General features: G+C 40.2%; 6 protein-coding genes and 1 pseudogene across 7 annotated transcripts; 5 read left to right on the top strand and 2 right to left on the bottom strand.

Annotated features, from left to right (window-relative positions):
• Positions 1-29,626: 29,626 nt before the first annotated feature.
• On the bottom strand, positions 29,627-38,459 carry LOC127446164 (G1/S-specific cyclin-E1-like). Its single transcript, XM_051706872.1, has 12 exons — positions 38,299-38,459; positions 37,787-37,839; positions 37,556-37,643; positions 37,408-37,470; positions 36,825-36,988; positions 36,328-36,463; positions 35,857-36,003; positions 35,587-35,682; positions 35,322-35,456; positions 35,071-35,182; positions 32,691-32,848; positions 29,627-30,345 (listed from the first exon to the last, which is right to left on the bottom strand). The coding sequence occupies exons 2-12, from the start codon at positions 37,801-37,803 to the stop codon at positions 30,229-30,231; spliced, it is 1,233 nt and encodes a 410-aa protein (XP_051562832.1). The 5' UTR covers positions 37,804-37,839; positions 38,299-38,459; the 3' UTR covers positions 29,627-30,228.
• Positions 38,460-39,300: 841 nt separating this feature from the next.
• zgc:162297 (uncharacterized protein LOC555865 homolog) lies at positions 39,301-50,768 on the top strand. Its single transcript, XM_051706968.1, has 6 exons — positions 39,301-39,431; positions 39,518-39,600; positions 39,922-40,102; positions 41,131-41,281; positions 43,880-44,007; positions 50,568-50,768. Exons 1-6 carry the CDS (start codon positions 39,359-39,361, stop codon positions 50,756-50,758), a joined length of 807 nt encoding a protein of 268 aa, XP_051562928.1. The 5' UTR covers positions 39,301-39,358; the 3' UTR covers positions 50,759-50,768.
• Positions 50,769-59,228: 8,460 nt separating this feature from the next.
• LOC127446180 (zinc finger MYM-type protein 1-like) lies at positions 59,229-62,560 on the top strand. Its single transcript, XM_051706893.1, has 2 exons — positions 59,229-59,352; positions 59,583-62,560. Exon 2 carries the CDS (start codon positions 60,550-60,552, stop codon positions 61,579-61,581), a length of 1,032 nt encoding a protein of 343 aa, XP_051562853.1. The 5' UTR covers positions 59,229-59,352; positions 59,583-60,549; the 3' UTR covers positions 61,582-62,560.
• A 14,369-nt stretch (positions 62,561-76,929) lies between these two features.
• Positions 76,930-80,104, top strand: LOC127446275 (protein C19orf12 homolog; annotated as a pseudogene).
• Positions 80,105-105,791: 25,687 nt separating this feature from the next.
• On the bottom strand, positions 105,792-108,862 carry LOC127446197 (pleckstrin homology domain-containing family F member 1-like). The gene is made up of 2 exons (XM_051706945.1): positions 108,534-108,862; positions 105,792-108,404 (listed from the first exon to the last, which is right to left on the bottom strand). Exon 2 carries the CDS (start codon positions 108,399-108,401, stop codon positions 107,526-107,528), a length of 876 nt encoding a protein of 291 aa, XP_051562905.1. The 5' UTR covers positions 108,402-108,404; positions 108,534-108,862; the 3' UTR covers positions 105,792-107,525.
• A 9,038-nt stretch (positions 108,863-117,900) lies between these two features.
• LOC127446122 (SHC SH2 domain-binding protein 1 homolog B-like) lies at positions 117,901-159,871 on the top strand. The gene is given in 14 exon segments (XM_051706795.1): positions 117,901-118,199; positions 118,584-118,797; positions 123,999-124,196; positions 124,320-124,435; positions 124,583-124,791; positions 126,771-126,866; positions 127,491-127,721; positions 128,104-128,281; positions 129,621-129,741; positions 138,457-138,588; positions 139,036-139,154; positions 147,483-147,569; positions 149,056-149,197; positions 159,175-159,871. Coding segments are annotated over 12 exon segments (1,647 nt in total). The 5' UTR covers positions 117,901-118,199; positions 118,584-118,797; positions 123,999-124,189; the 3' UTR covers positions 159,384-159,871.
• Positions 159,872-179,644: 19,773 nt separating this feature from the next.
• Positions 179,645-274,745, top strand: LOC127446152 (uncharacterized). Of its 2 annotated transcripts, none has more exons than XM_051706852.1 (2): positions 179,645-182,153; positions 274,707-274,745. In XM_051706852.1, the coding sequence occupies exon 1, from the start codon at positions 179,675-179,677 to the stop codon at positions 181,097-181,099; it is 1,425 nt and encodes a 474-aa protein (XP_051562812.1). In that variant the 5' UTR covers positions 179,645-179,674; the 3' UTR covers positions 181,100-182,153; positions 274,707-274,745. The 2 variants fall into 2 exon arrangements, with proteins under 2 accessions (XP_051562812.1, XP_051562819.1); XM_051706859.1 differs by lacking the exon at positions 274,707-274,745 and adding an exon at positions 246,681-246,719.
• The last annotated feature ends 13,613 nt before the right edge of the window (positions 274,746-288,358 follow it).

Raw genomic sequence — 288,358 nt, 5'->3', positions numbered from 1 at the left:
AGCTGAACAGAGAGCAGTAGCAACAGGAGTTCTTTTGACTGATGAATCACCAGTTAATTCCTGCCAGATATCCTGTATAAAGCCAGTGAGCTGTGTTGCACAAAGCCAGTGCACAGAGAGTCTTCACACTGGAAGATTAATCTAAAATCAGTGTTTATTTTTGCAGTTTCTACTGTCTCCATCAGTCCATCTCCAGCTGAACCTTTTCAGAGTCTGCCTCCCTTCATGGCAGATTGTCAAAGTGTACAATTTGGAAAGTGTGCTGAAATGAGTGTGGACAGGGTGGGATACTTTCTTGCACAGAAATAGTATTATAAATAAAAATCTGTGCATGGCGTGTCAAAAATTCTGTCTTGAATGGGACTATATTTTTAATTTCTTCTTGAAAAAGGAAAGAGTACTACAAGGCTTATCCGCCTAAAGTCTCCACTTAAGGCAAATCATCATTTACCTTTCGAGGGCTGCCAGATCATTAGGCAGGGCCATTAAAATCAGCCACCGCAGCACCAGAGGGGGCCAGAGTGAACCGTGCCTAGTACATAGCTGAGCATGTGTGTGCATGCTTGAGTGTGTGTGTGGGGGTGGGGTGGGGGGGACAAAAAGAGTGTGCCAGCATGCATTTGCTTATATGTGTGTGTGTAAACATCAAAGCTTCCAGCAGTCAAGGGTTTGCCATGTGTCCAGAATCATTTGACATGAGCAGATGCATTATTAAAACCCTGCCACACACGCCGTTTCCTGTGCCAGACACCACAGCCATCCTCACTCTCTTCGTTATTAGCAGTCTTCTTTATTCCGTTTCTCCTTCATTTCTTAAATACATTCTACAGCCATGTGCAAATCCAACTAGGTAAGAAATCTATTTCTCTTTCTCCACTCAGGCCTTTTCTGGGGTCATGGCACTTTCTACACTTATCACTTGGGATCACTTGGGCATGTGACTGTTTTTCCCTGTTTTTTTTTTTTTTTTTTTTTTTTTTTTTTTTTTTTTTCTTGTTCTTGTTCTTTCTTTCCTTTTTTCTTCTCTGGCCAGACGGTAGCATCCCGAGCTCCTCTCATTAAATCAAACTGACTGGTCGGGTGTGTGGCATGGCTTGTGACCACCTTCTGATGTTCAGCCAGGGATATGTGGAAGGACAGACCTTACCTTCTTCTGAGGGGCTGGCATATGGCCCCAGAACAGCTGCTTTATTCCTTCCCCTTCTCATCTCCTTCCCTCCCTTAAATCGGTCTGTGTTTGGTCTTTCTCCTCCTCCCGGTCAATGCTACAGTCATCCGTGGACTCCAGTCTGGTGCATACATTCTCACACAATACACAAACCCAGCTGTTTGAGGAACAACTACCAGACATTGCTGGTCACCACCTTTCTCTACTAAGGAAGAGGATGTTGTGTCTTTGCAAGTCATGTCTCACCATAAAGCAAGACTTCCAGGTTTAAAATAACAATCCCAACATTTCCGGGTGAAAGGACAAAGTAAACTGTTCATTGTGGAAAGGGGAAAAATGTCCATAGAGTAGTGATTTCTTAACAATGAAGTTAAAAAATATCTTTATAGGTACAACTGAACAATACAGCAGGAAGGGCTGGGGTGAATGCTGCTGGGAAAAGAAGAACTGGCCCATGCATCAAAGCCTGGCTTTGATGCAGAATTGTCTTTAAATTATCCAAATTGTAAACACAACACATGAGTGCTCTGTACAAGAGGCGTGATATCTGAGTGATTTCTACTTCAATATTTCTAAATGTATTTTATTGCTCAGGCTGATCTGTCATGACCTGAGAAAGTTTGGAAAGAAACACCTTTCCTCTAAAATCTAAATGCAATAGGTAATGTTATAAAACCCCTTCTTTAATATTTTCTAAAGCACTCACTAGTGAAATTTGTTATCTGGGGACTGTATGTGACAGGCCTGTACTATAACATCTGTCTTGACCTTATCCTGTTCTACCAGGAGAGCATAACTACAAATATACTCAAAACCTTCATCTAGTCTGAATAGCTTTCTGGAAATAACATTTGAGTGCATGCATGTGTTGGGTGTTTGGATGTTCTCTGACAAAGATTCCTTTCCACCCCTCTTGAAGACCACATCAGATACATTTTAGAGGATAGTCCCAACACTTACAAAACATGCCCATTTAATAGGAGTTCATTAAATATATTTTTATGGCTGGAAAAAAAAAATAGATTCTGTTACAAATCGCAATTCTTGAGCCAAGCGATTTTAAAACTGTCTCCCTGATGAAAAATAATTTTTTGTTAAATAAAAAAAAATACTTGTTTATCTTAATGCTACAGTGATTAATAGATACATATAATATTTGTGCAGAGTTCCACATTAACAGGTTTTCTCTCTGAGAAGTTTTGTCTTTAATTCTTTACGTTTAGTCCTTTAATGCACCGCTGCTACAGCCAAAGTGGCGTTTGTTCACTGTCGGACGACAAAATCCTCTGCTGTGATGAATGTTCCTGTTATTATGCATAATCCAAAATTTTATTTGAGAGGTGTTGTGGAGAGTATTTGTCAGAAGTTATTCTGCAGATTCTGTCTGACACTGCTTTAATAAATAGTTTAGCTGTAAAAAGGCTTATCAAACTGTTGGGTGCCGTAAACTACATGTCGCGCCACAGCAATATTTATAATCTAACAGCCAGGGTATTCGTGCGCAGTGGCGGGTAATTTAGCATATTTACCCACCACTGTCGACAAGAAACACCGCTAGACACAAAGATGTGTGCTTGAAGAAAAAACATCTGATTATAATTTGAAGAAGAGACGAAAGAAATGCCGGCAATGTGTGTGTCTGATTTCCTTTTTGTTCAGAAGTTCAAGCACAGTGCGATTGTGTCTCACGGAACATGCACAAATTGAGAGTTCTGACTTTTTTTTCTCCATCAGTCATCTGGGAGCAGTTTGTAAGAATAGTGTTGTCTATGAGAACGCTGATCTCAGACTATCTCAGGATGCATATGCAAATACATTGCAATGACATGGGGACTACAGCTGAATTGTCATGCGTGTCATAATTTAGTAAAGCCCCAGAAATGGTTCTTGAACAAGTTTACTCTTTAGCCTCCATTTGTATGTTGCAAAATTATCATTATGATAATAGTAGTAGCCTATGGTAATATATGTTATATTTTATATTCTAAGATTAGTTTGATAAGTTAAAATATTATTTGTATAGTCCTATATTTATTTGTTGAATAAAAATGGACAAATGCAGCCTTATACATAGCTATATATTATATTCCTTATAGTCGCCTAGCTCAGACAATGCACTGACTGGTCGACTGGTAGTTTTAAATTGGTAGTTTTGTACATCCTTACCTTTTACCTGCAAATTATATATTTCAGAGAAATCAACTGTCATTTCAGACACAACTGTTCTTCAATAGACATTTCTTTCTGAGAAAAAGGACTTGACTTAATGCTTTTTTTTAATCTTCTTATGAAATTTTTTATATCAAAACATCAAATCGCAATACTTTCAGAATCGCAATATTGCAATACTTATCAAATTGGCAAAGAAATATTGCTGTAATATCGAATCGGGAGGTCTCTGGCAATTCCCAGCCCTAAAGATTTTGATGCACCGATTATTGACCGGCAAGTTATTTTATCAATACTTTTATGTGGTACTGATATAGTAACATTAGCCAACATTTAAATCAGATGCCTAATTTGTGTGCTTTCCAACTCACTGTCAGTTAGCCTTCCGTTTAATGTAGTCTGACATAATAGCTTTGAGAGACCACAAGGGGGTGATATAACATTTACTGTATTTAAAGGGATAGTTCACCCAAAAATGAAAATTCTCTTATGATTTACTCACCCTCATGCCATTCAAGATGTGTATGACTTTCTTTCTTCTGCTGAACACAAAGTAAGATTTTTAAAAGAATATTTCAACTCTATAGGTCCATTCAATGCAAGTAAATGGGTGCCTGCATTTTGAGTCTCCAAAAAGCACATAGAGCCATCATAAAAGTAATCCATAAGACTCCAGAGGATTAATTAATGTCTTCTTAGGTAAAACGCTAGGTGTGTTTAAGAAATAGATCAATATTTAAAGGTTTTTTCTTTTTTTTTTTTTTTGAAATCTTTGCTTCTGGCCAGCTGTGGAATGCATGTTCATGAGAGGATGGAGTTCAAGCTGCCTCTCGCATGACGTAAGCATGTTGGCATGTCAGTATTGTAGGATCTATGGTCAGATCCCTCAGCTGGTCTGAAATCAGTAGGGGAAAAATGTCCACTGCATACCCTCAATATTTTGAGTGACTCGGTATGTGTTTTGATATCCCAGTGAACAGCGAGCAGCCATAGCTTTAGTCGTTTAGGATCATTGATAGGAAATCAGTGAAAAGTTAGTCTTTTCTCTTGCGATGATGCCCGCAGTCATAATGTAATGCATTTCAATAAGCACAGATTTCAAAAGAAACAGATACAAATACAAATAGCAAAACCAATTCCTCTTTTGTATAACATTCCTCCTCTGTAAACAACACAGCGCTTCCGTATTTTACACGTCAGTTATCACGTGAACTTTCCAACGTGCTTGCGCCACGCAAAAGACAGCATGTATTCGACCCTCATGAACGACGTATATTACAGCTGGGCGGAAGCTAAATTTTATAGTTAAAAAGTTTTAAATATTGATCTTTTTCTTATACTCACCTAACGTTTCATTTCAGAAGACATTATTTAATCCACTGGATTCTTATCGATTACTTTTATGATGTGTATATATATGCTTTTCAGAGCTTGAAGATTTTGGCACACATTCACTTGTATTGTATGGACCTACAGAGCTGAGATATTCTTCCAAAAAACTTTGTTTGTGTTGTGCTGAAGAATGAAAGTCATACTCATCTGGGATGGCATGAGGGTGAGTAAATGATGAGAACATTTTCATTTTTGGGTGAACTAATCCTTTAATACTGAAGTATGTGTCTATGCGGTGTCGGTGGCAGTCCAAAATTGTGAATCTAGTCACCATACACAGAAAAGTTATGAAGGTTTTTGTACTTCTTCAAGAATAAACAAAGTGGCGTTGATGAGTTTGCGGTATGAAACTGGTTCAATTGCGCACTAGAATTGGAAATGGTTAGAAATTGCAACCAGTTAGAAATGGCAACGTTTATTATGCAATTTCTCTGTCATAGCCTTGAATAGGCTTTATTCAAGCTGCTAAACCATAAGACATACTTCTTAACTGAAGTAACTGAAAATACATTGTGTAGGCTGCATGAAAGATACAGTGCATATACACAATTGATCATCCATTGATGGCTAGAGTAAATAATCTGTATCCTTTGACAATGATTTGGGTCGCATTTAATGGAAAACTATGCAAGTTGCACTCTGTGGTGCTACAAACTTTTGCGGAGCTTCCGGAGTTGTAGCTGGGCACCGCCGACAGACGGCAAGCGGTGGTGGTGGTGTGTGTGCCTTCATAGAAAATAACTGATTCTAATTTTAGAACACGCCATGTCATCTGCCAGATGTGTCTGGTGTGCCACTCCCTTCAACATCACCTGCCGCTCACACTTTACCAAAGTTGTGTTGAGAAATACGTCTGCATAAAGAGACAAAAACTGTTGTGCAATGATTAGCCCTATTTATATCTAGAAAAAAAAATAAAGGAGATACAAGTCTCAGTCACCATGCACTTTCATTGCATCTTTTGTCCATGCAATGAAAGTGAATGGTAACGGGGCTAACATTCTTCCGAACATCTCCTTTAGTGTTCCATGGAAGAAAGAAAGTCAGATGGGTTTGGAACAACATAAGGGTGAGTGCATGATGACAGAATTTGTATTTGTGGGTGAACTATTCCTTTTAAAGCAGCAGTCATAAATTATATATGTTCATGTGTCATTAAGGTCAGGGACAGAGGTTGAATACCAGCAGCAACTAGCGAAAAGAGCTGATTTATCAGAGCACTAGAGAGGCAACCAGGACTGAGAGACCTCAAAGCAGTCCTCTCCAGCAGTCGAGAGCTTGTCGCTACTCTTCCCTCCTCTGTCTCCTTTACAAGAAGATGAACTCCTGGGCACAATTAAGAAGTGCACTCAGAGGAATTTCCTAATGTTTGGTTATAAACTGCAATGTGTCTTACATTTCAAACACAGCAGGTTTTTGCTGAGCACGGAGAGCACATCGCACACCATACTTTACTTGAGTGCCGACGTTCAGCAGAGCAGTGCTCAATCGCACCTGCAATAAACAGCAGATTTATGGAAAATATTTTCATACTTTTGCCTCCGTCACTGCCACGGTTTCAAATTAATTATTGATTAATCACTTTCTTTTTAAGCAAAAATGCAGACAAGCAATATCAAAGCATAGTGGGTAAAAAAATATATAGCCCCAATTCAGGTTGGTTCCAATCATTCATTACCACTGTATTGACAGTTCCCAACTTGCTAATCACTGAGCTCGAAAAATAAAAATGGTCAGCATTTTTCCTCAGACACACTAAATCTGAAATATATCAGTCGCCTTTAACAAGCAAATTGCAGAAAGGTAGAGTAAGGGGGAAATAAACTCTATCTGTGTGTGGGTGTATGTCTGTCTGAATGCATGCAGCCTCACAGTACCCCAGAGTGCAACATCAGGACTCGTGAAGGTACATGCATGGATGCAGAGGACAGAGTGGACCCCCGGTGTTGCTCTGGTGTGGCCAGACCAGGCCGAAAAGGTCAAGGTACATTTTAGATCATGCAAGGGGCTTTAAAATATTCATGGTCCTCTTTATAGCACATGTGGCCACTCCAGACGTAATGAGATGGGAGTAGTAAATATTTACCACTGGTCTGAACCATTCCCATGTGCTGAAGCCTATTTTGAATACAGAGGATGCTGGCGAGGCAATTGGAGGGGGCATCTGATAACTAATTAGTACATTTGCACAAATAATTAGAATGATTGATTGATTTTTCACAGGAGGCGTGGAAGACGTGTCAAATGAAGATGGGCTGCAGTTAAGGGCAGAGCAGACCAGTGGTGGTCCATCTGAAACCATATTTTTTTTGCATATGACATTTACTATATTTATATATAGACAACTTTTCCCAAGAGGTCTAGGCTTTGTGGATTGTTCATGGGGGCAAAAAAACTGTCATCTTTACAATCACTCTATAATCCTTTAACTCTTTACTATGAATACAATTTTGGGGAATTTGATGGTATTAAAGTAATGTTCCAGTTTCAAAACAAATTAAGCACAGTCAACATCATTTGTAGCATAATGTTGATTATTACAAAAAATACATTTAAACTCATCCCTCATTTTCTTAAAAAAAAAAAAAAAAAGAAAAAAGGTTGCATTGAGGCACATCGATGTTACTTCGCCATGGCGATGAAATTGTAAAATTAGTTCATACAGAAAAGGTTAGTAAGAGATTTGATCACCCTAAAATAATGTAACACATATATTGTTTAAGTTTTGCTACTATACTTTTAAAACAGAGAAATTGAACATCTATGGCTTGGCCCTATTCACTTTCACCATTGTAAATGCCTCACTATACCCAGATTTCTTTTTTTCTTTTCTTTTTTTAAGAAAAGGAGGAACAAGTAGAACATATGTTTGGTGGTATCAACATTATGCCACAAATGCTGTTATTGAACCCAGATTATTCCTTAAAAGAGAGGATGTATTTATAGCACTACATGCATCACTTTAGATCAATCTTCTTGAACGTCAAATGTGAGTGAGGATAATAACTTTTTATGATAACCCTTAAAGTGTATAATAAGCCTTTGCTAAGCTCCACCCCCTTGGTTACTACTGCACTCAGACAAGTTTTACAGAGCATCCCATAATTTAAGATTTCCATGAATGGCACAATTTTCAGTAAAATGTGCTCATTGTAAAAATTAAATTGAATTATTCTTTCCAGGGCTGGGATGAAGTGTAACACTGCAGATGATATTCTCTAAAGAAAATATTACATTACACAGTAATTTGATTAAAAACTGTGGAGACTTTAAATCAGAATGCTTACCACAGTCAGCTGAAAAGAAAAAAGCCTCATTTGACACTAGCGATTAGTGAAAACGTATAAGTTAGTATAAGTGAACGGAACTGTTCCCAACATTTCATACCCACAATGGTTCTGTGAACTCCTTATATATTATCACCATTACTTTGACCTGAATTAATCCATAAATGAATGTTAAGTTAGAAAATAATTTACCTTTGTGAAAATATGTGTTTGCTGATGTTATTTTGTAACATGTTTGTATCATGTTCATTTGGGAATGAAGGTTTACACGTAGTTTAATCTATAGCTTGTCTTTCTCAAGATTTATTTTTACTAGTGCAGCAGCAACATTTTATGATATTTTATGATAATTTCTGTCAAATATAATTTTAACCGATCCAAACACACAAGATTTCCATAGACTTACTTCTATGGAGAAAAAGCTTGTTTGATAATATCGTTAGTAACAGTTGCTAAGGTAGGATTGGTCAGTAACGTTTTTAAGACAGGGCTTAGCAAAGGGCTAATTGATGGACGTTAGAATTCTGCAGCCGCAATTTCCATGCAGGCTGAAGGCGGCATCTCCCTAGCCGATTTTCCAATGATTTCCAGGTGTTAGCTTCATTAACATAGTCACCGGCCAGGCAGAGGGAGACAGATCGAGAATTAGTGTCTCTCAACGGGAGGTGTTAAAGGGTTAGTTTACCCAAAATTCTCTCATATTTTATTTACCTTTAAGCCATCCCAGATGTGTATGACTTTCCTTCTTTAGCAGAACCGAAATTAAGATTTTTTATAAGCCCATTTCAGCTCTGTTTGTCCATACAATGCAAGTAAACGGGTGCCATGAGGCTTCTGGCTGTTTGACATTCCAAAAGACATATTTAGGCAGCATAAAAGTAATCCACACGACTCCAGTCAATCAGTTAATGTCTTCTGAACTGAATCGATTTGTTTGTATAAAAAATGCATTGATAATTAAAAGTTTATTAACTAAAAATAGCTTCCTGCCAGCAGTCGACGCATCATGTTACCATCGCGTGACATAATCGCAATGGCACACATTTACAACAGAGGAATGAAAGTCACACGAGAGTTAGGTCATTTCAAACAGTAATCCAGCACTGGCCAGAAGCAACGATTTAAAGTTAAAAAATATATATATATTTCAATTTGTTAAACATAACTTATCGATTTGCTTCAGAAGACATTAATTGGTCGACTGGAGTCATTTGGATTACATTTATGCTGCTTAGAAATGTCTTTTGGACCGTCAAACAGCCAGCAGCCTGATGGCACCCATTTACATGCATTGTATGGACAAACTGAGCTGAAATGGGCTTTTAAGATTCTTAATTTCGGTTCTGCTGAAGACATCTGGGATGGCTTAAAGGTAAGCAAATCATAAGATAAATTTTCATTTTTGGGTGAACTAACTCTTTAATTACTTGACTGAAAAAACACATCGGTTTTGTTTGAAAAAATCATTCTGTCACTGAGGTGGGGTCTCGTTTTCTCGTCAAGTGACAAATGAGCTTCTTCTTTTACTGAAGAATGGACAAGACATCGAGCTGATGTGAATGTTTTCATCGCACTCCAATTCTGTCACCAAGCTTTTTTCTTGCACTAAAATGAGCCACAACAGTCTGTTTTTATTGGATGCATTTCTTTACACACTGAAAGCTTCATGTGGACATGCATTCTATGACAAGCCTCGACTGGATAAATAAACAATCACACACTTTCACAGGGAAAATTTACTCCATCTTCATGATCATTTTTATTTATTTATTTTTTTTGTATTACAGCAGAAAAGCACAGGAAGAGAGAGAGAGTGAACTAAGTGACTATGAGAACAGGTGCTTTCAATGCAGAAATAATGCAAAAGCACTAATGACGGATAAAAATAACCACAACGTAAATTTTCCAGTTTGGATCCGTTTTAAAATATAACCTTGCGAAAGCTGAACGAACCTGCATATATGTGTCAAATCTTTCACATTTAATACCTGGGTCGTATATTATTTTATATAATGTAAATATAAGCTTTATATCTGTATACAGCTTTAGATTATATGAATATATATTTATATAATATATTGTAGTCTACATTTATATAGCATTATGTATAAACATGCATACCTTACAAGTTTGTACTTCTGTTTTATTTTAGTTCATGGTGCTTTAATATACTTTTGAATCCTTTACTTTCTACCAAATAACACACGCTTGTTGCCCAGCTCTTTGCACAATGTGGCAATAAATGTGTGAAAAAAAAGGATGCAGTTTATTTTTGCTATGGGTTCTCAGTAGGACATGTCTTTAACAAACAACCAAACATAGCAGATGCTGCAGACTCTTGGAGTAATATTGAAAAATACTTGTGTATTCAAAAGCTTCAGGTTGATTGGCTGTGAAAATGGGGTGTGACAGTGAAGCGTTGAGAAAAGTGAAAGGCATTCATTATGTGTGACACATTCCCTCCATTTTTAATCGCTAAGTGTGACAGGCTCACTGACTAGGCGGACAAGATCAGCAAAAACAGTCACTTAGTGTGACACCCCTAGTCTGCTAGTGTGGAGACAGGGCGATGAGACAGGGTGGCACAGACTCACTAGGTAAAAGCTCCACGCCAAAAATAAGGGCAAGGTTGCTTTGAATTCTGATTGCATTTTGATTTATAACCGATGGTGCTCCGGGATCTAACGTCTTGCTTTTCTGTGATGTTGTTGTGCCCTGAGCAAGGCACTTTAAACCCAACTTGTTCCAAGGGCACAACAATATGGCACAGTTTACAGCATTTCTCTGGTAAATGAAAATAGGTTAAAAAAAAATAAACGTTCCACATAGCCCATTACCAACAGTCGAGTCTTGTGGAATGTATAATATAAAGCCACATCCTATTCTCCTCCCCTGCTGCAGAAACGTGCACGCCAGCCGACGTGCCAGTCTCTTAACATCAGAGTGAACACACACATTACGCTGAGCAAATAGATATTCTCTCTCATTATCCTGTCTTTTAAAGTACAGGAGAAGCAGGCTGTTTGTGGTGGCCGCACATAGTTCCCTCACGCAGAATTCCAATATGGACAGTTAGGAAATTGGAAGGAGGCACAGAAAGAAATAGAAGATGAGAAAGAGAAAGAAAAAGAAAAAAATATATTTGTTTGGTGCCCCAAGTCTTTGGGTTGACTTCTCTATCAGGCCCTTTTGAAAGGCAGTAAGTAGTCACACGGAAGATTCGTCTTCATCTTTCCGGCAGGTTCTTACAAAGTTACTGTAACTGACACCTCGCTAGTTTTTCTAGGGCCTCTGTGAATCTAACGCATGCCTCAAAATTCTTCAACACTGTATAAGTCATTGAGTGTTTTTTATGTCTGTGAGGAGAGGTGGATGGAAGGAGAGGAGGGCAGGACGGGTGGAGAGAGGTGAAAAGGACGCAACTGAAATAGAAATGTGAATTGGAGAGTAGGGGAACACAAGTAGGAAGGGTAGATAAGAGTATAATCCCTCTTATGTCAGGGACAAAGTGAAGAGAGAGACAAGATTAGGCGATACCTACAATACCGTTACAATTATTCTCCGCCTCGACTTAGTGCTCACATTGAATGCCTCTCTAACAGGGTCAAGGTAAAAATGATTTAAACGTCTATATTTGTGCACTGGCTAAAAGAGTGGTGCACAATATGTCTCTGTCTCACCGTATTTTAGCAACATCTGGCAGTAGGAGATTTAGGTTAGACAAGTAATTAGTGCCATGTATTTGTCCTAAAGACAGGTGTATTTTCATTTAAAAATCACTTCATCACTGTGCTGGAGAGCAGCCGGTGCGCACACACACATGCACACCTCCTCACCTTGCGAGCTTCACAATGACAAGTTTGTGTGGGCTGATGTAGGTTTGAAAGGTAAACTACAAAGACCATAATGCGTAACTTAGCATAACTATCAGAGCACCAAACTCTCAGCTAAAAAAAATATTGCTGGATATACTTTTTTTTTTTTTTTTACAGATCTCCGAAAATTGTTGAGTGTGAACTAAATCTTTTAATGGCAATATAGCGTAGCTGGAACAAGCTATAAGATCATGACAACATGGTCTAACTTTACAATCCAATTTCAACATTAACCACATCGATTAACATCTAATGAAGCAAAACAAGAGAAAAATTAAACAAAAACATTAAAATGATTTTACCACAGGTAAGAGGTGTTCTAATACATTATCCAAAGCAAAGCAATATGCAACAAAAATATTATAAATGCCATATACAGTATCAATAAATAGTTACATATAATCCCTTTTAATTTATATTAATATTCAAAATAATTATTCTAACTAGCAATATAGGTCATTATTGTCAAACAGTAGGCTGTTTATGGTCAAAATAAGTACATTTTTATAGAATGTGCAGCTTATTTTATACAGGTGTGTTTATCAGCAATTTACAATGACTGAAGGCGGGGCAAACAATCAGAAATTAAGAGTCCAAACTATCGTAAAAACTATTCAAAAAATGTAGTTTGTTTACAATTTAATGGATTTATGGGGATAAATAACAGATTATACATTCTTTAAGAATGTATATGGTTCCCAAAGTCTTGAAAGGGAGTGTGAACACATTTTTAAATGTTCTTTTATAGAAAATGTTTACGCAACAAACTTTTTTTTTTTTTTTTTTTTTTATATAATTAAAGTCTGTATAAGTTTGGTCTGGAGATGCTTGCAATTTTTATTTTATTCTAATTCTAATTAAATCTCAGAATTAACATATTGTATTCAGACAGTAAATTTATTAAATATTAAACATGAAAGCCCGTTCTATTAATACATAGTCATTCCTTTGTATCCCTTGTTATTTCTGGAATCTCAAGCCTCTCTCTTTCACTGATTAATCATGTTGTTGTTGATTTTTTTTTTTTTTTTTTTTTCAACTTAACTTTTCCAGATTGAGTGCTTAAGTCTTTTAAAATGGAAATGTACTTCATCATGGTCATTTGACACTGAGCACAAATAAATCAAGGCCAGTCCTCTTCTACTGCGACTTCAAGTAAAACAAACAGCAGTGGACCATTTCTCTTTACTGGACCTAATGGAGGTCACATTCACACACACTCATTTCAACACATACACACTCCCATGCAATTATATAGTTCAAGACAAGAGAGAAGAGCAAAAGCTCTCCCTCGTACCATTTCTTAAAAGGGGAAGGCATTATGTTCCAAGTGGAATAAATATCTATGCGGTCTCACTTGCCCAAGCTTGACTTCACATTAATATCGAATAAAACTCCCTGGAAAGATTCTAAATTCACTGAAACAATATACAAAGTATTTCAACCTATAAAGTACAATGACTGATCCAAAGGCTTCATATAAACTCAAATATTTCACGAAAGGACTGTGTTGGCAGCCCTGCCAAAAAAATCTGCTTTTCCATAAATAATGTTAAGAGTAATAAGAAAACAATAAAATCAATTGTAATTCAACTCCAGTCCGTGAATTGATTTATAAGCACACAAAGAACATTTTAAATATTCTTTGCTGTATGGGCTCAATAAAAATAGTCTGATCTTTGTTGCTGAATCTGAATATGAATGAATGTATTAAATATGCTGAATTTATTTTGAATATTTAATGAGATATAAAATATAAGTCTATTTCAGCAACTAATAAAATCTGTCTTATATGAATGTAACAGAAACTGAAAGAAAGAAGGGGAAAAGGGCAGACAACAATAAAAGACAGACAGAGAGAGTCAGAGGTTCATCAACATTCAATGACAGAATAGCACGGTCATACTTCCCCACATCAAGAGCAGTCAAAATACCAGTGTGCATATCTAAGCATCTTCACATCCTCTCACTAACACTCTCTCACCCACTCTGCCTGTGTCCAATCACACACCAGTCCCTCACAATAAAACAAATTAACTGATTAGACATTTTAATTTCACTTGTGTTTGACCTTGTAGAATATATTACTGATGTCTACATTTGTTGGGCGATAATACTGAGCTTTTGCATGGAAAAGGAGCTGCCCTATTTTCACCTTCCAAACACAAGAGCTGCAAACAGGTTGAAGATGTTACAAGTACACACACATGCATGCATACAAACATGCACAGACCTCCCCTCATAATATTAGTAGCCTCCTAATACACACAAAGAGGCATCCATTCCTTCCCATTCTTTGAACACCCAGCTCTGTCACCCCCTCCCACTCCAGGCGGGCAGCTGTGAAAGGGTTAAGCAGTGAATGCATTAACAAAAGAAAATTATAGCGTAAACAGTTCATAAAATCTCACAGCCCCCGATGTCGCGCTAGATCATTAAATTTCTGCAACAATTAGACCTTTTCTCACGGCGGCAAATTGGACCCGTTGCCATGGCAAATCTGAGCCCTTAAGTCATATATCTTTGATTGCGGAAAGGTCAGACGTAGACAGCCTAATAACTCAGGGGGCTGTTTGACAGATTTCATCCGAGCATGATCACATAACAGCACAAAACTATGTCGGCAGTTGTTAAAAGCAGGGAGGGGTCAGGGAGAAGGTTGAGGTTATGGAATGTTTGAGCTTGACTGAGCACAGCCTAATAATGTGCCTGACTGCATTTAAATCCACAGAAATGCCATGCGTCTGTGTTTCAATAGGGTCCGTGCAGCATTCTTAGCAGTGATCAATGGACGGGTTTCGTTCCTTGATCGTTTCAGGCAGCGTTGTTTTAAAGGCGTTTAAACGTGGCTGAGGTAGTGAAAGGAGGAGAATTGCTGGCAAGCAATGGCAGCCTGTTGAGAATACAATGATTTAGCATGATTTATTTAGATGATGTCGCACACCCCCGATCACACACACATATGGTTGGGGAATTGTGTGGAGCAGCTTAATGTAGGATGGCATCAAGCTAAAATCTATGAGCTCGACACACTAATGACCTTGACATGTAAACTTTGAGGGAACAATAAGCTTTCTTTACTCAGCTAACGGCATTTGAGTGTGATTTTAGGAGTAATCCTTAACCCTCCCCTGTAGGCTTTGCTGGCATTTCAGCTGCCTTTCCCACAGGTGCCTGAAAAAGCAGTGACAACAGCGACATCTGCTGGACAGAGGGAGAAAGTCGGCCGTTACGGATACCCCGCTATGTGCCATCTTAAAAAGAGGTAGATAAAATGTGTTGTGACTGAGTGTTATTAAGTTTGGGTGTGTGTGTGTGTAAGCCTAGTTGTTGCTTGTCATGACGCGTGACTAAAATATACTTTCCCTGTCCCCAGACCTAGATATCAGGGGCTCTTGGGAATATGTGACAATGAGAGTGTGCACTTGAGTGAGTTAATGTGAGGGTGGCTCAGCTGGACAGCAGATGTCTACCACTCAGTCCCCTTCCATCTCTGTCTCCCAGTTTCCACCTCCCTCTGACTCTTTCCTCCTCATCTCACACCCTTTATCTTGTTTCTTCCCAGCCACTCCATCTCTTGTTGTTTACCCTTCCAGTAAGTTTTCACTTTTAGAATCCCATGATCATAAAAGTTTGTATAGAAAACTACACCAAAGGCCCAATATTCAAACCTTTCCTCCTGTCGTATATACTCACCTTATGGTATTGCCAACACTGAAGACAGTAGATTCTAATAGAAGTCGGATGGAAGTCAGATGGAAGAGTGAAATATAAACGCTGGGTGGTCTGACACATTGTGCTGTGTGATTCATGTCCGGCTCACAATATTCCCCGATCCTGTTCCTCCTCTCTCTTTTTTTCTGCTTTCCTTTATAAGAAAATAGGCAAAAAGGCCAAAAATAAATTTTATGGTGGTATGGCTGGAACTTATCAGCAACATCACCTTTCTTTTAAACTATTTTATAGTGAAAATCTCATTTAGCCCTCACAGGGCAGTCCAGTTCACCTTTAAGCATCCGTTCAAACAGTCCAAATGAAATGTTATTATACAAAGGTCACACATTAATTCCAGTTTCACAGTATTTCTATTCATGACATGGAGGGTTCGCCATACATCTGTGTCCTCGTAATCAGATATGTACTTCTCATTAAAAAACGAAAAGGCTAGTTGCTGCCACAAGATGCCATGGCTTTACTTTAAGACTACATCATGCTTTCCTCCAAAGGACATTTCTTCCACAACGCTGTCACTGTTGGCCTGCTCTGCGGGGATTTAAGACACTGATGTCAGCTTGGTGACAGCTGGTTTAAGTGTACAGCTGAATTTTACAAGACAGGCCCTGTTGTCTGCCCCTAATTAAGGCTGAGAAAATGGCCCTAATTCACAAAAGCATTCCACGCAAGTGAAAGCTGTTTTGCTGAGCAAAAGGAATATGAAATTATGTGAGTTTTATGTGAATGGTTTAGGCAACTGACAAGACCCAATCACTGTTTTTTAATGGCAAGTTAATGATACATGGATGTAAAAAATACAAGAACTGAAGGATTTGAGAAAATCTACCCTATCAAGTGTTGAAAGAACACTATTTAATCCTAAAATTAATCTGGAACTACTAAGACAAACTGCCTCATAATGGTGAATAATTTACTAGTTAAAGACCGGAAAGTTCAAAGAGCAGAACCAGGCTCAAATCTTCTAAGCAGGCACATGTCCTATACATACAGCACAACAAAACCATCACTCTGTGTGGTTACTATTTGAGCAAAGTACTATTCACCTCAGGTTGTTATAGTAAGAATAAAAGCCAAACACAGAACAGCCAGAACAAGGTGAGCTGTGTGTAAGGGGTTAATTAATACAAAGCATTTTGTAAAAGAGAGCCCAACGCATCTACACTCAGAAGCAGCGGGGCACTGTGATAAGCGGCTCATCAAACACACGAGTGGAGCTGTTTCTCAGCTGTTCTGCACCCAGATTAATAGCAGCTCAGGTCAGGAGCCCCCCTGCAGCTCCATAGCACCCCACTGTTCTCTCAAGCCAGATCATTCACTAACTCACTACCTCGGTGGATAATTGGGGTGCGTCGCTGCGCCATGCTCACCTGTCTGCTTGCAGGTGCAAAGGTGTCAGAACCTCTGGGTAACACACAAGTGGTGAAATCTAACACGTATCCGCTTCCACACTTTAGTGTGCAGCTGAAAGCAGCAGGTGAATGTTTTGGAAGGTAAAGGTGAATAGAGCAAGTTTAGATGGAAGCCAGAGGGAGGCATACCATATCGTCAGAAGAAGCACTAAAACTAGTAACAATCTGTAGCTTCTATGCCACCCACTATCAGTATTTATTTTTGGTCTTAAACTGAAAACACGAAAAGTCACACCCAGTGTCATTTATTGTGCTGTACTTGATAAAAGCCCAATTAAGTGTGTCAAAATTCATAGTAGAGAGGAGGTGAGAAGGCGAGGAACATTGGGAATACAAATGGAAAGAAGGCTGGGATTAATTGTCCGAGAAGTGAAAATGGCTGCGGTGTGGTTGCTGTGCGTTGAGGTCGGGAGGGGGGGGTCTCACTTGTTTTTGGGGTTGAGGTCAGGAGCGGGTCGATTCTAATGGTGTCACCCAGCACGCTCACAATTCCACACTCATTACACCATTCACAATTACTGCTACCTATTTCCCCGAGAGGGCTGGGCCAACCATTATCACGGCAACTCAAATGAAGTGGATAATTGTGTCTCTCTGCGGCACATCAGGAAATGGGGGAGAGAGGGAGAGAGAGAAGATGGAGAAAGAGAGGCAGAGAAGGAAAGACAGATGGATCAGGAGGAGTAAGACAGATATCAACAGACAACAAGCCAGTTCAAATGAAGAGGCAACCCTTGTCACATTAATAACCATGGAAAATGGCATCAATGCAGATCAAGCAATCTAAAGTTGGAATAACTTAACTTACAGAGATGTATTCACCAATTCATGAGGGAAAGATGTTATGATTCAAGCTAGCTAATCATACAACTCTCACAATCTACTGATCTGTGGTTTCTGCGCCACTAATGTTTAAGGAGTCAGAAAAAGGAATTCATTCATGGGAAATGACCAAACATAGAGGTGTTTCTTGAATGCTATATTTATTAAAAAGGGAGGCTACTGGTTTCAACCCCCTACTCTCAAACTGCAAATCTACACAGACTTGTAAAAGTGTGTGCCATTAGTATCCCTTGTCTTAGCACACTTGTCATGTAAGACTTGTACTCAAATGAAATATTTATTCTGCATAATAACTTTCAAAGTAGAATAAAGTGTGGAATTAATTATTAATCATATGTATATTCAAAGCTTTTCTTTTTTGGGACTGTTAGATATTCCCAGAGAGTTTCAATCTGAGGAGAGGCCCCGATTAAGTCTAAGACTCAGAAAAATATATGCTGAAAGACATCAATATCAGAGAAAAGGAAGAAACATTTGAAGATGCATCGTAAACTTTTGCCTCTTGATTTAACTAGTTTACAGGTGTCAGTGAAGTGAGATGTTTTGCAACACAAATTATATGCCTCATTTGGTGGATACTAACTGTGATCTAGTTCTGTGGAACAAAGTATATTTGCTGTGGAGGGGGAGTCAAGGTCAGGTCATCAGCAGACGTCATAAACTCCCATTAACGGGAGTGGGAAAATAAAGAAGGCCGCTGATGAGAGGAAATGCGATCTGAAACGATAGATATCTCATTTACTGCATTCTGCACCATTTTGACACAATTTGCTGCAAGCCAGTTAATATGCAAGTTATCCATCTGAGAGGGCGTGAGACAGACAATTTCAGTGTCAATTTACAGCAAAAAAAAAAAAAAAAAAAGAGAATGCGAGTACCCTCCATTCTTCAGAGCTCTTTAGACTAATTCAATTGTACCTTTCAATACCTTATGATATGCAGGAAGTGCTTGGCTCACTATATCACATTATGGGAGGATAAAATAGTAAAACGGATTTTTCTAAGGGCACCAAGTATGCACAGGGAAAAAAGCAGATAAAAAGTGAAGCTTATTTTGCCTTGTCTGGGGGTTGAAATGTGGGTATAAGTGCTTTAGATAGTGCTTAGCAGTAAATGCGTGACATCCATCAACTAACTGCCTCAAATAGTAATGGGAAAAGTTATTCCTTATTGGCTTTATTCAACTCGCTGCCTGACAGACTATTCATAACTTTTAAAAAGCATCTCTAGCCATCACAGGCGTTCGGGAAGATGCAGTGAGGATGGTTGAAGCCACCTTGCCCAATACTCACACCTCACACAGAAAGAGATGCCAAAGAGAGAACCTTTTAATCATGAGATCTTGTGTTTTTAGCCCTTTGATTTAACTTGTTCACAGGTAAACCCTACAAGAAATACTACAGGGAAAATGTATGTTTCTTAAAAATCCTTCTTCAAGGGAAATAATAGATTCTTGCACTTTTTTCTTTTTCTTTTTTTTTTTCTAACCATTAATGAAGAAAATATTGACCTCAACAAACAGTTGAATGGGATTGGGTTCTATGAAATATAGTAAGGATGCTTTTTAGATTCTGTTCTCCCTTTAATGTGATGAAGTGCAAAAGAGTTAACAAAATGGTCCCCTGCTTAATGACACTAAGGGTGAGGATTTGATTAGTCACATGTCAAAGACACGTTACAAAATACACAACTAACCCAGTGGAGTTTATTGCCAATGCAATAAAACAACAAAATGAAGGAAATGTGCAGCCCTGCTCTCTAGTGTTGCAAGTTACAAATAACAATAGCAACAAAACAGGGCATTTTTACACAGCAGGTTTACTCCATGATTATAACATTTTTTTATTTTTGCCATAGTCCACAATGTCCTAGACAACAGAGGAATTCCACAGCACTGTGAATACCGCATGCATTTATATACCAAAATATCCAAAGTTTGCAACTGGTTTTAAATAATCCTCACCTAAGCTGTCAGCAAGCATATTTCATAGCATTAATATTTACATCACATCAGACAGGAGTTAAAGGACAAAATCTGAAGATGCATGTTTGGATACATTTAAAATGCATACATAAATAACAACAGCTGTTAAGAAATCAGGTGGCCTACATTTGACATGCAGGGAGACTTGTTGTGCATGGGAAAACAGAAATGTTTAAAAACAAGCTATGTGCATTTTTTTACGTTAACTGACAGACCATCTCTCCAGCGATGTAAACTAAAAAAAAAAAAATTCTTTTTTTATTTTTGCATGCTGCGGTAACACTACAATAAGGTTCTATTAGTTAACATTAGTTAATACAACTAACACTGAACAATATTTTTACAGCATTTACTAATCTTGGTTAATCCATTTTAACATTAATATTATTAACCAACATGAACCAGTTTATGGTATAAATTAACATTAACCAAACTTCATAGCCTAAGTACTATTAAAACATACTGTTTATTGCTAGTTCATGATACCAAATGCAATAACTTATGTTAATGAATACAACCTTAAGTGTTACCCATTTTGCAAAAGGACATTTGTGTTTTCTGTGTTGAATATATATCTGGACTCTTACAGAGTAATATCAATACTATGCTGTGTTGACATTAACTGCCATTCAATCTATATCTACAATACGAGCTATATGCTGTCTTCCATGCTTTGTATAATATCAATTTAGGACAATACACTTGAATACAAGAAGGCTGAACTGCCCATTTTGTGGTACTGGTTATTGGAGATGATAAACCTCTCATGTCGATGAAAATAGCAACTGCTGCCGCAACCCAATTATGGGCAGAATCTTCTCCATTTTGTTTTCTTTCTTTCTTTTTTTACTTTGTGAACAGTAGGTCAGATGGGATCGACCAGACGCCAGTGTTCAAAACAGACAGCTCGCCCCCTATTTGAGGATCAATAGCAGTGGCTAATGTCTGATCTGTTTCTGTCCATATTCAAATACAACGTGCTGTAGCACACATCATCTCCTCAAAGTCATGTACGATTAGGCACGCCTGAGAGACACAATGAGAAAGAAACAGAGAAAGAGAGTGAGCGAGAGAAAAGGAAAATACATTAATTAACGAGGGCCTATCCATGGTTCTGTCTCTCTGATTCAATATTAAAGGCCTTAACTGCATACACTTAAATGAGATCTGTACATATACTGCAATAAAAAGGTACAGAGATGGTACTTTCAAATATGAAAAAAATTGAATAAGATGAAATGAAACACTGACTAAGAACACATTTTCTAGCTCAGTACATCATGATATAGCTCCAGGCACTACCTTTTGTCTCCATCTCCACACTCACTTAAACTGTGTATTGTAACACGACACCTCTGATTTCATGCAATATGGAGGATTACTGAATTGAATTGAACGCTCAGCGTTTTTGTTCACATTTCTAAATTAGGATTTTCTGTCTGCATAATGACACAGAGAAGTCTCTCTTTTTGCCAAATCAATGCCAACTATTTATATGAACGGTAATCCTTCACCCGGCTCTGAACTGCCAGCACAGTGATGGTTTAAAGTAATGACTAAAAAACAAAAAAGACACCAAATGAAAGGAAACTGGCTTCTTTCCATGTAAAATTAGATTTTACTCCACACTGGGAGACCAGTACAATGTGCAGAAGTACAAGTAGTCGGAAATAAATAATAAATCTAGGCCTATATGTACAGTATGTGTGTGTGTGGGGGGGGGGGGGGGCGGGTTTGGGTGGTTTACGAGGAAATTTTTTTAGGTTACAGACTGGTAATTACAAGGGTATTATGCTATAAATGTGGTTTATGATGACATTTCTAGTGTCCCCATAATTCAAATTGCTTCAAAAACATACTAAATTATGTTTTTTTGAAAATGTAAAAATGCAGAACTTTTTTTTGAGGGTTAGGTTTAGATTTAGGGGTAGGGTTAGGGGATAGAATCTAAAGTTCGTACAGTATAAAAATCATTATGTCTATGGAGAGTCCTCATGGTGGGGGGGGGGGGGTAGCTGCCCCTCTTTTGTGGAAGTAAAGTGGGAAGAGCTTGTAAAGGGATGTTATGGTTATGCTAGAGATTCAGATTTCCTCCTTGCTTCTTGAAAGAGCAAGTCAGCCTGACAAGTAGGCTATCAGCCAAGAGATCATTAAGCTAAAGGGTTGAAGTGCCATCACCAATGTGTGGGGGATGCCATGGCAACAAGGGTTCACCCTGCTTGAGAGACAAGATAAAAAACAATGAGAGGCAGGGTGCAGGGCCGTGTAACGATTGGCACTGATCGATGTTCACTCTTTCTCTCTCATCCTCTCCCTCTGTTCTTCCCTCTTTATAGATGGAGGGAAAAAAAGAAAGGGCAGCATCATTTAGGCTTTGTGACTAGCAGAGCTAAGGGAGTCCTTAAACACACAAGAGAAAAACAAAATGGTGAGGACAGGCACTGTGAAAATGGTTGTCTGTGATGCTGTGAGATATTGGTTTTCTTGTAATCATTGACTTGCTAAAAGGTCCAAGGGAGAATCCTTCTCATGTGTAGGGGAGACCAGGGCTAGTTGTCACAATTTTTACTCCAGTGAATTTGTCAGACATAAGCTCTCAGTGGCTGGTGGAAGCTCCTTGAGACAAGTGATAAGCACCTGCTAACCAAACACCCACCTAAACACCTCTTCGGGACACGCTCGCTGAAAGTTTGCTTACTAGCAACATGTCCCGATCAATCCAGTGAAAGAAATCTGTCAGGAAATCTTTAGCATTCAGTGGGATAGGGTGCGGCTGGGTCTTAGGAATCTTCCTTTACGCATCTCTGAGTGTCAATACGGATTATGAGCACAACTTTTATCTTTTCAACCACACAGACTATTTACTCATTTAAATGGATGAATAAGTGTGTTTCCCCCTTCTTCAAAAAAATAAAAAAATAAAACGACTTGGAATGCATTCAAATCCTGCTCTAAACTCAAATTCTGCTCCCTCATGCATCCTTTGAGATCTAATCTGTCTTTTTAATCCACACAATTCACAGAGGGCAATTTTTTTTTATTTTTTTTTTTTTACATACTTGCTTAAGACCTGAACGGATAAACACAGTTTAGCTATTGTTGGTATTAAAGCACCTTTCTTCGCAACTTAAGACCAACAATTCACTTGAGAATTGACTGCTTGGCAAATGACAGCAAGCACATGAAAAGCAGGTGCATTTAAGAAGCATTTTCAGCTAAATGCCTGAGCCTCCGACCTTGCTAAAAGCAGCAAAATCATAAAGAACGTTATTTACTGGTATTTCAATAGCTACAAAAATAGGCCTTTATATCACTGTGCCATCAACATAAAAAGATCCAATAAAATCTGTGAAGAAGCGCCACAACGATGAACAAATAAAAGCCAATTTTGACATTTTGCATTCAGCACATCTCTTTATAGGTCAGAGGCAACCCTGGTCGACCCGGCATTGTTTCTAAATGCCATTTTGTAAAAGAGGATCTCAGGAATTAATTAATGCATGGGTAGCTGCCACTGTCAAGACACACGCATTAAAATCAATGATTAATAAATTCAAAACACACAACAAACTCAGAGGGGAGATTAAACTAGTATTGTGTTCCCCAGGAAGAGGCCCCAGTGCGGGTCCTCCCACCAGTGAGGCGGTCACTCAGATGCCTAATGGAAAGTCGCCGATGCCAGCTGTGTGCTTGTGAATAAAATCACTTTAATTAAAGGCATTACAATGAACAGAGAATACATGCGGCACAGTCGACAGGAAACGGCCCTCATACTTGACAGACACACACACACACACACACACACACACACACACCCAAAGCAGCATAATACCTAAAAGGAACAGAGGTCCCCAATGATCAAAACACAAATAAATCTAAAAGCTTAGAGCGTCTTTCTGAGGCTATCAAGCACAACAATTACAGCAAAACACACATAATTACATTACACAGCTCTTTCGTGATGTTCTTTACGATTCCACCAGTGTTATTATCAGGTAATATGGGCGTAAGGGTGGGAAATTTCAATCTCATGAAATTGAATTGCCATTCAGACATCAGATCATTTGTTTTCAGACTTTTATCATCCACGCAAATCTTTTTACTCTAAATGATGGGGAGGTTGTTTTAAAAAAGCATATCAACATAAGGATAAACACTGAACCACAAATTGCTTTTTCTCAAAATTCTGTGGCAAAAGATTTTCAATTGTCTGTTTACTTTTGAAATACCATGCTGTCTTGCATGCAAACAAACCAGCAAAATTACTGTCCACCCCCATAGAACAGACGAAGGGTTCCTCTTAATATGATATACAACAAAAAATGAGCCCTGATTATATTCACCCTCCTCTTCTGGTTTTAAATAGACTGGGAGCAGTGCCCAGAGACAGCTGGGGTAAGCTCAGCCCAGCTGATGCTGGATCAGTCGAGTAGTTTGTCTATTCAACCATAAGGGGGCAGCAAACACAAACTCGCTCAGACAACTGCAATTCAATCACAAGCAAATATAATGCAAATGAAGAACTATATGACAAAACGCATACATAACCTTATTCTGTATACAATATTGTCTACAACCAGGGTCATGATTATATGGTATCTCAAAAGGACTGCACGTGCTTAAAAAACATTTAACAGTTGTTCTCTGACACATACACGTCACAGGCTGAGTCTCACATTGTTTAGAGAAAGAATAGCAATAGAACATGACGTTGGAATCAAATAGTTTCTGTGCAATGTCTTGCAAACAAAGAGCTGATCTTGATAGAATTAGAAAATCGTGTAGGCCTACTGACTTTTAAGACAGCATCTACTGATTTTATTTGGATATTTTATCACAAATACTTCTACATCATCTTTGAACAGAAACTGCTTATGGTGTATTTTCTCCAATGACCAGAAGGCGGAGTGTGAGGGGGCGTTTGAAATCAAACAAGCATGAACAACTGAAAGTCAGTAAAGTCTTTTGGCAGCCAAGCATGTAATCTCAGTGTTTTTGACGACTAGTTAACACATTTCAATCAACTAAAAAGAAAACACAAAGCATTTATAAACTGAATGGTAGCATGGGCAACTGTGCTTGACTATAGACTTTAGTCTATAAGACTGTAATGGAACTGGTCACTGAAATTGACTAAAAACATTGTGTATGCCTTAAATATGTAATTAAACAAGGACAGGGAAGACCAGTCCATACACTTGGGGTTGTTGAGATGGATGAGTATATACTCCCATAGCACGTAGATATAGTGCATAACATATTTTAACCAGGGGTATAAAGTAATTGAGTAAAAATACTTAAGTATTATACTTAAGTATATTTTTTTGTGATTTGTACTTTACTCAAGTGCAGTTTAAATGGAATACTTGCACTTTTACCTAATTACATTTCCAAAGAAAAAATAGTACTTTTTAGTCTTTACAATTTTATTTAAACTTGAAAAGTAATCACCACATTTTTGCAGATTATTTTCTTTCATCTTACTGGACTGAAGTCGCCTTTTCTCTGCATCCGACAAACGACAGATAACAGACCAGAGGTCAATCATTTCAAACTGAGTGTCAAGGTGGCTGTGTGGAGTTCTGGCCATGTGCAGAGGCGGAATTTCGGATCTGATTTAAGCTTCGGATACGTTGAAATATCTGTGCGACTAGACTGTATGTGACCGCCTGACTGAATGTGAAGTATTCATTCAAAACTATGAGCTGAAGTGAGAACCACTGACGGTTTTTGTCCTAAACTTTATTCTAAACGCCTTTTTATCTTTCCCTATGTCTTAAGGGGCTGTGTGCTCTGACACTGCAATTTGTGAGGCCCTCTCCCATGCAACGAACATTGCGTGACTGTGGCAACATTTTTGGAAAATCAAATTATGTGGTTCATTACACATCTAAGGGCAGTTCCGAAGGGAAATGTCCACTGTGTGGTGCTAAAAGCGGGTGAAATGTTCTCCCGAACAGATAAGGTTTTTAAGATTAATGTTCTATCGAGATTTAAATGAACAAAACCGACTTCCCTACCCAAAAATGTAAACCTAAAGCAAACCAGTAGTGTCATAAAAAGCAAATGTGACATGAAAAACAAAATTTCTGAAGCAGCCACGTCATTTTGTGGTGTTTCTATGACACTTTCACATGTTGACTAGCGTGCTCTTCAGGACTCATACCCCGCTCCTTTGTATCACATATGCAACGCTCTAACAGTTGAGCTACTGCACAACTTGATCACATTTGAAAAAGCTTGTAAATGTAGTTGCTTATGTAATGCAAATATTAAAATGAGTCATGCGCTATAGTAAAAGTGTTTATATATCATAAGATAGCATTGTGTGAGGAACTGAGCGAAAAGTGTTCATGTACTGATAATCTGCTGTTTTACTCGTGGTTTGTGGGAAAGTGAGTAAAAGTCATTGCTGTAGAGCCTCGGGTGTCCATTTCACCAGGAAATTGCTGTGTTACGTACAACAGGCCACATAAAAATAATTTTGCAAAAATGTAGTTATTGTAAAATTATTCTTTGACCAGGTTGCGAATGTCACTGGGGAGAAATATGACAGTCGTCGGAGACAGTAAAAAGGCAACTTAAACCAATCAAATTTAACAACAACCTCTCTCACACAATCGCCTCCTTTGATTTAATTCTAGCTAGGACAAAAGTTACTTTTTACTTTTTTAATACTTCACAATTTAATGTGAATACTTTTTTTTATTATTTATTTATTTGTTGTTGGTTTTTTGGGCTAGATACTTGGAATTTTAATTGAGTAAAAGTTTCACTCAGTATCCATACTTTCACTTAAGTATAATTTCTGAGTACTTTTTACACCCCTGAATTTAATATTTGCTTTCTTATGGGCAGTGAGGATTCCACGTATGTACGGTTTAAAAAATAAAAAGGCATATTCTAAAAATATCTTGAGATTTTTTGCTATATTCAGGGTTAGGGTATGCTATTGTATGTAAGACACTTGTCTGTCAGTACCATATATAACTTCTAAGCCTTTCACATTGGGCGAAAATACTTCACAGAAATATTTCACATTCAGGGACTCTCTCTCAATCAAAAAGCTTGAGCAAATGGAGTTTACATTGTGATTTTTGGTAAACGGCTGGACATGAGCTTTATTGTTTGTCTCTCCAAGTTCTCTTAAATGTTTGAAATGTGTCTGTAGAGGTTACATGATATGACCCTTTCACTTCCCGCGAAAAGCCGCCTTTGGTTAAATAGCAGGCGCGAGTTGTCGAGTTGTTCTGCGCATGACATACTGCTTCAAAACAAGAGGCGTTCACAAAGCTCTTAAACTCCACCTACTTCCGCGGGTGGCGCCATAGTGGGCGTCACTCAATAAGTCACGCGTGTAAACAAATTTACGAAGTATCGCTGCCACGTGGTTAGGCGGGAAAGCTTCGTTGACAGTTGAGTTTGACAGCTCAAAGAAGGTTTACTTCTCGTCACAGAAAAGTGCCCTTAGTTTTAGCCATTGCCTGTGGCATTTTAACTATATTTAGGGCTTTGTTGTTTAAGCTTATTACAATACAAAAATGTCTACAAAATCTTCAGATAATGGCTCAGCAACAGGAACAACAATAATTCAAAACAATATTAATTAAAACATTAATAAAATAAACAGCAACATCAACACATTGCTTATGACTGGGGTTATGCTATTGGCAAGGTTTAATAAGCATGTATTAAGCATTTTATTAAATCATTTTATTTTATTTATTATTGCATTTTTAATAAATAATTAACCAATATAAACACACACACATACTGTGAAATATATATATATATATATATATATATATATATATAATTTTTGGGGGGACCAACTATGGTAGCAGGATGCAGGTAAACTGGTTTTAGAATGACACATTATTTAAATTAAGATGAACTTTATAAAGGAAAGTCTTATGTCTTATTATTGATTAGTGATTTTACTGCAAAGTTTTAAATAAAGAGGTATATTAATAAAAAAAAAAATGGTACTGTATTAAACACATTCACTTATGACCCATTGGTTGAACTGTTTTAAGTGGAAAAAATGAGATAATGAAGATGGAATTTCTTAATTTGAATTGAAGAAAAGTTGCACATGAAAACAGACTTTCAGCACCCCGCTACCTCTAAGAACAGCACGGGGCTTTTGATTAAGATGGCCCATTAACAATCAGAGGAAAGTGCAAAGTGATATTTTGCCTAAAATGAGTCATTTAAATGAATTAGCTAAAACACAACGATTCACTCCCCGCCCCATTCTACACAGGAGATAGAACAACACAGCACAAAGTCATTAATGCATCTAGGCCGTTTATACATTTAAACCCTGACAGCACCTGGACTACTCAAACAACAATTACAAACAAGCAATTTACTCAAGGACTGGAAAAAAATTACTCATTGTAAGTTTGAATAGAAAGTTGTTCATGTGTCTGCTGCAATATTTACTGTAGTGTTATGTGCAAATAAAGCAATAAGAATAATATATGTGAACTTCTTGAGTGCTCAGAAAAAAGGTTTAAAAAAAAAAAAAATCCTCAATAATCCCACATGTAAAAATACATTCCGATATATTGTAGCAGTTTAATGCTGAGGACACTGGCTTCAAATTGCTTTAAAAAAAAAAATGATCCTACACTGCTCAAAATGTACAACAATATGGTCATCATCAAAATCTCTACTCATTGTGTCTGTGTCTCATTCTATCATACATATAACTGGAACTTGTCATAGGATATGCCATAGTAGGCCCTGGCTTAATGAATATTAGTGTCAGACAAGGAATATCCAACTCTGACTAGGTGTGACTCTTGGCAGTGGTGGCTGGGAGATCATCCAATGGGCACCTGCTGTTGCTGCCACCAGCGTCTGTGCAGAGAGAACAAAAAGGGCCACTGAGCACATAACAGCTGTTGCGCTGTTGCCTGCCTGAGGGCCCCACAGCCTCCAGGGTCTGTCTGCTAGGGGAAGCCACCTCCTCCTCAGTGTTGACCTCCAAACAGCTCTTTTAAGAGACTGAATGTTAGTCATCCTGCTGTCACATTGTTAAATACAGAAGAGTGATGTAGGACCCCATTCACGGCCAACTTCAGTAAAGATTGGAGCTTTAAACAAAAAAAGCTGCAATGAGTTGATCAGAGATCAGCAGGTTGAGAAGTTTTCATGCACCCCTCTCCAAAACTCCAGTCACATGCTTAATCTAAACACAGCATGTCAGATTCTTTACTAACCATGGTCATTATTATATCATGTCTTATTTTCGTTTCATTGTCTCAAAAATAATGCAAAGCTTTTGTACCACATTCTGGTTTGCCATCTTAACTAAATGAAAAAAGCCAAAACAGAAATTGCCTTAAGCAGATTCCTGTCACCAGGAATATGATAGCACCCAAACATTGCCAGAACAAGGCAGCAGAACGATTGTCAGTGTGCAATGTAATGAATTACCCTGGTCTCAGCAGCATCTGTTGAGAAGCGCACAGACCTCAAGTCCAGCCTTCTGATTTTGATAGACAAAGCATCACACTGACATCTAGTGGATCATGTCCTAGGTCTCTCAGTTACACACTCGTTCTCAGACGGCAAGCAGAGGGCACTGTGTATGTAAATATACAAGACAGCCATTACAGGCCCTGTTCACCATTTTGTGACATTTCATAGATCTTACACATGATGCTGCCCTTCAGTAAAATTGGCTATTTTTTACAGCAGATTCATTCTTTAGCAGTCATTTACACATCGCATTAAGAAACCAACTAGTGTGGTAAACTTTAAAAAAAACTGTCTGAGACAGTGGCTTTATTTAGACATATGATATAAATGTAGCAGCGTCTCATTTAAAATCAATCTATAAAAAGGGCAATGATCAAATTTGGTTAAAAATGCACTCAGGGACACAACCAGATAAAAATCTTAAATAAAAATCCAAGTCCTAGCTTCTGAAGCTGGTGATTTCTCTGGTCCTTTCTGGCAGGAGATTGAGTCCCCATGACAACCTGTCAGGATTTTGCTGGTCCAAATGGCAACCTGAGCCCCAGAAACCCATGCCCATATTTGTGGGGATCTGTGGTCATCTTTCCATCTGCTCCAGTCCCACCCTCTTTTAGCAGCAATCAGAGCTAGTAGCAGCTCTGAGATTTTGGCAGGTAGTCTACATTCATAAAAAAATGTTTTTAAATAAACTCTGGGCCATTAAAAAAAAATTAACAAGTCTCACATGAAAACAAACATAACAGTTTTTGTTTCGAGTCCTTCGGGAATTGATATGAATCAATGCTTGGGTTTGTCCTATAATGCCATCATTTTGTTGCGTTTCACTTGAATTCATCAGGTCAGGGCTGTGTCCTATTCCATACATGAAAGGAAGTCAGGAGACTGTGCTCTCAGGCTTCTCACTGCTGGGTGGTGGAGTGAGCACTCCAGATGGAACTGGAGACCTCTGACTGCTCTCAATGTCCACTAGCTGATAGGAGTGCACCTTTCCCTAAAAAAAAAAAAAAAAAAGTGAAAGAGACAAGAAAACTTAGTCAGGGGAAATAAAGAAAAGTAAAATGACATGGTGTTGAGATGGGAAAATATATGCAAAACTCTTTAATGTGCTTGAATGCTATATTGCATCTTAAGTGGGTTGCACACCGAACGACAAACATGCCATGTCACAGGTAGGACAAAGGCCAGGTATCGAACATCGAATGCGTTGGTGCGGTGCATAGAGGTGGAAGTCCAAAAGGTTGAATCTAAATCACCGCACAAACAAAACTTAAAGTAGAGTTAGACCGATATATCAGATTTACCAATTAATCAGTGCCCATAGTTGCTTTTTGGAACTATTGGTTTTAGTTGCAGAAAGTTTTTTAAAGTCCCCGGTGTTACACTGCTGGAGGATTCTACAGTTCTTGTAACAGCAGCAACTTGTGGGGATTTTCTGCATCTAAATCTTTCATCATTGACAATATTCACCAATCTTTTTTGTTCTCACTTAGGGCTGGGCGATATGAACAAAATATTTTGGCGTTAATTGCCTTAAAATATCGCAATATCCGATTAATCATCAACCCACCCTGACGAGGGTTGGTGAATTTTTTTGCTTTATTGATTTTGCTGTACAAATTTAATTCATTATTGAAACATGAAAAACATAAAGATATTTCTAAATTCAAACTGCACTTTAAACTAAACGAAAAAAGCAATAAAATAACGAAGTGATCAAAAAAATCTTAAGTACAGTCTCCAACGGCTCCATTTGCATTAAGAATCAGTCAACGACAACAGTTGGAAAATTACAAATAGCCTACAGATTAAGAACTAAAGACAATAATAAACGTAAAAGACAATAATAAAAATAAGTAAGCCTAATAAATTGTAGTCCCAAAATAATGCTGCCAAATGAGTGTTCTTATCGAATGTGTTTGTAGTGCGTTTTGGTAATACAGTTAATGCTGCCTAAAGAAAAAGAAAATGAAACTCAATTTTAGGTTCAAGGTGAACGCATCTTGCATTACTTTGATTTAATCATTTTTGTCTTTGTTTCTTTAATACAAAGCTATATATTAGTGAACCTGCAGAGTTGTGTTCACAATGCATGTTAACTGCGTGGAAATAAAGTGAACTAAACTCACAGCACCTCCCGAGATGATCAGAGATAATTTGCAGCATTCTCACAGATGACAATATACTTGCAAACAGTTTTCAGATGAATGAAACTGAGAAAGACTGAAAACTCTTTACATGCGCTTGTTCCACAAGACAGGCTCCCTCTGCACGCCTCTGAACAAACAGCAAATCAGACACAAGCACTGACGGCTTTTCTTAAATCTGTTCTTAAAAATATAATAAAGTGTGTTTTTCTAACGTCTTTGTGACTAACAGCATTTCTTGTAGGATGTCTCGGAGTGACACATGACAGGTCGCCAGCCTGTTGCGGGTAGATGAGCAAAATTACCCACGCATGAAATACATTTGGATGAGGAGCTTGCGAACTGGATTCAGCCTCATCGCATTTTGCGGGTGCTAGTTTCACACCCTGGCCACTGTTTAATATATTTGCCGACTTCCCAGATCCATGGTTTTGCCATTTCCCAATATTATCGATCATCATCTGTTGACAATCGGCATCTTTGCAAGACATCATCAATATCCGATTACACTGTCATATCGCCCAGCCCTATTCTCACATCAAAGCATATTTTGATTAGTTAATCAAGTGTTCTAAATTTGAAAAATCCGAGAATATGGAAACGTACCCCATCAGCAAATACATGGTGTCTCAAACTTCATATCTTGTGAATGTAATAAACGTCATTCCTCATTAAACCTCATCTGGTGAAATGTCTAAATACATACAAAACCCTTCATCTGGTGGATATAAAGGCTATAAAGAGCTTAATTTGGTAAGCACTTAAACAGCGCATTTTAAAGAAAAGTCCCTGGTGTTTTTCGGGCTTGCTACAGTTAAAAGTCCCGCTTTAAGCACCAGATCTTCATTTTGTTTTGATTATAATTGGGATCTTGGTTGAACAATAAACTGCATCTGATTTTATTTATTTTGGACTATGTCTGTGCCCGTCCAAGTAAGGAAAGATGAAGATTTTGTTTAGCATTTTATAAAGCAGCAGTGTGTGCATTCATTGAAAACAATGCTTTTGAATTTGAGAATGCTATATGTTGTCTCCATCTAATGGGTTCGGTGTGAGACCCCCTTAATGCTCAAGGTTGGTATTGATTTAAGATGATCAGATTGAAATTGCACAACAGATTTGTTCCAAATGTCTCCAGTCGAATTTAAGAAGCTTTTCAGAAAATTAACTTTCAACACAAAAATCTACTAACCAGCCATTCCAAGTAAGGCACATGAGTCTGGATATTGTGCATGTCATCTGATGCTATTCCTTTAAATGTCTTGAGGGCTGAGCTACCCGCCTCACGGATTGACATGGCGAAAGGAACCATCCATTTTACACATTCCTCCAAATCACACCATTTTAGCCCTGGAACCCCAAAACAAGAGGTTACTTACAAACATATTACACTCAAGAGCTAGCTTAAAGGGTTAGTTCACCCAAAAATGAAAATCCTCTCATGATATACTTAGCTTTAAATCATCCCAGATGTGAATGACTTTCCTTTTTTAGAAGCAGATTTCAGCTCAGTTTGTCCATACAATGCAAATAAATGGGTGCCATCAGGCTGCTGGCTGTTTGGCGGTCCAAAAGGCATAGTTAGACAGCATAAACACGACTCCAGTCAATCAATTAATGTTAATCAACTGGTTTGTGTAAAAAATAAATAGATAATTAAAATGTTACTAACCTTAAAAAAAAATTTAAAAAAAGAAAAGAAAAAAAATAGCTTCCAGGGGCCTGGGTAGATCAGCGAGTAAAGACGTCGACTACCATCCCTGGAGTCACGAGTTCGAATCCAGGGCATCCGGAGTGACTCCAGCCAGGTCTCCTAAGCAACCAAATTGGCCCGGTTGCTAGGGAGGGTAGAGTAACATGGGGTAACCTCCTCGTGGTCGCTATAATGTGTGGATCTCGCTCTCGGTGGGGCGCGTGGGGAGTTGTACGTGGATGCCACGGAGAATAGCGTGAAGCCTCCACGCGCGCTACGTCTCCATGGTAACACGCTCAACAAGCCACGTGATGAGATGCGCGGATTGACAGTCTCAGACGTGGAGGCAATTAAGATTTGCCCTCCACCAACCGGATTGAGTCACTACACCACCACAAGGACTTAGAGCGCATTGGGAATTCCAAATTGGGGAGAAGGTAGAATATCCAAAACAAAACAATAATAATAAAAAAAAAATTAATCACTTCCTGCCAGCAGTCGACGCATCAGTGACATAAGCGCAAAGGTGCGTTCACGCGAGAAGTCGGATGCGCACACTTTGAACACAACAATGGAACGAACGTCACGCAAGACAGCGCTGGGCAGAAGCAACGATTTCAAGTTTAAAAACTTTTTAATTATCGATTTGTTTCTTACACCAACCAATCGGTTTGCTACTGAAGACATTAATTGATCGACTGGAGTCTAAATATGCCTTTTAGAACGTCAAACAGCCAGCAGCCTGCATTGTATGGACAAACGGAGATGAAATCGACTCAAAATCTTCACTTCGGTTCTGGAGGAGGAAAGTCATATACATCTGGGATGGCTTAAAGGTAAGTAAATCATGAGAGAATTATCATTTTTGGGTGAATGTAGCATCTTAGAAACTGCAAGTAAGGATGGGCAAGGAGGAGGTGGGAACCGGCTGAACAGTCAACGTAAAGTTCAATCAGAAACTCAACATAAAACAAACAAAGGACACACATGCAACGCGGCCGTGTGCGACACTCTCTCTCGTACTGGCGCCTCCGGCTCCCATTTATCTCACTTTGCCACCGATTCAGTGCCGGCCATGCACCATTATGGCCTGGCCACGCTCTCCTCCTCGTCACACTCCTCCCCCACCCGATTCAGGCCAGGGAGCCACCGGTCTGACTAACTCCCACCCCATCTCTGGAGGGGAGACGCTGCCCTTCCAGATGTTCTGTCAGCCGGTGGTCCAGTCTGCCTCCTGTGAACCTGGGGGAGAGACGAGGGGAGGCATGGGGAGAGGGAAAAGGCGAGCGGAGACAGACACACACACAAACACAGAGAGACAGAGAACTTGCTCGCCGCCTCCCGGACTCGCTGTCGTCCGGTCCTCAACCACTCCTCCGCCCTCTGGTGGATGCCAGTCCGATCCTCCCCCGGCGGCCGGCAGGGACCCCTCAGTCACCAGGCAGATGGCCGCGGCTGCTCCCCTGGCGGATGGCAGTGGCGAGGACTCCGCGACAGCGCATCCCTCCTACCTCCCAGATTTCGGCACCACTGTAACAGTGTTAAGGACATGCAAGGAGGAGGTGGGAACTGTCTGAACAGTCAACGTAAAATGTTATGATATAAATGAACTTGCATAACAACATAAAACATAAACGAACAGACACACATGCAGCACGGCAACGTGTGTCTCTCTCTCGAACTGGCACTTCCAGCTCCCCTTTATCTCGCTCTCCCACTGATCAGCTGATTCAGAGCCAGCCGTGCACCATTACGGCCCGGCCGCGCCCTCCTCCTCTCACAGTGAACTAACCCTTTAAGCCTTTGTTTTGTGATTCACACCAACATGTCATTTCAATCTGACGAAATGTAACAAATACTGTTTGTGTTTCTATCATACCTGACACTTTCATTACTAATTCCAAAGAAGAGAAGTGGTAGAGTGCAGATGCTGCAAGAAGGCTGTAGGAGAACTCCAGACTTTTTACATCCAGTATACACAGATCCAAGAGCTACACAAAAGATGAAGAAAAAATTAGATTTAATGGAAATAAAAAATAAATAAATAAATAAAAGAGCATAGACAAAAACCTGAGGACTTGCAAAATAATAATACAAAAATAGATAGATAAAAAATATGTATAGCCCCACTTCTGCAATCTGTACAAATGTTGCCTGTGGGTACTGGGCCATGAGAACTTCAGTATTCTCCTTCAGATAGGCCATCTGCATGTAGATGTTGAGCCAAGCCACTGAGGTTAAAGGGCTTAAACTCCAATTTAACTCCTGATGAAAAAAGAAATCCAGTACAGATTAGTCATAACTTTATATTATATCCAGACACACTACAGGCTTAGGCAATTATCTCCAAGGAGTGAACTCAGTGAAGCTTCATGATAATATGAAGATAATTTACCTTCATGATGATAATCTCCATGTTAAGAATGTCATCCTCTGTGCAGGCTCCATCAGTGACATAAGCAAACTGGTGCACCTTGGGAGGGTAAATTTCCTTTGAAAAGATCATAGACGGTGCAATTATATTTCAGGTTTACATTATTCTCGAAGCAAGTGCCACACATTCCTATCGAAAAACAATGTTCTTAAAATGATCATTTCTTTAATATGGTATTAAATCCCTTAGCAAAGTTTAGTGAAATACTAGAGCATTTCAAAGTAAACTTACCTCCATTTTGGCAGCGATGAAGAGACAGGAGATGCCAATAAGCTGTAGTGTCATTTTAAGAACATTCTCTTGTGTGGCCATGAAACGATCAAAGTAATCCTGACCCAAGTAAAATGTTTCTCTGTGTAACTTATTCACCTCACAAACCTAAAAGACACAAGTCAAACAATGAGTCACCATTTCAAAATGTCAGCTTCTTATGAAAAAGAAATGAAAACATGCCACACTTGAAGCTAATTTTGTGCAATCTTTATCTTTCCATTCTATGAAAACTGACTTGAGTTAACCCCCAACTGTAATAAGAAAACTTGAGTAGAACTAGAAGTCACCATCCTGCAGAACTTGGGGAAATGCCTTTGTAAACAATTTGAGGTTTAGACAAGAATGAGGATGAAGAAACTTACAGCATCCCCACCCCTCTTTAATGAGATAAGATTAAAATGTGTGAATGGTTAAACAATGATAACAAACCTCCATTAGCCAATCCAGTAGAATTTCTCTCATTTTGGGTTGAAGATTTGGATGTCTCTTCATAACTTGTGTATCTCGCAGGTAAATCTTGTCCTTTCTAAGCAGGTTGTTCCACACGTCATCTTTGCTTGCCCAGCTATGGAAAATACATGAAAAAAAGTACACCATAAAAATGTGCAACTTTACATTACTGTAAGTTAGTGTATGTGAAGTTGTAAAAAAAAAAAAAGTTCATTAATATAATCTTAATCCAAAATGTTGCCTTTGCCACACACACACACACACACACACTTGGGTTCGAATCAAAGGACAAGTGTTCATCAACGTGTTTGTCGTTCTCCAGAATAACAGCTTTTGCATTTCGATCCATGCAGATCAAATGAAGATACCACAAAGTCAGTCACCAAGAATGTGTCGAAGACAGCTCTTAAGACAAGATATTCAGTTATTTGAGCTACAAGGTGGCCAAGTACAGTTTGCAGTCATACATAACTCACCAGAGGGCAGGCAGAGGGGTGGAGCGTGTGGGGGTTATGAAAAAGTCTTCTGAGGAATACTGTGTGAATCCCACGCTGCCAGCAGCAGCCGGTTCCTCAACTTCATCAGGTGTGGGGATCCGCCTGCATGGGCTTGTGTAACCTGTGTCAGGATTCCAGCAGGCCTGAGCAAGAGGACAAGAGGAGAGAAAGAGGGACACAAAAAAAAAAAAAAAAAAAAAAAGGTAAGCTCTCTAAGGGATATATACAAATACATTACCCCACCCTCTACAACTAGGCCAGGCTTCAAAGCCATTTTGAAAGGGAACTTCCATGACACAAAGACATGGCATTAACACAAACCACTCGTGGCATGACCATATAAAGAAAATCACTCTTTAGTCCAAATTCTATGTGAACTGTGTATATTTAATTTACATACAGGTATAACTGGATAATTCATATCTGTGCATTTCATCCATGAGTCTCACTATTACTATGCAGGAAAAGGCTAAACAGAGTCATATGAGGGAATTGGTTTAGCATCACTGATACAGGATGCCTGGCCAGGCCTATACACATACCAGCAAAGTTTCATCTATACCTGAGATGCACAAGGTTTCTTTCTAGTCATCTCGATGACCTCCTCATCTGGATCTTGCAAGTGCTGTGAATTCAGAAAGAAAACAATCAGACATCAGCACCTATGATGTCTTCCACATTGGGAGAATACAAAATTAAACGATTCTTACAATAGCCACGTCTGCTTTCCTCTTCCTGGGGCGCACTGAAACGACTTTAGAAGCTTCATCTTTATTGCTAATCTGTTCTGTTTGTAGCCTGCACGGAGAACGATATCGTTACATTTCCACATTGTGCTAAAACTCTGTGCAAGTCGCTAACTGGCCAGTTCAGTGCTGCAACTTTTCCCATGCACATCGATTGACAAAACTCACTTAAAAAGACACGAAAACGAAACTTACGCGTTCTTGCTTGGCATGATATCCACACGTGTGTCCCTCTTGAGTGTAGAGAGCTTAAAAGACAAAAGTGTTATTTTAGAAACATGTCCGATTTGTGGCGTTTAATCCCAACCCCCCTCACAAGAGTCTTCACAAAGCGCTTTGGGCGCGGGGAAGTGGAGTTGGATACAATGTTCAAGAGGTCAAAACTAAGCGAAAAACGCAACCTATTACTCCAAGAGCACGTTATACATGCACTATACAGTCTATATATTAAAAACAAAGCCAGTGCATGTAGATATTTCTCGTGGTTTACTAAAACTAAAAGTTTTTATTGCTCTACCCAATGGAGGCAGAAAATGGCCGAGCTGATCACTACTCATTTTATTGAACCCGCTCTCGCAACAGAAGCAAATCTCAGCAATCCAATATTCCCAAATATGCTTCCACAAACCCTTTTAAACAACCCTATAAGTTTAATGTTACTTTTACAGATCTTTAACAATGATACCAAGATTCTGCAATGCACTTACCTTAATATGATGCTCTCTGAAAATTACTTCTCCTCGGATGCAAGAGATAGGATGGTGTTACACAGGCATTATTAAGTAAAACTGATCTAATTGTGTGTATGTAGGCGGCATATGGCTGTGTTGTGTTGTGTTCCGCAGTCAGCTCGCTCTGAGCTGGCGCCAGTAATTTTGCGCCTTGTCTTAAAAACCGCCTGAAGTGGCTAAAAGGGGCCGTCATCGCGGGTCCTTTAAAATAACCGCTCCAATTTAACGAAAGCTAACCACTGCAATCAATGCCACTCCGCGATTGCCACCGGTACGGGGCGATCACGCGAAATACTCACGATATAAAGCAAACATGTAACGATCAATTAAACAAAGTTTATAAACATGACAAATTTTGCCGGCAAAAAGGAGGCGTGTGGTGTTGACGTCAAGCAGGGGCGGTACTGAGACTCCGGAAGTGCTGAGCACATGGCTAGCCGCCTCGAGAAGTAAACAATCTCAATGTTCGCGTTAAATACAAGCATTTCATTGGGCTATTTTGTCGGTGATACTTGGAATGCGATGTTTTAGTTGTGTACGTTTGACCGTTTGAGATGTCAAGTGTGGGAAACGTCGATGTAGCGCATTTAATTAGGTGCGGTTGTTGTAATGGGCCAGTTTCATTAGGGCCGTTCACACTGAAAAGGTTTTTGTGTCAGCCTACGCTCTTTTCCATTGTTTTTCGGTGTAATCATGCGCTAGACAGACGTCTGAGACTGTTACGCTGCGTCCAGCCGCGTTTTTTAGACGCTATGCCAGGTAAAAATTAACTACGTCTCATTTTTTATTTTTTTTATTTTATTTTTTTTTTTACGTGTAACGCGTAACGTGTTTGGTCTGAAATTGGGCCCTCTTTGAAGTAAGAAGTAAGTTGCTTCTGTATCCAGCAGCTTTAATAATACATTTAAGCTTGTTAATACGCCTAAATTGGACTGTCATTGTCAGAAATACACTTATGTTAGTATAACCTTTGAACAGTCACATGACCATCAAAAACACTCCCATATCTGGGATATCGTTGGTGGACGGATGAAAAATGACATTTTTAAATCTTTTCGGACGCTTAAAATCAAATGTCATTGGCATGATTCACGTCCGAGCCCTGCCAGGTATGGCATTTATTTCACTGGTGCCTTGATTAACTTTGTAAACTTAAATTGAACTGAAAGACTGAACTCATTTCTTTCTTTTGCAGGAACCCCCTTGAACAGCGCAACTATCACAGAGATCACAGAGGAGGCATGTCGAGAGGCGGAAATTTACCAGCACGCAGGACTTGTAGGTGTACAATGTAATGTAAACACGCATCGTGTCCAATTATAATCACATCGTGTTTTCTTTCACGTTGGAGGAATGATGAAGTTTATAATTTGATGATTTAGAGTTTTTTAATCGATGTCAGTACGGGTGCCTACAAGGGTCATGGCTAGCAATCTTTTTCTAAAACATGAACTAATGGAACAGTGAACGAAATGACATCAAACTAGGCTTTTTGGTCAACGTTATCATCAGGTTAAATCAAGGTTTGTTCGTTTGTTTTGTTTTCTTTTCTTGTCAATTGTGTTTCTGGCTAATTTCAGATTATACTGTCTATAACAGGATGGAGTGATCATTGAAAACATGCATGATATTCCATACACCCTTGAGGTGGGTCCAGAGGTGTGTGCCTCCATGACAGCTGTGTGTGCTGCAGTTAGAGGACTTTATCCATCTTGGCCGCTTGGTGTACAGATTCTGTCAGCTGCGAACCAATCAGCGCTGGCCGTTGCCCTGGCCTCAGGTATTCACATGACTGTACAAGCCATCAAGAGAGCCAGACTCATGTTAAAGAATGCAAATATTTGACATCAGGTGGTATTTTATAAATGGAAATTAGAAGAAAATTCCAAGGCACTTCTTCTAGTAGAAAGGTTCAAAAGCATTCATTGTTTGGCTGGTCAGATGAGGATATTAAAAATTTAAATAAAAAAAATAAAAAAAAAAATGAAGAATACAAATTAATGTTTGTATTAGAGGTCTGCATTTCCGCGGAACTCCCGCAGGACCCGACTAGATTTCTTGTGGTGCGGGATTACGGTTAGAGAATAGTCTGAAACACCGATTATGATCTCTTTTTTTTATTTTATTAATTAATGAATGCAAAAAAAAAAAAAAAAGTAATAATAGTTATATATATATATATATATATATAACGTAAAATAAATGTGCACACAGCTTGTGTATTAAATTATCCAATATTTAGAGTAGGCAGCCAGGTAGTCAACGGGGCTTTAATAGAGTGGCAGAGCAATGCGCACACTGTCATCAAAGCATGGGAAAATCGAACTAGAAAATGGTCAATTTAGTGTTAAGAAACCAACTTCAGGCGAGTCAGATTGGCGTCATTTTCACACGTCATCTGATAATAGCAATAACAGAAAAAATAATATGTTCTTTGTATACACTTGTTGTGTATTTGTATGGCTTTTGCTATAAGTGGAAAACAAATGCTGGGTTGCGGGAACGGGTGTGGTCGGGAAGAAAATCACTACGGGTGAACATGGAGTTAAACTCAGCGGGAGCGTTCGGGTGCGTGATGGAAACTTGCGGAGCGGGATGGAAAAATCAGTCCCGCGCAGACCTCTAGTTTGTATCTCCACCTTCATAGGGCTGGATTTTACATTTGGACATTAAAAATGTAAAAAAAATAAAATAAAAACAAATATTGTTTGTATCTCCACCTCCATAGGGCTGGATTTTACATTAGGACATTAAAAATGTAAAAAAAAAAATTTAAAAAAAAGATTGTTTGTATCTCTGCCTCCATAGGGCTGGATTTTATCCGTGCAGAGGGGTTTGTGTTTTCACACGTTGCAGATGAAGGCCTATTAAATGCTTGCGCTGGTGAGTTGCTGCGCTACCGCAGACGCATCGGAGCAGAGCACATTCAGATCTTTACAGACATCAAGAAGAAGCACAGGTATGACCAGATGACCTCAGGCAAACTCCTAACATCCTTCATTAAAGTTAAAATAAGGTAAAATACAAGTTAAGCTCTATTCACACACAGTATTTGTGTCATAATGTCAGTTACCACAGAAAATGGTTCTGACTAGTCCCTCAGTCAGCACTTACCGTGGAAGTATAACCACAAAACATAAATTGTTCACCCAAAAAAATGAACTCACCAACCATCATGTCATTTTAAACCAGTATGATTTTCTGTCTTGCATGGAACACAATGGAGAAATGTTGAAGAATATCTTGGCCTCTCTTTTCCATATAATGAAAGTGAATGAAGGCTAGGGCTGTTAAGCTACATAATGACAAACACATACCATAAAAGTGGTTTTAAATGACTTTCACATTTTTTAAAGCCATATGGTAGCTTTGTGTGATGAATAGAAAAACGAATATATATATATATATATATATATATATATATATTATATTTAATAATGGTCTGTTCATCACACAAAGCTTTTGTATGGCTTCAGTAGATTTGGGATTAGGGTTGTCATGATTATATGGTTTCAATATTAACTGAGATTACATTTACATTTATTCATTTGGCCAAAGCCATTTACAAAAGAGGAATAATACGTCATAAGAAATTCATCTTAAGGAGACAGTGGTACAAAAAGTGCTGCATTACAAAGTTTCACTAGCATCATAATATTAGTATCCAAGACAGATTAGAGTGCAACAAGAATAAATGTACACTGGCGGCCAAAAGTTTGGAATAATGTACAGATTTTGCTCTTATGGAAAGAAATTGGTACTTTTATTAACCAAAGGGTGAATAAAGGACATTAATAACATGAAAAATTACTATTACAATTTGAAAAAAAATTAAACTACTTCAAAGAGTTCTCATCACAAAATCCTCCACGTGCAGCAATGACAGCTTTGCAGATCCTTGGCATTCTAGCTGTCAGTTAGTAGAGTGACTCCAGCCAGGTCTCCTAAGCAACCAAATTGGCCCGGTTGCTAGGGAGGGTAGAGTCACACGGGGTAACCTCCTCGTGGTTGCTATAATGTGGTTCGCTCTTGGTTGGGCGCGTGGTGAGTTGTGCATGGATGCCGCAAAAAACAGCGTGAAGCCACCACACGCACTATGTCTCCGCAGTAACGCGCTCAACAAGGCACGTGATAAGATGTGCGGATTGACGGCCTCAGACTTGGAGGCAACTGAGATTCGTCCTCCGCCACCTGGATTGAGGCGAGTCACTACACCACCATGAGGACCTAGAATGCATTGGGGATTGGGCATTCCAAATTGGGGAGAAAAAGGGGAGGAAAAAAAACAAAAAACTGAGTGAGTGTGTCTGCTTCCCAGACAGGTGTGCATCATCTACCACTGTCGAAATGAGACTTATTAACTATGCACCTCTTCTCGCTCTCCAGCCCACTCCCGTTGTGAGCCTAGCTGAAGGACGGCCCTAAGAGGCTGGGCGATGATGACGAGAGGGAGGGGCGGGTCGTTCCGCCACACTATCTAATTAAATTTTACACATTTACAATCTACCTTAATAAAATATGAAAATGCCACTAGATAGAGGTAACACAAGACATTTAAATGAGATCTGTAAATGCTTTAGCTTTGGCAGCCATAAAATACTAAAATAAAATAAAAACTAACTAAATCAAGACTACAAAACACTGAGAAAACAAAAACTAGGCTACAATGAACATTGAAGCGAATCATTCTGCGCCCGGGATACACATAAGGGGTGTTATGTCCTATGTTGAAGCGTCTCTTTAATATATGCCTCCTATTTGTATTTTGTGTATTTATCAGTTTTACTATTGAATGGCTGTATGTAGGGTTCATATATCCCAAAGAAACATGTCCACTAACACGTTAAGCTGTGATATCATATGACTTTCTTGCCTCAGTTCTGTTGCATGATAATAAAATGTGCAAATAATTGTAAAACCGGTTTTCCGTTATTTTTTTTTTTTCTTAGACGGCAATCTAACCGTCAGACACTCACACCACGGGATCACTACTTGGAATACACCATGTTTTTAAGCAAGAATTTGTGTAAATGCCTTTACAAAAAAACAAGCTTCACATTTCTGCTTTTTAACCCTGAGGGACAAGTCAAAATTATTTTCTGTGGTAATCACAACAATGCCACAAATGCTGTCAATAGAGCTTAACTTGTATTAAACAATGAACATTCCTTTAAACCTAGAACAGAAATAAAGGCAACTTAAAGTTACCCAGAAATGATGTCTGTCATTTTGTACTTACCTTCATTATTCCACACCCGTATGACTTTCTTCTGTGAACACGAGGATAAATTATAAAGAATGTTGATGCTGATCTTTTCTCATACAATGAAAGTGATTGGAAACTGAGGCTGTCAGTCTGTAGCATTTTGCCTAACATCTACTTTTGTGTTCCACTTAAGAAAGTCATAAGGGTTTGGAACAGTATGACAGTGAGTGAATGATGACCATCCCTATCCGGTTAATTCAGTGTTGGTGGTTTATGCATTTTGAGGGCAGTGAACCTTTTTTCAGTTTCACCTCAGGTGATTGATCACTGATAATGGTGATGATGTTTCAGTGCTCATGCCCTAACTTCAGATGTGAGTATAGCTGAGACAGCCCAAGCTGCTGAGTTCTTCCTCTCTGACGGAGTCATCATCACAGGAACTGCAACTGGAGCGCAAGCTGATCCAAAAGAACTAAAGGGTGAGTCTAATAGCCCAATGTCAAAATATACTTTAATGTAACTGCTTAATATAACTTGAAACAGAATCACAGGGGTCTTCGACATACCATTATTGTCATATGTCATATTTTGCAATAGTAAACATTTTTCTTTACTACAGAATTCACTTTTTCGTTTGATGTACAGAATTAGGCCACACTGTGATTGATTCCTTAAAAAATCATATCAGAGACTTGAGCCATCTTTTCACTGCAAAGGTGGCACTGAAGCTGCATCTGAAGTGGCATTCAGATGTATTTGCACAAACTGTAAAAGGCTGCTCAGAGCTGGCACAAATGCATTTACACAACAATTGCAAGTGCATATATAATGTTATGAGATTAATGTTTCAAATATAAAATATTGAATATAGAAAGATGAAATTAATGGAAATATACAAATTTAAATAATACCAATCTATAGAAAGTCAGATTTTTTTCATCAAATGGTTTATGTTCCCAGGAGTGTTGGTTATTCATGTTTTTGAGACATTACAGTTGATTTTCTGTAAAGCTGAATAAATAATTCTTATTATGTTAAAATAAAATATAAGATTATAAATTCTGAATCTACTTACTGATTACCATTGTCCTATGTCTGCCAAACATGTTGAGTGGTCCAAACATCATCTGCACTCTGAAACTGAACTTTTTGTCAGATTTTAAGAGTGAATGCACTTAGCTGCTTAGAAAGCTTCAGGATGTACCCTTGCTCCCTATATAGTGAATGACTTAAGCGCCAGTGTGCTGTCTGTCTGCACTGGTCTCAGAACAGTTTGAAATGCACCTTATTTTCATTCTAATTCCAAATAAAGCCTCTGAAAGCAACATTTTTCAGCTTTTGGATGAATACATTGATTGTCAATGTGAAAATGCATAATAAATATATAGGAATGCATTTAATAATGTTAATTAATAAAACCGTATTGTACAGTGATAAAATATATATATATATATATATATATATATATATATATATATATATATATATATATATATATATATATATATATATATATATATATATATATATATATATATATATATATATATATATATATAACCAAATTTATATTAAAACAAAGAGAAGTGACCCACAAGTGTGTTATTCCAAACAACTAACATGTTTTTTTTTTTTTTTTTACTTTTGAGGGAATAATGTCCCAAAATCCACATATGTGGACATCATGTTTATTAGAACGCTGATGTGCGAACAATGAATTCATTTTTTAAAGTGGCATATCAAACAAAACTAGAGACGCTCCTCTTTACAACCAAACAGGTTTCAGTGAAAAACCTTAGAGGATCTTACCAGAGTCACTTTTGTTGTCTCTGCTCCCGTAGAAGTGCTTAATGGAAATCGATGCCATGCTGTTATGTCACGTAACTCTGTGAGCCAGAAGTTTAACCCTGAAATGACAGTATAGAGTGTTGTGAACAGTATTTAGTCGGTTTGATGCTGCATTTCATTTACACAAAATGAAAGCAGCATCAGAACTGCTTTTGATATTAGGGGCTGAGGTGGGTCAGAGCGGGCATAATGATACAATATGCAATCCATGTTTGAATCACTCAACTCAGAACTGCTACATTACAAACAATCCTATCTCATATGTCATCCTGACATTTATATGTAGCTCCCTAACAACTTTTAACAACTGTTTAATTACATAAAACAAAATCAAATCACACTAGCCCCACTGCTATATAGAAACCAATTGATATAAACATCATTTGTCAGGTATCATTCAGGAATCAGTTTATGGTACAGTAAATCAAAGGAATAAATAGTAACTTGCCAAAAGGTAATTTTGGACACTTGGGGGGAGTAGTCTCTTTCTTTCTTTCTTTCTTTCTTTTGTGAAGTGTTTAAATAAGATGTAGAAGGATATTCTGCTCTCTGGCTATTTTGATAGATGCTCAACAATACTTGTACAGTCACAAACACTTTCCAGGATTATCATGCAGCCAGCATGCCATCTGAGTTAACAGGACTTTAACCTTCTGTTTTCTGTGTCCCCTTGCACTCTAACATCAACATAGCCTGGTTATATGTTTGTGCATAATTCAGGAATCAATACGGTTAAAGGTATTCTTAATAAGAATTTTTCAGCAGCTGATAATTTACACACGCTTGCACTGTCCTTGTCATTATCTCTCAGTCTTAAGGCCCAGTTAGAGGTTGATATCCAATGGAGCCTATCAGTGTTGTGTAAAAGCCTTTAAACAGTTAAGTGTGCAATTTTATGGCCAACACCAGCACCAAATTGCCTGTTTTCAAAGACTGTCTAACATTTTTCATGAAACATTTAACTCTCACGGCTTTGGATCAGCCGATGTTACTGTTTCAGGCCAAATTGGATGCTTCAAACCTGTATGACTTTCTTCTGTGGAACACCAAAGGATATGTTTGGCAGAATGTTAGCCTCAGTCACCATTCATTTTCATTGCAACCTTTTTTCCTTACAATGAAAGTGAATAGTGACTGAGACTAGCGTTCTGCCGAACATCTCCTTTGGTGTTCCACAGAAGAAAGAATGTCATATGGGTTTAGAACAGCATGAATATGTGTAAATTCTGATTTTTGGATGAACAAAATGAAAACCAATTTTAAGCTTGGACAGAAGAAATTACATTTACATTGAAAAAAGTAGAGTAGTCTCCAGTGATGGAAAGAGTACTGATTTCTTTTTTTTTTTTTTTATTTTTTTTACTTAAGTACTGCTACTGAAGAAATAATTGTCTTGAGTACAAGTAGAAGTAATGAGAAATATTATGACCCAAGTAAGAGTAAATAAGTTGTTTGCTGAAAAACTACTCAAGTAATTACTTTACAAGTTACTTTATGAAAATTATATTATATAGAGTATATACACTTCCATTTTTAGAGTACAGACATTTTTGTTCTTGAAAGAAATTGATGCTTCCTTTCACCAAGGATGCATTAAATTGATCAAAAATACTGCCAAAATCATTACTTGCAAATTATTATTACGGTTTTAACTAATTGTTTTAAGTGGCATTTATTCCTTTTTTTCTTTACCCGTGATGGGGTTTTTTTGGTACTCAAGAAAACTTTCTTATAATTAGAACAATTGAAAATGGTTGCGGTACCATGCGGAAATCACAATACAGTGGGTTTTCCCCCCATTTGCTGAGGTACTGAGTTCTTACAAGTTGCTTTACACTTGCAAATAAAAAAAATAAAAATAACAAATAGGCAAAAAGAAACACATTTCTCCTGAAATTCTATTTTCTCCTAAAGTCTATTGTTTTAGAGAGATGAAGGCTATTCCATGCATTACTGTTTTGAAAAAATGAATCTCTAACCAGGATAGAGAGGGAAGTAGATGGCCCAGATGCACAACAAAAAGACAAGTAAATCACAGTCTCTAGTTTGAGAAACAGACTCCTCACAGGTCCTAAACTTGCAGCTTCTAAACGCCAAAGACCTGCATTGCTGCAAGAGGATTCTTGGACAAACAGAACATTTTAAGAATACATTTATTTAAATAGAAATAGCCATTTGTAACATACTAAATGTCTCTAAATCGTCTCTAAACTACATAATGTGCATTGTGACTGAAACACATCCCTATTTCAGGTTTATTCTCATTACCGTATGTCCAAGTATTTTGGCTATAAGTTAACATACTGTACAACACTAATATAATGCAATATCATAGAGGAGGAAATTTGTCCTCTATGATATTGCAGCAATTATCCAGATATGGAATGAGATTATTAAAGGTGCAATATGTAACATTTTTCATGTAATATTCGCCTTTTTTTCCTTTTTTTTTTTTTGCCAATGTGTGAACGGCTTGTAACGCAACTTAAAAAATGAGCCCTTCCCGGACTTCCTAGGTTGCCTATAAAGCCTGTAGACTGATTTTCATGCGAAGGGAGCGGGTCGCTTTTGCCGGGAAAATCCAAAGGATGTGACATTTACGCGCGCTCCCGAGAGCCTTGCCTCACTGCTTCTCTTCCGCTATTCAACAGCAACAACAGTCTGCAACACTAGGTAATGTTATCTTAGAGATGGAATCCAGCAAACGTCCGGCTCCCAGCACAACACCGACTCCTACACAAACTCTGAGTAAGCCAAAAAAAAAAAAAAACATTTATCTACTGAATCCCGTCTGGCTTAGCGGAAACGTGATCGTGGTCGAGCGAAAACTAGAGTGAACATTGGCAGGGTATTTGATTCCTGGAGTGACCTACGTTCGGTTTTGGGGATCAAAACCGACCCTGAATTATTATAAAACAATAGCGCATCGATATATGAAAATGACAGTTATGATGGAATCATATCAATGCTGAATTGTCAACATATAATGTACAGTTTATTTTATAAACAGCTACTGTCATCATCCACCAAATTTGGGGCAGTGGTGGCTCAGCGGTTAAGGCTCTGGGTTGCTGATCAGAAGGTCAGGGGTTCAAGCCCCAGCACTGCCAAGATGCCACTGCTGGGTCCTTAAGCAAGGCCCTTGACCCTATCTCTTCCAGGGTCGCCGTATCACCCTGCACTCTGACCCCAGCTTAGCTGGGATATGTGAAAAAAAAAGAATTTCACTGTATATGTGCAAATGTATAACGTGATAAATAAATACAATTATTATAATTATTAATTATTACAATTATTAATTATTATTAAATTTAGCTAACAGCTATTGATAAAGCTGGCTAGCTAGCTAACGCCGACATTGACTGCATTTATACGATAGCCTATGTATCATGCAAAGAAAAGTGATTACTTCAAACTACAGTCTCGCATAGACCTATATCCACACTTTGTTTTAGCCCTGTTCCAGCACTGGAGAGTCAAATATAATATACAGTCTCAAAGTTTGTAGTAAAACAATCATAACTGTGTAATTTTATTTATGCTACCTCATCTGTCAGCATGATGTCGGTGAATCACGTTCAGCCTCTTTGTACGTTATGTCATTGTTTTGGTCGATGCTCGCTCGCATTCCTATGGAGTGTGAGCCTGAGCACGAGCAACAGGTAGCTGGCTGCAGTTCACTTAACAGCCACAGGTGTCATTAATAACAAGGGTTTCTGAATCTTACATATTGCACCTTTAACAAACTGTAATCAACTCTTACATGCCAACTGAATAAAATAATTGAATTGAATAAAAAAATTGTTAGAAGCGGATAGCCCGTCTGTGCACGCAAGGGTGCGAGGAACCGGACGGTGGGGAAAAAATAAATTTTCAGTGAAAAGTCAAAAGAAGATCGCAATGTATGTAATTGTAACTATATCAGATATTATTCATAAGACACGGGAACTCATTGCGTGGGCATTGTTTTGCATCCATGTTTTGAATTTCGGGAATATTTTTGTTTAATTTCTGTGGCATTTTTGCACCGAGTGCCTGTTAATTTCCGGCACTATTGGCATTGTATCTTTCTAAAGTATTTAAAAGTTTGTTTTAGACATATAGTAGCAAGTAAACAAGATATCCCCACATATATGTCAAACTACATTGTGTTAATGTTTGAAACAGTTAAAACATTGCCTACCTTAAAAACAAGTGAAGTTTGATCAGTGGTTAAACGTGTTCAGACAGTTCCCTCGTATCTGAATGAACGGCTCCTTTCCAGAATAAAATTAAATATGCATAAAATCACAGTATTACAGTTCTTGTATAGTGACAGGGCAGAAAGTCTTGAAGAAGCTAGAGAAGAGAGGACACTGGCGGCAGTTTATGCAAGCTGCTGTGCTCATGATGCTACATCCTGTGGGCTTCCGTCGTGCTGCACACACTGTTTAGTTTATAAACAGATTTAGTGTGTATAACTTTCTTTTTCCCAAAAATTCAGAAATATTATGTATTTTTTTGTACTTTGTAATTGTGGTGAAAAATAACTGTATCCAATTTGAATACTTCATTTTTAATCAACTCAAGTAAAAGTAATATTATTTATGTATACTTAAAGTAGAAAAATGTGAAAATTTTACTCAATTACTGTAACAAGAATAATTGCCATTAGTTACTTTCCACCTCTGGTAGTCTCCATGAGGAAGAAAGTATGTTGTGCATTCTCTTGGCCCTAGTGGTTGCCCCATGTGAACAGATGGCCTGCTTCATGCCCTGCCTCAGAACCAATGGCTTTGTATGGGCTAATATAGACACCAGCACTGCCAGCTATTTTAAATCCCACTTCCAGATGGCTGGTGATCATGGAAGGTCGTAAACATAGGCATGAAAACCAGGCCCAGCCTAGTCTGCCACTGCCCTGCTGCCTATTTTGGATTTCTGCCTCTTGCCTTCCTTAGTTCTGATCCAATGGTCTGGGGAAGCTGTCAGATGGAGGATGAGGTGCATTCTGCCAGAATCCTCATTACAATGAAGGAACAACATGTTTTTGTATTTTTATGCATGCATCAAGTAGAAAGAAACATAAATGTCCTCATACCCATGTTTGCTGTCTGTTTCTGTCTGAACACACACTTAATGATTTATGTATATATGTAAAGAAGCAAATTGCTACCTTGTGTGCAAATTATCACTGCTTTCTGTTTATCAGAGGTCACCCAGTCTATAAGAATCCCTGTTCTCATCGGTTCTGGTGTCACTCACAGCAATGTGGAACACTACCTTGAAGCAGGTGCCATGATCATTGGCTCCCACTTTAAGAAAGGAGGCTACTGGGCAAATGGTGTGGATGCAGAGAGAGTGAAAATGCTCATGGAGAAGATGCACAAACTTCGGGAGTGACTAGAGATAAAGAATTTAAGACATAGTACTGTATATTACACTAGTGTTGTGCCATGACAGCATATTAGTACTAATATATATATATATATATATATATATATACATTTTTTTTGTTTTTTTTGTTTTTGTTAGTTCATATAGTATAAAAAATAAAGACAGCAATGTGAGGATAAATTACTTTCACTTTTTTAATAGATTTTAACAAATATATTCTTAAAGATAGAAAATAAAACAACACCAAAAAAAGGCATTATTTATATACATACAAAGTAACACAAATAAGTGTAACAATATGAATCAAGGCATTCATAATCATATTTTGTAGCTTTGGCAGTAAATCACAGATTCCAACATTAAGAATCCATTTCACCTTAATTTTTTTATGTAAAAATTACATTGCCTAGCACAATACCAATACAAAATATAATTGTAAGATTCAACACTAAATTATTTTTGTTAGCATTGTTTTTATTATTTTTTTTTATTTTTTTATTTAAACATTATTAATGTACCAGTTACAGCTAAACTAAAGCAGAAGCACACAAACAGTATTACATTGTTTCATTTTAAAATAAAAGGACTACTAATCCATGTGACTTTGCCTATACTTTACGGTCATGTTTTGTATCATACTGTATTTTTCCAGCACACAGTTTTCAGCTATTTCAGTGTCAGACTGACAGTGAGACTTCCTTTTGAGGTTAAATAGCACCACACTGCATTTAACTAAACTTTGAACAGTAACAGTCTCACAGGGGAATGGTTTCATGGCATAATATGTAAAACATACCCCGTTAAAAAAAGAATTCATATAGCAAAAGCCTGTATGGTCAGTGGTTTCAGATGTAAATATATTGTTTACCGAAAAAAAAAAAAAAAAGACTAAAGCTCAGTAGTTGTACATGCGCTGTGTGGGCTGTTTGAAGTACCCATAGTGTCGATCAGAAGGCGAAAAGCGTGTTTTTGTAAGGTTTTGCCTGTTGAGGTTGCCATGGGTCAGCTTCCTGTGCTCATTATAGACTCTAGCATGCTGCATTGAGAGCAGAATGGTGCTGCAGGGCAAGGGGCTGCCCCATGCAGCTAACCACCAAGAAACATGACGTCTGATTGGCCTAAACGAGATGACTGACGAATCACAAGCCAACATGGGCACAGTTAGAACTTTGATTTATAAGTTACATGTCAGTGTGACATCACAGGACTTGTTTTCCCCCAGGTACAGTTATGTTTTTGCCTGACACTACATAAGGAATCGGACCCTCAACATATAGATCTACATTTCTTTGTATTTCAAAAATACTATTTACATCGTTCTCGGTGACACTTTATTTAAACTGAACACCTTAAATGTTCCTAAATTAATAAACATTATATCCAGAGTCCTAGAAATGTTACTGCACTAGGCCCAAAATGTCTAATCAGCCTTAAAACGTACCTAGCCACGTCGTCTGCCTCTTCATCAGAACCAAAGTCATCCTCATCAGGTCTCATCTGGTATACAGACATGCTGGGGTGCTCAATCAACAGGTTCTCAAGAATGTCTACCTCAGCTGAGCCAAGTGACTGGTTCTCTACACAGGAAGCAGAAAAAACATAACTTAAATGAAAATATTGAGGTCAAAGCATTCACATAAACTCGTTTGGTAACACAAATGCAGGTTCAAATCTAGGGAGGGATGAGCCAGAAGAGAGTTACTGAGATGCCACTTCTCCATATTGACCCAGGTTGGTCTTTAAACTAATATCTGGCAAATAACAATAGGGATTTAGAACTTATCCTCACACTTAATCTGCTATAGCATGGGTTTAGGATTAATATCAATAAACCTGTATTATAGCACTGTAAATATTACATCTGCCAACTTATATAAATCATAGTAGATCATAATCAAAAGAACCCACCATTTATCTTTATAATAACCCATTCGCCATTTTCAAACTCGAAGAGGTTTGCACAGTTGTTAGTTTCCTCTACAACATCACTGTCCTCCTTTTCTGTGCTGCCCACAAATTGTGTGAAGATTCTACCAAACATTTTCTGCTCTTTGTCAGATTGTGATCTGTAAAAAGCGATAAAGAGTTATGTTGCCCTCTGGATGAATCTATATAAATTGCAATATCTCCCCTTTTTGCAACATGTTTTTTTTTTTTAATTTATAATGCAACACTCTCTCTCTCTCTCTCTCTCTCTCTCTCTCTCTCTCTCTCTCTCTCTCTCTCTCTCTCAAGTTGTTGATGGAAAGTAACGTGTAGAATGTTTATAATGTCACACTAGATACTGGAGACAGCCTTGCATTACCTTAAATGTAGAGTAATGTTCTGCTGCCCTGATAAAACGATGCACTCTACATGGATCAGGATCAGCTGGTTAGACTGAGACATGGTGTTCCCTTCCATTGATTATTTATTTTTAACATTGTCTGCATTGCCTTTTTTAATTAAGCTTTAATTTAGACCAAATTCATAGACGAATCAGAGCATCAATACACTCTTTGTGGAGGTTCAAATCATACAAAAAGAGGCAGCAAACTGTATGAAGACATAATTATTTTGCTAACCGAATTCTAGGAGCCCAGCGTACAAACACAACCTTAAAAACACCTAACTAGAACCTAACAGGAATGCCAAGCCTATTTCATAAATGGCTAGTTATTTTACATTCGGCAATTAAAAGTTCATCTGGAGTACTGATTTGAACCCCAGACGTTTACAACTTAACGGAGTTATTTTAGAACAAAGGGAATGCCAGTTTCTTTTCATCTTTTTTTTCTTGATGGCTCTTTTACCAAATTAGTCAAAACCAACAACTATTGAGTTTATTTTCGATAACGTGACACTAAAATGATCACCCATACGTCACTGAAATCATGAAGTGGGACAGGAAGTAGAGATCAGCTGTTGTCCTCTTGTTTACAAACGGTGACTGTACTTTTTCTTCGTATTCAAATAGCTCTGCGAGGCGAACATCGACACAATACTGATAAATATAGACAGATTTACCAAGATACTAATGATATGAAATTAATAACGGTATGATATTAATAAATAATAGGCTAACTTGGTTTTGAAAGAAGTGGTAGAAGGTGCGAAATGAAGTTTAGGTTTGTCTACCTTAATAGCTGTTAGACAGCTGTTTCTGTTTTTGAAATGTCTTTGCTTTGTATAAATTATGTTGAAGTTGCTCCCTCAGTGTACAGTCTAGACTTATGTACCCGAAGCTCCTCCCCCTTGTTCTTGACTGTACTTGACACGACGTCACTAAGCCGCACCCTTAAGGCGGGGCGTCTGTATTCGCACATCCGGATGTTCTTCTTTACCTACTTCAGCCCCACAGGTCTCAGTCCTGTTTGTTTATTTTTGGGGGGACCAATTCCTAACGTCCTAAGAATGTTCTCTTTATTTCTTTTATAACCATAAACTAACGTTCCCAGAACGTTGCAGGGTGGTTTTTGTGGGATAACCTAAAAATAACGTATACAGAACATTCTCTAATGGTTATTTTTAGGTTTTATATTTACTACATACTATACTATCCACCTTTTTCCTGGTGGTCTTACTGGCTCTGGCTGCAGTCATTTTAAGACCCTGTTTACAGCTACACGTTTCGGATGATCTGATCGCAAATGGTCAGCGCTAAATATAGTTGAATATTGGGTGCAAAATGTTTTGTGATTGGATCACAAAAAACACATACAGAGGTTTAAAACGGCGTCCTGATGCCCGCCAAACAAATGTTTAAACTTAAATGCGGATTTAAAAGGAAATAACTGTCTGATTGGAAAACTTAAAAAAGCGATTACATACCCAAGTATGAGAACTTCACGGCTCTTCTTCAGTGTGTCTGTCTGATTTGAACATGCAGGGTGACAAGTACCAGCACACACATCTGAAGCTGAACTAACACAGGGACTCCACTGAAACAACCGATCATTTTGCTCGCAATATTGCGTTTGTGCTTAGATTAAATCTCAACTGCATCTGGGAGAAACAGAGCACTGGTTTTGTTCCCGCTTTCTTTGTCTTTATGACTTTTTGTTTTTGCAGTTTATTAACATTCAGTAACACACTGATATAGTGATTGATGTATGTCCATACAAAATCTTACACGCTCTCTTCAAAATCCCAACACCACAAGGAAAGAATGAATCCGAACACCATAACAACAGCTGTGTTAACTTGACAACGGAAGTAACGCCCATATTTTTCGCTAAGCATCACGGGAAATAGGAAAAAAAGTGGATATATCTGTGCGCACGCACCTTAGGTCCGCACGCTTTATTCAGGTGTCTTCCAAATAGCTTTTTTGCACCCTTGAAGGGCACTGCAGAAGAGGCTGCAACTCGAAAGGTCTTCCCCAATCAAAGTAAGAATATATATATATATATATATATATATATATATATATATATATATATACACACACACACACACACACACACACACACACACTACCGGTCAAAAGTTTTGAAACACTTGACTGAAATGTTTCCCATGATCTTAAAAATCTTTTCATCTGAAGACGTATGCTTAAATGTTTGAAATTAGTTTTGTAGACAAAAATATAATTGTGCCACCATATTAATTTACTTCATTATAAATCTAAAATGTAATAAAAAAATAAAATAAAAATAAAACGTTTTTGAAATTGATGACTTGGACCAAATAATAAAGAAAAGCAGATAATAAGTGCCCAGCATATAGATTGGAACTCCTTCAATACTGTTTAAAAATCATCCCAGGGTGATACCTCAAGAAGTTGGTTGAGAAAATGTCAAGAGTACATTTCTGAAAATTCTAGGCAAAGGGTGACTACTCTGAAGATGCTAAAATATAACACAGTTTTTATTTATTTTGGATTTTGTTTAGTCACAACATAATTCCCATAGTTCCATTTATGTTATTCCATAGTTTTATTTACTTTACTATTATTCTAAATGTGGAAAAAAAAATTATAATAAAGAATGAGTGTTTCAAAACTTTTGACCGGTAGTGTGTGTGTGTGTGTATACAGGTGCATCTCAATAAATTAGAATGTCATGGAAAAGTTCATTTATTTCAGTAATTCAACTCAAATTGTGAAACTTGTGTATTAAATAAATTCAGTGCACACAGACTGAAGTAGTTTAAGTCTTTGGTTCTTTTAATTGTTATGATTTTGGCTCACATTTAACAAAAACCCACCAATTCACTATCTCAAAAAATTAGAATATTTTGACATGCCAATCAGCTAATCAACTCAAAACACCTGCAAAGGTTTCCTGAGCCTTCAAAATGGTCTCTCAGTTTGGTTCACTACACAATCATGAGAAAGACTGCTGATCTGACAGTTGTCCAGAAGACAATCATTGACACCCTTCACAAGGAGGGTAAGCCACAAACATTCATTGCCAAAGAAGCTGGCTGTTCACAGAGTGCTGTATCCAAGCATGTTAACAGAAAGTTGAGTGGAAGGAAAAAGTGTGGAAGAAAAAGATGCACAACCAACCGAGAGAACCGCAGCCTTATGATTGTCAAGCAAAATCGATTCAAGAATTTGGGTGAACTTCACAAGGAATGGACTGAGGCTGGGGTCAAGGCATCAAGAGCCACCGCACACAGACATGTCAAGGAATTTGGCTACAGTTGTCGTATTCCTCTTGTTAAGCCACTCCTGAACTACAGACAACGTCAGAGGCGTCTTACCTGGGCTAAGGAGAAGAAGAACTGGACTGTTGCCCAGTGGTCCAAAGTCCTCTTTTCAGATGAGAGCAAGTTTTGTATTTCATTTGGAAATGAAGTTCCTAGAGTCTGGAGGAAGGGTGGAGAAGCTCATAGCCCAAGTTGCTTGAAGTCCAGTGTTAAGTTTCCACAGTCTGTGATGATTTGGGGTGCAATATCATCTGCTGGTGTTGGTCCATTGTGTTTTTTTGAAAAGCAAAGTCACTGCACCCGTTTACCAAGAAATTTTGGAGCACTTCATGCTTCCTTCTGCTGACCAACTTTTTAAAGATGCTGATTTCATTTTCCAGCAGGATTTGGCACCTGCCCACACTGCCAAAAGCACCAAAAGTTGGTTAAATGACCATGGTGTTGGTGTGCTTGACTGGCCAGCAAACTCACCAGACCTGAACCCCATAGAGAATCTATGGGGTATTGTCAAGAGGAAAATGAGAAACAAGAGACCAAAAAATGCAGATGAGCTGAAGGCCACTGTCAAAGAAACCTGGGCTTCCATACCACCACAGCAGTGCCACAAACTGATCACCTCCATGCCACGCCGAATTGAGGCAGTAATTAAAGCAAAAGGAGCCCCTACCAAGTATTGATTACATATACAGTAAATGAACATACTTTCCAGAAGGCCAACAATTCACTAAAAATGTTTTTTTTATTGGTCTTATGATGTATTCTAATTTGTTGAGATAGTGAATTGGTGGGTTTTTGTTAAATGTGAGCCAAAATCATCACAATTAAAAGAACCAAAGACTTAAACTACTTCAGTCTGTGTGCATTGAACTTATTTAATACACGAGTTTCACAATTTGAGTTGAATTACTGAAATAAATGAACTTTTCCACAACATTCTAATTTATTGAGATGCACCTGTATATATATATATATATATATATATATATATATATATATATACACACATATATATATATATATATATATATATATATATATATATATATATATATATACACACAGGGTTGGGAGGGTTACTTTTGAAATGTATTCTACTACAGATTACAGATGCTGTTAAATGTAATTTGTAACATTTCGTTAGATTACTCAAGGTCAGTAACGTATTCTAAATACTTTGGAGTACTTCTTCAGCACTGGTAGATTTTTTCACTTGTTTTGACTATAAAAACTCTGCCAGTACAGTAAGACAAAATACTCATTCTCTAAAAAACCTAAATATCATATGCAGTGTTGTTTCTAAAACAAGATAATCTTGTTTTAAGGATTTTTAGATATTTTTACAGAAAAACAATACAAAAATTATTATCAAGAACATGATTTTTGCCCTAATATCAAAGGTCTTACTAGAAAAAAGAAATTATGATCCAATGTGAATTTACTTGATAAAAAAATATGATCGTGCCTGGTAACATGTGCATGTAAAATGGCTAGAAATAGAATTTTAGCTTAGTGTAAATCTGACAATTCACACAAGGTTTATTTCTATTTCTTCTGCTCCAAACTTACTTCAAACTTACTTCTCTGTCTGCTCGTATGAATGTAACACATCATAAGAAAGTGTTTCACTGCTGTTCAAACGCTCTTTGGATTACATCATTTGTATGTATAAATGTATTCCATCTGAAAGGACTAAATATTAAATGAAACAAATGACAATAAAATGCAAAGTAATCTCTTCAGTAATCAAAATACTTTTTGAATGTAACTGTATTCTAATTACCAATGATTTAAATTGTAACTGTAGTGGAATACAGTTACTTATATTTTGTATTTTAAATACGTAATCCTGTTACATGTATTCCGTTACTCCCTAACCCTGTATATATATGTATATATGTATATATATATATATATATATATATATATATATATATTCCCCCCACCCAAGGTAGGGCCTTTCCACAAGACTGCTAGCAAAGAGTACATCCATACAGTAATGCCATGCTCCCTTCAGAGTGAATAGGGCATAGGGAGTATCAATCACCTTTGTTCTATATGATTCTGCACGCTGCAGAATTAAAAAATCGTGTAAAAACTTAGGTGGAGTAACTCGCTGACTGACATTAATTTGTGGATTTCCTCAATAAATAATTGCTTCTAGATGTGAGGTTAAATAAATATGGTATTGATTTGAAAAAGGGTTGACTCTCGAAAAGAACATGATTATTGTAACTTATTTGTTGTTTATTGGCCACTAATGAGAAGCACAGATCTCGCTGCTAAACTTTAACATTCAGAGCTAAGAAATTATGTATAATAATATATTAATGTCAATACATTTCTGATTTAAAAAACCCTCGAATGTATTGAAATTATTGATTATTTTGGAATAATTTACTTTAATATCTGCATAATGTCCGGTGCGACCTTACATAGGCCTAGTTGGCAGGCACGTGCAGAGGGCGAGGCTCTGGGGGCTCGAGCCCCTCCCCTTTTTCAAAATTAATAAAAAGTGCCCCCCTCGCAGTAATTTTCAACAACAATACTGTGGTCAATAAAATGCATTTCAATTATAATTAATATGACAACGTGTACAAAACAGTGACGAATATTAATAACTCAAAACGAAAGTCTGAAAATCCCCATTTATATATGCCATTAGACAGTCTGGAACGTCGTTGCCATAACGACTTCTCAAGTTGCCATAAAGCATCTCATTGACATTGAGATTCACATAGCATACTGTCTGATGGCAAATACCGGTGTGGCGTCAGTGTGATTGATTCGTTACTGTTTTTTTTTTGTTTTTATTATTTTTTTTTTTTACTGTTTTTATCACGCCATTGCTTCGTTATAAAGGGAGTAAAGCCAAGATGCCAAACAAAGAGAGACGGCAGAAGATTAAAGAAAATTTGGAGGAGGCAGCGAAAGGGACAGTTTCTCTATCAACATGGATAAAAAAAAAGGTGAGCTAATCTGAGACTGATAGGTTGCAAAAAGGCATTCATCATATGTGGGCAACCTTCAATTTTGCTTTAATCTTTATTTCGTTAAAAAATTATACATATGGTAACTAATAATATAGTAAATTGAGTTCTGTGGCCAAATATAGCCATAACAAAATAGGCTAATTTCTAATCATAGAAAGTAAATATGATGTATTCATCTATTTATCTATTTAAAATAAATTTTGCAGGCAAAAATGGCCAGAGATGCAAGTTAAGGAGGGAAAGAGAGAAGAGGCTGAAGAGAACAGTCAGAGATGCAAGTTGAGGAGGGAGAGAGAGCAGAGGCTGAAGAGAACAGTCAGAGATGCATGTTGAGGAGGGAGAGAGAGAAGAGAGAGAGAAGAGGCTGAAGAGAACAGTCAGAGATGCATGTTGAGGAGGGAGAGAGAGAAGAGGCTGAATGTGATCTGGGACAAGAAGTTGAAAAGAAAGCACCAGATACAGACTTTGATGAAGAAAACGACACAGTATGTTTGTTTTTTAAAACATAAACATCCAACAGATCCAGGTTTAGTACAGAAATATGACATCAAGTCCAATCAAGGGTATATCCAGTTTGCCATCAAAAAAGGACAATGCTGACCTGATATCAAATTCCCTAAAGATGAAAGGGGGCGCTCTTTCCAAAAGCAGTGGTACAGTGACTGTGCCTGGCTTGAATACTCACCTGAAATTGACAGAATGCACTGTTTTAGTTGTCAATTATTTATGAGCCATGAAGACAGGTTCAAAAATCACAGTGGATGGATGACAGCTGGTGTTAAAAACTGGAAGAATGCAAAACAAAAGATCAAAGAGCACAATAGTAGTGAGTCTCATATGCTGAGTATGATAAAATGGCATGCACTCAAGAGAAATGCTTTAATCGTGACATTTGAAAGAGCAGACCAAGAATTGCTTGCTGCCAGAGAACAGGGAAGACAGAGGAACAGGTCACTGTTGTGTCATGTAATTGATGTAACACTGTTCCTGGCAAGACAAGGAATTGCCTTCCATGGTGACGACGAAAGTTCTAATAGTTTAAGTAAGGGAAACTTTTTGGAGCTAGTTGAACTCCTAGGGAAGTATGACAGCACATTACAACTCCATCTTGAGTCAGTCAAAGAACAAAAGAGATCAAAGATATGACCACAGGTGTCTCTCCTTTCAAATCGAATGCAGAATGACATTATAACAGCCCTTGCTTTGTACATTCGAAAAGTCATACGCAGTGAAATCCAAGATGCATCCATTTTTTCAATATTACTTGATGGAACCACTGACATCTCCCATACAAAGCAAGCATCATTTGCCATAAGATTTGTGCATCAGATGGAAATAAAAGAGCACTTCATTGGCTTGTGCCATGTAGATTCCACAACAGGAGAAGAGCTTGAGAAAATGATCATGAGAGTTCTCAGTGAGAATGACCTCAAAATGGAAAACATATATGGCCAAGGATATGACGGGGCTGCTAATATGAGTGGTCACTACAAAGGACTTCAGTCGCAATTTCAACAACAAAATGAAAAAGCACTGTATGTCCACTGCCAGGCACACTGCTTAAATTTAGTGCTTGTGGAATCTGCATTGTCAAGCATTCTTTTGGCAACCTTTTTTGCTTTGGTGAAAAAGCTTTATGCTTTCATTGCAAACTCCTCAAAGCAGCATGCTTCTTTTGTGAAGACCCAGAAAGAAATGTATCCAAATCAGCATCCAGTGGAACTACAAAGGCTCCCTGACATTCGGTGGGCATGTAGGGAGAAAGCCATGAAGACCTTAAAGAAGGCCCTGCCAGCGGTTGTGAAATTCCTGACCACACTAATAAAACAAGATCCACCTGATGCAGTCGTTGGAGAAGCAAAGATACTGCTGCATTCAATAAACTTTGAATTCATGCTTTGCTTGGAAATGACAACAGCTGTCTTCCTTGAAACTGCATGTGCCTCCAGTGCCCTTCAAAAGGAAGACTTGGATTTGGGAGCTGCATATGACATAGTGAGTGGCATTGTCACTCGACTAAGAGACCTAAGGACTGAGGAGGAGTTCAAGAGCATCTATGAAAGAGCCACTAGCCACGCTGAGGCAGCAAGTATTGATGTTCCTGATGTCATTCCTGGTCATGGACGACGAAGAAAAATACCTGCAAAGCTGATGCACTGCTCAACATCAACAACTGAAGATCATGAGTCACACACACTTGAATAATTTTACAGGGTTACACTCGTCTACACATTTCTGGATGTCTGTTTGCAAGAGCTCCAGAAGCGGTTTGAAGGGAAAGAGAACCCAAAAATGCAGATAAAGACTAACAAGGTCATAAAGTCACTCCATACACTGACAGATGCATCTAAATGGATGGGTGTATTGGATGATGAGGCCAAGGAATCTGCTTATATCCTCTGCAGGTTTTATGGAGTTAAAGGCTGTCTGATTTACTGCTACTTGGCATAGTGAGGGACATCCCTGTGACAAAGAGGAAGTTATCAACATCTTTGAACACATGATTCCCAACAGAAGGTTAAAAATGTAAGACCAAAAAGCCAGTTTGCAGTTCACAGTGGCGGTGTTACAGTGAAAATCATCTTTATCCTTGATTATTTTCTCTGCATTTATATGTTCCTTCACTGTGCTTAATCTTTTTTTTTTTTGTTTTTTTTGTTTTTTTTTACATTTGAGCCCCTACCCCTGAGGAACTCTCTGCATGTCCCTGCTAGTTGGTTAAAAAAAATAAATGAATTTATCCATTAATTTATTCATCACTTCATATCATGTGTGATGTGTGTAACTTATAGCCTAAACATCCTTAAAAATAAATACATAAATCTGAGAACCAAACTGCAGAGTATTAAGTTTAGCCTAGGCTATCTTCCATATTGACAAGATTTATGACAAAATACACAAGTTTTAATATGTAATGCATCTTTGCTTCTCATGTTAATTTATATTTTTTAAGATTTATATGTACTGAAATTTTTTTTCCACGTACACCACACGTACACTTCAGTTACAGTAGTAGAAGATTATTTATTGAATTGTTCATCTAGTTGTTTAATCTAATGTCCATGTAACTTGCATTGCCTTTTTCATTTCTTTGTTAAATTTGCAGAAGATAGTGGTGGAAGAATTTCACCTATTTTTTCAAGAAGTTTACCAAAAATCAGTTTTTACAGTTACAATATATTAATGATACAATGTTCTTGCACATTTTATCTATAAAAATGTTTTAATTTTTTTATTAAATTATAATTAAATGTTTTGAATTAAACAATGGATCAACAAATACATTGTGGGCTGATTATTTATTTATATAGACTGATTGTTTTATTTATACTGATGCATGAATGCATGAATATGTAAATATGAATATTATGAAAATTGAGGTTAGGGGGACGTTCTGCAAACCTAAAAAAGAACGTTCTATTTCCGTAAAGAAAACTTTCCTGGCCAACCAAAAACAAACCTTAAAAATGAATGTTCTGGGAACCAAAAACTAAAGTTCCCAGAGCGTAAGGGTGTGATAGATATAACTGGTATGAGACAGCATCAGCTTAAACTGAAACACATGGAGTACATAGTCTATAAGAGTAGGCTACCTAGAAGAGGACTGCGAGGGCTGTTGATAAACCTGCAGTCTCAAATGCCAATGCTTAACGCGTTTCTCTGATATAAAAATAAATAGAATAAACTTTACAGACTGAATTTACAAGTCATAATTCTTAATTAGAAATAATGATTCCTTTATGAACAAAGTATTTTAATCGCGGAACTGACTGGATCTGAGGAGCAACTATAAAACTTAATTGTTCTTATTATCTCGCTCGCTAAATGTGTGCAATTCCTTGTGTGGTCATATTAATATTGCCATAACCACAGTCAATCCGTCACATCACACATCAGATTCAGAGTTGAGTGCGGAAGTGTGCAATAGTCCCATCACACACACTGATTTTCCCCAAAAGTAACTTTGCATTTGCCTAAAGAAACGGGTAAGATCTGTAAAAGTTTTATGAAAGCAATTGTACGTGTCGAAATATATATGCAGTAAATTAAGTGTACAGCATATTTGACGTATTTTGCTTCTGAGAATTGGAATGGTACGGTTATGCCAAACGATAGTTAACCCCAAAAGCTGAACACAGACTCGGGGAGAGAGAGAGTTTTACAAAAGAGTGGTTATATAATGAATGGAAAACAGACGGATGTACTGCCGCTGATGGCTGAATGCTGGGCAAGCAGGAGGTAAGTGATGAAGAGCAGGGATGAGGGCTGAAGACAAAGCAGGCTGGAGGTTAATGGCAGAGCGGAGTGGCAGCCTGGATGGGGAGCGGAACTGAGGATAACCGATGAGGTAACTGGTATAGTACAGGTTGGCTGGATATAGTGGACCTGGAGAACAGGAGCAAACAAATAACTACAAGAACCAATACGGATAGATATTTACAGAGTAACTAAAGAATCAAATCGGCCTTCGTTTTAGTAGGCTACCACTCGAGTAGACGGACAATCTGGCTAAGAGTAACTGAGATCCCAGGGTTTAAGTAGCCTACAGCAGACTGGTGATGAGATGATGAGAGGCAGGTGAGATGTAATCAGCAGGAATGAGCTGCCACGCCACTGGAACAGACCAACTCATAAACGCACACGGGGAGACAGACAGATAGAAAACACTATTGGCCAAGGCTAAAATCCTGACATGAATTGTCTGACAATCGTCTTATTTTTAGAGGTTCAAGCGCTTAGCGCTGAAACCCTATTGTAATTGTTAAGATTTTTTATTATTATTATTATTCCGCCATAAAACTGATCAGGCAGAGCAAACCGTAAGGCCTAGAGACTTGAAACTTGGTCAGATGGTAGTAGTATTGCTCGCTACTCAGAAACACGGACTCGGTCAATATGGGGGCGCTACAGCGATCAAAAACGCGAAACTGCTCATAACTCCTAGACCGTTTGTCGTAGACTCAAGTGCTTTATACCATTGCAATCCTTGGCTCAAACCAAACAAAACGTATCCGATTTCATTTCCGCCTATAAAAATTTTCCGCCATCTTGGATTTTTCATAAAACCTACTTTTGTGAACTAGTCCTAGGTTTTTCGTCCGATCGGGACCAAACCAGTGCCAAACAATTCTATGGAGTCTCACTCTCAAAAGTTATCAAAAAAAGTTTGAACTTTCGACTCGACCTAGCTACGGTATGTGAAAATATCGGAAGTAGGAGTGGCCAATTTTACATAAATGGCTATAACTCTTGAAGGGAAAGAGATATCTTCACCAATCTTGACATGCTTATGTAAGAGGTCAATCTTTGGTCGCCCAGAAAAGTTGGCACGGAAAAGTTGGTGGCGCTATAATACCAAAAAATAAATTGGCTGTAACAATGAAACCGTTAATCCAATTGACTCAAAATTTGCATACATTGTCTTTGTCTCAGCTGCCATCATTGTCTTTATGGACATTCACGTATGTTGAAAAACATGGCCGCCATCGGCCAATCAAATTTCAGCAGCTATTACACAAGGTTAAAAATGACCGATCTTAACGAAACTTGGTGGACCTATTTGACTCTTGATCTGAGAGGGTTGTGCAAAGTTTTTTTTAAAAATCAGCCACTAGGTGGTGCTATCACGAGTTTTGTAGGTGTTAATGGTTTTATATAATGCAGTGTTGTGAAAAAACACAAGTAATATATATATCACCTGATAGCTATTCTCATTCTAAACAACTTTGCCTCAAGAAGCATTGGTGTCTGTCAAACCGTTCAGTAAATATTTCAGATAATGTTAAAAACCTACTTTTGCGTACTAGTCCTAGGTTTTTTGCCCGATCGGAACCAAACCAGTTCAGAAATATACTCTGGAGTCTGATTATCAATAATTATCAAAAAGAAAAAGTTGAAAGTGTGCCAAAACGTTCGAAAAGGGCAGGACATTTTTAATAAAATGGCTATAACGTCCAAACGAATTGAGATATTTTCACCAAACAAGGTACACGTGTATGAGCTCAGTCTGAGGTCACAGTAAACAAACCGTGGAGTTTGGCCACTTGGTGGCGCTATAACAGGAACAAAAAATTTAAAACAGCTCTAACTACGCAACCGTTAGTCTGATTGAGTTGAAAATCGGCATGCAGTGTCTTCGTCCAAGGTGCCATGACTGTCTGAGGACATTGGCGTATCTCAAAAAACATGGCCGCCATCGGCCAATGAAGTTTGAGCACCTATTAGACAAGGTTAACGGAGATCGATCGGCACAAAACTCAGTGGGCCTGTTCGAATCCTGGCCCTAGAGGTCTGTGAGAAATCTGAAAGAAATCGGACACTAAGTGGCACTAACAAGTTTTATGCCTCAGTAATCATGCTGAGTTTCACACATACACACAATATGCATATCATATGTTAGATCTCCTCATTCTAAACAACTTTGCCTCAAGAACCATTGCTGTCAATCAAACTGTTCATTAAATATTCACGATTATGTAAAAAAACCTACATTTGTGAACTAGTCCTAGGTTTTTCGCTCAACCTCAGTAAACCCAATGCAGTACAATTCTTTGGACTGTCTAGGTCAATAATTATATAAAAAAAAAATGTTGAACTTTACCTTTTGGGTAGCTATAACAGTGTCATTTAGAAAATGGGTGTGGTCAAGTGTACAAATAAGCCCATAATTCCTAAACAAAAACTCAGAACTTCAGGAAATTAGGTGAGCACATGCAACACATGATTCTAAACAAACATGCAGACTTTTATGGAGATCGGAACATACGTGGCACTATGAGCTTTAATAAGCTTTAAAAACCATGTATTTCCTTAGTAAATTGCCTGTATTGGCTGTAAATGGTCTGTTCCATCTATGATTTAGGTGGTTACATGCTTGCTAAATAAAACATAATACCTTTTAATGCATGTGCTTAAAGGCCTTAAACCGCATGAACCCCGTTAATTGCTGCTCGCAGCTATTTTTTATTTTTATTTTATTTAAAAAAAAAAAAAAATTACTTTAAGTTTTGCTGTGTTCGCTTACAGAATGTGGTGAAAAGATTAACTGTTAGGCATATGATGTGAAGTGTCAAGTAAAGTAAATGCTATTTTACCTTGCGTGTTCATATCAACCATTTGAAAAATAGAGGCTGTCTCCAAAAGAGCCAAAAGTGGAAGGGCAACACGTTGATTGAAGTGTTTGGTTTACAGTATATTGCAGGGGCGGACTGGGACTAAAAAGTGGCCCTGGACTTTCTGGCCCAGAGCGGCCCACCAAACCCACACCACACAATAACCCACTGGCTCATTGATTTCATTTTCTAGCTCAATTTCAAATGTATGTGTTGAAAAAGAAAAGAAAAAATGAAATTCTATTCTATTGACTGCTAGTCATGACAACGGGCCCCACAGTGAAAAAAATTTCATAACTTTAAAACATATATAACCACTGTAAATGTGATGAGTGGATTTTTTAGAGAAAGCACTAAAATAAGCACTTTATAGCTCAGACAAATAACATGTCTGGAAACTTTTTTCCCAACATAAAGATGTTAGGTTAAAATGTACATGAAAGTACAAGAGAAAGTGTGTATTTTAGGTGCTGTGACAATTCAGCATTTCTTCAAAATTTTTAAAGATCTTAATCACCTCTCAATTTTTTTATAGAAGTGCAAATAAACTATTGTCTTAGTTAATATGAGGTTGTGGAAACAACAAGTTTTATAATTATATATTATATATGTATATATAGCTATACAAGATCATAAAATGTTGTTTAAAATAGTTAGATGAAGAAAGTGTCACACAGCAGGACACTGATGACAATGCTTAAAATTTCATGTCAATTACTCACATAACTATGTGTAAATGTTTATTTAAAAAAAAAAAAAAATGTTTTTTTAATTAAAACAAAGTTGGCCAGAATATGTACATATATTAATATAAGCAAATATACATATGTAAAACAAAATAAACATACCTCTTAAAGTGTAGAACTTTGCAGATATTTTTGCAGATGAATTGCTTATATTTTCACTCTATGTGAATTTGTTGCGTCTTTATATCTGCAGTGATTTAATTCCTTCCCCAGATTATTCTTGAGAAAAAGTGAAAAGCCCTGTGATTTGGCAAGCGCCGTTTCTGCTGTCCTTTAAACAAAGTAAGCCTCAAAGACTCAAATAGCCACAAAGTAATAGCTTCAGCTCCCTGCGGTATGAATAAATTATGCAAATGACTATGTACTGGTCATAGCTTTACTGTTTGCAGATTTTATATATGCTGCTGTTATTGTATTTGTTCTAACTTGCAGTTATTTGTCATTTTGTGATTATTCAGAGCTCATCTTATAATTAAAATGTTGTCTTTGATTGTCACCATTACTGTGATTTTTATGTCAAATAATGAGGTCCATGTGAGGTACAGCATTATTTTGTGGGTACGAAAATGCCCTACAATGTGTAAGTACTTTTTAAATAAAAGTCAATATAGTTTTTCAAATTAAAGCAATCGTACTGGTTTTACATTTGTAAGGGTCCGATCGGGCATGTTGGAGTCCAGGGCGGCCATCTATTTTGCTTGTAGGACGAGCTGGTACTTGCGCAGCAATGGGCCAATCCAAATTACCCAGTGGCCCACTGGGAAAATGCCAGGTGCTCCCGAGGTCAGTCTGCCCCTGGTATATTACATGCATGTGGTATTTCAACGTGCTTTTCTCATCTTCTCATTTGTGGGTGAAAAGGGCGATGAGTCTTGTGTATTGTTGTTAGGGTGTATATCTCCAGGTTTGGCTACGCATCTCAATGAGCAGTCAAATGGATGACGTTATGCGTCTTTGTTGTGAGGTCTCAGCACGCAAGAAAATAAAAGCAGCAGTGAAGAACTCTGGAAAGGGAGCTGCAGTGGCTGGTGGTAGTGCATTTGTAGGGGGACTGCTGTTTCGGAATTCGAAATAGCTGTTGGTAAGCCCATGCATCTGTTTTCTTGAAATCCACAAACTTTCATCTACTTTCTTTCTTAACTCACAGGATTGTGTTAAAATATCATCTGCAATAGCCTAGTTATTCCACTGTTCAAAGTGACTTTAATTTAAACTTACTCTGTATGTATGTCCCTGTTATTATTAGGGATGTCCCGATACCGTGCTCATGTACTGGTACTCGTAAAAATGGTCCAGTACCAAAACCTGATACCATCTGATGTATAATTGTCATTTCGTAAACATTCATCCCACAATTTAAAATCACGTTATGTCCTAGTGAGATTATTTAACCACAAAAGCTGTGATTTAATTAGATACATATATAGTTTGCATGTAATTCAAATGAGAGTGCTTGTGAATGTGTGGAGACAGTGTTGTGCTGACGCCAGCTGCTCATACCTTTTAAAGCTCCTTCTTGGATCATACAGGGAAAACGCCATCATGAGCATTGCACGCTCTGTTTGTAGCAGATGACGGTAAACAGAGTGCAAATGCACGTTGTAGTGTGAGGCACATACAGTGTACATACTTATTTAATTAAATAGCGCCTTTTGTGGTTTAATAATCACTTTGAGTCACGTAGTGACCAGTTTCATGATCAATTATGTCCGTCCTAAAATAGAGTCCGCATCTGACTTTGTAGCGATTCCTAGCGATTCCATTGGCTCATAGGACTTTTAATGAGTACTATACTATTACACATAGTATATTACCACAGCTTTTGATCGTGAAATTAAACATTTCTTGTTCTTTGTGTTTTTCAGTTAGCATACATTTGGCAAGCTATCTGCTACAGAATTACTGAACCACAATATAACAAAATATTTTACATATTTACACACCTGAGTGGTTACCCCCTGGGGACACTATTTCACAGGGGGAAACAATTGAGATCACTAGGGATAATGTTAAAGAGGTGTGTGAACTTGCAAAAATGATGTCAGACACTGTAATATGCTCTGGCCCCCTCCCTGCTCATTGTGGTGACAAAGTTTGTAGTAGATTAGTGTCACTGAATGGCTGGATGTCTGAGTGGTGTCCGGAGAATAGCATAGGATTTATAGACAATTGAAAGAGTTTTTGGGGTAGACCTGACCTGCTAAAGAGAGACCGACTCCATCCCTCCAGGGAAGGTCCTGCTCTCCTCTCTAGTAATTTAGCTCCTAGTATTAATTGCGATAGTATTTGACTAACTGGGCCCAGGTCAGGAAGCAGACAAACTGGCTAATCCAAATGTCTGCTAGCTGCCTTGAGATGTCATACAGGTCACAAACTACAACAGATAGAGGCTGTATCACCTAGATCTCACATAGAGAATGTGTCTGTTCCCCGAACTACCAAACACAAACCCCTCACTAAATAATTTAGAAAAAAAATTGATTAAGGTAAAACTTGAAAATAACAAAATATTTTAAGATATACATCATATAAAGGTAGGGCTACTAAACATTAGATCTCTTTCAACCAAAGCACTAATTGTAAATGAAATTATTACAGGTCATAGTTTGGATGCGCTCTGTTCAACTGAAACCTGGCTTAAACCAAATGAATATACTAGTTTAAATGAATCTACTCCCCAGGTTATTGTTATAAACATGAGCCTTGCCTGAAGGGTTGAGGAGGAGGTGTTGCTGCAATTTACAGTGAAGACCTTGGTGTTACTCAGAGGACAGGATATAAGTTTAAGTCTTTGGAACTAATAATGCTTAATGTGACACCGTCAGATACAAATAAAAAATCTGTCATCTTTTGCCCTTACTACAGTATATAGATCACCTGGGCCGTATTCTGATTTCCTTGGTGAATTTGCTAATTTTCTATCAGATCTAGTAGAGCTTTAATTGTTGGTGACTTCATTCACATAGATAATGAAAATGACACATTGGGATGAGCATTTATCAATATTCTCAACTCTCTTGGAGTAAGACAAAAAGTGACAGGACCAATTCATCACCATAATCATATGTTAGATTTAATTCTGATATGTGGAGTTGATGTTGATACTATAGAAGTTCTGCCACAGAGCGATGACATCTCAGATCATTACCTCGTCTCTTGTATGCTGTGATCAGCTAATGTTACTCAATCTACACCACGCTGTCGTTCATCTAGAACTATTCTTTCGACCACTAAATATAGCTTAACTAATAATCTTCCAGATTTATCTCATATACTCAGTAAGCCAAAAAGTCTTGAAGAACTTGAAGTAATAATAGAAAATATAAATACAGTCTTCTCTAGCACTCTTGATATTTTTGCCCCTGTTTGATTAAAGAAAATTAAAGAAAAAAAGCCTGCACCATGGTTCAATGATTACACTCATGCTCTCAAGATAGCAGGTTGGAGCGTAAGTGGAAGAATACAAAATTAGAGGGATTTCCCGGTGCATGGAAGGATAGTGTCTGTAGCTACAGACAGGCACTAAAAGCTACCAGGTCAGCATATTTTAGCAAACTCATAGAAAATAACCACAACAATCCTAGGTGTTTATTCATTACTGTGGCTAAATTGGTTCAGAATAAAACCTCGACTGAACCAGATATTCAGTCGCAGCACAATAGTAATGACTTCATGAATGTCTTTACTGATAAAATTGAAATAATCAGAAATAAAATTGGAATTATGCAATTGTCTGTCACAGTACCTCAGAAAACAGTGTCTCATAATTTTCCTCGCGAGCAGCTTCAATCCTTCGCTGTCAAAGTTCACGCAGAGCTAACAAAACTTACTGAAAAGTCAAAACCAGAACGTGTTTGTTAGATCCAATACCAACTAAGCTCTTAAAAGAGATATTACCTGTAATCTCAGAACCTCTTCCTAATATTATTAACTCCTCGCTATCCTTAGGACATGTCCCAAGAAACTTTAAAATGGCAGTTATTAAACCGCTTATTATAAAGCCACAGCTTGATCCTGCAGAACTGGCTAGTTATTGAGCGATTTCAAATCTCCTGTTTATGTCAAATACTAGAAAAGGTAGTGTCCTCCCAGCTATGTTCATTTCTACAGAGAAATAGTATATATGAACAATTTCAGTCAGGATTTAGGCCTCAGTACAGAGACTACACTTATCAGAGTTACAAATGACTTGCTCTTATCATCTGATCGCGGCTTTATTTCTCTTCTAGTGCTTTTAGATCTTAATGCTGCCTTCGACACCATAGATCATGACATTCTCTTGAATAGGCTTGAGAATTATGTTGGCATTTGTGGACTTGCATTAGCATGGTTTAGGTCCTATTTAGCAGACCGCTACCACTTTGTCTGTGTAAATGAGGAATTGTCAAATCAAACAAAAGTACGGAGTGCCACAAGGATCAGTTTTAGGGCCTCTGCTTTTCTCCTTGTATATGCTTCCCCTGGGAGATATTATCAGGAATCGTGGAATAAGTTTCCACTGTTATGCCGACGATGCCAACTTTATATTTCTTTGAAACCCGTCGAAATTTCACAATTCTCCAAATAAGTGTATCAATGAAATCAAAGATTGGATGGCCAGAAATTTCCTTTTACTCAATTCCGACAAAAAAGAGGTACTAATTATTGGACCAAAAACCTCTAAAAAAATAAGCAGCTAATATATAATTTGGCTCTCGATGGATGCACTGTTACATTGGCTTCTACAGCAAAGAAATTAGGTGTTATATTTGATACCAATCTGTCCTTTGAAAATCAAATTTCCAATGTTTGTAGAACAGCATTCTTCCACCTCAGAAATATTACTAAGTTACAACACATGCTCTCTGTTGTTGATATTGAAAAACTAATTCATGCGTTCATGACCTCAAGACTAGATTATTGTAATGTATGTAATGTCAATTGGTTCAAAATGCAGCAGCCAGAGTGCTGACTAGAACCAAGAAATATGATCACATTAGCCCCATTTTATCATCGTTACATTGGCTACCTGTTAAATTTCATATTATTTTTAACATTTTGTTAACTACGTACAAAGCTTTGAATGGTCTAGCTCCGCAGTACTTAAGTGACCTTCTACCATGCAATATTCCATCATGTTCATTACAATCGCAAAGTTTTGGCCTGTTAATAATTCCTAGAATATCAAAATCCATAAAAGGAGGTAGATTATTTTCCTATTTGGCTCCTAAACTATGGAATAGTCTCCCTAACACTGTTCGGGATGCAGACACACTCACTCAGTTTAAGTCTAGACTAAAGACTCGTCTATTTAGCCAGACATACACCTAATTTATCCATCAACTCACAATTAGGCTGTTTTAGTTAGGTCTGCTGGAACCAGAAACATTTATCATGATCTATAACTCTGCAAAAAATGTAATAGCATCTACGTTAATATTATTCTGTTTGTTTCCCTGTCTCAACCTCGGGATTCATATACCAGAGCCGGCCAGATCCAACTAACTGGTTGGTAATCTCACTAGGACATAACGTGATTTTAAATTGTGGGATGAATGTTTACGAAATGACAATTATACATCAGATGGTATCAGGTTTTGGTACTGGTTGGTATCGGACTCCACTGCTATGTGCCTCTGCATCTATGTGATGATGTCTAAATGCAACCGGTGCCAGCCAGACATCACTTTAGTCTATTACGATGGACTTCAGGGGATGAACTGATGCCAAATCCAACCATAAGACATGGGATACATCATATGCCACAGCCTGAACCTTGGACTTGGGATAGACCTCACAGAAATGACCTGCCGGTTGAACTGCGATGCACCTCACCGATCTCTGGCTGCATCACCTTGGTCTAATGATGGACTACACTCTTAAAATGGAATACATAGACTATCAATTAATTGCCAACAAAAGCCTTCATCAACCAACTACAAAGGACAATGCATCTATGTGAACTTCTGCAGTTAACTTCAACATTCAACATTAGTCATTAATCTTACAGTTCATACAAAATCTTTGTTTAAACACTGGCCCTTAACACTTACTTAGTTAAACCATGACTTGCACTCCACATAAATAACTAATATTGGCATTATATTCATACTGTTTAGCCAGAGGGGAACTGGCCCCCACAGTGAGCCTAGTTTCTCCCAAGGTTATTTTTCTCCATTAACCAATATCTTATGGAGTTTTGTGTTCCTTGCCACAGTCACCTTCGGCTTGCTCACTGGGGTTCTAAATACAATTATTATTTATTTATTTCTATACACAATTTACAATCATATTTAATCAAACTACACAATGATGACTCTAAGACTTCTTATATATTACAGTTTCATTTTCTGTTATTGCATGATTTTCTGTAAAGCTGCTTTGAAACGATGTGTGTTGTCAAAAGCGCTATACAAATAAAAATGACTTGACTTGACAATGTCATGTATATGCTGCTTGAACTCTTTTTGCTGTTTGTTGGGGCTCTTCATCCTCATCACCATCATCTCAACATTATTCTTTTTTTTAAACAGTTTGTAACCAAATTGCAATTCCTGTGCGTAATCCAGGTTATTCTAATAATGCAGGTTATTTATGTGGCTAAATATTTGAGTCTAGTTTCTACCACAGGATAGATAAATGCTTTTAAGATATTAAGATTTGAAAGCCCAGCCATGCTGAACTGTCTAAGACATGTCTCTCTACTGCTTTTTGTGTTTATGAAATAATGAAACACTGAAACTTGCTTTTTAAGTTGTTAATATGTGTTGCCCTTGAGGGAAGACATTGATTTTAGGGGACAATGGTTAATTGGAGTGATTAACAGAGGGAGTTTTTGAACTATTTTCTTCCAGGGTCCAGGGAAATCAATACTGAGTAGATTGATACATTTTTTTTTCTTTCTAAATTATACAAACAGCAGACACTATAAAAATGAGTCATACTTGTGGTACCATTTTCAGCTCCACATATTGTCACTCAGGCAGAACCCGTGGGGGAACATCTAGGCTCCTTTTTAAAATGTTAGAGAACTCCCCAAAATCTAGAATTTAGAAAAGGTGCCCATAGGTTCTCTAGACCAGTGTTTCCCAACCTTTTTTCTGCCACTGCCACTTTTTACGGCTAAAAAATTCTACGGCACACCACTATCCCACATATGCTAACCATTGTCAATATTTTTCCTTTTCAAGAACTTGTCCATGTTTTCTGTCTGTCTTAGTAGCGTGTTTACTTGTAATGTTTGAAATTTGGCTATGCAAAATAATAATAAAAAAAAAAAAAAACAAGTCATACAGGTAGGGCTACGCTGTGTGAGGTCACAGGTGGCAAGAGTGCTAAATGGGTAATGAAAAAAACAACAAATTTGCTTTTTTTCTAATTTGTAGATTTGTTCTTGCAATGCCACAACAAATTACAGGGATGCAAACTCATGAGGGGCGAAAAAGGTAAGACAATCACGGGTCCACAAACATTTTTTCTGGGGATATTTTTTTTTTAAGAATAAGCTAAAAGCACCAATTCCAGCTATTTTAGTGATTAAAGTTTATTCAAGTTTACAATTGTGCAGAATTAGCAGCAAAATAAAGAGTATTTTGGTGAGGCTTGTTTCTGTTTCACAAAAGTGTTCAATTTTATTAACTGATTAATTCAGTGACCCCTTCTGGAAATGTAACTAGGTGGCAACAAATGAGCATCTTATGTGCTATGAGTGAGTCAGTGAATCATTTTGAGTCGTTCATGACCGAAATCTACCAAGAGACTTTATAGTGTTTAAGCATTAAAAGAACAAAGCAGATCTATAGTCTTTCTTCAGTCTGAGCATTATTTTTCATCCAAAAAGACAACAATAATAGGTTAATAATGAGTTTCAGTAATGTCCTTACCTTCTCCTTTATTAAAACTTGCATGGCTACAAATCTACTGACTTCAGTATAAGAATTATAAACACAAAGCAGATCTACAGTATCATTTTCCTTCAGTAGCCTATTTAAACTGCTGAGCATGGCTTTTATCAGAAGAGACCACAATAATAGACAAATAATAATAATTTTGAGTTTCAATAATGTTCTTTTGTCATTGTATAGCACATTTCACACGAGTCAAGTCGAGGCGTCGAGCACGCATTGCCCTCCACATGACAAGAGTTGCAGAAAGCGTCACAGAGGGGCGATTTTACGAGTTTGCCACGTAAAAAAGCGGGAGGTGTGCACAATAAACATTGAAAGCTTGCAGTTGCTTTGATAGCAGAAAGTAATAAAAGGACTCGTTTATGTTCAGGTCTAAGCGTTTTCTTGGTGAATTTAAATTAGTTCAATAACTGGGGTCTCTGATATTCGTAAACAATAAGGTAATGTTTAATTAAAAGAAATTATGAGACATTCAATGTCTCCACAAATTTGGACAGTTTTTAAATATTTCTTGTTGCTTAGTACTCTCAAAGACATTATTGGTGAAGCAAAAGCATGTGTGTGAAAAACACTTTGGTGTAAAGTGGCGTCACTTCATAGACTTCAGTGTATTCTGCAGCGCTGACGCGAGTCATGTGAAAGACCCTTAACGCGTATAAATATCACTCACTTTTGCACATTAATCATTGCTCTTCACATTCACAAAAGTGACCGATTATGGGTTCAAAACGGCGGATTTCTCAGAAAGGTGAGGAGTTTGGATCCCTGAAATTATTATTATTATTATTATTATTATTATTATTATTATTAATAGTAGTAGTAGTAGTATTTTCATGCATTTATTTATTTTGTGGAATTTGATAAGTTTCCAGGCACACCTGAAAATCTTTCACGGCACAGTGGTTGGGAAACACCGTTCTAGACGTCTGTCAGTGAGGCAATATGAAACTCAAATTGTACCAAGTGTCATTCATTTTTGCGCAAACTGCATAAACAGTGCTGTATGCTTTGACTTCTTTATGACTTTGTTGACTACATTCATCCAACAATTTATGTAAGAATGGTTGTATGAGCAATTTACACAGAAATTTGTTCTGCTTGTGTGTCATGACATTGTCACCAGTGTCCTCCAACCTTACCAGTCCTTATTCAAAACATTTGAAAATGTACACAATACTAAAAAGATGGACAATAGTTTATATTAATGAAATGAATATATTATAAGATTTTATATATCATAAAATCTTCATAAGATCTTAGGTAATATATAACATAATATTATGTATTATTTTGTACATATTATATAATATATTTTAAGATCTTATTCATCAAATTCAACTTATCTAATACAATAAATTACATGATCTTATCTACAATTATTTGTTTTGTCAGATAATCGGAAAAAAGTTTCATGCGTTAACATCTAAATTGGTTTTATTCAAGTATTCTTATCTGGACAATTAAGTTTTCGTTTTAAGTCATTTCTTATATCCTGAAGCACATTTTATTATCAGCCGTATATATATATATATATATATTAGCCTATTTTTAAGATATATGGATTTCAATTTCTTAACAAAATTCCATCAAATTGAATTGTGTCATGTTTTCCAAAATAAAATTAATCAAACTTAAAATATTTAGTTTTTTTATTTTATTAAAGATTACTCAATGTGGTAGATTTTCTTTATTATTATTATTATTATTAAATAGAATTTCGTGTGTAAATTCTCTCACGTTGTACACAAACAATGACAAAGACAATCGGTCCCATCAGCTGAGCTGACCGCGGAAGTCAATTCACGATGAAAGTGAAGCCGAAAGTACCTTTATCAGGCACTCTCACTCATCACCTTAGGTAAGCTCTGTAAAGTTAACCATGGTGGAAGAAAGCAGTGTTGCGGTTTTGATGTTTATCATATCCATTCTTAAGCGTGAAAAAAGTTAAAGTATATTAAATAGTTTTAAACAGTGATGTTAGAAATAAAGGCTGTGTTTTAGTGCGCAATTATATATGCAAATAATGAAGCCATTTCAAATAGTAGCTTAAGTATAAAATCTCCAAAAGAGCAGCAGGGTAACGCTTTGAGTACTAATTAAAGTTATTAGTTTATAGGGTTCTCTTTTCTTTATATTTGAAAAGTCATATCGATTGCACGGTTCCTCTACACATCACAATGAGCAGTCAAGTGGAAGATGTTTTGCGACTTTGCTGCGAGGTCTCAGCACAAAAGAAGATAAAAGCAGCAGTGAAGAACTCTGCGAAAGGAGCTGCTGTAGCTGGTGGTGTCGCATTTGTAGGTGGACTGGTTGGAGGTCCAGCCGGTATATTTGTTGGTATGTTTTAACTTTACGTCGTTTTTTTTTTTTTTTTGTACCACTCACAACCTTCACTTTTTTGACCACTAGGTGGTGATATTTTGTCATTTATACTCTAGTTTGAAAATACTACTACTACTACTACTACTACTACTACTACTACTACTAATAATAATATATATATATATATATATATATATATATATATATATATATATATATATATATATATATATATATATATACACAGTTGCAATCGAAACTATTCAACCCCCCCCCCAAGACAGTAAGGATTTACAAAGGTAAACTTTTCTGATGACCCAGAATTTTTAAATGATATAAGCTGAGTGACACATTCAAAGTCATAGTGTAAATATATAACCTAATATTTGTAAATAGCAGGATTTTTTTTAAATAAACAGCTTTGTCATAATTATTCAACCCCTATTACATGTAGCTGTTTCTTAAATATGAAAGGCTACAAAAGTAATTGTTTTAAAAAAAAATTAAGTCATCAATCTGCAATGGCACTTATTTAAGTTTTAAAATTTAAGTTTAGAGTTGTAAGCAAAAATCTATATCTATGCAAAAAATGCAATTAAAAATAAGCTGTCTCAAAAGCTAATAGAGGAGATTATTTCATTACACAAGAAAGGTAATGGCTAAAAGTACATTTCCAAGGCACTTCAATTTCCAATAGACAAAGTTGGCAGCACCATTCATACATTTTTTAAATATGGTACAACAGCAACCTTCTTGGGGTGTGTAAGAAAGCAAAACTTCACCAAGGGAAATGTTGACTTGAATATTCAAGAAGTAATAGGAAATGTGGAGTCCTGGAAGAAGGTTTTATAGACATATGACGCTAAACTGAAAATGAGTTTTAGACCCATGGGTCAGCAGTACGTCTGGAGTAAGATGACAAGATGATGACAAGAACGACACCATCCCCACAGTCAAGCATGGAGGTGGGTCAGTCTTGTTATGGGGTGTTTTGTGGCTGCAGGAAACAGCTATCCTGACTGACACTATGGATTCTTTCAGGTATCAGGCCATTTTGGCATGAAAAATGTGATGCCTTCAGTGTGTAAATTGAAGCTCGTGATCACTGGACTTTCCAGCAAGACAATAACACCAAGGATACATCCAAGCTGTCCAAAATCTGGTTCAGGGATAGGTCGTGGAATGTCCTTAAATGGCCCTTTCAGTCCATCATTAAAATCCCATTGCAAACCTTTGTTGGGATTTCAAGGACGCAGTGGCAGTACAGAAACCAAAAAAATGTCAATGGAAGCTGGAAGCTTTTGCTCATGAGAAATGTGTAAAAATTTTAAGAGAGGTGTCAGAAGCCTGAGAACACTTATCTGAAACATTTATTTGCTGTTATTTAGGATAAAGGATGCTCCACAAATGATTGACTTTGGGTGTTGAATATTTTTGACATGACATTTGTGGAGAGAATTAGTTCTTTTTTATTTTAAAATTTGGGTAAACAAAATCACTTTGTTCTCAAAATCACTCAGATGTGTATTAAAAACTTACTTTGACTGTTTACTGAGGTTTTAGTTGATGTGTTTTAATTCACATCACCAGAATGTATTGCTGGTCAGGGGGGTTGAATAATTTTGATTGCAACTGTATATATATATATATATATATATATATATAGAACTGCCTAAAATATTCACTATTAACTACAAATGTTTCCCACTGTAGATGCTATTGTATTATATTTTTAAACAAATTATACAGTTTGACTTCTGAAACCAACAAATCTCTGTATATGTCTCTATACTGATCACTTATTATATTGCTCCAGGTGGAACTTTGTGAGGTACCCTGGGAGGTTGGTTGACCAGTGGCCAGTTCAAACCAGTTCCTGAGATCCTCATGGAGCTGCCTTCTACACAGAGGGAGAAACTGTACCCTGATGTAATGTCAGTACTGGGCACAATGGAATGGTCACACTTTTCTTTACTGTTTGACCAAGTTAATGGGAATGCCTCTCTGTACCAGCAAGTGCTTGCTGCTATAGTCGCATATACCAAAAAAAGAGCTCAACACTGAAGTGCAGTATGGAGATTGATCACTATAGGGTGAACACCACCAGCTTAGTCAAAGCCAATTTTGAAGGCCCCATCTAACAATTATTCTCTCTTCCTCGTTTTGTTTCAATAAACAAATTTGCTTCTGCAATAAGCATGCTCTCAAGTGTTAGGGTATTTACAGTTGACTTGTGTTTGTTCTAAATATGTTAATATATTCAAAAATTGTTGGTAGGGAGACCAAAGATGGTTGAAACACTAGGTTTACTTTTAGTAGTAACAGTAGTTTCAGCACTGAGGGACAATCTAAGAACCATGTTGTTACTAGTTGACATGTGTTCTCTTGATGCCTCCACACATGCATTTTCAACAACACTATAAAATGCAGGCAGTGAACCTGTACTATGAATTGACTTCTTGTGAAGTAAAACATATAAATTGTTATGTTATCACTATCTGGAAAATGCCAAAGCAGAACTTTTCCAACACATTGTTGAAATGTGTCAAATAAACATGACACAATAAACGGTCTTTAGGACAGATAGTTTGTTTATCAGGAGAACAATGAGCACTGTAACATATATTTAAATGCCAAAACACCAGCAACAACAACACCCCCCCCCCCCCCACACACACACACACAAATAGGACTAGTAGGCAACACATAGTCATTTAGTTGTTCTATATTCAATTCATTAAAGTAAATACAATTTTAGCTTGGATATATAGGATAGCCTATATTATAACACGAGTTTTAAAATGTTAGGCTACTTTAAATGTTACGTAATGTAACTTTTACTGTTTTCTTAATTAAGCAGGCCTTTTTGTCACAATTAAAGGGATAATTCACCCAAAAATGAAAATTCTCTCATCATTTACTCACCCTCATGCCATTCCAGATGTGTATGACTTTATTTCATCTGCTGAACACAAATTATGATATATATATATATATATATTTTTTTTTAGAAGAATATTTAAGCTCTGTAGGTCCATACAATGCAATTGAATAGGTACCACATTTTTGAAGCTCCAAAATACACATAAGGGCAACATAAAAGTAGGGTAAGATGGGGGAAGATGCCACCTGGGGTAAGATGATTTAATTGCTGATTTGAAATATGTTCTTTGATAGTTGAGATTTTGGTGTTTCCCCATTCGCAGGGGTAGCTGTGGCTCAGGTGGTAGAGCGGGTTGGCCACTAATCGTGGTTCGATTCCTGGCCCACATGACTCCACATGCCGAAGTGTCCTTGGGCAAGACACTGAACCCCAAGTTGATCCCAATGGTAGGCTAGCACCTTGCATGGCAGCTCTGCCGTCATTGGTGTGTGAGTGTGTATGAATGGGTGAATGAGTGTAAAGTGCTTTGGAACTGCTAAGGTTAAAAAAGCGCTATATAAGTGCAGACCATTTACCATTCAAGTAGACAGGAGCTGCACTGGCATGACTGGAAATAGCCTCCTGAGAGCATTCTGATGGCTGACAATGGACTGACTTGCTAGAACATCTTTGATGCTGTTCATAGTAACTTTAGTACTGTATTACAGTCACATGAGGGTGCTATGCACACGTCATGTCTTCTCAGAAATTATGCCGAGTTTGGATGGGAGTGTCAAGATGGTAAAATAATAAACATAAATACAATAATGAACACTTGTACAAATGCTTTTATTCTTGTTTTCAGTTTTTAGCAGTATTAATATATTAATCATTATGGAAAATATATATTAATGGGTTAAACATGACAAACAGAATTAAAGGTGCACTAAGTAATATTTTCCTTATTAAAAAAGCTGTACTCCTTAAGAGATGAATTGTAATTTTGAAATATATGTAGGAAAACATGACCACTCACATTAAAATGAAGACTCCAGTCATATCAGTAACCTTATAAAAGCTGTTATATTCCACATGGAGAGGGTCAGCACATGGGGGCGGCCATGTTAGATTTGCATGACTAGCCAAATACTACTCGCTTAATCTCAGTAAACATCCTGTTATTTGACACTTTCACTCATTGATTAAAGTAATCATGGCTGACTGTGAATTGGCATCAGTAACTGAAAACTTTTGCATTTGAATGATGCTGCATCTAGGCCACTAGGTGTCAGTATAAGTCTAAGACGACATGAACAAGAACTTAGTGCACCTTTAAGATTAATTCTATATACCATTTTATAAGAATAAGTATTGTTATTGTTGTTGTTATGATTATTATTATCCTGCAAGTAAGATAAAAGTTCATATCTAACAAAGCTGTTTCTGCGTCATCCCCAGCACTCTCTCTGACGCTCCATGTATACGTCAGCATCCGAATTCACTCACTCATTTCGTTCACTCCTTGCCTGATATACAGTAGGGCATTCACTCACAGACATCCACTGTATAGGAAATAGTGAATGAGTGGACAATTGAGCAATTTCGGATGCAGCTTCGGTGTGGTAATGTTTATGATTTCTTGCAATCCACATACCTTGATCAACTACTTCACTTTTTAACCACAGGGTTAAGTTATAATATTATCTTTAATAGTTACTCAGTAGGTAAAGTACTCAGTGAACGCTAAATATTTTTTAAATATCTCTATAAATCTATAAAGTTGTATGGCAGCATATTTAACTTTTTTTAGAATTGTGTCTAAATAGAATGTATGTTGCACTGTAGAAAAGCTAAACTCCATTTTGTGAGACAAAGTTAGTTGAACTATGTATCTAATGTAGAAACTGTTGAAATCACAAAAGGAAATTGATACATTTAACTTTAAGGCCTTTAATATGAGCAGCTTAATATTTCAAACAGAAATAAAACAGAGAAAATACAACGTTAAAGTTGAAGTGTGATTTCTCCACCACTAGCGTCACCAAACGGAAGTGCAAAAAAAACAAAAAAAAACAAAATGGAAAGACCCAAACACTACCATTGTTTGGGGAAACTGATATTCAAGCCTCACACTTAACCGACAATTGGTCATACCTTACAATCATTTGAGGTTAATGTTTTAACAACTCTCTTAGTTGTTACTCAACACATTACTCTAAAGTAACTATGTTTTTCACAACTAAGGACATAAAGTTAATAGAGTTAACCTAAAAAGAAATTAGTTACTACAACATTTTGAGTTGAGCCATCTTAACATTTTTTTTCAGTGAGGTAAGATATTGTCATTAAACAACATATTCTATACCTTTTACAAGCTGATTTTATATATATATATATATATATATATTTAGCATTTTGTTTGTAGGTATGTCCCTATTGATCTCCTTTTATTATGTTATAGGGGGTGCCCTGGGAGGTGCCCTGGGATGGTGGATGACTAGTGGTAAATTCCAACCTCTTCTTGAAATCATAATAGAGCTGTCTCCTCAACAAAATAAAAACTACTCTGAGGTCATGGCAGTATTGGGCAAACTGGTCTGTCTTGACTTTGCTCAATTGATTTGTCAAGTAATGGGGAATTCCTCTCTGCAAATGTGAGTGTTGAAAGATATACTCACTTTTACCACAAAAGAGCTTGGGGGCCAAAGTGGAGTAAGATTGCTCCCTACAGGGTGAATGTTATCTGATTGGTCTAAGCCATGTTTGATTGTCCAAGTTTTATTTAACAAAAGCAAAGAGCTCATTTTGGTTATGTTTTCTGCATTTTTCCTCAAATGAGTCATGGTTTAACTTAGTAACTGAAATGAATACTGTATGTTAAATGATGAGGTAATATTTAATTAAAATTTAAAAATGATGTACATTAAGAGGTTTATTAACTACTTTCATGTTGTGGCAGGCCACATGGAACACATCTGAAACTGTTGTAGTGTATGACGCTTTTGATTTATTTTTTTTATTTTTTTGCAATTTAGAACAAGGCTGTGAGAAATAGATGTACTGTCTGTATGTATAATGGGTTTTTGGAGTGTTAAAATCTGTTTGTGTTGATCGTTCAGCTGGAATAACATGAAAAATATGTAATGTCAAAAGAAATTGAATTCACAAAAATTTCAGAAAATACAGTTTGTTATAATTAGATGTGATCTAGGACATTTATTTAGTACAACCCATTGAACTGACTGTACGTCTGCCCGTCAAAACCGCTTTGATGCTCACAAAAATTTGAATATGGCTTCTTCTCTGACTAGGTCTATATTGCTTTTTTAGTATGCATGGCAGGGCAAATATGTTTCTGTAATACTTCTCAGTGGAAGGAGGAGGCGAGAAGCAGATTTCCTGGTTCAGGTAAATGTTTTTATTTTCCTCTTTGTGGCAGATACACACTCGCAGGACTTTTCCGTTGTTCAATGAGTCAGTCTAAAAATACACAAACTACTTCACAAAACAAAATGCTCAACTTTGCAATAAATACTTCGCTCCACAATCGGGTCTCTGTTGCCCAGGCTCTCTCTCCCTTCTACCTGCGGTGTGGCTCTATTTATGCCGCTCTCCCCGTGCTCACTGAAATTAGAGACAGGTGCTAGACATAATTTAACTCAGGTGTAAGCGCCCTTACCGCTTTCTCTCTCTCCGGAGAGATGCTTGACCACGCCCCCGCTGCCACAGTTTCATATTTAGAAAATGCTAATAGAAAGCATATACAGTATTAAGGTACTTTAAGGTCACTATCATGTTCTCATTTTGACTTCCCATCTCAAGATTTCATTGTAATTGTATGCAAACTGTGAGGACTTCAATGCTTGAACAGGTTCAGAACCAGAAACCTTAGACCCACATGCTGACAAACATATATTTGGCCAAAACCTGTCAGGCCTCACAGAAACCCTCACCAAAAGACAAAACCTTGACAGCACTGTAAATGCAAGTGGCAAAGAGCTAGTGCACCTTTGTCAAGCCTTAGACTTGTACATGCTTTATGGTAGAATTAGAGGAGACTCTATAGGGAGGTTTACATACTGCTCAGTGCTTGGTGCAAGTACAGTAGACTATGCAATTACTGATGTGAACACCAGCCTGATCAGTGCATTTCCAAAAAAAATAATATTTAGCAGTAAAGGAATTCAATAACATCATCCAAAAAGCAGCAAACTTGGCAAACCTGTTGAAAAAACACTTTACACAAAACACCCTAAGACAATGATAAATGGTGTGACTGAAGCAAAAACACCAGAAAATATTTACAAATTTGATCAAACATTAAACACCACCAACCAAAAACAGATTTGAGACAATCGTACAACAAATCCCTAAAACATTAGCGTATCAAAAAACACTCAAAGAAATGGCGAAGACGCCAGCAGGTAGAGACCGGACTCCAGAGGAGAGGTGAACTCGGTGTTTAAAGGCAGCGGTGATGAGGCTGTATTTTTTACGTTGACAGTTGGCTGCCGTTGGACGTTCCAATTTCTTCCATTCATTTTAAAAGTGGCAGCCCGTCTAAATGGTCTCTGTTTTGACAAGCAGGAAATGTTCACGGAACAGTGACGTCACTTGACTTCACCAACAAACAGTCCTTAAAATGGTCTATAAAGATACCCCCCCCCCAATGACTTATATTCTAAATACAGTATAACCGCACCAAACAAAAACTACAGCTTCTTGAAGACACTATTTAAAAGAGGAGTAAAACAGGGTTGTAGCCTCAGCCCTACACTTTTATATCAACGAGTTAGCACTATGCAATGGACTGAGGGACAGTGTGTAGCACAACAGTAACATGTCAACAGGCATCGGCAGTGATGAGCATTAGCGTCAGTGTATATAAATAACACTTAGTTACTTTACACCTTATTTTGTATTACATTTTTGTACTTTTCCTTTTTTTCACACCTATTAATTTATTTTCTATATTGTGCACATATTGTAAACGCTAATGCTAATAAAGCTTTCTTGTAATCGAGAAACATTTGGCACCCAAACCGCAGTGTCTCACTCTTTCTGTACATTGCAAAATAAGGTGCATAGCTTGTTGGAGAGCAGACCCATGTTCTCAAGAAAGCAAGACTTAAGAGCCTTTTTCTCCCCAATTTGGAATGTCCAATTCCCAATGCACTTTAAGTCCTCATGGTGGCGTAGTGACTCACCTCAGTCTGGGTGGCGTCGGAGACTGTCAATTGGCGCATCTTATCACGTGGCTTGTTGAGCGCGTTACCGCGGAGACATAGCGTGTGTGGAGGCTTCACGCTATTCTCTGCGGCATCCATGCACAACTCACCACACGCCCCACTGAGAGCGAACCACATTATAGCGACCATGAGGAGGTTACCCTGTGTGACTCTACCCTCCCAAGCAACCGGGCCAATCTGGTTGCTTAGGAGACCTGGCTGGAGTCACTCAGCACACCCTGGATTCAAACTCGTGACTCCAGGGGTGGTAGTCAGCATCTTTACTCCCTGAGCTGCCCAGGCCCCCAAGAAATCAAGACTTTAATGATAGTAGTTACTCAATGCCAATCAATTACAGTACTTAACATGTAAACTGTTGAATAAAACAACAGATGTGGACTAGCAAGGAAGCATGCATTGACTTTGAATGCATAAATAACAGTACCAGATAGGAAAAAGAACACAGAGAGGGTGTTATCATAAATAAAAGCTTTGATCACGGGCACAAGTCAAGGCTGAGTCACAGCCATCATGATGTTATATGAAATAACATATGACCTGCTTTTCAAATGTTTCTCATATACAACTGTCTTATATACAACAGTAAATTGGTAGTGACAGATCACTGATTTCACTACTGCTACACTACACCACAGCACTGTGCCCTTGAGATGTAGCCTACAGCTTCTCTCATTTAAGGAAGTTCAGTGAAAACAATGGTGTATTAACCAGGGTTGTGCACCTTTCAGAATTTAAGTAGGAGTATTTTTTAAATTCCAAATAAATTCCTGAAGTTGAGTTGTGGTAGCAAACAGGAAGCAGATTTCTAATTAAAATGTAAGGAAGTAGAATAAAATGGAATAAAATTCAAAAACAAAATGCATATAATTTCTGTAAGTGTAGTGTTTTATAAAGTTTTCTGCATTAATAAATATGATTTGCTCATTAACACGTTGTGACAGAACACATGGGCTATTTCCAGAAATATTAAATGGGATAAATGGTAATATATTTTTGAAATGGCACCTATTTAAATTGCATTTCATGGAAGGACACTTAATTTCCCAGATACTCTAATTTATTATATTTATATTATAATCGATAGATTCAATGTTTTATTTTATTTTTTATGTCAATACTTATTTTTTATAAAATCAGAACGCTATGTGTAGGACATTATGTGGTGCTTCATGGCAAAATTCACATTTGTTTTGATGTCAGTGTTTACTGAAACAGTTAGGAATACGTTTTAATTAGATAAGAACACTTTTGCACTTTTTGTCCTGTGAATAAAGAAAAAACAAATATATATATATATATATATATATATATATATATATATATATATATATATATATATATATATATATATATATATATACACTACCAGTCAAAAGTTTTGAAACACTTGACGCATATGGGGAGTGCCTTCATACACGACCTATTTGAAAACTCTCTACAATAACGAATTCTAATTCTAATATTGGCTATGGTGTTTGAGCCCTGCCTGTTTTGGCGCGAAACTGACCGCTATAAAAACAGGTGCACAGACACCATTTCCTCAGAATTTCTGACTGAGAACAAGGAGAGCATCGCTCGTGCCTCAAGAACTCTGAATCTTGTAGTGCGGTTAGCATTCGCAATGTCTCGTTCCCTTCGTCTCAGGGAACCGAGGTTACGTACGTAACGGAGACGTTCCCTTACGACTCAGTCCACTTGACATTGCGTAGTTATGCATATGTTCAACAGAATCCCATCATGCCACACTACACAACATAACCTCCCAGAGAGGAAACATGGTGGCGCAGTCTCGTGGGACGGCGACCGACATGAGCATGCCACAGTGAGTGATCCTCGTGATGGCCAGGAGGAGAGCACCTATAATGAATATATGAACTATAGTCATATAGTATGAATTAACTCCTTATGAACCCAGTCGGGAAGGGAGTTTATTTATAATGAAAGTGCTTGTGACTTTATGGTAAATTATAACGGCCTGAATGCAGGCGGTTGTGTAAATGATGGGGAGCCCGTACTTAAAGGGAAGGGCGTAAGTGTATATATATATATATATATATATATATATATATATATATATATATATATATATATATATGGTCAATGAATAGCAAGTGCTCTAAACAGAGAGGACTTGTGAAGAAAGAGATATTACATCTAGGTTGTAAAATCTTGCAAAAGTGTTTTGAGAGGACCATCCTGCTGCAAAACATATGTCTTGTAAGGACATACCATTCGTCCATGCCCATGAGGAGGCCATGCCTCTCGTTGAGTGTGCTTTAACACCAACTGGGCAAGTCTGACCCTGCGACTCATAAGCCAGGGTAATTGCATCGACAATCCAGTGAGAAAGTCTTCGCTTGGAGACAGACATTCCTTTTGTGCATCCTCCATAGCATATAAAGAGCTGATCAGACAGTCTGAATTGGCAAGTACGCGCAACGTATGCTTGTAGCACCTGCACAGGGCATAACAAATGCAATGATTGTTCCTCATCCAAATTAAATGGAGGAGGGAAGAAGGCCTGAAGGTGAACCACCTGCGCTTTGAAGGGTGTGGTCAGGACCTTGGGTACATAGCCTTTCCTGGGTTTGACAGTGGCTCCAGGGCCAAACTCCAGACATGAATTGTCGACTGATAGTGCATGCAGGTCACAGACCCTTTTACTGAGGCCAGAGTCAGCAGTAGTGCGGTCTTAACGGAGAGCATGTGCAAATCAACAGAGGCCAAAGGCTCGAAGGGGGCCCTGCAAGAGCTTTTAGGACTAAAGTTAAGTCCCAAGTCAGGACTGTAGCTGGCCGAGATGGGTTTAATCGCCTTGCTCCTTTAAGGAAATTTATGATTAAATCATGCTTGCCTATAGAGCCGCCGGTTTCATGTGCGTGATACGCAGATATAGTTGCCACATACACTTTGAATGTTGACGGGGTGAGTCCTGCATCTAATCGCTCTTGAAGAAATATTAGAATTTCATGCATGGGGCAGTTTACTGGGTCCTTGCTATGTGAGAGACACCAATCAGTGAACACCTTCCATTTTAGTGTGTAGAGGCGTCTTGAGGACGGTGCTTTGGCCTGTAAAATGGTGTTCATGACTGAACGCGTCAATTCTGGCACATGTAGTGTGCCCCGTTCAGGGGCCACACATGCAGGTTCCACAGCTGGGGCTGGGAACCTTCCCAAACCAGATCGTGCCTTGCGCCTGAGAGAGGAGATCCCTCCTCAGTGGTATTTCCCATGGTGAGCTGTACAGCATCTCCAACATTTCCAGAAACCATGGCTGGTAGGGCCATTTCGGCGCAACTAATAGAACCGTTTTCCTTGTCCTCTCGGACTTTGCATATGACAGACTGAATAAGGCATACCGGGGGAAACGTATATTTGCGTTTCGCCGGCCATTTGTGTACCATTGCATCCGTTCCCAGCGGGGCTTGGGACTTCGAATAACAGAGGGGACAGTGGGCATTCTCCACTGAGGCAAATAGATCGATTTCCGCTTTGCTGAATATTTCCCAAATCCTTAGTACAATTTGAGGATGAAGTCTCCATTCACCCGGTATCAACACTTAGCGTGACAGTTGGCCCGCGCTGTAATTCAGGCGGCCTGGGACATATGTCGCTCTCAGGGAGAGATCGGGCGTCCATCGCACACCACCCCCCAACCTGTGTTGGAAGCATCCGTGGTCACCACTTTCCGCCAGACAACTTGGGACTTTGAGTACCAAAGGGGACAGTGGGTATTCTCCACTGAGGCAAACAGTTCAATTTCTGCTTTGCCAGATATTTCCCAAATCCTCAATACAGTTTGAGGGTGAAGTCTCCTGAATTCCACCTTGGCAGTTTATATATGCCACAACTGTCATGTTGTCTGAGCGAACCAGGACATGTCAGTTTGCTATTTCTGACTGAAAACCTTTAAGGCTAGAAATACAGCTGATAGCTTTAGGTGCTGCGTGACAACTTGCCCCAGCACGACACCTCGCTGGTAAAACACAGATGCTGTCCATGGTGCTAAAGCAGCTATACATCGGCGGGATATAGTGATGCGCATGCACCCTTGGTGCCAAGCACATCGTGGCACACGGCGCTTCAGCCAGCATGTGTAAGAGACCTAATGGAATGACAGATGCCGCCGACATAAATCCCAATGCTTTCTGAAACAGTTTCAGTGGAAGTGTTCTCCCCAGTTTGAACTGAGACAGACACTGTGGAATGGCTGAAGCAGTAAGTCTGTGCTGGCATTACAAAGCCTCTGATTGCGCCAGTAACAGCCAATCATCGAGGTAGTTCAAGATGCGTATGCCGCTCAGTCTCAGAGGGGCAAGAACTGCATCAATGCACTCTGTGAATGTGCGAGCAGCCAGAGACAGTCCGAAGGGCAGGACTTTGAATTGATACGCTGTTCCCTCGAATGCGAATCTCAAAAACATCCTGTAATGTCGTACAATTTTTATATGAAAGTACGCATCCTTCAGATCTATCGACACAAACCAATCGTGTGGGCATACATGTGATAAGATCCGTTTCTGAGTAATCATTTTGAATGGGTGCTTTATAAGTGCGCGATTTAAATGTCTCAGATCCAGGATTGGCCGAAGTCTGCCGTCTTTCTTTGGAACAAGAATATTACGGCTGTAAAAACCTTTTTGCTCATAACACGGGTGCGTCTTCGGATGAAACTGAAGACAGAACGCTGTTGAAACGGGGTGGCCGGCGTGCAAATTGGATCGTATAACCATGTTCGATCGTTTTTGCACCCATTCTGAAATACCCGTTAGGGCTCACCACGCATCCGCATAATAGGACAGAGGGCAATTTGGTTTGCTCACTGTATGATGTGTCGCTCACGACAGGGAAGCAGTTGCGCATAATGTGTGTGATTTGAAGAGGAAAAAGGGGCTCTTTATTGAGAATGTGTGAGCATCTTGTGCATTTGCAACGAATGCTGTATTCTTTTTTGCACTTATTGCATTTTTTTATTGCATTTATTTGAGTGCAAGACACAGAAACAACATTTTGAACAATATTGTGAACAACAATATTCCTTTCCCAACAAACATTAGTGGGGAGATGGGGAACAGTGTTTTGTGTCTCCAATCGAGCCTTTTTTGGAGCAAACCCGGAGGGAACCACAGGCCCTGCTTTCCGCTTCAAAGGGTTGTGCCTGTCAGGAGTGCTTTCGCTGCGCATGCTCATATGCAGGTGCCGGTGAGGCAGCAAGTATGGGGCTTTTAGTCGGGCGCTGGCTCGAAACAGAGCAAGGGCGAACCGGCTGTGATATACTCCATTTGGGCATAAAGTGTCTCATAGCCTGTGACTGCTGCTGAATCGTGATGTAACGCTCAGCAAACTTATTCACAGAGCCACCAAAGAGGCCAGCTGGAGACACTAAGGCATCCAAAAAGAGTGGCTTTTTCCTTATCACTCATTTCTGTGAGGGTCAGCCATATACGTTGATCCAGAACTGCCAGGTTGACCATGGACCATGGAGGCTTCACGCCATCCACCGCGGCAACCACGCTCAATTCACCATGTGCCCCACCAAGAACAAACCACATTATAGCGACCACGAGGAGGTTACCCCATGTGACTCTAACCTCCCTAGCAACCGGGCCAATTTGGTTGCTTAGGAGACCTTGCTGGAGTCACTCAGCACGCCCTGGGATTCGAACTAGTGAACTAGCGAACTCCAGGGGTGGTAGCCAGCGTATTTTACCACTGAGCTTTTGCCTGAGGAGCTTGGCTTGAAATTCCTGGAGCACTGCCATTGTGTGGAGTGCTGATCCAGCTTGTTCTGCTGCTGAGTAAGCTCTCCCTGCCAGTGCAGATGTTTGTCGACACGGTTTGGAAGGTTGTATAGGGCACGATTTCCATGCCCTGTTACTCGCTGGGCAGAGGTGTGCCGCTTTAATAACCGTTTTCTTCCCCGTGATCCACATTAAAGAGGATGGCGTCACTGCGCGAGCGCGCTGTATAAGGTAACACGCCAGGACTTGGATAGTTCGTTATGAACTTCGGGGAAGAATGGGGCAGATTTGCGGGACGCTGCCGTATGATGGCATCCGGACTGCTGGAACCATTCATCGAGGCGAGACTGTTCAGGTTCCTCTGGGGGAGACCACTCAAAGTGAAGCTCTTCGACCACCCTTGTAAGGATGCGGAGCATCTCCCTGTCAGTGGGGTGTGCACACTCCTTGCCCTCGCTGGGGGGAGGGGCGGCAGCATCACCCACTGACCACTCGCCTGATGCAGCGAGAGACATAATGACATCGTCATTTTATCCCCAGCATCAAAACCACTGCACGAGACAAGGCCGCCTGCTCTTTCAGAAGGCTGGAGCCCGTCTCGCACATAGCGTATCAGAAAACATGCGCTTCGGAGAGATTGAGGGGCTCGTGGGGTGTGTGCCGCCACAAGGACCATCTCAAAGTCATCCTGCCCAACCTTGCGGCCCCGCCGTGCCTCCTCGTGTGAATCCTCGGGTATCACAGAAGAGGCGGCTGGGAGGGCTAGTGAGGCTGAATCATCCCTCAGAACGAGCGTGATTCACGAGCGAAGCGTCTTGAGACTCATGCTCTCAAGGTGAGGGCAGTCTGTCTCCATGAGAGCTGACTTTGCATGGGCCCAGACAGTAAACGCAGCTCTCATGCTGATCTGACGGCAGGATGTGCTTCTCGCACAAGGAACACTTACGGAACGACATCTTTAAAAAGACGTGAGCAAGTGACTCTTTTAGATATATAAATATATAAATTAATATATATTTATATTTATATCACACATTATACAATACACAATATACGATTGCTTTGTAAGGATACACAAACCCTGCCAAAGCTCTGCGGGGAATCAGGATGCTGAGGCCTGTTCACCAGCGAAGCGTCAGTCAGCGAGGTGGTGTGATGTTCACCGGAACACTGCAGGGGAGCGGAAAGTTTTCCCGCGAAGATTCCGCCCGCTGACTCGTGTATATCGGCGGCGAAGGTAGAGGGATCTAGACAAGAGATGATCGCTGTCTTAAAGGAAGAAATGGTGTCTGTGCACCTGTTTTTATAGCGGTCAGTTTCATGCCAAAACAGGCGGGGCTCAAACACCATAGCCAATATTAGAATATTGCCGTTATTGTAGAGAGGGTTCAAAAAGGTTGTGTATGAAGGCACTCCCCATATGCGTAACTATGCCATGTCAAGTGGACGGAGTCGTAAGGGAACTAAAATTTACTAAAAATAAAAAAAGTTTTTTAAATTGATGACTTGGACCAAATAATAAAGAAAAGCAGCCAATAAGTGCCCAACATAGATGGGAACTCCTTCAATACTGTTTAAAAAGCATCCCAGGGAGATACCTCAAGAAGTTGGTTGAGAAAATGTCAAGAGAACATGTCTGCAAATTCTAGGCAATGGGTGACTACTTTGAAGATGTCAATATATAACACAGTTTTGATTTATTTTGGATTTTGTTTAGTCACAACATAATTCCCATACTTCCATTTATGTTATTCCATAGTTTTGATGACTTTACTATTATTCTAAAAAGTGAAGAAAAAAAAATTACAATAAAGAATGAGTAAGTGTTTAAAAACTTTTGACTGGTAGTGTGTGTATGTATGTATATATATATATATATATATATATATATATATATATATATATATATATATATACAGTATCTCACAGAAGTGAGTACACCCCTCACATTTTAGTAAATATTTTATTTTATCTTTTCATGTGACAACACTGAGGAAATGACACTTTGCTACAATGTAAAGTCGTGAGTGTACAGCTTGTATAACAGTGTAAATTTGCTGTCCCCTCAAAAGAACTCAACACACAGCTATTAATGTCTAAACCGCTGGCAACAAAAGTGAGTACACCCCTAAGTGAAAATGTCCAAATTGGGCCCAAAGTGTCAATATTTTGTGTGGCCACCATTATTTTCCAGCACTGCCTTAACCCTCTTGGGCATGGAGTTCACCAGAGCTTCACAGGTTGCCACTGGAGTCCTCTTCCACTTCTCCATGATGACATCACAGAGCTGGTGGATGTTAGAGACCTTGCGCTCCTCCACCTTCCATTTGAGGATGCCCCACAGATGCTCAATAGGGTTTAGGTCTGGAGACATGCTTGGTCAGTCCATCACCTTTACCCTCAGCTTCTTTAGCAAGGCAGTTGTCATCTTGGAGGTGTGTTTGGGGTCGTTATCATGTTGGAATACTGCCCTGCGGCCCAGTCTCCGAAGGGAGGGGATCATGCTCTGCTTCAGTATGTCACAATACATGTTGGCATTCATGGTTCCCTTAATGAACTGTAGCTCCCCAGTGCCGGCAGCACTCATGCAGCCCCAGACCATGACACTCCCACCACCATACATGACTGTAGGCAAGACACACTTGTCTTTGTGCTCCTCACCTGGTTGCCGCCACACACGCTTGACACCATCTGAACCAAATAAGTTTATCTTGGTCTCATCAGACCATAGGACATGGTTCCAGTAATCCATGTCCTTAGTCTGCTTGTCTTCGGCAAACTATTTGTGGGCTTTCTTGTGCATCATCTTTGGAAGAGGCTTCCTTCTGGGACGACAGCCATGCAGACCAATTTGATGCAGTGTGCAGCGTATGGTTTGAGCACTGACAGGCTGACCCCCCACCCCTTCAACCTCTGCAGCAATGCTGGCAGCACTCATACGTCTATTTTCCAAAGACAACCTCTGGATATGACGCTGAGCACGTGCACTCAACTTCTTTGGTCGACCATTGCGAGGCCTGTTCTGAGTGGAACCTGTCCTGTTAAACCGCTGTATGGTCTTGGCCACCGTGCTGCAGCTCAGTTTCAGGGTCTTGGCAATCTTCTTATAGCCTAGGCCATCTTTATGTAGAGCAACAATTCTTTTTTCAGATCCTCAGAGAGTTCTTTGCCATGAGGTGCCATGTTGAACTTCCAGTGACCAGTATGAGAGAGTGAGAGTGATAACACCAAATTTAACACACCTGCTCCCCATTCACACCTGAGACCTTGTAACACTAACGAATCACATGACACCGGGGAGGGAAAATGACTAATTGTGCCCAATTTGGACATTTTCACGTAGGGGTGTACTCACTTTTGTTGCCAGCGGTTTAGACATTAATGGCTGTGTGTTGAGTTATTTTGAGGGGACAGCAAATTTACACTGTTATACAAGCTGTACACTCACTACTTTACATTGTAGCAAAGTGTCATTTCTTCAGTGTTGTCACATGAAAAGGTATAATAAAATATTTACTAAAATGTGAGGGGTGTACTCACTTCTGTGAGATACTATATATATATATATATATATATATATATATATATATATATATATATATATATTTTTTTTTTTTTTTTTTTTTTTGGACACAATTGTGATTTAATAAGTTGAGAAAACTATTCTATAGGATGGAAAAATAGGCATAATTAGTTATGTTAATAGTTAGTTATTAGTGCACTGTGTTTCATTACTGTGTCCATTTCTGTATTATTATTTTTATTATTTATTTTTTTGTAATTTCTGTATACTTACTAATATTCTGTATAGTGTTACTGTCCTACCTCGTGTATGTATAGTCTTGCCTGTCCCACTGCCCTTGGTCTCTTTAATCCAAAGATAATTTTTTTTATTACCACCCTGTTGAGCATGAACAAATAGTCTTTGTAATTTACAACACTTCACTTTTATTGAAAGTTTTCTTTGTTGCCAAGTCTCTAGCTAAATGGGTTGGCTACATTCTCTGATCAATGTCTGGTTCATCTTCTTCCAACCTACAGGCAGAAATTAAAATCAACCAGGCCAGTAGTAAGAACTGTTAAGAGATGGACCAATGTAGCAGAGCGGGAAATACAAGCCTGCTTCCATTGCACGGATTGGAGTGTTTTTGAGGCTGCACCACAGACCTGGACGAGCTCACAGATACTGTTACATCATATATCAGTTTCTGTGAGGATATGTGCATTCCTACTAGGACTTATTTAAAGTTCAACAACGACAAACCGTGGTTTACAGCAGAGCTCAGGCAGCTTCGTCAGGCCAAATAGGATGCTGACAGGGGTGGGGATAAAGTTTTGTACAATCAGGACTGGAACACACTGAACTAGGAAATCAGAGTGGCTAAAATAAGATACTCTGAGAAGCTGAAAACCAAGTTTTCAGCTAACGACCCTGCATCAGTGTGGAGTGGCATGAAACAACTCACAAATTACAGGACTCCTACCTCCAACCCCATGGTGGACCAACAACTGGCTGACGACCTGAATGTGTCCTACTGTAGATTTGAAAGTCCCAATCTCAGACCCCACATCCACTCTGACCTTCACTTCACACAAACACCAACACCTCCTACAATCCCCCTCCTCCCCCCTCCTGCTACTCAACCTGCACTTAAGATCTGTGAAGATGATGTGAGCCAGGGCTTTTGGAAACAAAAGACGAGGAAAGCTTCAGGCCCAGACTTCAGGCGTCTCACCAGCGTGTCTTCGATCCTGTGCTAACCAGCTGGCCCCCACCTTCACACAGATCTTCAATAGATCACTGGAGCAGTGTGAAGTCCCATGCTGCTTCAAACGCAAAATCATTATTCCTGTCCCAAAGAAAGCAAAAATCACAGGACTTAATGACTACAGACCTGTTGCCCTGATGTCTGTGGTCATGAAATCATTTGAGAGTCTGGTGTTGGCTCACCTGAAGAACATCACTGGACCCTTTCTAGATCCCCTTCAATTTGCTTATTGAGCAAACAGGTCTGTGGATGATGCAGTACACATGGGATTGCTTCATATCCTGCAACATCTGGAGAGACCAGGGACATATGCAAGGATCCTTTTTGTGGACTTCAGTTTGGCTTTCAACACCATCATCCCAGCTATTCTCTGGACTAAATTATACCAACTCTCTGTTCCCATGTCTATCTGTCAGTGGATTACCAGCTTTCTGACTGACAGGCAGCAGCTTGTGAGACAGGGAAAACTCACTTCCTACACCTGTACAATCAGCACTGGTGCCCCCCAGGGATGTGTGCTCTCCCCACTACTCTTCTCCCTCTACACCAATGACTGCATCGCCAAGGACCCCTCTGTCAAGCTCCTGAAGTTTGCAGATGACACCACTGTCATTGGCCTCATCCGAGAAGATGATGAGTCTGCATACAGAAGGGAGGTTGAACAGCTGGCTGTCTGGTGCAGTCAAAACAACCTTGAGATGAACACACTCAAAACAGTGGAGATGATTGTGGACTTTAGGAGGAACACCCCAACACTGACCCCCCTCACCATTCTAAACAACACTGTGGCAGCAGTGGAGTCATTCAGGTTCCTGGGCACTACCATCTCACAGGACCTGAAGCGGGAGACACACATTGACTCCATTGTGAAAAAGGCCCAGCAGAGGTTGTACTTCCTTCGCCAGCTGAGGAAGTTCAACCTGCCACAGGCACTGCTGATACAGTTGTACTCAGCAGTGTAGGGCTTTACTGGTTGTTTAGATCAGTGTTACTATCAGAAATAATTGGTAATTATTTCTTTAGTTATTAATTAATATTTAAATTAATTAATTGAATCTAACTCATTAAAACCTCATATGGGGCTCCAGTAAATGTAGTGCGCTACGTTTAGGAGCAGGTTTGGTTATTAGCAATAAATAATAATTATCAAAGATAATTATTAATTATTAAAATCAATAGAACATTGATGAGAATCAATGTTAGCTTTTTTAATTCTTTAAATCAACAATTATCAAAGATAATCGTTAATTGTTAACATCGATGAAACATTAATTAAAATTAACACTAACTTATTGATCATTCAAATTCAACAATCATCAAAGATAATTATCAATTATCAAAAATCAATAGAATATTAATAAGGATTAACAATTGAAGGGGCACCACCCTGGAATCAGGGACTAATAACCAGATAGTATAACAGTCTCAATATTAGATCGTTTTCTTAGGAAAATCGACATCTGAAGAATATCGATTTTCGGGAAAAAAACAATGAATGAAGGCTTGAATCCGAGCACTGACATCCCGTCAGCATGACACAGGCATATGCAAAACAAACCAAAACACTTATCTTTGTAATATAAACAAAGTTTATTTATGCAGTAATATCAATTAATAATTAATACAATGCAGTCAATAAACTTCCGACTTACAACTACAAACTAAACAGTGATATGATTAGATATGGAAATCAAAATAATCCTGTAACACATGAGGTTGTGTGTGTGTGTGTGTGTGTGTAAGGAGGGACACACACAAAATGGCGGACGTGACTCTCATGGAGAGTATGTCACGCGAGACTTCCGGCCAGGGAATATGGCCGCGAATGTGGGCGGAGAGAAACCAGTCAATGGTGTCTACCAGTTACCGCGTGTATCCGCTTGTACGATAGCTTAGGGACAAAGCTGAGCTTTAGCACGAAGTTATCTATGAGCCAAAAATGTGTGCCAGAATGTTTGTGAGGGGTCGTGCATGCGTGCGTGCGTGTGTGGTTAGTACGAGAGAGAGAGAGAGAGAATTAAGTGACGGCCCCAAAGCCGATTTCGCGATCGTGGGAGAGAAAGCAGCTGTTAGTTTGTCACTCAGAGGCGCGGTGGACGGCTCGTTAGCAGTCCCACGTTCTTTGATTCTTTAATGGATAAACTTAGTTTGCCGGTCTCACCTGCAATGGTGGAAATGCACAACAGCCCACTGTGGTTGGACCACAAAACGGCAAATCAAATTCGTGATAATTAATACCCTGAGTATTAATAATGAGCGGACATGGTGGTCCGTAAACTGTACAAGCAAAAACCTTGAAACACAAGAATAACACACTATAATATTCTATCTCTGCCCAGACGTAAACCTCTTACTTGAATCACATGAGGATGCAGAATGTGTATTCATCCGCCCTTTAACTCAGACTCGGTTCCTCGAGGCTCGGGTGATGACGGGAGGCCGTTTCCTCACTCTGTCGGCGGGCGGTATGGCTTCTGATTCTCGGCGGGCTGGCGGAGAAATCAGAAATATCGACTTGCTTGAAGATGGAAGAGAAATCTTTAATCTCTTCACTTCTGCAGGCAAACGGATGAAGATGCGGATTGCTCGGCGGTCTCCTTCGGATCCATTAGAGTGTTCGGTTGAACACAGAATAATCTCAACTCGTCCAGCGAGATGGAGATTGTATGGCCACAGTTTCAAGTCGGATGTTACTTCCTTGTGCCACGAGGCTGCACCTGAGAGCAGCGATGAGCTGCGTCTACACACGGCAAGCAAAGTTGCTGGAAGCAAATCCCGGAAGCATTTCAGAGGTATTTCTACTCCTGATGATGTCATGGTTGAGGGACGTTCTGTTGTGTGCCTCATCCAATAGGAGTTGAGAGTTTGATCCTTTAGTGAGCAAGGCTTCATGGGATTTGTAGTCTGTTTTGGACTCCCTTTGTTTGATTTTGGTGCGGTTTTTATCAGTAAGATTTACGACTTGGTATGTTGGGGCCTGAGTTAGGTTTTACGACTGTGTTAGGCCTGCCTTTGTCTTTTATCTGAATACATGAGGCCCAACAGCATTCATTGAGTCTGTCTTCTGCACTTCAGTAACTGTCTGGTTTGGTTCAGCTACGAAATCAGACATCAGAAGACTACAAAGGACAGTTCGGACTGCTGAGAGGATTATTGTTTGCCCCCTGCCCCCCCTTCAAGAACTATACACTTCCAGAGTGAGGAAAAAGGCTGGAAAAAATCACTCTGGACCTCACTCACCCTGCCCATTACCTTTTTGAACTGTTGCCTTCTGGCCGACGCTTCAGATCTCTGAGCACCAGAAGCGTCAGGCACAGGAAAATTTTTTTCCCTCAGGCTATCCATCTCATGAACAGTTAAATTGCCACATTGAGCAATAACTATGTGCAATACACAGTTTAGTCTTTTTTATATTTATCCAACACATCCAACCTCTTCTGCCATTTCATTCCTCTGAAAAAAAAAAACATTTGCAATGTACCTAACAGATTGTATTTGCACTGTACATAACAGATAACAGATTTGCACTACATATGTGTATGTGTGTATGTATGTATGCATGTGTGTTTCTGTGTGTGTATGTACGTATGTGTATAATTATTATTATTTTTTTTATTATTATCTATGTCTTGCTGCTGTTTTTGTATTGTTTTTGTATTGGACACTGGAAGCTCCTGTCACCAAGACAAATTTCTTGTATGTGTAAGCATACTTGGCAGTAAAGCTGTTTCTGATTCTGATTTTTAGCACATTTGTGGGCTTCATGTTCTATTTTTATCTGTCTAATAAGAGTAATCTGTGCGGCATGTGAAAGTTGATCTCACTAGTGAACTTATGTCGTTAGATACTGTGCGCACATATTTTCCATACAGAGATAAACATTTTGCTGACAGTGCCAAAAAAATTGTTTTATAACATTGACTTGTTCTACCTGTTGGTACTGTTACATCCCAAGACATACAATAGTGTGCAAAAGTTTTAGGCACTTGTGAAAAATGTTGCATAGTGAAGATTTCTACAAAAATAATGCCATAAAAAGTTTTCATTTATCAATTAACATCATACAAAGTCCAGTAAACATAAAAAAAGCTACATCAATATTTGGTGTTGCCTTCAAAACAGCACCAATTCTCCTAGGTCACCTGGACACAGTTTTTCTTGGTTGTCGGCAGATAGGATGTTCCAAGCTTCTTGGAGAATTCGCAACAGTTCTTCTGTCTATTTAGGCTGTCGCAACTGCTTCGGTCTCTTCATGTACTCCCAGACTGACTCTATATTCAGTGGGGGGCTCTGTGGGGGCCATGCTATCTGTTGCAGAGCTCCCCGTTGTTCTATTCTAATCTTTTCTATTTGCAAAAGTAATGTTCAGGAGTTTAAAATTTATATTTCCTATTGACACACTAAAGCTGAAGATATATATAACCATCTTAAGACAAATGTTTTTGTGAAACAGCTTATGTGTCTAAGACTTTTGCACAGTACTGTACCTTGTGTGTATACTGTGTTTCACCAACTCTGTTCCCACGTCTATCTGTCAGTGGATCACCAGCTTTCTGATGGACAGGCAGCAGCTAGTGAGACAGGGGAAATTCACTTCCAGCACCTATACAATCAGCACTGGTGCCCCCCAGGGATGTGTGCTCCCCCCACTACTCTTCTCCCTGTATACAAATGACTGCACCATCAAGGACCCCTCTGTCAAGCTCCTGAAGTTTGCAGACGACACTACTGTCATCGGCCTCATCCAAGATGATGATGAGTCTGTATATAGAAGGGAGGTTGAATGGCTGGCTCACTGGTGTAGTCAAAACAACCTGGAGCTGAACATCCTCAAAACGGTGGAGATGACTGTGGAGTTTAGGAGGAACACCCCAACATTGATCCCGCTCACCATTCTAAACAGCACTGTGGCAGCAGTGGAATCATTCAGGTTCCTGGGGCCGGTTGCACCAGCTATATGTACGTTAGAACTTAGCCTAGTTGTGGCGTAAATGGGCACTAAGTCACAATTTACGCTCTACTAAATATTTGAGCATTGCACCATCAAAGGTGCAGTATGTAAGATTCAGAAACCCTTGTTGTTAATGACACCTGTGGCCGTTAAGTGAACTGCAGCCTGTTGCTCGTGATCGTGCTTATGCACACACTCCATAGGGAAGCGAGACTGAACGTGATTCACCGGCATCATGATGACAGATGAGGTAGCATAATTAAAATTACACAGTTATGATTGTTTTACTACAAACTTTGAGACTGTATATTATATTTGACTCTCCAGTGCTGGTACAGGGCTAAAACAAAGTGTGGATATAGGTCTATGCGAGACTGTAGTTTGAAGTAATCACTTTTCTTTGCATGATACATTGACTGCATTTATACGACAGCCTATGTCAGCGTTAGCTAGCTAGCCAACTTTATCAATAGCTGTTAGCTAAATTTGGTGGATGATGACAGTAGGTGTTTATAAAATAGACTGTACATTATAAATATGTAGACAATTCAATATTGATGTGATTTCATCATAACTGTTATTTTGATATATCGATGCGCTATTGTTTTATAATAATAGAATGTATATATTTTCTGTATAACCAAGTTACATTACACTAATGAATGGAGCTTTTTGCATTATTTTTAACATTGTCTAGCATTCATTTCATGTGATATTGTAGTTTACCTGGCAGAATAATTACAGATTAACATTATGTCAGTTACTGTGAATCACCATACCTGACATTTAGTATAAAGAGAAGATCGTTTAAATTATTTGAAAGTTACAAAGCAAGGTAGCTTGCAATTCGTCAGCATTAGCAGGCAAGATCAAGTTAGCTAAAATTACACAGATCAATCCTTATGGCGCTATATTTCATATGCTTTGTAGTTATGTAAGCTTACCTGTCCAATAAGAAGAACACCAATTCAGGGTCGGTTTTGATCCCCAAAACCAAACGAAGTTTCCTCCAGTAATCAAATATCCTGCCGCTGTTCACTCTAGTTTTCGCTCGACTACGATCACATTCCCGCTTAGCCAGACAGGATTCAGTAAATGTTTTTTTTTGTGTTTTTTTTGGCTTACTCAGAGTTTGTGTTGGAGTCGGTGTTGTGCTGGGAGCCGGACGTTTGCTGGATTCCATCTCTAAGATAACGTTACCTAGTGTTACAGATTGTCTGTTGATGCTGTTGAATAGCGGAAGAGAAGCACTGAGGCAAGGCTCTCTGGAGCGCGCATAAACGTCACATCTTTGGATTTTCCCGGCAAAAGCGACCCGCTCCCTTCGCATGAAAATCAGTCTACAGGCTTTAACAGGCAACCTAAGAAGTCCGGGAAGGGCTCATTTTTTAAGTTACATTACAAGATGTTCACACATTGGCAAATATTACATGAAAAATGTATAAACTAGTATAAACTAAATATTTACGGAAGACTCCAACCAGGAGTAACAGTTGGAATAAAAAAGCAGAATGATATCAGTGACATCAGTGAGCTCATGTTTTGCGTGACAGGCTTCAGTCCTTTCGACATATATGATGGTGTTGGCATTTACACTTGTTTACATTTACGAGAGAGAAAAAAAAACATACTTTTAAGTGGCTCTTCAGCATGAAAGCATTCTAACGGTGCAGTTTTCAGGGTGCGTCGCCAGGTGTCAAGTTTCAACACATTCAAAATATATATAGGATATTAAAATGAATAAATGTCTATTTTTCCAGCCTGTTGTATTAGTATTTATCACCCCTTATTTATTTTAGATACAGTTCCTATATATTGTTATTTACACAGGGCAAATATGCTATTTATTAAACCTACTTTTATTACGTATCGTATTTTAATGGGGATATAATTTATTACAGCTGACAATTACGTGAGCAGACAAGGTTTGAACATAAACCGTAGCGAGATAAACTGAAATTCACAGCTTTTTAACACTTCTGTGTACAAATTTGAAGGCTGCTTATTGGATAAATATGGGTAAATGTCATATTATGCGACTACGCATTACATTACGGAGAGCTTACAACCTGCTAGTTAAGTCTTGCCTTAAGAACAGGTGGTGCAACCGAATTATGCACTGACTTAGGTTCAAACTAACTAGTAGTTACTAAGCCCTTAGTGTGAACTTTACGTCCCAACATACGTGAGAACTTATGCACAGCTGGTGCAACCCTACCCAACCCTACCATCTCACAGGACCTGAAGTGGGAAACACACATTGACTGGCCCAACAGAGGTTATACTTCCTTCACCAGTTGAGGAAGTTCAACCTGCCACAGGCGCTGCTGATACAGTTCTACTCAGCAGTCATCGAGTCTGTCCTCTGCACTTCAGTAACTGTCTGGTTTGGTGCAGCTACGAAATTGGTTATCAGAAGACTACAAAGGACAGTTCAGACTGCTAAGTGGATTTATTGGTTGCCCCCTGCCCTCCCTTCAAGAACTATACACATCCAGAGTGAGGAAAAGGGCTGGAAATATCCCTCTGGACCCCACTCACCCAGCCCACTACCTTTTTGAACTATGCCTTCTAGATATATATATATATATATATAATTCTATATATACTTTATTTTCTATTCAAATTTTACTTTTATTCTATTGTTTTTTATTATTTTCTCTGTCTTGTTGCTGTATTGTTTGTGCACTGGAAGTTTCTGTCACCAAGACAAATTCCTTGTATGTGTAAGCATACTTAGCAATAAAGCTCATTCTGATTACCCCTGCTTTGTCTCTCTCTCTCCTCACAGTCTGCTCTCAGCTGTTGTCACTAAGGACTGCTGATCACTGGACTGTCATGATTTGTTTTTGGGAGAGAAAAATAGATATAAAGCTTTGGCAGTACCTCACTTCGATGAGTTTTCCCCTCTCCTAGCCCAGACAAGTGTTGTAGCTGCTTGTAGAAGTGTTGTTATACGTAAGTGTCATTTCTTTGTACCTTGGTGGAAGTAAAATGTTGCTTATCTTATTGTCTGAGTTGTTTTGGAAATAGCTAACATGTGAATCTTAACCATTTACTCTTAACTTGTTTCTAAAAGGAAGTTGTATAGAGGTGGATGCCTGTATTGTTTATTAAATACCTTTTTTCTCCTGTTTTTGTGTTAGAGAGGGAGTTAGGAAGACTTATGTGGTTTATTTTCTATTTTCTTTGAACAGGTAAGGCAAGGGCATAGCCAGGAGATGACTTTTGAGTGGGCCTCAACAAAAACGGTTGGGCCAAATTTTCACCCAATTGTTTTTTAACCAAATTCTCCTTAATAACAGAAAGGCACCACATTCAAACCGTTCTTTCACACTTTCAAAAATCATAATTTATACATTTTTAAACTATTTTATAAATATATAGTTGAAGTCTAAGAGTAATCTGTAAGATTCTGGGTGGGACTGGGTCTAATTTGGGTGGCCCAGGCCCACCCTGGCCCAACCTTGGCTACGCCATTGAGGTAAGGTAATTATTGGCTCCCAAGTTATTGTTCCTTTGTGTTATTTTGGTCTTGTTCCCCCCTTAGTCTTTTGTATTTCAAGTTTCTGTTAATACAACTATTATTTTGCATTTAAAAATATCTGTGGTCATTGAGTGCTGGGATAGGAGAAGGGAACTCCAACTCCTTGTTATGGGGCTCTTCCACTGCATGGTACAGCTCAACTCAACTCCGCTTGCTTTTTGGGAGTTTTCCACTGTGGATAGTACTTGACACTTTATTTAGTACCACCTCGGTCGAGGTTCCAAGCGAGCTGAGCCGTTACTAAATGTGACGTCAAAACCCTGCAGATGACAGATTGGTCAGAGAGAATAGTCACTACCAGCGTCACTGGATTTGCGACACGAGACATCAACCTGCTAGTTTTAAAAGTTAGCAACAGCGATAGAAGTATCATTAGTTCACGCGATTTTTAAATTGTAAAAAGAAATGGTTGTGCGCAAAACCACGGCGTGGTCAATAAATGAGGTGCAGACGTTCCTCTCATTAGCAACAAAAGAAACGACCCAAAACGAAAAAGTCTTTCAGGAAGTGTCTCAGCTGTTGGCCGCAGATGGCTACCACCGGACCTACCAACAGTGTAGGGAAAAGTAAAAAAAAACGTAAAAGTGACTACAGAACTATCAAGGACCACAACAGCCGGAGTGGTCAAACAGAAGAAAGTGGAAGTGGTTCGATCAAATGGACGCTATCTATGGCAATAGACCGGTGAGCAATGGGAGGGAGAGTGCCCTGGACTTGGCGTTGTTGGAGTCCACGATGGAGGATGGTACGTTTTGTTACGTTAACTCTATATTATGCTTGAAAGCTTCACTTTATTTAGTTGACCAACTACTGGAAAGCTTGCTTCTAAAACAACCAGGCAAAATCACCATGCAACATCTGCTTTATGCAGCACAATGAGCTAGTACCTAACAGCTAGCGGTCGTGTTATTGTTTATGGTCAGTACTGCCATGACACCATCTTAAATGTGACACAAACATTAGAGGCAGCACAACTATGACGATCAGCCTATAATCCCACCCACGTTGAGGCGGCACTAAACTGCAGTGGAAAAGCATGCTCAGAAAAGTAAAGCGCGTAGAGTCGAGTCGAACCGTAACATGCAGTGGAAAAATGCCATTAGACTCTCCTACCCCTAAACTAGAGTGGGCCGTAACAGTACATTTTGTTGTAACACTTTATATTTCAATCTGCAGCAAACCAAACAAATACACACGTGGCTTCTTGAGATTTATGCATTTTAATATAGTGATATCGTGTAGATACAGGGACAATAGTTATAGGGCAAAGTTTGTCAGCTTAGGCAAATGCTTTTGAAACGACAAGATACTTTTTTGAACAAGCAATTAAGATAATGCTTATTCAAAATAACTACTACAGAAATGGGTTAACCATTTCCTGTTAATTTCTATCACATTTAGCATTTCATAACATTTGAAGTATTCTATAAACCAATTAATCTCCATTTATTGCAAGCTAGTCAAGTTCTTCTATACACCAGGCTCATGTGGACCTCACTTTGTGCATTGCCATGCTGCACTGTAATAAATATTTTTTCAGGTAACCTAAGAAAATTGCTTCACGTGGCAATATCTAAACCAACTTGTTTTAAGTCAAGTTGTATTTCATCTGACTAAATCGTCATGATAAATTAAGCTTCAAATTTTATGGGTTGGATCATGTTGAAATACTGTAGCTCTTTGAAATAACAATTACAGATGACCACTTTTTTCATTATGGAAAAAGGCCCCACTCTAAACTGTTTCCATAAAGTTGGAAAAGCACAGTTTTCCAGAATGGTATGTAACAATAAGATTTGTCCTTGCATAAATTATTGAAATGGCCAAACTCGTTAATTAGAAGGGAGTGTCCAAATACTTCAGGCCTTATTGTGTTTGTTAAATGAATATTACGGGTTCAATGCAAAAGTTAATTCAATCGACAGTATTTGTGACCATGCTGATTTAAATAAATAATTATATATATATATATATTTATATGTATATAATATGTGTGTATATGACTTGTCGCTCCTTTTCTTTAAAAAAAAAGCAAAAATCGAGGTTACAGTGAGCCACTTACTGTACAATGGAAGTGAATGGGGCCAATTTTTGGAGGGTTTAAAGGGTGAAATGTGAAGCCCATTATTTTATTAAAGCACTTACATATATGTTTCAGTGTATTTTTTTGAGCTGTAAAGTTGTTTAAATCGATGTTTTTATGGGTTTGCAGCTTTATGTCATCATGACAGCAAAGTTGTAAAATTGGATAGAACTTTACACAGAAAAGGTTAGTAAGCGGTTTTATCACACTTAAATGATGTTAACACATATTTTTTTGTCTTGTGGCTATACTTTTGAAAAAGTGAGTATTTTGGTGTTTACGGATTGGCACCATTCAATTCAATTATAAGTGTCTCACTGTAACCCAGATTTTTGCTTAAAAAAAAAAAAAGGAAAAACAGTCAAAGTTACATTTTGTGGTATCCAACATTATGCCATAAATGCTGTCAACTGAGCATAACTTGTATTGAACACGGTGGTTCTCAAAGTGTGGGGCATGGAAGACTGGTTCTTGTTCAAAGAGGGGCGTGAACCAAAAAAATTGAGAACCACTTTAAGTGCTGTTTATGTGTTTCTTTTTTCATGGTTGCACCAAGTATCCACTAAAAAAAAAAAAAACTAAAGTATTTTATAATAATATAGTTTATTCTTGTCTTGATTACAATGTACACACATTTCACATTTTGTTTTATGCCAGATAAGCCATAAAGCATCTTCTATACAATTATATTACAGTATAAATTCAAAAACACATGATAATACAACACAAAATAACAGTGCAAAATACAAGATGTAGAAGTGACTATAGTGCAAAATACTTAATACCTGCTGGCAATCTTCTCTGTGCACCAGATGTTTAGGTGCAACACATGATCAATTCCAGCAAAGTTCATCATTATAGTGGGTTCTCACTTCTGTCTAGTTGCAAAGTCCACTGACAGGAGGTTTTATGTGCTCGGGCTTTAAATAACAATATGGGGAGTAATTCTCCAGCTTGCTGTTGAACCACTTGGTGGGCACCTGGTTTCCAATCTGCTCCTCAAGCTCTTCTTCGCTGGAAGTTTCAAATTCTGGTTGTGACTGTGAGTCCTCCAATGAGGAGTTCTTCCAGTTCTTTCCCTTGGATGTTTTCTTTCCCTGCACTTGTCCATCTTGCATGTTGTTCATACAATGCCGGCAAACTCTCACTGGGCTGGGGGAGATGTTGTGTAACACGGCCCGATTCTTGGAGCAAGCTTTGCATACTAAAAAGCCGCACCTCCGACAGTGGTGCCTCCGATTGGTAATGCTGAAGCGTTCAGAGCAGCGCATACAGATGGCTGAAGCCATGTCAGGGATCCAGGTAGCAGCAAAGTTCCCAACAGCGGTGCTGTCGATGGGGAGGCCCTTACTTTGCAAGTGCAGGGCCCTATACTGCTCAATGTGCCCCATCCATGCATGCTTCTCCTCAGCTGAGGCAGCCACCACATAGAAGGACTTGCGTGGTGTGCGGATGAGCCATTGGTTGGCCAATGCCAATCCATCTCCCAGATCTTCCTGGTACACCTCTTCCAAAGGGATGATCTGCTGGTTATTGTTCCAACGACCAGGCACCACGATACTGCCATAGACTATGATGTCATTGAAGAGGAAAAACACTTTGGGCTTGGGTCCACGCCTGCACAACTTCAGCAAGCGACCCTCTCCCACCAGAATACGACCAGGTATCAGAAGTGTCTTTCCAGTGTGGCGGAAAGAGCTCTGCACTGCATGGATTCGTACACGGTTCTGATCAGAAAATGCTAATTCCTCCATTATCTGTTCAACAAGTAAAAACAACGAGGTCAAATTAATTTCAGGGGACTGGTAACAGCTGGATTCATATATCTATCAAGCTGGTGTCGAGACATAAAATAATTATAAAATGAACAGCATTTTGCAAAATACCTGATTGTTGAGATAAATGCAGGCAATTATCACTAGGTAAATCGACGTCCGTTCAGTTTCGTCCTTTAGTTGTAATAATAAATAAAAATTGTGTGATTCCTCCTGCAAATGTCAATCTGATTCCTTGGCCAAGCAGTGTTCAGTAAATTTCTGAACTAAAGTCTCTCAGTTCACTGATCAGAAAAAATATTGAGACAGCCCTTTTATACCAGTTTCATAAACTTGTTTTTCCTGTCTCTGAAGAGGGAAATTCCTGATCTGTTCAAAGTGCCAGAGCTCTGAGAAAGTATGTTGCTCTTTTACAGTTATAACCTTCCTTGTTCTTGACAGGCACATAACCCAGATACATACTAAATTCAAACAAACACCAGAATAAATTATTTTAAACTAATGTTATATCAGATTCAAGTCAGTTGCACAGCTGAGTCCTGAGCAGGTAACATAAGGTATCATAACATTTTGTATACTGTATCACTTGTTTATCAAATGAAAAACGGCATACCTATCAAATACAGTGATGAGTTTTATTGTTAGATGTTGTTTTTGTTATAACATTTCACATCAGTCTGTTATTCTTTTCTGAATTTAGTTCAGACTTAATTTTGCTGAAGAGATCTTGTTAAATAGTGCATACATCTTGTAAACATGCAAAAACTTTTGGAGCCATAGCAAAGTGCAAATGCTCATGATGCAGAAAAAGCCATTGGCTCACTGTGGCAAAGGTTTCAATTTGGCCTGCATCATGACCCGATCCCATTTCCCTCCTCTCTCTTCCAATGCTTTTTATTCTCTCTCGATTCCTATCCTAATAGTCACTGACAGACTTAATATTCGCCAACAACTTAAAACCAACGGAAGACTTTTACCCCTCTAGATATCTTCCTCGTATATCTTTTAATTGTCTCAGGAAAAGGATACATCCCTGAGTTGTTTACACATAAAAGTTAGCTTGCATAAGGGGAATTTTGAGGTGCTGGATAATTTTGAAATTAATGTAAAAAACAAAAGACCACAGACAATATGAGATACCTAACAGGCCAAGACAGACATTAGGTACTGAAAAAAATATGGAAAACTCTTCCTCTGTGATTGAAATTAGATGCTGTGGATGAATATGTAAATTGTCCATACCTTTAGCTATTACAGTACAGTACACTGGAAAATCTAATTAGTTTACCTTACTTATATTTTTCAAGGCAATCGGTTTGCATGCTTTTTCTAAGTAAACTTACTTATTTGGCTCAAGTAAACTGAACATAATTTTAAATAACTTTAACCAGTTACAAGTAAATGTAACTCATCTGTGATTAAAGTATCATTGTTTTGATTTAATTATTTAAATTGGGTTATAACATGTCTTATACTGTACAGCATAAGGGGAATTATGACTGGACTCTAGGTTAGCCATATGGCACATTGGATTCTTCTCAGTATATCTTAATGCACATAAATCTGCACTTTTGTCAAGTACAACTGAGTAAAGAAAAATGGCTTAAACTTAACAGGCTCCAAGTTCAGAGGTAACACTAATCACCCTCATGGTAACTTCACAAAAATCTCAATTATCAACCAGCTACAAGAAAACAACAACAATAGACATAAGAATTATATCTATATACATTTTTAAACAAAAAATGATTATTTTTCTACATAAGTTCCCTTGTTTTGATCAAACATACATAATTTATTCAAGCGCAATGGCTTATGGGTATTCCACAGTCGCAATTTTGTTCTTGATAATTTTGAGTTTGTAGTACTCAAATACAAAGTTTAACGAATAAATTTGAGTAATGATTCCAAAATGTGACATTTCAAGTACTGTTTAATTAGGACCACTTAAATATTTTTATTAAATACAACTTTGGAATTTAGAGAGTAATTGTAACTTAATTAAAACTAGTAAGAGTATTTGAGATTACTATTAGTATTTACAGTGTAATTACACATAAAATTAGGGCACTGCAAACACTAGAACACACACCAACAGCATTCTCTGTGAGGCTCAAAAATATTTTGAAAAATGCCATATAGATTTATTTGCCATTTTGTTACAAACTGTGCAATTTATATTCCACATCCGTCATTCTGCAGTCCTGAAACCAGACAAAGCACTTTCAGTTGACACTAGTACAAATGATTTAAGCATAAATGCAATGTGCATTTGAGTGATCGTGCTTGCAAGCACATGTGAAAATGAGAGAGCTAAAATTATGATTGTCATTAATGTTCAGATTTTTTTCCATTCCATTGCTTTCCTTTAACATTATAAACATACGTAAAGACAAAAGTCATTTTCAAAGACCTGATAAAATAATTTATCTTTATAAAGAGTAAACTGTGTAAAGAATTGGCCTGGCATTAACAACAGCAAAGATTATACTTGAAGTTGTGTATAGTTGTCAGATAGTGGTGAAAACCCTTATCTGATTTACGAAGTAATAGTGTCAAAACAACAGCAGAACACTGCCCTTTAAAATGCTGGAAAAAAAGATGTGCCAGTAAAGGGTGAAATAACCAGTCAAACAAGTTTTTTTTTTTTTTTTTTTTTTTTTTACAAACAACTTTGCAAAATGTCTGTAAAAAAAAAAAAAAAACTGTCTTGTCATACGTGCATGACAGATGCATTTAATACACAAACAGATTGCCTGAGACTTTAGTTTTGAGCATTAATACATGCTTTATTGTGGGAATATTCAATGTGATTTACAGGAAGTACACATCCTTGTGAGGCAACAATGTTTACACGGTGACCTCTGAAGAGAAGACATAAAAAAGAGAAGATACTAAATGTAAGGCACCTCTTTTCTCAGAAAATAAATTTCACACACCAGATTCATGAATGGACTTGACGTTATTTGCAAGAGTGATTTCCATGGTTCTTATTTCAGTACTTAAAAACCAGTCCATTATTTTGAGTTTACTGAAACAGGGGTCAAACTGTACTATGATCTCAGTACTAAATATTAGTTACTCTCTCTCTCTCTATATATATATACACAGTTGTGCTCAAAAGTTTGCATACCCTGGCAGAAATTGTGAAATTTTGGCATTGATTTTGAAAATATAACTGATCATGCAAAAAAACTGTCTTTTATTTAAGGATAGTGATCATATGAAGCCATTTATCATCACATAGTTGTTTGGCTCCTTTTTAAATCATAATGATAACAGAAATCACCCAAATGGCCCTGATCAAAAGTTTACATACCCTTGAATGTTTGGCCTTGTTACAGACACACAAGGTGACACACACAGGTTTAAATGGCAATTAAAGGTTAATTTCCCCACACCTGTGGCTTTTTAAATTGCAATTAGTGTCCGTGTATAAATAGTCAATGAGTTTGTTAGCTCTCACGTGGATGCACTGAGCAGGCTAGATACTGAGCCATGGGGAGCAGAAAAGAACTGTCAAAAGACCTGCGTAACAAGGTAATGGAACTTTATAAAGATGGAAAAGGATATAAAAAGATATCCAAAGCCTTGAAAATGCCAGTCAGTACTGTTCAATCACTTTTTAAGAGGTGGAAAATTCGGGGATCTCTTGATACCAAGCCAAGGTCAGGTAGACCAAAAAAGATTTCAGCCACAACTGCCAGAAGAATTGTTTGGGATACAAAGAAAAACCCACAGGTAACCTCAGGAGAAATACAGGCTGCTCTGGAAAAAGACGGTGTGGTTGTTTCAAGGAGCACAATATGACGATACTTGAACAAAAATGAGCTGCATGGTCGAGTTGCCAGAAAGAAGCTTTTACTGCACCAATGCCACAAAAACTCTGGCACACTGTAATTTGGAGTGACGAGACCAAAATAGAGCTTTTTGGTCACAACCATAAGCGCTATGTTTGGAGAGGGGTCAACAAGGCCTATAGTGAAAAGAATACCATCCCCACTGTGAAGCATGTTGGTGGCTCACTGATGTTTTGGGGGTGTGTGAGCTCTAAAGGCACGGGGAATCTTGTGAAAATTGATGTCAAGTTGAATGCAGCATGTTATCAGAAAATACTGGCAGACAATTTGCATTCTTCTGCATGAAAGCTGCACATGGAACGCTCTTGGACTTTCCAGCACGACAATGACCCTAAGCACAAGGCCAAGTAGTCCCTCCAGTGATTACAGCAGAAAAAGATGAAGGTTCTGGAGTGGCCATCACAGTCTCCTTAATATCATCGAGCCACTCTAGGGAGATCTCAAACATGCAGTTCATGCAAGACAACCAAAGACTTTGCATGACCTGGAGGCATTTTGCCAAGACGAATGGGCAGCTATACAACCTACAAGAATTTGGGGCCTCATAGACAACTATTACAAAAGACGGCACACTGTCATTGATGCTAAAGGGGGCAATACACAGTATTAAGAACTAAGGGTATGCAGACTTTTGAACAGGGGTCATTTCATTTTTTATATTGTTGCCATGTATTGTTTTATGATTGTGCCATTCTGTTATAACCTACAGTTGAATATGAATCCCATAAGAAATAAAAGAAATGTGTTTTGCCTGCTCACTCATGTTTTCTTTAAAAATGGTACATATATTACCAATTCTCCAAGGGTACGCAAACTTTTGAGCACAACTGTATAAAAATTGTATAATTATTATTTAACAGACAGATTGGAAGAAGGGGATTCCTGCCATTATAAGACGGGGCGCTGACAAGTCTCTCAATAGGGAAAAACACAGACCAAGTATCATGCTTACATTTCCTTGTTACAAAATAAGAGATTACACAATTGACCTCAATGAAATCCACATCATTTAAATATACTATACTATTTCCCCTTTGTATACTTCAGACAAGTAGGATTTCCAGTTTAGAGTGCTCATTTGAGTATGCTGGAGAAAGTATTGCACTTATTGTACTATATGCTAAATGTTGTATTCAAATTAAATTGTATGACCTACTTGAACATCTCACGTTATGGATTTTTACAAAAATGTTAATATGCATTTTAAACATTGTTTTGATGTATTTAATCTACGGTCACGGTCTCAAATGAGCATGTTTAAAAGAGATTTGGAGCAGTTCTTACCAAAGTACTAGATATTTGCTTTTCAATGTTGAACTCCCTTGTTGACTGAGTGAGGTCATAATGAAAGTGTTTGTGGGAACCTTTGGTCATACAAAATGTAAGTGGCTGATTCCATGACCACCTTGGATAATAAAAGAGTCCAAGAAAACAACAAAAAAAAAAAAAAAAAAAAAAAAAACAACTGAAAGATAAAAATGAAATCTTTTTAAATAGAAAAAAGAAAAATGTAATCATGGTCTCCACCTAGTGGACAATGTAGATTCATACCCAGCCAAGGCATTACAAATACAAAGAAAGAACAATTGTCCTCAGGTTTACGTAAAAAAATAATAATAATAAAAAAAATAATAATAATAAAAATAATAATAATAAAAAAAATGTATATGCTAAAACAAGTGTCCATAATCAAATAATAAAGTAATGTGCAGGGTTGCTGCAGAGTTTTTAAAATAAAATGTAAGACTTTTTAAGACCTTTTTGAAGACCAGATCAAATTAATACTGTATCCCCATACCAAAACAAAGCCACTAAAATCACAATCTAAAAAAAGTTTAAAATACTCACGTTTTCCACAAATATATCACATTAACACATAAATACAATTTAGAGGTCAACCAATATTGGATTTTCCTGATACGATAATGTGTTGAAAGGCAATGAATCTGCCAATAGTTTTTAGAATTGGTAGTCTACATTAAATGTTCTTAGTCTTTCCATCCTGTGATGGGGAGGGCCAGACAGAGGCTACAAGAATCCCAAATGAATTAAATTCCAAATGCAGTTTATAGTGCAACCAAAATACTAATAACTAGGGGGGGAAATCTGATCCATAGAGCGGTACTTTTTGACACCAGGAACTCTTATTTTGAAATGTATGTGCTTTCCTTTTTCTAGCTGCTCATTCAAACAGATAAGGGAAATAAAATGTGCACTCCTACAATAATCTACAACGTATTACAATATAAACAATTAAAAGTAAACATTGTCATTTTCCTCAACACTAAATCATCATCATCATCATTTCCGATAAGGCCTAATGATTGTGAACTGCTCTGCAACAGCTGGAAACACTCACAAGCCCCCGCATGCTTGAAGCAAATACAACAGTGTCGTGTTTTCACATTGAAGGATGCAGCGCATGCATTTAATTAATTAAACTGTATTCTTTTTACGTTTGTTAATCACATTAGGTCATATCACGATTCCTGTCTTTCCGCCCCAGTTATACTTCACACTACAATGCATAAAAAATAGAGGAAAAACTATTTGGTTAAATAGCCAATTTCACACATTTCAAGGATTTATTGTGCAAGGTTTATTTGCTCACAGGCTCTACCTCCCTCTAGTGGACATAAGATTGGTTTGGCATACTTCTGAAACTCTCCAACCTTCATTTTAAATTCATTTGTTATTTTTGTGTTCAATTAAAAATAAAACACTGCAAAGCACTTTGACCTACAATCTTTTACAAAAGATGCTGTATTAATAAACATTACTATTTATTACATCTAATTGTGCAATTTGTGTTTTTGGAGGAAGACATTAAAACATCAGAAGTGCGAAGACTGCTTTCCTTAGTCTGGAATTCCAGCATTTCAGGCACAATACCAATTAAAAGTATAATTTTGAGGTCTAATTTAACTTGTATTTTGAAACACCTTTTAGTTTGTCCTCTATTGTGATGATTTCAAAGATGTGCTTCAGTTCCTGTAACAGGATCCCAGTTATACTAACATACGATGGGTATTTTGATCAGACTACTATTAGGAAGAGACATGAAAGAGAACATGAGTCTACACTTTAAGATCATAATATGACCAGTAAATCAGTGATCTGGATTTCATGCTTCAACCAAAAATGTGTGCCTTTGTGGCCAGACACTTTCAAATTTGCATTACTTTGTACATTTTAGGATAGCACCAAGGAAATCAGCTTTCAAAAACTTCTGCAGGATCATCTGTCGGTTGCTGTATTAAGAAAAAAAAAAAAAAAAAAAAAAACAGGCAGGAAATTTACAAGTCTGTAAATGAAGTAAAATCATATTCATTCAAAATATTATGTAAAGATTAATGTCTTACTAAAATTACAGCATGCATCTTATCTTTCTGGTCTCAATCCACCACACAGATCCACAATGTACTTTTTCCATAGCTCATGCAGAGGTAAGAACAGTTCATATCTACAACATAACAAAATATTGGTTGTCTATGGGCCATTGTGATGAACTTTGCAAGAGGACACTTATTTTGATAAAGATGCATGAGTGATTTCAGAGATAATCAATCATTTCAAATAAAAAATCAAATCAAATCACTTTATTGTCACACAGCCATATACACAAGTGCAATGGTCTGTGAAATTCTTGGGTGCAGTTCCAATCAACATAGCAGTCCTGACGGTGATGAGACATATACCAATTTACAATAACATCAAATTAACACAACACAATTTAAACATCTGTTATACACATAATTACACTCAACAGTATACAAATAATAACATACACTGTACAGTATACAATATGCTGTTTTTTTTTTTTTTTTTTACTATATAGATACACATTATTCAATAAACATTAAAAATTAAAATATATATAAAAAAAAATGATATATTTTGCAGATATAATAAAATGCAGAATACAATAGACTACATCTGTAGGGACAAAGAGAAGCATAAATGTCACAGTCAAAATGAAATGTCTCATTCATACTTTTTGATGTTCAGGTTTCAACTGGAATACTTTCAGCTGTCGTCTCACTTTGGCATTGAGCCCCTTTGCCTTTCTTTTGCTTCGCTTCTTCTTCTGTCTTTTTTATTGCAACACCACGGCCTTGCAATGCACCACATCCTCAATGATTTCCGCTTTCATTTGGGGTAGTCTGTTCTTCAGGAAAGCTTTGGTGAAAGCTTTTGCTGCTTTTCCACGCTGCAACTAAAATAACAAAAGTTCATGAGAGACATTCAGCTTCATGACTGGTATGTTAAGTTTCTGTGAATCAAATCAAACACCGTGATTCCATCAGTATCAGTGAACTCGTTGCATGAACATACACTCAAAAGATTAGGGCGGTCATGTACTCATTCTTTATTATTATAATTTTTCACATTTAAGGATAATAGTGTAGTCATTAAAACTATGGAAGAACAGAAATGGAACTATGTGAATTATGTTGTGACTAAACAAAATCCAAAATAAATCAAAACTGTGTTATATTTTAGCATCTTCAAAGCAGTCACCATTTGCCTAGAATTTGCAGACATGTACTCTTGACATTTTCTCAACCAACTTCTTGAGGTATCACCCTAGGATACTTTTTAAACAGTATTGAAGGAGTTCCTATCAATACTGGACACTTATTGGTTGCTTTTCTTTATTATTCGGTCCAAGTCATCCATTTCAAAAACTTTTTTTTTTTAATAAAATTTTAGTTTTGTAATTAAATATATTACTATGTTGGCACAATTATATTTTTGTCTACAAAATTAATTTCAAACATTTAAGCATACGCCTTCAGATCAAAAGATTTTTAAGATCATGAGAAACATTTCATTCAAGTGACCCCAAACTTTTGAACGGCAGTGTAATTCTACCCCAAATAACGAGTGATTTGGGAAACAGCTAAGTTGATGTATTAAACACGTGATTCACCTGAACTCCCAAAATAGCGCTTTCTTCTGATGGAATGCGGAATTGCACAATACCTGTGAAAGTAAAATCAATAAAAAAGTGTTAGGAATCAAACAAAAATATTGTTTGTCCTTTATTGTTTTCTTTTGGCAAATGGTCAAACAAGCCGTCTGATTAGTAAATAAATAAATAAATAAATAAATAAATAAATAAATAAAAAGAAACAGGTTCCAGGATGGCCGCAACATAATGTAAAAAAAAATAAAAATAAATAAATAAATAAAATAAAACATTGAAAAAGGTCAGATTAAGATGAATTCAAAATAAAACCATTTATCATACATACAAGAGTACAAGAGACACGATGCTGTGTGTACAGGAAACACTGCTGCTTTCAACACCCGTGCGGACAGGACAGCCGAGCTGATCATCTTTTCATCGATCAGACCAGAGAAGTCAAACATCGATCATGACATCGTTCACCACAGCAACGGAAAGAAAAACAATAATATAATAACAATGTGAATAAATTAATTAATTTTAATGATTTTTTTTAAATGATTAATTATGTCTATTTAATATAGATCACACACAGACAATGTGTATTGCAGTCTTGAAAAGATATGAAATCAGCGCTGTGTCTCTTTAAGAGCGTGTCAGTTTATTGGGCTCTTGCGCTTCACCTGGGCAACGTTTGAAAATACAAATGAAGGGAGTAGGACACCGTCAGTTCCCTGTTAACCTAAATCATTAAAACGCATTCCTATTTAGAATTTTCCCTTGTTTTCTGTTGGTAGATTAAAACTGTACACTTAAGTGATGTCTCAGGAGATTGTGTGTTCAAATCCGGAGGAGGAGATGAGAGAAGCCAAAGCCGAAAACTGACCAATGAAGATCCACAAGACACTCATAATCATTATAATCATGATGTCGATCAGCAGAAAGAGGGAGGTACAGAGTCTGTCTGTAATGAGATCGGACCAAACCCCACTCTTGTTTCTGAAGGTTTGTGACGTTTGTAAACTATATGAATACTTGGCATGATTGCCAGTGTTGGTGGGCAGACCTCTTCCATTATGTCAAGCTACAGGATGATCTGTCAGTATCACACTTGACTTTAGAGACTGTTTGACACTGCTGATTTAAAAATGGATAATTCCTCAAACTCATCTAGTTGTCCAGGTTGTTTCTCTGCAGGCCAGTGGTTCTCAACCAAGGGCCAGGCCGTCTACGGGGCCTGAAAAGTTTTTAAAATAATAAGTTATATTCAAATAATGGAACTTTATTAAAATACTACAAATTAAGATGTAGGCCCCACAACATGTAAACTGACATCATATTTCTTACTCTTTTCAAAATGCTCTCACTCAAACAGTTTTTTTTCCACAGAGGTCTACACTGAATTTCCATCCCATCACTTCATGTTTCATTCATACCTGTCCTGTCCCATAGAATATTACGGTACATAGAATGTGTACACATCAGGGGTGAGGTGGGCCTGCGAAATTTATCTTGGTCAATATGGGGAGCCTTGGAATCCAAAAGGTTGAGAACCACTGCTGTAGGCCACATTACTCAACTGCCAGTGTTCCCCTGAATTTGGGTAATACTCACGCACAGAACCCGTCAGGAAAAATCCTGGTCCCATTTGACTCCAAAATTAAAGGCAACAAATAAGAAGTTATATTTTGTATATTTAAAATTAGCCTAAGTCTAATTTAGGGCTATTAAGTTTTTTTATTTTTTTATTTTGACATTGTTTTCATGACAGTTATGCTAATTTTCCCCCTGAAATTTCATATAGCTGTTCAGGCTTAACGTCAATTTGTATGGAAACCGAAGACTAATTCACCATGGGTTACCTCAGGAATTTCCTGTGGGTTTTTAGAATAGGGATTTTGAAATTATGAGTAAAATAATATCTGGTTTGAAAATGACTTGAAGACACTTTTATTATTTTGTTTTAGAACATAAATTACACACAGACTTCACATACCTCAATCGTGGATTTTAAAGTTGTTGTGTCTTTTAAAATTGCATGTTGCTAACTGCTTCTAAATAAGGACCGAAACAGTCGTCCATTTCATGAAGCACGTAGCTCCCATTCTCATGGTAGTTGTAGTCCTTAAAGGTGCACTCAGTAATATTTTCCTCATTTTAGAAGTTTTATTTCTAAAGAAATTAATTATAATTTTGAAACGTGTATAATATCATGACCACTCATATGAGATGAAGACTCCAGTGGAATCAGTTAAAATCACATGACCAGCCGGATACTACATGCTTAATCTTAGTAACCACCCTGTTATTGGACACTTTCACTCAACCTCTTCAACTCTGTGGACCCGGGACGCTATATCGTGAAAAGTTTATGCTTAAAATGTTCATGTTCCCGTATACATAAGTCAGACATATGGAGTATCGTAAAGCTTAGAATCTGATCTTTTCAGAGATAACCATCACTTCTGCATTTATGTTACATAAAATGACAAAATAAGGCCTGAAAACATCTGCGTTGAAAATAAGCATCATAAATTACCTAGTAGTAATGTGATAGAAAATTAGAAATATTATAATGAATATATATAAAGTCTTACAAATAGCACTTAAATTGACAAATCATACAACAAATGAAAGCTCACATTCTCAGGAACGCAATTTATTTTGTTGCCCTAATACCACAATTCGAAAGTTTTTCAAAAGAATCACAAAGTGAAATATGATTTCTGTAAGACATCAAATGCAAACATCAATTTTATGCGCCGAAGATGGCTGCTGTAAGTCCCAGATAGCTAAAAACTATATCTGCTTTTTAGGCCTGTCGCGATTATTAAATAATCATCTGATCACAGTTATTTGATCTAATCGTGGTTATTTGAGATAACCCAATTATTGTGCACTTTAAATTCCAATCATATTTTACTGTCCAAAAAAGGGAATGAAAGGCATGTTTAAGTGTCTCATTCAATTTAACTGACCGTCTCACTGAGCCGGAATGTGGACCACACTGAGTGCAGCTCCTGAATAGCATGTGAAGATTAACCGCCTCTGAAACGGACTTGAAGTACTGTGATGTACACGCCGTCTGCGGAGGTTCACGCCAAGCTCCCTTGAAAATATAAACAAGGATTTTAGTGAATGCAAAGTGCACCAGTTTCACTTTTATTTAATGATGGTGTAATGGCAAATGTTATTTGTCACTGTGGGTTCATACTAGTGTTGGGTTCGAGTCCACTTTAGTCAAGTCTGAGTCAAGTCTGAGTCTTTAAACAATCGAGTCCGAGTCGAGTCTGAGTCCAAAAGGGGCAGAATCGGACTCAAGACCGAGTCCACAACAGTCCGAGTTGAGTCAGAGTCCGAATGAATCTGTTCATGAATCTGAATTAAAATTGGAACTGTAAACTCAACATCAATATTTTAAGCTTATTTTAAACTTTACAACTAAGAAAAACAGTTTATCAATATAAATGTAACAAAAACACCTCTGTTGCATTTCATATATACATTTTATGATTAGTATCCTGCTGAACAAACTTCAAAGTGGTTTCAGAATGAAAGCATATGATTTAGGTGTATGAAGACAAAACTGTACTTCAACACAATTCTTATTGCGTTCTGTTGACATTTCAATGATTTGTTGCTTTTTCCCCTCCACTCAAATATAGACTAAAGAAAGTGAAAGCTGCATTAGTCATAACAACCAAGGTTATTATGTTTCAAATTTGTATTTAATTTTTATAATAACTTAATGTAAACTTCATTTACAATTTGCCAATCTAATTTAGTTTTATTAAAATTATCCCTATCTAAAGAAATAATAATCTACTGAGATTTCTTTCTCAATCTTTTTTCTCTATCTGCCGACTGATTTGGGAAAATACAGTACATACAAATGAGTCAACACAGTAGTAATTAGCACTCCCTGAGAAGTTATGGCTCACGATTTGACTGCAAATGCTACATCCAAAGTATGTAGGGCCATGTCATCACGAACAGGATTTTCTAGTTAATTTGTTGGAAACCGCACAATGCAGGGCAGTTCTGCGTGCCGCACGTGTACCTAAATCCCTGGTGTGTCTCGCATCAGCTGCCGCAGAAGATAAAAAAAATAATAAGAATTGATATTTGCTTGAGCGGTAGCTGCGTTGGTCTGCAGTCATTCTGAAATCTTTAAATACCAACCAAAGAAAATTTAATTGAGCTCTTCTTTAACCTTTAATTGTCCTTCAAAAGTGTCAGAGATATAAGCTAAAAAAAGACGTGCATAAGTTACCCAGTGGTTTACAATAAAAATAAAATAAACATTTAAAATAACAACATCATAACCAACTAAATTCAACTCGTAACATGAAGTATATCTTCATACACAAACTCTGTCATCGAATAATACATTTATTTTATAGTCCATAATTAAATTATAAACAAAACATTTCACTGCCCAAAATATCCTAATATTTTAATGTGCATGTTGTGAATGGTGGACAAATGCTGTAAAAGAATGTATTTTAAGCAGCTCGTCAATACTTTGAAATTAGTTAATCAGTTATAAATAGGTGCTGTTTATCTGTTTAGAGTTGCTGTCTACTTAGCAATAATGCTTTTTCCCCCGACTATTTAAAAAGTTACACTGTTAATTCATCAATCTATTATGGACCAGTTCAAGCTGACAACACTGCATGGACTACAAGAGACTACAGAAGTCTACATGTGTACATACATTATGCCTAAAAAGATTTAATATCCAATATTAATACTATTTTTATGTATTTTTATTTATATATACTGTTTTTAGTAAACCATGAGAGACATGATGTGGGTGACTTTACTCAATTAAGTTTTTGATTGATTTTAAGTTTTTAACTACGATAAAACCACAATGCGAGCACTGTAGGGGTGTAACAGTACATATATTCATCCTGAACCGTCACGGTACTGACGTCACGGTTCGGTGCATGCAGTCAGACGAAGAAAACATCTGAGTCAGTCACAGGCGATACACTCCAATCCAGAAGGGGGCGCGCGCGGTAATGCAAATCTGTTTGCTAACCGCCACAACAGGAAAAAGAGCAGAAGAAGAAGAGACCATATATGCACCAACCCAAAACAAGATTACCATTAGTTACCATTGTGATAGCAACATGTATTTTTTTTTTTTTTTTTTTTTTTTTTTTAAACACAGTAGCTTCAAATTAATGTTTGAGGTATGATTGTGTCATTTACGTTCTAGAACAAAACGTGAAAGTGTTCAGGAAATTTGAACCACAGGCTTTGTTTTACTTATAAAACTAAAACTGCCATTATAAAAACCCATAGGAAATGTCTGAGGCAACCCATGGCACGAAAATGCTAATTGCCTTCTGGGTTTTTGGATTACTGTTCTATTACTACAATGCGTTGGTAGTCATTATAGGGCTATTCTCATTAACACAATGTGAAAACAAAAGAAGTATTACTTAAATGGTAAAGTATTTAGACATAATAGTAGTACTCCCTTAGTACTGTCTTTAATATTCGCTGGTTACATTTTACAACGGCATCTTTTTTACTGTAATACAGTCAAAAATTAATGTTACGGTAATGAATCATTGAAAACAATGAGGATAGTAAAGTAATGGTAATGAGAATTGGGGTGTAAAATGTGCTTAAGTATCCTGTAAACAACGCAAAAAATCTTAAAGGGGTCATGACATGAGGAATGATATTTTCCTTGATATTTTGATGTATAAGAGGTCATTGTACTATAAAAACATACTGTAAGTTTCAGAACTAAAATCTTCCTCACTGCAAAGAGAGCATTTGTTGAAACCAAGCCTTCAAAACGACTCATTCTCTACTTCCTCCACATTGTGATGTTACACTGTGGTAGACATTTGCATCTGACCGCCTTCACAACAACAATTTACCTGCAGGTAAAGCCCAAAGTATACTTCGATTTTAACGTGCATGCTCAGCTTCTGTGTACAGTCAGGAGCCTGTCAAATTATACTCCATTTGATGGTGATGATACACAGGCGGTTGACCCATGCGTGCTACGACTGTGCAAGACACGGGACTATTTCTCTTCAGAAGTTTAGACCTATAAGATGTCTTTATAGTCCTTCAGACTCAAGTTATATGATTATAGGTATCACCAGACCTCCTCACATACGCGTTCTTGACACACATCCATTGTTGATGTTTTTTATCTTTGTCTCCTGTTGTTTACCGGCGATTATATCTTCTTTTATCGCATCTTTGTGACAACAACGGCTCAAATGTGAGTGTTGCCATCTTTTGGATCCACAAATTAGTGCACATAATTCCAGGCACACACGCATTCTGAATGTTCAAAGACTTGCGGTTAGAAAAATCAGGCTGCGTGCATTCAGTGCTCGAGCACTCTGCTGATGATGAGATTTGCGTCACGTGTCCTTTTAGCGTTCGTGTTTGACCGAAGTGAACTTTGGGCTTAAGTCAAGAGCAGAGAGCCAGGCATAACAATGGGTGTTTACTGTCAAGTCTTAAAGGAGAAGCAGCACCAAAACCTATCGTTTCTGACAAAGGGTCAGAATGAGGGTGAAAAATGATCATGTTTTATAAATATATGACTGTTTTTTGTGCAGAAAACTTTATTGAACCTCAAGGAACATATTTAAACAAAATAAAAAAAAAGGCTTGTCATGACCCCTTTAATGGTTCTAAATGTAGGCTTCATTTTCTTCATACAAAATATAATTTCATATTTTTTAATTTTTTAGTATTGATTTGGGGTTAAATATGATCAGGACATTTTCTTGAAAGGTATTGTCACCTATTTGTTTTCAGAATTATTTCAGACAGAAGAGGATAAAGAAGATGATGATGATGATGATAGCGGCACCCATTATCTTAATAGCGATGAGAGGCTGTGCACTCATTTACAGTGAGCAGAGAGACCTGGAAATGGAGGACTGCCAGACATCTTTCAGACAGATCACCTTCTGTACTATGAGAGATTTAAAACATATCAAGATTACATGCTGGGTAACAGTTCCTGCCTTTCAAAACACTTATTTATGTGCTCATGCCAGACATGCTACAACAGTATCTGAGTTATAAAGGACTTATAGATGTATTTAAGTTTTACTTAACAGAAATGTTTGACAGGTGATTGTAAAACATCGGAAGTAGAAGCCTTCACTGCTGAGTACCTGGAGAAGATTGTGGAGCCATGTGACTGGCAGGCTGAATGGCACACTGCTGTGTTTGATGTGCTTGTTGATGTAAGATGATTAAAGTGTGGGGGCAGCAAATACTTACTGCATAATTAAAACAGATTGGGGTATTTGCTGTCAAAACATCAACAATGAACGCTTATGACCGAAGCATCTGCTTTGGGAATTTTAGAAAGCTGAGAGTTGTTGTTGTAGGTTGTTGACGTGGACTGTAAGAAGCTGAAAGCAAAGGTGGAGTTGGTGGTACTGATGCAGTGTGAGACCAGAGGCTGTGAGCTTACTGAAGAGTCCATGAAGGCCCTTCTAGGGGCTACGCTGCATAAAGTGTCTCTTCTTGAACTCTGTATCGTCTACGATGAGTCTGGGGACTTTGATCAGACTGCATTGGCCTTGGAACATCTTAGGTTAGTTTACTTATTAAATGTGCACTAAGTATTGTTTTCCCACATTTTGCACCTAAAGAAATGAACAGCACTTGTTTATGATGATGTACATTCACATAAGATGATGACTTCTGCAATATCTGTGGCCTAGAAAAAGCTTTTTTATTCTACATAAGGGTGGTTCATAGTGGCCGCCATGTTGAGATCACCTGACTAGCCGAATACTACCCACTTTATCTCTGTAACCACCCATTATCATATATATTTGGTTGTGTAATACATAATCATAGGTTAAAAAAACGTCTGCTAATTGGGAATTTCTACACTGGCATTGGTAGCTTAAAATGTTTGCTGTCATGTAATGATGGATCCACTCAGATAGGTGCTGTTGTAAAGTCCTGTCTAAGACCATTGATGTATTGGCTACCGAAACAATCAAAAATCACCTGGTGCATCTTTATAGGTGTACTGTGTGATTCTTTAAAACTTTTTTGCTAATTGCTAAATGAAATGAACAGTATTTAAAAAAAGAATAAGTTTAAAGTGATGTACACTCACATGAGATGAGACTAATCATATCAATAGAGAAAAAGCTGCTTGCCATGTTTAGATCATATGACCATCTGAAATTAATCAGGGCTGACTGCAGAAAGTTTGTTTTTACAATGGCATTGCTAACAAAACTGTTGCTCTTGTTTGATTCTTCACACACAAGATTGCGTTTTGGGATATCGCATAAAGACTGTTGGATGGATTAAAAAAAACTTAAATGCTCCCTTGAACGTTTGTAACTATGATGGAAACACATTTACTGAATAAACCCCTATTTAATTTAATAGAAATACAAGATGCACATCAAAACTGACTGAACATGTGACTGAGTAAGTCGTTCATAACTGGACTAACCAGCGGACGAATCGTTGTATCTGAAATGTTGCTCTGGTCATCCTGAAATAATGGTGTCTAGAAAATCCAAAGCCTGCAAAGAGCTTGCAGAGCAAATAAGTCGAATACACACTTGAACTGTGCCGAAAAGCAGGTTTATTGACAATTTTGAAAAATATCTTAAACGGTGAAGTCATAAGGATGGAGCAGCGCACACATATTGTGCTCCCAGAACTGTGTGACGCGCTGTTGCTCCCAGACATAAGACAAGTTCTTTACAGTGTTTTGTCTGTGTGCTCTAAACTGCAAGTATTTGATAAATTAAAGAGTCATGGTGGCTACACTTTAGCCTGAAGTGACTATTTTGTACTTTTAAACACATGGGATGCACGGCTTTATTCACATATTGTTTTTTTTGTATTATTCAGTTCGCAACTTGGATGGAAACATAGATAATGAGAGTTCTGTTTAGTGACCAAAAATAAGTGTTTACTTTTAAACAATACTGTGTTATAAGGCACTGTTTTAATATGTAATGGAATGGGGATATGTGAGCCATTTTTAATACCCATTTGTTTTAAATAATACTTATTTGGTTTGTGAATTTGAAGGGGCTCCTCTCTAAACTGACTGGTTAAGCAAGTCTGGACCCACTTTATATTAGGTGGCCTTAACTACTATGTACAGTACTTAACCATCTGATACAGTGTACTTATTATGTACATACATGTTGTTGCATTGTAATTACATTTAAAGTACTTGCATATAATTACATTTGTAGTTACACTGTTAACTTTACCCCTAACCCAACCCTTTCCCCAAAACCTAACTCTAACCCCTAATACTAACCCTAACCCTACCCTTACTTCTAAACCTACATGTACCTCAACCTCAGTAGCAGTAAATGTGGGCATTTTGCAGAATAACATGTAGTTACACAGTATATATATATATATATATAGTCTTGTATGTATTTAATGTTAGTACATAGTAGTTAAGGCCACCTAATATAAAGTGTGACCGCAAGTTTTTCTGTCATTTTCACTCTCACGTCTCTCTCTTGTCTCTGTCATTCATTCACTTCTGTATGTATTATTGCTGTCTAATCATTACAGGTTTTTCTACTAGCATATCTGGAGGAAGTGGGATGAGGAAGATGAGGAGGATGACTTTGATTAATTTGTTCGGTGTGTGGAGCCTCGTCTCAGACTGTAAGTGTCCTCCGCATGTGCTGTCCCATTCCCTGAAGTAGCATGACCTCATAATACTGAGAATATTGTATTCTGTTAGTTTTTTTCCAACAACTCTGTATGTTGTTCAAACAGAAGCTCTGACCACCAGGTGGCAGTGTGTACCAAGTAATAAAGTTAATTGCATGACAACACTATAAATTGCTTTGAGTTTCTGAGTAAATTCATTTGCAGGTAATTATAGTGTCATTATAAAATTAGCTGTTCAATGTATTCATGTTGTTTTTTTTTTTTTTGTTGTTTTTTTTTTTTTGCGGCTTGGGATGTCTGTCTTTAAGCTTACATTGGCACAAACATGCATAATAGTGGAAAAGATGTAGGACAATTTAAATAAGAAATCTAAAAGCACTATTTCTTCTTTCTTGAAGCACTGTTCTTCAAAAATGTGAAGTGTGTAATTTCTGCACCACTAATTGCACCAAACAGAATCGCAAAAATAATGTTGTCCAACAAGTTTCAAACAGTCTCCCGCCTGCCCTTGTTGGGACAAACATTCAGTCTAACAGATTGGCACAGAAATTACACGCTTCACCTGTTAAGCTTGGTCTGTCTTCCCTGACCTCTTCCTCCATGTATTTTTCACAGTTACTATGGTATTCTGGAGGATCATATTCCAGCTGGTCTTGTTGCCGAGTATCGCTCTGTGCTGGTGCTCTGCTCAGAGAAGTTCCAGGAGTTCTCCAGTCTGAGAAGTGACCTGAACAGGGACTCGGAGTCAGAACTAGACAACGTGTCCATGGTGGAAGGGCTGTGCATGTATGAGCAGCTGGAAGCACTTAAGCGCAAGCTGCGTATTATTGAGAACCCGCTGCTCAGGTTATTATCACTTCTGTGTGCATTTGTGATCGAAAGGTGTCATTTATATATGTGTGCATGGCGTGCCTTCGTCCTCAACTCCAGTTTAATCAGGAGAGTACTGTAATCAATACAAATGTGATTAATTTAGCTACTGGCCATTTTGGTTTTTTAAGTATTGACTTATTTATGTTTTCCAAAATTCTGGATCAATACACACTGCTCCAAATTAATCATCAGACTTGATCGGACGAACTTTCCTCGTCCGCCTTTCCAGCACTTCTCAGATCTGCAGGCATTTAAGACATGTCTGTCTGAACAGCTGTGTGTGAGTGATTACTGAATGAGGGTGCCTGTTATTTCAATGGTTTGCTGACCCACACCACCTGCATATTCAATACAGGAATGTTCTGGACTACAAGGTGAACTCTGGTCAGTATTCGTGCAGGGCAAAGGGGCCACATCCTGCCGGCGGCCGAGTGGTCCACTTGGTATCTGCCTTGGCCACAGTACACCAGCTTCAAAGCTTAATAACTGACAAACTGATGCTCCACTACTCCAGTGAAGAGTTTGAAGTGCAGGTATGTGTAACCCTTCCCCCTGTTTTATGGCACAGTTGCACATTGGTCAGAAGACCTCATACTCACCTTTGAAGGCTGTAATGGTGTTCTTTTCAGCTGTACTGGCGTTGTAATTTGGGCTTGTGGGAGGAGGTCATGACATCTACAATCTGAAGGAATGCAAGGTTTTAACTAATGACAGGGCATTTGGGAGTTAAAATATGATATTTGAGTTGGAAATGTCATTTCAGCTGTTCAGAGAGCTGAATCTGAGAGGCTGTCAGATCATAAAAAAAAAAAAAATACGTTTCAGACAAGGAAGGCAGAGCACAAATCCCGCCCAAATGCTGATATTAATGCCTCTTTCTCCCTCTCACTACCTCTGACCACTGTCTTTTAATTTCCTGGGCTTTACCTCTTAAAGGTTAAAATCTGCCTGACAGTGCTGCTTCAGAGCTCTTAGGGAAAAAAAAATCAAATCGTTGATTTCACTCGTGCTAGTATAGTTAAGTGACCAGCAGGACCAAGTTAATAATTTTGCCAGTAAAATCTGAAGTGCAGTGGAGAGTTTCTTGCATCTTCCACTCAGATAGCAAGATTATAGGCTTGGCTGTTCGTCTCTTTGCGAGCATTAGGTTTGTTGGGGAGTTTAAATCAGAGTGGTTTGTGCAGAAAACAGCTGTTCGGAGGATACGATCACTAATGTGTCAAGGTGCTGTTATGCGGGATTTGTAGCGGTTTGTAAAAGCTGTGTTCATTCACTAGCTGATGTTTGATCTTTCTTGTTCCGTGAGCCAGTTTATCCCTCAAGAACTCGTTAAAATGATGCAGATGTGTGAGCTCAGATGTCTTTGCTCTAATCCAGTGGGACACATTAGCTGAAAGGGATGATTCTCAAAAAAAAAAAAAAAAACAATTCTTTCATTGTGTTCCCCCTCATGTTCCAAACCCGTTTGATGTTCTATCAACTGTGGAACGCAAAAGAAGCAGAATGTTAAGGACTGACAATTCCTGACTCAGTCACCATTCACTTTCATTGTAATGAAAAAAGAGCAGTACCGTCTTATGGTTTTGTAACTATAAAGTAAATGACAGCAGAATTTTCATTTTTGGGTGAACTAAACCTTTAAGTGTGTTTGTCAAAGACTGTTTTTACTTAATTTGGGGTATGCCAGTCATTTTTTAAAAAAAATTTTTTTAAAGCATTTTTTACAATTAAAATCTCTTCAAAGCAGCTTTCCAGAGCATTATGCCTTAGGCCACATCAGGCCAGTACTTTGAAATCCAGTTTGCATTACTTTTTCTTCGGGACCAAAATGATTTGAGTTAAACTCACTTGGTATGTGTGCTTTAATCTTAGTTTCACAGTGACCTGGTGCTTGCAGTAAATGTATGTTATGAGGGGGATGTGGTCATCGTATGCCCTGGCCTCTATATCATCACCAGCTCCATCTGTATCATCGACTCTATCGAGGTTGAAGGTAATCACATAACTCAGCATATTAACCATTAGTACTTTCTGATTTACACACAAAGATCAAATGGGCTTATTCTAAAACGAAAAAAAAAAAAAAAAAACACCAAAAAAATGCCTCTTTTTCTATAAATCATATGCGAACAATTTTCTATTTGACATGCTGAGTGAGATTCAATTGATTGGCAATGTTTTGTTTTCCATTTAAAGGGGTCATGACAAACTTTTTTTTTATATATATATAATTTTATTATCTTCCCTGAGGTCCATTTGCAATGTTAGTAAAAAATTTTTCTTTTTTTTTTGCACCAAAACAGTCATAATTTAGTAATATATAATAATTTCCCACCCTGTTGCTGGCCCTCTGTCTGAAATGCTCTGGTTCAACAGGCCAAAGAAGAGACTCTGGTCTTCACATCTCCCATCTTCCGTGTTTGTTTACACACTGAACGGCATGTGTTTCTCCTAGTCAGTGGCAGCAGCAGAGTGAAATGTGTTTTTAAAAGTTGCACTTGTATCGCTCTTAAAACACGGCTCACATCTCCGGAAATGCATCAAAACGATCAAAGACATCCATCTAGTGCATGTTTACAAAACACCAACAATTAAAAATAGCACTGATGGTTGCAAAAATGCTACAGGACGCCTAAACAGCGCAGCTAAATTAAACAGTATGGAGGTCTCTTTTTTAGAGTTATAACTTGAAATTGCATCTTTTAAAAGCGGCGTGAGATGCATGATAATGATTAAAGCCATTCGTGTAGTGCATGTTTATGTAAAAAAACAAAAAAACATTTAAATCCAGATAGGCACATGAAGGTGTCCTGTGTAAGTCCTCTTAAAAGTGTAGATGAATCTCCCATGACAGGCCCATCTTCACCTGTCTGACTGAGCACCAGTGGGCAGGGCCAAGGGTGCAATAATGAAAAATAGGCATTGATGTGTTGCTGAAGAGGCAGTCAAATGCAGATGTATTTGTTCCTTAAGTTCCACAAATTCCAAACGAGCCATTTTTGAAGCTTGGTTTAAATAAATGCTCTTTTTCTATTAAGGAGGATGTTTTCAGTTCTGAAACTTACAGTATGTTTTTATAGTACAATGACCTCTTATATTTCCTCTTATATATTTTGAATTCCTCATGTCATGACCCCTTTAATATTTTTTAAAGAAACATTAACATTAAAGATGAGACTGGAAATGATTGGTGAGGGAGTGGGATTGAGGCCTGATGCCGCAGGAATGTGAACCTGTGTCATGCACATGAGCACTTAAGTCCAAAGTATACTTCAGTCAGACGTGAACTATAGGTGTCTGCATGCAGGACACGTGATGCAAATTTCACTCTAAATTGAATTTTTGCTGTCACAAAGAAGTACTAGAAGATGTAATACGCGGTAAACATCAGGAGACGAAAGTAGACACAACAACAGTGGATGTGCACATCAAGAGTGCTTGTGTGAGGAGGTCAAGAGATATCTGCATTTGTGTAACTCGAGTCTGAAGAAATATAAAGACATCTTTATGGGTCTAAATTCCTGAAGAGAAATAGTCCAGTATCTCATAGCAGTCATAGTGCGCATGTGCCAACTGCCTGTGTATGAAGTATACTTTGAAAGGCTAGCGTTTGACTGTCAAAACCGAAGAATTCGTTGGTAGGCCTGTCACGATAACTACTTTTGTTGGATGATATATTGTCCCAGAAATAGTTGCGATAAATGATATTATTGTCATTTTAAGACCATTTTATGCCACTAATATAATAATAATGTAATAGCATAATAATGCAGTTACACCTTTCAAAGAGCAATGAACTTTTAATTCTTAAGAATTTTCAGATATTGGAATCGGAATGTCAAAAAAAATTAAAGTCGGGAAGGATCCTCTTCATCTCCAGCTGTGGTTTTTGTTGAAAACTGAATGGAATGGTTATGTTTTAGATGAGCTTTTAGATTACAGGGCTTGACATTAAGCACTGTGATGTGCTTGTCCTTTGGACAAGTAAATTGGTCATTCACTTGTCCCAGTAAAAAAGTTACTTTTCCAGAAAGAAAAATAACTTTTTGTTTGTTTGTTTTTTTGGCTTTTGTGCTTTCTAAAATTAGCAGTAAAAATGTATGTTTAATGTTAACAAAATGCATTTAAATTTTAACGAATCCTGAGAAAGTACCCTGTTTATTTAATACTGTATGTGGGTCATTGACAAATAACATAACTGTGAACTTTTATCAAGATTGAAGATTTATCAGCATATGAAAATTAATCAACAACCCCACACCTTTACACTTAACATGTCCTCTTTAGAAACACGTCTTACACCCTTGAAAAAACATAGAGACATTTGGCATGTCCCAGCAGGATATCAAATGTCAGATGGAACAACCCACCAAAAAAATCATAATATTCATGACATAAAAATGTATAGTATTTGTTAAAATTGCTTTTACCTCAACAAATATTTTTATATATATATATATATATATATATATATATATATATATATATATATATATATATATATATATATATATTTAAATAATAAAATATATTAAAAGAAATTTAAGCAGGTGTAAGGAAAATATGATACTACTTTTTACTTGATGGTTGTACGACCTGACATTTTAGTTATTAAATAACAAAATGAATGTGTTCAAAATGTTTGGTATGTTCAAAACCACATGAAAGAAATATAAATATAGTATAGTATTACGGTTCTAAGATGTATTTTTTTATTAAATATTTTTAGATTATGTAGATTTTCCATTTTCATTATGGAGAACCTTATTTTTGACTGTCCTGTGTATATTAAAGATTTTTATATATTTTATATATTAAATATATTTTCATTTTATGCATATTGTTAATATTATAGTGTTTATATTACCATTTTATTTTTATTTTTGTATATTATTACATATTAAAATTGACTGATTCACATGGCAGATAACACCTGTATAGGTCAGAAAGAGCTCCAGAGAGATGAAGATGAAAGATGTAACAGGTGTTTAAACGTTTCTCTTCATCCTGCAGCAGGTAGCATTACACAAAGCATTTTTGCTATTTTTGCAGTTCTTGTCAAATTTGTTGTCTTATGACGAAGGCTGCAAACCTGGATCGCTCCGACATTACGTGCTTGCAACGTTGACAGCTTTGATGTTTATAAATATGTGCGATAGTTTTATTGCATCGCTCTCTTAACACAGGCGCAGCACAATGATATTCACATGTCGGAAAAATTTGTCCACTTCACGCGTTCACACCAAATTCAACAAGCGCTGCTGCACGAGAGAGAGAGGGAGACGGAGAAGGATGTGCAAAAGCTGTTTTCCTGTATTCGTGCAGATTCTGGAATTAATACAAAGACAATACTCAGAATCCCGCACAAAATTTCAGACACTGTAGATTATTTTCAACAGCAGGATATGTTTTTTTTAAAATTTTATTTATTTATTTTTTTTAAGTAAATGATACATGCATACGCTAAATCACAAATAAACCTGGTATTTTTATCATTATTAACGTTTCAATCAGGCAGCTTGTCCGGTCGGGCAAGTCAAATTCACTTTGACTTGCCCTTGCAAAAATCCACTTGTCCTGGACAAGCGTTAATGTCGAGCCTTGAGTTGTATTGCCACTTTTCGTTGTCACTGTTTTTAAACAAAGTCGACATACCGACTCATTCATGTTAATGGGCTCTGCTCTCTCATTTGGCTTAAAGCCAAAATGTTCCCACAGGAGCTCTGGAATGCGACTTTGAAACCAAGTCCATTTGGACTTATTCTTCCAAACTTTCTGGCTGGAATTATGCAGTCATCGGGAAAAACACCTATTAACCTCGAGTAACACGTAATCTTCACCTGTCGCTGTCTGCTCTGTGTGTGTGGAGGAGCTGCCTGAGCCCCGCCTCTGACACAGAGAGTAGACGAGAAGACAGAAGCAGCGCGACTTGCTAAAATGTTGGTAACATTCATTCTTATGTAAACAAAAACGCATGTAAACACAATGGGCAATATCGAGGTCAGCAAAAATGATTGAGGTAATGTCAATATATCGTACGATAAGTCGATAACATAATTATCGTGACAGGCCTATACTTTGGGCTTAAGGCTCAATGTATCTGATGCAATCACTAGGCCTCGACTTGATTTATTTTCTGTTTTAAAGGAATAGTTCACCCAAAAATGAACATTCTGTCATTATTTACTCACCCTAATGTCGCTCCAAAACTGTACAACTTTTTCTTTTGTGGAATACAATTGGTGAATTTAAAAAAAAGTCTTCACAGGGTTTAAATGAACATGAATAGTAAATACGGTCTGTAAGTAAAAAAAAATAAAATAAAAAATTATCAATACAACTTGTGCAATATATTCCACGTCTTCTGAAGTGATATGATCACATTGTGCAGTGCATAGAATACAGTTTAAGTCATTATTCATTCTCATATCAAATCATTAATACAGTGCTGAAATAAAATTTGGAGGCTACGTCAATAACATCAAACCTACACGTACTTGGTTCTCATCGTGTCTTGTAACCAAAGATGTGACCATAATCCCATGTGGGTGCGTTTGTGTTCCACAGAAGAAAGTAAGTAATACAGTGTGGCAGCGGAGGCGTGGTCAAGCATCTCTCCGGAGAGAGAGAAAGCAGTAAGGGCGCTTACACCTGAGTTAAATTATGTCTAACACCTGTCTCTAATTTCAGTGAGCACGGGGAGAGTGGCATAAATAGAGCCACACAGCAGATAGACTGGGCACCAGAGAGCCAATTGTGAAGCCATGAGTTTATTATTTCAAGAGTATATTTTTGTGAAGTAGTTTGTATATTTTTGAGAGTTAATCATTGAACAGTGCAAGAGCCCTGAACGTGTGTATTTGCTGTAGTAAGGAGAATAAAACGCTTACCTGAACCAGGAAATCTGCTTCTCGCCTCCTTCCACTGAGAAGTCTTACATACAGGTTTCGAGTGGCATTATGGTAAATAATGACAAATATTTCTTTTTGGGTGAACTATTTTTAAAGACTGTTTAGTGATGGTAGTAATGTCTAAATTTACTTTGTCCTTTGTTTCAGTCAATTCTAGCTGGACCAGTGTAGAGGCATTGACCTTTGATTTCTGATTGATTGAAAAATTATTCTTTCTTATTTTTTCATCCCCTTCCTATCTAAAAATCATCTTTATTATGTCCTATTCTTTTCCCTTTAATAAAGCATTGTGATACAGCATTCTTCATAACAGAAAGTCAATAGTCTGGCACTAGGCCTTGTTTGTCAGAATGGCTCCCTGAGCGTGTTTAAAATGAACGTCGCAACTAGCGCGTGATATAGGAAGCCTGCTGAGGTAATTGAGTTCGATGGCACAATAACCATCTTCTGATGATGGGGGGCGGAAATTAATGCACGAGGAATGTGCAGGCAGGCGAGCAGAGAAGCGCAGGTTCAGGGTTGAGTCTCTTATGCAAATGAATGACCTGTAAAGTCAGATAGTGATGAAGTCAAATGAAGAAAATGAAAGGAGAACTGGAGGACGTCGTTTTAATATCGAGGTTTTTGTGTGCTTGACAGTCTCTCCTGCCACGTCAGGGAAGCCCTGAAAATGGAGATAAAGACGCAGGCGGCTTCTGGCTCGACTACAAGAGAAGTGCAACTCAATTAGACCACTGCCATATTACCATAAAATAATCCCTCTTCCCCCACTAAAGGTCTTTGATATTTAGCATCACACAAGCCTCTGTAACAGGCAAAAGCTTTATCACAAAGATTATTTGAAGGAGCTATAAATAATTTCAATTTTTTTAGTAAAGCTAATCATTGAGACATTCAAGAATATGTTTTGTTGAGGACGAAGCCCTGTCTATGATTCTCTGCATTTTTCCCCATTCAAAGTGTCCCTCTGCTGTCAATTACATTGAGATCTTCGAGTGAATCCACAGTTGTTACCTGCAGGCGTAGAAGTGAGAATGGCAGTGTGACCTTATCAGTCTATATTCAGCGCTTGGCATTTGAAAGGAGTGTCTGAGAGCTTACCAGGGTGCTCAAGTTCATCTGGGCATTGCTAGAACTCTCTGAAAAAAAAAAAAAAAAAAAAATTCTTCAGGACCATCTGTCAAAGAGTAGTGTGTAATGAAGCTGGGCTGTCAAACTGTGGATCTCACTGACCTGCCACCACTGTCTAAAACTGTGATAGTGCTAAGCTGAACTCTCACTCATCAGACTGCTTCCTGCTATAGATTCAACATGCATTCTGATGGTCTTTTAGTCACATTGTTATTTCGAAACCATGTGTCTAGATTGAGAGACTTGTCTAATTACCATAGAGAGTTAGGCCCCTTATGTAGAGGTTTTGCTATAATGAGATGTCCTTTGCTGAATGTTATGTCTACTAGTAGTGGTAAATGACAGTGATCCATCAGGGTTAAGGGCCTATCAATTTACCTTTTTATTGTGGTTTTTTTTTTTTTTTTTTTTTTTTTACAGAGTGCAATTTAAATACTTTACTGTCAAAACTTTGGTATCACCATCCTGTTTTGATAACTGAGGACATATTTGAGTTCTTGCTATATGTATATAAAAGAGCCATAAAAATAATGAATGTCCACACACCGATATTTACTCCCCAAATTATTTATTACAGTGGTTCAAAGGCAGGTTTCTTTTAAATTACTTAATGTATGAATTTTCTTCAATTAATTAAAACAACTCCATTCAAACTTTGTTTTGAGGATAATTTCAGCCTTAGGTTTGCTATCTATTTTTAGGTTTTGTAAACTTCATATAATAATAATAATAATAATAATAATAATAAAAAAATGTAGAGTAGAGTTTGCTAGAAAAGCTGTAAGACTGAAAAAACGGCCTTGGGCATTCAAAATGTAACCGATTTGCACACTGAATTGTGATTGGTCTTTCCTTTACTGTATCTACATAACATATTTTCCAGAATATAAGTCATGTTTTTTGTTTATCATCATCTGAAAGGTCCTGCGACTTATAGTCCGAAGCATATTATATACATCATTTATACGTAATTGATGTTGGCCGGTTAGACACACGCACACAAAACACATACTTACACACAAACATATGAAAACATCAGTCAGAGACGGTAGAAGTGTTTTAAAGTTCCCTATTCAGAGTATTTTGCCTTTACAAAGTATTTAATGTAAACAGTTTAAATATTCCTTTTCTGTCCCATCTTACAATAATGTTCTAACAAACTCTAGACCGCTGTCAAATGCAACTCCTCACATGAGGTTTCGTCACACTCATAGTAAAAACATTCAGTCAGTGAATCGCTTAATTATTGCATAGAAAAGAGAGTTGAAAATATCAGAAATGTCCTTAGATAGACAGTCACTAACATTTATAATTGAATCAAATTCAACAGGCATATTGTTTTACTCGCAGACTAAAAACTGTTTATTTGAATACAGCATAGAATTACATATGTTATAAACAGATGTGGCTTATTTGTCGTTTTATTTATTTATTTATTTATTTTATTTTTATTTTATTTTTATTTTTTTATGAAACAAAAATAGAACATGAAAAACTGTTATACACGATTATTAAAGCAGATGCTCTTGATTAAAACAAGCCCCAATACACTGTAATATGATGCATAAATCCAGAGGTAATCTTCACGGTGCGCATTTTTACATTTTGAGTGGCTGAAGGGAAGTTGGGTTCCTGGGGGTTAGTGCCTCCCACATTCAACCTCTGTCAGTGCAGCTTATAAACAGATGCGACTTAGTGTATTATTTCTTTTCTCAACAATGCAGTTTTGATCAGGTGCAACTTTATGTCAGAAAATATGGTAATAGAAGTCGACCAATAGTGGATTTTGCGATACTGATAACTAAGCTGGTGGAAAAGGCCTTCAGCCAATTAATCGGCCGATAGTTTGTAACATTGATTTATAGTGTTCATAGTCTTTCCTTATTGTGACAAGCACAGTCATTGAGGATACTAGAGTCCAAACTGAATAAAATCTCAAAAGCAGTTTTGGTGCTCACAAAAAGTTTCCAATGTAGCAATTACACCTAATTTTTGTTGTTTTAAATTATTGATTTATTGTATCATGACTATTTGTAATGATAACATATTCTGTGTACATAACTTAGCTCTGTGAAGAAGCTCCATGTGGAATCATTGATTGTTTTTATTTCACCTCTAGATGCTGCTGTTATACTGTAGAACCAATGAGTTCTAACTGTAGAACTCTCCAGCAAAGGAAATAAAGGAAAAAAAAAAAAAAAAAGGATTTTTGCAGATAACCGATAGTTCCAAAAAGCTACTATCAAAATATTAACAATATATTGTTAGCAACTAACAATATATTGGTAAAACCAACTGGTTGACCTCTACTACATAACCATTGACAGTGTTGTGTGGTGTTGATTCTCATAAACGGCTGACAGAAAATGATGGGCACATGTTAATGCACATGCAGCTCTTCATTTAAGCAGAACCAAAGCCTAAATCCTGAGTTTTCCTGAAACTGTAACACTATTCTTTTGCTGCCTTGCAAGCACTGGTATTTCTTTCAGGAAATGCAAATCTTGTTGAAATCGAATTTTTAAACTTGAAATGTTTAAACGGTCAGTTCCTGTCAGGTAAAACTGCACAAATGTCAATGAGGCATCAATTGTCACTTAGGACAAAGTTGTTGGTCAACAAAAGAACTTTTCTCCAGTGGCATTTCTCTCCCTGTCTCCCCTCAGGATACGGTCTGCCAGATGAGGTGGTGATCGAGAAGTGTAACAAGGGCAACGCCTTTGTTGAGTCGACAGGAGTGAACGTCAAACTCTCAAATCTGAAATTTATCCAACACGACACCATTGAAGGCATCTTATGTGAGCTTCAAAAGAATCACCTTGTCCCTTTTCCTCTCCGTCAACAGATTGTTCTCTAGCCTTCAGTTTGTAAATCTTGAGGGACGGTCGCTCTTGAATGCTTAAACATTCATGTAGTCTCCAGAGCAACATGGTAGCAAAAGAGTCATCTTATGTTTTCCTTGTTATTCTGGTGGTGAGTCATTCTGGCATGTCTAGCCTTGAGAGATATAAATTCATGTCCCTGTTTGCAGCTACGCTAAACTTTTGCTTCCTATGGGATTTTCTGATCTGGACAGAGTAACAGCCTTGTTTATTATTCCCTGGATTCCCTGCTTGCTTTCATCACAATATGTTTCCTTGTGTGTCTTATACATGACTGAAAGCCTTGCTTTCTTCTTTGTCCTCTGCATTTCCTGTCACTGTTCTGCCATTTCTTTCTATTCTTCACTCTTTGTCTGTCGTCAGGTGTTCATCAGGGGAAGCTGGAAATGGAAAATTGTGTGATGCAGTGTGAGACCACAGGAGTGATTGTGAGATCGGCAGCCCAGCTCACCATGAACATGTGTGACCTGTATGGCTCAAAGGTAAGCTGCACCAGCATGTGGACCTGACTCTCCACCTTTCATTTAAGGATAAGTTCACTTAAAAATAAAAATTCTGTCATCATGAACTCACCCTCAGGTTGTTCCAGACTTATTTGAATTTCATTCTTCTGTGGAACACAAAAGCAGAAGTTTAGCTTTCCATACAAGGAAAGTAAATGGTGACCAGGGGCTCTCAAGCTCCAAAATGACAATGTCCATGACAATAAAAGCACTATAAAAGTACTCCATGAACTATATAAGTCTTTTGAAGCCATATGATAGCTTCATGTGAGAAACAGAAATGTGTCATTATTCATTAATAACTTTAATCGCTGCTGTAGCTCTCAGATCTCATTCATGTTTTTGAAAATAGAAAGATAGCACAAGATGTCTCTCAGCAGATTTATTGTCAGTAATGCCAAACGTCATTGGTCTTGTAACAAAATGTGACACAACAAATTTAATTTGCTCATTTAAATTGCACAAATGAGATTTGAGAGCGGAGGGGAATATTTTCAGTGAATAGCAACTTAAATTTCAGCCGGTTTCTTACACAAATGTAGGGCTTCACTGGTTGTTTAGATCAGTGTTACTATCAGAAATAATTAATAATTATTTCTTTAGTTATTAATTAATATTTAAATTAAATAATAGAATCTAACTCATTAAAACCTCATATGGGGCTCCAGTAAATGTAGTGTGCCTAAAATTATCAAAGATAATTATTAATTATTAAAATCAATAGAACATTGATTTGAATCAATGTTAGATTTTTTAATCCTTTAAATCAACAATTATCAAGATAATCATTAATTGTTAACATCGATGAAACATTGTTTAGAATTAACACTAGCTTATTGATCCTTCAAATTCAACAATCATCAAAGATAATTATCAATTATCAAAAATCAACAGAATATTAATAAGGATTAATATCGCTGGGGCACCACCCTGGAATCAGGGACTAATAACCAGATAGTATAATAGTCTCAATATTAGATTGTTCTCTTAGGAAAATTGACATCGATTTTCGAAAAAACAATGAAGGCTTGAATCCGAGCACTGACATCCCATCAGCATTTGACACAGGTGTATGCAAAACATACCAAAACACTTCTCTTTGAAATATAACGAAGTTTATTTATGCAGTAATATCAATTAATAATCAATACAATGCAGTCAATAAACTTCTGACTTACAACTACAAACTAAACAGTGACATGATTAGATATGGTAACCAAAATAATCCTATAATACATGAGAGGAAGGTAGGTGTGTGTATGTGTGTGTGTGAATGTGCGTGTATGTGTGTGTGTGTGTGTGTGTGTGTGTGTGTGTGTAAGGTGTGACGTGCACAAAATGGCAGACGTGACTCTCGTGGAGAGTATGTCACGTGAGATTTCCGGCCAGAGAATATGGCCGCGAATGTGGGCGGAGAGAAACCAGTCAATGTCGTCTGCCAGTTTACTGTGTGTATCCGCTTGAACGATAGCTTAGGGACAAAGCTGAGCTTTATCATGAAGCTATCTACTAGCCAAAATGTGTGTGAGAATGTTTGTGAGGGGTCGCGCACGTGTGTGTGTGTGGTTAGTACGAGAGAGTGAGAGAATAAAGTGACGGCCCCAAAGCCGGTTTCGTGATCGTGGGAGAGAAAGCAGCTGTTAGTTTATCACTCAGAAATGCAGTGGACGGCTCGTAAACCGTCCCACGGTCTTTGGTTCTTTAATGGATAAATTCAGTGTGCCGGTCTCACCCGCGATGGTGGAAATACACAATAGTCCAATGTGGTTGGACTACAACACAGCAGATCTCATTCGTGATAACCGTACATTAAATACCTTGAGTATTATTAGCAGCCATGAGCGGACTCGGGGGTCCATAAACTGTACAAGCAATAATCTTGATACACAAGATTAACACACTATAATATTCTATCTCTGCCCAGACATAAACCTCTTACTTGAATCGCATGAGGATGCTGACGAATGTGTGTTCATCCGTCCTTTAACTCCGACTTGGTTCCTCGAGGCTCGGGTGATGACGGGAGGCCGTTTCATCGCTCTGTCGGCGGGTGGTATGGCTGCTGATTCTCGGAGGGCTGGCGGAGAAATCAGCGACGTCGACTTGATTGAAGATGGAAGAGAAATCTTTTATCTCTTCACTTCTGCAGGCAAGCGGATGAAGATTCGGATTGCTCGGCAGTCTCCTTCGGATCCGTTAGAGTGTTCGGTGGAACATAGTGTAATCACAACTCGTCCAGCGAGATGGAGATTGTATGGCCACAGTTTCAAGTCATACGTTACTTACTTGTGCCACGAGGCTACACCTGAGAGCAGCGATGAGCTGCGTCTACGCACGGCGAGCAAAATTGCTGGAAGCAAATCCCGGAAGCATCTCAGAGTTATTTCTACTCCCGATGACGTCATGGTTGAGGGCCGTTCTATTGTGTGCTTCATCCAATAGGAGTTGAAAGTTCGATCCTTTAGTGAGCAAAGCTTCATGGGATTTGTAGTCTGTTTTGGACTCCCTTTGTTTGATTTTGGTGCGGTTTTATCAGTAAGATTTATGACTTTGTATGTGGGCCTGAATTAGGTTTTACGACTATGTTAGGCCTGCCTTTGTCTTCTATCTGAATACATAAGGCCCAACACAAAGCTATCATATGGCTTCAGGAGACTTTGAATGTAACACATGATTCTTATGGGCAACTGTTATGGTGCTTTTTTTGTTGTTGTCATTTCTGGAACTTGACAACCCCTGGTCACCATTCACTTTCATTGTAAGTAAGTGAGTGAACATCTTGCCTAGCACTGCACAATTAATCAAAATAAAATCGAAATTGCGATATGACCTTGTGCGATTATAAAACTGCAAAGGGCTGCGATATAATCAAATAAATAAATACTGTAGTTTGCATGCGGTGCTCACTTCAAAATTTATTTGCACTGTTCTGTCCTGTCTGTATTGTGTTAGTGCATTACTACAGGGTTTTCAGAGTGGTTTTGTGCTTCACAACTCCAACTCGTGTTTAGAGTAACAGATGTGCTCCAAGTTCGGTTCGCTGAGCACTTTAAAGGGAAACTGGCACATCCTGGGTGAAGCGATCTTTATTTTCGTCCGTGGTGGCAGCATCCCAGTCTCCACCGGGCACATATATAATAATAAAGCGGGATACAGATGAGGTATAAGTCAGTGAATGATTGTTGGTGCCAGACAGGCTGGTTTGAGTATTTCTGTAACTGCTGATCTCCTGGGATTTTCACACACAACAGTCTCTAGAATTTACTCTGAATGGTGCCAAAAACAAAAAACATCCAGTGAGCGGTAGTTCTGTGGATGGAAACGCCTTGTTGATGAGAGAGGTCAACAGAGAATTGCCAGACTGGTTTGAACTGACAAAGTCTACGGTAACTCAGATAACCGCTCTGTACAATTGTGGTGAGAAGAATAGCATCTCAGAATGCTATTCTGAGATGCGAGTTGGGGCTGTTTTGGCGGCATGAGGGGGACCTACACAAAATTATGGCAGGTGGTTTTAATGTTGTGGCTGATCGGTGTATATCGCAGCATATTTTCCTTTATTGCCTTTTTTAATAAACAACTGCACGGATCTTAAATGTTTTTATTAGATAAATATTAATAAAATTAATGCTGTGGCTTGCAGTGACTGTATGTCTTTTTATCTGTGCTATTTTTATATGTGGGCGGCTGTGGCTCAGGTGGTAGAGCGGGTTGTCCACTAATCGCAGGGTTAGCAGTTCGATTCCTGGCCCACATGACTCCACATGCTGAAGTGTCCTTGGGCAAGACACTGAACTCCAAGTTGCTACCAGTGGCAGGCTAGCACCTTGCATGGCAGCTCTGCTGTCATTGGTGTGTGAGTGTGTGTGTGAATGGGTGAATGAGACACAGTTTAAAGCACTTTGTAGAACCGCTAAGGTTAAAAAAGGTGCTATATAAGTGCAGACCATTTACCGTTTATCAAAATGCCTTTGTATACCAATAATGTGGTGGTGTCTCCACAAAATTGTTATTTCTGTGCAGGTGTTAATAGTTGTGAACAGTTCTAACAGCTGTCACTGGCAAGTATTTAAGTATCTAATGGGTCATACTGAAGATGGTTTTGTTGGGTGAGGTGTCATCTAATAGGTCATACTGAAGATGGTTTTGTTGGGTGAGGTGTTGTATTTCTTGCATTGTATAGACTAGGATTGCTCCGATACCTTCGGTACGATACCAGCCCTGGTACCTTGGAATCGATACTAACTCAATACTTACAGGGGGCCTGGGTAGCTCAGTAAGTAAAGATGCTGACTACCACCCCTGGAGTCGCAAGTTCGAATCCAGGGTGTGCTGAGTGACTCCAGCCAGGTCCCCTAAGCAACCAAATTGGCCCAGTTGCTAGGGAGGATAGAGTCACATGGGGTAACCTCCTTGTGGTCGCTATAATGTGGATCTTACTGTCAGTGGGGCACGTGATGAGTTGTACATGGATGCCGTGGAGAATAGCGTGAAGCCTCCACATGCGCTAAGTCTCCACGGTAACACGCTCAACAAGCCACACGATCAGATGCGCGGATTGACGGTCTCAGACGCAGAGGCAACTGAGATTCGTCCTCCGCCACCCAGAGTGAGGCGAGTCACTACGCCACCACAAGGACCTAGAGCGTATTGGGAATTGGGCATTCCAAATTGGGGAGAATAAGATAATAATTTTCAACAATATAGAGCCAATAATAATATTTCAACAATAATATATATATTATTTCTGGTAAAAAACAAAAAAGTTGCACAAAAATGAAAACATCTGATTACAGATAATAATATTAATAATATAACCATTTAATATTATATTATTATTATTATTATTATTATCATTATGAGTATTATTGCGACTACTTTGAATATTACACTTTTATACAGTAGTAATATTTTTCTGCCGTAATGTCTTCAATTTAACACATCCGGTTGAATAGAGCTCTTATTTCAACAGGTCTTTTATTTTGAAAGACCTTTGAAGTTCTTCCTGTTTGTGAACTGTTCATTATATCAAGATTCCCGTGGCTTGCGAACAGAGAAAAATGTCATTTGAGTTCACAGCCATTTATACACTAAATACACTACTCTGTGGCTCTGCTGCTGGATACTATTGGACACTGCATGAAAATCAAGCATTAATAATCTGTGTTGCGTTTGTGTGCGCATCTGCTTGTTTGTGTGTGAAGGAGATGACAGAGCAGGATGGAGCCACTAATTCATTTGTGGTGCACATCTGTATATTATTTCATTAAATGACATCCTTCTGCTGTTTAATGAGCACACTTGGCCATATTGAGGCTTTTTTTATTATTATTATTTTCAAATGTTTTTTTTTTTTTTCCATTTAAAAATTCTCACATTTCTTTGCATTCAGCTAATGGCAGCATACTTTAATATGGTACCGAAATGAACAAGATGATATCGTACCGTTTTAATTTTTTTGGTATCGTGATATTTCCTTAGTACCGGTACACCGCGCAACCCTAGTATAGACTCTAGTCTGCAGTCACATTTAGTTAGTGACATGGTTTGAGCAAATTTAGATACACATGCAATAAGATAAAATCACTATATTTCAAACTGACAACATCTGTTACAACAGTCATTATATGTGTGCATTACACAATTGGCTGGCTGGCTGCAGTATTGGTCATAAACCCCGCCCCCTCCATGTTAGCGGATGAGACATGATCCAAACTAAAAAAATCAAAGTACACCTCAAATAGATTTTTCCCAAAGATGGTTTCTGTCATTTTAGGTAGTTCTTATCATGTTGATGTATGTTCAACTGTTCATTTTTCTGATAAGTTTGGTTTTAATTAGTTATTTGATGCTATGAAAAAGGGGGTGTGACGTCATGATTGACAGCTGTGATTGACAGTTTCTTTGAGTGAAGTTGTCACGGAGACACCTGCGGACTTCTTTTCAGGAACGTTAGGAGGAGATGAAGCGTTAACTTTAACTTTTAACTTTCCATAACTGTGATTGTCTGTATCAAACCGACAAAAATTAGTTGTTCTGCAGTAAACTGTACTAACCAACATAAGGGGATCATTGCCGTTTTTTTTTCGTTTTTTTTCAGTAAGTTACATTTGTGCTTTGTAAGCTAATCAGTAAATAAATGTTATTAGCTAGCTAGCTAAGACAACAAGCAGTCTAACGTTAGCTATGTGGAAAAAAGCAGGCGATCGGTAGCTAGCAGTTACTAATTATTTTTTATTTTAGAAAATGGTATGGTAAAAATCTGAATTATACTCTGTTTAAAGATACTGCGGCTCCACCCCACGATCACTACTGCACAGACTCTGGCTTCAAATTACATCATCAGCGCAAGATTGCAGCGTCCATTTCCGGGATATTTTGGCTTAATTTTTGTACAGTGGGAGGAAGTGGAGATGCATCCATCTTTATATACAGTCTATGGTTTTAACTGTTAATGTTGTTTTTTACACTCAATTTTTTGTAATAACCCCTTAGACTGTATGCACATGATAATACTGCCAGTCAACTTGTCCAGCAGGTGAACTGAAATAGTTTGTGAAGTGTCTCATATGTTTTTTTTCTCATTGAGCAAATCAACATCAAACACTTCATCACTGCTGCAGCTTGTAGAGAAATAAAAAATTTTTTTCAGTCTGCTTGTAAAGTACCTCTCATCTGTCACAGGCAGAAGGCAGACCAGCTGAAAGGTGCTTTGCGCCACCTACTCTACCAGGGTAAAATTGCTTGTTGATTAGCGCCACCTATAGTAAAGGCGTGGATATGATACCAGTGGACATTCGCGTCGCTTTCTATGTGCAAGGGCCATTTGTCGGCGATTCACCTCTCGTAATCGCATCACCTTTGGTGTGAAAAGTCCTTAAATAACCAAAACTTTAACATTAAGGTTAATCACTTCAATTTGATGCCAAGCCTTGTTCTTTATAGGGCTATCTATCCTAATATACAGTAGAGAATAATTTGTGTAAGCCTACTTGTTTTTAAGGCCTATTAAAAAACTAATTTGAAATATGAATATTTTTGTGTTTGTTTATTTGATTATCATTTAACCAACCTACAGTACTTTTGTCAACAAAAACTAGGCAACTATGGGATTACCAACAGTGAAATTCAGTTAACAGTGACATTGAGCAAGAGGGGCTTGGGTAGCTCAGTGGTAAAAGACGCTGGCTACCACCCCTGGAGTTCGCTAGCTCACTAGCTCACTAGCTCGAATCCCAGGGAGTGCTGAGTGACTCCAGCCAGGTCTCCTAAGTAACCAAACTGGCCCGGTTGCTAGGGAGGGTAGAGTCAAATGGGGTAACCTCCTTGTGGTCGCTATAATGTGGTTCATTCTCGGTGGGGCACGTGATGAGTTGAGCGCGGATGCCGCGGTGGATGGCGTGAAACCTCCATATGCGCTATGTCTCCGTGGCAACGCGCTCAACAAGCCACATGATAAGATGCGCGGGTTGATGGTCTCAGATGCGGAGGCAACTGGGATTCATCCTCCGCCACCCGGATTGAGGCGAATCACTACGCAACCACGAGGACATAAAAAGGGCACTGGGAATTGGGTGAAAAAAAAAAAAAAACAGTGACATTGAGCAGAGAGCTTACATATAACCAGTAATGACAGATAAAAGGATAAATTATCAGTATTGGCTGAATAGATGAAAAGAAAATCGGTGATCGGTATCAACTGAAAAAAAATCCTGATCAGAGCATCTCTAATATTCAAGTTGATTGACGTCCAAAAAAATCACGATGATAAATAGTGGGACTCGTGTGTGAACCCTCAAAGAATAGCTTTTGATTGATCAAAAAAAAAAAAAACCTGTACCAAACTTTAAATAAAATTTTGGTTAAAAGGAATCACTTAGTAGCGCATCATATCGCAGTTCAAATCGCAGTTGCAATATTTTTCAAAATAATCGCAATATAACTTTTTGTCCAAATCGTGCAGCCCTAATCTTGCCTTACACCTACAAAATTTTTGTGAGCAAATGATGACAGAATTTTCATTTTTGTGTGAACTATCCCTTTAATTCATCCCTGAAGAATACATTTTTCAAATAGGTCTTATCAGTTTAATTTATTTCTCACTCATTCATTGCTAGCCTTTACTGTAGCGATTATAGTACGTGCAGTATGTGATACAGGTGTAAAATGTCTTAACTGAGTGTCTTAGCAGAAGTACTAGCCAGCAGCATTCTTTTGATTGAATTACCACCAGCCATTTACTAAAGAGCCACTTCTTTATTGACCAGTGTCATTAACATTTTGATGGTCACTTTGTGGTTCCTTTAGGGGGCTGGTTTGGAGATCTACCCTGGCAGTGTATGCAGTCTGGTGGGCAATGGCATCCATCACTGTAAGGAGGGGATCCTGATTAAGGTGAGGAAGATGGATGAGCTTCGGCTCTTCTAAACGCCCATAGATTAGCCTGCCTGGCTCCAGTACTGCTAATGGTTACCCAGGCAACAGCAAGTATTTCACCAGACCCAACACAGCCACACTGTAGAGCTGTTTGATTATCCTATAAATGATTTGGTGAATTAATGCAGGGTTTTAGAAGTCCTCCAGGGAAGTTTTACCTCTTTAGTGTGTTAGTGGAATGGGACTTCACCAGCCACCATGGGGCATCTTTGATGGTTATAACTCTAAGATGTGTCACAAGAGTTCAGTACACCTACACAGCTCAGAAGAAATCTTAGAAAAACCTATTAAAACTCTGCTGTTGTAGAGACACAACTTTTTGGAAGCTGTTTTAAATCTGGGGTTTAAAATCAGCTTCTCTTGAGAAAATGTTTGTTGTGCGGAAGCATTATGGCAGTGGTTCTCAGATGGTTTTGTTTCAAGACCCAATTTTCAATCAAGCAGTGAACCAATACAGTACAAAAAATTTGTATTTTACAAAACTGAATTGATAGTTTCATGCTGGTTTCTACCTGTCAAAGATTTTTCAGAACACACTGTGGTAGTCACAAATCATGCTAATCCTCCCTTGAGGTCAGCTTGTATTTAAAGGGGTAGTTCACCCAAAAATGAAAAATGTAATTTACTCACCCTCATAGTGTTTCAAACTTTTATGACTTACTTTCTTCTGTGAAACACAAAAGGAGATGTTAGGCAGAATGACATCCTCAGTTATTCATTTTCATTGTAAGGAAAAGAGGTGCAATGAAAGTGAAAGGTGACTGAGACTAATATACTGCCAAACATCTCTCTTTATCTTCCATGGAAGAAAAAAAGTCATACAGTTTGGAACAACATGAAGGTGAGTAAACGATGACATAATTTTCATTTTTGGGTTAACATTCTTTATGATGTAGCCTGTGTCGTATTTTCTTCAACCTTGTGTTCTTTCCATTCATGGTATTTGAGGATGAGGGCATGAGACACAACCTGTCCATGTTCTGCCTAATTTGGTTTGCATCTACCAAGAATATATGGTGAGATAGTAGCACTTATTGTTTGCATTGTATTATGAAATGCATCACAATTGCCTCTGGACACTGATTTGAGATCACACACTCGTTAGTCTTTTTATTGAGTTGGATTATATTTGTATATTAGGTTGTTATCTCACCTCGGACTAAATTCGATTTTTCAGCACAGCAAACACACATTCAAATGCAGACACAGAGGCATCCCAAAAGGATTTTTTTCTAATTACCTCTTGCGGAATAATTGGATTTGATCTACCTTCCTAAAGCTTTGTGTGTTTGTGTAAATGGGGCTAGCCTCCCCAGCCTTAGTCTTTTATTTTTCTCATGTTGCACAGGCCAAAAAGGGATATGAGTGTGTGTGAATGTCTGTGCACATGTTCATTTCTGTAGGATTGCTGTGTGTTTACCTCTCCCTGCTTCCCCTTTGGCAGGATTTTGCAGACAAGCTGGACGTCATGCCTAAAATCACCATGGTGAATAACATGATCCACAACAATCAGGGCTACGGAGTTATCTTGGTCAAGCCAGGTGACACTACCATGGAGGATCTGCCCGGAGAGCCCAATGCCGCAGGTGCCCTTCTGTTCTTCTGTCTGCTCATGTCACCTCAGTTCACACAGCAGCAGGGTATTTGCTCAAATTAACAACAGAAGCCAGTTAATTAAGGGCAGTTGTGAGGAAGTACCTGTCTGGGGAGGACTTGTGGTTAAAAGAAGAAATAGAAACGGTAACACCTGATCTGGGTTTTGTGCACACAAGTGGCTGCAACTAAGAAATAGTTTACTCAACAATGAAAATTCTGTCATTATTTATTCACACCCATGGCATTACAAATTTATAGTATGCTGTTTTTTCCATGGAATACTGAAGGAGAATTTTGAAAAATCTGTCAAGCTTAAAACACACGCGCACACACACACACACACACACACACACGCACACACACACACACACACACACACACACAATGATAATATGACTTGTGTGCTAAATTCCAAGTCTTTAGAAACCATATGATAGCTTTGTGTGAGAAATGGTTGATCTTTTCTGGTTTTAGAGTTCAACTCACTGACTTGATGGACATTTACATTAATACATTTATTAATGTAGAAGACACTTCTGTCCAAAGCAACTTACAAATAACGTTCTAGAGCTAATAGCTCATGAAAGGGCAAGATTATTAGCGAATGGCAACTTCAGTTTCGGTCACAAAAAGATAACAGCTTACAGGTTTGGAGAGAGATTAATGATGAGATTTTCTAAGTAAACTTTTCCTTGAATTTTTATGTTTTGAAAAAGATTAAGGGCACTATTTTAAGAGCGCTATGCCTTAAGCGCAGTACTATTTAAAATGTGATGCACACAAAGTCAGTGGGTATGGTCAAGATTTTATATTTTCGTGCAAGCTTTGTTAAATTGTGTGCTCAATATGTTAATGGGCATGGCCAAGTGCAATTTAATTCTGAGGTCTCTCTTCAGTTATTGTACCGTCTTCGTCCTTTTAAATATTAAATTTCCTGTCGAGCAACGTCAGTATAAATGAATACAGCCCCAGGTAGTGTAAGTAGGCTGTATGCAATGCATCCCCTGCTCTGTGACTGTGTTGTCGACTCCGATGCATGTGTTGTATATATTCTCTCTCAGCCTTTCTGGGACTGTTAGCTCTTGGAATGTCCTGCTCACCCGTGTCTCACCCGCTTGAAATATGCTTTACTTCTAGAGCTGAATGATTTGGACAGAATGCGCTGCATCTAGTGCGGTCACAAAAATAGAGACATAATTATTGTAATTTTTTGGAAAATACACTGAAAGGGCCTTCAGCTTGTTAACAGTTTTGCTGCAAATAATACAGTTCAAGCATATTGGTATTGGAATATTGGCATCGGAGTCCAGTCCACCATGTTACATCTCTGAATAAGTTTATTGTCTGCTTTATGTCTTTGGTTTCTTGTCTGAGATATACTGTAACCTTGCTGTTCTTTCCCCTCACACATCATCTTTGCCAAAAATTATATAGGTCACGACTGTACTTCCCATTACTCTAAATGGTTACATGCATGCCTGCATACACTGCACGCCTCTATAGCTCATGAAGGAGCCTGCAGGAATCGTTCTGCCTGTGCGAGAAGTGCTCTACTTTTTCCTGCAGTAATATGTGTGAAAATATATTCACTTGCATAAAATTTTTGTTTAAAATGCCCCCCTGGGGGTGTTGGAAGGCCTGTCCATAATGACTGCCTTCCCCACGGTATCTCTCTTCAACAGGAATAGGTTTTTTTTTCCTCTTCCAGCCAGATTCATCTTGGAGAAGAGGAAAGAATGGAAATGCACTTTATGTTCAGTGAAGGGTGGCTGTGAAGGGAGGGTGCTTAATTTCGGAATTATGCTCAGCAGAAGGCATCTCTGCTTAAAATAAAAGTACACTCCATTTCTCCCACTGCTTCCTTTATGTTCCCACCTCTCACTGCCTGCTTTTGTCTAATGAATGCATTTGCGTAGTCGTTCTCTGGATTGAACTCCCACCTTTTATATGAGAAAAGTGGTGAAAAGGAGTGCAGTTTGAAAGACTTTAATCTACATGGGTGTGTGGTTTTCTTTCAGAGTTTGTTTGGAACATGCAGCGCCTGTTTCCCTCTGAATTACATTTAAAATGTAATGCATTTGTTATTATGCAGGTGAGATGGTTTCAGATAACTGCAATTAGTAAAGGAGTTGCTTGAGCAAAGGTGCTTCTCTTATAGCCTGCCTTGTAGTTCTTATTTGGCCTGTTGATTTGATTTATGAAGTCATACTGTAGCTCACCCAAAAATGAAAATATTGTCATTTACTCAACCTCTTGTTGGTTCAAATCTGTACGGCTTTCTTTCTTCCATGAAAGAAAAAAGAAAAAAAAAAAAAAGAAGAAAAAAGAAAAAAGGATGTTAGGCAGAATTTTAGCCTTGGTAAACATTCACATTCATTGCATCTTTTTTCCATTCAATGAAAGTAAATGGTGACTGAGACTAACATGCTGCCTATAATCGCCAGGTAAGGTCCACCCCCCCACCCCAATCCCTTATTTTATTTAGGTTAAGTAGGTATGAATAGTAAAGCATATGCAATTTTTAGAAATGTGTTTATTTATTTTGCCTCTGACAAAATTGCAAGTGTCTCATAGCAGTGAATAAAGAAAAATACACTGTAGAGGGTTTCGGTTAGGAAGGACATGGGAGCCGGTTTCACAGTTCACGTGAGTCAACTTTTAATACAGTTGTCTTCAGCCTCACGACCAAGTATTGTCTTTTCAGCTTCACAACAAAGTATTCGCTTTCAGCTTCACAACAAAGTACTGGCTTTTCAGCTTCACAACATAATATTTTTTAACACACATAATGTCTCTGGTCTCTCTCCCAGTGTGTCACTCAGGTGGCCTTTTAAAGCCCGTCTTCGTCGTCCCTGAAACGAGACACAGGTGTTTAATATCAGTAATCACCAGGTGATGGACCTTACCGCTTCCTCTCTCCCCAGTGACAGACACACGACCACGTCCCTCTCCACATACCCCCACCGCCCGACTCAGGCCCGGGCCCCGTCCGACCTGCTAACCCCCCACCCAAATCAGCCACAACCATCTGCGGCTCCGGCCTGTGGACCACCTTAAATTTGAAGGGCTGAAGTGCCAGGTACCAAAGAGTGATCCGTGCCTTGGTATCCTTCATGCGATGGAGCCACTGAAGCGGGGCATGATCCTAGCAGAGGATGAAGGCCCGCCCCAGCAGATAATAGCAGAGGGTTAGGACCGCCCACTTGATGGCAAGGCACTCTTTCTCAATCGTGATGTACTTCGTCTCCATAAAAGAGAGCTTGCGACTGATGTACGGCACGGGTCGCTCCACCACCTCCACCTCCTGCAAGAGCACGGCCCCCAACCCCCTCTCTGATGGGATTAGAGAAATGAAGGGGAGAGAGAAGTTAGAAGCATGTAGGAGCGGCCCGCCACAGAGTGCAGATTTCACTCTCGTGAAAGCCTGTTGGTCCGCTGGAACGGATCTGGCACCCCCTTTTTAGTGAGATCAGTCAAGGGGCTGGTGACATCAGAAAAATTAGGCATAAATCTTCTGTAATAGCCAGCCAGCCCCATGAACTGTCTCACCTCCTTTTTGGACTTGGGACGTGGGCAGGCCACTATCGTTGCGGTCTTATCAATTTGGGGCCATACCTGCCCATGACTCAAGTGGAAGCCCAGATACCGTACTTCCACCCGCCCAGTTGCGCACTTTTTCGGGTTTGCCGTGAGTCCCGCCCATCTCAGTGACCTCAGAACGGCTCTTAGATGCTGCATATGCCTCTGCTAGTCATTATGGTATATAATAATATCGTCCAAGTAGGCAGCGGCGTGTGGCCGGAGGATCTTATCCATTAGGTGCTGGAACGTGGCTGGAGAACCGAACGGAAGAGTAACGAATTGGTGTAATCCAAACGGTGTGGAAAAGGCAGTTTTCTCTCGGGATAATGGAGTTAAGGGGATCTGCCAATATCCGTTTGTTAAATCCAGTGTCGAGTAAAATTGAGCCGCACCCAGTCGATAGAAAAGTTCATCAATTCGGGGCATTGGGTATGTGTCGAATTTAGACACCACGTTGACTTTCCGGTAATCTACACAGAACCGGACTGACCCATCACTCTTAGGTACAAGAACAATCGGGCTGGTCCAATCACTGTGCGATTCTTCTGTTACCCCCATCTCAAGCATTGCCTCCAATTCATCTCAAAACACTTTTTTCTTATGTTTGGGTATGCGGTATGGCTGACTATGCACAACCACTCCCGGTGGGGTCTCGATATGTTGTTGTATGAGGTTAGTATGACCGGGAAGAGGAGAGAACACGTCCGCAAATTCTTTTTGCAACTTGGCCACCTCCGTGAGCTGGGACTGTGAGAGGTGGTCTCCGCAATGGACCGGGGTGAATGGATCGACTTTGAACTTCACCTCCGGCCCTAGCTCCGCCCTCTCTGGAACTACCGTCGCCATGGACACGGAGACCGCCTCTCTCCATAATTTAAGGAGGTTGAGGTGGTAAATGTTACGTGCTCCACCACTATCCATTCGTTTAACCTTATAATCGAGATCCCCGACTCGCCATGTAACCTCAAAGGGTCCTTGCCACTTGGCGAGTAATTTTGAGCTCGATGTGGGGAGTAATACAAGTACTTTGTCTCCCGGTGCAAATTCCCGCAGCTGGGCACCCCTATTATAGGTTGCCTATAATAGGGCTGCCTCTTGAGCTTGGAGCAAATTTTGTTGTGACAACTGACCCAGAGTGTGTAGCTTTGCTCAAAGATCAAGGACATATTGAATTTCATTTTTGCTTTGGGAAGGTCCTTCCTCCCACACCTCCCATATGACGTCAAGCACCCTGCGGGGCCGGCATCCATTCAGAAGCTCGAAGGGGGAAAACCCCGTGGAAGCTTGCGGGACCTCCCTGACTGTAAATAATAGGAGTTCCAGCCATTTGTCCCAATTTCTAGCGTCTTCGTGCATGAACTTGCGAGTCATGTATTTCAAGGTTCAATTAAATCGTTCCACCAGCCCGTCAGTTTGTGGGTGGTAAACGCTGGTGCGAATCAATTTAATTCCCAGCAATTCATAAAGTTTGCGTAGTATACGTGACATAAACGTTGTGCCTTGGTCGGTGAGGATTTCTTTCGGAATCCCCACCCAGGAGGTAATTTTGAAGAGTGCCTCCGCAACAGTGCTTGCTGAGATGTTGCGAAGAGGCACTGCTTCCGGATATCACATTGCATAATCCACCAGGACTAATACAAACCAATATTCGCGTGCTGACCGTTCTAATGGCCCAACGAGGTCCATACCAATTCTTTTGAAGGGGGCCTCGATCAATGGGCACAATGGCACTCTTGGGGTGGCCGGTGGATTCACCAACTGACATTCGTGGCATGCCGCACACCACCTGCGCACATCTCTGTGAATGCCCGGCCAATAAAAGAGGTCCATTAACCGGTGTAGTGTTCTCTCTTGTCCTAAGTGACCCACCATAGGATTATGGTGAGCCGCCTGGAAAAGTGTTTCCCGACGGCTCCTCGGGACTAATAACTGGGTTGCATTTTCGTGGGTCTGAGTGTCCTGCATCACTCAGTACAATCGGTCCCTAATAATTGAAAAATACGGATATGTGAGGGCAACGTCAGGCTGGAGCTGCTGGCCATCAATTACTCTCACTTGGTCAAAGGCGTGCCTAAGGGTTTGGTCATGTGACTGCTCTAGAGGGAAATCCCCCTCTGGGAACTCCCTAAGGGTGGGAATGCCGGAGGATTTCCCCCCTGCATCACTCTGTTGCTGAGCAGACGTGGACGGCCCAGGCTCCGTCTTCCCCAGCCATCGCGTCACACATCACACACTGAGATTTTGGTTTGCAGGACCATTCCACACACAGCGCTTTTAATAACCTTTTAAACCCTGGCCAATTTTTTCCCAGAATCAGTGGATGGGTGAGGTGGGAATTAACCGTGGCCTCCACTCTATGTTTTACCCCCCGAAATTGAATGATGGTAGATATTTGTGAATATCCCCATGCATACACCTCACCATCACCTTGTGGTTTGTACCCAAAGCCCCTTCATGAACCAAACCATGGAGAATCGAGGTTTGATTGCAACCAGAATCCATCAGGGCTTGGTATGTATGCTCCTTAATTTTTACCGGTATCCTGTACGTCCCTGCTTGATCGGGGGCAGTCCATGGTGTGTCGGGGACCCGAATCCACGTCTCCACCTCCATTGCTGGACGCCAGTCTTGGACGCGTCTCAGCCCCCCACCACTCCGTCAGACCAGCCCAGGCTTCCCGGCTGCACCTGTGGTGGCGGAGACATCAACCTGGGAAGGACAACGGAGAGGGGTAGGGGAGGGGGCCGGCGCATAGTGTAGCCCACTATGTGAAGGTGGGGCGCCGGTTTGGGTGGAACCACTCCTTGTTTCCGGGGAGTGGGTATAGGGCGAGAGGGAGGAGAGGGAGGGACAAGAGGATTAGGAGAAGTAAGAGGGAGAGAGAGAGAGATCTGGACTGCTCAAAAAGGCTCACAAACGCCTCCGGATCATCCTGGGGACCCATCTTGGTGAGCAGGAGGTGCGGCTTCATTGCTGCCTCCGGGGTCGCGGCGTAGGATCCGCCTGGAGCTAGCCAGCTCCGTAAGGCCTGCCAATCCTCGGCCTGGGCTTGGAGGAGCTCCTGGAAGCGGTGTTCTGGTGAGACTCTTGGATGCTGGCCAGGGCACGGATGACTTCGTCCAGCGGTGAAGTATCCATAGCGTCCCGTCTTCTTCCTTAAGTGTAGAAGGGTTCGAGTAGGAAGGACACGGGAGCCGGTTTCACAGTCCACGTGAGTCAATATTTAATGCAGTTGTCTTCAGCTTCACAACAAAGTATTGGCTTTTCAGCTTCACAACAAAGTACTGGCTTTCCAGCTTCACAACAAAGTATTGGATTTTCAGCTTCACAACATAGTATTTAGAACACACATAGCATCTCTGGTCTCTCTCCCAGTATGTCGCTCAGGTGGCCTTTTAAAGCCTATCTCCGTTGTCCCTGAAACGAGACACAGGTGTTTAATATCAGTAATCACCAGGTGATGGCCCTTACCGCTTCCTCTCTCCCCAGTGACAGACACACAACCACGTCCCGCTCCACATAAACTTGATACAATATACTCAAAATATAACAGCTGACATGTTGCTCTTTATATATATATATATATATATATATATATATATATATATATATATATATATATATACAGTGCATCCGGAAAGTATTCACAGCGCTTCACTTTTTCCACATTTTGTTATGTTACAGCCATATTCCAAAATGGATTAAATTCATTATTTTCCTCAAAATTCTACAAACAATACCCCATAATGGCAACATGAAAGAAGTTTGTTTGAAATCTTTGCAAATTTATTAAAACGAAGAATCGAAAAAAAATCACATGTACATAAGTATTTACAGCCTTTGCTCAATACTTTGTTGAAGCACCTTTGGCACCAATTACAGCCTCAAGTCTTTTTGAGTATGATGCTACAAGCTTGGCACACCTATTTTTGGGCAGTTTCTCCCATTCTTCTTTGCAGGACCTCTCAAGCTCCATCAGGTTGGATGGGGAGTGTCGGTGCACAGCCATTTTCAGATCTCTCCAGAGATGTTCAATCGGGTTCAAGTCTGGGCTCTGGCTGGGCCACTCAAGGACATTCACAGAGTTGTCCCAGAGCCACTCCTTTGTTATCTTGGCTGTGTGCTTAGGGTCGTTGTCCTGTTGGAAGATGAACCTTCGCCCCAGTCTGAGGTCCAGAGCGCTCTGGAGCAAGTTTTCATCAAGGATGTTTCTGTACATTTCTGCATTCATCTTTCTCTCTATCCTGACTAGTCTCCCAGTTGCTGCCGCTGAAAAACATCCCCACAGCATGATGCTGCCACTACCATGCTTCACTGTAGGGATGGCATTGGCCAGGTTATGAGCGGTGCCTGGTTTCCACCAGACATGACACTTGCCATTCAGGCCAAAGAGTTCAATCTTTGTTTCTCATGGTCTGAGAGTCCTTCAGGTGCCTTTTGGCAAACTCCAGGCAGGCTGTCATGTGCCTTTTACTGAGGAGTGGCTTCTGTCTGGCCACTCTACCATACAGGCCTGATTGGTGGAGTGCTGCAGAGATGGTTGTTCTTCTGGAAGGTTCTCCTTTCTCCACAGAGAAATGCTGGAGCTCTGTCAGAGTGACCATCGAGTTCTTGGTCACCTCCCTGACTAAGGCCCTTCTCCCCCGATCGCTCAGTTTGGCCAGGTGGCCAGTTCTAGGAAGAGTCCTGGTGGTTCCAAACTTTTTCCATTTACGGATGATGGCGGGCACTGTGCTCATTGGGACCTTCAATGCTGCAGACATTTTTCTGTACCCTTCCCCAGATCTGTGCCTCGATACAATCCTGTCTCGGAGGTCTACAGACAATTCCTTGGACTTCATGGCTTGGTTTGTGCTCTGACATGCACTGTTAACTGTGGGACCTTATATAGACAGGTGTGTGCCTTTCCAAATCATGTCCAGTCAACTGAATGTACCACAGGTGGACTCCAATCAAGTTGTAGAAACAACTCAAGGATGATCAGTGGAAACAGGATGTAACTGAGCTCAATTTTGAGTGTCATGGCAAAGGCTGTGAATACTTATGTACATGCGATTTTATTTTTTTCGTTTTTTATTTTTAATAAATTTGCAAAGATTTCAAACAAACTTCTTTCACGTTGTCATTATGGGGTGTTGTTTGTAGAATTTTGAGGAAAATAATGAATTTAATCCATTTTGGAATAATGCTGTAACGTAACAAAATGTGGAAAAAGTGAAGCGCTGTGAATACATTCCGGATGCACTGTATATAGGATATACTGTATATATAGGAATATAGGAAATTACGAAAGTCTTTCAGTCTAGAATTACAGTGAAGTTGTTCTTTGCATCATTAATGACTTTGTTTGTCAAGAACAGCAGGGTTTTAGTGCAGAAGCCCTCAATTTAGGGGAGAGCCGTAGATGTGTTTCAAACACTATCCTTTTATTGTACCCTATCATTTGCTGGCTGACAATATCCATTCAGATTCCTCACCACTGGAGGGTTGAATGAAACTGTTGTGTGGAGGCATCAGTCTGCATTGTCTGCTTACCAAACAGCAATAGAGATCCACAACTGGGGCTGATAGCTATTTTGAGTTAATGTTGTTCCTATTAGAGTTCCTCTATTTATGATTTATTGTTTATCATATAAAGGAGTAGTTCACCCGAAAAGGAGTAATTCGCCCACCTGTTGTTCCAAACCCATATAACTTTCTTCTGTGGAATGCAAAAGGAAAAATTCTGAAAACTCTGCTGTTCGCTCTGTTCCATGCAGTTACAATGGATGGGGACTGTAGCTTTTGAGCTCCAAAAATTATGAAAAGGATGCTGAAAGTCTTGACATTCGCCCTAGCTCTCTTTGTCGGATTTGTGTGAGTTTATGAGAGAAGTAACAATGTCTGAATCATTCTTTAGAGTCAAATCTCAATTAATCACTCAATCCAGTTCAGAAAACCCATCTGAATGATGAATCAGACTGATTCAGTTTTTGAATTCAACTTATTGACTCAATGCAGTGGTTGCAGTTGTTATCAGCTCACAGGAGGGAAAGCATATCAGTGAATAACGACTTAAATTTCAGCATGTTTCTCACACAAAGCTATCATATGGCTTCAGAAAATGTGAAATATTGCACAAGTCACATGGACCACTTTTATGATAATTTATTATAATTTTTCTTTTAAACCTTTTTAAGCTTGAAAGCTTCAGTCCCTATTAATAGTAATTGCATGGAAAAAGTGACTGCACAGTCCTGAGAATTTCACCTTTTGTGTTCCACGGAAGATAAGAAAGTCATACAGGTTTGGAACAACATGAATGTGAGTAAATTATAGTTTTGGGGCAAACTATTCCTTCAAGGCTGAGTTTTAGATTCAAAATGTGTCTGATCTGTTTTGTCAGATGACCCAGAGAGGGAGGAGAAAGAGGAGGATTCTGATAACACTGGGGTAAAAACGGAGGCAAATATTGATGACAGTGACAGTGATGAAGATGAATTACCCAACATTGTGGTGGAGGAAGAGTGCCCAGCCATCAAAAATAGCTGCTCCGGCCCACCAGACTTTACTGAAAGTAATGATGCCAACAAGCAAGAGTTGGTTGCCACATAAGTCAAGAAACGCAGTCTTCAGAAAAGCCGAATGAAGGCACTAGGGTCCATGCAGGCTGATGAGAATGTACTCTCCCAGGAAATGTTCATTTCCATTCATGGAAATCAATTAAAGCACAATGGCAAGGGCAGCTTTTGTACATTCCTTTACTGAAACCTTCTCGATGGCAAGCATGCACAGACATGCTTTAATGTTTAACTCTATTTATTCTTTATATTTTCAGTTTTGCTCCAATTTTACTTTGTGGGCTTTTCATTAAATACTGTGTGGGAGTAACATGCTCAATTAATTAAAAGCATGCTCAAAATGTATAGCTTTTTAAACTTTCTACGTCTTACATTTTTAACCAAAATGCCATTTGGATTCAGATTTTTTTTTTTTTTTTAAATACTTTTTTTTAAATATTTACACAAAAAGAGCTTATTTTTTCATACTACCACCAGTTTTTTTATTACCCGGTGAATACTGAGAGTCATATTAAAAAATTATACAGAATAATGTTGTCTTCATGAGTTCTCACAAAGTTCATGTTAAATAGTCCTCTGTAGCCACATTACACTATAGTTTAATTTAAAAGCAAAAGCAGTGTTTGGTTACACTTTAGTTTAATTGTCACTAAATTTAAAAGCAAAAGCAGTCTTTGATTTAACTTAAGTTTAAATGTCACTAAATTTAAAAGCAAAAGCGGTGTTTGGTTTTGTCTTAATTGTGTCATAATATCATGTGGCCAATTGGCAAAAATCAACCTTACCTCTTTATATAGTTTTCTTTAAAATATATATATATATATATATATATATATATATATATATATATATATATATATATATAAAGAAGTTAGGAGAAGAGCAAGGTCTTTCAAATTTTGCAGGGACAATAACACAGTGAAACTGGCATGATCTCCCGAGTCGTTACCAAGCAAACGTGATAAATTGCTGCCACTAGTACTCATGTGATTCTCGTTGATGACCCGATCGTATCGTGGTTCGAACTCTGGTTCGGACCAAGCTACTGAACCAAGTGTAGAGTCTAAAGGCTTACTTATAAATACTAGACTTCTTTTAGTTCAACTAAAAATTATGATGAAAAGCACTGATGTTTTTGTTCTGCTAAGGTGTTCATTTGGTGATATTTCCCCAATTCATGCACATCCCTTAAACTCTTGACCTAGGAGAACTCGACTAGTTGAAGAGGGCTGATGACTGGATTAAGACGTGTGGTTTAGACGTGATATTCTTTATTTATAATTGTGCGTGCCTGCTGAGTAGATTGTAGCTTGTTAGGTTAATATCTTAATGTTAAAAATGGAGTGAATATTGTCTGGGGGCAGGACGCTGCCAACCTCTCAGGTGGATGCCGAGTTGTAATGTGCTAAGGAAGTGCCAGCGATCTGGGAAACTAGGAGACCAGCAAAGGTAGGCAAGTGATTTAGGGACTTAGGCCTATTAGGGTCAGTTTAGAATTTCCATAACATTTGGCAAGCCAGAGGCAGGAGTTCGAGGTTTTTCTCTTTTCAGCCACCACAGAGTTTACTTCAGCTGAGAAGATTTGAAGTTGTGTTGGAGAAGTTATTTTTGTCACAAGCTCGAGAGCCAGCATGAACCCATGACGGCTGAGGAGAAAATCCAGAGAGGACAAAAGGAATTAGGACCCAAGGTAGGAACCAGACTCAACTTTCTCTTTGGAAATTGAGGATTGCGCATTTGAAACTGAAAAAAATGTAAACTGTGAAATTTGAATATTCAGAAATAACAACTCCATGACAGGCGTGGCCTTAAATTGAATTCTACTTGAGATTAAATTTAAGAATAATAGAATGAATTTGAATTGTCTTTAATAAGAGTTTTTTCTGACCATGTCAAGGGTCATTTTTGAGGTAGTGCACCATGCTAAACTGATCATACATCCTCTCAATAGTGGATGATGGTGACAATTAGACAAGAGGACAAGTTTACCTGATAAGCCTCTCAACAATCCAGATCGGATGTTTTGTTGATGGCTCGAGTCTCAGAGCCTCAAGAAGGTTCTGTGTTTTTCATGTATTTCTGTGTCTAATGATGTCATTATTGAAACTAACTTTCCTCTTTCAGAATGAAAAGGGAAATGAATGCATGGAGACAATCTTAAATAAGATGATATTAGGCATATAATAAGGCAATCAATTAAATCAAAATTGTGTGTGGGTGTGGTTGCGTGTACACACAGAGATATACTGACGGTGAAGAAAAGATAATAAGGTATGAAAATACATTTAATTTTTCAACTCTGTAAAGGAAATTGAATCTGAGAATCTTAAATTGGGTTATGCGTTGTTAACATGCCTATAAAAATGCATATGAATGTAAATTATAATTAAAATAAGACTGTTCATAGAGATAAAAGAGATAAGAAATAAAAAGGGAAGCTGTTGAACAAGCAAAAGAGTAAAAGTTTGGGTTCCCCTTCTGTCACTCACTCGATGTTGTGTCGATGTAGTGACACTAGGGGTCACTCTTGAGAGCCCCGATCACCTCAGATCTTTGAGAAAAGGCCAATGAGAATTGGCGAGTGGAATTTGCATGCCACTCCCCCGGACATACGGGTATAAAAGGGAGCTGGAATGCAGGATTTATTCAGATTTTTTCTTCGGAGCTGAGCGGTTGTAGTATGAGCGAGCTGAATACTACTGCTGTTCCATTCACCTCTTAAGAAGCGTATGCTGTTGGATATATGGCGCATTTCCAGCGGCTTTCTCTCCTTCTGCACGACGAGTTCAGATTTCCCCCTGGGCGCTTCGACAGCGCTAAAAGAGTGTATATTCCTGCTAAAGAGTATATTTTCTCTATTAGAGCACACACATTGACGTTGAACATCTTTTTAAAGACACGTCTTTTTAAAGATGCCTTTCCGTCTTTGTGTGATTCCTGGATGCGGTCGTTATCTCTACGCCTCCGACGGCCACGGGCGCTGCCTCACGTGTCTGGGCAGCGATCACACCGAGGCAGCATTTGTGGATGGTTCATGTTCTCATTGCGAGGATATGAAGATGGCAACGTTGCTGTCGCGGCTTTCCTTCTTCGAGGGAAAGCCACTCTAGCCGCCCCCCCGCGCTGTGCCTTCTACCCACGGGTGTGAGGCCGACCTGGCTGGCGCTGGAGACGATTTGGGGAGTTCAGTGGGTGCGGTCTCACCAGGTAATTCTCCGCGGACCTCCCGTTTCTCAGCATGCTCGTTTGCTCCCATCCGGTTCCGAAATGAGACCAGCCCGCCTCATGGCCAGCTTGACGTCTCTTTCGGGGCCCGCAAGCAGGATGAGTCTTCGATTGCTGCATCGGAGATGGCAGGGCGGTGCACGGGTACTCGGAGGTCCCTCAGGTGGATCAGGCGTTTGCGATGCACCTGTGCCCGCAAATGTCGCCACCTGGCGGGATCGTCCGGCGCTCCCCTCCAGAGCCTGTAGGACTACGTCGTCTCTGGCGGCCAAAGACTACAGTGCCGCTGGACAGGCCGCCTCCACCCTGCATGCCATGGCCCTCCTGCAGGTACACCAGGCCAAGGCACTAAAAGAACTGCACGTGGGTAGTCCTGATCCTGATGTGCTGCAGGAGCTGCGTTCGGCGACGACCTCGCCCTCCGGGTGACGAAGGTCACGGCACAAGCACTCGGGCTGGCAATGTCCACCTTGGTGGTCCAGGAGCACCACCCGTGGCTGAATCTGGTCGACATGAGGGATGCAGACAAAGCACGCTTTCTCAACGCGCCCATCTCCCAGATTGGACTTTTCGGCGACACCGTTGAGGACTTTGCCCAGCAGTTCTTGGCGGTGAGGAAGCAGACGGAGGCCATCCAGCAACATCTTGCCCCGGCGCAGCTCAAGATCCCGCACCCCGTCTGCTCGCCGAGGGGGTCCCCCTGCGGCAACGAAAGCCCAGGTGGCTCCGCCTCAGCCCGAGCCTAGCACTCGGCCCCAGCATAGAGCCCCCCGCAGGAAGCTGACGCCCCCCATCTCTCGGGCCGGCACGAGGACACAGAAGGCTCCTAAGCGCCCCTGAGACGGACGTCCCGGGGAGCGAGACATCCGCTACGGAGCTGGTATCCAGACCACTCCATCCCCCGCTGGAGGGCCGGGAGGTAAATCCTTTGTTTCCTTTTCTTTTTTGTTCGCCGCACTCCGAACGGGCTGCGGTACCAAAAGAGCGGTTTCCACACTCCTTGGGTCACATATTCGGTGTTCACGTCCGGTGTTGTCACGGCTGCCAGACACCGAGCATTCGCAGCCAGGGCCCCGCGAACGCAGCCCCCCTGCCTTCGCGCACGCGCTCGGCCGCGCCACACCTACGGCCAGCCGGTTGTGACGAGTCTCAAGGACGGCCCAAGAGGCCCTCCTCCTCAGTCACTAACCTGCCCTATGCCGGGTACGCAGAGCAAGGTAAGTGCTTTGAGGTCCCCCTCAGCACAGCCGCCTTGGGTCGGAGCTCCTCGACGTGGCGTTGCCTGCTCCCCCCCTGCAGCGAGGCCCCACCCACAGGTACGTCAGATGCGATCGTCCCCTTAGTGCCTGGAGCTTGGACACGTGGCTAACACTTTCCAACCCGTCGCGGTGGCTGGAGTCCGACTCGGCTACGCGATTCAGTTCGCCAGGCGCCCGCCCCAGTTCAGCAGCGTCCGCTGCACTTCAGTGCAGGGCGAGAACGCCGCCACCCTGCGTGCGGAGATTGCGACCCTTCTATGCAAGGGCACGATAGAGCCTTTCCCTCCAGCCAAGATGGGGAAAGGGTTCTACAGCACTTACTTCATCGTACCAAAGAAAGGCGATGGGTTGCGGCCAATCTTGGACCTGTGAGTTCTGAACGGGGCCTTACACAAACTTCCGTTCAAGATTCTAATGCAGAAACACATTCTGGCATGCATCTGGCATCAAGATTGGTTCGCGACGGTAGACCTGAAGGACGCGTACTTTCACGTCTCGGTTCTACCTCGACACAGACCCTTTCTATGGTTTGCTTTCGATGGCCAGACATATCAGTACAAGGTCCTCCCCTTTGGCCTGTCCCTGTCCCCTCACGTCTTCACGAAAGTTGCAGAGGCAGCTCTTGCCCTGTTAAGGGAAGTGGGCATCCACATACTCAACTACCTTGACGACTGGCTGATTCTAGCACACTCTCGAGAGTTGCTGTGCGCACACAGGGATTTGGTGCTCAGGCACCTCAGCCGTCTAGGGCTTCGGGTCAACTGGGAAAGAGCAAGCTCTCCCCGGTTTAGAGCATCTCTTTTCTCGGCATGGAGTTAGACTCAGTCTCAATGATAGCGTGCCTCACAAGCGAGTGCACGCAGTCGGTGCTGAACTGCCCGAAGTCATTCAGGCGGAGGACAGCGGTTCCACTGAAACACTTTCAGAGGCTTCTGGGGCATATGGCTTCCTCAGTGGCAGTCACACCGCTCGGGTTGATGCATACGAGACCGCTGCAGCACTGGCTTCAAACTCGAGTCCCGAGATGGGCATTGCACCGTGGCACACATCGCATAGCTATCACGCCGCTCTGCTGCCACTTATTCAGCCCTTGGACAGACCTTGCATTTCTATGGGCAGGAGTTCCCCTACAGCAAGTGTCTTGGTCAGCTTGTGGTCACCACAGATGCCTCCAAACTGGGCTGGGGCGCCGTGTGCAACGGGCACGCAGTCACCGGTTCCTGGTCAGGACCGTGACTGGGTTGGCACATCAACTGCCTATAGTTGCTGGCTGTACTACTCGCCCTGCGGAGGCTATTGCCATTGATCCAGGGCAAGCATGTGTTGGTCCAGTCCGACAACACAGTGACAGTAGCATATATAAATCGCCAAGGCGGCGTACGCTCTCGTCACATGTCGCAACTCGCCCGCCATCTCCTCCTCTGGAGTCAGCAGCGGCTGAGGTCGCTGCGGGCCACTCATATCCCAGGCAGCCTCAACACCACAGCGGACGCGCTGTCGCGGCAGGCAATGCTCAGCGGAGAGTGGAGACTCCACCCCTAGGTGGTCCAGCTGATTTGGAGATGATCCAGCAAAGCACAGGTAGACCTGTTCGCTTCCCGAGAATTCTCCCACTGCCCGCTCTGGTATTCCCTGACGGGAGCCCCCTTCGGGACAAACACACTGGCACACAGCTGGCCCCGGGGGCTGTGCAAATACGCATTCCCCCAGTGAGCCTTCTTGCACAGACCCTGTGCAAGGTCAGGGAGGACAAGGAACAAGTCACCCTCGTGGCCCCATACTGGCCCCATACTGGCCCATCTCAGGCGTATTATTTTTTTTTAAGGTCAAATGTGGATAGGATACCACAGGGATGGACTAAATTCTGAGCCTACCATGTTTTTTTTGTGGAACTTTTGAGTAATTTAGGTTTCGTACCGCATGTGATAGGGCTCTCATCTAATGCGCTAATGAATTGTTCTTGTGTTTACTGATTGAGACTGCCTATGAGATAGATGTTAAGCTTTACTTCTCCTTTAAACAGGAAATGTACACGAAGTGTCAAAAGCACATGTCCGGCCTTGTTCAGCAGTATCTTTTATACCCAGGGCTCCCCTTGATGCAAGAAATACCAAATGCCATCCCCTTTGTAAAACCACCATCCCCCTTTACAATCCACTTTAGATCACTTGTGTCATGTATTAAATATAACTAATTATGCAAGTAAAATATTTAATTCTCTAGGTTTGATAAATAACAGACTTTAAATATTGGCGATTAGCCGACCAGAATTAGATTTCGACATGTTTGGGGTTGCCAGATTTCAAGAGGTGAAATCCCCCAATCATACCTACACTTACCAGTTTGGAAATATTCTGCCAGTGTGATGCTTTAGTTGTGCAATCTGGCAACCATGAGTGCGCAAGCTCTCCATCCACCAAAAGGCGCCAGTTTTCTGAAAACACCGGCAAACAGGTATGTCGGAGTTTAGCGACGATGGGTTGACTTGTCCTCAGTGTTCACAAGAAACTTACGCCCCTGAAAGTAATGTAAGTTTTCAAAAGTTTTGTGGACTTGTAAAAATGGCAAAGAGAACAGTTAGAGGAAATCTTGTCTTTATTTAAAAAGAAGAGAACAGAATGTAAGATATTGCTATGAAAAATGTACAGTTACAACATGAACATGTTTTTAAATCAAACAATTTTCAGGGTTACGCCCTTAAAATGCTTTTGTGTGTAGAACAACTTTTTGCACTACTGTTTAAGCATCCTTCATATAAACAGCCCAAACTTCCCTTACAGTTCGGTTATTGGAGTAGAAACAAATGCGTGTGTTTGTTTCTTTCATGATCATAACATGGATTTTATTCACAAAATGAATCATAAAATACAGTAACAGAGAGTAACAGGTGTATGGCCATGTTTAAGGGTCAATGACGTGATGCTCAATTTTTTTTAATTTTTTTTTTTAGATCTATTAAACTAAAAATACATAAAAAATGCAATTCACACTAAACATTTACTTGAATACACCTCGAGCATATTTTCAATGTTTGAATTCGAAGTTATATTAATATTTTTCTGGGGCTTAAAGTAAAATATGTCATCACATCATGATGGCGCCGCAGATGGCCGCCTCGGTGTGGAGCGCTCCTATTGTTTTGTTGTTTTTGTTTGTTTGTCCTGTGTTTAGTAATCTTTTTCCAGTCAGTTTTACCAGAGACGAACTGCTGAACATTCGACAGCTTATACCAGACAGTCTTTTCCCGGTTTTTGAATATTTAGATGTTTTGCTAGACATTTAATTTGGAGGCGCGGCTTTGTTGTTCAAGAGACACAGGCGAGGAAGACGAGCCGGTGAGCTAGTCAAACTCTGTCGGCATGGCTTTCGAACAACGCTGCCGAGCATTCATCTTGCGAATCTCCGCTCTCTTCCTAACAAAATGGACGAACTTCATCTCCTCACCTGCACAAACAAGGACTTTTCAACCTCTGCTGCCTTGTGCTTCACAGAAACCTGGCTGAGTGAAGCCATTCCAGACAGCGCGTTACATCTGCTGGGCTTCCAGCTGTTCAGAGCGGATCGCATCGCTGAGTTAACTGGGAACACGAGAGGCGGTGGAACATACTTTTACATCAATGAAAGTTGGTGTACAGATGTTACAACGTTAAAGAGGATGTGCTGTCCTAATTTGGAAGTGCTCTTTATTAACTGTAAGCCTTTCTACTCGCCGCAGGAGTTTTACTTGTTTATTCTGGTGAGTGTGTATATCACGCCAAACACGTGTTTGAATGCAGCGCTGCAACAGCTGGCTGATCAAATCACAGACACGGAACAACAATACCCGGACTCAGTTATTATTATTCTTGGGGATTTTAACAAAGCAAATCTCACACGTGAACTGCCCAAATACAAACAGCACATTACATGCCCCACCAGAGACAGGAACATACTGGATCATTGCTACACAACAATAAAGGATGCATATTGCTCTGTCCCTAGAGCAGCTTTGGGACTCTCTGATCACTGTCTGGTTCATCTTCCAACCTACAGGCAGAAATTTAAGTCAACCAAGCCAGTAGTAAGGAATGTAAAGATGGACCAATGAAGCATAGCGGGAACTACAAGCCTGCTTCGATTGCATGGATTGGAGTGTTTTTGAGGCTGCAGCCATAGACCTGGACGAACTCACAGATACTGTTACATCATATATCAGTTTCTGTGAGGATATGTGCATTCCTACTTGGACTTATTTAAAGTTCAACAACGACAAACCGTGGTTTACAGCAGAGCTCAGGCAGCTTCATCAGGCCAAAGAGGATGCTTACAGGGGTGGGTATAAAGTCTTGTACAATCAGGCCAGGAACACACTGAACAAGGAAATCAGAGTGGCTAAAAGAAGATACTCTGAGAAGCTGAAAAACAAGTTTTCCGCTAACGACTCTGCATCAGGGTGGAGTGGCATGAAACAACTCACAAATTACAGGACTCCTACCCCCAACCCTGTGGTGGACCAACAACTGGCTGACGACCTGAATGTGTCCTCCTGCGGATTTGAAAGGCCCAATCTCACACCCCACACCCACTCTGACCTTCACTTCACACAAACACCAACACCTCCTGCAACCCCCCTCCTCCCCCCTCCTGCTACTCAACCTGCACTTAAGATCTGTGAAGATGATGTGAGCCGCGTCTTTCAGAAACAAAAGATGAGGAAAGCTTCAGGCCCAGATGGCGTTTCACCAGCGTGTCTTCGATACTGTGCTAACCAGCTGGCCCCCATCTTCACCCAGATCTTCAATAGATCACTGGAGCAGTGTGAAGTCTCATGCTGCTTCAAACGCTCAATCATTATTCCTGTCCCAAAGAAACCAAAAATCACAGGACTTAATGACTACAGACCTGTCGCCCTCACGTCTGTGGTCATGAAATTATTTGAGAGACTGGTGTTGGCCCACCTGAAGAACATCACTGGACCCTTTCTAGATCCCCTTCAATTTGTTTATCGAGCAAAGAGGTCTGTGGATGATGCAGCCAACATGGGATTGCATCATATCCTGCAACATTTGGACAGACCAGGGACACATGCAAGGATCCTTTTTGTGGACTTCAGTTCGGCTTTCAACACCATCATCCTAACTATACTCCAGAATAAATATCCCATGTCTATCTGTCAGTGGATTACCAGGTTTCTGATGGACAGGCAGCAGCTTGTGAGACAAGGGAAACTCACTTCCAGCACCTGTACAATCAGCACTGGTGCCCCCCAGGGATGTGTGCTCTCCCCACTACTCTTCTCCCTCTACACCAATGACTGCATCGCCAAGGACCCCTCTGTCAAGCTCCTGAAGTTTGCAGACGACACCACTGTCATCGGCCTCATCCGAGATGACAATGAGTCTGCATACAGAAGGCAGGTTGAACAGCTGGCTGTCTGGTGCAGTCAAAACAACCTTGAGCTGAACACGCTCAAAACGGTGGAGATGATTGTGGACTTTAGGAGGAACACCCCAACACTGACCCCCCTCACCATCCTAAACAACACTGTGGCAGCAGTGGAGTCATTCAGGTTCCTGGGCACTACCATCTCACAGGACCTGAAGTGGGAGACGCACATTGACTCCACTGTGAAAAAGGCCCAGCAGAGGTTGTACTTCCTTCGCCAGCTGAGGAAGTTCAACCTGCCACGGGCGCTGCTGGTACAGTTCTACTCAGCGGTCATTGAGTCTGTCCTCTGCACTTCAATAACTGTCTGGTTTGGTTCAGCTACGAAATCAGACATCAGAAGACTAAAAAGGACAATTTAGACTTCTGAGAGGATTACTGGTTGCCCCCTGCCCCCACTTCAAGAACTATACACTTCCAGAGTGAGGATAAAGGCTGGAAAAATCACTCTGGACCCCACTCACCCTTCCCACTACCTTTTTGAACTGTTGCCTTCTGGCCGACGCTTCAGAGCTCTGAGCATCAGAACCGTCAGGCACAGGAACAGTTTTTTCCCTCAGGCTATCCATCTCATAAACAGTTAAATTGCCCCATTGAGCAATAACTATGTGCAATACACAGTTTAGTCTTTTTTTATATTTATCCAACACATCCAACCTCTTGTGCCATTTCATTCCTCTGAAAAAAACAAAAAACAAAAAAAACATTTGCACTGTACATAACAGATTTGTATTTGCACTGTACATAACAGATAACAGATTTGTATTAGATTGCACTACGTATGTGTATGTGTGTATGTATGTATGTGTGTGTCTGTGTGTGTATGTACGTATGTGTATAACTATTTTTTATTTTTTATTATTATCTGTGTCTTGCTGCTGTTTTTGTATTGTTTTTGTATTGTTGTACACTGGAAGCTCCTGTCACCAAGCCAAATTCCTTGTATGTGTAAGCATACTTGGCAATAAAGCTGATTCTGATTCTGATTTCAATTCTTGAAATAATAAATGTTAGCATGACTACTGCAGAATAATCTTTAATTGTTATTTCTTAAAAAAAACAAAAAAAAACAAGCAGTGACACAATTGTTTTAAAATATGACTCATTTTTTAAAACTTTTGTCCATAAAATCAAAGTCATATGGTGTAACCAACCAAGGAGTGGACACCTTGAGACCCTCAAGACAGCGTGAAGTTTAAAATTATTATTATTTTTTTTTTTATGAAAAGGCACATTTTGTTCTGGTCATGTGGTGTAACCCTGAGAAAATATAGTGATATTTTTGACAAACAAAATTAATATGTATAAAAGATATTTTTTTACCTAGAAAAATGTGTTTCTTTTTATTTATTTTTTTAAATTAATGATTAAGTTGTTTATCCTCTCATGTATTCAAGGTGCAAAGAAAGTATTACATTACCTTTTACTCTATGGTTAAATCACATGACATTTTTAAAATGTTAAATTTTTTTGTAGAAAATGCTGTAAAGATTTTTTCAGACATATATAAGACCAGATTGTACACAAAGACTACATTTCTAAGAACTTGACAAAAGTGTTTTCATTTAAACTAGATTTTTTTTATAAAGATTTCTTATTTTTAATTCCTCAGACAACCTTATTTGTCAATGACCCATAAGCATTAGCGACACCACCATCCCCTTTGAAATTGTTTTACAAATAGACCACTGCTTATACCTCTAATATGCGCCTACCCCGGGGACTGATTTTGATCAGCAGGCAGTAAAGGAATAAAAAGTTATTTTACAGGTACCAAAAAACAACAACTAGAGCTATATATGATATTTTTCCTACGTACAGGGTCCTGCAGACCCTGGATAATTGTTTAGGCTGAAAAATCTTAGCCACGTTAAAATGGTGTTCTAGAACAAAAATCTCCAATCCTCTTCTTATAGCAGCTCATGAGCTACAGAAATGACAGATAAATAAAATTGGACAGGGGAATTACATTCTGCATTTGAGCAATTTAAATTGGCTCTCTCAACTGCACTATGTCTAGGCCTACCAGATTATTATATAGCAGTTCTAACTAAACCCCATGGCAACCGTACATCGCCCAAATGTGTACTTTTCTAAACGATTAGACACTGTTGCACGGGGAATGCCACAGTGCCTACGTTTAGTAGCTGCCGCCATCAAAGCTGTGTTGTCATTTTTAAACTTGGTGGCATTTTACCCATCAAATGTGCATTTTTCCACATGCAGTTCACACTCTGCTGATGCAATCAAAATGTTCTCCTAACCAATCTTAAGGTTTTCTTATGGCGACAGGGAAACCAGTTGCATTTTAAATTAATAAACTGCCAAAGAATCTGTTATTTCCTAAAGAAAATTAGATCCGTAAGCGTGCACTCTTCACAACGGAGCAGTGATGAAGTTTCAAAGGAAACTAATTTGCCAATTCTTTATAAAAATGTTTTTACATGCACGATTTCTGACGATGTGCAACAACCATCAAAATTGGTTGAATTTCAAAGCATGAAAACTGACCAAGAAACAAAGTCTTGTTCGGGGGGGGGTAGGAGGTGTGAGAGTGAGAGTAAGAGTAAAAGATGGTGTCTAAAGGGACACCAAGGCAAACAAGCCATATTTTTGCCAAACCATTTTGCCAAAACAGCTATATCCAAATTTTGACAAATGGGCCAATGGGGCAGAACATGCCAAAAAACAAATTGGCTAATAATGACATTGATTGAGACATCCTGGGGGGGCACCAGGATTTACAGCAGTGGCAGAGAGATTTTGTTTTTTAAACTGTTACATATGTGCAGCGAATAATGTGGGAAGGCGAAGTAAGCAATCTTACTTCGTCCACCCCATCTGATTTTTTCTGTTCAGGACATCATGATGGATTTCATTGAGCTGACATTGTGCTGAGAACATAAATATTGTCTTGTGATTTTGTTGAGATGTTTTATAAGTGGGCTGAGTGTTTCCCATGTAGAAAGGCTGATGCTACAACAGTGGGGAAGACCCTGATCAGACAAGCCATTCCAAAATGGGGAAATTGTCTTCTGACAACAGCACTCACTTTGTAAATAAAATAATTATTGAATTGGCAAACGGAGTGAGAATGAATTTGAAAACTCACTTTGCGAGCAGTGGAAAAAAGTGAACCAGACTGCAAAATACAAATTGTGTAAGATAATGGCCATGAGAGCTCGAGAGGGAGCTTGGACAGCCCTCAGTCTACATACAGTTTTCACAGGTTGCTGATGTGAGGGGGAATCAAATCTTCTCCCCAGGAAAGTTTTGCGGTTCGAAGCTCATTCTGATTCTGATGTTCTTTTCTGTGACTACATTACATCATGTTGATTTCTTGCCAGATTGATAAGATGACTCCAACTAAAGTATATCCAATCAGAATGAAGAAAACAAGAATCAGGAGAGTGCATGTAAACCAGCCTATATAAACTGTGTTCTAACTTCACTCCGGTGTTCCACAGTTGTGACTGATGGGACCTGGCCGCGTACTAATAAACGAGCAAAGTAGAAACTGGAGTCTGGGTTAATTATTATGCTGCAGCATAAGTCTAGATATACGAGTTAGGTATTAGAGTGAAATTGCTAGCGTGTAGTGACAGAAATTCAAGATTCTCGGAATTTAGTGAGAATTGTCTGGGGCAGGACGCTGCCAACCTCTCAGGCTGATGCCGAGTTGTAATGCACTGAGGAAGTGCAAGCGAGCTGGGAAACTAGGAGTCCAGCAAAGGTAGGCAAGTTATTTAGGGACTTAGGTCTACTAGGGTCAGTATTTAGAATTTCCATAACAGTCAAACAGACCTATTGGTTTTGTTGGAGTAGTGATGCCTTTTGTGAGACAACTATTTTATTTTATTTATTCTCAGCCGATTTAAGGTCTTGTACAACCTCATTATATTGGAGACAGTTTGATTAATGTCAGTCCAGCAAGTACTGCCAAAAATGCACATGCTTTTGGTTTTTTCGATAAGAAGCTGCAGTTTGATTTGCATTAGCCAAACTTATTCTCCAAAACCAGCTATGAAGTTAATTAATTTTGGATGAGAAAAAAATAATTCCAAAAAGCATTTTGAGATTGTTGAAGTACATTAATGTGGAAAATAACAATACAAGTTCATTGAAGGAAATGAAATGGAGAACATTAAAACTGTTAATTTACATTAGTAACTTAGCAGACTCTTTTATCCAAAGTGACTTACAAATGAGGAACATAGCAAGAAAAATGGTCAGTGCCTGAAAAACCCTTTTCTTCAGTTCTCAGTCTCACAAGAAGCCGCTCCACCATCCTCCTCCATTTCTCAGACAGAATAATGTGTCCCATGTAAGTGTAACGTGAATAGAATGAGTTGCACATTTCTTGCCACATGGTGGCGATTTTGCATAACCGCGATAGAGATGATAATCCAAAATTTCTACCGGTTTTCAAATTTCTACCGGTTTATCATGTCTACCAGTATATCGCCCATTTCTTATCTGCAGTATCACAATGCCAATTCTCAAAGTGGCTGGAATAGTGTAGAAGCTAATATAGAAGAAAGAGACAAGAATTATTATTATTATTTATTAACTGTTAAATAGTATGGGCAATTTGTGTGAATTGGTTAAGCGCTAGTGGAACAGATGTGTTTTCAGCTGGTTCTTGAATGCTGAAATGGGGTAGAAAGAGTACTGAAAAATCATACTCAAGTAAAAGTACTGTTACTTCCCAAAAAAATGTAGTGTGAGTAAAAGTACCTGTCCTAAAAACTACTCAAGTAAGAGTAAAAAAGTAGCTCATTTAAAAGTACTCATGAGTAGTGAGTATTAAATTGTGAACGCAATGACCCCTTGTAATAAACACTGTATGCTGCAATTTCAAAATGTAGCATACATACCATAATTTACATTTCCTTTTTTTGGCTGTTTGTCAGAAAGAATGAAAAATATAGATATCTTTGACTGCCAACTTTTAAAATACATCACTTATCTATGATAAACACTACGTGATTCAGATTTTTAAAAAAAAAGAAAAAAAAAAGGGAGACATGATTACAGTGATGAAAAGATGAAAAAGTTATTTTCAGTACACTGTTCACCATTTTAAATTGTAATGTATGAAACAATTACATTAAAATCAGTTTGTGTGTATGGTCTAAAATTTCCTTAATGCTGACAAAGCAAGTTATTGTTGCACATAAAACATAGTTCAAAACAATGCAAAAAATGCAAAAACCACTAAAGAAGCAGAAAAAGACTGTCACTTGGCAGTTGGTATGTCATGTTTCGCACAATAGAGGAGGTATAGAGCAGCAACTTTTTTTGGTACAGGGGCCACATCAGGCTTCAAGTATTACATGAGGGGCTACATTTGACTCCTTTTGAGATATCATACAGTGTTCCGCATTGATTTAGTTCTTGTATCTTTTAAGCCCTGAAATAGTTGTGTTCTCGTTCTAATGCATGATGCACAATTTTCATGTATTTGTGACTGATGGTATAAAGGTAGACACTTTTCTATCAGGCTTTAGAAAATATAAAGGCTCAGCATTATTATAAACTGTTTATTTTACCATCTCTACTTTCCTGATAATTTATTATTCAATATTCGGTATTGACACACTTTCTACATCAGGGGTAAGTATTATTAAAAATGAACAATATTATTTAAAAAAATATTATTATTAAAATGTCACTGTTTTACTATATTACATTAATACTTTAAAAGCTTCTAAAGTTATTCAACCAAAAGCAGTGAGTGGTTTTCTCATTTTCTTGTTATTGTTGTTTGATTAATAGCCTTTTAATGACTTAGGCTACTAGACAGTGGTCTATTCAGTGACTTGTACACTTGAAGTCTGACATTTTGATACAAATTCTCTTTTTCTCCCACTGTTTATGTCCACTTTAGACATAACTGGCATATTTTGACTGTGTTTACATTAATACCTCGCCAAGACGGGCATTTTGGCAGAATTATGAAGTGTATTTGACCGTTTAAATGAGTACCTGCATTAGTGCTCTCTGAACACTCAAATGTAAAGCACACACACACACACAAGCCACCTGTCAGACAAAGAGTGTGCGGCTACAGAAGCGTGGAAATACAAAGTCAATCTTTTAGATTTTATTTTTATTTTTCAAATTTTGTCTTGCTATTGCGATCGATGTAATGAACACCCCTGGACTAGATGTAGAACATAGGCTAAATGTAGAAAATTACTCAAAAGTTTATCATCGATATCGAGGATTTTATTTTCTGATAAATATTGGATTGTTTTATCCCCCAGCCCTAGAACCTTGCTAACATTGTATAAATCTCTCATAGCAGCCCAATAATCTCAGTGATAGAATTTATGGGCATTACAGATACAGAAAATCTAGTAAGCAGAAATATGAAATTTACCTCAATATGTTTCTTCAAATTAGACATAGAATTAATGCTGATATCTCAACTGGCTTGAGCAAGCTAAACTCACATAACATGATCAAGCTATTGGCCTTCTTCATAGCAAAAAATCCCTTTCAGGTTCGGCCATGGATGTTCAGGTGTTGAAATACTATTATTATTTGTAATTGATATTCTTTATTTGTAGTATTTGTAATTTGTTACTTTACACTCCTGGAGATGGTATCAGCAGATCATGTGGAGGTTGGAAGCTTATTCCACCACAAAGGAACAGAGAAAGTGAATGATTGCGAAACAGACTTTGTGTCTCTTTGCGACGGTACCACCAGGTGACACTCATTCATTGACCGCAAAGAGCAAGTTAGGACATAGACCTGGAGGAGTGAATTGAAATAAGAGGGTGCTGTTCCATTGGCTGTTCTAAAGGCTAGAGTTAAAGCCTTGAACGTGATGCAGGCAGCTACAGGTAACCAGCTCTCTTTGGCTGTTTGAAGACCAGATGTGCTGCTGCATTCTGGACCATCTGTAGTGGCTTAATCATGCTAGCTGGGAGGCCAGCCAACAGAGCATTACAGTAGTCCAGTCTTGAAATGACCAGAACTTGGACCTGGAGCTGCAGCTGTACAGAATATTCAGACAGGAAAGGTCTGATTTTCCTGCTGTTATAAAGCACAAACCTGCAAGACTGGCCGGTTGATGAGATGTTAATGGTTTGTCAGTTCAGAGTTATCCATCCTTACTCTTCTCTAGCACGATGTCAAATTCAGCATTAAACCAAATTCATTAATTAATCTAAATTAATTTAATTTCAGATTTGTTACATGCATATCTACAACTGTCTCCTTGAATTGTGTCCAAAACACACTTACTAAACACATGGAGAGAAAGCCCCTTGTCTGTATGGAGTGTGGAATTATATATCTTTTCACAGGATACAGAGGAAAAAGAATTATTTTGCTGCTATATTTTTTACCAGTCAGAAGTTTTTCTCCATTTCACAAGATGTCTGTGTTTGTTGTTTAGGTTAAAGTCTTTGAATTGAATCGATGATAAAAAACAAAATACACTTCACTTTTTGAGGAGGTAAAGGATCTGGGTAATATTGATTTCCTTTCTTTCCCAGCTCCACTGATTCTTCACTGGCATATTTTAGATGCAACCACAATAGAGGATAAAGAAAGTGACAGGCTTCTTTTGTGGCAATTGTTTATTCTTCAAAGGAGTTGTAACAGTCTGCATAGACCAAAGCGAGAGCTTGTGGCCATGGAGGAATTTAGAAAGTGTCCCATTTTGAAGCCATGTCCTTCAGACCAGCATGCGGTCCTCTGCATCCATTGTTCCGGGTAAGGGCAACTGTCAAAGCCACTGTTTTAGCCCTGTTGTGTGAGAGAAGGCTTACACATCATCCTCCCCCTGGTACAGTTGTGTGTCCCTCACAAGTGTAAAAAAAACATTTCTCCCATGTCTCCTGCCTCAATACAAAGGTGACCTACAGTGTGTCTATCATTTCCTCATTAATTTATGACAATGAATGCTCCACCTTCCAAAGTTATTTATACTGCATATGCTTTTGTAGGATAAGCTACTTAGACTTTAAATACAACATAGCGGTGAATCAGGTCTTATTTATTAGCAGTGCTGTCAGTTACTTAATTGTCAGGGAGCATAGAATTTCTCTTGAGGTTGGATCTTAAGAAAGTGAGAAAAGTATGTCCTCAGACATTTTATATAAAGTTATAACAGAAGGTCTCTTGGTCTCATTCTGACTACCTGAACTCTTGAGACTGGACAAAGGTTCCCTATCTGTCACTCACTCGACGTTGTGTTGATGTAGTGACACTAGGGGTCACTCTTGGGAGCCCCAAACACCTCTGCTTTTTTGAAAAAAGGCCAATGAGAATTGGCGAGTGGAATTTGCATGCCACTCCCCCGGACATACGGGTATAAAAGGAGCTGGTATGCAACCACTCATTCAGATTTTCTCTTCGGAGTCGAGCGGTTTTATTCATTGAAGCTGAATTAATCTGCGAAATTCATTCACCTCATCTGCTGGATTCTACGGCGCATTTCAGCGGCTTCTCCCCCTCTGCACCCGTGGAGTGCAGTGGACGCCCCTGGGTGCTTCGGCAGAACAACTAAAAGAGTATATTCTAAAAAGAGTATATTTTCTTTCCAAAAGAGCTGCACACACGGTACATCTTTTTAAAGATGGCTTTCTGTTTGTGTGTTATTCCTGGTTGAGGTTGTTATCTCTCCGCTTCTGACGGCCACAATTGCTGTCTTGCGTGTCTGGGCGCTGCCCACACAGAGACATCGTTCGTGGATGGGTCTTGTCCTCATTGCAAGAACATGACCTTGGCAACGTTGCGGTCACGGCTTGCATTTGTAAGAAAGCAAGCCACCCCAGCGGCTCCCCGCCTCGGTCCTTCTACCTACGGGTATGAGGCCGTGCCGGTTAGCACTGGGGGCGATGTGGGGACCTCAATGGGACCACCTCCGCCGGGTATCCCCCCACGGACCTCCCATTCCCCAGCACGCTCGCTTGCCCCGGTCAGGCGCTCGGACGAGATCGTCAGCTCGTCTCAGGGCAAGTTTGACCTCTCGTTCGGAGCTCGGGAAGAAGACGAGTTATCGAGCACAGCATCGGAGTGCGGGCTCGTCCAGTCAGATGCAGAGGCCAACACGGATATGACGGACATGCTTTCCCGGGCGGCCGCGAGCGTCAGGCTAGAGTTGAACCCTCCACTCTCCCTTGAACCTTCGTGGCTCGACGATTGGTTCCTGGGCTTGGGGCACCACCCACGGCCACGCCCCGCCCCCATTCCTTTCTTCCCGGAAGTGCATGAGGAGCTGACAAGATCGTGGGAGGCACCTTTTACTGCCCAGTCCCGGACTTTCAGCTCCCCTGCTCTCGCTACCCTCGATGGTGGAGCGGTCAGGGGGTATTCATTGATCCCCCAGGTGGATAAGGCGCTCGCAGTGCACTTGTGTCCGCAGAGTGCCGCCACCTGGCATGGGCACCCGAAGCTCCCGTCCAGGGCCTGTAGGTTTACGTCGTCCCTGATGGCTAAGGCCTACGGTGCCACTGGACAAGCCGCCTCCGCCCTGCACGCCATGGCTCTCCTGCAAGTACACCAAGCCAAGGTGCTAAAAGAACTGCACGAGGGTAGTTCTGATCCAGGATTGATGCAGAAACTGCACTCAACGACTGACCTTGCTCTCCAGGCGACGAAGGTCATGGCATGGTCTCTCGGGCAGGTGATGTCCACCCTGGTGGTCCAGGAGCGCCACCTTTGGCTCAACTTGGTTGAGATGCAGGAGGCTGACAAGGCACGGTTCCTTGACGCCCCCATCTCCCAGGTTGGCGTATTCGGCGACACTGTCTAGGACTTTTCCCAGCAGTTCTCGGCGGTGAAGCAGCAGATGGAGGCCATACAACACATCCTGCCCCGGCGCGGCTCAAGACCCCGCACCCTGTCTGCTCTTCACCAAGGGCATCCTCCTGCAACAACAACACCGGCTCCGCCGCAGCCCGCCCCCGTGGCCCAGCCCCGGCGTGGAGCCCAACACAGGAAGCAGATGCCACCTGTCTCACGGCCGGCCGCTAAGAACCCGAGGAAGGCTTCCAAGCGCCCCTGAGACGGGCGACCCAGGGGTAAGGAGACCCGCTTCTCTGGAGCTGGTGAGCAGACCACTCCATCCCCCGGTGGAGGGCCAGGAGGAGAATCTTTTGTTTCATTTTCATTTAATTTAGCCACATGTCCAAGAGGCTGCGGTACCCAAAAATTTAACAAAAGAGCGGTTTTCTTGTTCCCTGGGTTACATGTCCGGTGTGCATGTCCGTCGTCATGACCACCGTCCACCGTCCCATCTTTGCAGGTAAAGCGCTCCAGCGGCGGTCCCCCCCACCCCTCTGCACCCAGCTGTGGCACAAACACGCCCACACGGGTGGACTACGGGGATGAGTCTCCTCCTCCCCCCTCCTTGGCCAATCTTATGGTGGGCGGCAGGAGCCAGGTAAGTGCTTTGATGTCCCTGGACTCAGCACGGCCACGGGGCTTGAATCCCCTCGACGTGGCACCTCGAGTTCCGCCCCGCCACGAGGCCTCACTCGCTGGTACGTCCGATGTGATCATTCCCTTGGTCCCCCTCGCCTGGAGCTTGGGCGCGTGGCTCGCGCTTTCCAACCCGTCACAATGGCTGACCCGGACCGTCCAACTCGGCTACGCGATTCAGTTCGCCAGGCGCCCGCCCAGGTTCAGCGGCATCCACTTCACCTCAGTGAAGGGCGAGAACGCCGCTACCTTGCGTGCAGAGATCGCTACCCTTCTGCGCAAGGGCGCAATAGAGCCTGTCCCTCCAGCCGAGATGAAGAAAGGGTTCTACAGCCCTTACTTCATCGTACCGAAGAAAGGCAGTGGGTTGCGTCCAATCCTGTACCTGCGAGTACTGAACCAGGCTTTGCACAGACTCTCGTTCAAGATGCTAATGCAAAAACGCATTCTAGCGAGCGTCCGGCATCAAGATTGGTTCGCGGCGGTAGACCTGAAGGATGCGTTCTTCAATGTCTCGGTCTTACCTCGACACAGACCCTTCCTGTGGTTTGCCTTCGAAGGCCAGGCATACCAGTACAAGGTCCTCCCCTTTGGCCTGTCCTTGTTCCCTTGCGTCTTCATGAAGGTCGCAGAGGCAACCCTTGCCCCACTAAGGGAAGTGGGCATCCACATCCTCAACTTTCTCGACAACTGGCTAATCCTAGCTGACTCTCGAGAGTTGCTGTGCGCACACAGGGACCTCGTGCTCCGGAACCTCAGCCGACTGGGGCTTCGGGTCAACTGGGAAAAGAGCAAGCTCTCCCCGGTTCAGAGCATATTTTTTCTCGGTTTGGAGTTGGACTCAGTCTCGATGACAGCGCGCTTCACAAACGAGCAGGCACAGTCGGTGCTGAACTGTCTGAAGGCGTTCAGATGGAGGACAGCGGTTCCACTTAAACTTTTTCAGAGGCTACTGGGGCATATGGCATCCTCAGCAGTGGCCACACCGCTCGGGTTGATTCATATGAGACCGCTTCAGCACTGGCTTCAGAATCAAGTCCCGAGATGGGCATGGTGCCACAGGACACATCGCATGACCATCACGCCGGTCTGTCGCCGCCTCTTCAGCCCTTGGACCGACCTTGCATTTTTATGGGCAGGGGTTCCCCTAGAGCAGGTCTCCAGATGTGTCGTGGTTACAACAGATGCCTCCAAGACAGGCTGGGGCGTTGTATGCAACGGGCACACAGCCACCGGCTCCTGGACTGGCCCGCGGCTGCGTTGGCACATCAACTGCCTAGAGTTGTTGGCGGTACTGCTCGCCCTGCGGAGGTTTCGGCCGTTGATCCAGGGCAAGGACGGTCTACGCTCCCGTTGCATGTCACAACTTGCCTGCCGTCTCCTCCTCTGGAGTCAGTAGCGCCTCAAGTCGCTACGAGCCACTCACATCCCGGGCGACCTCAACACCTCAGCGGACACGCTGTCACATCAGGTTACCCTCGGGAGAGTGGAGACTCCACCCTCAGGTGGTCCAGCTGATTTGGAGTCGATTCGGTTGAGCAAGGTAGACCTGTTTGCTTCCCGGGAATCCTCCCACTGCCCGTTTTGGTATGCCCTGACCAAAGCACCCCTCGGTATAGATGCGCTGGTACACAGCTGGCCCCCTGGACTACACAAATACGCATTAACCCCAGTGAGCCTACTTACACAGACCCTGTGCAAGTCAGGGAGGACGAGGAGCAGATCATCTTATTAGCACCCTACTGGCCCACCCAGTCATGGTTCTCGGATCTCACGCTCCTCGCGACAGCCCCCCCCCGGCGAATTCTCCTGAGAAAGGACCTTCTTTCTCAGGGATGGGGCAGCATCTGGCACCCGCGACCATACCTCTAGAATCTCCACGTCTGGCCCCTGGATGGGACGCGGAAGACCTAAGTGGCCTAAGTAGACATGATCACTCAGGCTAGGGCTCCCTCTACGAGGCGCCTGTATGCTTTGAAGTGGCGTCTGTTCACTAAGTGGTGTTCTTCCCGAAGCGAAGACCCCCAGAGATGCGCAGTCAGATCAGTGCTTTCCTTCCTGTAGGAGAGGCTGGAGGGGCGGCTGTCCCCCTCCACCCTGAAGGTGTATGTAGCCGCTGTTTTGGCTCATCATGATGCAGTAGATGGTAAGTACTTGGAGAAGCACGACTTGATCATCAGGTTCCTGAGAGGCGCTAGGAGGTTGAATCCCTCCGGACCGTGCCTCATCCCCTCCTTTGTCCTTTGGGGTCTACAGGGAGCTCCCTTTGAGCCTTGGAGTCAGCTGAGCTTAAGGCACTCTCTTTGAAGACTTCCATCAAAAGGGTAGGGGAACTGCAGGTGTTCTCTGTCAGCGAATCATGCCTGGAGTTCGGTCCGGGTTACTCTCACGTGATCCTGAGACCCCAACCGAGCTATGTGCCCAAGGTTCCCACGACCCCTTTTAGGGATCAGGTGGTGAACTTGCAAGCGCTGCCCCAGGAGGAGGCAGACCCAGCCTTGGCAGTGCTGTGTCCGGTGCGAGCTTTACACATCTATTTGGATCGCACGCAGATCCTTAGAAGCTCCGAACAGCTCTTTGTCTGCTTTGGTGGACAGTGGAAAGGAAGCACTGTCTCCAAACAGAGGATCGCCCACTGGGTCATTGACGCCTTTGCGAGGTTCTACAATCTCCGGGTTGAGCCGGTCTCATCCCGTGTATTGGCAGGCACTAGCAGGTAAGTTCCGGGACAACTGGCTGGGTGTACCGCATGCACATAGCGCCTTTCCCCTCCCTTGATGTAAAGATGTGCGCTTTTGACTCCCAGTCGTGTTCACAGACTGTGATCCCTGGATGACTTTCCTCCTTAGCCCTCTGGCAGTTCAGTTTGCGGGGAAACTCGCTGACCGGCCCAGTATGTGTGCTAATGAGCCCCTGTACTGAGGTAGGTGCTCCACATGTGCTGGTTCCCCAAAGGCGACCCCATATGATATCTTCTGCAAAATCGTTTCCCTTTCGGCAAACTGCGTCTTCCTTGGGCAGTGGCCCCTCTGCCCCCGGTCTCCATGCTCTGTAGAAACTCCTCTCCCTTCGGGTAGGACCTACAGTGGGACCTCTCCACATGACATACTTCCGACAAGACTCGGTAAGACCATGTGACGTATTCCATTCAAAATACCCCACTCTTTTTGGGGAGAAAAGAGATGGAAAGAGGCCTCGGCTGGGCTAGCCTATCCCTATAGTTGGGGAGTTGACTTGTTCCTGATGGACCGTTCAACGCTCATAAGAGCGTTGGGGGAGGTTACGTGACGGCCTGGTGCGCTGGCTACGAGGCACACAGCGGTCTGCCCATCACACACTGCCAGTTCACGTAACACAGTTCAGCTAGTTGTGGCGTTTTGTATTGGGAACACAAGTGTCACTACATCGACACAATTTCGAGTGAGTGACAGATAGTATACGTCCATGTTACTTTCGTAACCTCCATTTCCTGATGGAGGGAACGAGACGTTGTGTCCCTCTTGCCACAACGCTGAACTACCCATTGAAATGGCCGGGACCTGGTTATCGGCTCCTCAGCACAAAACCTGAATGAGTGGTTGCATACCAGCTCCTTTTATACCCGTATGTCTGGGGGAGTGGCATGCAAATTCCACTCGCCAATTCCCATTGGCCTTTTTTCAAAAAAGCAGAGGTGTTTGGGGCTCCCAAGCGTGACCCTTAGTGTCACTACATCGACACAACGTCCCGTTCCCTGAGGTTACGAAAGTAACCAGGACGTTTTGACCAGCAATGGCAGCAATCTAAGAACATTTACATTTACATTTATGCATTTGGCAGATGCTTTTATCCAAAGCGACTTACAGTGCCCTTATTACAGGGACAATCCCCCTGGAGCAACCTGGAGTTAAGTGCCTTGCTCAAGGACACAATGGTGGTGGCTGTGGGGATTGAACCAACAACCATTTGCTTACCAGTTCAGTGCGGTGAACTGGTTCAATGGAGGTGAATAAAAGCATAACAGTACTGATAAAGTCAGATATGAAACAAAAAAATAAATAAAATAAAAATAAAGTCTGGTTTTAACAGTTGTCATGGATTTTGTCATCTTGTGTTTCTGCTTGACAATTTGTGGTCAGTAACAATGAATGTACAGTATATACTACCAGTAAAATGTTTGGACAAACTTGATTGATGTTTCTCATTATATTAAAAACCTTTGGGTCTGAAGGCTTACATCTAAATGTGAGAAATTAGTTTTGCAGACAAATATAAATTGTGCCCACAAATGAATTTTTTCACAAAAAATTTAATTAAATAAATTTGAATTTATTTTGTTGTATTTTATTTTTTAATTTTTTTTACTTTTCAGTGGTAGTATGCTTTATGTTTTTAACTTACATTTGACAGATGTTAAGGTGTTAATTAACAGTCGACTTAAGTCAACAGTGAGTGACAATGCATTCAATGTATTAATTTTATCAGTTTGTGTGTATTGAACCCATGATCTTAGGGTTGCTAGCACCATGCTCTACCAGTTCAAGTCAAGTCAAATTTATTTGAATAGCACTTTTCACAAAAGTTGCTGTTTCAAAGCAGCTATAACAGAAAATGAATGAATATAATGCCAAAATTAGTTATTTATGTTTAGAACTATTAGTGGTTAAAATTAGTAAACTAAGGAAGTGGCATGGGTCAATGAATAAACAAAATGATTTCATATGAACTATAAGTTTTAGTGTTAAAGTCTTTGAAGTCATTCCGAGTTAACTGAGGAAATACACATAGATGCATTGTCCTTGATTTTGGCTGATGAAGGCTTTTGTTAGTGGTTAATTCATTTTCTATGTAGTTTAAGAGAGTGTTGTCCCTCCTTTGACCAAGTTGATATAGGTATCATTCAGTGAGGAGCATTGCAGTCCGGCTGGAAGCTGATGGCAGGTAATTTTGGTGAACTCCATCCTGAGCCCATGTTTCAGACGGTGGCTCATGAAGAATCCCATGTCTTTGAGTTTGCATCAATTTGTCCTCTGTGAAGTCCATCTTAGTAGACTGACATGAAGTCTGGCTGGCACATGCTGCAGTTGGTCATCATCACTTATAGACACAGTGGGAATCAGACATCAGGAAGCACAGGAGATGTATCTGGCAGGCCCTGGCTTAGACAGGGAAATAAATAGAATAAAATTAGCATAGATGCCATTCACTTTAAAGCAGGGTTAAAGAATAAGAGAAGTGTTTTTGTTTCCGGCAGACCTAACTAAAGCAGCATAACTATGAATTGAGGGATAAATTAGGTGTATCAATGGCTGAATAGATAAATATTTAGTCTAGACTTAAACTGAGAGAGTGTGTCTGAGTTCCGAACACTGCTAGGAAGACTATTCCATAGTTTAGGAGCCAAATATGAAAATGATCTCCCTGCTTTTGTGGATTTCGATATTATCGGTATTGTTATCATTGCCGGAGTGAATGTGATGGATTATAGCGTGACAGAAGGTCACTTAAGTACTGTGGAGCTAGACCATTCGAAGCTGTGTAAGTAATTAACATAATTTTAAAATTAATACGAAACATACAGGTAGCCAATGTAATGCCTTATATGATCATATTTCTTGGTTCTAGTTAGCACTCTCGCTGCTGAATTTTGAACCAACTGAGGTTTATTCATTAAACCTGCAAGACATTCACCAAGTAATGCATTACAATAATCTAGTCTTGAGGTCATGAACACATTAATTAGTTTTTCGGCATCAGAAACAGATAGCATGTGTCGTAACTTGCCAATATTTCTGAGGTGGAAGAATGCAGTTCTACAAATATTGGAAATGTGTTTTTAAAAGTTTAGATTGCTATCAAATATAACATCTACATTTTTTTTTGCTGTAGAAGTCCACATAACGGTACATCCATCAAGAGTCAGATTATATTTTAGCGTCTTATTTTTTGAGGTTTTTGTTCCAATAATTAGTATTTCTGTTTATCAGAATTGAGTAGAAAGAACATTTCTAGCCCTCCACTCTTTGAAATAATTTATACACTGTTAATTTGGAAAATTATGAAATTTTGTCGGGTTTCGAAGAAATATATAGTTGTGTATCGTCGGCATAATAGTGAAAACGAATTCCATGGTTTCTGATAATGTCTCCCAGGGGGAGCATATATAGGGAGAAAAGCAGAGGCCCTAAAACTGATCGCAGTGGCACTCTATACTTAACTTTAATTTGATCTGACAGTTCCTCATTTACACAGACAAAGTGGTAGCAGTCAGTGAGATAGGACCTAAACCAAGCTAATGCCTGTTCACAAATGCCAACATAATTCTCAAGCCTATCCAAGAGAATGTCATGATCTATGGTGTCGAAGGCAGCACTAAGATCTAAAAGCACTAGAAGAGAAATGTAAGTTATATGGAACTCAGATAAGTACAGTATCTGTACTATGATGGGGCCTACATCCTGAATGATATTCTTCATGTATACAATTTCTCTGTAAAAATGAACATAGTTGAGAGGACACTACCTTTTCAAGTATTGTAGACATAAATGGGAGATTTGAAATCAGTGTATAATTAGCCAATTCTCATGGATCAAGCTGTGGTTTCTTGATAAGGGATATGCCCAAAGGATAATGAGGAGTTAATAATATTAAGAAGAGTTTCTGAAGGAGTCACGTGATGCCATGCGAGGTTCGGACGTGTGAACGGTGATCTCTGCGCACTTTGCTAGTTTTAAAACTATTAATGACATAAACTGGTGAGATTCGATACACTCTGTTCCATAACTGTTTTAGGAGGACAGTATGTCAAAGAATTCAAAATCCTCGGGCTATGGAGACATTAAAAAACACTTACATGCTCAGGCTGATACCCATGAGAAGGCCCAGGCCCAATGCTGCCAAAAGTCGTTGCTGACTTGGAGGATCTTGCAGTAATGCGTTGATCGCTGCCATTGAGACGACGTTCTTTGGGGTGGTTACAAGAGTGGGGGATGTCGAAGGGCGGATCGATTGTCTGCAGTCATTGGAGAGGTAATTGGCTGCTGGTCCGCTGGCAACCGGGGGTGGATTTGGAGCGTGTCTGGGAGAGGTTGGAGGACTTGGAGAACCGTGGCCGGCAGAATGGCATCCGAGAGTTCCTGGGGCCGAGGGGGGTCAGGATATGGTGAAATTCCTGGAGAGGCTTTTTCCATGTCTGCTTGACATAGCAGGCCATGGGCTGGAAATCAAGCGAGCTCACAGGGTTCCGGCTCGGCAATCCGCTGAGGGGGACAGGCCCCAATCGGTTCTGGCCAAATTTCTGACATCATCCGATGAAGATCTGGTGTTGCGCGGGGCGAGGAGTAAGGGAAGGCTTTTTTGGAGAAACCACGGCATTTTCTTGTTCCCAGACTTTGCAAATTTAATGGGAGAGAGATGTAGTTGATTCAGGGAATGCAGGAAACTCTTGCATCGGTGGAGGGTTCCTGAACAAATTGAGAATAGATGCTAAGGATGGCTGTAAAACATTCACATGTCCCCAGCAAGCAATGTCCTTCACAAAGTCAATGGAGTAAGTATGTTATTTTGTGGTACTCACGTTGTAGCTGAATGGACCGACTCACTGAACATTCACTTGACTGTTCGAGGAAACTGAGCGGCATTTTTTTTTTCTTTTTGTGCTGGTTCCGCCTAGCGGCTGGAGTTTGTTTTGTGGAGTAACACTCCTTCGGGACTGTTTTGTGGATGAATCTGCATGTTCTTTGTGTTTATTACACCTATTGGCTGGAGTTTGTTTTATAGATTATCTTTTGTTGTGTAAATCTGTCTCACACAATTTGTATAGAAACACTGGACTTGAGCAATCCAACGGCAAAGTTGTTGTGGGGGCTATCTTAGGCGTGTATGGACTGTTTGAGTTTAGAGGGATGGATGCCAGTTGGCGCTGTTAATGCGCACGTTTTCTTTTTTCTGTTTATTTGGTTCTGGGGGAAGTTCGGCGTTTGATTGTTGCACTAATGTTGGAATATGTTCTTTTGTAATTTTGTTTTTAACACACAATCTATTTTTTCTCATATGTCAAAATGTCAAGTGTTAATATGAGCGGAATGTCCCTCTCCACGTGGAATGTGAATGGGTTGGAACACCCCATAAAAAGAAGGAAGGTTATTTCTCTTCTTAAGCATAAGAAATGTGATATAGTGTTTCTTAAAGAAACACATCTTTCCCTGCAGGAAGATGAAAAATTTGGGAAGATATGGGGATGTTTTTTTAGTGCTGGCTCAAGTAAGAGCAGGGGAGTCATTACACTGATAAGTAAGCATTTACAATTCAAATGTCTCAAACAGATTAAAGATAAATTAGGAAGAGTCATTATTGTTTTAGCAGAAATTCAGGGACAAAGTCTTATTTTGACTAAAATTTATGCACCTAACGTTGATGATCAGGGCTTTTTTTATAGATCTTCAAAGGATGTTGCAAGCCGCTGGCACCCCTCATGATATAATATTGGGAGGAGACTTTAATCTTTTGATGGATTCAGTGTGCAAGCCCCCTATACTGCCATGCAAAGGCAAAAGGCCGTAACTTCGTTTTTGGTCGAAAATGAGTTATTGATATTTTTGAGACTTTCAAGACCTCCTTTATCATGTGGATAAGTATCTTGAGTCAATTCCATTGTTTTTTCGAGAAAATAATGGGTTGTCTTAACAGTAACTTCCAAAAGCCCAAGAGAAACCAAGGCAGAACTCCGTAACTCCAATTACTGCTCTTTGACTTTGTTTTGGAATGCTCAAATTGAGTTAGGGTACTCTGCCTTTGTTTAGCCGTGCGTCAAAATGAAGTTACTGTGCCGGCATGGAGTTACTGTACTCTGCCTTTGTTTTTACATTAAAGTTTACCACGTTTAAATTACAGTGTAGCCTGTGTACTGTCATACATCTGTCATTGAAGCAATCTGACACACATGATACCTGAATAAAAGTGTAGTAAACAAATATTGTTGAGTGTTTTTCTATAGCGTTTAAGGGAAAATGATGGTTGAGATGGCTTTGAAATGCCGACATAAAGGTCAAGGTAAGAAAGTGTGTAACACAAAAGATGCATTAGACAAACTAATAAGATAGATAGATCGCAGTCTACTTCATTTAGCTAGCTAGCAGCCTATAGCATAAATAGGCCACTCGGCTATCCAATGAATAGGCTACCAAACTGCTCCATATAACAAAGCACTGTAAACAAGCAAAGACTGGATAACTTGCCAGCAATAAGTAAGCGTAAATATTCTCAAAGTTTTTTTTTTTGTTTGTTTGTTTGTTTTCATAATGCAGATTATTCAGTCAGTGCCAGCCTATCAGTGACTGCTATCAACATCAGTGTCAGTGAGTCTGGGGCTGCCCACTAGTTGCACGAGTGTGGACTCGAATGCCATGACAGCGTAGCATGATCACACATAAAATCAGTAGTAACAGTTCGCAATTAAATCTGTCCTACCTTTTCTAGTAACCCGATAAAATCCATGGCAATGAACGTCATCGCAGATGTTTAATCCACAACAATCCACAAGCATTCTGATTTCTGAGCATTATTCCTACTTGCTGGCGTTCATATCAATCCACAAGTCGATCTTTTAGGCTAGACTACTTTCATTCAATTCGATGTAAAAGCACTTAGGCTAACTTATGTCTTGTATCCTTTTATGTTAGTGAACACTGCAATAAATAAATTGGTTTCAAAACGGTATCCAACCACATGTATAACATTTTGTCTGGATGTCAGTTACGATCAGATTCAGAAAAACAATAAATATAGTCACATACTCTATATTATAGCCTTTGAGATTGGCCAGTCCAGTCCACCAGTCAGAGAGCTGTGCATTGGAGCATGGTAGCTAAATTTAACCCTTGATTAACCAGCTGTGGCACTAACATGTAGGCCTGTGGCTGTATTTATTATCTCTTATTCCAATCCATGCATTTTAAATTTGTACATGATTTGTTATATCTTTGCATTCCATTATTAATTAAATTATGTTTACTCATTAGAAATATGCTTATCTTGTATTTATTCATATAATTAAGTGTCACCTATCTGCAGTCAACCTGTTAGTTTTGCTGCACACCAATTGAAGATATTCTTTACCGCTATGGAGGTATGTGTCTAATGTATTAAAAATGCCATCAGAATACAACCAAAGCACAGGATAGCAATAAGTACATGGCTATAAGTAATTGTAAATCATCCAAAATAAATGCCATGATCACTAGATTTTATACAGGTGTTACTATAATGATTTTGTAAATGGTGATCAGTAACAAAATACTGATAATGTGGAAGTTACTGCCTTTTGCCTTCGTGTGAATTCTCACTTTTTGCAGACAATACAAAGGCAGAGTACAGTAACTTCAAAGTAGGGGTCAAAAGTAAAGTTTGAGCTCAAGATATTTTTATGTAGATAAATTTCATTACTAAAACATCTAATTGCCAGATTTTCAGTGTCCTACCTATAATACATTTGGCTGGACAACTAAAAAAACTTTAAAGTCATTTTTCTCAGTTCCACACTCTAGCGAGTTAAGGTCTTTTGCCTTTGTAGGGCAGTATAGCAACATTGACGCTTCACAGGATGTGTAAAATCTTGGTCTTACAAATATTTGGAGACTTTTGAACCCATCTGGTAGGGGCTATACATTTTTTTCATCAGTCCATAAGATTTATTCTAGAATAATTTTTCTTTATATAAAGTCCCTTATTTTATCTGTTGTTGATTGCTCAATTGGAAACATTTTAGTCTCAGACCATGCCCTGGTGAGTTTAGAGGTGTTGCCACATATGGAGAAAAGGAAATCATATAGTTGGCGCTTTAATGTATCCCTTTTGCAAAATCTTGAATTCCAACAAATGTTAAAGGCTGAAATCAATGTTTATATGGAGACCAACTGGTCCTCAGTATCTTCTGTGGGCATGGCTTGGGAGGCACTTAAGGTAGTTCTTAGGGGCCAGATGTATCAGTATGTCTCATTCACCAAAAAATCCAAAGCACGAGAACTTATGGAGTTGGAAAGAAATATTAAAAGTGCAGAGAAAGAGCTGAAGTGCCGAATGTCGTCTGATGGCCAATTGAAATACACATATAATACTATTTTGTCATGGAAGGTGGAGTTTTGGCTATTCAGGGCAAGAAAGTCAGGGGACAAGGCAGGAAAATTTCCGGCTAGATATATAAAACAGAATGAGTCTTTTTCTATCATTCCCTCAGTGAAATCTGTTGAAATAAGCTTTTGCTTTACGCAGATGATTTTTTATTATTTGTCTCCGACCCTACTAGATCTATGCCTTGCCTCCACAGAATTATTAATTCCTTTTCTATGTTCTCGGGATACAGAGTTAATTGGTCTAAATCCGAAGCTTTGGCTCTGACAGCGTACTGCCCGGTAACGGCTTTTCAGCCGGGCACCTTCCAATGGCCCAAACAGGGCATTAAGTATTTGGGTATTTTAATCCCAGCAAATGTGAGTGATTTAGTTAAGAGTTAATTTTGACCCTCTAATAAAAAGGTTTTCCAGTGATGTGGGCAGGTGGGCTTCATTACATTTATCGATGATTGGAAAGGTTAATGTTATTAAAATGAATTGCGTTGCAAAATTCAACTACCTGCTGCAGTCTCTCCCTATAGATGTCCCCCTCTCTTATTTCAAAGCAATTTAATAGCATAGCAACGTCCTTTATTTGGAATGGTAAACGTCCCATATTACATTTCAGTAAGTTGCATAGGCCGATTGATAAAGGTGGGCTAGGCCTACCCAAGATTTTATTATTATTATTAAAATGGTGTGGCACCTTCTTATCTGTCAGAACTTCGGAGTTATCAACAATCCTCTAGAATCCTCAGATCCTCAGACAAATTTCTCCTGCAAAAACCTCGCTCTCGCCTAAAGTTTAAAGGGGATCATGCTTTTTCTGTTGCTGGCCCTAGACTATGGAATAGTATACCTCTGGACATTAGGTCTGCCCCTTCCCTTCCTGTTTTTAAATCATGCCTGTGTATCTGTATTCCTTGGCTTTTACATGAATGTGGGGGTTAAATGTTGATTCTGTGTACAGTACTGTGCAAAAGCCTTAGGCACATAAGATGTTTCACAAAAGCATTTTTTCTTAAGATGGTTATTTATATCTGCTACTTTAGTGGGTCAATAGGAAATATATATTGTATACTCCCAAACATTCCTTTTGCAAATACAATAAAATAGAATAGAAGAACAGGGAGCCCTGCAACAGATGGCATGGCCCTCACAGAGCCCCCCACTGAACATCGGGTCAATCTGGGATTACACGAAGAGACAGAAGTAATTGAGACAGCCTAAATAAATAAAAGAACTGTGGTGAATTCTCCAAGATCCTATCTGCCAACAACCAAGAAAAACTGTATCCAGGTGTAAGTAGAAGAATTTGTGCTGTTTTGAAGGCAAAAGACATGCATCTATGAGGACATGAGGAAATGTGCAATAGTCGAAAATGATTTAACTTTTAGGCCCACAGCAGTGTGCAACATCATAAATTGTCTTAATTATTTTTTTTACCAAGCCTATTAAAATTGTAATTGGGTGAAATGAAACAGTTTAAATACCACAGCTTGTACTGGGGACTTAGGCTAAATGTCATCAAATTGAAGGAATGACCCTTATATTCTGAAATAATGTTTTTGAATAAAAAACATGATTGTGTTTTTTTTAAACAGAACTTTTTACGCAAAGGGTATATCTACTGTAAAATAATAGTGCCACCATTGATATGTAGGTGGCACTCTTTCTAGATAAAACACTATTTTAAAAAGCTTGTTTATTTTGAAAAACAAGCCTATGACAATGTTCATGTTTATAATTGAACGGGAGGTTCTGTATATCTACTGTACTCTACCGGGTCTTTTTTTTAACCAACCCGGACAAAACGATTGTTTGGAATTTTCAATTATAGTCTCCCAATTTGTGACTTGTATAGCAGCCTTATGGAATAATAACCACAATTCCTCAAGCAATTTGTGGCGAAGCATGTGAACAGCTTTGTTTGAGCACTTTCATAACCTATCACAGATGGTGGCCCGTTATCTCCAGGCCAAAGTGGATGGTTTGAGTCCTCTACGGCATCCTTCTTTTAAATCGCTTTATTGGCAAAAGTGTCCAGTCGGCAGGCTATTATTGCCAAACTCAAAAGAAGCCACTCAAGATAAGTGAGTTAAAATGAAGCAATGCCACCATCAAAGGTCTCAAAAAGGAAATAGACTAACAGCTAACTCACTGTAACCCTGATCCCCCAATCATTAAACCAAAAATTTAAAGCCCAAGCTGAATGTAAATTTTCAGCTAGAAACAGTGAAGGACAAGATCTAATAGTAAATCAGTGCCTTTATGAGAAGCCCAAGTTGCTCTTCTCTCATGCCCCCTCTTGCTCCCCATCACCGCTCTCTCTTTATCATTGGGTGTCAGAAGTAAGGTGGCGAGCCACGTGCTTGGATCAATGAAGTCTGCGCACACATGGAGGATCACTTTGCCAGAGTTTCCGAGTGTGACGGAACGGTACAGATTTGAACCACAAGCCCAATTTTTTCTACTTATAGGAATTTTGACTACGCCACCTTGGTAATTTCACCCAAGGAAATATTAATAACACCCAAAGAATGTTACTAGGTCACACAGGTTTGACTCTTATACAAATTGTAGGCAGAAAATGTGGGTATAGTATCAAAAATACAAAACTTTATTAATACAAATTTACACAAGAAATCACTTCTTTAAAATGGCCTCGGTAATAGAGGTGCAATAGCTGACAACTCCGTTTCAAATATCCAAGAAAATAAATACAACAAACACTTTACATAAAGACTGAGGTTTACACAACTCACAAAAGATGAAAAACACTACACCAACCTACAGGGCTGAGGTTCCCCACAGAAGGAGTGATCACCAGAGCTAGTTATCCAAAAGCACACTGCCACACACACCACCCTGCACTCAGGTCACACCACCAAACACTTCAAAAAGGGTTACACGGCACACGTTGAAGGAGCACCACCACCACAAGCAGACAAGATCCTTCCACCCGTGGGACCCCAGCTCCTGAAAGAAATCAAAAATAAGTAAATAAACCAAATCTTAATTAACTATTCATCACAGTTTGATGGTTTCATACAGCTCAGTCAGGAAATAAACACATGGTTTCACAAAAAAAAAAAAAAATAAATAAATATCACAATACAAATATTAAAAACGGAAAAGATAAAGAAACTCTATTCCGACAAAGAGAGACAGGGCTCACACGGAGCAACCACGTCACTTGTTCTCCAGTAACTAAGTACCCACGCCTCAACCCCAAAAATAAAAGTAACCCAACATGAAACCAGACAGCAGCAATCCCCTCCACTATTTACAAAATGATGGCGTTCCCACAGCACAGCAGCAGCAGACAACAATCGCTAGAAACCAGAGGGAGAATCCTACGGCGAATGTAAACAAAGAAAAACAATTATACATTACTAATGATTACATATCACCCGCTAATATCCCCCGCTCGTAATTGCATACAAAGAAACACTTACCAGCAAAGGAAAAAAAAAAAAAAAAAAAAAAAAAAAAAAAAATCGCCCATATATCCAGTCCCTTCACAAAGCCAAAAAGTTTATGGCATTCATATAACCCACCGATTAACTGGGATGCAGGGAACCGCACATTACTTAAAACATCTTAAAACATCAACCAATCAATATACCCCCAAACAAAGCTAAACCACCGGCTCAGTACAAAGACAACTTTAATCCACATACCTGAGGGGTAAAACAGTCATCCGATCCACTAATGGAACACGCTGAATAAAATTAGCAAGAACAGCAAACAGACGCGCTGCAGCTACAGTCACCATCCATCAAAGAAAGGGGGAAAGCTAGACGTAACGCACCACAGGTGGCAACCAACCAGCTTTTTAAATGGAGAGCCTGCCTCGCTGATAGGTGATTGCAAGTGTCAATCACCACTTACCTAATTTGGTTACACGAGCTTTAATCACTGCAATATCTCACACCATCTGTCACTCTGTGTGGGACGAGGCGGGAGGTCTGATTCAGGATTAAATCCTGTAATTGTCAGCTCATAGTCTGCTTTTCTTGCCAGTGTATTTTGTATGCTATCTTCATGCACACCCCCTCAACACCTCCCCAACAAAACCTCCCTGCCCATTCACTCCATCAGGTCTTTCTTTATCGTTTCTGAGGAGAGAGACAACCAGGGACAAGGGGGAAACATCTGTGTACTTCCATTACTGCTCATGCTGTGAGTTCAATGAGTTTGGCTTCCAAATCGACAGTGCCCATCTTTTCTTGAAATACTGTTTTTCTCCTCCTCAAATTATTATTTTTTATTTTTTTATTTTTTTGTGCTCAAAAGTTGTCTGTTTCTGCATGAACCCTTTTAAAAGTTTTGTAATGAGATGCCATTGTCAATCAGTCAGATTAAAGTTTTAATCATTTTTAATGAAGAGTTCTTGTATAACTTAACTTGTACCAACTTCCTGTCAAGTCGATGTCAGCTTATTAGGTGAAATTTTGACAGGAATATTGATGTGCTCCCTACAGGTTTGATGTCTGTAATCACACATTTGCAACTGCAGCTGTTTTTTTTTAAAAGACACTGCACATGTAATATATATTATTTTAAAGAAAATGCTACATGCAGATGACATTTTAAGAGAGAAACTCTTTTTAAATCTTCCCAAAATTGTGATTCAGCTAGTAGAAAAATGTCTGAACACGTAGATCTCTCTGGTCTACTCAGATTGTTCAATCTGTAAAAAAGGTCTTTGAATGACACTTATTCATTTTACATGGAATAACAGAACAATCTTCCTTAGTTAGCAATGCAACATTGTGAATAGGAAATGTTGTCATTGGATTTTGGATGTTGTAACCTAATCATACAGAATCACTTGCCTGTTATCTTCAATCATCTCATAGCATTCCAAAATTTGAAATTCTTTCATTTCAGTGGCGGGGTGGAGCTCGAGGTGCCACACCACATCGTGGCCATGCCGAGTGTAGGGACATCGAAGCACTTATCTGGCTCCTTGTGACCACCCCGGAACAGCCTGGGATGGGGGAGGAAGAGGCCTGTCCTCGTAACCCGTGAAGACTGCCACATCGGGGGCAGCTGTGTGCCACAGCTGGGCGCTCAGGGGTGGAAGACCACCGCTGGAGCGCCAATCCTGCAACGAATAACCCGTGGACGGTAGTCGTGATGACGACCATGCACACCGGGTATGTGACCCAGGGAGGAAGAAAACTGCTCTTTTGCTGAACTGTTGGGTACGGCAGCCAGTTGGGCATGCAGCGAAATCAAACAAAAAGGCAACAAAAGATTTTCCACCCGGCCCTCCACCGGGGGATGGAGTGGTCTTCTTACCAGCTCCAGGTGAGTGGGTTTCTACATCCTTGGGTCGCCCGTCTCAGGGGCACTTTGATGACCTCTGTGGGTTCTTAGCAGCCGACTGTGAGACGGGTGGTGTCTGCTTCCTGCGGTGGGCTCCACACCGGGGCCGGGCCGAAGGGGCGGGCTGCGGCGGAGCCGGTGCATTCACCGCAGGGGGACGCCCTTGGCGACGAGCAGGCGGGGTGTGGGATCTTGAGCCGCGCCGGGGCAGGATGTGCCGGATAGCCTCCATCTGCTGCTTCACCGCCAAGAACTGCTTGGCAAAGTCCTCGACGGTGTCGCCGAATAGGCCAGCCTTCTTGGGGGCAGCAAGAAACCGTGTCTTGTCAGCCTCACCCATCTGGACCAGGTTGAGCCAAAGGTGGCGCTCCTGGACCACTAATGTGGCCATCGTCCGCCCAAGAGACTGTGCCATGACCTTCGTCGCTCGGAGAGCGAGGTCGGTCGCCGAGCGCAGTTCCTACATCAAATCTGGGGTGGAACTACCCTCGTGCAGTTCTTTCAACACCTTGGCTTGGTGGACCTGCAGGAGAGCCATGGCGTGCAGGGCAGAGGCAGCTTGTCCAGCAGCGCTGTAGGCTTTAGCCATCAGGGACGACGTGAACCTACAGGGCTTGGACAGGAGCTTAAGGCGTCCGCACCAGGTGGCGGCGCTCTGCTGGCATAGATGCACCGCGAGCGCCTTATCCACCGGGGGAATCACCGTATAGCCCCAGACCGCCCCGCCATTGAGGGTAGTGAGGGCAGGGGAATTGCGGAATCGGGGCCGGGCAGTAAAAGGTGCCTCCCACGATTTCATCAGCTCCTCGTGCACTTCCGGGAAGAAAGGCACTGGAGCAGGGCGTGGCTGCTTTGAGCGGCGCCGCGAGCCCAGGAACCAATCATCAAGCCGCGAGGGTTCAGGGGAGAGCGGAGGGTTCTACTCTAACCCGACGCTCACAGCCGCCCGGGAAAGCATGTCCATCATTTTGGCATCAGCCTGTGACTGGGCAATCGTCCCCGACGGGGGGAGCCCAGCTGAGGCTTCTGCGTCTGACTGGACAAGCCTGCTCTCCGATGCTGCGCTCGAGAGCTCATCGTCTTCGCGGACTCAGAACAAGAGGCCAGACTCGCCGTGAGACAAGCCGGCGGACTCATCTGGAAGCCCGACTGAGGCAGACGAGCATGCTGGGGAATGGGAGGTCCGTGGGGGGATACCCGGCGGAGGCGATCCCATTGGGGTCCCCAAATCGCCCCCAGTGCTAGCCGCGCTGGCCTCTTACCCGTAGTTAGAAGGACCGAGGTGGGGAGCCGCTGGGGTGGCTTACTTTCTTACAAAAGCAAGCCACGACCGCAACGTTGCCATGGTCATGTTCTCGCAATGAGAACATGAACCATCCACAAATGCTGCCTCATGTGGGTCGCACCCAGACACGAAAGACAGCGATCATGACCATCCGAAGTTGAGAGATAACGACTGCAACCAGGAATAACACACAATCGGAAAGGCATCTTTAAAAAGATGTTCCTTGTGTGCCACTCTTTTAGAGAAATATACTCTTTTAGAGGAAAAGGCTCTATCAGAAAATATACTCTCTTTTTTTTCTGCCAAAGCGTCCAGGGGCGTTCTCTGCAGTGCACCAGTGCAGTGGATGGAGAAGCCGCTGAAATGCGCCGTCAGATCCAGCAGAGGTGAATGAACAGTAGAATTCAGCTCAGTGAGCATGACCGTTCGGCTCTGAAGAGAAAATCTGAATGAGTGGTTGCATACCAGCTCCTTTTATACCCGTATGTCTGGGGGAGTGGCATGCAAATACCACTCGCCAATTTTCATTGGTCTTTTATCAAAGACCAGATGTGTCTCGGGCTCCCAAGAGTGACCCCTAGTGCCACTACCTCGACACAACGTAGAGTGAGTGACAGATAGGGAACAATCTATTAATGTATGCATTAATCTCACTAACAATGTCGACAATTTCTGGTACATTATCCAATTTGATAAGAAATCAGTATATATGCTAAAAAAAATGAGCATTCTGGACAGGAAAGTGTTTAAACTACATCAATACTCAATGCATTATATCAACACAAAGATCGATCTTTCAATGTATCAATCTAACTCACTCAGAATGCTGACCATTTCTGGCAAGGTTTTCCATGCATTACTGTTTTATTATATCCATGTAAGTTGTTACAGAAACATGATATAGAACAGTTAAATCGATGACAACAACTCCTCCATCTTTCCTGCACTCCATTATCTCACAGGAGACAGATGACGTGAGCTTCACTGTCTTTTCTCATTGGCTGTTGATGAAATGCGTGATATCGCTCTGCATTTGCATCAAGTTGAACTTTTCTCAACTTTGTCTCGTCGCTTGTCACGCCCACATCCTGTCGCCAACAGTTGCCGTCGCTCATGTCGCCGGAAGTCACCAGCTCTCATTGAAAATGAATGGTCTCCTGTGGCTTGCAGTGACAAAATTGCTGACAGTGTGAACTGGGCTTTAATCAGAGTATTTGTCCTAACCAGCTGCGACACACGACGAGCGACAGCGAAAGGGATTTCTCTTTTTGAATTGGTTTCTATTTCTGTGACGTCACGCCGGCCAGCGCAGTCAACAAATTGGTCTAAAATTATTCTTATTACATTATATTAAAGCCAACGTCACACTAGCCAGTTCAGAACCACTTGATTTTGGCTGAGGGTGTCACACACCTACCAAATGTTGTGCTTGAGGTCTCGCTTCAGTCATTGCTCTGTCACACACACAGTTTCAGAATGGCAGAGGGTAGACATACCGGTTCATTTTGACTTTCTCTCTGCTTCACTGTCATGTGGAGATCGGCGAAATAACAACAGGAGTACCGCATGAACATAAAAAATTGTAACAGACTGAATAAGGATGCGATTTATAAAGTAACTTTTCCATGTGTATGTATGTGATTGTGTATTTATCCCCTCAGGGCTTGCTGTAGAAAGCATTACGGAGCTTAAGTGAGAAAATTAGTTGCGTTCAATAAACGTACTGTTCCGTCTGTGATTGCTCTGGCTTTTTTTTTTGTTTACATTTTATTGTCAAATATCCTCATTTTAGTGTATGAATATCACGGTGTCCCACCTGGTGTGGACAGACAGATTTGCTTGTCGCTGGAATCTTATTGCATCGCATCGTGTCTGGTTAGGACAAGGTGTAAGGCAAGGGTCTTCAAAGGGGGTCCACCAGATATTGATTGATTACGTAATTTTTGTAGGAAAAAAAAAGAAGGAAAATATGGATCATAGCACTATACAATATGTAACAAAAAGAAAATACTAATTTACATTAGACTGAATGTTTGTTTTCCTTCCCAAATAAAGGTGTATTAAAAGGATAGTTCAACCAAAAATTAATTGATTCAGTCACCCTCATTTTGTTCCAAACCCATATTACTTTCTTGCTTTCAAAGGAACACAAAAGGAGATATGTAGAAGAATGTGTAGCCTCAGTCTCCATTTGCTTTAACTGAATGGAAAAAAAAAGGTGCAATTGAAATGAATGGTGACTGAGGTCAAAATTCTGCCAAACATCTCATTCTGTGTTCCACAGAAGAACATCATACATATTTGGAACAACATGGGGGTGAGTGAATGATGACACAATTTTAATTTTATGGTGAACTATCCATTTTAAGTAAAATTAAAATGTAATGTGCAAGTAGATCACTCTGTACATCAAGGATTATTATTTTAATGGCTTTGCCATGTAAGCATCATAACAAAGTATGTAAAAACAATAATATGGTACTACACACATTTTATTATAGGACAGGCTTAAAATACAACACTAACTAGGTTCCTGCTCTGATCAACCAAGGGTTGGCCCAGTTTTTGGCCTAAAAAGCTTTCCAAACGATCCATGCACTAAGGTTTATTATTATTATTATTTTGGGGAAATGCAACACTCCTTGCCTTTAAGATATAGGGAACTATCTGAATTGGTCTCTGTACGTAAAATACATGCTCAGGCACAGTTTATCACAACAACATCCTTCCTTCTCTCTCTCTCTCGCTTGCTCTCTCTGTCTCTCTCTCTCTCTCTCTCTCTGTCTCTCTCTTCCCCCTCTACCTCTTTCTTTCCCGCATTCTCTCTCTCTGAAGCTCAGGCAGCCTGTGGTGGTGTTTGCCATTTGATGTGGCTCCTCTGTTGTGGCGGTAGAGAGGAGAATTCTCCTTCCCTGCAGGTGCATGCTCTGTGTGAATGGAGGAAAGCTCCAACTGAGATGCCAGCTCTTTGAAAAAACAAAGCCGGGGAAGAAACATATGCAGGAGGAATAAGAGGAGAAATAGAGGTTATAGTTTTAGAGAGGGATGCAAATGTACACAGAGTGTTTGGGTTGGAGGGAAGAACTTTGAAAGGACTTTAAAGAAACTAGAAAATGTATCTTTAGCTTAGTCAACATGGATGCAATTCTGTTGAAGAAAGAAACCAAGAAAATTGGGGAAAATATATTTAGAAATTATCATGGCGCTCTAAAACAGCGGGGTAAATGTTCAGTCTTAATATACCTTAAAAACCCTTTTGCCTGTAGAAAAAATAGCAGAAGGCTAAGAGCAAGCTGATTTAAAATGGAAGCTTGCCTTTCTGTTTCCCTCCATTTTCTTGTTTACCAAGACACAAAAAATGTTAGCTTTTGGTAGCAGCAGGCAAAAAAAGCTTGAATTCAAATCAGTTCCTTAAATAGTGGTGAAATACTGAATTACAGACTTTTTTGACAATACTGAAATGGTGACAGATTATCTGTAAAGATTATTGTTGCAAAGATTTTTATATCTGCAAAATACTTTTCTTATTTACAAGGTAATTCCCCATCCATGCATTTTCTGATGTCTGAATTATCATTTAAAGTTCATGGATCTCATTCTGCCTAACATTTGACTAGCAGACCCTATCTCCTAAATAAATTCATTAGACACTGCTGGTTGAGGTGATATCTAAGAAGGCTCAGTGAAACACTCTCCAGTCTCCATGTCCTCCAACACCTGTCTGGCTATGCAAGTCTCTCTCTCTCTCTCTCTCTCTCTCTCTCTCTCTCTGTGTGTGTATGTACATGGGCTTATTTGTTTTCTTGTCACTACTGATGACATATCACTGTACTGCTCAGATAATTAGTCTTTCGTGAGTGTTAGGGGGGATAAAGATGTTTAATCTTCTCAGACTCATTACTCACTGCAATGTTAATGGGAATTACAGGGAAGAAGCAAATGGAGGCGGGGGACTTCAAAGATCAGCCGCTGCATGTCAAGTGCAAAACTGGTTTGGGATATGTGTGCTGTTTTGGTGAGTCTCTTGTTTTTTCCTATATAGCATTACATTTCTGAGATGCATTTTAATGTCTAACAACCACATTCATTCTGGACCCCATGTTGTGGTCTTTTTGAAGCATCCATACATTATTCTATCTGTTCACCCAGAGAAGCTGAAGCAATAGACTTGATATTTTTCCCTTTAAAGAAGTGTAAGGTATTTATTGTAGGAATGCTTGTGTCAGCTCATGGTCATGAAACCAGCAGCAGCACAGGGAATATTCAAGCTGAAGTCTCCAGTCTCCTCGTAACCTGAACCAAGTCGACAATGAGATATATTTCTGAGTCAGCAGGAAAAGGACTTTGGCTGCTTCTCACATGTTTGAAGCCTGCAGCTGGAAGTGAGACAAATTATCCCGGTGAATATATGGTGACTGGGGTGGCTGTTGTTTTATTGTAGTTTCAGATTGTTATTTCTCGAGCTGTCTATTTTTGGCAAAGTCACTTATTCACACTATACGGGCAGAGATGGATGAGACTCTGGCATGATGAATATGCCAAACATGTTATGTGTCACTTCATATCTCTTCACCTATCAGTCTGCATGTCTCCCTAGGCCCACAGTGGTGTTTGAAATAGGGATGTACGAGACTAGTAGCTAAATTTATGTATTTAATTTTTTACATCGTAACTGTTATTGGTTGACGTTCTTTACCGAACAGCTGTCATATTAGATCAATGGCTAATGCACGACTGCATGTCGTGAAATACGCGCAACTTTTTAGTACATTTTTTTTCTCTCTCGTAGATTTGGCTTACCTGTTAATTATTTTCAACATCCTGACTGTTTTAATATGTTAAGTAACTTTTACTTGGTGATTTCCGTTTAGAACAGGCTTTTAATGGTTGTTCCATTGATCCTGCACTCTGACCCCAGCTTAGCTGGGATATGTAAAAAAATAATAATTTCACTGTATATGTACAAATGTATAATGTGTGATAAATAAATACAATTATTAATTAATTATTATTAAATATTCATTCAGTTGTTTTCAATAAATATGTCTGTTAAATATTCGCTAATATTGATTCAGTGAATGTGTGTCATGTTCTATATTTAATGTACAATGATCATAATTCAAGGCGAGCACGTCGCAGATAAATGCCCCTTTTCAGTGGAATTTAGCATCGGATTTGGAATAGATTAAGTATTTTATTTAAAGTATTTAAATTATTATTATTATTTTTATTTTACTGTTTTCTGAAGGTTGGTTTCTCTTTAGACTAGTCGACAAGTCAGTTATAAAACTTCCGTTTAAATGACTGTCAAATTAGTCGTAGTGCATATCCATAGTTTGAACACAGCTGAGTGACACTGGAGCCTGTTAGATGACCGAAAGCCACATTCCAAGCCACTGTTTGTTTTTTTCACCCTCTGGCTCCCGGCCATCATTTTGACATTCTTGTGATTGTCAAGGACATTTGAATAAATCTTGAGAAATCGTTCTTACTCAAGGTGCTGTCATAGCAACAAGTGCGACTAAAGGTCTTACTTTAGTACGTCTACAGTCATCTGCCTAATGTAATGCAAAATATGCAGTTTTTCCATTCAGGGATAGTTCACCCAAAAATTTAAATTCTCTTATCATTTACTCACCCTCATGCCATCCCAGATGTGTATGACTTTCTATCTTCTGCAGAACACAAACAAAGATTTTTAGAAAAATATCTCAGCTCTGTAGTTCCATACAATGCAAGTGAATGGTGATCAAACCTTTTTAGCTCCAAAAATTACATAAAGGAAACATCCATATGACTCCAGTGTTTAAATCCAAATCTTCAGATGCAATATAATAGGTGTAAAATACAATATAACACCCTACACCAACCCCTAAACCTAATCATACCTTACAAAAACCATAGAATTACCATATTAACAACATATTACTGTACTAACACCATGGTTAATTGCATCAAATCTATAGTTTCCATCAAAAAACATGTTTACTACAATATTACTACAGTAAAACCATGGTTAATTTCATCCAGATCAATCCCTTCTTTCAACTCCCCGACCTTCACTGTGACCAAATCACTGCAAGGAATCACTTTTATTTATTATCATAAGTAGTATTATAGGAAATATTAAGAGTGGAGACATGGGAAAAAGTATGAAAAAAGGCAGAATTCGAACCCAGATCGCCAGCGTGACAATGCATCCTCACACTGTCGTAACACTCTGAGCTATTATAGCAATACGAGGGGGTGCGGTTTGTTTTAAAATTCATGTGTTTCCACCAGACTATTGGAGTGCAAATTGTCACTCCGTTCTCGTTGTCTTAACCCACTAAACGTCTAACCTGTTAATATACATATATATACGGTATATGTTTGATGTTATTGACAAGCAAAAGAGTCCCTTATTGACATGTCATCATATTTTATTTTTAACATTGTTTATGAAATTTATCAATGATTTAATTTGAGAGTTATGATTTTTAACAGGTTTACAAAAGAGTTAATTACCTCATTCAAATGCATCCCAAATATACATTACATTAATCACTAAATACACAACATGTATGTAATACTACAACTTACATTTCCACAGACAGTTAAGCAAATGAACAGGTGAACTTGAACTACAGACTATTTCAAGCATGTAAACAATAACAAAGGAATTATGCTGCCTTGTTGGGCATTCGTTACAACGACATGTCATGCATTCAAGTGGGAAACAAAACACGGAAGCAGCCAAGCTTCAACAAAATACGCAATGAACGACGGCAAAAGCTCTTTTTCTTTTGTACAAGTGCATAAACATAAGTGAATAAACCTCCATCACTTAAACACGACATTTATGATTTATTAATGCATTATTTATATCAAATTATTATTAATTTACTTAAAACAAACCGCAAAGAGTGAGTCATTAGATGACTGTCATATATAACATGTGAATATTATTGAAATAAAGTACAGAAGTTGATATCATTTTACAAAATCATTGGTTTCCATCATCTTTCCTGTCGCCACACCCCTTCCAACATCCCAACTCGGCAACTTGGGTATCATCTAGAATTCTGAGTATCCCACTTGTAAATATGACTTTGCCTGGTCATTCATGTGCTTGGAACTCGTAATTGTGATATTTCCGACTCCACTTGAAGGGCACATTAAAATGCAACTATTCCTGAAGCACTTTCGGTATCATAAACGGATCCTTTAAATAAGGCTCTGAGTTAACATGTTTTCCTCAAATAACTTCAAACGTTTACCTGAAGTGATTTGTCCAGACATGTTGTTGATACTGAGCATCTACGCCAGAGAGAAAATGAAATTGTGTCATGGTTTAGATGCTCACAATTATTTCCACAGCAGAGAGATTGGGAATATTGGATCGCTCCTGTTATAAACAATAACACCCACTTCCAGTATGACCCCTGTCCAGCGGCCGCACCCAGTCTGCTGACCCCTGTCTAGTGGTTCCAGCCCTCAAGTCTTCCATGGCTCTGCCCTGGTCTCCTGGTCCATGCCAGTCTCTGGGCCCTTCACCTGCTCCACCATGGCCTTCTGTAGTCATGCCTGGTCTGCCATGGTTTACCAGCCGTCCGCCTGATCCCTTGTTGCCTGCAATACCACCTAGTACCACCACCTAGCTCCCTCATTAAATTTTGTTTTTTGTATTTGGGTGACGGGAGCTTCCCATGTTCTTGCTTCATGTTTAGGTTCATGTTTTCAGGTCTTTTAGTTTGAAATTAGTTCACTTCCTTGTCTAGTCATGTGATATCCTGTTTCCCTCATGCTCATGTGTCTTGTTCTCATTGGTTTATTGTCTTGTTAACTTGTTATCAGTCTTGTCTTTTCATTGGATCATGTTTTAGTAGTCTTTTTATCTTGTTTTTAGTTTAGTCTTGTAATTGGCTGTCATTATCATGTGATTGACCATGTCCTTGTATTTAAGCCCTCATGTTTGCTGTAGTCCTGGGTCGAGTATTGTTTTTTATAATGTTATAGTCATGTCATACTCTAGTCTAGTTTGTGTTCTGGTTTATATTCTGTTTTGTTTTTCTTTGGATTCACGTTTTTGGATTTATTGAACTTGTAAATAAGTACACCTGGTTTCTTGAATTCGTCTTGTCCTGTCTTCAGTCAGCCTGCCTGAATGTTACAAGTGGTGTGGGGTGTAAAGAAGGTGTGTGAATGTGTAGTGATGTTCTAGCGACCACGGTTCGAATGCTCATTTTGTCCCACTCTTTTTCCCATCCGATTTCCTGTTTCCACTCTTAATATTTCCTTTAATACTAAACATAATAGCTAAAAATGAATATAAATATTTATTTCATTGCAGTGATTTGGTCATAGTAAATGTCGGGGAGGGCAGTGAAGGGTTTGATCCGGAGGCGGGGTCTTTCAATCGCACTTGTTCCCACATGAAACCAATGTTACATTAGTAAAACCAAGGTCATTTTTTCTAAGTTAAGGTTATGTTTAGCGGTAGGGCTTAATGTAGTTTGTCTGTGGGACTCACAATAAACACTGCAGTGATGCCCATACTGTATGACAGTATTTAAATATGGGTGCAAATAGTATCTGAAACTATTTCCACCAGGGTGCAATTAGTATCTACCATTATTTGCACCAGGGTTGGGGTGCAAATAACATTTGCCACTATTTTTAATGGGTGTAAATCGCATATATCATTATTTGCTTCAGGGTGCAAATGGCATCTGACATTACGTGCACCAGGATGCAATTAGTATCTGCCATTATTTGCACCAGGGTTGGGGTGCAAATAATATCAGCCACTATTTGCACTGGGGTGTAAATAGCATATGCAATTATTTGCACCAGGGTGCAAATAGCATCTGCCTATTTTTTCCCCCTTTTCTCTGCTTTCCATTGACATTCTCATTCTAAAATTAATAATTTAATGATAGACCGCAATGACCTTTTTTTTCATAAATTCTTCTCTCTTCCTGAATTTGCTCTGATCCTGCAGCTGAATCTCATCCTCACAGTAAGAAATAAGTGCCAAAAGAAGTGTCCACATCACTGATGTTATCATAAAAGTCCATCCTTGCAAAACAGACTGAGAAGAGGCTTTCTCCCCTCCATTAAAACGAATAAGTCACCAGTCCACCTGGCCTCATTGCTGGAGAGATAACATTTCGAGAGTGAGAGAGAAGAGGTAATATGCTACAGCTGCAGTGCGTCAGGCACTCTAATGTGATGCTTTCATTGTGCCACTGTCAGCTTGGTGAATGTGAGTCAAGCTGACGAGATGGATGTAAACACATAATGTGCTAAACGAGGGGCATCATACGCGGTGTGATGGAGAGTTGTCATATCAGTGCTGTGGTGAGCCAGCACAGATTTAACTCCCAGTTTGCTTTTGTGTCAAACTGACAAAGAAGTTGAGATGCTTTTTCTTTACTCACTGAAGAACCTCTGTCATTCAGTCTTTCAAAGGGAATGGGGGACATGAAAAAGCAGCCACCTACCCAGCATTATTTCATGCTTATTTGGAGAATACTGTTGGTGGAATGTTCTGTGCATTATGTGTATCAATTGCATCAAAGGCAAACAACAACTAGAGAAAGATTTCAGCTAAAATACATTTTGACAGTGTGTACCTCATGTCATTGCAACCAAACTCACAAAAACAGTGCATTTTATTTTGAATTGTTGATAGATGGTCATTATTTGACCTTAGACAACCTTGAAGTATTTTAAATCTGGAGCTCTTTAAGCTTTTAGATTTAAAAGTGTTAAAAATGTGCTTCCCTGCATCTGCTCTTTTCCATTCTGTCAGAACTAATTGTACTGGGCTGTTTTTTCCAAAATCATCACAATCTTAAGTTGATCGTAGAGACCATTGTCACAAACGGTTTCTACGATCTATTTGCTTACGATGCTTTTGGGAAACGCTGCCCTGGATTGTATTTGACCTTTTTGTATTTTAATATCTCAAGTAAAGAAAAATCAATTCAAATATATTTCTCATATAATCCCCATCATACCTCTTGCTGATACCTCTTTCATGGCACAGCATTGACTTTCATCCCTGTCTCACATTTTAGAAGAAAACATACTGTTTGATTCTGCTTGCTGTGCATTCAAAAGAAATGCGAATTAGAGCAAATCACAAGAAGAAAGTAAATAAAAGAGTCCCTCAGCATTGTACAAATGCTGAGCATTGGAGGATGCCCTACTATACTAAATGTCCTGAGGCACACTCTTTCTTTGATACAGTCCATTATGCACAATTTGGTTGAAAGCCCACATCAAACTTTTATATCTACAGTACCTTCAAGATAGTTGATTTAATCTGAAGTTTGTCTTGTTCGCTTGCATCACATACTTTCAGGTGTCCTTTTCGTTTGGTCCAATTTGAACATGCATCATATCTCTGCCTTGCAATGTTTTAAAGACATTGCAACATATTTGTCTTGGGAGACCATTGTATCATAATGGCACCCTTCAGGGCATGACTTGGTAGTGCATACTCTGGGTTCTTAAATTCTAGAGTTTGCTTTTATTCTCTCCAGTTTGTCTGTTCATCATTTCTGTGAAGGTTATGGTTCTATCTTTAATAAAATAACTTTAACATACAGTACATTTGTTAAACCAAGTGTAGTGAGACAGACTACTGTCTTGTAGTATTTCCCCTAGTTTTGTCATTTGTGTATAATTGTGACTTTCCCTTTTATGCATAATATATTATCTTTAATGCAACTTGCATTATGCAGTGTGTATAAGAGCAGCGCATCTGTCTGCTTTATTGTATCATGCTCCTCAGTATTAGGTGGGTTTTTATAGCCTATCGGCGTGCATTCATGGGGTATATTAGGGCGGTTATGTGCCACCTAGATGTGCGTCATTCCGGTATCGGACAAAGGTATGTGTTTGTTGTTTTTGTTTTTTTATGTTAGACGTTAGGCTAAACGCTTGGCTCTGGTACCCTGTGCTAATGTTAGTTCCTTTTGTATATGATAGCGTTTGTTTGTGTGAGGTTCATATCGAGCTCCGCTGGCTGACTGCTGTCTACCTCCAGTCAGCCTGTTCCATACTGTATTCCGTCTGTGTATTCTCAGCCATAATTATGGCTGTAGCTCCAACACTTCTGGTATGTGAACTTATTATATACGATAGTGATTCACACTCGTGTGGGTTTAATATTTTTTGCTTTTTGTAATTGTTTGTTTTTTTATAGATGAAATAATCTGCTCATCAGAAAGTCTGCATAGAAGCTGCAGGGCTGAACTCCACCGCTGCTGTTTTGTTTTACTATTTTGTTTTGCTTTTTGTTCTGTTTTGTTTTACAACTTTGTCTCTGGCTCCGGAAGTGCTGTTTGGTACTCACAGAGAGAAGTGTGATCATTATCTCTGTATGTGTATGTCCTGAGCCAACGAGATCATCATTAGAATTTGGAAATAGTGTTATTTTGTTCAGATTGAAACCATTTTATTTTGATATTGTTTGTGTGAAGTTGATCTTAGCATGGTGATTTGGCATGAGCTCTCCCCTGCCCTTCACACTAACATATTTTGTTTTGTGTGTTAAAACCCTTCGAGGTTTTGTTTCTTTGTATTTATTATATGATTATTTTGTTAATTTTCTCTTCTGTGTTCTCAGGAGCTGAAGGCCCAGTGTAGGGGGCTAGCCATTCCCTGCTAAATGGTGGTAGTGTCCCTGTCACATGCGGAGTGCTGTGTATTCACAACTGATTCACCTGTGTGCTTGTGTGAGTGAGAGTGTACACTTGTGGGTGAAGTGTCTTTCTATCGGGGGATCGCTGCGTTCGGCTAGCCTATCTGCTCCTGGTAAGCCTCATCCTTCTGTGGTTAGCAAGTGTATATGCTGTTTTATGGGTGTGTGTGAAGCCTATTACAAACCACGCAGCTGATTGCGGTGCTCATAATTTTAATATACTTTTAAATGATGGAATGAGCGTGCAGTGCCCATCTGACTCATCTGATGTTGAAATAAAATATTTTTGTACTTTGGTATTCACGTCTCTTGCCCTTTTGTTTTGAAACAATGAACCTGTGTGCCCTTTTCAATTTGTGATTGGGTTAGTATTTCCCTGTTAATTATAGGGTGGTGTAGTCAGATTATCTATTGGTTTTCCATAACATATTAGCATCAGCAGCATTCCCCCCACTCCGCTACACATGCATTTCTTTGTTTATAGTCAACTTATCTTTCATGAGATCAGTATTGGCTCATTTTATTTTGTTCTTTGTAAACAATGTGTGTGTACATTAGAAATGCCAGTAAGAATGCTGGCAAAGGTGTTTGCATGCAATGGGAAATCAGGGTAGTCATTGTCGAATTTGCGTACCTTAAAAAGCCTTTTTCGAGGAACTCCACTTTTGAACTCCAGAGTTTGGTTAAAAGCCCCAAGATGGTAGGCCTCCCATCTCTATCACTCCCTTAACAAACCTAATACCTCTCCCTTTTCCACTGCACAGCTATATTAATCATAGCAGGTAGAAATAAAATACAAGACACACAAATTAAAGTCAAGCAGGAAGCGCCATATAAAGTAACCAGTTAGGGAAGCAGGAGAAGCGATCTATCTACAGGAGTCTGCAGTTGCGTGTAATGTGTGTTTATTTCATTGTTTCACTTTGTTTTAGAGTAGTATTCATCGCTAGACTTGTGCTGTTTGTTTACTGTGTTGAATTCGCTCCGCTTAGAACAGGCTCATCCCTGTTATCTGTTACAGTTTACACGATATAGATGCAGGACACAACGCAACCCACACAACCTACGGCCACTTTGCACATCAGCACCTGCTCCGCTCTCTTTCTCGGTTGGACTCTGGAACTGCCAGTCAGCTGTGAACAAAGCTGACTTCATTCTAGCCTTTGCCACTCAGTCCGCCCTCAGCATCCTTGCACTGACAGAAACATGGATACGTCCAGAGTATATAGCAACACCCTCTGCTCTCTCCAACAACTTCTCCTTCTCTCACACCCCTCGACATACCGGCAGGGGTGGGGGAACAGGTTTGCTCATTCTAAAAAACTGGAAATTTTCACCACACTCCTCTGTAACAAAATTTTTTTTGAATTCCATGCTATTACTACAATGCAACCCACAAAAATCCATGTTGTTGTCATCTATTGCCATCCAGGTCAGCTGGCTAACTTTCTTGAGGAGCTGGATGTCCTGCTGTCCTCCTTCCCTGAAGATGGCAGGCCACCTGTGGTTCTTGGAGATTTCAAAATACACCAAGACAAGCCCCAGGCCACTGAACTTCATGCTCTAATGGTCTCATTTGACTTGGAAAGACTAAGCACTACAGCAATTCATAGATCTGGCAACCAGCTGGACCTCATTTTTACATGTAACTGTACCAATACAAATATTCTTGTTACTCTTTTACATGTCTTTGATCACTACTTTGTTCAATTCAACATGACTCTCCCATCTATATTAAAACAGATTCCACCTTTGGTTTCCTTTTGTCATAACCTCCGTTCTCTTTCACCCACATGCCTTTCCACTGCTGTCTCTACCTCTCTTCCCTCACAAAACGTATTTTCCACCATGGATGTAAACACTGCCACACTAGGCTCTACTTTAACAACATGTCTAGACAACATCTGTCCTCTCTCCTCTAGGCCAGCAGGTATGACACTGCCCAGCCCCTGGATCTCTGACATTCTTCATGAATAATGGACTGACCTCAGGGTGGTTGAAAAGAGATGGCGGAAATCTAAAGATCCAGCTGATCTGAGTATCAGTCTCTGCTTGCATCTTTTCCAGATAATGTTAAATCTGTAAAAATGTCCTTTTATCAGGACAAGATCAACAGCACCACAGACACTCGCAGCTTATTTAGAACATACAACACACTCCTCTGTCCTCCACCTCCACTGCCTGACACCTCACTGACAGCAGATGTCTTTGCCACATTTTTTACTATTACAGCCATCATTAATACATTCTCAGAATCACACCCTCTCAAACACCCGCCTCCTGTATACAGCTCTTCTATCTATGTTCTCTCCTCTGAATGACACTGAGGTCTCTAAACTCCTCCTTTCCAACCACCACATGTCCCCATGACCCCAGTCCTTTCCACCTTCTCCAAGCCATCTCTCTGTCCATTCTACCTGCACTCACACACATAATTAACACATCTCTACTTACAGGCATTTTTCCCACTACATTTAAGCAGGCTCGAGTAACCCTGCTGCTTAAAAAACCTGCACTTAACCCACCACAAATAGAACACTACAGACCAGTCTCTCTCAACCCATTCATGTAAAAACACTTGAAAGGGCAGTTTTCAATCAGATCTCTGCCTATCTCTCGCATAACAAGCTGCTGGATGACAATCAGTAAGGCTTCAAAAGTGGACATTCCACTGAGACTGCCCTGCTGTCGCTCAGACAGGCGAGAGCTGGATCCAGATCATCTGTCCTGATTCTACTGGACCTTTCTGCAGCCTTTGACACAGTCAACCATCAGATCTTACTGTCCACCCTGTCTACTCTGGGCATCACAGGAACTGTGCTTGACTGGTTTAAGTCCTATCTCTCAGGTAGGTCATTCAAGGTAGCCTGGAGAGGTGAGGTGTCCAAGTCACATCAGCTACTTTCTGGGGTACCTCAGGGCTCAGTGCTTGGGCCACTTCTCTTCTCTATATACACAACATCACAGGGACCCATCATTCAAGCACATGGGTTCTCTTACCACTACTACGCTGATAACACACAGCTCTACTTGTCTTTCCAGCCTGACAACACCATGGTGACTGCTTGAATCTCGGCCTGTTTGGCAGAGATCTCGGCCTGGATGATGGACCACCACCTGCAGCTTAACCCAACGAAGACTGAGCTCCTCGTCTTTCCAGCCAACCGTGCTGTTGAGACCAATATCACCGTTCAGCTGGATTCAACTACAATAACGCCTTCCGACACAAAGAGGCACCAAAACACTTTCCTGGACTTTTGGTTTCACTGTACCACATTGGTGCAATGACCTTCCCAACTCCATCCGTGAAACAGACTCACTCTCTGTCTTCAAAAAAATGGCTAAAAACCCATCTTTTCCATGAGCACTTAACAATGCACTCATAAAATAATAATAATAATAATAATATATTGCTTATTACATAAGTATATACTTTGGATAAAAGTGTCTGCCAAATGAAAAAATGTAAATGAGATTAGACATTCGAACAGCAATCTATCCTTGGGACTGTATTCTTACAGTGGGGGGTACCGTCAGCCTTGTTCATTTAACAAGTGCTAATCTGCCTCGGGGTAGTGTTAAAGAAGCACTTAAATGAAAACCCCTCCTGCATCCCATAACATGTGCAATGTGAACTATGTGAATAGTAATATTAAATTATTTTAAATTCCTGTAGGTGAGGACAGGGCCACTAATTATTTCTCTGTCAGGAAAAGCAAAGCAAATAAGCGATATTAGGCATGGATTTTTTTCCTACCCTTTTTTCATGAAAAAGGCATTTGTGTATTAAAATTGCTTTAACTGCTGTTAGGTGGGTCAGACACAGTGATGCATGGGTCATGTCTGGCAATATTGCTCTTGTAGGAGCCATTATGCCAGGGTGGTGGGGGCATTGTGGGATGTGGGTTGAATATCTGGCTCTGCTCGCATGCCTGTTGAACTTTTAATGGCAGGCAAAAAGAGATGTTGTTCCTGCTTGCTAATAGAGAGAACACTTTTGAATCCTTGCACCATCTGATTGGCTCGCAGCTGCCCTTGCCTTTTTACCATGGACACATACATATACATACAGTAGGCTTGTACATATATATATATATATATATATATATATATATATATATATATATATATATATATATATATATACAGAATACAGTATACCTACAGAATACAGTATACATATGCAAATGTATACACATAAATATACGTACTGTGGTGTCCAAAAGTTTGAGACTCAGACTTTGAAATCTGGTATTTAAAATCTGATTTAAACCTGGGAATAAACAAAGTTTTAGAATTGTGAAAACAATTAAATAATGTAAAATGAATTAAAACTATTTAAGATTGTTCACGGCTGATAGGTCACTAATCAAATAAGCATAATAATTTGTGACATTGAACAGAAGGTCCATTGGCCAAGTTGCTTCCAATGAAGCACACAAGATGCTGTTTGGAACATTCTCAAATCATGATCAGAATAACATATATTACCAGGTTTTGCACAAACAGGTTGTAAATTCTGTCATGAAAATAATAGAGGGAACGTACTAAATAAAAAATAGAAAAATGCAAAATAAATGCATGACTATTGGACCCCAGTCCACACATATACATATTCAGTATGTTTTACATGCACATCCCTCACATCGAATACAAATTCAACATTAAATCCACCCTGGTACTGTTTTACTAGTGGATGCAACCTAGATTCATAGAGTGAACATTACTATAACAACATTTTTGCAAACTGACTTTTATGTGCTGCAGTTTCCTGGTAAAATGAACACTAGACACGTGAGATGACACCTGAGACAAAAGTGTCATAGAAGCGACACAAGATGATGTGGTTGCTTCAGAAAATGTGCTATTCATTTCTCACAATATCGGTTAGGTTTAGATACTGGTTAAGGGTAAGGATTCACCTCTCATTTTATTTTAGATCACTATTGGTAAGATTTAGGTTAAGTTTTAGGTTCAGGAGGTATGTTTTACTCATTAAAACCTCCCTCTAATATTCACCATTAAACCTCCTCTGATTACAACATAATTTCACTAGCTTTTGGCGCCCCCACTGGACATTTCACTGGGAAACTCCAGCCAAATGTGTAATGAAGCAGAGAATCACCCGTTTGCACGTGAAGAAGCCATCTGATACATGTAAATGTCCAATCACAGTTCGTTTTGTTTTTATATGCCATTGTGTTACTACAATAATAGACCAGCGTGCAACACAGTCTCATTTAAATGGTCCACATATCAGAGCCACGTCAGAAGTGTATGAGTTCATAATATTAAAGTGCTCTCTTGTTCATTCTCTTTCTCTGTCTCTCCTCAACAATTACCTGTAATTTTTAACTGTCTTGTCTAATGATAAAAGGCAAATATCAATAAAACTAATATCATACAGTCTGCAAATATGCGGATATCACATTTAAAAAGATGTAATTCACGAACCTCTCAAAACTTGTGAGCAAATTTAGCATCCTGTGGAGCACTCATATATCTTCTTCTAAAGCAGGTATTCTAACAGCCTCTTTTCAGCAGTTCCCTATAACTTTTAACTTTCTTGTCTAATGATAAAAAGGCAAATATCACACTTCTATCATATACCTTCTGCAAATATGCAGATATCTCAAAGATGAGATGTAATTCCAGAGCCTGCAAGATCCAGCTCCCATCCTACCTGATATCCGACTCCCACTGATACGTGTTGCTGAGTGATGACGACTGACAGCACCCAGTGCCGGCCAGACTTCACTTCAGTCTACGACGATGGACTTCACAGAGGATAAATTGATGCCAACTCCAAGACATGGGTTACTTCATATGCCACTGCCTGAACCCTGGACTCAGGCTGGACATCACCAAAATTACCTGCCATAAGCTTCCAGCCGGACTGCAATACCCCTGTCTGACTGTACCCTGTATTGTCTTGGTCAAAGGATGGCCTACACTCTTTTATAATGGAATATATAGACAATGAATTTACTGCCAACTAAAGCCTTCATCAGCCAAATAACAAAGGACACTGCATCTACAGTACGTGCACTTCCACAGTTAATACAGGATGGACTTTGTCACTAATCTTAAAGTTCATACATCATAATTTTGTTCAAACATTGGCCCCTAACATTTACTTAGTTTACTAATTTAAACCATGACTTGTTCTACACAGAAATAACTAATATTAGCATTATATTCATGCAGTATAGCCAGAAGGGTACTTACCCCCAAAGTGAGCCTTGATTCTTTCAAGGTTGTTTTTCTCCATTAACATCTTATGGAGTTTTTTGTTCCTTGCCGCAGTTGCCTTTGGCTTGCTCACTTGGGGTTATAAAAACAAATATTATTTACTTATTTAGGCACAATCTACAATCACATTTTTATCATACAGCACAGTGATAAATAAGACATTACAGCTTTATTTTCTGTTATAGCATAATTTCCTGTACAGCTGCTTTGAAACGACGTCTGCTGTGAAAAGCACTATACAAATAAAAATGACTTGACTAATTCACGAACCTCACGGAAATCCAGCGTTTTCTTCCTGTCAAGTTCTCATATAATATCTTCCTCTGAAGCATCTAAGACAGGATCCAAACTCAGTTCCTCTGTTTTGCAAATGTTACATGATGGTCAGTCCGTGATCCGGGCTGTTGTAGGTTCTACTGGTTGTTTAGATAAGTGTTACTATCAGAAATAATTAATAATTATTTCTTTAGTTATTAATTAATATTTATATTAAATAGTAGAATCTAACTCATTAAAGCCTCATACGGGGCACCAATAAATGAAGTGCACTACATTCAGGAGCGGGTTTGGTTATTAGTAATAATTAATAATTATCAAAGATAATTATCAATTATTAAAATCAACAGAACATTGATCTGAATCAATGTTAGCTCTTTTAATCCTTCACATCAACAATCAAAGATAACCATCAAATTCAATAGAATATTAATTATTATCAAAAATAATCAATTATTAAAATCAATGGAACATTGATTAGAATTAACAGTAGCTTATTGATCCTTCAAATTCAAGAATCGTCAAAGAATTATCAGTTATCAAAATCAATAGAATATTAATAAGGATTAATATCACCAGGGCACCACCCTGGAATCAGGGACTAATAACCAGACAGTATAACAGTCTCAATATTAGATTGTTCTCTTAAGAATATCGACATTCAAAAGGAAACAATGAAGGCTTGAATCCGAGCACTGACATCCCCTACCAGCATTTGACACAGGTGTATGCAAAACAAACCAAAACACTTCTCTTTGAAATATAACAAAGTTTATTTCTGCAGTAATATCAATTAATAATCAATACAGTGCAGTCAATAAACTTCCAACTTACAACTACAAACTAAACAGTGACATGATTAGATATGGTAACAAAACTAATCCTATAACACATGAGAGGAAGGTAGGTGTGTGTATGTGTGTATGTGTGTGTGTGTGAATGTGTGTGTGTGTGAATGTGCGTGTGTGTGTGTGTGTGTGTGTGTGTGTGTGTGTGTAAGGTGTGACGCGCACAAAATGGCGGACGTGACTCTCGTGGAGAGTACGTCACACAAGATTTCCGGCCAGAGAATATGGCCACAAATGTGGGCGGAGAGAAGCCGGTTAATGGCGTCTGCCCGTTTACCGCGTGTTTCCGCTTGTACGATAACTTAGGGACAAAGCTGAGCTTTATCACAAAGTTATCTACTAGCCAAAAGTGTGTGCGAGAATGTTTGTGAGGGGTCGCGTGTGTGTGTGGTTAGTACGAGAGAGAGAGAATAAAGTGGTGGTATCAAAGCCGGTTTCGCGATCGTGGGAGAGAAAGCAGCTGTTAGTTTATCACAGCTTGTAAACCATCCCGCTGACTTTGGTTCTTTAATGGATAAACTCAGTGTGCCGGTCTCACCCGCGATGGCGGAAATACACAACAGTCCAATGTGGTTGGACTACAAAACAGCAGATCTCATTTGTGATAACAGTACATTACAGTAATACCTTGAGTATTATTAGCAGCAATGAGCGGATTTGGTGGTCCATAAACTGTAGAAGCAATAACCTTGATACACAAGAATAACACACTATAATATTCTATCTCTGCCCAGACGTAAACCTCTTACTTGAATCGTATGAGGATGCAGGTAGAATGTGTGTTCATCTGTCCTTTAACTCCGACTCGGTTCCTCGAGGCTCGGGTGATGACGGGAGGCCATTTCCTCACTCTGTCGGCGGGCGGTACAGCTGCTGATTCTCAGCGGGCTGGCGGAGAAATCAGCAACATCGACTTGATTGTAGAGGGAAGAGAAATCTTTTTCTCTTCACTTCTGCAGGCAAATGGATGAAGATGCGGATTGCTCGGCGGTCTCCTTCGGATCCGTTAGAGTGTTCGGTGGAACACAGAGTAATCTCAACTCATCCAGCGAGATGGAGATTGTATGGCCACAGTTTCAAGTCGGATGTTACCTCCTTGTGCCACGAGGCTACACCTGAGAGCAGCGATGAGCTGTGTCTACACACGGCGAGCAAAGTTGCTGGAAGCAATGCCCAGAAGGATCTCAGAGTTATTTCTACTCCCGATGACGTCATGGTTGAGGGGCGTTCTGTGTGCCTTATCCAATAGGAGTTGAGAGTTCGATCCTTTAGTGAGCAAGGCTTCATGGGATTTGTAATCTGTTTTGGACTCCCTTTGTTTGATTTTGGCGCGGTTTTTATCAGTAAGATTTATGACTTTGTGTGTGGGCCTCAGTCAGGTTTTACGACTGTGTTAGGCCTGCCTTTGTCTTCTATCTGAATACATGAGGCCCAACACTGTATAAACTGTTTGCTGCTTGCTGGATCCACACTAGCATGTGAGAGAGCAAATTCAGAGTAAAAGAGCTTCACATGTGCCATGAGTAAATGTCATGTTCACTGTATTCATATGTGCAAATACATTTCTAAAATTTTATGACTAAACAGAAATCAGAAGAAACTGTTAAAGCATCTACCATTTAAAACAATCTTATTTTTTAAAAGGTTATTTTTTTACAAAGTTAGTTTTGCATGAAATTTTGAGTAAATATAGTGTTATATAATAGTTTATTATTATTTAGTTTTTTGCTATTTTATGTATATGTTATTTACTCTATCAAATTGTGTGATATAACTGCATTTTATAGGCCTATTGGCCACCCTGCTGTCTGGATATTGGCATCGGCCACTAAAAATCCATATCTGTCGACCACTTGATGTAAACCATTAATAGGGCTGCATTATTATGCCAAAAACTATAATTGTAAATTATTTCCCTTGAGATTGTAATTGTGATTATTAATTTCTAATGAATAGAATTTACTTTTTATTGTTTAGGACAGCTGCCATATTTTATATTTCAGTGATTAGGTGATTAGAGGTCTTGTTTTGAGCACAGACTGAACAAGCCACCACAAACCAGTGAACATCTCTCGTCACGGTCAGCAACCAGAATCTCTATTGTATCTATGCCAATGTACATCTGACCCCCAGATGACAGGATGAGTGGCCCCACTGTAGGACAGGTGATCTGACCGACTCAAAGAGCAGACCCACCGGACACACCCCATGAGCAGTTACTATCCTACGAGCTCTCTTGACCCAAGCCTCGATAACCCACGAGACTGCCGCTACCACCTGCTCAGGTGGAACGATGAGCTCAGGGCTGACCGGCTGCTCGGGTCCGGGAAAGATCCTAGAGAGCGCATCAGGTTTGGCATTTTTGGAGCCAGGACGGTATGAAATCATAAAATCAAACCGTCCAAAGAATAGTGTACAGCGAGCCTGCTGGTGATTGAGCCTTTTGGCAGATTGGATATATTCAATGTTTTTGTGGTCGGTCCAGACAACAAAATTTTTTTTTTGGCTCCATCCAACCAGTGATGCCACTCCTCCAAGGCCAGCTTGACCACCAACAGCCTGAGAAAGACAATGAGAAAAATAATGTCAAACCATCGAGAGGGGACTATTGTGATAGGACTGCACCAACACCACCTCTGACGCATCTACCTCCACCACGTAGGGTTGATTGGGGTCAGGAAAAATCAAAATGGGCGCTGAGGTGAACTAATAAATAAGTTTGTCAAAGGCAGCTTGAGTTTTGGCTGACCACTCAAATGACTCCTTGGTGGAAGATCCATCAGATAGGCAGCAACTTGGCTGTAATTCACACTAAAACGTCTATAAAAGTTGGCAAATCCCAAAAATATCTGCAGGGCCTTGTGGGAATCAGGGATTGGCCAACTGGCTACAGCCCACACTTTGCCAGGATCCACACAAATTCCCTCCGAAGAGACTACAAACCCCAGGAATGGAACTGACTGTGTGTGAAACTGACACTTCTCCGCCCTTACAAAGAGCTGGTTCTCGAGAAGTCTCCGGAGGACCTGGAGGACATGCTGGGTGTGCTCCTGGAGAGACTGAGAGAAGATCAATATGTTATCCAGGTACACAAAGACAAACCAATTAACCATGTCCCACAGCACATCATTCACCAAGGTCTGGAAGACGGCTGGGGCATTGGTCAAACCAAAGGGAATTACTAATTATTAAAAATGCCCCATAGGGGTGTTAAAAGCCGAATAAGGTGATAGGTGTTTCGCAGGTCCAAATTTGTAAAGATGGTCACCCACTGCAACAACTCAAAGGCTGAAGATATTAATGGTAAAGGATACCTGTTCTTGATAGTAATCTCATTCAGCCCCTGATAGTCGATACAGGTGTGAAGCGACCCATCCTCTTCTCCACAAAGTAGAAACCTGTGTCAGCTGGCGATGAGGAATGACAGATGAGTCCCACTGCCAGAGACTCCTCGATGTATTTCTCCATGGCCTCCCTCTCGGAGGGGTGGCGGAGAAGTACCTGGCAACAGGTCCACAGCACAGTCATACGGGCGATGTGGTGGGAGAGAGCCCCAGACCAGCGCAAATAAACAGAGCAGGAGGCAGCGAAGCTGGGGGGCTGAAGGGTTAAGTCCGTGACCAGCGAGGCAGCAAAATCCAAGAGTGAGCAGATGGAGCATGTGAACCAGGGAAGTAATCCAATAATGGAGGTGAGTTGCTGGAATGTGAGTAGATATATGAAACTGGTAACCGGATGAGAACTGGAATGATAGAGAGGTAATCACTGAAAGCAGCACCAAAACAAAACCGACAGAAAGCGAAAAATCAAAACACTAGACAGACAGAGCTGAGAGTCGCTCAGCGTGGCTGACGCTTGAGGATACAAGACGATCTGGCACAGAACAGCACACACAAGGGAGTAATGTAGGGAAAGGTGAATGAGAGACAGGTGCCGGTAATCAGGGTAACGAGCCCACCAACAAAAAGCACACATTAATAGAAACATAAAACACAACAGAACAGTCTTACCGCTAGATCAGCCCGAGATCTCTTTCTTGTTTTCCATGCATACATTAGCTTAGACAAGTGCACTAGTTTTATGTGCATGTGTATTTCACTTGTCTCTTTGATTGCGTCCTTGTTTTTGTGGCTGAATTGCAGGAACAGGGAGGCAACATTGTCATAGGGACCATTGTCACTTGTTTTATTAGAAATGAATGCAGAGAAAAATCTGAAAAAATTGTTTAAAGCAGTGGTTCCCAACCCTGTTCCTGGAGGCCCCGTAACACTGCACATTTTGTATATCTCCCTTTTCTGACACACCCAGTTCAGGTCTTGGAGTCTCCACTAATGAGCTGATGAGTTGAATCAGGTGTATTTGATTAGGGAGACAAATGTGTACTGCTCTAATATTTCTCCCCTGGTTTGTGTCTGGGAGCAGGACCTGCATACTAATGGCTCTGTTTCCGGCTTGATCAATGAGCAGAGATCAGAGACTGGCTACCAATCTCACTATGGCAGTGCAGAAAGATGGAGAGGCTCCAAAAAACTTTAACTGGACCGATGCTACTGATCTTGCAAGGAACAGGGAATGGAACATTTCAAAATCTTATTCAGAGCCTCTTGCACACACACATGAAGATCCAAAATGAATAAGAACTCTTACACCCTGGCTACCCTGAGCTGCGTGTCAAAAGTAATAGAACCCCTATTATAATAAATGATGCCGTCTACACTGGAAGCATCCGTCGCGCCGACAATAAATGGGTGTCCCGTTCCATTCTGCACTACACACTCTGGTGCTACTCTACAAATTAAATGGTTTAGAACGTTTGTGTCGATGCGTCCAGTGTAGACAGCCTCAAGCCGTTGCAGCGCGTCGCATCAACGGACGCGCTAGGTATAGACAGGGTGTTATAATTAAGAGATTATTTATTTGTTTCTAACCTCTTACAATGCAGTTTTAATACTACAAATTTGACATGATTATTAAAAGAACTAATTATTAAAATAATTGATTGCTGATTATTACATAATGTAAAATATTGTAACTGGTGTTTGCTTTTGTGGGTTTGTAGTTGTTGGGCCTCATGTAGTCAGATAACACACTACATGAAAGGTAATATTTGAAAAACCATAACAGGTGCTCTAAGTAATATCGATAAATGAGTTAGTTTCCACATTACATGATATTAAAGCTTGTTTAACAAACGTCTGCAGAAACAGGTGCATAAAACATGGTAAATTATAACCTCTTTTGATAAATGTACACCTGAAGCACAAATGCTAGCGCTGGAGCATTGTTTATCTGTTGGGTTGCTAAAAGACATCTCTAATGAGAGTCAAACCCCTGCTAAGCTAACGAAAGCCTTGCAGTTCTGAACATCGGGGAATGGAATGCATTTATTGTGGGAGATATCAAGTAGGAATATCCCACATCCAACTTGAATGGAACACAGCATAACCGTGTACCTGACGAAACAAAATTTATTGCAAGCAACATTTAAATCGCAAATTTTATTAGATAGATTTTTCCAGGTATTATAAACCTCCTTGGTAGATTCATATGAAAAATTATGATTTTTGAATGTCTGTTCGGGAGACGTTCATTTCACAAAATAGTCATTCTGAAGTTAAAATTAGGCTTCCTTGAGCATTAAGTGTCATTTCAAGTTCTGGCTTTCGTGCGTGGACGTGTTTTTAAAATGTCAGTTCATATTAATAGTTAGCTGTGGCATAATGTATGATGCCCAAAGGCATAGGGTGTCTTATTCATTGTGAAACTGTGTTTTCTTAATGGCATGAATCACACTGAAGGCCTAGACTTTAAACGCATGGCCTGCCACTGCTTAAGATGCTACCCAAATACCTATACATTTCGTCATGCTCACTCAATTATTCTTCCCTCTTTGTTTGCTGAAGGTTTGCAGGGCAGCTTTTAACCTCTTGCTTTCTACATTGGGCATCAAGCCTCAAATTAAATCAAATACCCTATAAATTGCCATTGGCATTATTAAATATGTGGTTGAGAAGCTTGGTGCAGAGCTCAAGGACAGCCATTGATGTGTGAGAACAACTGGAGAGGATTTTTTTTTTTCTTTTTTTGCCACTAGAGGCAGCAGAGCAGAGACAACCATTTGTGGTGGTGTGGTTGAGACTGGCTGTTGTCAATGTATCAACAGAAGAATTATACTGAAATAACCCTGTATGGTGTGCATAATGTTTTATCGATGGAATATATTTCCCATTAGATTTTCTGACATAAAATAGCTCTAATAAAAAAAAAACTCTATAGCACAACTTAAAATGGTCCAATAAATTTTTTCTTAAAAATGATCAATTTCTTCTTTGATTAAATTAATATTTCTATAATGAATTAATGTATTTATACAAATGAAATTCCTAAAACTAAGACTAAGTGAATAATTAACATGCATTCTATCAATTATCAATGTCATTTTTACTGTCACTAAAGCCTAGCTCATCCTCACTGTTGTCTATCGGATAAACTAACTCTGCTCTCTTCTCGCCTCTTTCCATGACACATTGCCGTGTTCACTTTTGACTGAAAAAAGAAATCAAAATCATGATTATGTTATTTATGCATAAATGCAATTATATTATGGTAAACATTTCCAAATAAATGAATCAATTCAATAATACAATAGATGTCTCTATCTATAAAAATTTCCAGTGATAAAATTCATTATGAAATTCCATTGTAGTATGAAGTTGCCATATGACAATTTTTTTTTTCAAATTTCATATTTTTTTTAACTCTCTGTAAAATTATGTTAGATAAGATTGATCAGTTAACAACTTGATCAGCGTTCGACAACATCCAATAAACTTCAAATGATGATGTAGAAAATGTGTTTAATAGAGCAATTTGAGAGAACTTCAGCAGGTGTCTCCAACAGAAAGGTGACCCAGGAAAAATTGTCTTGGAGACAAAATAAAATGATCATGTGGCTTAAAAAGAGCATATTACTGGCTACTTTAAAGATTGCCCTTTATTTCTAACAGTATATTTTAAATTGTATTTTAACTTTTTTCTGAAAGATGAGAAAGTTAAAGAAAATAATTTGTTGCCATATGGCTACACCATAACATAAATGGATAAGGAAGTCCTGGCCACAGACAAACTATTGTGTGTATGTAAGTATGTTTGTTTTTCTATCCCTTTGGGGACTTTCCATTGACTTGTTTTTCTATGTAAGAAATAAACACACACACCCACGCAAGTGCACACACACACACATACACATTATTATAGGCATGAAACTACTCTCTTCTTGCACGCACCATTAGCATTGAAGACTGTGGATTCATAGTTACACAATATCTCTACAATGCAGTATGTTATGCACTGCATATTTTGGCACGCACGATCCCCCTCTTTCCTCTCACTGAGTGTTTATTTTTCAGAGAGGGACATGTTTGCCTTACCCTGCTGCATCTCTCATGGCTTATTCATGAGCTGGTATTGTGCTGGTGGTTTGTTGTGTGGGTTCAGAACCATCCATGCTCCTGCCACACTAAACAATGGCAGAGATCTCCCCATGTTTATTTATCAGAGTCAGTGCGCCCAGTGCTACAGGTCTCACATCATTTATCTCTGCTATCGGTTTGGTCGCTGTCTGCTGTAATGGGGCCTGCCTGGCCTGTCTTCAGACAGACTCTTCAAAGGCACCTTGTGGCTATTTAATGAGCCCCTGGATCAGTCTGCTTTGGTTCTTAATTGGTATGTCCAAGTGTCTTGGGGTCAGTGTTGGACCCTCACACTGGGACGAAACTCTGGATGCAGTGATGGAGTAGGCAAGACAGCATGTCTAATACTGGGGTCCCTGCTGGAGCTGTGCTTACACATATAAACATAAGAAAAGGAGACTGCCATTCACTTAAGTAGGTTGTGGCATTAAAAGAAAACACAGTTGTCAAATTAAGCTTGCATATATCTGAAGCATATTCAACTCTTGTTTATCACAATGGGCAATGCAATCTTTATTCATTTAAGACAGTTTTCCCTACATCTATATACACTGAAATGATGGAGGACAAATACACATTGGCTATAGTCCCAAAAGCCTTTGCTATTCAGTTTTCCTGTCTAACCATTGGGCACCGCCATGATGATTCTAATTGCGCTGGATTGTTTCTGGTTTATGGCTAAAAAAAACCCCCTGCAAATATGAGTGTTCCAGACCATACTGCTCTAATTGTGAATTCAGAAACAGTAGGATGACTTTTCTTGAGCTAAACTCGGTCTGTGCTTACCACAATTCAAAGCACTGCATCCAGTGGCTGAAGCGGGAAGTGTTTTTGAATATCTGGGCACATGTTAGCCACACTTTCTGGGTGAAATGCCCTGACAGGGGCACCAAAAGCAAGTTGATTTTAGCTGTAAAGGATGTAATATAGTGAAAAAGAAATCATATTTTATTAACTCTGTACCCAAACTGTAACCCTAAACCTAACAGTAAAATATATATTCTTAGAGGGAAAATGGAACCTCCAAATGATGCTTGTCACTGTTTATGCAAACATGATTAATTCCTGGTTTCAGAGCAGGGTGAGATCCTTGGACTCCAACGCAACTGATGCAATGCACTTCTGATTCTGCCAAAGGAGAAGTAAACACTGCAAAAATGTTGGATGAAAGATGTCAAGGTACTGGAACATTCAGAAGCAACATGCCGACTTCCTGTGTGATCATGTTGTCTAGACAGAGAACAACAACCATTCTAGTTTTAGTTTGAATAAAAATGGTATGTCATAACAGCCTAAAGTAGCTAATGATATCAGCGTAACTAACCTCAAGCCATTGTTTAATGTTATCTACCCACTCAAAAACGGTCATCACAACTTTCTAAAGCTGGGGTGCTCACACTTTTATGGAAGGAGATCTAAATTTTCATAATGTTACTATAGCAAGATCTACCATACACAATATATAAATAATCAGTAGTGAAATTTTACGATTCTACCTATTTTGATACCACAACAAATAATAATAAAAAAAAATGTATTATGTAAGCATTGTTTAAAGTTCTCAAGTAACTATTCAAGACAAGTCAACAGTCTGTAATCAAATAAGAACAAAGAAACAAATGAATAAAATATAAAAGCAATAAAAAGAAACAAATTAAAAACAATAGAACAACAACAACAAACAAACAAAACAAAACAAAGAAAAAAAACAGTGCTTTTTTTTAACAGGTTTAAATAATTAAGAGCAGGAGCCAGTCAAGTATTCAAGTAAACACTGAAAATGAAATTCAAAGGTAACATAAAACTACTGGCTACTGCTTTTCACTGTATGATTATATTCCATTAATACTTTTTAAAGCTAATAAATTGATCCAGCCAAGAGCAGTCAGTGGTTTATTTGTTTTCTTGTTATTGTTGTTTGATTAATATGAACAACAAACTTATCAGCGGCAGGTCTATTATGTTACATTTATACTTCAAGTCTGACATTTTGATACAAATCCACTTTTTTGTCCCACTGTTAATGTTCACTTTAGACATTACTGACTCTACAGTACCTTACATTAATATCTCACCAAGATGGACATTTTTGGCAGAATTTCTAAGTGTATTTGAATGAATGATTGAATGAATGAATGAACGAATGAACGTTACATTTATATAGCGCTTTTCTGACACTACACTCAAAGCGCTTTACACAGAGGACTCTCCTCAACCACCACCAGTGTGCAGCATCCACCTGGATGATGCAACAGCAGCCATGGTTGTCGAGCCAGTGCTGCATCCATGCACATTGTGAATGTGCGTGGTGATAAGGCTAGACCGAATGGAAGAACCCGATATTGGTAAGCTTCGCCCCCAAAAGCAAACTTCAGGAACTTCCTGTGTTGTGGCAGTATTTCTATAAGAAAGTATGTGTCCATGAGATCGATCGTGACTAACCAATCGCGACGTTGAATTTGTGACACGATCATCTTTACAGTTAGCATCTTGAACTTGAGCGCCTTGATTGAGCGGTTCAAGCCTCGAAGATCTAAAATTGGACGCAATCCCCCATCCTTCTTGGGAACCAGGAAGTATCTGCTGTAGTAACCTGACTCTCTCTCTGGAAGGGGAACATGTTCTATGGCTCCTTTGACCAGAAGAGATTGCAGCTCTTGTAGAACAGATGTGCACAAAAACACATTCAGTGTGAACAGCCCCTAACTCGTCCGTTCGCACATGTCTGTGAGTGAAAGCACATATGCGAAACAAGATTGCTAGGCCTGTTTATTTTTTCATTAATTACAAAACTGAATCCGACCCGAAACCTGTCGGGTTCTCTGGTCCCGTCGGGTTGCAGACCTCTAAATCTGCCTAATAAACCTTATAGCTAGGGTGGTCCGGGGGCATGCTCCCCCGCGAGATTTTTTGTTGTTGCAAAAAACATCACCAAAGTGTTCAATTCTGGTGACTTTCAGATAAGCATTTATTTATTTTCAAGTATGAGCAGCATTCATATAACTATTGGCTAAAGTATTTCTTCCAGAAACCGTTCAGACAGACTCATTTTCGTGCTAAAAAAGCAAAACGCACCACAACGAATAGAGCAGAACAAAGGTGTCTCGAGACACGAATTCCATCCCCCCAGAATGATCTGTCTACCGATCATAACACTGGCTAGCACCCAATTTCTTATGAATATATCCCCTATATTAATGACTGCCCCACTGCCTAAAATACAGAGTCTGGGGCAAAAGGAAATTTGAGTGCCCAATACATCACACAAAATCTCTGAACCCTCAACCAAAATTCTTGGATCTTAACACCACTAAATAACATGAGTTGTGTCCCCATCTTCTGATTGGCATCGGCAGCAGGTGGGTGTGTCTTTAAGACCAAGCCTGTACAATCTAGAGGGGGTCCAATAGAATCAATGTAAAATCTTAAATTGCAAAAGGCACACCTTGCATATCTAGATGCAGACTTGACGTTTTTAAGAATCCTAGCCCACACTCCTTCTTCCAATACCAAGTTTAATCTTTCTCCCAAAATCTCTTGAGAGAAGTTGAAGCACCATCCCACAGACTCTGAATTAGCAGGGAGTAATGCACTGATGCCACATGACCTTTTCCAAAATCAGTAATCACCACTCTCAGAGTATCTACCGCTTTAGGGGGGGTGTATGCTACTCCCAAAAATAGTATAGAGCAGGTGGCGCAGAGGTAAATACCTAAATAACTGAAACCTGGGAATCCTGAAATGTTGAACCATATGTTCAAAAGATCTCAACACTCCACTCTCATATAGGTCACTGAGTGTAGTAACCTCCCTCACAATCCACTCTGACCAGCAGAAAGGGGACTTATTAATACATAATTTTGGGTTCAGCCATATGCTTGAAGCAGCATTTAAAAAATGTCTGAATTAAACATTCTGGACACTTTTATCAATACCGCATGCAAATGCGAGATAACGGGGTGTAACTTAACTTCTCCGGTTAGTTTGATAGAAAAGCTTTGCAATGGCGAAATAAGGGCAAGAACCTCCTGTTTAATACAAAACCAGAGAGGGGCTGAGACTGAATGCATAATAATAAAACAAAATATTGGGTAGGCCTAGCCCACCTTTGTCAATCGGCCTATATAACTTACTGAAGTGTAATCTGGGACATTTACCAGTCCAAATGATGGACTTCGCTATGCTATCAAATTGCTTGAAATAAGAGAGGGGGACATCTATAGGGAGAGATTGTAGTAGATAGTTGAATTTTGGAATACAATTCATTTTAATTCCCTTCCCAGTCATAGATAAATGTAATGAAGCCCACCTGCCCACATTGCTCGAAAACCTTTTTATTAAAGGGTCAGAATTAATCTGACTAAATCACACAAATTTGTTGGGAATAGAATACCCAAATACTTAATGCCCTGTTTGGGCCACTGGAAGTTGCCCGGCTGAAAAGCCGTTACTGGGCAGTAGGCTGCCAGAGACAAAGCTTCGGATTTGGACCAATTCACTCTGTGTCCTGAGAACTTAGAAAAGTAATTAATAATTCTGTGGAGGCAAAGCATAGATCTAGTAGGGTCGGAGACAAATAATAAAAGCTTATGCACCACACCTCCCGCCACCACCCCTGGAAAATCATCCTCCTTTTCTTATTGCGGCCGCTAATGCTTCCAGGGCAAGACAGAACAATAAGGGGGACAGAGTTCAAAAAATGTATAGTCCCTCCCAGATGGGTTCAGAAGTCTCCAAATATCTGTAAAACCAAGATTTTTACACATCCTGTGAAGCATCAATGTTGCTCTAGGGGGCTTGTGCACTTTTGCTTCACTATGATCAAGGAGTCCATCAGGAGATTAAAGTCTCCTCCCAATATTATATCATGAGGGGTGCCAGAGGCTTGCAACATCCATTCAAGATCTATAAAAAAGCCCTGATCATCAATGTTAGGTGCATAAATATTAGCCAAAATAAGACTTTGCCCTTGAATTTCAGCTAAAACAATAATGACTCTAATTTATCTTTAATCTGTTTGAGACATTTGAATTGTAGATGTTTATTATCAGCGTAATGACTACACTGCTCTTACTCAAGCCAGCACTATAAAAAAATGCCCACCCCATATCCTCACAAATTTTTCAGCTTCCTGCTGAGAAATATGCATTTCTTGAAGAAAAACAATATCATATTTCTTACGCTTAAGAAGAGAAATAAACTTCCTTCTTTTTATGGGGTGCCCCAACCCATTCACATTCAATGTGGAGAGAGACAATCCACTCATATTAACATTTGACATTTTGACATATAAGAAAAAATAGATTGTGTGTCAAAAACAAGATTATAAAGACCAAATTCCAACATTAGTGCAACAATCAGAACCTGAACATCCCCCAGAACCAAACAAACAGAAAAAAGAAAAACATGCGCATAAACCCCGCGCACAATAGAGCCAACTGGTGTCCATCCCTCCAAACTCAAACAGTCCATGCACACCTACGAGAACCCCCGCGACAACTTTGCCATCAGATTGCTCAAGTCCGGTGATCCTATACAAATTTTGTGAGACAGAATTACACAGCAAAAGATAATCTATAAAACAAGCTCCAGCCAATAGCATATGTTCAGTGAGCTGGTCCACTCGGCTGCAACGTGAGTACAACAAGATGATTACTCCATTGACTTTGCTAAAAATACTCCACAAAACAAACTCCAGCCAATAGGCGGAATAAGCACAAAGAGCATGTAGGTTCATCCATAAAACTGTCCTGAAGGTGTGTTACTCTACAAAATAAACTCCAGCTGCTAGGCGGAACCAGCACAAAAAGAACGCGCAGATTCCTCAAACAGTCAAATGATTTTTCAGTGAGCCGGTCCACTCGGCTGCAATATGAGTGCAACAAATGACTTAATCACTCCAATGTCTTTGCAAGAAATACTCCAAAAAACAAACTCCAGCCACTAGGCGGAACCAGCACTCAAAAAATTCCACTCGGCTGCAACGTGAGTACAACCAGATGACTTACTTACTCCATTGACTTTATGCAGGACATCGCTTGCTGTGGGCATATGAATGTTTTGTGGCCATCTTTAGCATCTATTCTCAATTTGGCTGGGAATATCAGTGCAAAAGCGACCTTCTGTTGATGTAAAAGTTTCTTGCATTCCTTGAATTGATCAAGTTTCTCTCTTGTCGAATTCGCAAAGTCTGGGAACAAAAAAATTCTGTGGTTCTTCCAAGAAAGCCTTCTTTTACTCCTCACCTCGTGCAACACAAGATCTTTGTCGGATGATCTCAGAAATTTGGCAAGAATTGATCAGGGCATGTCTCCCTCAGCGGATCGCCGAGCAGGAGCCCTGTGAGCACACCCGATTTCCAGCTTATGGCCTGCTATGTCGAGCAGATTCGGAAAGAGCTCCTCCAGGAATTTCACCGTATCTTGTCCCTCTGCTTCCTCAGGGATTCCAATGATACGGACGTTATTCCACCGGCTACAATTCTCCATGTCCTCCAACTTCTCCTAGACACGCTCCGAATCCACCTTGGTCACTAGTGGATTAGCAGATAATTCCCTCTCTGATGACTCCAGATAATCGATCTGTTTCTCAACATCCCCCACTCCTGCAACCACATCAGTGAACTTCGTCTCCATGGCAGTGATCGATCAACGTATCACAGCAAGATCCTCCAAGTCAGCAACAACCTTTGTCAGCATTGCCGACACGTTCAGCATCTCTCGCCGCATTTCCTGCATCTCCCCGACTAAATCGACTCCCAGGCTTGTGGTCTGCTTGGGGGTGTCAGCTTGAGAACGTAAGTGTCTTTTAATGTCTCCGGAGCCCAAGGAATTTGAATTCTTTGACATATTGTATTCCTAGAACAGTTATGGGATAGAGTGTATCAAATCTCACCAGTTTATGTCATTAAAAGTATTAAAACTAGCAAAGTGCGCAGAGCTCGCCGTTCACACGCCTGATCCTCGCATGGCGTCATGTGACCAATGGGCATTGCTAGTTCTTTTAACCCTTTAAAGCCTGAGCCCCAAATTCCGAAAATTCCATTCTGTGCCAGAATATGATATTCATATCAAAATTCATATTATATTGATATTCATATAACATCACACACCTGAACTGTATATACTATACTGAAGAGAAGAACTAGGGCTTTCAAATGATATAAATATATGTATGATTATTTAAGGCTAAGCATCGTTTATCAATAAGATTTCACACAGCAATTTTTACAAAAATCTTCTCCAGCCACCATACTTCATCAGACAACTGCATTTTCAACCATTTTAATTACAAGCTAGAGGGAGACTTAGAGTGTATGAAATATACATAATTTTGTGGGCAATGTAGAATAGCAGACAGATTAGAAATATAATCTATTGTTTAAAAGTTATGACCATTCTAGTGATTAGTGGGAAAACGGAAAAAAACAAACATTTAGAATGTTATGATACATTTCACATGACCACTCCTCAAATACTCCTTTTGAGCACCTGTAATAATAAATTGAGATTGCATCTGAAATTGCAGGACACAAACACTGAAATATACATTTTATGTGTTCAATAAAACACACTTTATTTAATTTGAACATTAGAATTACACACGCACTATACAGCAAAACATACAAAATCAAACTTTCGAACTATCTACAGTAAATACATTTTTAATAAAGAGCGCAGGAACAGAATATATATAAATTCATAAATACTCAAAAACTGCAGTACCTGTGGAGAGAAGAGAGGGAGAAAAGAGGGAAGGGGAAGGACAACACCAGTAAACACAGCCCAACCTAGGCCTCTTTGCGAAACTGGTCACACTCAGCTGAGTGCCAAGACTGAAAACAGTTCCTATCGCAAACCAAGCAAAGTCTTTTGCCATTACTTTCCGGCGTGCAACAAGCTACTTTAGTTTTATTTTCAGTCCTACTTTTCCAATAGCATAGCCAACATCTCTTAGAGGACTCTTCAAATTTAGGGACATGGGCTGTGTGGAGTCATGACGAAGGAGGGACTACAGGCTTTAGTGTATGCAAAGGGAAACTTGTGTGAATATTGATACCTCCCAGCTGATGAGCCAGGTTTTCTCTGAAATCTATCTGGGTTAAGTTCACCGGTCTATGCTCATCCCCTGGTGCTGCATGAATGTGTTGCCATTCCTTAAACAATATGAAACTATTGATGACGGCAATGTCTATGAAGTGGAAAAAAAGAGTTTTCCACCACTTCTGAGTTTTTTGTAGGACGTCGTAAGATTTTATCATTTGGTCTGACCTATCAACGTCGCCCAAGTTTTTGTTATAATCGCTGATGACAGTGGGCTGGAGGGCTTCTTCTTTTGTCCAGTCTCCATAATTTTTTACAAACCTAGTAATTTCGGTTGAGCCATTCACATTGTGGAAATTGGAGAGGCATGTAACTGCACATGTGTCCTTCCACTGAATTACAATTATATTCCCCTCAGTCCTACACCATCTCATATCCCCATGAGCTGTCTTGCGTTCCCATCTTTTGATGTCTTTAAATTATGCAGGAAACAGTTTATGATTCACCCTGCATATCCCACAGGCATTAGTTCCCATTTCTAACAACTTAACCATAAGAGCTGGGGACATATAAAAGTTGTCTAACCAAACATTATGGCCCTGGTCTTTGAATGGCTGCAGTGACGATTCAACTACTTTGGTGGCCAAGTCAGTGACACGCCCATCATGACTACCTTTGTAAACATTAAAGTCGAGAGTATACCCGAGTCTGATGTTGCAATTACCCATAATTTAAAACCCCACCGAGTAGGCTTACCCTTCATGTATTGTTTAAATCCTGACCGAGCTTTAGATTTGACCATACATTCATCTATTGTGAGATTTTGGTTAAACTGAAAGAACTGCTGGCATTTTTGTTTGAGGTGGTCCATAAGATAACGCAACTTCCTAATGCGATCCTGATTATTCTCTGTGGTAGGGTCTACAACATGTAGAGCTGCTAAAAGAGCCTTGTAGCGGTCACGCAACATAAATCCCCTCGCCCATGATCCCTGAAGTGACTTGGTTCCCCAATGACGATGGGAATCAGGGAGAACTGAAAACCCCATTTAAACGAGCAACCCAAGAAATTTGTAAAATTTAATTGGGGGTCCCAGGAGGCCGCTACACTCCTAGTAGAGTGGGCTCATAACCCCACAGGGGGCGGCACATCCTGAGCATGATATGCCATGACGATAGTGTCAATGACCCAGTGGGCGATCCTCTGTTTGGAGACAGCGCTTCCTTTCCGCTGTCCACCAAAGCAAACAAGAGCTGCTCGGAGCTTCTAAAGGTCTGCGTGCGATACAAATAGATGCGTAAAGCATGCACCGGACACAGCAACGGCAAAGCTGGGTCTGCCTCCTCCTGGGGCAGCGCTTGCAGGTTCACTACCTGATCCCTAAAAGGGGTCATGGGAACCTTGGGCACATAGCCCGATTAGGGTCTCAGGATCACGTGAGAGTAACCCGGACTGAACTCCAGGCATGATTCGCTGACAGAGAATGCCTGCAGGTCCCCTACCCTCTTGATGGAAGTGAGCACAGTCAGGAGGGCAGTCTTCAAAGAGAGTGCCTTAAGCTCAACTGACTCCAGTGGCTCAAATGGAGCTCCCCGTAGACCCCGAAGGACTACAGAGAGGTCCCACGAGGGGATGAGGCGCGGTCTGGAGGGATTCAACCTCTTAGCGCCTCTCAGGAACCTGTTGATCAAGTTGTGCTTCCCCAAATACTTACCATCCACTGCATCAGATGTGCCGAAATGGTGGCTACATACACCTTCAAGGTGGAGGGGACAGCCACCCCTCCAGCCTCTCCTGCAGGAAGGAAAGCACCGATCCGACTGCGCATCTCTGGGGGGTCTTCGCGTCGGGAAGATCACCACTTTATGACAGATGCCACTTCAAGGCGGGGGCAGGCTGAGGTGGAGCCGGTGCTATTGCTGCAGGAGGACACCCTTGGCGACGAGCAGATGTGGTGCGGGGTCTTGAGCCACGTTGGGGCAGGATGTGTTGAATAGCCTCCGTCTGCTGCTTCACCGCTGAGAACTGCTGGGCAAAGTCCTCGACGGTGTCACCGAACAGGCCAACCTGGGAAATGGGGGTGTCAAGGAACCATGCCTTGTCAGCCTCTCTCATCTCGACCAGGATGAGCCAAAGGTGGCGCTCCTGGACCACCAGGGTGGACACCGCCTGCCCGAGAGACCGCGCTGTGACCTTCGTCGTCCGGAGAGCGAGATCGATCGCTGAGCCCAGTTCCTGCATCAATCCCGGGTCAGAACTACCCTCGTGCAGCTCTTTTAGCACCTTGGCTTGGTGTACCTGCAGGAGAGACATAGCGTACAGGGCGGAGGCGGCTTGTCCAGCGGCACCTTAGGCTTTAGCCATCAGAGATGACGTAAACCTACAGGCCCTGGACGGGAGCTTCGGGCGCCCGCGACAGGTGGCGGCGCTCTGCGGGCACAAGTGCACCGTGAGTGCCTTATCCACCTGGGGGATCACCGAATACCCCTGGGCCGCCCCACCATCAAGGGTAGTGAGAGCGGGGGAGCTGAAAGATCGGGATCAGGTAGTAAAAGGTGCCCCCCATGATCTTGTCAGCTCCTCATGCACTTCCGGGAAGAAAGGGACCAGGGCGGGGTGTGGCCATGAGCAGCGCTCTGGGCCCAGGAACCAATCATTGAGCCACGAGGGCTCAGGGGAGAGTGGAGGGTTCCACCATACCCGAAGGAGGAAGCCCAGTCGAAGCCTCCGCGTCAGACTGGACGAGCCCGCTCTCCGATGCTGCGCTCGATAACTCATCGTCTTCCCAGGCCCCGAATAAAAGGTCGAACTCGCCCTGAGATGACCCGGTGGTCTCATCCGAGAGCCCGACCAGGTCAAGCAGGCGTGCTGAGGAATGGGAGGTCCATGGGGGGTTACCCGACGGAGGTGCTCCCACTGAAGTCCCCAAATAGCACCCAGTGCTAACCGACGTGGCCTCATACCCGTAGGTAGAAGGACCGAGGCGGGGAGCCGCTGGGGCGACCGCAACGTTGCCATGGTCATGTTCTCGCAATGAAGACAAGACCCATCCAGGAACGATGTCTCCACGTGGGCAGCGCTCAGACACGTAAGACAGCGATCGTGGCCATCAGAAGCGGAGAGATAACGACCGCAACCAGGAATAACACACAAATGGAAAGGCATCTTTAAAAAGACGTTCTGTGTGTGCCACTCTTTTATGAAAATATACTTTTTTAGAATATACTCTTTGTTTTGCTCTGCCGAAGCGCCCAGGGGCGTTCTCTGCACTCCACGGGTGCAGAGGGGGAGAAGCCGCTGAAATGCACTGTAAATCCTGCAGTTTGAGGTGAACGGAAGGGAGAATTGAATTCAGTGCACTGAATGCAACCGCTCGGCTCCGAAGAGAAAACCTGTGTGGTTGCATACCAGCTCCTTTTATACCCGTATGTCCGGGGGAGTGGCATGCAAATTCCACTCGCCAAATCCCATTGGCCTTTTTTCAAAAAGCAGAGGTGTTTGGGGCTCCCAAGAGTGACCCCTAGTGTCACTACATCGACACAACTTCGAGTGAGTGACAGATAGAGAACAATCTAGCGCTACTACAAATAAATGCTTCATAACTAAGAAGGTTTGACTATCTTCCACAAGCGACAAAATTGGCCAAAAAAGTTATTGATATTTAACTAAAAGTGTACATAGTATTGCAAGCTAATGTTTATTTAGCAAGTTTCACAGAAATTTGCTTAAAAATAGAGGCTAGATGCCTGTCCGATGAACGCTGACGGTCATGTCATTTTTTCCAGAAATAACTAATGTTACAAATCAAATCAAATCACTTTTATTGCCACACAACCATATACACAAGTGCAATAGTGTGTGAAATTCCTGGGTGCAGTTCCGAGCAACATAGCAGTCGTGACAGTGATGAGACATATACCAATTTTAAATAAACTTCAGATTTACACAGCACAATTTAAAATCTAATATACACATAATTACATAAAACACAATATACAAATAATAACATACAATGTACATTATACAATACACACAATATAGAATACACATTATACAATAAAAAATAGTATATATAGTATATATAAAATGTACAGTAGGTTGTATTGTACTGTATTGACATTCAGGCTGTCGGTTGATAGTCAGTTGCCAGTGTGTTGTTAAGAGAGATATAATTATGACAGTCCAGTGTGAGATAATAAGATTCATAGAGTGCAGTGCTGATGTATATTGATCATGAGAGATCAAGAGTTCAAAAGTCTGATTGCTTGGGGGAAGAAGCTGTCATGAAGTAGGCTGGTGCAGGTCCTGATGCTGCGATACTGCCTGCCTGATGGTAGCAGTGAGAGTAGCCCATGGCTCGGATGGCTGGAGTCTCTGATGATCCTCCGAGCTTTTTTCACACACCGCCTGGTATATATGTCCTGGAGGGAGGGAAGCTCACCTCCGATGATGTGTCTGGCAGTTCGCACCACCCTTGTTGTGGGCAGTGCTATTGCCGTACCAGGCGGAGATGCAGCCAGTCAGGATGCTCTCTACAGTGCTGGTGTAGAACCATGTGAGGATGTGGCGGTTCATTCCAAAGTTCATACTCCAACAAATAAATGCTTTGTAACTAAAACGCTTTGACTTTCAATAGACAATGTTGACAACACATGTTAAATAACTTGTCTAACCTCGAAAGATCTCCTCAGTTTTCAATTTGAAGCAGTAAGTCCAACACTGGAGGTAATCTCCCGGGATATCCTCTCTGGCTCCGCTCAGGCAAATGGGGGATGACTCTGATGACGAGACATTTAATATTCACGCCCAGTAACCCCTTAACCAATCATATGTGCTTTTAGCTTATATTGTCATGAGTATCTGGCAGTTTTCAGAAATAAAATCAGTGATTGGATGGCGAAGATATTGAGACAGGAACCATGGGAATAATTGTTCCCAAATTTGAACGCTCCGGCTGGAAAGGGTTAAACAGCCAACAGAAATAAGGGACACATTTCTTGATTGGTAAAATATTCTGAGAGTAAATATTTCTCAGGTCAGTCAGAGCACTCCTGGCACGCACAGTGCATCCGGCCGTACAGCTGCAGGCGCCACTGCTCACTGTATTATATGCGCTTACATGAGCAGGAGAAAAAACTTTAAAACCAGCACATCTTGATTGCTGAGACTTCAGTCTAATATCCATGAAAGCTGCACAATTGATTACATTAAAACTGAAATTGTGGTATGATGTTGGACAGTTTAGTCAAAATGATTGTGCTCCCTTTCTCCATTGAGACTGATTTAATTGAAACGGATGCACGCACTCGCTCATTAGCTTTTAACGGAGACTCACTTGTGGTAAGAACAAACAGTTTTGCAGAATACACACCTGATTTTGAATTCATAACATTTATACATTATAAAACATACAAAATAGCAGTAAAATGAAAGTTATCTGCTGGAGAGAAACAACTCATCAAACAGTACATGCCCTCTGTCAATGCACCTGACGCAGCAACCGCTCCACATTAAATGCTTATTATGATCTTCTATGAAGTGTTTATAAAGTGCTCTCGTGCGCTGGACAACTTGGGTCATGTGTTTTTTCTGCTTCAACTTGTCTCCGCTGTTTTTCAAACCAGTTTCATAGTGCAACACATTTTTCACTTGTCTGTAAAGTAACATCACTGATGGGGCTTCTCCATGCTAACCGCAAATATCCATCTAATTGATAATGATGAATGGATATTTACCTACAATCAATTGAAACAAAAGGCTACTTTTTTGAGAGGTAACTGAGAAACTTTAACTAGTGCTTTGTCATGTGAACAAGACTTTTAGAAATGCTTTGTAGCCAGTTGTTTCATGAATGCTCAGCACACATGAAGATGTAAAAATGCTTCTCTCAAAGTCACCAGAACTGAATGTTTTGGTGTTGTTTTTGCAAAAAAATTCTCAGGGCAGATTATGCCCCCAGAGCCCCTCTGTGCATACCTCGAGATGAAATCTGATCCGAGATGAGTTTGAAACCTAACAATTCATTCAGAGTGGGTCACTTTAGTTGAGCCTGAACTGGTGGTGCCTATTTTTGAAAAAAACAAATGAAACCTAAGATGATTTCAGAGAGTTCCAGCCTTGTTGGGAAAAAAAGTAGCCTGTGTCAGTTTTTGATGAGGGCTGAGATATGTGGGGAGAAAGGTAGGGCAGATCAGGGGTACTTTACTTTAAGTAGTCCCTGTAGAGAAATCGCTCTTCTTACTATCGTTACTGCCAGAAGAGAGCCGGATGCTCAATTGCTCTGAGTTTTGTCATTTCTGTCAGTCTCCAGAGAGCAGGGCCACCCCTGAGAGAATGGCTAGGAGTGTCACAATGTCTAAACAGAAAGAGACATAAAAAAAGTTTATGAGTCCCACTGAGGCCACCATCTTCACCATCTTGTGGCTCAGAGCTTTATTGAAAAACAGGAATGCTGCATATTAAATGTCTTGGAGTGCCATGCTTTGCTGTGTGGCTAGTCACATGGACAAATATTTTGAATGTACAACCTCATGGGAGTGAAATAAAATAAAAATATATCTGTACTAGTATGGTGAGAGCAGTGAAACTAACACTGTTTCCTAACACACTTCAACTGAGCGACAAAATGTATTATCCTTTTTCTCTCTCTCTCTATATCTACCCATTTCTTCTCTACCCTCTGTTTTTGACTCAGCATTTTGCTGGGCTATTAGGGACACACTTTCACTGCCTCTGCCCTGGTCACTCATAGTTGCTAAAGCCTGCACCACACTAGCAGACTCCAAACAACTTCATTTTGGCTGAGGGTGTCACACATGCAGAATGTTTTGCTGAGATCTCACTCTCTTCAGCCGGTGATATGACACACTTGCCAATGCAAAATGGTGGAGTGGTGACAAACATACAGACTCACCACAACTCTCTCTCTCTGATTCCTTGATTCATGTGGAGCTCATCGAAATAACAGCAGGAGGACCTCATGAGCATAAAAAAAGACAATAGAGTGATTTACGTCATTTTCTGACCTGTAGCTTGCTTGATTTGTTCTGAAACAGGGGCTAAAATAGTTACAATGTTGCCTTTCTTTATGGTTTCGGTTTGCTTTCACAAGGTTATGTTTAAAACAAACCAAAACTATAAAATTTTCATTGTGGTTGTTTTTACAGTCATGGAGCTCTCTCTATCCCTCTCACGCCGGCACACTTCCACACACACATACACACAGAAAGAGTGAAGCCATGTTTTTATTTGTCAAAAGGTAGCTGAAGCTGTCCTACAGTACCTGTGTCTGCTGCTATCCAAAAAAGACAAACGACTGTGATCAACCTATATCTAATATAGCTACCAAAAGGCTATCTATGTTTTGATGATGAATTACAGTGATGAGATGGCCTACAGATTTCTTCTCCTTCCAGGTGGTCTCGGACTGATTGTTTTGGTGCAGATATGAGTGCAATTACCGTGTTCATACTACAGTATATGCCAAACTGAACCAAGGGAGGAAACGCACCAGGTTAAGCCAGGTGTGAAAACGCCCTTATTAGGAAGATTCATGGAGTAACTTTACCTTGTGAAGTGCGTGATTGTGTATTTATCCCCTTGAGGCTTGCCGTAGAATGTGTGTGCTGTCCATATGCAGCTTTCAGTAAGAAAATAAACTATGTTGGTAACACTTTACAATAAGGTTGCATTTGTTTACATTACTTAACATTAGTTAATATGAACTAACAATGAACAATTTTATTTGTATTAGCTATATTTACTAAGATCAATAAATGCTCTAAAATAATATATTGTTCTTTGTTTGTTTGTGATACCTAATGCATTAACTAATGTTAATGAATGGAACCTTATTGTAAAGTGTTACCATTACATTCAATAAAAACAGACAATTGTGGCTACGCTTTCTGATGTCATTTTAGTGTAGGAAAAAAAGGCAGCAAAAACTCTTGGTGAAAGAACAACTATGGATTACTATTGCGTTTGTGATGATATGCAGCTGAGTGCGATGTTCAGATCAGCTTGACATCTTGTCAGTTCTTCAGTAAAAGAAGAAGCTCATTGGAGAACAAGAGCCCACCCCAGTGACATAATTATTTTTTCAAGCAAGCCTGATGTGCTTTTTCAATTTATGAAGCCATTAAAGGCGTGATTGTTCCACGCATAGTATGCGTGACGTAAATATCATCATGATACAGTCAGCGTGGTGATATGTACGCATCGTCGGCACATGCGCCGGAGATTGACTCTACTAAAAAAGTATCACGAAGAAGTTGTAATGGGCTACAAATGCATTCGTTATATTCGCTCACTGTCAGAAGAGTATATTAACAAAGGCAGCTCGGTCGACCAGGCATGAGCCAATCCGAAAAAATTCAAAAACTAAGTATACCTGGGCCTTAACTCAGTAGAATGTACTGACGGTCAAGTGATTAACGACCTCCCACTGGCAGACGCTTATGCATGATTTGTCTGCCTCCGTCTGGCCGGAAACTATGTAAATGAAGCTGAAAATCACTGAACAAATTGGCTAGTGTGGTGCCGGCTTAAGATATATAGAGATGTGAGATTGAGAGTGGAACCAACCCGGAGGGAGTGATACTCTGCCACAGTGCATTCTGCAGTCTCTATTTCATCATGAATGATTCACATAACCCCTCACTTCCTTTGTCATAATGTGGCTAAATGATCCAAAGAAGTTTGTGTTTTCTGATGCTGAGATGTTTACAGTGGCTAATCCTTATTGTAATATTTGTCTGCCCTCACTCCCAGAAAGTGCAAATGGATATGGGTAACCTAATGTTAAGTTTTATAAAGCAAGAACTGTATTAATTTCAGGTGCAGGAAACTGGTTTTATTTGGATCCCCATCCAGTGTTCGATCATCATATTATCAACCACCATTCTACAGATTTTATGCTGCAAAGAGCAAAGCATTAAACTTGATGGATTTGATAATTCCTGTTGGAAATGCTCATGTCATGTGACATTTATTGGCTTTGGGACAGAGACTGAACTAATGTACATAATTAAACTAAGTTATTGTGTTCTTTAACATTCAGCATGTTGATGTAGCGATAAACATTGTTGGTGCTTTTCGTTGAAGTGGTAAAATATGGTGCTACCACTTGTTGGCAATGTTTAAATTCAGAATGGATTTATTACTTTGTTCAGATGCAAATAGTTACAGAGTGGATTTACACTTTGTTTAGATGCAAATAGTTACAGAGTGTAATAAATAAAGGAAAAATGAGAAAAAGTTAGTAGAGGTGGCGGAGGGTGGAAGTGAATATTATCCCGGAGGTTGTTGGCTTGTAGATAATGGCTCTTGGCTAATTGGAGTTTACTGTTACATACAATGCAAGCAGCCTCTTAATATGCAGGATGATGTTCTGAGTCACAATCTGAAATAGAGCAAATAATGAAATTTGAGAGAGAGAGAGAGAGAGAGAGAGAGAGAGAGAGAGAGAGAGAGAAAGAAATGTGTGGCATGCTTTGAATAATTGTCCCACTCATGGGCATAAGAAAATGGTGACATTAGTTGAAAAGCTATCTTCTCATTTTACTCTGCAAGAGAAAATTGGATAAAAGGAATTTGCATGATATTTTGGAATAATGTGTCTTATCAATGTGAGACTGAGGCAATATAAAACTTCTTAAAGATTCATGGATGTGACTGCTACCTTATTACTCACAAACCATTTACTATTGTACCAATGTGAATTGGCCTCAAATCTGTTTTGTAGGAATATCATGTAAGCAAGAATTAGATATGGGGCACAGTCACATTACTGAGCTGTGAAAGGTGAGTTAGTAGCCCAAATCACATAGATGAACAAAAGATAATGCACAATGTTTGCTTTAATACATAATGCATGTCAACATACCCATCACATGCACACACAACACGTAACCAGTTGCCAATGTATGTTCAGTAACATAGCATTTAGGACTGCAGAATGACACAGTCAAACGGTATCTAATACACTGATATCCCTCTGGACATGCTAAAAGTTAAAGATTGTAGAATGGCACCCCCTTAACTACCCTTGAATTTGTGATTTTAACATAAGGCTTTTGTGCTCTTGTGGCAGGGCAACCTGAGCATAGAGGATACAAGAGTTGAAAAGGGTAAATTCCCAATTACAATTTATTTGAACAACCAAAAAATAAATAAATTTAAAAAACTCTAACAACCAGGAAAATAAATGAATTTATGTACATCTAGAAAAAAAAAAAAAAAAAAATACCATTTGCACTATATTTACAACAAAGCATCCTAACAGCAGTCAAGAAACCATTTTTAACCATCCAAACAATCCTTTTATTCCTCGTTGCAACTTTAGCCACTCTTTTATATAATAAAAAACAAAAAACAAAACAAAAACAACAACAACAACAACAACAAAAAAAAAAACAACAAAAAAGGTTGACATGAGGTCAGACTTCCAGTGTGAAGCGCAGGACTTTTATCTATAAATAAAATTAAAAACACCATGGACTTATGTTTTGACATGGCTGTTCAGTAGCTTGTGGGCTGGTAAGAGGAACATTTCCCCTTGCAATTATTTACAATAGCAGTTTCTTAATGTGCGTTCTTATGCATATTTTCATTCTTGTGGATTCATTTGATGTCACCTCACCTAAAATAGATATGAGGTTGTTGAATCTACATGTCGCTGCACTTCTCAAAACTCACATAGATGCATTCTACATACTCCTGTCCTTCCAAGTTTGCTCTTTCAAGATAGCTAGACAAGAACGATTTCCAAGAGAACACGTCCATTCTTTGTGTTCTTAGCATTGAGAACATGCATCCAAAATATTCCTTTTAAAGCATATACGAGATGTTTAAAAAAAAAAAAAAAACAAAATATATATATATATATATATATATATATATATATATATATATATATATATATATATATACATCCTGAAGAGAATACTATTACCCACAATATCATCAGCAATGTTTTTTTTTAGTAAGTCGTGTTTATTAGAAAAGTGATCACTTATTCTGTATTGCGGTGATGCAATTTATATATGATATATTAAAAAAAAAATTCTACTACTAACAATGGCTGTGTCTGAATATACATTCTCCCCTGCTAGGGGTGTGCAGCGAAGCTATTATCTGTATTAGTATCTGTATCTGTTCATATGACAAAATTATTTGTATCTGTCTCTGTTTTCGGACAGAATCGGGTGTGGGCGGGGCTTAAACCAGAATTGTGTCAAAAATATTGAAATGCCCATTTTTAAATGTTACTTTTACATTTATAGTGTCTATTAATAGAATATCCCTTGTATATGCCTTTTCATAATAATAGCCTAATAATAATAATAATAATTATTATTATTATTATACAACTATTATTTAAAAAAAAAAAAGACAATTTTCTTACCAGATTAAGCTGAATTTGTAGGCTACATTAACTGTGGAATATGTTATTAACTGTGGATTCTCCTGGTATTTCAGATATTAATATCTGCATGAAACATAATTTTCGTTTGTCTGTGCATATATAACAACATTATTCTGAAGCAGGAGGTGTCAAGCAAAATGTGAAATGTCAAGCACACATTTTGCAGTGAATAATAAATACAAATTCAAACATTAAAATAAATTAAAATAAATCAATATAGCCTACAAACAGGTGAAAGTCCCGTAAGTCTATCAGGACTTTTTACGATAAGACACCATTATTTAGTGTAATAATAATAATAATAATAAAAATAATAATAATAATAATAATGTTAAATTTATATAGAGCCTTTCCAGAGAGAGCACAGTTTAAAGGAGAAAAAAAAAAAGACGGAGCATGTTTCAGTTTCTTAGTTTTACACAAGGAGGAATATTCCTAATAGATGAATACTCTATGGAGCATTTAAACCTTTATGTAGCATTTTAATCTTTTTTTTTTACTTTTTTTTTTTTTTGTTTTTTTGTTTTTTTGGAATAAAGTCTTAACCAGATAATTTCCTTAATCATTGATGTGGTCATTAATGTGGTCAACTTTAAAAGATGGATAGACAGGCTCCGACGTGAAATCATCACTTCAGGTCAGGAATTTAACATCGTGCTCAGGTTTAGGCTATAAATGAATACATGGGAATCACGTGTGAATCTTGTGATTACATTTACAAAGACATTTCAAGCAGTGGAAAGTGTATATGATTTTGTATCTTAATGTTACACTTGATAAGCTCCAGACACGCACAATTAACAGAGATCGCAAATGAAGTCGAGGCTGCGACCATCCGATTTGAAATCACAGCATGCAAATTTTCATTAATATTTGGGTCATGGGACATTACCCACGTTCCCAAATAAAGTATATCTGGGAATCTATTCATACTACTCACCTGCATACCTAAAGAATACATGGCATGCATGTGTAAATTCCGTAGTACGTAAATGCTTCATATCTATCCTGCATTGACAAACATGCAATAGAGTTCATGTTCAGCTCCGTTAGCCTTGGCCATGACCTACAGTTGATGCTGTTCCCTATCTGTCACTCACTCGACATTGTGTCGATGTAGTGACACTAGGAGTCGCCCTTGGAAGCCCCAAACACCTCTGATCTTTGAGAAAAGGCCAATGGGAATTGGCGAGTGGAATTTGCATGCCACTCCCCCGGACATACGGGTATAAAAGGAGCTGGCTCGCAACCACTCATTCAGATTTTTTCTTCGGAGCCGAGTGGTTGTGTTCAGCGAGCTGAATCCCTCTGCCGTTCCATTCATCTCTGATAGAAAGCTGTTGGATTTACACCGCATTACAGCGGTTTCTCCCCCTTGTGCACCGGTTGAGTGCAGAGAACGCCCCTGGGTCCTTCAACAGTCTAAGAGAATATATTCTTCCAATAAAAGAGTATATTTTCTTACTAAAAGAGTGGCACTGACAGAGAGTGTCTTTTTAAAGATGACTTTCCGTCTGTGTTTAATTCCTGGTTGTGGTCGTTACCTCTCTGCTTCCGACTGCCACGGTCGCTGTCTCACGTGCTTGGGCAGTGGCTCCACACATCAGTCCTTCTACCTATGGGTATGAGGCCACGTTGGTTAGCACTGGGGGCGATTTGGGGACCCCAGTGGGAGCCGCTCCGCTGGGTAACCCCCCCCACAGACCTCCCATTCCCCAGTACACTTGTTCACCCCGGTCGAGTTCTGGGATGAGACCGCCTGCTCATCTCAGGGAGAGTCCGCGGTCTCATTCGGGGCTCACTAAGAGGATAAGCTGTCGATTGCAGCATCGGAGAGCGGGCTGGTCCAGTCTGATGGTGAGGACTTGACTGGGCTCCCAACTTTGGGTGCAGTCGCCCAGTCGCAGGCTGACGCAGAGTTGGTGGCCATGCTTGCCCAGGCGGCTGCGAGTGTCGGGCTGGAGTGGAACCCTCCATCCCGCCCTGAACCTTCGTGGCTTGACGATTGGTTCCTGGGCTCGGAGCAGCGCTCACGGCCGCACCTGCCCCGGTCCCTTTCTTCCCGGAGGTGTATGAGGAGCTCACGAGTTCGTGGCGGGCACCTCCGCTCTCACTATCCTCGATGGTGGGGCTGCCAGGGGGTACTCGCTGATTCCCCAGGTGGATAAGGCGGTTGCGGTGCACCTGTGCCTGCAAAACGCCACCACCTGGCGGAACCGTCCGAGACTCCCATCCAGGGCCTGTAGGTTTACGTTGTCACTGGCAACTAAGGTTTACAGTGCCGTTGGACAGGCCGCCTCCGCCCTGCACGCCATGTCTCTCCTGCAGGTGCACCAAGCTATGGCGTTAAGAGAACTGCACAAGGGTAGTTCTGATCTGGGATTGATGCAGGAGTTGCGCTCGGCGACCGATCAAGATCCCGCACCCCGCTTGCTCATCGCCAGAGGCGTCCCCCTGTGGCAACGCAGCCCAATTCAGTTCGCCAGGAGCCCCCCACAGGAAGCAAATGCCCCCTGTCTCATGGCCCGCCGCCAAGGACCTACATTTACGGCAGGCACGGCACTGCGGAGGCGGGCGCCTCCGGCTCCGCCCCACCGCGAGGCCCCACCCACCTTGTATGTCCGACGCGATTGTCCCCTTGGTCCCCCTCGCCCGGAGCTTGGAGGCATGGCTTGCACTCCCCAAACCATTGCGATGGATGACCAGGACCGTCCAAGTCGGCTATGCGATTCAGTTCGCCAGGTGCCCACCCGGGTTCAGCATCATCCCTCGTAGAGCCCCCCACAGGAAGCAAACACCCCCCGTCTCATGGCCCGCCACCAAGAACCTACATTTATGGCAGGCACGGCGCTGCGGAGGTGGCACCCGTGACCAGACCTCTGGAATCTCCATGTCTGGCCCTTGGACAGGACGCGGAAAAACTAAGTGGCCTACTGCCTGCTGTGGTAGACACAATCACTCAGGCTAGGGCTCCCTCTACGAGGTGCCTGTATGCCTCATTCCCTCATGGGATCTCTCTGTGGTCCTGCGGGGCCTGTGGGGAGCCCCGTTTGAGCCCCTTGAGTCAGTTGAGCTAAAGGCGGTCTCTTTGAAGACTGCCCTCCTGACTGCGCTCACGTCCATCAAGAGGGTAGGGGACCTGCAGGCAGTCTCTGTCAGCGACACGTGCCTGGAGTTTGGTCCGGAATATTCTCACGGGGTCCTGAGACCCCAACCGGGCTATGTGCCCAAGGTTCCCACAACCCGTTTCGGGATCAGGTGGTGAACCTGCAAGCGCTGCCCCAGGAGGAGGCAGACCCAACCTTGTCGTTGCTGTGTCCGGTGTGTGCTTTGCGCATCTATTTGGATCGCACACAGAGCTTTAGATGCTCTGAGCAGCTCTTTGTCTGCTTTGGAGGACAGCGGAAAGTGAGCGCTGTCTCCAAACAGATGCCATCGCATTGGCATATCACGCCCAGAGCATGCCGCCCCCCTTGGGGCTACGAGCACACTCTACCAGGAGTGTGGCGGCCTCCTGGGCCCTGATCAATGGCGGCTCTTTAGCAGACATCTGTTGAGCAGTGGGCTGGGCAAAATCCAATACCTTCACGAGGTTCTACAATCTCCGGGTTGAGCCAGTTTCGTCCCATGTGTTACCAGGTATGAACAGGTAAGTTCGCGGGACAACTGGCCGGGTGTACCACTTGCGTACAGTGCCTTTCCACTCCTGGAGCGGGAGACGTGTGCTTTTTACCCCCAGCCGTGTTCATGAGGTTGTGGACCCTGGATGTCCTTCCTCCTTAGCCCTGTGGCAGGCGAGTTCATGGAGAAATTTGATGCTGGCCCAGTACGTGTGCTAATAGGCCCTGTATTGGGGAAGGTGCTGGTTGCCTGTATGTAAACCTGTGTGATGTATCTTCTGAGAGACGGTTTCCCCGTTGGTAAACCTGTGTCTTCCTTTGGCAGAGTCCCCCTCTGCCACCGGTCACCGTGTTTGTGGAGCTCCATCCCCTCTGGGTAGGACCAACCATGGGGACTTCTCCATATGCGACACTGCTGACAAGACTCGGTAAGACCATGTGACATTTCCAAACAATTGCCACCCCTTCAGGCAGGGTGGGATCTCCACGGTGTCTTCCCCTTGGGAAAGGACACCCCCCCAATGCGGACATTTATGGCCCCCAGCTGAACGATTTCCACTCTTTTTTGGGGAGGAAAAAAGAGGAGAAGAGGCCACGGCTGGGGCGGCCTGTCCCCATTTTGTGCAGTCGACTTGTCCCCGAGGTGCGGGGGACCGTATGATACTCGTAGGAGCATTGGGGGAGGTTATGTGATGGCCAGGTTCGCTGGCTGCGAGGCACACAATGGTTTGCCCGTCTTGCACCGACAGTCCACATAACACAGTTCAGCTAGTTGTGGTGTTTCGTATAGGGACCCCAGTGTCACTACATTGACACAACATCAAGTGAGTGACAGATAGGGAAAGTCCTGGTTACTTTCATAACCGAGATGTTGTGTCCTTCCTGCCACAACACTGAACTACCCGCTGAAATGGCCAGGACCCTGTCTCGGCTCCTCAGCACAAAACCTGAATGAGTGGTTGCGAGCCAGCTCCTTTTATACCCATATGTCAGTGGCATGCAAATTCCACTCGCCAATTCCCACTGGACTTTTCTCAAAGATCAGAGGTGTTTGGGGCTCCCAAAGGCGACCCCTAGTGTCACTACATCGACACAAAATCTCGTTCCCTCCATCAGGGAACGGAGGTTACCAAAGTAACCAGGACGTTCCCTCACTCAAGGCCAGGACTTCATATTGCACAGATGCAATGATGTTATTCCCTTAACAAAATGAACTCCTTTAAATTATATTTGTTTACAAATGGTCATGGCATATTCTGTTTGCTGAAGCATTCAAATTATGCTTAGGTGACATGCATACAGTACCTTCAGTTCAGTGTGCGGACATTAATTTTTGTGTTTTTTACATTCATACCTTACCATAGATCAGTGGGACCTCATTTTCAATGTCACTATACTGTATGTATTTATGTTCTATTTTGTCCACGTTTCATATCTCATCACTTTTTTTGTGTGTGTTTGTTATACCAGTCTTGAAATTATCTTATCTGACAAACAAACACACAGAAACAGAATTGGTTCCAGAATAAACCACCAGTGTATCAGTATACATCTGACAAAGTGAAATTAACTCCATTCTGAACCTTCCTTCAACTTCATTTAACATGCCCAGAGCCTTTGTAAAGTCTGGCATCATCATGTGACATCAGAGTTAGTGAGAGAGAGAGAGAGTTCACTAATTGTTTTTAGGCATGTGCCAAATAATTTAATGACACCAGAACATTTGACAAAACAACTAGAGTTCCTCCTGTGAGTGAAGGCAGTGTTGCAGATACATTAAAACATTAACAGAACAAAAGCACATGGGTCATTTAGAAATGGAGGGAAGTTGTCATAATTTGCCATTATATCTTTTGCAGCATAACAGCTGAAGAAATCAGGTGCAATGCTGCTGTGTTCAGTTGAGATAATAGGTCCATATCTTTAGAAGAGGTAAGGTGTGTGTATGTGCCTGCTTGTCCGGGACATAAAATAGGCCTACTTTTGGAAAGTAAACATGTCCTGCCGACATGCAAAATTACATCTAAAAATATTTTAAACAGCATTTTGTTGATTCATTTTTATAAAATGGATAGTTCCAACCCTCAACTCTGATTGGATAAGCTGCATTAATAGCCGCTGAAAATGACTATTCTGTATTAATGCGCCAAGTTACTATTTTGTCCAGCAACCGCAAATAGCCTACAACCAACAGTCTACAGGAAAAATAATTGTTTATTCAAATTATTAATAACACATTGAACTGCTTAGTAAAATGTATGTCTTTTATCATATTGCTGTTGCTACTGTTTTATAAAAGCAATTAGCCATATGAAGGCCTCGATATACTTCATACGAAATCAAAGAATGAACAGGTGAGACGTCATTTAGAAAAAAATCTGGCCAAAAAGAAGGTGTTTTTGAGTTCGTTTCGGTAGTTTGTAACAGCTCGCCGGGGTGAACTTTTAGGAAAACTTCTGACTGGCTGCTGAACACTGTCAGTAACTCTTACTGTCATTGGTACACGTCATTGGTAGATGTGACTTAGAGCTCCACCTACCTTGAGGCCGACAGCTAATTCTGCTTACGTTCTTCAGTCAGTCAAAATCAGTCAACGTACTCACCGGCGTGTTAATTTATTAGCGAGCTGGTGCAAATTTAACTACATCTGTATAATCGTTCACGAAGAGACATTTTACAAGAACATGTCATGTGATTTGTTTTTTGATTATTTCATCTACAAAAGGAATCAAATCAACTCAAATCTACTCTTAAGTGCCCATTCACTTGTGCCATCTGCAGCAAAAGCCAATCACACATCTGCCCAAAGACATGCCTCTCTTATCATCATTCCTTTTTCTGTTTCCCCCATTAACACTCATCTATACACCCACTTTGCAGTAGTATCATCATAAATTACAATAACAGAGTGTAATCAGTGCATATTATGGCCAAGTATAGTGTGTTTTTAGCTCAATAGTTCCATGAATTCAGAATCTAAACATGACAAAAATAAATAAATAAATAAATAAATTTCTACTGCATATTTATATTACTTTAAATCATCATTGAGTGGTTAAAACAGTTTCTTTTACTGACCTCATGTGAATTCTACTCATAAAACAAGGCTTTAAGTCATTGATAACACATTTTATTGTCACATTAGTTAAGGTTTTACATGTCTTTAGCATCCTCATATTTAAGTGTACCTCTATACACCGCCCCACAGCGGTGTGGCAGGTGTCTGAATGTTCACAAACAGTATACCGTTGCTCAGCTATTTCAAACTTATTTTAACCCCTGAATGAATAACGAATAAGAACTTCTACAGAAGTATATTGAGGCTTTGAGCCTCTGTGGTAGAATGATTTCACCATGTGTAAGGGGGTTTTAGGCACTCTTAAGAACGCCCCTTTCCCATGGTAAAAAGATGATTCAAATGGTGAACAATCACAGCACCTGAAAATACACTAATACATACTTTTAAAATGTAAACTACAAACTTACTGTTGAAAACCACCCCTGTATCACAGTGTTGTTATATCACACAAATATATATTCTATACAAGTCTATATTTAACAGATAAAAGCTGGTTTGTGCTGAGAATTTTAGTCTGTCTACTAACTATGAGTCATGTACCCTACTGACTTGTGCGCCATCTGACCTACCTCTCCACCAGGCTTCTGTTTCTGAACATCATAAATCAGCATGAGGTGGCCGTCTTCTGTCTTCCCGTTCGGCTCAGAGCTGCTGCTCGCTGGTCCAAGAACACGTTTCTCCCCGCTGCCACCAATGAATCACATTAGGAGGATAATGAACCATTTAATGACCTGTGTGTTGATTTATCAGAAGCTCTGGAGAGGGCAATTTAAAAATATAACGCTATAAGTCAAGGAATCGCCGGACGACATGTCTTGCTAAGCCTCGCGCAGCCTCCCGTTTTCTGAACGTTAATCAGCCCATGTTTAGGGGACATGGAACAGAGCAATAGAGGAGCAGCAGTTCAATTCTCACGTGAGGGGAACGGGCAGCTTTACACCCCCTGCACATGCTCTCTGCTCTTTTCCATGATGACATATTGAGCTCTGGCAGGGTGAGACAGGGATATTTCAGGCTTCTGTTCAGGGCACTCCTCAATGGCCTGCTCATCATTAGGATGAGGTATCTGACACAGCACGTGGCTGCATTGGGAGATTACATATGCTCCTCTGGGCAAAGCTTACTAAATTGCCTCTGTATGTTGTGTGTGTGGAATAAATAAGCTCTGTGAGACATTTTTATCAAATCCTAGAACACAGTTTTGCCACAAACATTCATCTTCCAAACCATGTCTTTACCCAAATACACTTTGATAAACCTAGAATTTATAAATTTATATTTTAGAGCTGTCAGGACGGATTTTATGGGAAACTCCATACATACACTGGTGCCCAAAAGTTTGGAATAATGTACAGAATTTGCTGTTATGGAAGGAAATTGATACTTTAATTCACCAAAGTGGCATTCAACTGATCAAAAAGTACAGTCAGGTCATTACTGATGGAAAAAACAACACTATCACTATTTGAAAAAAGTCATTTTTGATCAAATCTAGACAGGCCACATTTCCAGAAGCCATCACTCTAAAACCTTTGACTTTTTTTATCCCCTTTTTCTCCCAATTTTGAATGCCCAATTCCCACTACTTAGTAGGTCCTCGTGGTGGCGTGGTTACTCACCTCAATCCGGGTGGCGGAGAACAAGTCTAAGTTGCCTCCGCTTCTGAGACCGTCAATCCACGCATCTTATCAAGTGGCTCGTTGTGCATGACACCGTGGAGACTCTGCATGTGGAGGCTCATGCTGCTCTCTGCGATCCATGTACAACTTACCACGTGCCCCATTGAGAGCGAGAACCACTAATTGCAACCACGAAGAGGTTACCCAATGTGACTCTACCCTCCCTAACAACCGGGCCAATTTGGTTGCTTTGGAGACCTGGCTGGAGTCACCCAGCACACCCTGGATTTGAACTCGCGACTCCAGAGGTGGTAGTCAGCGTCAATACTCGCTGAGCTACCCAGGCCCCCCCAGCACCTTATCCTTGAGTAATCATGCTAAATTACTAATAGAAAATCACTTGCTATTATATCAAACACAGCTGAAAGCTATTTGGTTCGTTAAATGAAGCTTAACATTGTCTTTGTATTTGTTTTTGAGTTGCCACAGTATGCAATAAACTGGCATGTCTTAACCCTCTGGGGTCTGAGGGTGTTTTGGGCCCTGGAGAAGTTTTGACATGCCTTGACATTTGTGTTTTTTCAGTTTCTTAAAAACATATTAATGGCTAAAGTCTGATAACACTGTATTCAGCACAAACTGGGCTACAATAATATGTGAGCAACATGTACATGTTTGTATTTTTGAGGAAATAATGTTTATGTATGGTTTTTGAAAAAACTTTATGTATGGTTTTTGAAAAAACCAGTGACTTAAAAATTTTAAGTCACTGAAATAAGGTCATATAACACATACTAAACATTTGTTCACAAGACTTTTGAGAACTGGATCTTGTAGCCTAGAGTTTTTGCTACAAAATGATGTGAAAACCATCCTGATCACTCATTCATACAAAACAATATAGTCATTTAACTTTTGTAATACACTTTTAGTGTTAGAAAGACCATATGCGAGGAGGCGTGAATGATCATGAATATTGATGTGATTCACACCTGAGGAGACAAAGACCCCTACCCTGGGAACATAATAAAATGTAATATCTGATATAGGGCATATAAACAATATATATATATATATATATATATATATATATATATATATATATATATATATATAAAGCTTTTGTAACATTATAAATGTCTTTACTGTCACTTTTGATCAATATAATGCATCCTTGCTGAATAAAAGTATTAATTTCTTTCCAAAAAGAAAAAAATTATTACTGACCCCAAACTTTTGAACGGTAGTGTATAATGTTACAAAAGCTTTCTATTTCAGATAAATGCTGTTATTTTGAACTTCTATTCATCAAAGAATCCTGAAAAAAATTGTACACAACTGTTTTCAACATTGATAATAAAAATAAATGTTTCTTGAGCAGCAAATCAGCATATTAGAATGATTTCTGAATGATCATGTGACACTGAAGACTGGAGTAATGATGCTGAAAATTCAGCTTTACATCACAGGAATAAATTGCATTTATATATATATATATATATATATATATATATATATATATATATATATATATATATATATATATAGAACTTGCCTCTGGGGTGTTTACCATTTGCACTGATCACCTCAGCACATTACCGTATGAATAGCGGCCTCTGTGCATGGGTGGGATCACATTAGGGATAATTAGCTGAGCCAGGAGAAACTGTACATCACTTTGTTTCATACAGATTACACTGCAGGAGAATATTTGTTTTAAATTTGAATTGTTTTATTTAGACATTTTAAGCTTTCTTTAGACATATGTTTCATGTTTGTGTGATAAGTATTCACGGAGTTTCAGTTCATTTTTGTGACGTGTTTCAAAAAGATGCTCATGGAGACAGAGACAGCTGAAAGTGCACCCTGATTATTTTCTTTATTTTACAAAAGCACAAGGTTTTGTTGTTATTGTGAGTGTACACAAACAAAAGTAGACCCTTTATAGTTTCTAATGATGTCTTACACTTATCTGTATGCCCAAAAATTGAGTATTTTAAGTTGTTTCCGCTGTAATGAGGAAAAAATCCACCGCACCGGCGCGTCCGTCGACCCCAGAGGGTTAACCCCATTGAGCATTTGTGGAATCAGCTAGACTGCAAGGTGCATGAGAAGTGCCCAACAAGACAACCACATCTATGGCAAGTGTTACAGGAAGCGATGGGTGAAATGTCACCTGAGTATCTGGACAAACTGACAGCTAGAATGCCAAGGATCTGCAAAGCTGTCATTGCTGCACGTGGAGGATTTTTTGATGAGAACTCTTTGAAGTAGTTTAAGAAGTTCTAAATTTTTTTTCAAAATGTAATAGTAATTTTTCACATTATTAATGTCCTGACTATACATTGTGATCAGTTGAATGCCACTTCAAATCAATCAAATCAAATCACTTTATTGTCACACAACCATATACACAAGTGCAATAGTGTGTGAAATTCTGAGCTTTTTTCACACACCGCCTGGTATATATGTCCTGGATGGAGGGAAACTTACCTCCGATGATGTGTCTGGCAGTTCGCACCACACTTTGCAGGGCTTTGCGGTTGTGGACGGTGCTATTGCTGTACCAGGCGGACATGCAGCCAGTCAGGATGCTCTCTACAGTGCTGGTGTAGAACCGTGTGAGGATGTGGCGGTTCATTCAAAACTTCCTCAGCCGTCTCAGGAAGAAGAGGTGCTGATGAGCCTTCTTCACAATGGCTTCAGTGTGGATGGACCATGTGAGTTCCTCAGTGATGTGGACACCCAGGAACTTGAAGCTGCTGACTCTCTCCACTGGTGCTCCATTGATGGTGATGGGACTGTGTTCTCCATCTCTTCTCCTGAAGTCCACCACAAGCTCCTTTTTCTTACTGACGTTGAGGGAGAGGTTGTGCTCCTGACACCAGTGTGTCAGAGTGTGCACCTCCTCTCTCATCATTGTCAGTGATCAGACCTACCACCGTCGTATCATCAGTAAACTTAATGATGGCATTGGAGCTGTGTGTTGCCACACAATCATGTGTGTACAGAGAATACAGGAGTGGGCTGAGAACACAGCCCTGCAGGGTTCCAGTGTTGAGGGTCAGTGATGAGGAGATGTTGCTGCCCATTCTAACCACCTGGCATCTGCTTGACAGGAAGTCCAGGATCCAGCTGCACAGTGAGCTGTTTAAGCCCGGAGTTTCTCATCAAGCTTGGAGGGCACTATGGTGTTGAATGCTGAGCTGTAGTCTACAAACAGCATTCTCACATAAGTGTTCTTTTTTCCAGTTGGGAGAGAGCAGTGTGTATTGTAGATGCAATGGCATCATCAGTGGAGCGGTTGTTGTGGTAAGCAAACTGCAATGGGTCTAGTGATGGAGGCAGCACAGAGCAGATGTAATCTCTGATTAGTCTCTCAAAGCAGTTGCTGATGATGGGGGTCAGAGCAACAGGTCACCAGTCATTTAAGCAAGTGATTTTTGATTGCTTTGGAACAGGCACAATGGTGGACATTTTAAAGCATGTGGGGACTACAGACAAAGAGAGGGAAAGTTTGAAAATGTCCGTAAAAACACCAGCCAGTTGGTTCAAGCACGCTCTGATGACGTGGCCCGGAATGCCGTCTGATATTCACCCGTCGGAAGGATCGGGTTACATCCGCTACAGAGACGGAGAGTGAACTAACCTCTGTAGCTTCGGCCGCGAGTGCTCTCTCCGTGAGGGCGGTGTTATTTCCCTCGAAACGAGCATAAAAAATATTTAGCTCATCCGGGAGAAAGGCAGCGGTGTTCACGGCGGAGTTTTTATTCCCTTTAAAGTCTGTGATGATATTAATCCCCTGCCACATGCTTCTAGAGTTGGTGGTGTTAAACTGTCCTTCAATCTTGTTCCTGTACTGGTGTTTTGCTGTTCTGATAGTTTTTCGCATATCTGGCTTGTTTATGGTCCTCCGCATTTCCGGAATTAAAAGCGGAGGTCCGCACATTAAGTGCCACGTGAACATCGCTATTAATCCAAGGTTTCTGGTTCGGATAGATCCGTATTGTTTTGGTCGGCACGACGTCCTCTACGCACTTTCTGATGAAACACGTTACGCTATCAGCGTAAAGCTCGATGTTGTCATCAGAGGCGTACCGGAACATCTCCCAGTCCATGTGATCAAAACAGTCTTGTAGCGTAGAGTCTGATTGGTCCGACCAGCACTGGATCGTTCTGAGGGTGGGTGCTTCCTGTTTCAGTTTCTGCCTGTAAGTGGGCAGAAGCAGAATGGAAGAGTGGTCCGATATACCAAATGGTGGGCGGGGGAGGGATTTGTAGCCATCCCGGAAGGGAGAGTAGCAATGGTCCAAAACCCGGTCCCCTCGTGTGTTAAAACTAATGTGTTGGTGGTATTTTGGTGCGACTGATTTGAAACTGGCTTTATTAAACTGGGTACTGGGTAGCGGGGGTCGATTTGCACGACATTTTACTCTGATGAGAACGCCGGCTCTGTTTCCCCTATTCCTTTTGCGTTTCTGTGGCCGGGCTGCCCAGACAAAGGGCTCCGCTGGCGTGTTTGTAAACAGCGGGTCGGCATTGAGGAATTTGAAGTCCGGTTTATGGTGTGTAATTGCAGAACCAATGTCCAAAAGTGTTTGTCTGTCGTAGACAATAAGGCAGACAACATACAAGACAAAAAACATAAGAATTGTAAACAAAACAAACAAAACACTACAATGTTGTGTCAGAGCTCGCAACGCAGCAGCCATACTCGGTGCCATCTTGAGTCCAAATTCACTTTGGTGCATAAAAGTACCAATTTCTTTCCATAAGAGTAAAATCTGTACATTATTCCAAACTTTTGGCCGCCAGTGTACGTCATTCGCCCGTGCGTGTCACGCCATATCCGTACACAGAGAAAATAAGATCTGGCTACTGTAGCGTGTGTGTGGGAGTAGCGTGAAGCTGAAAGTTTGTTGTCACAACAAACAAGAAACACTGACCATGGATGATTAAAAACGGCAAACCTCCGGTTAGTCACCGGTTGCAAAAACAAAGAAACCCCGAACAGAGTCTACAAGCAAAAAGGGAAAGCGACAGAGTCCGTAATAAAACCTAAATCAACATCGGCTTGGCTTTTCAGAGGTGGCGACAACTCAGAGATCTGAAAGGATTTAAAAGTGACACAGAGATGTTTTTTTTCTTACGCAACAGGTAAGATATTTTATTGATATGGTTTATGTATAGTTGTGTAATCACACACACACATACACACACACACACACACACACACACACACACACACACGTTGGTGCAGCTATCATTATGAGGACTCTCCATAGACATAATGATTTTTATACTGTACAAACTATAGATTCTGTCCCCTAAACCTAACCCTCACAAAAAACTTTCTGCATTTTTACATTTTCAATAAAACATTGTTTAGTATGTTTTTTAAGTGATTTAAATTATGGGGACACTAGAAATATCCTCATAAACCACATTTATAGCATAATACCCTTGTAATTACCAGTTTGTAACCTAAAAAAAAGTCCCCGCCCCTCCACACACACACGTCTGTGTGTAGTGCAATACAATAAATATACTGTAATCGGTGCAGAAATGTTCACGTTTCACACAATAATTTATATAAATAAATCCTTTAGTCCTAGGCTTGCCAAGGACATGTGAGTCTTGAAATGATGTTGACCACTGGTTGGTAACAATGACAATCTATAAATTAGTTACTAACATGGTCTATTTGTCCAGAATATCCTGCAGTTATAAAAACTTTACAACGTTTGACCTTATCAGACTAGCAATCATTGTGTCTAATGTTAACAAATGTTGCCTAACTTTTGTAACGTCATTTATTCCACAACATCAATGTTTAAAATAAGTCAAAACAACAGCATAAGATATGGCATTTACCTGCTCAGATGATAAGTTTTCGGATATCCGTCTTTTCCTTTCTTTTGTTATTTATTTGTCCATTCGCTCTGATAAGATGTCCTGTATCCAGTGTACACCGGTGCCTCGAAGCACATTCATCTGCGCAGAGGAGCAGAGCTGAAGTATGACTTACGTCATTACCAAAACAATGCCTTTCCGCAAGTCACATGCAGTTTTATTTTTTAACCGCTAGAGGGCCAAAAGTTACATAGTGTAGCTTTAAAAATCAATCTTGAAAAGGCGTGTGTTGAGTTAGTATTTGTATATACGTAGATGTACTGTAACTATTGTGTCTGCTGTTCTGATTGTGATTTAGAGCTCCTTCAGCCATTGAGGTGTAAGGAAAGATGGATTTGAAATGTGGGATCCTTTCATGTGAAGAAAATGGGGGAACTGGATGATTGGATTCTGCAGTCTACAGTGGTGTAGATGCAGTATACGGTTTGATCATGTCTTGCAAGTAGCAGGGGGTATTGGGTACTCTAGCATAGGCACGGGACAATCATTGTCTTATGCCCCTTTTCCATCAACAGCCAAAAGCTTGCTGGCATCGAACCACAAACCACTAATGTCAGAGGCTGTTGGGCTGGATAATGTCAGCATTAAAGCTTTCAAAACAACAGCGCTCAAAAAACAATATCGCTCTCAGTACCATGAAGTTATTTACACTGTAAACAGCCGATGCAACGATGAGACGCGCATTCAGTTGATGGGCATCCCTTATCGTGCAGCAGCTCCAACCACTTTCTTTTCCCTGTCTAATGAAATATTTGTAACAAATGGTATGTATGTAAATTGACTGATATGAAGAATTGTGTTAATTAGGCGATATATTTAAATAACTTCTAACCTGTTCATCAAAACCAGATGGAGTTGACAGCTTAATTAAATAACTTTGGATGTTAAAATACTCTTAAAACTCAAAACTACATCCACTTTATTTAAGATAAAATAATGTTAATTACAAATAACATATTTATGAATTTATTATGCATTTTATTTGTTATAACTTCTATTCATTGCATCAAAGCCATGCAGTTTGTGATGGCATAAATAAGCTACTCTGAAATAAATTATTTTGGATGATAAAATATGCTATCAAAACTCCTAAACCTACATCCATTTTGTTTTTTTTAAAAATAAAATTATGTTAATTTCAAATATAATATGTGTGAATTGATTATGAATTTTATTCGTTATAACTTTTATTTGTTGCGTAAAAAGCAGCTTGTGACAGCATAAATAAGCTACTCTGAAATAAATGATTTTTGATGACAAAATACGCTCTCAAAACTCCTAAGAGTTTTAAACTCCAGCCTGTTTTTTTTCCGTACGACTAAAATAAAATTGTCATTTCCAGTAATCATATGCATTAATTTATTGCAAGGAATTTGTCATAAGTAACTTACGGGAAACAGTCAGGCGTATAGATTTCTTAGAATATGTTTTTCTTTTTTGCTTTTCTAAAGCTCTATTCGGACAGGATTAGTTTTATATGGGGTGTTTTGTGGGGTAATGTAATAATTACCAAAGCACCTCAGTGAATTTTAATCCTGTGCAAAAAGTTGATGTAAGTAATTTTTCCAGACTTTTTCCTGACTGTGTGCACCAGCGCTGGTTAAAATTACAGTGTGTTTTGCGTTGTTTGTAAAAAGCCATTATATTTGCACTTTCCAGCCCTTGAGCACTTTAAATGTAGTTGTTTCTTAAGTTCTCTGATTGTGTTGGGCCTCATGTACTCAGATAGAAGACAAAGGCAGGCCTAACAGTCGTAAAAGCCTGACCACATACAAATTCATAAATCTTACTGATAAAAACCGCGCCGAAATCAAACAAAGGGAGTCCAAAACAGACCCCATGAAGCCTTGCTCACTAAAGGATCGAACTCTCAACTCCTATTGGATGAGGCACACAACAGAACGCCCCTCAACCATGACGTCATCGGGAGTAGAAATAACTCTGAGATGCTTCCGGGATTTGCTTCCAGCAACTTTGCTCGCCGTGTGTAGACGCAGCTCATCGCTGCTCTCAGGTGTAGCTTCGTGGCACAAGGAAGTAACGTCCGACTTGAAACTGTGGCCATACAATCTCCATCCCGCTGGACGAGTTGAGATTACTCTGTGTTCCACCTAACACTCTAACGGATCTGAAGGAGACCGCTGAGCAATCCGCATCTTCATCCGTTTGCCTGCAGAAGTGAAGAGAGAAAAGATTTCTCTTCCATCTTCAATCAAGTCAACGTCGCTGATTTCTCCTCCAGCCCGCTGAGAATCAGCAGCCGTACCGCCCACCAAAAGAGCGAGGAAACGGCCACCCGTCATCACCCGAGCCTCGAGGAACCGAGTCAGAGTTAAAGGATGGATGAACACACATTCTAGCTGCATCCTCATGCGATTCAAGTAAGAGGTTTACGTCTGGGCAGAGATAGAATATTATAGTATGTTATTCTTGTGAATCAAGGTTATTGCTTGTACAGTTTACGGACCGCCGAGTCCGCTCATTGCGGCTAATACTCAAGGTATTACTGTAATGTACTATTATCACGAATGAGATCTGCTGTGCTGTTGTCCAAACACATTGGACTGCTGTGTATTTCCTCCATCGCGGGTGAGACCGGCACACTGAGTTTATCCATTAAAGAATCAAAGACCGCGGGACAGTTTACGAGCCGTCCACCGCGTCTCTGAGTGATAAACTAACAGCTTCTTTCTCTCCCACGATCAAGAAACCGGCTTTGGGGCCGTCACTTTATTCTCTCTCTCGCTCTCGTACTAACCACACACACACACACACACACGCACACGAGACCCCTCACAAACATCCTCGCACACACACTTTTGGCTAATAGATAACTTCGTGATAAAGCTCAGCTTTGTCCCTAAGTTATCGTACAAGCGGAGATACGCGGTAAACTGGTAGACGGCATTGACCGGTTTCTCTCTGCCCACATTCGCGGCCATATTCTCTAGCCGGAAATCTCGTGTGATGTACTCTCCACGAGAGTCACATCCGCCATTTTGTGCACGTTCCTCCTTACACACACACACACACACACACACACACACACACACACACACACACACACACACACACCTTCCTCATGTGTTATAGGATTATTTTGGTTACCATATCTAATCATATCACTGTTTTAGTTTGTAGTTGTAAGTCGGAAGTTTATTGACTGCATTGTTTTGATTATTAATTGATATTACTGCATAAATAAACTTTACGTTATATTTCAAAGAGAAGTGTTTTGGTTTGTTTGCATACACCTGTGTCCAATGCTGATGGGATGTCAGTGCTCGGATTCAAGCCTTCATTCATTGTTTTTTTTTTTTTCCCGAAAATCGATATTCTTCAGATGTCGATTTTCCTAAGAAAACAATCTAATATTGAGACTGTTATACTATCTGGTTATTAGTCCCTGATTTCAGGATGGTGCCCCGGTGATATTAATCCTTATTAATATTCTATTGATTTTTGATAATTGATAATTATCTTTGATGATTGTTGAATTTGAAGGATCAATAAGCTAGTGTTAATTTTAATCAATGTTTCATCGATGTTAAAAATTAATAATTATCTTTGATAATTGTTGATTTAAAGTATTAAAAAAGCTAACATTGATTCAAACCAATGTTCTGTTATCTTTGATAATTATTAATTATTGCTAATAACCAAACCCACTCCTAAACGTAGCACACTACATTTACTGGAGCCCCATATGAGGTTTTAATGAGTTAGATTCTATTATTTAATTTAAATATTAATTAATAACTAAAGAAATAATTATCAATTATTTCTGATAGTAACCCTGATCTAAACAACCAGTAAAGCCCTACAATTGTCTGAAGTGGATGTTGGTCAAGAGAAGATGCCACAAAATGTAAGATGCGCTTCACAACTTAAGATAACGCTGGCTGTTGTGTTTGAAGTGATGCATGTTTTTCTCAAGCATTTTATGCTGTCTAGTGTTTATTTACCCGTATAAAAGAGACAAAAAGCATGTTATCTTTTGGTTTGGATAATTAGAAGGAACACAAGCATGTAATTTTGTAATTTGAGCAGAATGAGTGCGGGAAATTGAGTCCTGCGTTTTGGAACATAGGCCTATATATTCCAAAGGGACAAATAAAATGACATAATGTGAAGGATTGTCCATATTTTAATTCAAGAGTGTATATAAGATTAAAGACTTGTTAATGTCATTAGTTCTGTTATATTTAGCCAGGTATTCCAATCAATTTGTTTTATAATCACAGATACAAGATATGATCATGTTTAATATTTCCTGCATAATTAATTATCACAGCTATACATTTTCCTATAGGTCAGTTATGTGTGACAGCAGTGTGTAAATGCAGAATACACACCTATCTCTGTGATTTTTACAAATATCGCTTATCCTGTGTGAATCAATGGTAAACACTATAGGCTAGGCATCCACAGTAATAGTTACTTTGCGGACATATGTCCGGAAAACTAATACCGTCCGAATATGGCTTTACTGTCATTGAAGCAGGGTCATCTCTCCCCCACTTTAATAAGAGTAGAGTTGCAATGCAGTGACACGATCAGAGAAAAAATGTCACCCAGCGAAGACATTTCATCCGTTTGGAAAAATTACCAAAATTGGTCTATTCCATGGTTAAAATGTCCATTCTGTTTTTCTAAATTTTTTAGAGTAAATCCCCAGAATCCCCATATAATAATTAAAGTTGTTCTAAGCCACAAGTAAGGTTCCATATGTTACACATGTAAAATAAAGTAAATAAATAAATAAAAACGTCTGAATGTACTCAAACACAACTATTGTTGATTGATCTTTTAATATTCTTAAAGTAGACAACCTTAAGTAGCTAAATGTTCTAAAATGTTCTTTTAAAAAAAATAAATAAATAAAATTAAATAAATGCAAAGTTTACATATCTCATGCAATCGATAATTTCTCTTGGTCCACCCACTCAAAAGTTTCTGCCTATGCTAATGATTGGGTACCCCTGTGTTGAGAAACCATGTATTGAATTTGATGTTGGCAGAAACAAGAAGCAAAAGTAGAGACAAGTCAAGTCAAAATTTGACTTGAGACTTCTATCACTTCTTACTGTCTTGTAGTTACAGTAAGGATATTTTTGATGTTATACTGAATAATGAATGATTACAACATTAAAAGAAGTCTGGCGGATAAATAAGGAAATATAAAGACAACTTAATCAGCCCTAACATTGGTTTAAACATTTGTATTATATACTAGTTGTGAAATGATCAGGAAATTTGAGGCCGATACCGATCCCAGTTTTTTTTTTTTTCTCACTAAGATGGCAGATACCAATCTAATCACCACTTTTTCTTTTTGAAGTGCCCTTTCCTACAATTTTACAAGTGATGTGCTGCAGTTATCTGTTTATGCCTTACACTCTTAAATTACATTCAATTTACATTAATTGTCAAACATTTATTTGAATTGAGTACAGTTATGAATAGTTTTGATGTCTGTAACAAGGTTAAAGGATGGGCAAGGAGGAGGCGGGAACCAGCTGAACAGTCAAAATAATGTTTAATGAAAACTTAAAAAGACACAAACATAAACACACACGGAAGCTGCGTGTGGCTCTCTCTAACTGCCACATCCAGCTCAGCTTTATCCCTCTCCTCGGCTGATTAGCCTGATTGGGGGCCGATCATGCACACTCACGGCCCAGCCCTGCCCTCCTCCTCATCGCCTCCTCCCTCGTTTGCCTCAGGCCAGGGAACCCCCAGCATGATGAACATCCCCCCCTCCTTTCCGAGGAAAGGGGAGAGGGAAAGAGTGAGGCGCAGCGACAGTGAGAGAAAGAGAAGAGAGAGAGAGAGAAAAAATAAAATTGCTCGCCGGTTCCCAGACACACCATCACCTGGTCCTCGACCACTCCTCCACCTTCTGGTGGATGACAGCTGCTTCTCCCCGGGCGGACAGCAGCGAGTCCTCCAACCCCTGGCGGATGGAATGCCCCTCCACATTCTGGCAGCCGGTGGCGAGCCCCTACGCCCCTGGCAACGGCTCCACCACTCCGGACAGCTGGCAGCGAGCCTCCCCTCGTGGATGGCGGCCGTTCCTCTGTGTCCAGGCGGCCAGCAGCAACTCCTCCGTCCCCCGGCATATGGCCGCGGCTGCTCCTTACGGTGGACAGCAGTGGTGAGGATTCCACAACAGTGCATCCCTCCTCCTTCCCGGGTTTCGTCACCAATGTAAAAAAGGTTAAAGGATGGTCAAGGAGGAGGCGGGGACCGGCTGAACAGTCAAAATAATGTTTAATGAAAACTTAAAAAGACACAAACATAAACACACACGGAAGCTGCGTGTGGCTCTCTCTCTCTCTCTCTAACTGCCACATCCGGCTCGGCTTTATCCCTTTCCTCGGGTGATTAGCTTGATTGGGGGCTGGCCGTGCACACTCACGGCCCAGCCCCACCCTCCTCCTCGTCACAATGTCACAATAAATTATCATTGCCAGCAGCCATATAACCGGTTGCCCACTGAAGCTAAGCAGGGTTGAGCCTGGTTAGTACCTGGATGGGAGACTTCCTGGGGAAAACTAAGGTTGCAGCTGGAAGAGGTATTAGGGAGGCCCAATGCTCCAGTACAGTGACAGGGACACTATACTGTAAAAAGGCACCGTCCTTCGGATGAGACGTTAAACCGGGGTCCTGACTCTCTGTGTTCATTAAAAATCCCAGGGCACTTCTCATAAAGAGTAGGGGTGTAACCCCGGTGTCCTGGCCAAATTTCCTCCATTGGCCCTTATCGATCATGGCCTCCTAATAATCCCCATCCATTAATTGGCTCTATAACTCTACTCTCTACCAATAGCTGGTGTGTGGTGAGTGTACTGGTGCACTATGGCTGCCGTCACAACATCCAGGTAGATGCTGCATACTTGTGGTGGTTGAGGAGAGTCCCCTGTTCACTGTGTAAAGTGCATTGAGTGTAGTGTCAGAAAAGTGCTATATAAATGTAACATTCATTCATTCATCATTGTGATATACTGCAATCAGTAAACACCATAAGAACATCATATACAGCAGAGATATGTTCACAAATAAGATAAATCTAATTAAAGGTTCAAAACTGCTTTAGTGAAAAATAAATAATATCTATGATTTGTTTACAGTCTTTGGCATTTTTTACTAATTTTCATTAATTATGAAGCAACTGCATGAAAATGTGGTGCCATTGTTGAAGGTAAAACCATTATTAGTGGTACTGTGACAAACATACTGTATATCTCTTATTTAAATTGGAGTTCTCACAAAATATGGCTTGGCTGCAAGGCCGTTTCTGAGCATATTGGTGCCCTAAGCGAAATCCTACTTGGATAACAATATTTTGCTTTGATTGCTGTGATTTGTCTGTTCCATGTGGTACAGACCTCAAGCAGACTGCCCCATCATGTATGCAAAGCGTGAAATTACTTGACACTCTTTCACCATTGTTTTTTGGTTTATCCTCAAGTGGATTTTAAAGTGTATGATTGAAAATGAAAAGACTGATCCAGAAAATACATTAACTTGTGCTAATTCTCAAAATCAATTTATTTTGTTTTATGAAATGTGTTATCAATTCTATCTTGTGTTCTGCCTCACTAAGCAAATGTATTATGAGTGCACTGGTAATGCTGTGTCATTGTCTTTTAATTATCAGAGGGCTCAATGCTATTAAGTCTTTCCAAATGATTCATTTTCAGGTTCACGGCCTGGTCATGGGGTCTCATTAACATGAACAGAGGAAAGAAGCATTTGCTTGTAATCCACAGGGTGTCACGCATGCACAAAATGATACCATCCTCTGGACCAAAAACAAATGGGATTTTCAAATTTGCTTGTAAATCTATTTGGGAAATAAAAAAATAAAATAAAAAAAAAACATTCAATCTGATCTTGAAGGTTAAACTTTTTCATCTTTGTCCTTATGTTATATCATGTTGTGTCTCAGTTTCAGTGTCTACAGTCTTAAATCTGATCTGAGTTCAAATGAGGTAACCTGGCTCACTACCCTCTCCACCATAATGCAGATATTCCCAGCTCAGCACTTATCACATTTAACATAATACATTTTGTTCTCCCTGAGAGATACTTTTATGGTATGGGGTTTATCTATTGCATGGAAAATGAGGTGATCTTTTACATTTTTCTTTTTGCCAGTGTAAAAATAATTACATTTAAGTCTAACACAGTGTCCTAATCAGATGCGATAAGATTCCAGCAATAAGCAATTTGGCTATACACAATGAACACGAAACGAAAAACACAACACAATCACAGCCAATCACAACATATTTGATGTATTATGTACTGTTATGAGAAGCTGAATTTTGGACAAATGAGAGATCACAGTGGGAGGGGCTGACTGGTATGACGCCACAAAAACTGAAACCAAGTGCTTGTTGCATTTTTGTGTGATGTCGGATTAGTACACAGTGTGAAACTGACTCCATTCCACCATGTCTATAAATTACCAATAAATTATTCTATAATATGTTACAACAGCTGACTGCAAAATTGTGGAATGGTTAAAATAAACAGGTCTTGAATGAAGACATTTTATTCTCAGTGTACATTTTTAAAAACTCCAACACCTGATATGCTTGTCTTCAGCTCAGCAACCTACGGGGACGCAGAATGCAGCTCACTCTGCCTGGATCAATGTCCTGAAACCACCTGAAAATCGATGACCTTTCTCTGAGTGTTTCTGTCTTGAGGTAATGTGCCCCAGGCAATTGACCTGAGAGGTGACGAGAGACAGCATACTCCAGAGGTGTCTGATTCACTGACATTGTAAAATAATACTGCAAAGACCTCCCAAGTATTGCTTCCCTCATGTACTTTTAACTACTTGCACTTCTTATCTCAGCCAAATCTTGAAGAGTTATTTTCAGCAGGCCTCTTCCACAACACAACCAAGTACGAGATGAGTTGTGTGTATTGTGTAATGGTATACGTTGTGTACAACACTTGAAGTGAAAATTCAATGTTATGGAGTGGGGTGACGTGACACTATGCTGTTCTCTACATTTGCAAAAAGATGAAAAGGTGCAAATAGTCATTAGAATGTCATTACATGATGTAGGCAGAGTTTCAGAGGGTGTGGTAATAAATCCCACAACTACTGGAAGGCAGATGACTGAGTGATATAGACACAAAGATCAGAAAGGGCTGTAATCACCTCTGTGCTTGGGCGTGGAGGTGGGATAAATCTAGGAAGAGGCGGGCTCCTTTGACATGAGGTATTAACACTCTGCTCTCACAGAGCCACTGCTAAGGTTTACAACTAAAACAATGCTGTGCTGTGGAACACACTGTGTTGAATTAGATTGCCTAAGAAGTGTAAGAGGCCTAAAGCATCCCTCTGCCCACCCACACTTACTACAGTACAGTTGCAGTTTGTAAGGGCATTTTTCAGGGAGGCTGATGAGTAAATTCATATTGATCAAACCTGCTCTCCTTACAGTGCAACAATAAATTATTGTAGTAATTTACTAAGGAAGGGCATTTTGATAATTTTGTCTACTTGAGTACTCAAAGTAATTACTGCCTTGCTTCAGGTTACTGTAATTATCTTAAGGTGTCCTTGAGTGTCTTGAAAGGCACCTATAAATAAAATGCATTATTATTATTATTACAATTATTGTAGGATTAAGCTGGAGCAGAGGTTGTGCATGAGTACAACAGCATGCCGAAAGTGCTGTTGTTCTTTAAGATGCACATAGCTGTTATCTGAAATAAGAAAAGCAAAGAATTTATAAAAGTGTGATCATTTTAAAACAAGGACATGCCACTGCATCGTTTTGATTTTTCTTTGTGTTACCAACTCTCTTTCCTTATCTCTCTGATCTGTCACTTGTTGTATCTGGATTTTCATTTAGATAGATAATTTAATCTCAATACCATATAAAACGTAAAATGTAAGAAGACATTGTGTGTATGATGTCAGGAGAGTATTTCCCTGTAATTTTGTCCAATACTACATTAAATGAGTTTAAATTTCATATGTTAATAAACATGGTATGTTTGAACAAGAAACCCTTCAAAAATGAAAACTTTTTATGAGTGTTTGAATATGAGGATCTGATCCACGTGCCTGGACAAAATTTGATTTTTGGGGTGATTTTGTCTTTAATTATATTATTAGAAAACCTATAAAGGAAAGCTTTGTATGATGTGTTTGAACATGAGGAAGTGATGCAAGTGCTAGGATGGATTTTTGGGGTGATTTTGCCTTTAATTTTCTCAAAAACTGTACAGTAAAATGACTTGAAAATTGATACAGTAACAGTCATTCTAATCTATAATCCTTTGAAAAAGTGAGCAAACCTATAAAGGAAAGCTTTTTATGAGTGTTTGAATATGGGACATGATGTAAGTGCTAGGATGTACTTTGAATTTTGGGGTGAAGTTGCCTTCAATTTTCTCAAAAACTGTACAGTAAAATGACTTGAAAATGTATACAGTAACAGTCAGGGTCACTCTTATCTATAATCCTTTGAAAACGTGGGAAAACCTATAAAGGAAAGCTTTTAATGATTGTTTGAATATGGGACATGATGTAAGTGCTAGGATGCACTAAATATTGGGGTGATTTTGCCTTTAATTTTCTCAAAAACTGTGCAGTTTTAATTGACCTACAGGATTTACAATTCAAAGTTTATTACAAGGTACATATGAATGACAATGAGAGATCCTTGGAAGAAAAGTAAAATTTATTCAATATAATATGTAAATGTAATGTTATGTTAATTCAGTAAACTTTGGTTATAAATTATTTACCTGCCCTATCCAAGAGTCTTCTAAACCAGTCACCTTTCACATAGGCTAAATCAAACATATTAATAAACACTAGCACGTCACAAACACTTAATAAACGCTTTTTCGTCAATATAGTAAAACTCGCTATCTTCTGCACTCAACAGGAGTCAGGAAGCACGTCTTTCTGTTCTTTCTGCAAAGTACCGTTATTACAGCAATATGCATGCACTCGGATTTAAATCGCGGCTGGCTTGACCGTGAAATTCTGAACCGCAGCTGGCTTGACTGCAGTCTTCAATCAGGCCACTCGCACCAGTGCGCCTAAATATTTTTTCACAGTCGCACACAGTAATTTTCAGTCGCAAATGCGATTGAAATGGTCACACTGTGGAGCCCTGATATAGCAGTCCAACTTGACTGTGTCCTGCAACAGAGAAGCATGATACCCGCAGGGTCTGAAAATCAGCGCGGGATTGCGCACAAATGTAATAATTCCCGCATGTTCCACATTCATAATGTGGGGAATTACCGCACACTTTTATTCACTTTAACATGTAGCTGTGAATTGGTAAACCAATCCATACAGATGAACAAATCATTAATCTTGTGTTTACAGTAGCGTTTCTAGCTTGTATGGCGCCCTGGGCGAAACCTGCTTCAACACGCCCCTAAAGTTGGGGGGGGGTGGGGGGGGGGGGGTTGGGTCTGTGTGGGTACCTCGTGCCGTCCCCCCTGCAAGATGCCACCCTGGGCAACAGCCCATGTCGCCCATGCCTAAATCCGCCACTGTGTGTTTATATCAAACTGTGATTCATTATACTGTTCCGCATCCCTCTCTCGTGCACTTCACTGAATGTTTGTTGAGTTTCATGTAAGCGCACGCAGAAAGAAAGCCACAAGTACGTTTGTTGCATATTTATTGAACTTAAGTTTCGGTGTTTGAATGCCATTTTTCCGTGTCACTGTAAGCGAGCGATGCATTAAAATTATCGCTCCTGTTTATAATCAACAAAGCAAAGCTGTCAACATCTATATATTGCAAGTGCGCAACATCAGAGCGATCTAGTTTATGTATCAGGGAAACTATACTTTCATATCGCCACGCTTTCGTATCGCTCCCTCATATGAAGCGCCACGCACATATCGGGATTTATAAAAAATAAACTTAGCGTGAATATGTGCACACTGTACGGACACTCTTGACTGTGCGTATGCGCTCTTTTACTGGTGTGTGTGTGAACTGAGGACTCCAGCTGGACAAATAATGAACTGAACAGACTGATTATAAACTCTGATTTTCATTTAATTCACATTTAGAATAAAAAAAGTATGTAGTTAAGCACTTGAAACAAAAGTAATCGTTATCAAGCCAATAGTAGGCTAAATTATTTTGATGTAACTAATTGAAAAGGCATTCAAATATAAGCTCTAAAAGGGAAATATTGGTTTGGAATGCGATATGTTTGGAGAATTTTTCCGTGTCCTTATAGAGAAGGAAAATACAGTAACTAAAAATGACAGCAAAGATTTCTTAGTCTGAGATATTTTCTGTTCTATTACAATCATGTACTGAGATAAGTACAGCATTTGGATAAAGATTATCTGTAATGCGATGTGCACTTGACTATGACTGACGACAAATGGCTCGGTAAAACGGACAGTAGCTAAAAGACAGGCACAGCTGGACACATTCAGTAGTCGAACAGACCATTGGAGAGACATGTCTCATCAGAAACAGTATTGTACAGCTGTAAACAGGTACAGCAATGCACATAAAATGCTCATCAAATGTGCTGCCTGCTCCACTTCATCCCGAACCTCATCGCAATGAAACCCCTGTTCTAGTCTAATAAAAACATTATGAAAAGTACATTTGCCATTCAGCTGTTTTTGTTTTTTTATATAAAATACTAGTCAGATATAAAATTTTAGTAATCCGATGATATCAGACAATGCTGCACAAAGAATTTTAATAATCGTTTTGTTTCCAGTGCTAAATATTTAACTTCTCAATACCCTCTAAACAATTTAAAAGGTTTTCTGAGAAGCAAAATTGCTTAGTTTAGATTTATGTCTGCAAAAATAAAACATTTTGTCAAGGGATATTCAAGATATATTCTTTGAAAACAAGTTCATATCTTAATAAATGATGTTTCTTCACAGTGCAGTATCTAACCTTATATGTGGCATTTACAGTCTTATTTCTTATAATACAGTTCCATATCTGTCACTCACTCGACGTTGTGTTGATGTAGTGACACTAGGGGTCACTCTTGGGAGCCGAGACACCTCTGGTCTTTGATAAAAGGCCAATGAAAATTGGCGAGTGGTATTTGCATGCCACCCACCCGGACATACAGGTATAAAAGGAGCTGGTATGCAACCACTCATTCAGATTTTCTCTTCGGAGCCGAACGGTCATGCTCACTGAGCTGAATACTACTGTTTATTCACCTCTGCTGGATCTGATGGCACATTTCAGCAGCTTCTCCCCCCTCTGCACTGATGCACTGCAGAGAATGCCCCTGGGCGCTTCGGCAGAAACAAAAGAGTATATTTCTCTAAAAGAGCGGCACACACGGAACGTCTTTTTAAAGACGCGTCTTTCTAAAGATGCTTTTCCGATTGTGTGTTATTCCTTGTGGCGCTCGTTATCTCTCACCTTCTGACGGTCACGATCACTGTCTTTCGTGTCTGGGCACTACTTACGTGGAGACAGCGTTCGTGGATGGTCATGTTCTCATTGCGAGGATATGTCCATGGCAACGTTGCGGTCGCGGCTCACCTTCGTAAGAAAGCAAGCCACCCCAGAGGCTCCCCGCCTCGGTCCTTTTACCCACGGGTATGAGGCCAGCGCGGCTAGCACTGGGGGCGATTTGGGGACACCAATGGGACCGCCTCCACCGGGTATCCCTCCGCGGACCTCCCATTCCCCAGCACGCTCGTCTGCCCCGATCGGGCTTCTGGATAAGTCCGCCGGCTCGTCTCACGGCGAGTTCGACCTCTTATTCAGAGCCCGTGAAAGTGATGAGTTCTCGAGCGCAGCATCAGAGAGCAGGCTCGTCCAGTCGAAAGCCTCAGCTGGGCTCCTCCCTTCGGGGACGATTGCCCAGTCACAGGCTGACGTGGAGATGACGACATGCTTTCCTAGGCAGCCGCGAGCGTCGGCTAGAGTGGAACTCACTGCTCTTCCCTGAACCCTCACGGCTCGGTGATTGGTTCCTGGGCTCGCGGTGCCGCTCAAAGCCATGCCCTGCCCCCGTTCCTTTCTTCCTGGAAGTGCATGAATAGCTGACAAGGTCGCGGGAGGCACTTTTTACTGCCCGGTCCCGATCTTTTCAGCTTCCCCGCCCTCACTACCCTCAATGGTGGGGCGGCCAAGGGCTATTCGGCAATCCCCCGGTGGATAAAGGCGCTCGCGGTGCACCTATACCTGCAGAGTGCCGCCACCTGGCACGGGTGCCCAAAGCCCCCATCCAAGGCCTGTAGGTTTACGTCGTCTCTGACGGCCAAGGCCTGTAGTGCTGCTGGACAAGCCGCCTCCGCCCTGCGCGCCATGGCTCTCCTGCAAGTCCACCAAGGAGCTAAAGGAACTGCACAAGGGTAGTTCTGCCCTGGGATTGATGCAAGAACTGCGCTTAGCGACCGACCTCACTCTCCGAGCGATGGAGGTCACAGTGCCGTCTCTTGGGCGGATGATGGCCACACTAGTGGTCCAGGAGCGCCACATTTGGCTCAACCTGGTCGAGATGGGTGAGGCCAAAAAGACACGGTTCCTTGCTGCCCCCGTTTCCCAGGTGGGCCTATTCAGCGACACCGTCGAGGATTTTGCCCAGCAGTTCTCGATGGTGGAGCAGTAGACAGATGCTTGCCGGCATATCCTGCCCCGGTGCGGCTCAATATCCCACACCCTGTCTACTCATCGCCAAGGGCGTCCCCCTGCGGTGACTGCACCGGCTCCGCCACAGCCCACCCCTTCGGCCAGGCCCTGGCATGGAGCCCACCACAGGAAGCAGACGCCACCCGTCTCACGGCCGCCCAGAACCCGTGAAAGGCTTCAAAGCACCCTTGAGATGGGTGACCCAGGGACAACGAAACCTGCTGCTCTGGAGCTGGTAAGCAGATCTCTCCATCTTGTTGTTACCTTTTGCATTTAATTGCGCTGCATGCCCAAGTGGCTGCAGTACTCAGCAAGAGCGGTTTCCTTGTCCCTGGGTCATGTATCCAGTGTGCACGGCCGTCATCATAACCACCGTCCACCACTCTATTTAGCAGGTTTGACGCTCCAGCGGCAGTCTCCCGCCCCTGAGCGCCCAGCTGTGGCACAAATCCGCCACCGATGTGACAGTCTCCATGGGTCATGAGGACAGGCCTCTTCCTCCCCATCCCAGGCTGTTCCGGGGGTGGTCACAAGGAGCCAGGTAAGTGCTTCGATGTCCTTAGGCTCAGCACGGCCATGAAGTGGTGTGGCACCTCGAGCTCTGCCCCGGCACGAGGCCCCACCTGCCGGTACATCCGATGACGTTGTCCCTTTGGTCCCCCTTGCGCGGAAATTGGACACATGGCTTGCGCTTTCCAATCCGTCGCGAGGGCTGGTCCGGACCGTCCGACTCAGCTGCGCGATTCACTTCGCCAGGCATCCACCCAGGTTCAGCGGTGTCCACTTCACCTTGGTGGAGGACGAAAATGCTGCTACCTTGCATGGAGATCGCTACCCTCCTACGGAAGAGCGTGATAGAACCTGTCCCTCCAGCCGAGATGAAGAAGGGTTTTTCAGCCCCTACTTTATTGTACCGAAAAAAGGCGATGGGTTGCGGCCAATCTTGGACCTGTGAGTTCTGAACTAGGCTTTACACAGACTCACGTTCAAGATGCTGAAGCAAAAATGCATTCTGGCGAGCATCCGGCATCAAGATTGGTTCGCAGCGGTAGACCTGAAGGATGCGTACTTCCACGTCTCGATCCTTCCTCGACACAGACCCTTCCTGCGGTTTGTGTCTGAGAGTCAGGCATATCAGTACAAAGTCCTCCCTTTCGGCCTGTCCCTGTCTCCTCGCGTCTTTACGAAGGTCGCAGAGGCTGCCCTTGCCCCGTCAAGGGAGGTGGGCATTCGCATTCTCAACTATATCGATGACTGGCTAATCCTAGCTCATTCTCGAGATATGTTGTGCGTACGCAGGGACCTGGTGCTCTCACACCTCAGCCGACTAGGGCTTTGGGTCAACTGGGAAAAGAGCAAGGTCCTCCCGGTTCAGAGCATCTCTTTTCTCGACAGATTACCCTCAGGGGAGAGTGGAGACTCCACCCTCAGGTGGTCCAGCTGATTTGGAGTCGATTCGACAGCACAAGTGCACCTGTTCGCCTCCCAAGAATCCTCCCCACTGCCCGCTCTGGTACGCCCTGACCGAGGCCCCCCTCAGCATAGACGTGCTGGCACACAGCTAGACCCCTGGCATGCACAAATATGTGTTTCCCCCAGAGAGCCTGCTTGCACAGACCCTGTGCAAGGTCAGGGAGGACGAGGAGCAGGTCGTCCTAGTAGCACCCTACTGGCCCACCCAGATGTGGTGCTCGGACCTCACGCTCCTCGCGACAGCTCCCCCATGGTGAATTCCCCTGATGAAGGACCTTCTTTCTCAGAGACAGGGCATGATCTGGCACCCACGCCCAGATCTCTGGAATCTCCATGTCTGGCCCCTAGATGGGACACGGAAGACCTAAGCGGTCTAGACACGATCACTCAGGCTATGGCCCCCTCTACGAGGTGCCCGAATGCCTTTAAGTGGCATCTGTTCGCTAAGTGGTGTTCTTCCTGATGCAAAGACCCCCAGAGATGTGCAGTCGGATGAGTGCTTTCCTTCCTGCAGGAGAGGCTGGAAGGGAGGCTGTCCCCTTCCACCTTGAAGGTGTACGTTGCCGCCATAGCAGCACACCACGACACAGTCGATGGTAAGTCCTTAGGGAAGCACAACCTGATCATCAGGTTCCTAAAAGGTGCCAGGAGGCTGAATCCCTCCAGACCGTGCCTCGTTCCCTCATGGGATCTCTCCGTAGTTCTTCAGGGTCGACAGAGAGCCCCCTTTGAGCCTTTGCAGTCAGCTGAGCTTAAGGCACTCTCCTTGAAGACTGCCCTCCTGACTGCGCTCACTTCCATCAAGAGGGTAGGTGACCTGCAAGCATTCTCTGTCAGCGAAACGTGCCTGGAGTTCGGTCCAGGTTACTCTCACATGATTCTGAGACCCTGACCGGGCTATGTGCCCAAGGTTCCCACCACCCCTTTAGGGACCAGGTGGTGAACCTGCAAGCGCTGCCCCAGGAGGAGGCAGACCCAGCCCTGTTGTTGCTGTGTCTGGTGCACGCTTTACGCATCTATTTGGATCGCAAGCAGAGCTTTAGAATCTCTGAGCAGCTCTTTGTCTGCTTTGGTGTACAGCGGAAAGGAAGCGCTGTCTCCAAGCAGAGGATCACCCACTGGCTCATTGATGCCATAACTATGGCATATGTTGCCTAGGACATGACGCCCCCGGTAGGGCTACAAGCCCATTCTACCAGGGGTGTAGTGGCTCCCTGGGCCCTGGCCAGGGGTGCCTCTCTAACAGACATTTGCAGAGCAGCGGGCTGGGCAACACCCAACACCTGTGCAAGGTTCTACAACCTCTGGGTGGAACCGATTTCATCCCAGGTAGTGGCACGCAACACAAGCGGATAAGCCCAGGATAGCTGGCCGGGTGTATCGCTTGCACATAGCGCTTTCCACCTCCCTTGAAGCTGAAGACGTGCACCATTAATTCCCAGTAGTGTTCACAAACTTTGTTCCCTGGTTGACTTCCTCCAAGCCCTGTGGCAGTCGAGTTTTCGGAGAGACTCGCTGCCGGCCCAGTACACGCGCTAAGAGCCCTGTTCTGGGGTAGGTGCTCCGCGTGTGGCGGTTCCCTGTAAGGCTAACCCCATGCGATTATATATCTTCCGCTAAGTCTTCCTTGGGCAAAGCCCCTCTGCCCCTGTCTCCATGTTTGTAGTAACTCCTCCCCCATTGGGCAGGATCTACCTTGAAGACTCCCCACATGGTTGGAAAGACCACGTGACGTATTTTTCCACTTAAATATCCCCCCCTCTCTTTGGGTGAGGTGTGGTCTCCGCAGTGTCTTCCCCTTGGGAGGGACACCCCCCGACTAGACCTGGCGGCCCAGTCAGATAATCCCCCTTCTTTTTTAGGGAGTGGAAAAAAAGAAGGGGAAAAGAGGCCACAACTAGGTTAAGCCTGTCTCTGTCTTTTGGGTAGTCGACTTGTCCCCAAAAAGGGCCATTCGACACTCATAAATATGTTGGGGGAGGTTACGTGTCAACCTGGTGTGCTGGCTATGAGGCACACAGTAGTCTGCCCACCACACACCGCCAGTTCACATAACACAGTTCAGCCAATTGTGGTGTTTCGTATAGGGACCCCTAGTGTCACTACATCGACACAGCGTCGAGTGAGTGACAGATAGGGAATGTCATGGCTACTTGTGTAACCTCCATTCCCTGATGGAGGGAACGAGATGTTGTGTCCCTCCTGCCACAACGCTGAACTACCCGCTGAAATGGCCGGACCTTATATCGGCTCCTCAGCATAAAACCTGAATGAGTGGTTGCATACCAGCTCCTTTTATACCCGTATGTCTGGGGGACTGGCATGCAAATACCACTCGCCAATTTTCATTGGCCTTTTATCAAAGACCAGAGGTGTCTCGGGCTCCCAAGAGTGACCCCTAGTGTCACTACATCGACACAACGTCTCGTTCCCTCCATCAGGGAACAGAGGTTACACAAGTAACCATGACGTTTCTCATCCCGTTAAACGCAGTAATCATGTGTATGGATGGTGAAATGCATATGGCAATTGTATGCAGATGAGGATATGCATAGTGAAAACAGGCATTGTACACTACATATATGGTTATTTTGGGGAGGAGATGGGGTGGGGAATGAATCACGTGCATGTATGCACAATCTTCTGCTAGCAGGGATTTATTAAGGGAACTATGCGCAGGTTCTGGCGTACGTACGGTTTTATAAATCTGATTTTTTTTTTTTTTTGTGCATAAGCAAAATCTGACTTTTGTGTTTACGCACACCTTTAGGAAGAAATATAAGCAGAGTTTTATACATGAGGCCCCTGTTATTACATCGGTTATCTCCATCTATCTGGAGCTCTATCTGACCTGCATGTATTTTCTCTGCCCTGTCAGTCAATTTGAATTAGTATGTAAAATATGCATACATAATAATAAAGTAATATAAATACTATAATATTAATAATATACATAATATGAAAATAGATCCTTTTCTATATTTAATATATACATAAGCAAGGTTCTCTCTCAGGATTTCATCTGTTAAAATTTTTGCAGTACGTTCTGTCAACATTAATTGGTGAGTATTAACTTGTACTCTTAAAGTGATGGTAATTATGTCATCACTTGCAAACGTTTATGATTTTCTTTCTACCGTGGAACTCAAAAGGAGATATTAGAGAGAATGTATGGGGGAAAACAAAATTAGTGACAGTGCATGGTGGCTGGAAATAACATCCTGCCTAACATCTTTTGTTTTGCACAGAGAGAAATTCATACAGGTTTGGGGGTGAGTAAATGTAATCACATAAATGACATAAATGTAATTCAGCACATGATTGCATCACATCTTGCTGAGAAACAAGTGGCTGAAGCAGAGGACCTTATTTAGGCTATATGCTTTAAAAATTATTCTATCTGAATAAAACTAGAGGTAAGAATTGTAACCGTGTGAGATTTAGGTAAGGTTGTTGTAAATGTTCAGATGTTTTAGTAAATTTTACCCCCAGAGCCCTTCAAAAGCCCTCCAGTAAACACACATGACAAGGTGAACATGAATAACCTATCTATAATGATTCTAAGGTTGTTTTAATCTATTCCATCACTGCCGTGCAGAAATACATGTCCAGAGTTATGGGCTCGTGGACGCATGCACAACAGCACCGCTGCTGAAAAAAATCCTCAACTGGGGGAAACACTGATGTTGTCAAATGTTCACTTGTGTCAATGTACCACCACTACGTCACATAAATGCCCATTTTTCCTAGCATTTCACTTACCACTAGCACTCATACCTCAATAAAGCATAATTTGATGGTCCTTTGTTAATGTCAATGTTTCCATTCCTTCAGAATGACCTAAAATAAAGAAAGCTTAAAAAGAAAGCTTATTTATCTGTAGTCCATGGTAATATTAAAAAAAGTAAAGACTGTAAAATTTATAATTGCCTTGCACCTTTTTCCAGGCTTTTTTTTACTAAAGTGGAGTGATGTTTTTATGTTGAGCTCTTTCACTTTGTCTTTTTTCTACCAGAAAATAATCAGAAGTGTTTATCAGCAGCTCAGTAAATGGCTTTCATCACTAGCACAGATTGCAAGGGGCAATGACCTTGTTTAGGGCAGCTAAATGGGGGGGATTTCACAGCATGAGCTTAGAGTAAGTGGTTGAGAAATGTGTTAGAGCTATTTAGTCTCAGCATTGTGTGTGATTACCCAGAAGGAGTGTGGGTTGATGCTGAAACACGTGGCTGTGACATAATGTACATGTACAGACACACATACACCTCAATATCACATACATACACACAAACACTAAAACAGACCAATGCATCTTGAATGATTCAAGTTGGTATAAATGCAAGTTGGTGTACAGTGTTTGTTCTTTCATTTTGTCATTTAATAATATGTAGAATGATAAATTATGCCAAAAATAATGGTGGAGTGTGACCAACTTGTGTGTTTGGTGTGTTCGACCTTTAGTATCTGTTGGCAATTCAGTTATAAGAAATCACATTTTATCAGTTATAACAATTACATTATATATCAAGTATATTTCTCAAAATGTTAGATATTACCAACCAGTGATGTACACAGACCTTAGCAGGGCAGGGGCGAAAGGAGATGGACAGAGTGTGCTTACACACTTTTGCTTCACTATGATCATATGATTTAATCTATTGAAGGACTGAGTCCATCAATAGATTGAAGTCTCCTCCCAATATTATATCATGAGGGGTGCCAGCGGCTTGAAACATCCCTTCAAGATCTATAAAAAAGCCCTGATCATCAGCGTTAGGTGCGTAAATATTAGCCAAAATCAACCTTTGCCCCTGAATTTCTGCTAAAACAATTATGACTCTTCCTAATTTATCTTTACTCTGTTTGAGACATTTGAATTGTAGATGCCTACTTATCAGTGTAATGACTGCCCTGCTCTTACTTGAGCCAGCACTAAAGAAAACATGCCCACCCAAATTTTTCAGCTTCCTGCGGGGAAAGATGTGTTTCTTGAAGAAACACTATATCATATTTCTTACATTTAAGAAAATAAATAACCTTCTTTTTATGGGGTGCCCCAACCCATTTACATTCCATGTGGAGAAAGAGAATCTACTCATATTAACATTTGACATTTTGATATAAGAAAAAATAGATTGTGTCTCAAAAACAAAATTATAAAGACCACATTCCAACATTAGTGCAACAATCAAACCCCGAACTTCCCCCAGAACCAAACAAACAGAAAAAAGAAAAACATGCGCATTAACCCCACGCACGACAGTGCCAACCGGCATCCATCCCTCTAAACTCAAACAGTCCATGTACGCCTACAAGAGCCCCTGCGACAACTTTGCCATCGGATTGCTCAAGTCCGGTGTTTCTATACAAACTTTGTGAGACAAAATTACATAACGGAAGAAAATCAATAAAACAAACTCCAGCCAATAGGCAGAACAAACACAAAGAACATGTAGATTCTTCCACAAAACAAGCTTCAGCTACTAGCGGAACCAGCACCAAAAAACAAAACAAAAAAGCTGTTCAGTTTCCTCAGGCATTCAAAAGAATGTTCAGTGAGCCGGCTGTTACATGAGTGCATCAGATGACCTAATCACTCCAATGTCCTGCAAAAAATACTCCACAAAACAAACTCCAGCCAATACGAGGCATAAGCACAAAGAACATGCAGATTCATCCACAACACTGTCCCAAAGGAGTGTTACTATACAAAACAAACTTCAGCCGCTAGCCGGAAACAGCACAAAAATAAAGAAAAAAGGCACCCAGCTTCCTCGGATGGTCAAGTGAATGTTCAGTGAGTCAGGCCCACTCGGCTGCAACGTGAGAATCACACAATGACTTACTCATTCCATTGACTTTATGAAGGACAATGCTTGTTGGGTGTTTATGACATATAAATACTTTGCGGCCATCCTTAGCATCTATTCTCAATTTGTCCAGGAACATCAGTGCAAAAGTGACCTTCTGTTGTTGTAAGAGTTTCTTGCATTCCTTGAATCGATCACGTTTCCCTCTTGTCGAATTTGCAAAGTCTGGGAACAAGAAAATGTTATGGTTCTTCCAAGAAAGCTTCCTTTACTCCTCGCCTCATGTAACACAAGATCTTTATCGGATGATCTCAGAAATTTGGCCAGAATTGATCGGGGCCTGTTTCCCTCAGCAGATCCGCGAGCCGGGACTCTGTGAGCTCGCTCGATTTCCAGTTTATGGCCTGTTATGTCGAGCAGACTCGGGGAGAGATCGTCCAGCAATTTCACCATATCTCTGCCCTCTTCATGCTCAGGAATTCCAACAATACATATATTGGTCATTCAGCTCATATTTTCAAGATATTCCAGTTTTTCCAAAATGTGTTCCAAGTCTGTTTTGGATGCGGGCGGATTAACGGATAATTCCCTTTCCGATGACTCCAGATAATCGATCCGTTTCTCAACATCCAACACTCTTGTGACCAACTCAGAGAATTTTGTTTCCATCGCCATAATTGATCGACGTATTACAGTGAGATCCTCCAAGTCAGCAACAACCTTCATCAGCATCACCGAGATGTTGGACAGCTGACGCTGAATTTCTTCTCCTGACGTGCTTTCCAAATCGAGTCCCCGGCTCGCAGGGCCGTCAGGGGCCTCAGCTTGAACACGTAAGTGTCTTTTAATGTCTCCAGAGTCTGAGGATTTTGACTTCTTTGCCATGTTTAACTCAAAGAGCAAATATGTGATTGGGTGTATCAAATCTCACCGGATTATAACATGAAAATAATTTTAAAAATAGCAAAGTGTGCAGTGCTCGTGATTCACACGTCTGCTTCTCGCATGGCATCACGTGTTCCCAGCATGTGGTGCTTGTGATTCTGTGTTTTGTGTACACTTGTGCTTGTTGAACATCTAATTCTGTTATGCATGTCTCGAGACCCTAGGTCATGAAGACAGAGGCTGAGTTCAGGATGCAATCTCTCAATGTTCGCTCCCCAATGCAAGCTGCAGGGGGAAACTGAACTATATTCTGGTTGTCGGGCTTTCAAGTCATGTACAATGGCAAACTTATCTTGATACTGACCGAAGGGAAAACAGGAGAGAAATGGATACGTTTATACGGTCTAATTTCATTCACTGAATGGGGGGCTCACCCTTCATTACACAGCAAGCCCATAAGACTCATGTGTAGATCTTTTTCTTTTTTTTTTTGTACTTTGAGTTATATTTTTGTACATTGAGTTATATTATGCATGCCCCGAGACCTTTGTTCATGGAGGCAGAGGCAAAACTCAAGCTGAAAATATGCAATGCTCGTTCACCAGCACAAATTACTGGGGAAACTGAGCTAAACTGGTGTACTGAAAAATGGGTTAGACACTAAACTGGTCCCAGCATATACAATGGGGGAATAATGTGTAGTACTTGAGACAAAGTGCTTTTGCATACTTATTAGAGAATGTAGTTGAGAATGCTCAACATTAATTTGCAACGTTATTCATGAGGGGAGACAGACAGGAGAATCCCGAAAGAATAATGGTACCGACGGAGCATTCCGCACATTGGTGCCATTACTCAGTTGAGGAATATTCTCCTATTCCAGCCCCCTTGTTCTCAAAAGTACATGCAAGATCTCCTCCACAGCGAGCAGCGCTTTGAACGGGGAGGGGAGAAGGAGAGAGAGAGAGGCCGAGGCCGCTCCTCCATTGCCTTATTCATGTGCATTCTCCCAGAACGACACAGAAAAAAAAAAAACAGTGGCCCATTTTGTTTTCTTACCGTTCAATGACAAATTCTCTCATACATTGTTTCTTATGGCAACAGCTCACGATGCGTGTGGCTCTCACATGCGTTTTACATCGGAAAATGGCCAGCGAGCTAGGCCTCAGAGCCTGTCCGACGAGGGCAACAAACACGAGGAGGATTCCGGTGTACATTCACACTCCTATCTTCTCAGACACAAAGCCGAAATCCCAAACAGCTCCAGCACACGGAGCTCCAAACCTGGAGGCCATAGAACTGGAACAAGTTAGGATAGCACCTTGTGGTGAGAAATTGTGAGCTTCGACGAAACGCAGTTGTCCTTGTTGGTCCCTTCTAATTTGGAAACCCACATTGAAATTGTTCTGACATTTCCGCTGTGTAAACGACGTCCTTACACTGGAGGACAAAAGTTTGGAATAATTTATTATTTTTTGCTGTTTCGGAAGGAAATTGGTCCTTTAATTCATCAAAGTGGCATTCAACTGACAAGAAGTATAGTCAGGACATTACTGATGTAAAAAACAGCACCATCACTATTTGAAAAAAGACATTTTTATCAAATCTAGACAGGCCCCATTTCCAGCAGCCATCACTCCAAAACCTTATCCTTGAGTAATCAAGCTAAATTGCTAATTTGGTACTAGAAAATCACTTGCCATTATGTTAAACACAGCTGAAAGCTATATGGTTCGTTAAATGAAGCTTAACATTGTCTTTGTGTTTGTTTTTGATTTGCCACATTATGCTATAGACTGGCATATCTTAATGTCAATATTAGGTAAAAAATGGCAAAAAAGAAACAGCTTTCTCTAGGAACTCATCAGTCAATCATAGTTTTGAGGAATGAAAGCTATATACAATGCTTGAAATTGTCAAAAAACTGAAGATTTCATACAAAGGTGTACACTACAGTCTTCAAAGACAAAGGACAACTGGTTCTAACAAGGACAGAAAGAAATGTGGAAGGCCAGATGTACAACTAAACAAGAGGATAAGTACATCGGAGTCTCTAGTTTGAGAAATAGATGCCTCACATGTCCTCATCTGAGAGCTTCATTGAATTCTACCCACTCAACACCAATTTCATATACAGCAGTAAAGAGAATACTCAGGGGTGCAAGCCTTATGGGAAGAATTGCAAAGAAACAGGCACTTTTGAAACAGAAAAACAAAAAGAAAAGGTTAGAGTCGGCAAAGAAACACAGACATTGGACAACAGATAATTGGAAAAGAGTGTTATGGATCTTAACCCCATTGAGCTTTTGTGGGATAAGCTAGATTGTAAGGTGCGTGAGAAGTGCCTGACAAGACAGCCACATCCATGGCAAGTGCTACAGGAAGCATGGGGTGAAATATCACCTGAGTATCTGGACAAACTGACAGCTAGAATGCCATGGATCTGCAAAGCTGTCATTGCTGTACGTGGAAGATTTTTTGATGAGACCTCTTCTTAAATTACAAAGTTCAGAATTTTTTTTTTCAAATTGTAATAGTCATTTTTCACATTATGAATGTCCTGTCTATACATTGTGATCAGTTGAATACCACTTTGGTGAATAAAAGTACCAATTTCTTTCCATAAGAGCAAAATCTGTACATTTATTCCAAACTTTTGATTTCCAGTGTACATGTTTGCCACTCAGAAGGAAGAAAAAGAATCCTTGCTTCGACATGAATGGCTAGAAACAAACACGGGCTTAGACAATTTGTGCACTGAAGAACAAAAAATCTGACTCAATAGCACAAAAGAGAGCGCCTTTTTGGAGCGCATGACATAGCTCCCTAGGGGGCGTCACTTAAGCGCCATCAGCCAATAAATTGGCGTGATTGTATAAGGGCTCCAGACCACGTGACACTCAGACAGTGTCCCATGGTGTTCATACGTAGCTCGAGTGCCACGAAAGGGAACTTGGGTGATTCTTTAGGATTTCGCTATCTTGTAATATTATGACATCTCATGAGACTGGGTTGAATTTTAGGTTTACTATTTAGATTTTATTTTATTATTTATTTTTTTACATTTACTGAATAGTTTGAAAGCAGTTCTAAATAACCTTATAGAAAGTTTTACTCTTGTGATTATTGTTTCAAGCAGAAAGAAGAAAATGCTTGTTAAAACTTAGCCTACACTAACTGCTCTGACCTGAAAGCAACTTTAAGGAATATTCTGGGTTCAATACAAGTTAAGCTCAGTTGATAGCACTTGTGGCATAATGTTAATTACCACAAAAAATAAATTCGCTTTTTAAAAAAGCAAATATTCAAGGTTAAATTACTTTGGAAGTGAATGGCGTACATTTTTGGAGGTTTTAAAGGAAGAAATGTGAAGCTCATCATTTATAAAAGTACTTTCATTGATTCTTCTGTATTATTAGAGCTTTAAAGTTGTTTAAATCATTGTTTTTATGGTTGTTTTAGGGTTTCTGGTGTTAAGTCATCATGGCATCCATCCATCCGTCCATCATCGACCGCTTATCGGTCACGGTGGCAGCAGACTAAGCAAAGTAGCCCATGTGTCCTTTTCCCTGGCCACATCCTCCAGCTCATCCTGGGGGATCCTGAGGCATTCCCAGGCCAGCCGAGAGGTATAATCCCTCCAGCATGTTCTGGGTCTTCCCCTGGGCCTCCTCCTAGTTGGACATGCCTTCCGCAGGAAGGCACCCAGGAGGCATCCTAATCAGATGCCCGAACCACCTCAACTGGCTCCTTTAAACGCGCAGGAGCAGTGGTTCTACTCCGAGCCCCTCTCGGATGTCAGAGCCTCGCACCCTATCCTTTAGGGTGAGCTCTGACACCAGTCGTTTGTATTCACAATCTTATTCTTTCAGTCACTATGTAATGGGGCTGATTTATGTGGGTGTTGTGTATTATTTGCTGTGTTTCATTTGCGTGCTTATGGGTTATTTTGCACTCATTATGTTTGCTGTGCTGTGTTTGGTGTGATATGATTTTGGCATTTTCTTATGTTGAGATTGTCCTTGTGTTTTCTTCTTATCATGATTGGAGCATGTGTACACTAAATGATTCTCAAGCGTGATAGGTCCAGTGGTGGAGCGGGGTGGAAGTCTACCCCTTTAAGAACGCATGCTGTGTCACAGAGGAAGAAGTTTTTTTTTGAGGAGCTGCATTGCGCAGGCGTCAGCGTCTCTAAAAGCGTGAGTGAGCTGTGTGAAAGGCCAGCACGAGGAGACAACACGACGAGGATAGTGGGCGCGTATTTGCCTGTGGCTTACGTGATGATCTGACTGTTGACGTCTGAGAGGGTGTATCGTTATAACAGCGTGGTGGAGACTGGCGGCTTTTTCCTATCAACGCTGGATATCACATAGACTGGGTGGCATGGGGCGCTACCCGGTCATCCTGTGAGTACGCTAAATTAATCAGCGCTGGAAACCATTTGTTCACACACAAGTTTGTGTGTTTGATGAGCAACATGCACTAGAGTTCTTTTTTACCGTGAGCTCGGATTATATGTCCATTTTAGAACAATTTGAACAATCCACATTATCTGTGTAGTGATAAAAATTGGGATTATTACTAACTATTAATGATTATTATTAACTAGTGTGTACTATGAATGTGGAGAGGAAAGAGGAATGAGGGAATTGAATATTAGTATGTACTGGACTTGAGTTACTGTCAGTTTCTTTTTTTTGTACAAGCTGCCAGTTCCCTTCTGGACTCTATGGACTTGGAGTGAAAGTTGCAAGGGGACTAAAGACTTGGACTGAACCAAATTTATTTAATGATTGTTGTCTGTTTTTTAATTTAATGTTGTGTTTTCACCTTTTTAACTTTTGGAATGAATTGTGTATGTTTTTGTACCGTTTGAGTGATTGATGATTTCTTCCCCAACAAACGAACCAAAAAAAAAAAAAAAAAAAGGCAATTATGGTGGATTAGAGTTTTCCTGGGGTTTCTCACTTGCACAAAAAATCCAGGTGGCGTAGTTGGCTGCTTGATATTAAACTCTAATTGTGGTGGGCCACATAACATACACTATATTGCCAAAAGTATTCGCTCATCTGCTTTTAGACGCATATGAACTTAAGTGACATCCCATTCTTAATCCATAGGGTTTAATATGACATTGGCCCACCCTTTGCAGCTATGACAGCTTCAACTCTTCTGGGAAGGCTTTCCACAAGGTTTAGGAGTGTGTTTATGGGAATTTTTGACCATTCTTCCAGAAGCGCATTTGTGAGGTCAGACACTGATGTTGGACAAGAAGGCCTGGCTCGCAGTCTTCGCTCTAATTCATCCCAAATGTGCTCTATCGGGTTGAGGTCAGGACTCTGTGCAGGCCAGTCAAGTTCTTCCACACCAAACTCGCTCATCCATGTCTTTATGGACCTTGGAAGGGGCCATCCCCAAACTGTTCCCACAAAGTTGGGAGCATGGAATTGTCCAAAATCTCTTGGTATGCTGAAGCATTCAGAGTTCCTTTCACTGGAACTAAGGGGCCAAGCCCAGCTCCTGAAAAACAACCCCACACCATAATCCCCCCTCCACCAAACTTCACAGTTGGCACAATGCAGTCAGACAAGTACCATTCTCCTGGCAACCGCCAAACCCAGACTCATCCATCAGATTGCCAGATGGAGAAGCGTGATTCGTCACTTCAGAGAACGCGTCTCCACTGCTCTAGAGTCCAGTGGCGGCGTGCTTTACACCACTGCATCCGACGCTTTGCATTGCACTTGGTGATGTATGGCTTGGATGCAGCTGCTCGGCCATGGAAACCCATTCCATGAAGCTCTCTATGCACTGTTCTTGAGCTAATCTGAAAGCCACATGAACTTTGGAGGTCTGTAGCGATTGACTCTGCAGAAAGTTGGCGACCTCTGCGCACTATGCGCCTCAGCATCTGCTGACCCTGCTCTGTCATTTTACGTGGCCTACCACTTCGTGGCTGAGTTGCTGTCATTCCCAATTGCTTCCACTTTGTTATAATACCACTGAGAGTTGACTGTGGAATATTTAGTAGCAAGGAAATTTCACGACTTGACTTGTTGCACAGGTGGCATCCTATCACAGTACCACGCTGGATTTCACTGAGCTCCTGAGAGTGGCCCATTCTTTCACAAATGTTTGTAGAAGCAGTCTGCATGCCTAGGTGCTTCATTTTATACACCTGTGGCCATGGAAGTGATTGGAACACTTGAATTCAATTATTTGGATGGGTGAGCGAATACTTTTGGCAATATAGTGTATTTACCCAAAGCTCATGACCATAGGTGAGGGTTGGAACGTACACCAACAGGTAAATTGAGAGCTTTGCCTTCAGGCTCAGCTCCTTCACCACCATGGTCCAGTAGAGCGACTGCATTATTGCAGATGCTGAACAGATCCGCCTGTCGATCTTACTCTCCAACTTTCCCTCACTCGTGAACAAGACCCCGAGATACTTGAACTCCTCCACTTGAGGCAGCTGCTCTCTCCCTACCTGAGAAGAGCAATCCACCCTTTTCCGTCATGGCAATGAAATTGTAAAACTGGATATAACTACACAGAAAATGTTAGTAAGTGATTTTATCACACTAAAATCATGTTGAAATTGTAAAATTTAACATAACTACACAAAGTGTTAGTAAGTGATTTTATCACACTAAAATCATGTTAGCATGCATTTTGTTTACGTGTTGTAGCTATACTTTTGAAACAGTGAGTATTTTCACATTTAAGGATTGGCCCCATTTACTTCCATTGTAAGCGCCTCACTTTAACCCAGATTTTTGCTTTTTTTTTTAAAGAAAAGGATGGACATGTCCAAATAAAGTTTTGTGGTAATCAACATTATGCTACAAATGCTGTCAATTGAGCTTAACTTGTATTGAACCTGTAATATCCCTGCAAGTCTTTAATGTTAAGACTTAATCATGTGAGAGTCCTTTCAGGGGACTATGGTAACTTTTCCTCATATACATTTCCTCATTTTTGCGATCAATAACCTGGCTGTAAGAGTGCTTTATTCTCAAGGGCTCCCTTAAGTGTATATGCTTGATGATGTGTCTTTGTTTGAAGGAAATGATGAGGAGCGATCTAAAGACAGATATGAATATTAAACGCAACACAGTGATCACTCAGAGAAGTTGAGTGAGGTGATGCCATGGCAGCTCTCATTGTTCTGTAGCGAGAGAAAAAGACGAGAGGGAGCTCACAGGGCTCTTTGGGAGCTTTCATTGCCATGGAGTCTAAACAGACCTGGCTCTGTGGATCTTCCTCTAGCAAGCTGACAGTAATGTGCCCTGAAGGGATCAATGCATCTTAGAGCTTTTGCACTTTCTGAATATCGCTCTTTCAGCAGACGCTTTCTGCTGCTTTTGGCCATTAGCAACCGGCATGTCTCTCCATTCTCCTGCTTCATCACTCAGGCAATCAGCACTGACAATAGGTTAAATGAGTATGGAATGCGTTTGCAAACCAGTGTACGTAAAGGGACAGTTCACCCCCCAAAAAATTGAAATTCTGTCATCATTTATTCACTTTCATGTTGTTCCAGATTCTTCCTAACATCACATTTTGTGTTCAACAGAAGAATGAAAGACATATGGGTCTGGAACAACATGAAGGTGAGTCAATTATGACTTTTTTTCCTTTCTTTTTTTGGCGTGAACAATCCCTTTAACAGGCCTCTGAGGAGTGAGAAAATGAACATTTAAAATAGAACAAAAGACCCATTTTAGCTTTATGCACTGATCTGAGCATGCACCCGCTGAAGAGCTTGTTGGCACAAGAAGGGTGAAAGACCAAAGGTGAAACTTGATGCTAGGGAAATCAAAAGGTACCATAACAATCTCTGCATGTTTAATGAGCTCTCCATTTGACATTGTGATTCTTCTTCAGTGG

The sequence above is a fragment of the Myxocyprinus asiaticus genome, chromosome 1, assembly GCF_019703515.2.
Source record: "Myxocyprinus asiaticus isolate MX2 ecotype Aquarium Trade chromosome 1, UBuf_Myxa_2, whole genome shotgun sequence".
Classification (NCBI taxonomy): Eukaryota; Metazoa; Chordata; class Actinopteri; order Cypriniformes; family Catostomidae; genus Myxocyprinus; species Myxocyprinus asiaticus.
This window is presented reverse-complemented; position numbering and strand designations above follow the sequence as displayed.

Coding starts and splice junctions, on each gene's coding strand:
- LOC127446164 (XM_051706872.1), bottom strand. Junction 36,989..37,407: donor AGAAACCTTGTGCATCTCAG/GTATAGATGAAA, acceptor CCTCTTGCTCAG/GCCTGCTGGAATCCTGACAC. Junction 35,183..35,321: donor CATTTGTACAGATTGCAGAA/GTGGGGCTATAC, acceptor TCTTTTGTGTAG/CTCTTGGATCTGTGTATACT.
- zgc:162297 (XM_051706968.1), top strand. CDS start 39,359: ATGACATTTTTAAATCTTTTCGGACGCTTAAAATCAAATGTCATTGGC. Junction 40,103..41,130: donor GGCCGTTGCCCTGGCCTCAG/GTATTCACATGA, acceptor CTGCCTCCATAG/GGCTGGATTTTATCCGTGCA. Junction 44,008..50,567: donor TGATCCAAAAGAACTAAAGG/GTGAGTCTAATA, acceptor TCTGTTTATCAG/AGGTCACCCAGTCTATAAGA.
- LOC127446180 (XM_051706893.1), top strand. CDS start 60,550: ATGCAGAATGACATTATAACAGCCCTTGCTTTGTACATTCGAAAAGTC.
- LOC127446197 (XM_051706945.1), bottom strand. CDS start 108,401: ATGGAGGAATTAGCATTTTCTGATCAGAACCGTGTACGAATCCATGCA.
- LOC127446152 (XM_051706852.1), top strand. CDS start 179,675: ATGTCCCTGGACTCAGCACGGCCACGGGGCTTGAATCCCCTCGACGTG.